Below are 243,793 nucleotides of genomic sequence, written 5' to 3'. Positions count from 1 at the left end.
CAGCTAATTTGGGTGCTTGGATGAGTACTAGTTTTGATATGTAAGAGAGATAGTGTGCATTTGTATTTTTTGAATAGAGCATTCAAGAAGTGGGGTGAGAACTACCACCTAGCTAGCAGATACCAAGCAATGTGTTTATATTTCTAATAAAATTGGTAATATGAAAGGGGTTTTACTGTAAAAGGTGGAGTTCAAAGAGGCTGGTGATACAATGAGAATTTACATTCAATGCACGTTGCTAGGTATAACTTCAGCAAATTTGTGTGTGTAGGGCAGTGGCAATGAGATCAAAAGGTAGCTGTAAGCCTCCAACAGTCTCTACAAGAACCAAAGTGAAAGGAACCTAATTTTAAATTTGTACAGTGAAAATGCCTTGCCTGATGTTTGGTTAAGTCTATGGGTTGCTGTCGCCTTAATAGAGATTAGTTTGGGAATTTGTTAAAAGTTATGTGCATATATATTTTAACCTGTGTAATTGTTTAATTAAATTTAGTTTATATAAAACCTCAAGAACGGGTGGTCTGATTCCTGAATTTAGAGTCACATCTCAGCCATAACACTTAAAATTATAGGTTATGACAGTTGTTTAAAGTTTCCCTCTGGGATTTTTAAATAACTCTGCTTTACCAACTGCATTGGTCACAACAACTGGGGACTCTAGTGGGATACAAGTATTTCTAATTCCTTGATTGATTTGGAATTGGTGAATCTTAAAGGTTATGAATACGAGAGGCACTTTGAATTCAGGAGTTGGTGAGGTATTTTAGAAGTGGTGAGACTGCAAGATGGCTTTGGCAATTGCTAAGACTTGTCTGGGAGTAGAAGAGATAACTCTGATTGGGTTGGAGAAAATAACCAAAAGTAAGTTGGCAGATAAAGTAAAATTGGGGTTACCTGTGGTGCCAGAATGTATAACACAGCATCTACAGTTGGAAGTGAAACCTGATACTAGTGAGTCACAGCTGGAGGTAGTGAGAATTCAGTTACAAATGAAGATGCTTGAATTTGAACAAGCAAAGGAACAGAAAAGGTTTGAATTTGAAGCAAAGGACAGAGAAATGGATTTAAAAAGGGAATTAGAAATTGTGAAGATAGAGGAGGAAAGAGAAAGAGAGACTGCCAACCGCAAATGTTGGCAGTTGGAAGAGATTCCAATAGGTGAGGAAGGATTTATCTCCAGAATAAAACCCAGCGGGGATATGTTTAAATTTGTACAAGTTCTTCCAAAGTTTGAGGAAACAGATGTTGAAGCATTCTTTATTTCATTTGAGAAGATAACTAAACAGATGAAATGGCCACAGGAAAACTAAATATTATTATTATAGTCTAAGTTGTTAGGTAGGGCACTGGAGGTATATGCTTCACTTTCAGAAGAAATGTCAGTGAATTATGATATGGTGAAAAGAAACTAGTTTGAGTGCATGAGTCAATTCCTGAAGCATTCAGGCAGAAATTTAGGAACATAAGAAAACAGCCTGGGCGAACGTGTATTGAGTTTTAAAGAGTAAAACAAAATAATTTTGACCGGCGGACATGGGAGTTAAAAATAGAGACAACCTATGCAGCTCTTAGGGAAGTCATTCTTTTGGAAGAATTTAAAGATTCAATCCCTTCAATAGTGAGAACTCGTGTGGAGGAACAGAGAGTTGATTCTGTAAGACAAGCAGCAGAGATAGCTGAGTTAGTTCATAGAGCTAAATCTTTTTTCCATCACCCTTTCAAATTGGAAAAGGATAAAAAGTGTGATGGTGAAAGGAAGGCAGGTAGTCAGGGAAGAGTGGGGATGTAGTCAAATTCTGTAGAATCTGTTTAAAAGTCAAATAACAGGAAAACCACAAGCATTGATTAAGCCAGCGCCTTTAATCCCAATGCCAGCACTTGAAGAACCTTTTACCAGGGTCATGATTGATTGGATAGGACCTCTCCCTAAGAGTAAAAGTGTAAATCAGTATTTATTGACAATAATGAAGGTCTACCAAGTTTCCTGAAGTGATACCTTTAAGAAATATTACAACTAAGATGATTGTGGAGGAGTTAATTAAAATTTTTTTACAAGATATGATTTACCTAAAGAAATACAATCAGATCAAGGGTCAAATTTCATATCATAGCTGTTAAAGGAAGTAATGAAGAGTTTGGGGATAAAACAGTTTAAGTCAACAGCTTATCATCCGGAGTCACAAGAAGCTTTGGAAAGATGGCATCAAACTTTAAAAACTGTGATCAGAGCATGCTGTCAGGATTATGCACAGGATTGGGATACAGGAATTCCATTTTTGTTATTTGCTATTAGATACGCTCCGAATGCATTGACTGGTTTTAACCATTTTGAACTAGTTTATGATCATGAGGTAAGGGGACCATTGAAATTGATTCATGAGAAATTGGTGGGTCAAAATTCAGAAGCTATTCTCCTGGATTATGTATCAAATTTCAGGGAAAGATTGAACAGAGCATGTGAGCTGGCTAGGGAACATTTAAATATATAGCAAGTGATGAAAGTGAAAGCAGATAAAGGTGGCTAAAATTCAGTTTTGCTTCTGGAGAGAAAGTACTAGTTTTGTTACCAGTCTAAGTGATTCATTAAATGCAAGATTTGGTGGGCCTTACAGGATTGAAAAGAAATTGAAGGAAGTAAATTATTTATAAATACTCCAGATAGAAGAAAGTAGCAGAGGGTGTGTGTCATGCAAATATACTTAAAAGGTACTTTGACAGGGAAGAGGAACAAAAAGAGGTATTAGTGATGGTGGATGATGAGAAAAAGAGGAAGTGCAGGACTCAAATTGACTTTCCTTTAATCAAATTGGTTAATGAGGGGGTGCTTGAAAATTTAAATGAAATATCGAGTTACCTTCCAAGCAAGTGTTAAAGTGATTTGGAAAAGCTATTGCAGCCACACAAACCTATTTATGGAAGTAAGTTGGGAAAGACATATTTAGCTTTACATGATGTATGTATAGGAATATCATCTTCAATACAGCAACCTTATAGATTAAACCTGGCAAAGTTATCACAAGTACAAAAAGAAATTGATTTCATGTTTCAAAATGATATCATTGAGTCTAGTTGCAACAACTGGAGCTCGCCTATTGTACGGATGAAACACAAAGATTGTGTGTGGACTATCAAAAGATGAATGCTGTGACAAAAGTGGATTCACATCCCATACCACAGTTGGAGGATTGCATTGAGAAAGTGGGACAATCGAAATTTATCACAAAGATTGACTTGCTAAAAGAATATTGGCAAGTACCGGTGTCGGAGAGAGCAAAGGAGATATCAGCTTTTGTAACACCAAGTGCACTATATCAGTTTAAAGTCATGCCATTCAGTATGAAGAATGCACCTGCGACATTTCAAAGACTGACAAAGTAGTTGGTGTAGGCAATTGCGCGGTTTATATTGATGATCTAATTGGTTTCACTCAGATGTGGCAGGAGCATTTACAGCATCTGGAAGAATTATTTACTTGACTACAAGCAGCTGATGTGGTGATGAATTTGGCTAAAAGTGAATTTGCAAAACCGCAAGTTACATATCTAGGCTATACCACTGGACATGGTAAGGTGGCTCCAAGGGATGCGAAAGTCAAGGCTATCGTGGATTTCCCAGTGCCTATAACGAGAAGTTTTGAGGTTTCTGGGCACAAATGGGTTTTATTGGAAATTTGTACCAAATTTTAGCCAAGTATTGGAGTTAGTATATTAGCATGGATAGACGATTGGCTAACTAATAGAAGACAGAGTGTTGGGATAAGGTGGGCATTTTCAGGATGGCAACCTGTAACTAGTGGAGTGCTACAGGGATCAGTGCAGGGGCCACAATTATTTACAATATATATTAATGACTTGGATGAGGGAAGTGAATGTACTAATGCCAAGTTTGCAGATGACACAAAAATAGGTGGGAAGGCAAGTGGTGAGGATGACAGAGTCTACAGAGGGATATAGACAAATGAGTGGGAAAAAAACTTGGCAGATGGAATATAATATGGGAAAATACCAAGCACTTTGGTAGAAATAGAGGAACTGAATATTATTTAAATGGAGAAAGATGACAGAAAACTGCAGCAGAGGGGTGTGGGGGTCCTCAGGCATGAATCACAAAAAGCTAGCATACAAGTTCAGCAGGTAATAGGGAAGGCAAGTGGAATGTTGGCCTTTATTTTAAAGGGAATGGAGTTAAAAATAGGGAAGTCTTGCTAAAACTATGCAAGGCACTATTTAGACCACGCCTAGAATACTGTGAACAGTTTTGGTCCCCTTATCTAAGGAAAGATAAACTGGCATTGGAGGCAGTCCAGAGAAGGTTCACTAGATTGATTCAGGGTATGGAGGGATTTTCTTATGAGGAGAGGTTGAGTAGGTTGGGCCTGGAATCATTGGAATTTAGAAGAATGAGAGGTGACCTTATTGAAGTATAAGATTCTTAGGGGGCTTGACAGGGTAGATGCTGAAAGATTATTTCCCCTTGTGGGAGAGTCTAGGTCCAGAGGGCATAATCTCAGAGTAAGGAGTCACCCATTTAAGGTAGAGATGAGGAGGAATTTCTTCTGAGGGTAGTTAATCTGTGGAATTCTTTACCACAGAGGGCTGTAGAGGCTGGGTTGTTAAGTATATTGAAGGCTGAAATAGACAGATTTTTAATCAGTAAGGGAATCAAGGGTTGTGGGGAAAAGGCAGGAAAGGGAATGAGGATCAGATCAGGCATGATCTCATTGAATGGTGGAGCAGACTCGATGGGCTGAATGGCCTGCTTCTGCTCCTACATCTTATGGGACAAACAGTCCTGCTAATCAAATCTCTACCACCTGTGTTCTAATCTCATATAAGTCACATCCGCCCTTTATCTTTGTCCTTGATAATCACCAAATCTGCCTTTCATTCGTCTTCATTCCAAGGTTTGGCCACACTATGAACAATCTTTCTCTACTGTTGAAGTAACCGATACCACTGCACAAACAAACAGTCTCCACGCTAGAGGGGAAAGGAAAGAGGTCTACATGATTCAGATTTCCAGGTCCTCTACTTTATATATCAATACAACCTAAAGAGTTTGATGGATTATCTAGGAGTATGGTAGCATTGCAGCTATGTTACTGGGCTAGTAACCCAGGAGCCTGGATTAATGATCCAGAGACGTGAGTTTAAATTCCATCATGGCAGTTAGGGAATTTAAATTCATTTCATTAAGTAAATCTGGAATAAAAAGCCTAGTAACAGTAATGGTGACCATAAAGCTGGATTGTTGTAAAAACCCATCTGGTTCACCAGCATCCTTAAGGGAAGGAAATCTGCCAACCTTACCTGGTCTGGTCTAGGTGATTCCAGATCCACAAAAAAATGTCGTTGTCTCTTAACTGCCCTCTAAAATGGCCTAGCAAGACACCCAGCTGTATTCAAGAAGGGAGGTCACCACCACCTTCTCTGGGAAACTAGGTATATTATTTGCCAGCGGTGCCTAAATCCCATGAATGAATAAAAAGTGTAGGCCAGAAATGTTCCATTGTTAAATGTTCACAACTCAACCCAACTTATGTACACATATTCAGGAGTAAATTTGTCTTGGAACGATGTGCAAAAGCAGCGATAACCATTTGGCAGCCTATTTTAAACCACTGTTCCAATAGAAAAGATAATCAGGCATGGTGTAAAAGATGGACTGTTTCATTATCACTGATTGAGCTACCAAAGACTGATTACACTCCCCAATGAGTCTCCTTTTTAGATTGTATAAGTGATAAAAGTTGATCTCATTTTTCAATCTACAAATGATGAACACTTATTTGGCCCATCCTGCTCATAAATTGAGCACATTTTACAACTCCCACATTATATTCAGTCTTTCAGATGAGAGAATCGCACGGCTTTATACGAAGAAGAGCAAGCACATCTCTCCTGGCAAATTGTCTGGTCATTATTACATTGTTGTTTGTGAGGCCTTGCTGTGTGCAAACTGGCTGCTGCATTTTCCTCATTACAACAGTGACTAAACTGCAAAAAGTACTTCATTGGCTGTAAAGCTCTTCCAGATATTGAGCTCTTTAAAGACGCTACATAATTTACAACAACAATTTCCATTCCTGAGCTTTTCTTTGGACTTACAAATGAGAATGGTCACAATGCAGTCATGGGACACAGAGTTATGACATCCTACAGTCAAATCCTTCACAACAATCACTATTGCTATGAAGGACTGGTAATGTTAACTGCTCAGTATTCTGTTTTACTTCGAGATTAAGAATGAAGCACCTTTGTGGTCAGGTTTGAGTTAATAATGCCATGGGTCTAGTGAGCACAGTCACAGCAAAGCTTAAAAAAAAGTCAGATCAAGGTTGGTTCGCTTTATTATTTAATCACAAAGTACAATTTTTGTCGTCAAAGCCATTACGACAAATATCAGCCAAACATCCTATAAACATTACAAAGTCTGGCACTGGCCCCTTATCGGTTCTGTAGAACATTAATGAACATTCCCAAGTCAGCACAACTAAAAGAATTGAGAAATTGTTGACAAACAATATCATTGACAAACAAAGCGCAATGTATAAAATGTGCACCTTTTAAGTTTTACAATCATACAAAGATATTAAAATATATCCCAGGTAAACCATTCATGAGAGATGAAACCTATCAAGCTATTGGCACTCGAGGAATTTTTTTTTTATATATATTTTCAGCATGATAAATAAAGACAATGTGTTTAGAAAAGCATAGTTACATGCACAAAAGCCCCAGGGGAATAGACCAATTTGTTTTCAGAATGACACAGTTGTGCCTATTTAACAAAATAATGACAAACACTCAGGGAATACTGGCACTTGAAGGAAATGAAGCATACACATAAACCAAGCTATAATCTAACAGCTGTCAGTTCTGTTAAGCAAATTTGAAACAAGTACAGATATAAAGAAAGCCTAATAATTTAGTGTAATGTACAAAAAATACAAAAAATAATCAGGTATTACTTTTCCAGCTAAGCATGTCTTCCACACTAAAACCTATTCACATAACTAAGCACTTTTTCTTGGTTTTGTTTTTCTTCTTTTTTTCACCTTTACTCATTTTATCTTTGTGCTTTCGAATTTCACGAACTAGTGTGTAGAAAGCATCATCAACACCCTGCAAATAATTAAAAAATGACATACATCAGTTTGTTCCTTCTCGGTATCCATCAGCTGCAGAGTCAGCCTTTAATCACAGACCTCTATTTCTCAAACAAATAGCTGTTCATCTCCAGTTCTCCCCTCCCCCCAACTCAGAGGCAGAGGAATTCCAATTGCAGTCGGCCAACTAGATAGCACATTGTTTTTTTGCCTCCCAGAGTTGGCTGGATACACGCAAACTATTCTGTCAATGCAGACAAAGCAGGGTATAGCATCGACTATTCTAAGTAGATATGACAAGATGTGCAAGATACTTTGAAATCTCAAGACCTTCCTAAAATGCTGAGGTGAGCAGGGGATTAGGTTCAGAGACATTTTCTGGCAGGTTAATTTCTAGCTTATTAATGGCAGCAGGAATCCAAGGGCAATTTTAACTCTTGGCCCAATTGCTGTCCTGGTGGGGTGAAGGTGCAGAGTTGCTGAAGACTGCGTGACCCTTTACCACTTGTCAGCTAGAATGTTAAGTGGCTGGGAGTTTGTAACTTCCTGTGGAGCCAGAACTCCTCCTCCCAACTTAAAGACCCTCTTGATACTGCAAAAGAAAGTTTCTGACCAATCTCGGAGCCTTTTGTCCTTACTAATTGCTGCGTTCTCCCATCAGGAAAGCTCCATTAGTTTCTCCCCTCAAATCCCTGGTTAAAAGCCACTTGAGGTCCCACCAATGCACCAGGATGCTCATTTGCCTAAATTCATGAGAATCCCCTCCCCTGCCTAGTCAATATTGTTAATGGTGGGAAAAGGATGAGGTGGTGAATAAGGACACATCTGTAAGTTTCCTCTGAGTAAGAGGGGTTAAAATTGACCACAACCCAGCTGTACAGGTGAAACTACTGGATGTCTAGATTTGTAGACTTTCATAACAGTGCAAAATATAAACTAATGTGCTGTAATGGTTAGAAAGACCTGTAAGAACCCTGTCGATAGTCATATAGGCCATTTCTCGAGGATGCGCACACTACTGCAGCACAAAAGTCACATTCAATTATCTTATTTTTTTTTAAAAACAAAGAGAGTACAGAATTCAAAAAATGAAATTAAAAACAAATGACTGGAAAAAAAACTCAGTAGGTCAGGCAACATCAGTCAGGCGAAAGAGTGTTAACAGTTTAGGTCAATGAGCTTTCATCACAATCTGTTCAAAGTTAACTGTCTTTCCAGAAAACTCTGCCTGAACTGCAGGGTACTTTTTTCAAACATTTCATTCTTTCACAGGATGTGGGCATCGCTGGCTAGGCCAGCATTTATTGCCCATCCCTAATTGCCCTTGAGGTGGTGGCAGTGAGTCACCTTCTTGAACTGCTGCAGTCTGTGTGGTGCAGGTATAGTGCTGTTAGGGAGTTCCAAGATTTTGACCTAGTGACAGGTGAAGGAATGGTGATATAGTTCCAAGTCAGGATGGTATGTGACTTGGAGGGGAAGTGTTCTCATTTGTCTGCTGCCTTTGTTCTCGAAGTGGGGATCATTCACTCGGAACTTCTGGATGGTTGCAAATGTTTTCAGCCTGGTCTTTTGCACTGATGTGCTGGGCTCCCCTTCCATAGGGAGAGATAAAGTGATTGTTTTAATTGTCCACCACTATTCATGACAGGATGAGCTTGGATTTGATCCACTGACTGTGGGATTGCTTAGCTCTGTCCATTGCATGCTGCTTCCCCCGTTTGGTTTGCAAGTAGACCTGTGTTGTATCTTTACCAGGTTGACCTCATTTTTAGGTATGCCTGGTGCTACTCCTGGCATGCTGTCCTGCACTCTTCATTGAACCAGGGTTGATCCCCAGCTTGATGGAAATAGTAAAGTGAGGGATATGCCATGCGGTTACAGATTGTAGCTGCATACAATTCTGCTGCTGAAGACAGCTCACAGAATTTCATGGATGCCCCCAGTTTTGAGTTGCTAAATTTGTCTGAAATCTATCCCAATTAGGACAGTGGTAGTGCCACACATGGTGGAATTTGAACCCATGTCCCTAGAGCATCAGCCTGGACCTCTGGATTAATGTCCAGTGATATTACCATTTTTATTTCAGGTTTCCAGCATCTGCAATATTTTGCCATTGTTGAGAAAACAGGAAGAGGCCTACTTGTAATGAAATACTCTTCTGCGCTTGTTGACAAAAGTTAAGATCCCCAGGGACTGGAAGAAACAGAGCCAAAGGGTACAAAAAAGTTTTGGAAATAGAATGGAAGAAAAACTTGCGAGAGATAAAAAGGTCAACACTAAAGACTTTTACAAATATGTTAAGCGGGAGAGGGCAGCTACGAGTAATGTGGGCCCCATTCATGACGGGTGCAGGTGATAAGGTAATTGGAAATCAGGCAATTGCAGGCTCACTAAATACTGTAGCTACTTTGAATCAGACATCACTGCAGTGGGTGGAGATAAAATACCCAAGATGCAAGGAAAAACTAAAAATAAATCATGGGGAGGAACCAGCTAGATTCAATACAAGTAAAGGTGTGGGGTAAATCCCTAGGATCCAATGGATCTAGGCTTTTAAAAAGGCTGAGGAAATTGTTGACACATTAGACATGATTTTCTAAAATATTTGATTCAGGGTCAGTCCCCTTGGAAAATTGCCAATGTCACTCCACTATTTAAGAAATGAGAGAGATAAGTGAGGAAATTACAGCCGATTAGTCTAATGCCAATTGTGGGGAAGTTACTGGAATCTATTAGGGACAAACATGAGCTAGCATGGATTTGTAAAAGGGCAACATACATACAATATTGAATTTTTTGAGATGGTCCTTAACATGGCAGATTTATGGATGTAATTTATTTGAACTTCCAAAGACATTCAATAATGGCCTCTTATAAGTGGAACCTTATTAAAAAGTGAAAGCACATCACATCAGAGGCAACCTATTGGCTTGGACAAGAGGAATTTGTTGGGAGGGAGGAGACAAGAGTAGGGATAATGGGTATGTACTCACGTTGGTAGGGTTTGACTAGTGAAACCCGCAGGGATCCTCACAAAGGGTAGTGGAAATCTGACAAATTTACCCACAAAAAAAAACTATTGAGGCTGGGAGCCAATTGAACATTTCAAATCAGAGATAAATAGTTTTGTTAGTTAGGGGTATTCAGGGTTACGGAGCCAAGATAAATGATCAGCCATAATTTGATGGTACAGCATGCTCAAGGGGCTGAATGGCCTATTGCTGTTCATGTGTTCCTAATATGGTTTTGGGCTACTGGTTTTAAATTGGCACAAGGGTCTTAAAATTTTATTAGAAAAGTACACAAGATAAAGTTCAGGTCTGGAATCTTAGACTAATGCTCCACTGCAAGAATTTCTCCCTTGACATGTTCGGCAACAGAATACTCTCTCCCAGCCCTGCAACATGGCATGCTACATCCAGCTGTCCCCAGTGCTGCTAGAATCTGGTCTGTGCCTTCAGAGGTTCAATTTCCATTAGGCTCTCCAAGCTGGTCTTCCAACTGCACAATTACAGTTCAGTGAGTACACTGGTTTGCATTCTCATCCGCCTGAAGCCACACACACCCATCATTTCCAAACATCAGTGAATTGACTGCAGGATTCTTGTTCACAATTTCATACATCTCCAGCACCACATCTCAATTTGCAACAGCAATCTTCAACAGCTGTGCACCACCACACATGATCCCATTACTCCCTTGATGTTGGTTATTCTGCTGCCTTCAGTGGCTGCCATTCAGCAACTACACTTCTGGCCATGGAAGTCCTTCCATAGATCTTTCCAACTTCCTCCTGATTTTCATCAAAAAGTTCCACAGATCTTTTTCCACATCCATGCTTTTACCAGCATCCTAACTTTTCAAATGTTCCCCCTTTGGGCACTGAACCGAAAACATTGACTTCAAAGTGCTTCAAGACATCTTTCTATATGCGTTGGAGAAATTCCTGTGGTTAATAATTTGTACTAAACTGTACCAGATCCCTTTAGAACACTGGGGGGATAAAACAGTATCATGCAAGATTTCATAATTCAATTATTAACTGGTTTAAAAATGCATTAGTTCTTTTGTTCCAAGCAATGCTGGAGACTTCAAGGATTTACAACCATAAAACACAAGAGTGAACAAAGTCCCATACACCTGTGGACAATCTTTTAAGCAGTATTAAAAACTTGTAATATTTCCATTTGTTATGAGGCTTGTTTCAACACGAGTGTCAGAAGTGCACCAGAATGCAGGAATATTTACTGAACTGGCTTCCAAACAAAGGTTGATCAACCAATTTTAGATGCAGCTCTAGTTTTTGTAGCAACATACCAATGTATAAATGAAAACGTTATTACACGTCAAGACTTCAGGTACGTGGAGAGACTACAGAAGCCGGAGAATTCCCTTGGAGCAGAGAAGGTCAAAGGGAGATTTAACAAGTGTTGAAATAGTTGGATAGCATAGACAGGGAGAAACTGTTACTATTGGGAAGACGGTCAATAACCAGGAAACACATATTTTAGTTATGTGGCAAAAAGAACCAGGGGGAAGATGGAGAAATTTTACTTATGCAGCAAGTTGTTATAATCAGAAATGTATTGCCCAAAAGAGTGTGGTGGAATCAGATTCAATAACAACTTTCAAAAGGGAAAATTTGAAGAACAATTTTCAGGGGAAAGAGCAGGGCATGGGATTAATGGGATAGTTTTTCCTCCCCAAAGAGTCATTGCAAGCATGATGGGCCAAATGGCCTCCTTCTGTGCTGTATGATTCTGCAATTCTAAATAATTGTGGCATAAGCTCATGTGCTGTATCAAAAGAGTAACATGATAGCTTAAAAATTTGCCTTAAGTATCCCACAATAACCCACCCCCTATTAAACCGCAGGGATCTTGTGTTTCTGAAACTCATAACTTACCATGTTACATCACAACACATTTTAAGGGCACACAGCGTGTGGTCTTCTCTTCAGTGTTGATTTTTCTCAACCTATACTGGCGAATCTCACGTACCAGTGTATAAAATGCATCCTCCACTCTCTGCATTGCAAAACACAACTCCTTCAATGGTCACTCACATAAAACAGATATATAACATGGAGGTCCTGGAGGAACCAACAGCAATGCTTTCAAATTTCAACAGAAGTCCATGTTAATTTTCTCTCCAAGGTTAAAATAAATACCTGAAGGATAGAATTACACCATTTGCCCCTTGCCCCCAATCAACAGCAGACAAGGAGTTGTGATTTTAGCCATGCAGAGATTCAAAAGTAAAAGAAAACACCATCACCAAAGGATTGTAGTACTGAATGTGCAGAACAGATGATTTCAGGTCCTCTCTCATGATTCATCACAAAAAACGCAACAAGATACTTGTCGCAGATATGAATTCAATTATGCAGAGGTTCAAGGAGCAGAGAAAATAGCAAAGGCTAACGAAAAATGATTTGTCCCCATATATAGCAGAACAATGCAGCAATTTCAAATTGTGCACAAAAATCAGTGTCTTTAAAAGAAATTTCAGTGCGAATGAAAAATTGCACAAGCCATTGTTTTACATTGTTTTGTAATGTGGCCTAGAGATGGCATTAAAAAGCCAGAGAACCACATTATACAGCTGATGCAAAGCAGTCAATATAATCACACCATTGTAAAAAGGAGCTACAGAAATCCATAATTTTTGGTCATATCCAAAGCACAATTTGTGCAGTATACAGGAGCAAAAATAGCAGATCTCTCCCAATGTATGCTATTAAATGCCATTATAGTGGAAGTGTTACTTCTTGTTAGAAAGGGAAAAGCACAAAAGACAAACTTTTATCAGGGAAATTCATGCCAAAAGACTGAGCTTTCAGATCAGCCTTTTAATTAACCCTCAAGACAATCAAGAAAGTGTTGTCATACACTTTCCTTCCATTAGTACATTTATCTGATTGGTTATTAAACTGGAAGACTGCTTAGGAGTTGGGAGGTTTGTATAAACAGGACGGTCACAAATCAGTTAATGTCAAATTGCTTAAAATGCCAATTTTAGTCCCAACTATGCATTGTCTCATCCAGTGCTTGAGAAATGTTGCATTTAAGTCAACTTAGATGCTTGTTGATCCTTGATATCTCAACACAACTGGATATTGCACAAAAGAAAAATTGCTGTTCAGAATTATTTTTAAACCAGTGACCAAAACCAGTCAACTGTGCATCTAAGACTAATGTTTGGTACAGTCAAAAAAGCTTGCATAAGTGCTCTGTTCTGCATTCAGACCAGGAAGAGTAGACTATTCAGCCCCTCAAGCCTGCTGTACCATTCAATCAAATCATGACTGCTCTACCTCAACTCCATTCACCTGCCTTTGTTCCAATGACTCACCTGTCTTGTTTTTGCTGATGTTTCAATGAAAGGAATTCCATAACTTCGCGCTAGATCCTGTGCAGGTTTTGTGTCTACTGTCCTAATGGGCAAATCACATTTATTTCCCACTAGGACCATTGGGACGTCATCTGAGTCTTTTACCCTTTTTATCTGTTCTCTGCAAAACAGAAAAGTAAAACAATCTTTACTGCTTTTAATTCGTTTCTTCGGAGTAACATTTTGACAAATTTGACATTGGGAAAGCAATGTTAGCGTTACATTGGGCACATGCTGTTTTTCAGTCAATGTCAGCATTAAGCACTCAGGTCAGGTATAGCATAGCCACAGGCAAAGTAAAGCTGTCAGAACAGCCTTGCCATAACCCCTGAACGCAGAAGTCCTGCTGCAAGACTGGTAAGTTTTGATGGCCCAGTCTGAGCTTCTGGTTTCAGAGTGGAAGAAAAGCCCATTTGGAGTTCATCTCTACCAAATTTTAGACAACCTTGTGCTGGCTACTTCTTCCATTAAGAAATGGGCAGAGACTGCCCTACTCATTTCAGTCAGGACCGACAAATCAAGCAGAGAGAAGTATGGGGACTTTCCTCTCATCAGTGAGCTCAATTTGAATTCAGCAGGGATAGACCAATGTCCCACTTTACTATGTCTACCCACCCTCTAATAATATTCATGCCGAACTTTATGAAATGGCATTCCATTAAAGAGATAAAAACCACAGAGGTATAAAACACCCAAATCCTCAAAGTGTGTGGAAACTTTTTATGTTAGACAGCAGAGGTGGCTGATGAACAAATGGTTTGAAACAGCTATCCAATTAATCCACATCCCTGCAAACATTTCCTTTTCAAGTTCATAAAAGAGTCAGAAATTTTTCCATTTGTCTGGAGTTGTGTCAAATTGAGTGGACTAGGTTTTAGAAAGTGGAAGAACAAGACCTTCTTTCTAAAACCCACCTATAATGATGAATATCCTCAAACGATTTAGTGTTATTTATGGCAAAGACACATAGGAAGCCCTCGCCCGTCCTCATGTACTGATCTCTCATTGCACTGTATTCCTCTTGACCTGCTGTGTCGAGAATATCTAAAAGACATGTTTCTCCGTCAATTACTACTTGTTTTCTGTAAGAATCCTGAGAACAAACCAGATGAAATAGAAATTAGAACACGGATTGTAACTTCCTCACAAAGCAGTAAATACATATGGTACTGAAGCACTCATTAACTTAAGAGGAATCGTAAGGACCTACAATCCAGTATCAAGCACATGTCGAGCGTGCTCCGGAACTTTGATATCAGTGAAATAGAGGGTCTAGAGAGGTTGGAGTGGCCAAAAGCCAATAAATACTCCATCTCACACCAGGGTAGCTGAATTGTATCTTAAGAGTATTGAGAGATAAAGAAGGAAACTTGTTAAACACAGTCAGTTGTTCTCACAACGTAAAAGCAAGTCAATGTGTAACCTCCATATTTGAGAAGAGGTACAAGCGAACAGGAGAAAACCTCAAAAATACAAGAATCCACAAAACAAAATGGTGAGTAGGGATACAAAAGCAATCTAATAAGCCAATGTAAATTTAGGAGTGTGTATTGCCTGGCTACACTTAAAGAGCTAATATCCTGGGTTAACTAGAGAGGGGGCAGTGGCTTCACATGTAAACCTAGCCTTCCAAAAATGTGTGGTAAATTAGTGCACAAGAGAATTGGTTATTAAGTTGAAAGTCCATGCACATCAAAAGGCAAGGCATGAAAGGGATAAGGGCTGTCAACAGAAGTCCATGTTTTAAATCACATAATCCACTGAGGTCACCAGATTTATTGTTAAAATGGCACTCATTTGCACATCATTGATGAAAGGGGAGTTTCATCTACTGCCCTGGTCAACATTCTCCCTTCAACTAACACCCCAAAACAAACAGATTAACTTCACGTTCACCTTTACCAAGGTGGGTTGAGACCCCCTGCTGTTAGCAGTTTGGCTTTAGGATGTAGTGCCTTCTCAGTGCATAAGTTCATGTCTTTATTTAGAAACTAGCAAAGAATATTTAGTCAAAATGAGAGTTGGTTTGCAAAAGAGGGAGAATGAAGCAGAAAAGAGATATAGAGTCATGTACCTCAAGGGGCCTGTTGTGCATCAAACTGTTCATGACCAGAAATTAACGTGCATTTATATAGTCCTTAAAATAGGACATCCCAAGACACTTCACAGGAGTATAATCAGAAAAACAACAACACTGACACCAAGCCAGAGGAGGAGATATTTGGACAGGTATCCAGATGATTGGGCAAAGAGGTAGGTTTTAGGAAGAAGTATCTTAAGAGTGGAGGGGTGAGAAGCAGAAAGCTTCAGGAGGGAATTCCCAAGCTTAGGGCCTATGCAGCTGAAGGCAAGGCCTCCAGTGGTGGGGCAAAGTCAACTGAGGATGAACCAGAGGCTAGAGTTGGAGGAACACAATTTCTCAAAAGATTGTAGGGCTGGAGGAGGTTACAGAGATAGAAAAGGGACAAGGTCATGAGGGGAAGAGAACACCGAAGCATTAGTGGACTGGGAAATAATTTGGTTAGTAAGCACAGGGGTGGGTGGGACTTAGTGCAAATTAGGACATGGGTAGCAGAGATTTGGATGAGCACAAGCTTATGGAAGATGAAAAATAGGAGGCCTGCCAGGTGGTGATATAAAGACGTAAGAGGACTTCAGTAGATGGGCTGAGGCGGGGTGGAGACGGGTAATATTAGTCTGTGCGGAATTGGGTGATTTTAGTAATGGAGCAAATACACAGCCTCAACTGAAGGTAGCCAAATTTACAGAAGCAAGGGCTCACCATAGACTCTAGGAATGTACCCAAAAACTCAGAAAAGTTTGACAAGGTCTTGTTTGATCTTGTGGTAAGAGAACTCCAATATGAACAAATATAGGACTAAACACATTGGAACTGAGAATAAGAGGCACATTTTGTCACTGATTGAGCAAAAGTGGTTAAGAAGTTGAAACTTGGGCAGGATGTTAGCTAACTTATTATTCACTGTGCCCAAAATGAGTGTAGGGTGGCAACAAACAAGCAAAAAAAAAATGTTAGGTTATAATCACCAAAATATAGCAATTAACCTCCCAGGAGTGATGTCAAAGCCATACAATACCCTGGTTAGACTTCATTCTAGTACTGCAGCTACTGTGGTTGTCACGACTCACTGGGGATAGCGTGCTGTAAAATCAAGCCCCACTGTCCTTCAAGCCATGACAAATGTGAAAAAGTTTGATCAAACCACCGGATTTCCCCAATTCTACCAAACTGTTTGTTTTGGTTAACAGAATATGAGCACCAGGTTTGTAAACTTAATAAGTAAATAACTGTTTATTGAACAAACTGTCATTAACCAGTGGCAAAAGAAAGAAATATGAACTGCTAATTTCTAACTCTATAACCTAAACTCTACCCCTTCTTAAATCCCTATACACACACATACAAGATACAAGAACATGGATTTTAAAAGGTAGGATAAAACAGTTCAATAGCACCAATTCCGGAGTACAGGATTCGATGGGTTGATTTTGGTCAATGTTTCCCAAATTTCTTTCGGTTCTTGTTGATGACACGAGGTGGTCTTCCAGCACTTTCAGTATTTAGTTCACTGGTTAAACACTTGCCTTTCAATGTCTCTAATGGTGATTTCCCCTTTGCCTTTTGACAGGGGCTTTCAGAGAGAGAGCAGGTTAACATAGAAACAAGGAATAGGCCATTCAGCCCTTCGAGCCTGCTCCACCATTCATTATCATGGTTGATCATTCAACTCAATAGCCTGCTCCGGCTTTCTCCCCATATCCTCTGATTCCTTTTGCCCCAAGAGCTATATCTAACTCCTTTTTGAAAACATACAATGTTTTGGCCTCAACTACTTTCTGTGGTAGTGAATTCCACAGGCTCACCACTCTCTGCGTGAAGAAATTTCTCCTCATTTCAGTCCTAAATGGTCTACCCCGTATCCTCAGGTTCTGGACTCCTCCACCATCGGGAACATCCTTCCTGCATCTACTAGAATTTTATAGATTTCTATGAGCTCCCCCCTCATTCTTCTGAACTCCAGCGAATATAATGCTAACCGACTCAATCTCTCCTCATATGTCAGTCCTGCCATCCCAGGAATCAGTCTGGTAAACCTTTGCTGCACTCCCTCTATAGCAAGAACATCCTTCCTCAGATAAGGAGACCAAAACTGCACACAATATTCCAGGTGTGGTCTCACCAAGGTCCTGTACAATTGTAGCAAGACATCCCTGCTCCTGTACTCTAATCCTCTCGCTATGAAGGCCAACATACCATTTGCCTTCTTTACCGCCTGCTGCACCTGCATGCTTACCTTCAGCGACTGATGTACGAGGACACCCAGGTCTTGTTGCACATTCCCCCCTCTCAATTTATAGTCATTCAGATAATAATCTGCCTTCCTGTTTTTGCACCAAAATGGATAACCTCATATTTATCCACATTATACTGCATCTGCCATGCATTTGCCATAGAGAGATGAGAAAAAAAAACTATTATTGTGGAATCGTCCACACACAGGAGAAAGAGCTTTAGGTCTTGTTCCTTTCAGGCTAGGAGCTATTCAGCTGCATTGCTTCTCATTCAAAACCTGGTCAGGAGCCAATTAAAACATTGTTGCCAGGCTGCTTCCTTGGTCCAGGACTCTTTTCTGGCACCTTCCTGTCTTTCATGGCACATACTGTTCCAGGACTGCAACAATGTATATATCTCTCATCCCGTTCCACTGGGCATGTCTTTCAACCCGCAGGCATTGTAATTCTAATCCATTTTTTTTACTTTCTGTTCTACTGTGTTCTTTACTAGGTCCTAGGAGATTGATAAAGTCTATTCCTGGTGACTGAGACACAAGTGGCACTGCCAGCAGAATCCAGTCAGAGCCCACGTTCAAAAAGGAAAATCAACATGTGACATTACAGGGAAGCAGGTAGATAACTGGTTGGGTATTTTCTCGTTATTTTACCTAAGGAATTTTAATCTGATTAAATGAGAGATAATTTGAAATAATATTATAAACACAAGCAAAACTAGAGGCTTTAATTTAAAAAAATTATTAATTAGTAACATTAGATGTGCTACAGCTGCGGTATGTGGGAGGCTGGTGAACGCTAATGAGATCCACAACAATGTGTGTGGCTCGAGGAACTTCAGCTCAGAGTTAACGAGCTGGAGGCCAAGTTACTGACACTGATGCATAAGGGAGGTGGAAGTTACCTGAACACTGTTCCAGGATGCAGTCACACCCCTTCGGCTAGGATCTTCTGATCTGGTCCATGGTCAGAGACAGAATGTGACTGCAAGTGAGGGAGGTATACGGAGGACCGAGAAGCTAGAAGTGGAGGAGCTTCAGCCTTTGCAATTGCCCAACAGGTTAGAGGTTCATGCAGCTTACATGGATGAAAGCAGAGGCTGCAGGGTGGATGAGCGAACTGATAATGGCACCATGGTACAGGAAGCCATTCAAGTTGGGGAAGTAAATAGGAATGTAGTGGTATTAGAGGACAGTATAGTCAGGGGATAAAAAGTCCTCTATAGCAGACAGCACAAGTCCAGAAGGCTGTATTGCCTATCCGGCACCAAGGTTCCAGACATCTGCTCAGGCTGGAGAGGAACTTGGAGTGTGAGGGGAGGATCCAGTTGTCATTGTCCACACTGGTACTAACAATACAAACAGGACCAGGAAAGAGGTGCTGCTTAGAGAATATGGGCAGCTAGGGGCTAAATTAAAAAGCAAAATCTTAAAAGATAATAATCTCTGGTTAATACCTGAGCCACAAGCAAATTGGCATAGGGTAAAATAAGATTAGAGAGTTGAATGTGTGGTTCAAAGATTGATGAGAGAGCAATGGGTTTGGATTCATGAGGCAGTGGCAGCAGTACTGGGGTGGGAGCTGTACAGTTGGGACAGTCTTCACCTGAACTGTGCTGGGACCAGCGATCTGGCGTGTCGTATAACTAGGACGGTAGTGTGGGCTTTAAACTAAATAAATAGTGGAGGCAAGGGATCAAATGAAGAAAGATAAATTTAAGGAAAAGGACAAGGCAGGAGAGCAAGGTAGCAATCAAGGTCATGATAATCAGAGCATGCCCAGAAGGGACAATGGAGGAACTTAACAGTGCACCAGCAGATAAGGTCAGAGGTTGCAAAAATGGTTAGTATGCAGGTACAGCAAGTGATAGGGAAGGCAAATGGAATGTTGGCATCTATTGCAAGGGGAATGGAATATAAAAGTAGGGGTATTTTGCTACAATTGTACAAAGTGTTGGTGAGACCATATTTGGAGCACTGGCTATATTTATGGTCTCCTTATTTAAGAAAGGATATAAATGCATCAGAAGTATATCAGAGGAGGTTCACTCGACTGGTACCTGGGGATTGACGGGGTCGGGGGTTACATTATGAGTAAAGGTTGGACAGGTTGGGCCTATTTCCATTAGAGTTTAGAAGATTGAGGAGGTTTCATTGAAACATACAAGATCCTGAGGGTATTTCACAGGGTGGTTGCTGAAAGGATGCTTCCCCTTGTGGGAGAGACTAGAGCTAGGGCACACAGTTTAAAGATAAAGGGTGTCCCATTTAAGATGGAGATGAGGAGAATCAGAGGGTTGTTAGTCTGTGGAATTCTCTTCTCCCAAAAGCAGTGGAGGCTGGATCATTGAATAGTTTTTTTTAAGGCTGAGTAATAGATTCTTTATTGACAAAGGAGTCAAGAGGATAGACAAGAAAGTGGAGTCAAGAGGATAGACAAGAAAGTAGGGTCAAGGTATCAAATTAGCCATGATTTTAATCAAATGGTGGAGCAGGTTCAAGAGGCTGAATGGCCTACTCCAGCTCCCAATTCTTGTGTTCATTTGTATGTAACTCAATAAATTAAGGAATTTCAGTCTCAGAGAGAAATAACTTACAGAAGGTATATAAGATACTTAAATGGGATGAGAAAAAAACAAATAAAACATCACATTCAGCTATGCCAGAATAATAAGACAAGACAGCGTAAGAGGTTCAGGATTGAGGGGGAGGAATTTATGATTGACATCAGAAAATATTTTTGTACATAAAGAATGATCAGTGTCTGGATTATGTCACCAGTTTGGGTACTTGAGATCAGGACAATGGACTCATTCAAGAAACCACTGGATAGTGCAATGTGAAGACAGTAGGGTTAGTATACTGGAAGGAAGAGATTGAATTGGGTAAAAAGACCTTAGTCATTCAAACCAATCTTGCTTGCAGAACTTTAAAATGCATTCAAAATGCATTCTCCAGAATAAAGCAATACAAAATACCATAATTTTCCACAGCAATTGGCATTGTTATAATAGTGCAAGCAAAATGCACTTGCATTTATATAGCGTTTTTCACTACCAAGGATATCCCAAAGCACTTTCCAATCAATGAAGTACTTTTGTAGTGCAGTTACTGTTGCAGGAAACATGGCAGCCAATGTGCACACAGCAAACTGCCACAATATAATAATGACTGGGTAATTTTTTTTTGAGAGATGTCCATCAAGGGATAATACTGATCAAGACACCAGAGATAACCCCCCTCCCTGCTCTTCAAAAAAAAAAACAACTGTCATAGGGTGTTTTATGCCCAGCTGAGTCTGCAGACTGGGCCTCAGTTTAACATTTCATCTGAAAGGCAGTACCTCCAACAGTGCAGCATTCCCTCAGCACGTTTAACTTTGCATGTGCAGAGGACAAGGACTTCCGGTTTTATAGTTCTAGTGACAGTGAACGCTGACAGTCTCGCCATCATTACAACTGCAAAATCTGGGCCAAGATCTTAATGTTACAGTAACAGAGTTCTTTCACTAGGGGGCCTCAATGGTAAAGTGGAACAACCCTGTCTGTGAAGCGACTGCAAAGCTGTTCATTATTCCTATCTATCAAAATACTCAGACACAAATTTATCTTCTTTAGGGTAGTAGAATTTTCATAGCTGAAAGCCCAGATGTGCAGAAAGTAAATGCAAAAGGAGGCAGCATGAATTGGAGCTGTGTAAATGTCTAGGGGTTCACCCATGTTACCCAAGAAATAACTAAAGACCCATCAAAAGAAAATAGCTAAAATAATGAAAATAACCTAAAGAGAACAAGTTTACATAAGACTGCATTTTACAGGGTTACTACTTATTCTCTGAAGAATCATATGGACTCAAAACGTTAATTGTTTCTCTCTCCACAGATGCTGCTCGACCTGAGTTTTCCCACCGTTTTCTGTTTTTATTCTACTTATACCAAATTTCCTTTCATGTACAGAAAACTGTACTTACTGTAAAAATTCAGTCCCATACAAAATGTGTCAAAGTCTTTGAAATGTTAATCAATAGCAGGGGCAGCCAACCTTTCAAAGTTCAAGAACAAGGGCAAAACAAAAGCTGTACATCAATAAATCCACAAGGCCAGTAGAATGGAATGTTAACTGGGAATTTCACTCACAGCAAGTGTTATCAGGCCAGGAAATTTGAAACCCAGTCCACGCTTTGCTTCAGATCATTTCTTTCAATTAAAAAACTAGATTCTCTCTCTGAGGGAGTGCTGCATTGTTGAAGGTGCCCATCTTTAGGTCCGTCTTTACTGTAGTTTGGTGCTTTTGGGAGAGATCCTTGTTTAATCTCGAGTTTAACAAAAATTAAAAGTGAATTTAAAATCAAAGTGAGGCCCTGTCTGCACCTGAAGTGGTCATAAAACATTCATAATACTATCTGCAAGTGCAGCAGGGGAATTCTCCTCAGTGTTCTGGACCACATTTTCTTTTAGTGAGATGTTGAAGGACTAATGACCTGGTTATTCATTGCATTGCTCTTTGTGGAATCTTGCCATGCACAAACTGGCATTTCTCTCTCACAACAAGAGTCCGTTTCATTGGTTGTACATTGGAATGCCATGAACGTCACTAAAAAATGCAACATCTTTGTTTGTTCGTACTGATACTCATTTCTTTTCAATTACTGTTAACAACTGTGTTGTGAACATGAGCCATCCATCCACTGGAGCAGTGTTGGAAATTTGTGCCGAAGATTTGTCGGTGGTCGCATTTTTTTTTTGCCATGCTCTCAACTGACCTGGTTTAAGAAGCCAAGTGGGCTGGACAGCCTCCTCCCCCCTCACTTACTGAATAGGCAAGGCTAAACTGAATGAACATCACAATTCATTCCAAGGTGTACATTTTACTCCAGACCAGAATGGACAGTAGGTTCCCCATTTTCTTGGGGTTGATCAAGTCCTATGCTATTTTCTCATTGGTGTCCAGTGTGCAGAATAGGTGCTGAACGAACTGCATGAACCTCTCACCTCTCTTCTGATTAAAGAAAGTAACCAGATTCTTCTGTGCAAGTTTCCATTTTAAATCAGTGAAAAATCTGCCCCGCAAATACGTTATACATTACAACTAAATCCTCACCCACTAATGAACGTTTGCATGTGCAAGGATTGTAACTCTTTCAAGTACAAACCCGTTTCCATCTGTTTCAGATGAAGTTACATTGTTTCATAGTTTGCCATGGTGAGATTTGAACTCTTGATCTTGGGGTTACAAACCCAGTACCATAACCACTTGGCTATTTAGGAGCTGAATGATTTCACTTCACTGTTGTTTTTTCTGAACTAGCCTCGACATCTTAAATCATCTGTATCCCTTTCTGCAACAAATCAATCTTGACACGGTCTATTCAATGTTTCTCATTCCATATACCTCCCTGCAGGGCTATGACGTAATCTAGATGCTTCCATTCTGGAAACCAACACCAGTTTCTTTTTTCTGGACAAACAATATTGCTTATCCATGCCATTTTGTTATTCTTGAGTGTTTGTGCCCTGAATATTCCCCCTCAACCAACTCATCTCTGCTGTTGGACTCTTTTGCTAGTCAATTTTTCTTATGGACATGCCTGTGCTGCTTTTTGGAAGATGAAGTAGTATAGATAGCTTAGTAGAAATGTAGGTGAGTGTTTAATAACATGGGAATAACCATCACTTCATACACTCAATGCTCCATTTCAACACAGAGTCAATGAGCAGAGTTCAAACAAATATCTCCCAACAGGGAACAAGAAAACTTACTTCTATCGTGGGATCATACTCATCTACGAAATGGTTCTGAATAAGCTGGATTGTCAAAGCGCTTTTGCCTACACCACCAGCTCCGACCACCACTAGTTTGTACTCTGTCATCTTTCTTGCTCAGGGACAGACCTGTTTAAGGAAAAGGGCACATTATTAGCAACATAGGAATAGCAGCAGATATAGCCATACTGTGATACTGTTACTGGACTTGCAATCCAGCAAATATGAGCTCAAATCCCAAAAATGAATTCAGTTAAGAAAAAAAAATCTGGAAATAAAAAGCTGGCATCAGTAAAAGTTAGTGAGGCTGTTGGATTGTGGTAAAAACAACTGGTTCATTGCTGTCCTTCAGGGAAAGAAACCTGCAGTCCTTACCCATCTTGTCTTGTGAGGCTCAAGTTCCACAATAACATGATTGGAATACAACTAAGAGCCTAGATACCAGTCATATCAATTTCAGGGCAACTAGGGAGGACAATAAATGCCACCCTTGCCAGCAACACCTAAACCAAGAATAATTAAAAAAAGGTTACTCAGCCCCTTTCAGACTTCTTCACCATTTAATTAGATCGTGATGGCAACCATCACCAAGCTATGGCACTCCACACACAGATTTTGAAAACCCAGGTCAAACTAGCAAGATACATTAGAACTTGTCACCTAAATGATATAAACCGTGCAAGATTACTCAGCAAGTGCTGTATCAGATTTAGGTGTCAGCCATGGCTCAGTGGAGCGCTCTCACCTCAGGAGTCAGAGTGTTTAGATTCAAGTCCCACTCCAGAGACTTGAGCTCAACATTGAACTCACTTCAATGCAATACTGAGGGGCCTCTGCACTTTCAGGGGTGCAGTCTTTTAGATGAGATAACAAACCAAGACCAAACCTGCCCATTCGGTTAGATGCAAAATATTTTCACAGCACTATTTTAAAGAAGAGCAGCAATTTCTCCTGGTATCCTAGCCAATTAATATCATAATCAACATAGAGTCATAGAGGTCTACAGGACAGAAAAAGACCCCTTGGCCCTTCGAGTCTGCGCCAGTCAAACAAGTACCTAACTATTCTAATCTCATTTTCCAGCACTAGGCCCCATATCCTTGTATGCCATGGCACTGTAAGTGCACATCCAAATACTAAAATGTTATGAGGGTTTCTGCCTCTAACACCCTTTCAGGCCGTGAGTTCCAGATTCGCACCACCCTGTGGGTGAAATAAATCATCTTCACATCCCCTCTAAACCTCCTGCCCCTTACCTTAAATCTATGCCCCCTAGTTATTGATCCCTCCACCAAGGGGAAAAGTTCCTCCTTGTCTGTCCTATCTATGCCCCTCAATTTTATACACCTCAATCATATCTCCCCTCAATCTCCTCTGCTCCAGGGAAAATAACCCCAGTTTTTCCAATCTCTCCTCATAACTAAAACTCTCCAGCCCAGGCAACATCCTGGTAAATCTCTTCTGCACTCTCTCTAGTGCAATCATATCCTTCCTATAATGCAGATTCCAGAACTGCACGCAATACTCTAGCTGTGGCCTAACCAGCGTTTTACACAGTTCCAGCATAACCTCCCTGCTCCTAAATTCTATGCCTCAGCTAAGGCAAGTATCCCATATGCCTTCTTAACCACCTTATCAACCTGTCCCGCTACTTTCCGGGACCAGTGGACATGCACACCAAGGTCCCTCTGATCCTCAGTACTTCCCAGGGTCCTACCATTCATCATGTATTCCCGTGCCTTGTTTGTCCTGCCCCAGTGCATCACCTCACACTTATTCGGATTAAATTCCATTTGCCATTGACCAGCCTGTCTGACCAGCCCGTCTATCCTCCTGTAATCTAAGGCTATCCTTCTCACTATTTACCACCCCACCAATTTTCGTGTCATCCGTGAACTTACTGATCAACCCCCCTACATTCAAGTCTAAATCATTTATATATACCACAAACAGCAAGGGACCCAACACCGATCCTTGTGGAACCCCACTGGACACAGGCATCCAGTCACAAAAACACCCCTTGACCATCATCCTCTGCTTCCTGCCACTCAACCAATTCTGGATCCAATTTGCCAAATTGCCTTGGATCCCATGGGCTCTTATCTTCATTATCAGTCTCCCACGCGGGACGTTATCAAAAGCCTTGTTGAAGTCCAAGTAGACTACGTCAAATGCATTGCCCTCATCTACACACCTGGTCCCTCTTCAAAAAATTCAATCAAATTGGTCACTCATGACCTCCTCTTAACAAAACCATGCTGACTGCCCTTGATTAATCCCTGCTTCTCCAAGTGTAGATTAATTCTGTCCCTCAGAATTGCTTCCAATAGTTTCCCCACCACTGAGATTAGACTGACTGGCCTGGTTTATCCCTTCCTCAATAAACTGTACCACACTGGCTGTCTTCCAGTCCTCTGGCACCTCTCCTGTGGCCAGAGAGGTATTGAAAATTATTGCCAGCACCCCTATCTCCTCCCTTGCCTCACTCAACAGCCTGGGATAAATCTCCAGGCCTGGATGAAATGTATGTTCAAGCCTTACGTTTAAGCCTGCCAGACCACTTAGAACCTCCTCCCTTTCTATGCTAATTTCTTCAATTATATCACAATCCTTCTGCCTGATTTCCATACCCACGTCATCCCTCTCACTTGTGAACACCGACACAAAGTATTCATTTAGAACCCTACCTACGTCTTCCAGCTCCACACACAAAGTACCACTATGGTCCTTAATAAGGCCCTACTCTTTCCCTAGTTATCCTCTTACTCTTAATGCACTTGTAAAATAGTTTTGGATTTTCCTTTATTTTACCTGCCAATGTTTTTTCTCCCTTTTTGCTCTCCTAATTTCCTTTTTAGGTTCCCCCTACACATTCTATATACCTCGACGGCTTCCACTGTTTTGAGCCCTCGATATCTGCCATAAGCCTCCCTTTTTCTCTTTATCCAATCCTGTATATCCCTCGACATAAATGGTTCCCTGGATTTGTTGGTCCCATATTTTGTCTTTACTGGAATATGTTGGCCCTGTTCTCTCCCTATTTCCTTCTTGAATGAGTCCCACTGCTCTGACGCATATTTACCTAAAAGTAGCTGCTCCCAGTCCACTCTGGCCAAATCATATCTGATCTTATTAAAATCGGCCTTCCTTCGGATTTCTAGCCCATCCTTGTCCTTTTTGATAACAACCTTGAATTTAACGGAGTTTTGATCACTATCTGCAAAACATTCCCCTGTACCTCTCGCCCGGCTGCATTCCCTAAAATTAAATCTGGGACCGCCCCCTCTCTTGTAGGACCCTCTACGTACTAGCTTAAAAAGCTCTCCTGGATGCATTTTAAGAATTCCGCTCCCTCTAAACCTAACACACTATGACTAGTCCAGTTAATGTTGGGGAAGTTGAAATCCCCCACTATTACTATGGTATTATTTTTACACTTCTCTGAAATTTGCCTCCATATCTGCTCTTCTATTTCTCTGTTTGGGGGCCTATAGTACACTCCCAGCAATGTGACTGCTTCTTTTAAAAGTTCTACTATAAATCTCAGAGCGAGAATCATACCCCCTAGACCAATGAGCCAACATCAGTATGACCTGATCATTTATCTCATTGCGGAGTGCAAATTGGCTTTCGCATTTCTCAGCATTACAACAGTGCTTAAACTTCAATGGCTACATGGCACTTGGGGATGCTCCAAGGTCAGGAAAGGCACTAATTATATAATGAGAACTCTTTCATCAGTGCAATAGCTACATTGGTCAGCAATTGAAGAGTTGAGATGCGTCCTCAGCCTGAGCAGAGACAAAAGGCAATTCTATTTTTGTAACACACTATACCAACATTCATGCAGACCATATCGTTAAACTCCCACTATGTGACAATACAAAAGAAATGATTACGACAGCACTCATCAGTTAGCGCTTGATCCTGAATCACTGTTAAAATCATTTATATATCATAAAAAAAGGAAAGACTGAATTACTTCATATCTCCATTAACATTTAGATTTTCCAAAAGCGATGAGTTATCTCTGAATGTCAGGTGTATTCAATTATTTCAGTTATGAAAGTACATAGATTTAACATCCAGAACAAAGTTGCAATATCGGTGGGCATGTTTCAGAAATCTCAGCAATTCACATCATTAAAGGTTGGCATCAACAGCGCCAGACTGTTCTCAGGCCTGATGACAAACCAGGCTCCAGCTTTTCAAATATCCATCCCTGCCCTAAGACTGAAATGGCAACAGACACCAAATCAAATCTTAATCTAAGATTTGGACTTTTTAAAGAAAGGAGAATAAAAAACTTGGGAACTATTTGACCTGTGGTTATGCAGCTTGGTTAGGGATAGAACAACAGCATTTATTAACCCCTGCCCGGCCACCACAGACACACACAGCCACCGCGCCACACACACCCCACCCACCTTAGAACAGAGAAGGATAGAGATATACAAAATTATGACGGGCATAGATTGGAAGAACTTTACCCCTTAGTGGATGTGTCAATAGCCAGGGAGCATAGATTTAAGGTAAGGGGTAGGAAGTTTAGAGGGGGTTGGAAGAAAAATGTTTTCACCCAGAGGGTGGTTGGAAATCTTGAACACTGCCTGAGGAGGGGGTAGAGGCAGGAACCCTCAACATTTAAGTATTCAGATGAGCACTTGAAATACTATAGCATATAGGGATATGAGCCATGTGCTGGAAAATGGGATTAGAATAGATAGGTGCTTGATGGCCAGCATGGACATGATGGGCCAAAGGGCCTGTTTCTGTGCTGTATAACTCTATGACCATATTTAAAGTCCAGCCATACACACACAGACACACTCTCTCTCTCTCTCTCTCTCTCGGGGACACAATATATGGGAAATCTTCAAGGCTGTCTCTTGATGGTTTAATATCAGTAGGAGCTTTACAATCAGGTTTTTTGAGACTAATTTAAATTGCTCCATTGAATTGTGCTGAGCAGATTACAGACATGAAATGAAGCCCATTAAATTTTCAGATGCAGCGCCTCAGTCATAGCCAAAATGTTTTAAAATATCTTGTGTCAATAAGAGATTCTGAGTAGATGCAGTTCAATTGCAGGAAGGGATGGTTTGTGTATTCCTACCAGTAACCCCCTACTCTACAGCCCCGATTCCCAGAAAACAGAGTCAAAACCCAGAGGCAAATATTAAACCACGCCTAAATGGAACGGAATTCTACTGAAAATACTTGGGAGTGTCACTGTGACAGATAATGCTAAAAATAAACATCTGTACCAGCTCAGATTACTCGGCACATCAAACAACAGAACTCATTTCAATTCCAACAACCAGAGGAGGCCATTCAGCCTCAAACTTGTTTTGCCATAAGATCTTGGCTGACCTGTACCTTATGGTGAAACTATTTTAGTTCTTACCAAAAAGGAGAGTGAGGAAATTATAAGAAACTAGTTCCCGCAAAAGAATTCTTTAAAAAAATTCTTGCTCAAGTCATATTTAAGATTAAAGCAGCAACATGCCATTATTAATCTCCAGTCACAGTTGAGCTCTCAGAACAAGTCATTTACCCCCAGGTTTGTGCTAGTAGTCATAACAGCACAGAAGGCCATTCATTCCATCATATTTATGCCAGTTCCCCAAAGAGCAATCCAATCAATCCCATTCTCCTGCTCTACCTCCATAGCCCTGCAAGTTTATTTCCCTCAAATGCCTATTTCCTTTCAAAATCAAATCATTCTTCATATCACTTCCACCACTCTCGTAGTAAGCGAGTCATTACTACCCACTAAAAGTTTTTCCTCACACCCCCCTTACCCAAAATCTTCAATCTGTATCCCCCCCATCCATGTACCATCAGCATATGGGAGCAGCTTTTCTTTGTCTACCTTATCTAAGCCTGTCATAATCCTATGCACCTCAGATCACCCATCAATCTCCTTTGCTCCAAGGGCAGCAACTCCAAGTTCTCCAACCTATCAACTTTTAATTAATTTTTTCCATTCCTGGAACCACTCTTCTCTACACCCTCTCAAGGTCCATCACACCCTTAGCAAGGTAGAAAGTTTTAATTGAGCTTCATTCGGACTCTGATCAAAATGGTGCGAGTTTCTATGACAGTTCACCATCTGCAATATTTTCTGGTTGTGAGGAAAGAAAATGCACCAAGGAGCAGAGACTATCTCCCACCTCAACTTATATTTCCACTACTGACCTAAAATGCACACGCTACATCTAAATCCTTTCACCAACACCAACATCACCCCTCAACAGTGGCGGGGGTGTGGGAAAAGAACTCTGTGGTTTCAAAATGAACTTCGTTAAATCAGAACTCATAAACTGAAATTTCCTTAAACAATTTTTTTTCAACTCCAGATAAGGCTGAATAAACATATCAAGTGCTTCAAGGACTGATAAAAGCAAAATACTACTGATGCTGGAAATCTGAAACGAAAACAGAAAATGCTTTCCCTCCTCACCGTCCAAGGGCCCAAACACTCTTCTCAGGTGAAGCAATGCTTCACTTGCATCTCCTTCAATTTGGTCTACTGTATTCACTGCTCCCAGTGCAGCCTGTTCTACATTGGAGACACCAAACGCAGGCTGGGTGACCACTTTGCGGAACACCTTCAGTCTGCCCGCATACATGACCCAGACTTTCCCATCGCTTGCCATTTCAACACACCATCCTACTCTCATGTGCACATGTCCATCCTTGGCCTGCTGCAATGTTCCAGTGAAACCCAATGCAAACCGGAGGAACAGCACCTCATCTTCCAATTAGGTATTTTACAGCCTTCCGGACTTGACATTGAGTTCAACAACTTTAGACCATGAACTCTCTCCTCCATCCTCACCCTCTTTTTTTATACCCTTTCTTTCAATATTCATTTTAATTTTTATTTATCTGCTTATTTTTATTTATTTTCATTTTTATTCATAGTTTTATCCCCACCTTTTATCCTATTTTCAATCTTTTTCCCCCATCCCACCCCACCCCCACAAGGGCCATCTGTTACTTGTTCATGTTGCTCTTTCCAGAGTGCTTACCCTTATCCTATTATCACATTCTACTTTCTGACTTTAATGCCACCATCAGTACCTCCTTTAGCCCTTATCACTACCATTAACACCCCCTTTGTCCTTTTGTTCTGACATCTTTGTTAATCTCTCCTTTGCCTCCACCTATCACTAGCCTTCCATCCAGCTTCACTTGCTCCATCCCCCTTAAACAGTATAAATTTCAGCACAACTTTACTTCTCTTTAGCTCTGATGAAGTCATATGGACTCGAAACATTAACACCGTTTTCTCTCCACGGATGCTGAGTTTTTCCAGCATTTTCTGTTTTTGCTTCAAGGACTGAATTAGCTAACAATCACCAGAAGTATTAGGTAGATGCCTGACACCCTAAAGCATTGCAAGCCTCATTCTACTAGGCTCCCTTCCCCTCACGGCCACCAAGCAAGGCTTCTGCCAATGCTACAAGACTCTGAACTCCCTTCTCAGTGCTCCTGAACCCCACATCCACTCTACAGCTTCTTCAACCCCATTCCAGAATCTCCCTCCAACTTTTTCCCATGCCTGTTAATCTGCCAGATCACCATTCCAGTGCGCTCCGACTGTCCCCAACACTGTACATCTAGGACTTTTTAATAATCAAGACTTTTTTTGCAGGACCTACCCAACACTTCCAATAGCCCTAGACCCAACACTATTAAAAGTACTGCTAGGTAATGAGGTCTCATCCTAGTACAGCCAGGCTTCCTCGTATTCCTAGGGCCACATATTGAAGCAGCAATATCTCTGATGAAACTAGTTGGCATAAAATTTGGTCCCATGATATCCCCTATTAAACATGAGCAATGTGAAAGATGTCAGCTAGTATTGCGTCAAAAGTCCTTTACCCTTCCACTAAATGTCATATTTATTTTTTGCGATGCCTATCTCAGTCAAAGTTCAAACATACAGTAACAGAAATTGCTGAATAAAGACCAAGGTCTATCTGGTTCACCTACTACAGCCTGCAGTCACATGATACAATGATAATGAAGCTGTGGACTAACCATGATAATCAATCTCCATAAGTCTACAGCAGATCCAGAACACAAGGTGAGGAACATCTCAGTGGTGGAAAGCTTCGAGGACCATAGGTTCTAGGCTCACCTGTTCTTCCCAAACACATTACACATACCATGTCTTGTCTCAAATTACTAACATACTGTACCTGTAACCCAAAATAATATTTTCAGAACAGTATTCGCATTTGAATGAATCAGAACAACCCATCTCCACAGTGTATCCCTAGAGCGCCTATTCCATAGATTGACCACTCACTCACTGAAATAACATTTGCATGAATGAGTTTTGAATTTAGCCCCCCGACCCCCACCTCACTCCAACATCGCTGTTGTACTTCTGACTGAATCCTTTAAGCTTGGTCTCCAAGACAGGAGGCATTGCTGCTCACTTAATTCTGGACCTCCAGTGCAAGGCAGCTGGTGCTGTTTTAACTCCAGCATGACCCACCTCAGAGCTTTGCAAGTCAGGTCGATGGCCCAGAGCGCTCTGCCATAATGGAGCTTGATCTGATGCAGCCAGTTGTCTTCACTGGTACTCCAACGTTCCTTCCAACCCTTGCCCCCACCTGAACCTTAATCTTCAAGGCTTCATACATACCTACGGCTAACTAAGTAGCTTTGAAAAACTTTGAGAATGTGTCTGGCTAAGAATGCAGTCTTGGTGACTGCAGAGCAGGGAAGGGTACATTAGGTGTGAATGATCAGTTGGCGGGAGTCATTTCTTAAAAATATTCAGCCAGCAGTAACAGAAGAAACTCTGCTGTTGCACTTAAATTTGGTCACTGCTGCATAAAACTCTTCTAGGCAATGAATAGAATGGATTGTGAAACCTTGCTTCTTATAGCATCTCCTTCCATTCACAAAGCCAAGCAGCCACACCTCATTCCCAACCCTCTTAATTGTGTTTAATTACATGCAGGTGGTGGGGATTAATTGGAGGGTTTGACTTGAGCACAGGAAGAGAACTTCCAAACAGAACTGGACCATAGTTTCAGGAGGTGTATACTTGTAACGTTCAACTCTAAGTGCTGGACTGAGTAAGTCCAGTACTATTTTCACCAACCGACTTTCTCGACTAGAACACCCTCTGCTCTCAAGAAACACTCTGCCCCCTGGCTACCACCACTATCAAATCACCACACTTTTCTCAATAGCCCTCTGCAACCTACTTTCTATAATTACCTCTCCCACCAGGATTCTCCTTCCAGTAATCCCCCACTCCCCAATACACCCACATCTTGCCACTGGCATTGCAACCTACATCAGCCCATCCAGCCTCTCACCATTACCAACCACATCTAGTGCTCCACCCATCAAACATTGTAATTAATCAAACATTTGGTAGAAAGGTCACAGATTCAGTTTCCACTGAAATTGCTGCAGTGATATTTTCAGAAGGGGCACTTTGTTCATTATTTTTTCAGGGGGTGGGGGCTCCTAGATTATGTTTCATGTCCCTTGCCAAAGAAAAAATTGAATCTTAAGACATTTTATCCTACATTAAATTTCTTCCAGTTTGTGTATGGCTTCATGAGAATAAACTCCATTTAGTTGGACTGTAAACAGTGCATAAGTGGTGTAACTTATTTACAAAATACCCAGAATGTACAAAACTACATAGGAAACACTAAGCCATGAAGTTACTGCAGCATTGGTCATATCAGTGTTGGAAGTGTAATCTTACTCCTCTCTCCATTATTTTAAATCGATATTAGTTTCATTTACTTTAAATGACAAGCACCTCTGTTCTAACATTACTCTTTTGTCATTTTAATTATGTTCATCTACTAATATCACCAAGTCATTGCAAAATGCGTCCCTAATAATGTTACACATCAATGGTAGCTTTTCATTAGCTGAATGCTGCAGATTGGTATACCCAACGTACCAGAGTATATTCTGTATATCTTGTACATACCAATAATTGTGAACCCAAATATACTAACTCTTCCCACAGTAGTCTAGTAAAGGTACATGATATTCAATGACCACAAAACAGCAGCCATTGCAATGCATAGTTCAGTGGTACCTTCTACATTCCTTCTGACTTTAAGGCAAGGAGTCAAGAACCACCTGAAACTTGAGCACATAATTCAGGCAGACATTGAGAAACATTAAATAGTGCCCTTTCTGTCCTCTTGGCAAAAGATAAAAAGGATCACGTGGCATTATTTCAAAGAGCAGGAGAACGTCCCTGATATCTTGGCCAATATTTACCTCCTCATTGCTGCTTATGGGATCTTGCTCTGCATACATTTCCTACATTACAAAAGTAGCTACTCTTCAAAAGTACTAAACTGGTTGTGAAGCACTTTGGGACATCCCAAGGTTGTGGGGAACTATAAATGCAAGACCTTTCCTGAAAGGGTGATTAAACAGCCCATCCACTATCCCACTATACGGACACCACAGGATTTTCCCCAGTTTATTTTTAAAGGGGGGGTACAACTACAAAGACCATTCGCTAAACATCAGTGAAAGGCAAAATAATGAAACTATTCTCCATAGCAACCTGGAGTCCAAAGTTGAAATAGGAACGTTTTTGCATTTTACTATATCAAGTTAGGATACAATACAATGGATTTAAATGTTGGCTACAACCAGTGACAGCCATGAGGTCCTTATTCTTCACTCTGCAGCCAACTAGGTGAATGGGTCAGCATTCCCAAACAATGTATTTTTCTACTTTTTCACAGGATGTGGGCATTGCTGGCTAGACCAGCATTTATTGCCTATCCCTAATTGGCCCTTGAGGTGGTGGTGGTGAACTGGCATCTTGAACCGTTGCAGTCCATGTGGTGTAGGTACACCCACAGTGTTGTTAGGAATGGACTTCCCAGATTTTGACCCAGCGCCAGTGAAGGAATAGCAATATATTTCCAAGTCAGAATGGAGAGAGATTTGGAAGGGAACTTGAAGGTGCAGGTGTTCCCATGCATCGCTGCCCCTGTCCTTCTAGGTGGTAGAGGCTGCAGGTTTAGAAACATTGCATCAGATTGCTAGAGAAATATAACTGGAATGTAAATTCTAACATTGAGTTGTTACTATTTACACCCTATTATAAAAATGCTTTATTTGGCTGTTTATTTCCTTTGTTCTTTGAAGACGTTTTGGTGAGTTTTGGCAATGCATATTGTATACGGTAGACAATGATGCCACTGTGTGTCAGTGATGGAGGGAACGAATGTTTAAGCTACTGGATAGGGTGTCAATCAAGCAGGCTGCTTTGTCCTAGATGGAGTCCAGCTTCGAGTATTGTTGGAGCAGCACTCATCCAGGCAAGTGGAGAGTATTCCATCACAATCCTGATTTGTGCCTTGTAGATGGTGGACAGGCTTTGGAGTGTCAGGAGGCGAGTCACTCACCAAGAATTCCCAGCCTCTGACCTGCTTTTGTAGCCATAATATTTAGATGGATGGTCCAGTTCAGTTCCCTTTCAAATGGTAACACCCAAGATGTTGATAGGAATTCAGCGATGGTAATGCCATTGACTGTAAAGGGAAGATGGTGAGATTCTCTCTTGTTAGAGATGGTCATTGCCTGGCACTTGTGGTGCAAATTTTTTTTATTCATGGGATGTGAGTGTCGCTGGCTAGGCTAGCATTTATTGCCCATCCCTAATTGCCCTCAAGTTGGTGGTGAGCTGCCTTCTTGAACCGCTGCAGCCGATGAGGTGTAGGCACACCCACAGTGCTGTTAGGGAGAGTGTTCCGGGATTACTAGCCACTTATCAGCCCAAACCTACATGTTGCCTGAGTCTTGCTTCAGTATCTGGGCAGTGGCAAATGGCACTGAACTTTCATCAGCAAACATTCCCCCACTTCTGATGTAAATCATTGAGGAACCTAGATCTTTCTTGTTTGTTTCATTGCTTGACTTAATGGCTCAAGTCAAGCAATTGCTGCCTGCAGTATTTGAAATGTTAACTGCTGCAGATTGACTGCAAATGAACAATTTTAGCCTCTCAAAGGAAGGGGAGAAAGCAACAAGTATTCATACATTAACACCTCATCTCTTGCAATCTGTTAAAAAAACTTCAAGGTTGTTTACAGACTCGTAAATTCCAGTTGTACTTGCTCAGTTTTAGTTCTGGCAGGAAGTCACCATTCCACGCATAAAGTGTAATTCACAGTCCACATCTGGGAAATCTACAAAAATCCTGATTACCAGTATCTACTGACAACCATTGTGGACCAATTCCAGTTTAATGTGGTGATTCAGTATCCTGTTGTATTTTGAATAATTCAGCACAGAAAGCAGCCATTCAGCCCATTGTTCTGTGCTTGATTGGAAAAAGGCATTATTTGGCACCATTACATCTGTAAGTAAACCTGGCCATGTAGTTTTAGCTTGCGAGTACAGGTGCAACTACCCTCTGTAGGAAGTACAATTCCCAAGAAGCAACATTGCACAACTAAGGGTTAATTGTTAATCCTAACCATACTAACCCATACATTGTACTGGTCTTGGCACTGTGGTAGCACACTTGCCCCGCCCAAGGCAAATGTCATGGGTTCAGGTCCCATTGCAAAGACTTGAAAATATAATCCAGGCTGACATGCCAGCACAGCACTGAGGGAGTGTCGCATTGTCTTTTGGATGAGACCTTAAAAACGAGGTCCTGTCTGCCCTCTAAGTTGAAAGTAAAAGGACACATGGGACTATTAGAAGGGCAGTAGAGTCCTCTCTGGCCAACATTCATCACTCAACCAACATCACAAACAGATGATCCATTAATTCATCATGTTGCTGTTTGTGGGAGTTTGCTGTCTTCAAATTGGTTGCCGTGTTCCCTATATTACAACAAAAAACCACTCTAATCGGTGCTCATTGGTTGGAAAGTGCTCTGGGATATTAAAGATCATGAAAGAAGCTATATAGGTGCAAGCCTTTTCCTTACTTGGGTCGGAAAAGAATGCAGGCTTTGATTCATGTAACTTGTGTCTCAAGCCATAGATGTTGGGTGTGAACTGTGCAAATCACTGCTTGGGATTTTGAAATAGGAGGTGTAATGTCAGATAGGGAGAATAGGTTGAACAAGTACTTTAGGGGTCAGTGCTCATTTCCAAATCAAAATTGCCAGTATAAGTGTGACGAACGTCATGAACACAGTAAAAGAAGAAAGAGATGGAGTTAAAAATTCACAGAATGTCTTAAAAGTCAGTAATGCAATTAGGCAAATGAATAGGAAACCAAAGTTAAAAGTGACATGTATTGTGAAATAAGTTAGCCACCAGCCACAGGTGACTAATTGGGAGTCTAGATGTGGCTAATTGAATTTGATTGGCGACAAATAGAAAAATGAAGAGATACTGGTGTTAGTCATGTGATCTTGGTCATTCAGTATATACATGAGAAATTTAACCTTTTTGTGCAGTTGCTGGTAAAAAGCAGTATGCCCGAGTGTTTTTTGGTCGTTCAGCACTTCACTTTTCAGTTCAGGATTGGTGGGTGATTGTTATTACATAAACATATGCATGAACAACACGTACCTGAACTGAGAGTCTGTGAAGATGCTCGATTAAAATTTGTGTCACCCTAAAGCAGTGTTGGTGTAACCTTTCCTGTGGCTAGTCAACGATTTCTATTGCACATCAAAATAAGAGAGTCTCAGTAAATAATGAGTGAAGTAGAATTAAACTGGACACCTGGAGAAGAACAGCTGAGAAAGAAAATGGGATGCTGGGATATAATCAAAGTAATAGTTAAATACAAATCTAGAGAGGTCACATTGGGAGCCTAAGATGCATGAGTGAGTGTTCTAGAATGCAGCTCCATTCAATTCTGGCCACCTTGGCACAAAAAGGACAGACATCCATAGGAAGGGGTGTAAAGAGCAGTTACAGGAACAATTCCAAATAAAGAGGGTGAGTTGTGAAGATCAGGCAAGCTCAGCTTCTAAGGGCCAAGAAAAAGGGGAGAGAAAGCCAACAAGTTACCTTGTTATATGTTTCAAACGTCAGGCAGTAGGACCAAAGTTCATAAACTGAAGCTACTAAAATGTACATCTAGAAATTAAATGTTACTATTGACTTATTTATTCAAGAGGGTGTTAATTGTTTGGAATAACCAGCAGTTAGTAGAGTTAAGCCATTTGAGGCATTCAGGATAGAGTTAAATGCAAGGCTGTCAGATATTAGAAGGATAAACTCCAGTCATATGGTGTCTCATCTCATCCTCAGCTGGATAACTGCACTAATGCTAAACGCAGAATTCAAAATCCTTTGCACTGAGCTACTCGATTAGGTAACAAATGGTGCAGATGTGAACTTTTCAACAGACCAAATTATCCTGCCAAGCCCAGCAGGCAACAATAGTGCCAGAGGAAATCAATAGCAAGGAATGTCAAGTTATGGAAAGAGAATTATCCACAGAATTTAATTCCTTTTTATTTAAATTGTAATATTGGCTGTCTCGCAGCAGAGCACATTGGTGTACTGACTGAGTGCTCCCCCTCCAAGAACATCTCAGGAAACTTGACAAAAAGGTGTATTCTGTGCAGGAAGTAAAGATATATTGGGGAAAAAAACAAGTTTTTTTTTTTAAAAAGGGAGGTTTTTGACGACGTGGAATAGGTAACTAGGTGGTAGTTTTGGAAGAGAATGGCAAGATGAGGGTATGGAGGGGAAAGGCCACCCTCCATTAATGAAGCTGAGGGGCCATGTAGTAAGAAGTCACCTAGAATTGAGGAGTGTAGGTACAGAAGATCACCCAAATAGACTTTGGTGAGGCCGCTGGGCTATCGACAGACCGATCATATGTCGATATGCTTGGAGTTAATAGCGACGTCAGGCAAGTCAGAGAGGTAAATCTTATTTATAAAAAATGACTAAATTAACACAAGTCCTCCTTCACTTTCAAGAATATAAACCTGTTTCTCACAAGGTTTTCAATTTGCCTTTTACATGCAAGATCCTCCAACTTATCTCATAGGTTCCACTTGGGAGAAAAGTGGCCTCTCATATCACATTGAATTACTGCAATATGCTTAATAGCAAGCAATTAAAAAAGTGGAGCATCAAATACAAACTAAACTAACGATGATGTTTTATATTTTTTAAACAGCATTTTAGACCTCCGCTCCGGTATGTTACTATGGAGACTATAACAACAACCTTTACGACATTGCTTCAAGACAGGTTTTAACTAGCTCCTAAATTCACTTCACCCAACTTTGAGTTTTGAAGAACAAAAAAAAAACCACCTAATTTTTTTCTACAGGTTGGGCCCTTGATGAGATCACATTGTGGTTTGAGAACTTTACGTGGAAGGGAAAGTTGATGATGGAAAGAGAGGAGAGGAAAAAGAGGTCACAATTAGACATAGTTAATAAGCCATTTTTAGTATGGGCAAAACGGGGAGGGGATTTTGACAAGGCTGGAGGAATGAGGGGATTGCTTGAGGAAAGGCAAGTTGAGACAGCTGCAAGTGCTGCATCTTTGGTTTTTTTGAGCAGGCGATATGGTTGAATGTATAGTTGGGCCAGGTGGCCATCAGATAAAATAATATAAAATAAACTAGTAAGCCACTCGCAAATCTTTTCTATTTTGTGCATTAATCACCATTTGCTGGTGATCTTTGAGATCAAGAACCACTGCCAGTGTCAGGATACCCTGATCCGACAATCATCATCTCAATAACTAAGCCCTCAAGCAGAACATTTTTAGATTTGGATGCCACAGTTAACCCATAGCCCAACTGAAAGAGAGAAGACCCTTTTTGAGACAATGGGGTCCCACATCCGCTTATTGGTTCTAGTACTTTATGGCAGTGAACAGAATAGTTCAGGATATTTGTTGTACCTTTATTGGTATATTTTAAGCTCCTGGAAAGCCTGAAAAAATTCTAGACATGACAGATTAAAAGGACGTTTGATTGTCTGTCAGATGATATACCCTGGTATAATTGAACATGCTTGAAAGCCATGGCATATTTTAGTGTCAATCATATCCATTTTAAAAAATGGTACATACTGTTGACGTTAAAAATTCCAACCCTTCACTTCCTCACAAATCTCCTTCGTTCCTTTAAAGGAAGGTTTGATTTGGACCTCAAAGATCCAAAATGAATCTCGTCTGCATGGCACTGTTTTCAAATAGGTGAAAACATGACAGCAGGCTATCCAATTGAGGTACTTAGTATGCCCAATAATGGTTCCCCGGCTCTTTTTTTTGTTAGTCAAAGTGTCAGAGCCCCTGGGAAGTCCCAGGTATGATGGCTTTTCAGCCAAGGCAGGAAGTGTGGTGGGAGCAGGCAGAAACTGTATAACATGGAACAACAACATTGCAGGGCTGAACCTGAATGATTGCCTAGGATAACAGATTGCGGTCAACTTGATCGCACAAGTTGACTGTACCACATTCTCCAATTTTATTTGTATATTGCTGAGCATGTGCTGTGGTTTTGGCCACGTACAGTACTGACACATGAACATACCGGCACAACTCTCCTCCAGACTCAGTCAGCCTTTCCAGGGATGAACAGAAGCCATAATATGTAAGGAAGTCCTAGGTTCAATACCCATTATTGTGTGAGTACAAACCCTACAATCGGCCTCGCTGTCCCTCTTGGCTAGGAAGAAACTAAGAAAAACAGAAGCAAAATATGTGGATGCTGGAAATCAGAAATAAAAACAGAAAACGCTGGAAACACTAAGTCTGGCAGCATCTGCCTTGACAGAAACAGAGCTAATGGGTTGAATTTTCCCAGTCCATTGGTGATAGGAGGGAAGAGGGCTGTAATAAAGTGGGCTGTAATAAGGTGGGCAGAGGTGTGGGGAGGGGACCCATTTAATGGGTTAATTAAGAGGGAGACAGAGTAGCTATAATGTCACTGGACTAGTAATCCAGAGGCCCAGGCTAATGCTCTGGGGACATGGGTTCAAATCCCATCTCGGCAGCTGGTAGAATTTAAATTCAATTAATAAATCTGGAATATAAAGCTAAGTCTCAGTAATAGTGACCATGAAACTATCAATTGTTGTAAAAACCCATCTGGTTCACTAACTCGATATTGGAAAGATTCCTTTTTAAATGTTAAAACCAACTAGGAAAGGGGTTTAGGGAAAGCCAAGAACAAAAGAGTCAGGAAGGGCCTGGTGAGAAAAAAAATGCCCTTTAGGGAAGGAAATCTTACCTGGTCTGGCCTACATGGGACTCCAGAACCACAGCAATGTGGCTGATTAACTGCCCTCAGGAATGACCTAGGAAGCCACTCAATTTAAAGGGAAATTAGAGATGGGAAACAAATCCTAGCCCTGCCAGGTGATACCCACATGCCATGAAATAAGGGCTACTTTCCATCCGTGTGGGCATTTTGCAGTGGGTTTTGGGGAGGGTAAGAGGCGCATGGGACTCTCCTTGATAGGCAACATGTGGCCCATAGAGGTGCCCTTGCAGCCTGGCCCCCTCCTTCCCACAATCAAGCTCACCATTCTTTAAGGGCATCCTATCATTTGAGGCACCCTCGTCATTGTGATGCAGCCTCAGCAGTTCCCCCACTAGCACTGCCTACTTGGGCCAGCTTCACCGGCTGTCCCTTGATTCGAGGGTGATGACTACTCAAGGTCGCAAGTTTCTGCCATGGGTCTTCATGTGACTGTACAGCCGATGCTTGACCCAGAGATCTTTGGGCACATGGGACAGAATATCTGGACTGGAGGATTTGCTTCCTATTTTTTCCTCACTGATGCCTCCATGCCTCAACATTTCTTCCTTTGACCATGAAGATGGTGATCCTGCACTGCATGGCTCCCCACCCAGGAGAAAGTGAGATAGCCTATTTTTAGGGCATCTTTTCTAGCTTTTTCTCGCCATTTGGGGTGAGCAGAGGGTACCCTGAAGAGGACAGCTTAGTCACAGATGCTGCTGCCCAAAGACACCTCTGTTCTAACACAGGTGGCCAACAATCTTCATGCAACTGTCACCTGGGTGCATATTCTTGACCAGGGGCTCCCAAGTTCACAGCCCTTTCCCCATTGCCAGCTCTCCACCACCACATGACTTGGCAAGTGGGCTGTAGAAGAAGCCTGGAGACCTTCAAGCAGGACCCTTGACAGGTTGGTGGTCAGATTTCAGTGACATGTCAAACCACAATGACCTAAACCACGTTGCCACTACAACCATCTGCCACCTTCACAGCCAGTGAGAGAAACAGACAGTCTCCCTTCACCTGTTCTGCCATGAAGGACCTTTTGGACTGCATTTTGTCTCGCCCCATCCACCCTCCTACAACTTGCCACCATGGGTGGCCCTACCAGGAGCAAGGAGCTCCCGATGACACTACTCAAGGGATCATCAGAGTGCACAAGCCTCTCATACTAACCTATGAATTTGGAGTAGGCCACTCAGCTCCTCGAGCCTGCTTCGCCATTTCAGTAAGATCATGGGCTGATCCAATTGTAACCTCACATTCCCACCTACCCCCAATAAACAAGGGGATAAGAGGTTATCAAGAATCTATTTACCTCTGCCTTAAAAATATTCAAGGACTTTGATTCCATTGCCTTCTGAGAGCTCCAAAGACTCGCAACCCACAAAAAATTTCTCATCTTGGTATTAAATGGGCAAGGCCTTATTTTTAAACAGTGACCTTTAGTTCTAGATTCTCCCACAAGAGGAAACATCCTTTCCACATCCACCCTGTTAGGTCCCCTCAGGACCTTATGTTTCAATCAAGAGGCCTCTTCCTCTATAAACTCCAGTAGATACAAGCCTCACCATGTCAAAGTGGCGATCCACAGAGGCAGCTCCTGGGGATGAAATGAACAGCACCTCCAGTGGCAGGCTCCAGCCACCACCAGCAAAATGCTGCCTCAGGGTCCTGCCACTCAGCCTCAGCGGCAGGACTTCAAGACCCCTGAAAAATTCAGCACAATGTTGCATTCTGTGTCCTTAAAGAAAGGCTCTGCTTGTAGAATTCCCACTGTTGTTTTTTTATGGAGTTTCCTGTGCTCAAATTTCCCTATGGCTCCACCTTCATCGCCACAGTACTCCAAGATCTTTGCATACTTACAATTCTATCCTCCATCCTCCCAACCCCGACAATTTCTTTCACTGCAACACTAGAGGCAGCATTCAGTCATCTAGGCCCTAAAAGTTCCCTTGCAAACCTGCCCACCCTTCTCTCTCCCCTTTTGACACTCCTTTAAATCTACTTCGCCACCAGGGCATTTGGTCTCCCTACCACCACCAACCCCCTACGCCATCCCAATATCCCCTCCTTCTTTGACTTGGTGTCAATTTTAGCCTGATTTAATAGAAGGTGCAACATAAATGCAAATCATAGTTCCATCATCACCACCAATTAAAATGTCTGTTATCCTCAGGCAAGGACATGATTCGACTTGATTGTGACATCACCTCCACAGTTGAACAGCTGTCAACACCCACCAACAAAACATTATTAGTGTCTGGTGAAGCACGCCCAGCAAGAAGTCAACTCTCAAATCTGTCTCCTTTGGAATGATCATGATTTTTACCAAACCTCAAATCAATCCTCTCATCTCCCCGACATATACTGGCAGGCACGTTGTTTCTGTACCTCCTGCTTCTCTCAGCTGCTCTTTACTTTCCACCTCCAGCTGCCACCTCATCCCTGCCTCTGCTTCTCTTTCTGCGTCTGCAAAGCAAACCATTTCAGTACAGGGATAGGAAAACAAGTCAAAGAGAGAGGTTAAGATGTCACATATCCAACGTAAAGTCTACTAAAAGTGAAGAAGAAATAAACAAGGCGCTAAAGCGCAAAATCAGAGTCTGTAAATATTGCTTTACCTGTTGACCGGTTAAAATATTTATTCAGAATCAGAAGCAAAATAAATTCTCGCTCTTGCCCCCAAAAAAATGCTGCACAACATGGATTAATAGTCACACACACACTGTGAGCACATGAACAAGAGCACAGCATAGAACGAAATAAGAACTCACATTCACACATGGACTTTAATGGCCTCAGGATGTCCCAAAGTACTTTACAGCCCATGCAGTACTTTTGAACCCATGAAGTATTTTTGAAATGTCGTCACTGTTGAAATGTGGCAGCCAGTTTTCATAAAGTGCTGTGTATGGGCTGTAAGGGGAACCTTCTTATAAGATTTCTTTGTACCTGTATCTGTTTCACTGCTTCTATTTAGTATTCAGCTCAAAATAAATCTAATAATTTAAACCTGTGAGCACTATTTGATGGCGCTGTATATTCCAGCTTTGTTAGGAGAATATGATGGGCATCCCATGTGTATTCCAGAGGTTGATACCCTATTGGAAAATAACTTAACCCTGCGCATGCCATTTCAGATAAGATGTATAAGAGAATCCACTAACACAAGGCACGAGTGCTGCCAGACAGTTTGAACTCTATAACACATATTTGGATGGTGCAAAATGTTGCACTTTCACAGTGCAGGAAGCAGTGGTTTCTTTTGCTTACTGGTTTCCCTCTACCCAGGAAGTCCCGTGCCCTAACAGTAGCTACCACTCCAATTAGTGTAACCATTACAACGTCTCTACAAAGTGATAGATGACCAGCTGAGGAGAGACATCCAGGGAAACAGGAGAGTCATGTGGCACAGCAGTGCTCTCTATAGAACACAACAAGGCTGGATGCCCACCTTCAAGAGGCAGGTGGCTGAGCAATTAATGTACCGCCCAATGTCAGAGAACAATCTGAACCCATTTGATGGTCGGCCCTCATCACATTTGCCTGGTCCACCTGTGGTGTTGTACTTTGAAACCTTAAAACATACTCTGCTGTGAGCACACTAGTACTATTGGCATCCTGTTTCCACCTCTATTGTGGCCCATCTACACATCTTTTCAGCTCATCTGCCAAAGCACTCATTCATGCCTCTGTTACCACTAGAGTTAACTATTCCAACATTTTCTTAGCCAGCCTCATACCCTGGTACCTTCCATGAACTTAAGCTTGTCCAAAACTCTGCAGTCCATTATCCAATTCTCATTCACACTAAGTTCCATTCACCCATCATCTGTGCACCCTGACCTACGCTGTCTTAGTCCACCAATGCTTCAATTTCAAAATTCTCATGATCAAACCCATCCACAATCTCACCTCCTTCCCATCTCAGAGGAGCCTGCGTTCCGGCTCTGTGCACCTTTCATTTCCATTACTCTAGCAATGGCAGCCAAACTCTAAAATCCCCCCTAAACCTCTCCCCCTCTCCTTAAGGACGCTCAAAACCTACTTTTCGACCAAGCTTTTGGTCACTTGTCCCAATGTCTCAGCTCTGTCACATTTTGACAATCCTATGTCACCCCTTGGGACAATTCACTGGGTTAGCAGTTAGACAATTTATTGAAATGCATGTTGCCATTGATATGCAGCCCATCACTTTCTGGGGTGCAGGGGTGGACAGGGGAGTCCAGTGAATCATCTGTTGCACATGGGTCTACAACAAGGGGAAAGTGAATGGCGAATGGAGGTTGGAGGGAAGAGTTTGGGTGGCATTTAAAGTGCAGGGATGGTTATCCTACTGCCCAAGTAAAAAGATGTCAAGTTCTTTATCATTTATTATTAATCAAACTTATGGTTTGACCATTTCCATCCCTGGGCAGTCTTACCGTTGAGTAGACATATTCTCAATGTCAAAAGAGCATTTAGATCATGTTGACTATATAGGACCTAGATCTATAATCGAGGCTCCTGCCTATTTCTGGCAGGTATGTGGCCACCTAAAATCGAAGCCCACCTGACAATGGCAAAGGCCAGGGAGTCAGTCGAGGCTTCTTTATCATTATTTTGGTTTAATCTGACCCCTTTTCTGTTGAGATAACAGGGCATTAGAGAGCACATCAGGGTCAATGTACCTATGGTTAAAATTGCATCAGTCCCGAAGAACAGTCATATTGGACTCAAAACATTAACTGTTTGTCTCTCCACAGATGCTGCCAGATGTTGAGTTTTTCCACTAAGTTCTGTTTTTACTTAAAATTACACCAATCTTTTCAAATACGAAATACTGCTGGACTGGATCAATAAATAACCTTCTGAACAAAGTATATTAGCCTGAACAGATGAAAAATGTTACTGCTCATGGCAAACAATGCACGTTGGAAATGTACACTAACTTATCAGAATTTATCAGTGAGGCTCCTTTTTAATATTTACATTTTAAAATGCACTTACATGCCTAAAATTTTAAATTGAACAAGACTACCTCACTACTGTGTGAGTTCTGATTATTTTATCCAAGAATGAAACAACTTTCAACATTTTTTTTTTTTTAAATGGTCACCAGGTTTACCCATTAAAAGAGGGAGTTGATTAGATCCTGATTGAGCCCAAGATTGCAATATACATGAGATATGGCGTCCAGTAACACACCCTGGTCAATCTAGTCTCCTGGACTAGCTTCCGTCACAGAGAGGATGGAGAGGAATTTTCCAGATCACCACCCCACAGCCTCACCCCCAAATTGGCCTTGGGATTTTGACCTGGTTTTCCAACTGTCCTGCATTCTAGGGAGCAAGAGATCGCTTGGCCTGATGCAGGAGATACCATAACTTTGTGGAAAAGGCTAAATGGACCAGCTCTTCTCTCCCTGTCCAATATTTTTGTATGCCCTTATGTTAAGCATACAGATTGAGAACTGCTGTTTGAAAAATCCCCAAAGGAAATTGCATTTGAATGACTGTGCCGAGTTTTGAATGTTCTCATCCCAAAACACTACACAGGAAAATGAAGCAGCCTATTTGCGCAAGGAAGATGCGCACATTTTCAATTTGTGCATGAGCATGAAAGTACATACTTACAAAACAGATTGTTGTGCTTCAAAAACACTAGCATTTACATTGTTTCCTTCTTGACCTCAATGTCCCAAGCACTTTACACGCAAGGAGTACTTCAGAAGTGTAGTAACTGTTGCAATGTAAGAAACAGCAGCCAATTTGCGCACAGCAAGCTCCCATAAACAGCAATGTGATAATGACCTGAGAAGTGATGCTGGTTGAGCAATAAATATTGACCAGGCAACTATGAATAACCCTGGCACCTGTGAATAGAGCAATGAGATCTTTTACATCCACCCAAGCATGTAAACGGGTCTTGTTAAATTGAGGGCACTCCCTAGATTATGCTCGCATCTCTGCAGTGGGACTCAAGCCCCCAACCATCTGGCTCACTGGTGAATCTTGTCCACTGAGCCACAGCTGACAACTGCCAAAAGAATAGCCAGTTAATCACTTAAGGTGCTGTTGGTTCGAATAATTAAAGACAACAGAACTGCCAAGTCATTCAGTCCCAGATACATGCATGGGACCTTGAGGTCACAGTTTAGTGAGCTTATTTTTTTTTTAAACTATATTTTTTATTGTAAATTAATGCAAGATTATCTTCCTACCCACGTCGTATATATTATTTAATTCCAGAAAAAAAATGAGGAGCAAGTAGCTTGTGAGTAATATCTCTAAATATAGATTGTGAAAGAGGGAAACAAAATTGTTTGACATTCACCAGGTTAAGCATGGAACATTCATCAGGAAGAATACAGCGAATAATTTAATTCATTAATCCTTTGATATTGGCTGCCCTTTTCAGTTTTCAACATTATGTGCATATCATTTACAAAAGCTAACATTTTCCGTTCTTTTCTAATGGCGAATAGCAAGCAAAGAGAGAGGGAGAAAGGGAGTTGAAACCATTAATTTCTCCATTACCATCAGTGCTGTGCACAGCAAGATAAGATGTGCAACAGGGCCAGGCTCAATCTATCACATCCTCACAGACTGGGATATTTCTCTACTTTGTACTTCACAAAGATTAGATAACTCACTGAAATTCAGGCTGGCTGTTAAGACCCAAGTGCAAGAGCTTAGGATTGTAAACTCAATGTTCAAACCATCGCACTTCAGCACAATCTAATGCCTTCCACATTAATGAACAGATGAAAAAACTTTCCAACGTGGTTCGGGATATTTACTTGGCATCAGTAGTTCAGTGGGTTGCACGTCACCTTGAACTAAGGTGGCCGTGGACTCAAGTCTCAGTGTCCAGTCCCCACCCTGCTTCCCTGCTGACCTCTCTGTTCACTGCCTGCTCCTGTTTTCCGGTGAGGATCAACACAGGCTTTCTTATCTTTCGATTCAGCAGCCTTCTGGACTCAACATTGAGTTCAACAATTTTAGATCATAACCTCTGCCACCACCTTGTTCCTTTCTTATTGTTTTGCTGGGATGGTCTCATCTTGTTTCTTTTTCTCCCTTCATGCTGCAATCAGATGTCTTTTTATGCAGCCATTCACACCTCATTTGGACACAACCCTTTGTTGCTTTACTACATCATTAGCACTCTTTGGCTGCTGCATCATGAAGTCTTTGTATTTAATGTCCCCTGCCTTCCACCCTATCACAGAACTTCTTCCTTTGTTTTTCCTGCCCCCCCTCTCCCCTCCCCCGAGCTTAGCTCCTCTTACATTGATAGCTTCCTTCAGTTCAGAGGAAAGGTCATAGGCCTGAAATGTTAACTCTTTCTCTCCACCAATGCTGCTTGGCCTGCTGAGTTTGTCCAGCATTTTTGTTTTTATTCCCGTCTCCAGAGGATTAAGCACATAATGTAGGCTGACACCCCAATGCAGTACTGAGGGAGGGCCGTAGTGTGGGGTGCCAGCTCTTGGATGAAATTTGAACAAAGCCTCATCTGACCCTTCAGGTGAACACAACAGATCCCCCTGTATTATTTCAAAGAGCATGAAATTCTCCCTAATGTCCCTGCCACTATTAATCCATTTCTACTCTTTCCACTAAAGTTAGGTTTAAAAAAGACAACTGGATCCCAATTTCCTACTAATACTACACAACTTTGCCCTGAATGAGATAGCAAACAGTTGGAATGACAACCTGTTCTCCTTTGTATCAGGTACACAGTACATTGAATCTGATAACATTTGTACTCTTTATATCATTGCAAACTTGCTTCTGTTAGAGCAAAAAAAAACCTGCATTTACTAGAGAATTAATTTGTATTGTAAACAGATGCCAGGCAGGAGGCCATCGCTGGGCTTAGCTCCCGGTGCCGGGCGAGGGACCATTGCCGAGCTGCTCACACTTAGTGGGTTTTTCTTTCATTTAGGAATTACACAAGTGAACATTATATTGGTTACGCCCTGGTGCCAGCCCCATTCCACACCCACTCGCTTCTCTCCAAAATACATTGCCATAACCTGCCACAGGTGTTGGAAGCACTTTGGACCAGGTACCATTCTTCACATGTAAACCCAAAACAGCAAATGCTTCAAGAGTTAGTCAATCTTCAGCCATTGTCCACAAGCAAACACACTCTTGACAATGGAGATCACTGGACATGACCAAGAACTGTTTTATCCTCATTTGTCATCCAAGGGCAGTGAGACTAATTGTATCACCCTTACTTGCACTGCTAACATCAGTTGCCACGACAGGGAATCAAATAACTTGTATTTATAGAGAGCCTTGAAACATAGTTAAGCATCCCAACGCACTTCACAGAGGCATTGTCAAAAAAATTTGATACCATGCCACATAAAGGAGATATTAAAAAACAGGTGACCAAAAGTTTGGTCAAAGATGTAGGCTTTAAGGGGTTTCTTACAGGAGGAAAAAATAGAGGCAGAGAGGTTTAGGGAAGGAATTCAAGAGCTTAGGGACTAGGAAGCTGAAGACACAGCCACCAATGGTGGAGTGATAACATCTCAGATGAACATGAGTGAGGCCAAAACTGGAGGAACAGATTTTGGAGAGTTGTTGAGCTGCAAGGGGTTAGAGATATGACGAGGCCATGGAGAGATTTGCAAACAAGGGCAAAAATTTAAAAATGGTCTCCCAGTCCAGCAGCAGCACAATGTAGGCCAGCAAGCTCGATTGTTCAGTCTCCATCCATAGAGATAAACTTTCATGTCATCACAGAATCCCAAAGAACATAAACAGCCAATAATGTGGATGGCATTAGTGGAGGAATGAATTTAGTCATGACATTGGGAAAATCAACACCTCTTCTTTGGATAGTGGCACAGGATCTTTTAATCCACCTGGAGGGGCAGGTAGGACTTTAGTTCAACATTTCATCTGAGAAACTGCAGTAGTCCCTCAGTCAGCCTGGCTTATTTGTTCAAGTCTCTGGTGTTGGACTTGAGCATGTGACCTTAATGTCAGGAGGTGACTGTGCAACTAAGGAGCAGTTAAGAGTCATGTGAACTATATTTTAATACAGGAATATTGATAGCAACTTGGTATAGTTAAGTAATTTCATCTACCACACCTTTCTAGAGGCCTGCTACAACTGTTGTGAAAAAATTATAACAGCAACACTTGGTTCAATTATTTAAATTGGCACATGAGTGCTAATAGGGAAAGAGATGTGTAAGGGAGGAGGTACCAACTATTTTATGGTATTACTCCAAGATTGAGGGGGAAAAATAGATGCAAGGTTTTAAAGGAACAGATGGAAGTATAATTCAATTTTGTGCAAGAGCACCAAGAGCTCAGTCATGAACACATTAAGAGAGAAAGCAAGCTCAGAATCCAACCAAGAGAATGCACATGAAATGAATACACAGTTGAACCAGTAAGATCACCGAAACAACCAACCTCAGTTCACTCCCTTACATTACTAGCTCAGGAATGACCCAACCCTGATACCTCAACACAATCACCAGTTGAAAACAATGCTGGGGGAAAAGTAACTTAAAGCTCCAAACCACAGGCAAGTCAGTGCACGGTGGCAGTGGTAATGTCGGTAATCCAGAGGCTCAAACTAATGCTCGGGAGACATGACCCACCTGCTTCACTGGTGTCCTTCAGGGAAGAAATCTGCCATTCTTATCTGGCAAGGCTGGCATGTGATTCCAGACCACAGCAATGTGGTTCACAATTAAATGTCCTCTGAAATGGCCTACAAACCACCCAGTTGTATCAAACCACTACAGGGGGGAAAAAAAGTACCTACACCACATGAATGGCAGCAATGGGGCTCAACCTCCACTGAAAGTGAAGTTAGGGATCAGAAATAAACATTGGTCTTGGCAGCAACGCTCACATCCCAAGAAAAAAATGCTTTTTTAAAAAATTATCCATTTGTGGAATGTGGACGTCACTGGCTAGACCAGCTTTATTGCCCATCCCTAATTGCCCTTCAGAAGATGGTGATGAGCTGCCTTCTTGAACCGCTGCAGTCCATGTGGTGTAGGTACACCCACAGTGCTGTTAGTGGGGTGGGTGGAATCCAGGATTTTGACCCAGTGACAGTGAAGGAACAGTGATATATTTCCAGGTCAGGATGGTGAGTGGCTTGGAGAGGAACTTCCAGATGGTGGTGTTCCTGCTGCCCTTGTTCTTGAAGTGGTCGTGGGAAGTTGCTGCCTAATGAGCCTTGGTGAATTTAAGTAGTGCACCTTGTAAATGGGTCCGAAGTGTTGCATTATCAGCAGCCCTCCTTTCCCATAAGGATCCTAATGAATTCCGTATCTCTGTGGGTGAAACCACCCTTGTCCTGGATATTTAAGGGTTATCCCAAGTCATGAAGTGTCACTAAATATACAGAATCCATCCATTACAGAATCTATCCAGCATCCGCTGTTAACCTCCACCCTCCCCAACTTCATAAAATCTAATTCAAGCCCCAGCTTTGCCAAATTATTGTGTCTCTCTCTTGCCCCTTATACCAGTTCCTTTCCCCCTCCTTCCTCTCGATCCAGGAGGACAGATCGCAAAACTCGACTTCATCCATCCACAGAGACATCAAATCCTATCCTTAAATAGTGCCGAGCTCACAGGAAAATCAATCAAAACCCAAAAGCAGTCTTTCATTAATTGACCAAGTTGCCTCTGCACCTACTCTTCCTCTGCTTCCAAACATCCTCCATCCTTCTGAACTCACCCAAGTCATTCAATTCATTAATGGTCCATTTAATTTATTTCAATCCTGGCTGTGTTCCAGTTCTGCTTCCCTTCCTCAGCCATCGGAGGAGGCCAGGCTACATCTCACCACAGCACATCCTCAAGCATTGAGGCCTGGGCTCATTCAAAAGGTGTGTTTTCCCCACTAAAATTAATGGCACAGCAGATAAAAGATAAGGGACTTTAGTTATGTGGAACTACTAGAAATTTCTCATTAGAGTAGGAAGGAGAATTTAACAACAAGTTATAAGGGGCATTGATAGAATAAAAAAATGAAAGTTTCCACGGGCAGGAGGGTCAATAACCAGAGATAACAGATTTAAGAAATTGAGCAAAACTTACAGGGGGAGGAGGAGAATTTAAAGCTAAAGGCTAACTCACCAAAGTTTTAACTGCACCTTCTGAGCCCACACTCTCTACCTCCTACAAACACAAGGGCAGCAGATGTATGGGAACACTACAACCTATAAGTTCCTTTCCAAGTCACTCACCATCCTGACTTGGAAATATGTCACTACTCCTTCACTGCCACTGGTTCAAAATCCTGGAACTCCCTCCCTAACAGCATAGTGGGAGTACGTTCACTACATGGATTACAACGGTTCAAGGCCGTGGCTCACCACCACCTTCTCAAAACCTTGCCAGCAATACCCACATCCCATGAATAAATAAAATAAACTTCTTTACCTAGAGAGTGGTTAGAATGTGGAACGTGCAACCACATGGTGTAGTCGAAGTGGACAGCATTGATGCTGTAAGGGGAAAGCTGGTAAACACAAGGGAGAAAGGAACAGAAGAAAATATTTATAAAGGGGTGGAAGCATAGTCATATGGAACATAAATGGACTGTACTGTAAACTCAATGTAAACCTGCCTTTCAATGCATTCCAGTTGAGCTTGCCTTACTCCTGAAACCATGTAGGATGGCTGGCACCTTTCACATCTAGCTGAAGGCACACACACCACAGGGCAAGGTCTGCAGCAGTGACAATCCATCATGTTACTCATGCATTGAAAGTAAAAGCTTCGGTATTCGAGGCTGAAACACCTGCTCCTGTGCACTATGTGAACTTGCTACTCAAGTAACTCCCATGACACTTGGATGACACCACCAACACCACCATCACCCCCCCACCCCCATCTGTGTTTCAGCCCACAACTCAACACGTGCTGCGGTTCAGGCTTCCTTTCTCTCCCTTCCTTTACTCAAAATTTAATGATATATAAATCCTGGATGAGTGCATCACCATCAATACTCAAGCTTGACCCCATCCAGGACAAAGCAGCCCGCTTCATCAGCACTCCATCCACCACCGACGGTAAGTGGCAACAGTGTGTACCATCCACAAGATGCACTGCAGCAACTCACCAAGGCTCCTTCGACAGCACCTTCCAAACCCATGACCACTACCATCTAGAAGGACAAGGGCAGCAGATAGATGGGAACACCACCACCTGCAAGTTCCCCGCCAAGCCACTCACCATCCTGACTTGGAAATATCGCCATTCCTTCACTGTCGTAGAGTCAAAATCCTGGAACTCCCTCCCTAACAGCAATGAGGGCATACCCACACCACATGGACTGCAGCAGCTCACCATCATCTTCTCAAGGGCAATTAGGGATGGGCAATAAAAATAATGGGCTAGTCAGTGATGCCCACATCCACTGAAAGAATTTTTAAAAAAATAACCAAACTCAATTGCTTTTCCCACCCCTCTCCCTGACCTTTTTAAATTAAAGACATAAATGCCCCAGAGCCAAAAGGGAAACAGCTTATTAATTCACAGAAATTCCCCAGGCATAATGAGCATGCTGGACCACAGATGCCAGTAACCATCAAAATACGCCCCATCACGAACAAAATTAAGGGATTGCTTTTGGAAGGACTCAATTAACAGACCAAACACTTGAAGAGATTTTTTGTTTGAAGCTGTGAATATAAATAAAGCCAAAAGCACAGCAAGACCCGAGGCTTCATAGCCTTTTATCCAAATGTGTCCCAGCTTCATAGTTAAGGATTGCAGGATTCAATAGGAACGTCAGTTGTGGTCCCTTTGAAGATGCTGCAATTTTATCAGTTATAGGTTAGTTAACCAACAGCACAGCTGAGTTTGTGGCACTTGAACAGACATCGGCAAGTGTCCGCTGGTGGGAAGGCATCGCTAATGATAAGCAGGTGCCCGGCCGAAATTAGTATCAATAAAGCATTCAAAATCCTGAACTGCCCATCAGACAAGAGTACACATTCTACGAAATCTATGTTGCTGTTGAAGTAAAACATTCCAAAGCACTTCACAGCAACATAATGAGGCAAAAACTGACATGGAGCCAAGGTCAGATGACAAAGTTTAGTCAGAAGTTTTAAGCACTCGCTTGAGGGAGGGGGAGGGAGAGCGAGCGAGCGATTTAGGGAGAGCGAGCGAGCGAGCGATTTAGGGAGAGCGAGCGAGCGAGCGATTTAGGGAGAGCGAGCGAGCGAGCGATTTAGGGAGAGCGAGCGAGCGATTTAGGGAGAGCGAGCGAGCGATTTAGGGAGAGCGAGCGAGCGATTTAGGGAGAGCGAGCGAGCGATTTAGGGAGAGCGAGCGAGCGATTTAGGGAGAGCGAGCGAGCGATTTAGGGAGAGCGAGCGAGCGATTTAGGGAGAGCGAGCGAGCGATTTAGGGAGAGCGAGCGAGCGATTTAGGGAGAGCGAGCGAGCGATTTAGGGAGAGCGAGCGAGCGATTTAGGGAGAGCGAGCGAGCGATTTAGGGAGAGCGAGCGAGCGATTTAGGGAGAGCGAGCGAGCGATTTAGGGAGAGCGAGCGAGCGATTTAGGGAGAGCGAGCGAGCGATTTAGGGAGAGCGAGCGAGCGATTTAGGGAGAGCGAGCGAGCGATTTAGGGAGAGCGAGCGAGCGATTTAGGGAGAGCGAGCGAGCGATTTAGGGAGAGCGAGCGAGCGATTTAGGGAGAGCGAGCGAGCGATTTAGGGAGAGAGCGAGCGATTTAGGGGAGCGAGCGAGCGATTTAGGGAGAGCGAGCGATTTAGGGAGAGCGAGCGAGCGATTTAGGGAGAGCGAGCGAGCGATTTAGGGAGAGCGAGCGATTTAGGGAGAGCGAGCGATTTAGGGAGAGCGAGCGATTTAGGGAGAGCGAGCGATTTAGGGAGAGCGAGCGATTTAGGGAGAGCGAGCGATTTAGGGAGAGCGAGCGATTTAGGGAGAGCGAGCGATTTAGGGAGAGCGAGCGATTTAGGGAGAGCGAGCGATTTAGGGAGAGCGAGCGATTTAGGGAGAGCGAGCGATTTAGGGAGAGCGAGCGAGCGATTTAGGGAGAGCGAGCGAGCGATTTAGGGAGAGCGAGCGAGCGATTTAGGGAGAGCGAGCGAGCGATTTAGGGAGAGCGAGCGAGCGATTTAGGGAGAGCGAGCGATTTAGGGAGAGCGAGCGATTTAGGGAGAGCGAGCGATTTAGGGAGAGCGAGCGATTTAGGGAGAGCGAGCGATTTAGGGAGAGAGAGCGAGCGATTTAGGGAGAGCGAGCGAGCGATTTAGGGAGAGCGAGCGAGCGATTTAGGGAGAGCGAGCGAGCGATTTAGGGAGAGCGAGCGAGCGATTTAGGGAGAGCGAGCGAGCGATTTAGGGAGAGCGAGCGAGCGATTTAGGGAGAGCGAGCGAGCGATTTAGGGAGAGCGAGCGAGCGATTTAGGGAGAGCGAGCGAGCGATTTAGGGAGAGCGAGCGAGCGATTTAGGGAGAGCGAGCGAGCGATTTAGGGAGAGCGAGCGAGCGATTTAGGGAGAGCGAGCGAGCGATTTAGGGAGAGCGAGCGAGCGATTTAGGGAGAGCGAGCGAGCGATTTAGGGAGAGCGAGCGAGCGATTTAGGGAGAGCGAGCGAGCGATTTAGGGAGAGCGAGCGAGCGAGAGATTTAGGGAGAGCGAGCGAGCGAGAGATTTAGGGAGAGCGAGCGAGCGAGAGATTTAGGGAGAGCGAGCGAGCGAGAGATTTAGGGAGAGCGAGCGAGCGAGAGATTTAGGGAGAGCGAGCGAGCGAGAGATTTAGGGAGAGCGAGCGAGCGAGAGATTTAGGGAGAGCGAGCGAGCGAGAGATTTAGGGAGAGCGAGCGAGCGAGAGATTTAGGGAGAGCGAGCGAGCGAGAGATTTAGGGAGAGCGAGCGAGCGAGAGATTTAGGGAGAGCGAGCGAGCGAGAGATTTAGGGAGAGCGAGCGAGCGAGAGATTTAGGGAGAGCGAGCGAGCGAGAGATTTAGGGAGAGCGAGCGAGCGAGAGATTTAGGGAGAGCGAGCGAGCGAGAGATTTAGGGAGAGCGAGCGAGCGAGAGATTTAGGGAGAGCGAGCGAGCGAGAGATTTAGGGAGAGCGAGCGAGCGAGAGATTTAGGGAGAGCGAGCGAGCGAGAGATTTAGGGAGAGCGAGCGAGCGAGAGATTTAGGGAGAGCGAGCGAGCGAGAGATTTAGGGAGAGCGAGCGAGCGAGAGATTTAGGGAGAGCGAGCGAGCGAGAGATTTAGGGAGAGCGAGCGAGCGAGAGATTTAGGGAGAGCGAGCGAGCGAGAGATTTAGGGAGAGCGAGCGAGCGAGAGATTTAGGGAGAGCGAGCGAGCGAGAGATTTAGGGAGAGCGAGCGAGCGAGAGATTTAGGGAGAGCGAGCGAGCGAGAGATTTAGGGAGAGCGAGCGAGAGATTTAGGGAGAGCGAGCGAGAGATTTAGGGAGAGCGAGCGAGAGATTTAGGGAGAGCGAGCGAGCGATTTAGGGAGAGCGAGCGAGCGATTTAGGGAGAGCGAGCGAGCGATTTAGGGAGAGCGAGCGAGCGATTTAGGGAGAGCGAGCGAGCGATTTAGGGAGAGCGAGCGAGCGATTTAGGGAGAGCGAGCGAGCGATTTAGGGAGAGCGAGCGAGCGATTTAGGGAGAGCGAGCGAGCGATTTAGGGAGAGCGAGCGAGCGAGTTTAGGGAGAGCGAGCGAGCGATTTAGGGAGAGCGAGCGAGCGGTTTAGGGAGAGCGAGCGAGCGGATTTAGGGAGAGCGAGCGAGCGGTTTAGGGAGAGCGAGCGAGCGGTTTAGGGAGAGCGAGCGAGCGGTTTAGGGAGAGCGAGCGAGCGGTTTAGGGAGAGCGAGCGAGCGGTTTAGGGAGAGCGAGCGAGCGGTTTAGGGAGAGCGAGCGAGCGGTTTAGGGAGAGCGAGCGAGCGGTTTAGGGAGAGCGAGCGAGCGAGAGGTTTAGGGAGAGCGAGCGAGCGAGAGGTTTAGGGAGAGCGAGCGAGCGAGAGGTTTAGGGAGAGCGAGCGAGCGAGAGGTTTAGGGAGAGCGAGCGAGCGAGAGGTTTAGGGAGAGCGAGCGAGCGAGAGGTTTAGGGAGAGCGAGCGAGCGAGAGGTTTAGGGAGAGCGAGCGAGCGAGAGGTTTAGGGAGAGCGAGCGAGCGAGAGGTTTAGGGAGAGCGAGCGAGCGAGAGGTTTAGGGAGAGCGAGCGAGCGAGAGGTTTAGGGAGAGCGAGCGAGCGAGAGGTTTAGGGAGAGCGAGCGAGCGAGAGGTTTAGGGAGAGCGAGCGAGCGAGAGGTTTAGGGAGAGCGAGCGAGCGAGAGGTTTAGGGAGAGCGAGCGAGCGAGAGGTTTAGGGAGAGCGAGCGAGCGAGAGGTTTAGGGAGAGCGAGCGAGCGAGAGGTTTAGGGAGAGCGAGCGAGCGAGAGGTTTAGGGAGAGCGAGCGAGCGAGAGGTTTAGGGAGAGCGAGCGAGCGAGAGGTTTAGGGAGAGCGAGCGAGCGAGAGGTTTAGGGAGAGCGAGCGAGCGAGAGGTTTAGGGAGAGCGAGCGAGCGAGAGGTTTAGGGAGAGCGAGCGAGCGAGAGGTTTAGGGAGAGCGAGCGAGCGAGAGGTTTAGGGAGAGCGAGCGAGCGAGAGGTTTAGGGAGAGCGAGCGAGCGAGAGGTTTAGGGAGAGCGAGCGAGCGAGAGGGTTTAGGGAGAGCGAGCGAGCGAGAGGTTTAGGGAGAGCGAGCGAGCGAGAGGTTTAGGGAGAGCGAGCGAGCGAGAGGTTTAGGGAGAGCGAGCGGAGCGAGAGGTTTAGGGAGAGCGAGCGAGCGAGAGGTTTAGGGAGAGCGAGCGAGCGAGAGGTTTAGGGGAGAGCGAGCGAGCGAGAGGTTTAGGGAGAGCGAGCGAGCGAGAGGTTTAGGGAGAGCGAGCGAGCGAGAGGTTTAGGGAGAGCGAGCGAGCGAGAGGTTTAGGGAGAGCGAGCGAGCGAGAGGTTTAGGGAGAGCGAGCGAGCGAGGAGGTTTAGGGAGAGCGAGCGAGCGAGAGGTTTAGGGAGAGCGAGCGAGCGAGAGGTTTAGGGAGAGCGAGCGAGCGAGAGGTTAGGGAGAGCGAGCGAGCGAGAGGTTTAGGGAGAGCGAGCGAGCGAGAGGTTTAGGGAGAGCGAGCGAGCGAGAGGTTTAGGGAGAGCGAGCGAGCGAGAGGTTTAGGGAGAGCGAGCGAGCGAGAGGTTTAGGGAGAGCGAGCGAGCGAGAGGTTTAGGGAGAGCGAGCGAGCGAGAGGTTTAGGGAGAGCGAGCGAGCGAGAGGTTTAGGGAGAGCGAGCGAGCGAGAGGTTTAGGGAGAGCGAGCGAGCGAGAGGTTTAGGGAGAGCGAGCGAGCGAGAGGTTTAGGGAGAGCGAGCGAGCGAGAGGTTTAGGGAGAGCGAGCGAGCGAGAGGTTTAGGGAGAGCGAGCGAGCGAGAGGTTTAGGGAGAGCGAGCGAGCGAGAGGTTTAGGGAGAGCGAGCGAGCGAGAGGTTTAGGGAGAGCGAGCGAGCGAGAGGTTTAGGGAGAGCGAGCGAGCGAGAGGTTTAGGGAGAGCGAGCGAGCGAGAGGTTTAGGGAGAGCGAGCGAGCGAGAGGTTTAGGGAGAGCGAGCGAGCGAGAGGTTTAGGGAGAGCGAGCGAGCGAGAGGTTTAGGGAGAGCGAGCGAGCGAGAGGTTTAGGGAGAGCGATGCGAGCGAGAGGTTTAGGGAGAGCGAGCGAGCGAGAGGTTTAGGGAGAGCGAGCGAGCGAGAGGTTTAGGGAGAGCGAGCGAGCGAGAGGTTTAGGGAGAGCGAGCGAGCGAGAGGTTTAGGGAGAGCGAGCGAGCGAGAGGTTTAGGGAGAGCGAGCGAGCGAGAGGTTTAGGGAGAGCGAGCGAGCGAGAGGTTTAGGGAGAGCGAGCGAGCGAGAGGTTTAGGGAGAGCGAGCGAGCGAGAGGTTTAGGGAGAGCGAGCGAGCGAGAGGTTTAGGGAGAGCGAGCGAGCGAGAGGTTTAGGGAGAGCGAGCGAGCGAGAGGTTAGGGAGAGCGAGCGAGCGAGAGGTTTAGGGAGAGCGAGCGAGCGAGAGGTTTAGGGAGAGCGAGCGAGCGAGAGGTTTAGGGAGAGCGAGCGAGCGAGAGGTTAGGGAGAGCGAGCGAGCGAGAGGTTTAGGGAGAGCGAGCGAGCGAGAGGTTTAGGGAGAGCGAGCGAGCGAGAGGTTTAGGGAGAGCGAGCGAGCGAGAGGTTTAGGGAGAGCGAGCGAGCGAGAGGTTTAGGGAGAGCGAGCGAGCGAGAGGTTTAGGGAGAGCGAGCGAGCGAGAGGTTTAGGGAGAGCGAGCGAGCGAGAGGTTTAGGGAGAGCGAGCGAGCGAGAGGTTTAGGGAGAGCGAGCGAGCGAGAGGTTTAGGGAGAGCGAGCGAGCGAGAGGTTTAGGGAGAGCGAGCGAGCGAGAGGTTTAGGGAGAGCGAGCGAGCGAGAGGTTTAGGGAAGCGAGCGAGCGAGAGTTTTAGGGAGAGCGAGCGAGCGAGAGGTTTAGGGAGAGCGAGCGAGCGAGAGGTTTAGGGAGAGCGAGCGAGCGAGAGGTTTAGGGAGAGCGAGCGAGCGAGGAGGTTTAGGGGAGAGCGAGCGAGCGAGAGGTTTAGGGAGAGCGAGCGAGCGAGAGGTTTAGGGAGAGCGAGCGAGCGAGAGGTTTAGGGAGAGCGAGCGAGCGAGAGGTTTAGGGAGAGCGAGCGAGCGAGAGTTTAGGGAGAGCGAGCGAGCGAGAGGTTTAGGGAGAGCGAGCGAGCGAGAGGTTTAGGGAGAGCGAGCGAGCGAGAGGTTTAGGGAGAGCGAGCGAGCGAGAGGTTTAGGGAGAGCGAGCGAGCGAGAGGTTTAGGGAGAGCGAGCGAGCGAGAGGTTTAGGGAGAGCGAGCGAGCGAGAGGTTTAGGGAGAGCGAGCGAGCGAGAGGTTTAGGGAGAGCGAGCGAGCGAGAGGTTTAGGGAGAGCGAGCGAGCGAGAGGTTTAGGGAGAGCGAGCGAGAGGTTTAGGGAGAGCGAGCGAGAGGTTTAGGGAGAGCGAGCGAGAGGTTTAGGGAGAGAGAGAGAGAGATTTAGGGAGAGAGAGAGAGAGATTTAGGGAGAGAGAGAGAGAGATTTAGGGAGAGAGAGAGAGAGAGATTTAGGGAGAGAGAGAGAGAGAGATTTAGGGAGAGAGAGAGAGAGAGATTTAGGGAGAGAGAGAGAGAGAGAGATTTAGGGAGAGAGAGAGAGAGAGGTTTAGGGAGAGAGAGAGAGAGAGAGGTTTAGGGAGAGAGAGAGAGAGAGAGGTTTAGGGAGAGAGAGAGAGAGAGAGGTTTAGGGAGAGAGAGAGAGAGAGATTTAGGGAGAGAGAGAGAGAGAGATTTAGGGAGAGAGAGAGAGAGAGATTTAGGGAGAGAGAGAGAGAGAGATTTAGGGAGAGAGAGAGAGAGAGAGATTTAGGGAGAGAGAGAGAGAGAGAGATTTAGGGAGAGAGAGAGAGAGAGGTTTAGGGAGAGAGAGAGAGAGAGAGGTTTAGGGAGAGAGAGAGAGAGAGAGATTTAGGGAGAGAGAGAGAGAGATTTAGGGAGAGAGAGAGAGTGATTTAGGGAGAGAGAGAGAGAGATTTAGGGAGTGAGAGAGAGAGATTTAGGGAGTGAGAGAGAGAGAGATTTAGGGAGAGAGAGAGAGAGAGATTTAGGGAGAGAGAGAGAGAGATTTAGGGAGAGAGAGAGAGAGATTTAGGGAGAGAGAGAGAGAGAGATTTAGGGAGAGAGAGAGAGAGAGATTTAGGGAGAGAGAGAGAGAGAGATTTAGGGAGAGAGAGAGAGAGAGATTTAGGGAGAGAGAGAGAGAGAGATTTAGGGAGAGAGAGAGAGAGATTTAGGGAGAGAGAGAGAGAGAGAGATTTAGGGAGAGAGAGAGAGAGAGAGATTTAGGGAGAGAGAGAGAGAGAGGTTTAGGGAGAGAGAGAGAGAGAGAGGTTTAGGGAGAGAGAGAGAGAGAGATTTAGGGAGAGAGAGAGAGAGAGATTTAGGGAGAGAGAGAGAGAGAGAGGTTTAGGGAGAGAGAGAGAGAGAGGTTTAGGGAGAGAGAGAGAGAGGTTTAGGGAGAGAGAGAGAGAGGTTTAGGGAGAGAGAGAGAGAGAGGTTTAGGGAGAGAGAGAGAGAGGTTTAGGGAGAGAGAGAGAGAGGTTTAGGGAGAGAGAGAGAGAGGTTTAGGGAGAGAGAGGTTTAGGGAGAGAGAGAGAGGTTTAGGGAGAGAGAGAGAGAGGTTTAGGGAGAGAGAGAGAGAGGTTTAGGGAGAGAGAGAGAGAGGTTTAGGGAGAGAGAGAGAGGTTTAGGGAGAGAGAGAGAGAGGTTTAGGGAGAGAGAGAGAGAGGTTTAGGGAGAGAGAGAGAGAGGTTTAGGGAGAGAGAGAGAGAGGTTTAGGGAGAGAGAGAGAGAGGTTTAGGGAGAGAGAGAGAGAGGTTTAGGGAGAGAGAGAGAGAGGTTTAGGGAGAGAGAGAGAGAGAGAGGTTTAGGGAGAGAGAGAGAGAGAGGTTTAGGGAGAGAGAGAGAGAGAGAGGTTTAGGGAGAGAGAGAGAGAGAGATTTAGGGAGAGAGAGAGAGTGATTTAGGGAGAGAGAGAGAGTGATTTAGGGAGAGAGAGAGAGAGATTTAGGGAGTGAGAGAGAGAGAGATTTAGGGAGAGAGAGAGAGAGATTTAGGGAGAGAGAGAGAGAGAGATTTAGGGAGAGAGAGAGAGAGATTTAGGGAGAGAGAGAGAGAGATTTAGGGAGAGAGAGAGAGAGATTTAGGGAGAGAGAGAGAGAGAGATTTAGGGAGAGAGAGAGAGAGAGAGATTTAGGGAGAGAGAGAGAGAGAGATTTAGGGAGAGAGAGAGAGAGAGAGATTTAGGGAGAGAGAGAGAGAGAGGTTTAGGGAGAGAGAGAGAGAGAGAGGTTTAGGGAGAGAGAGAGAGAGAGATTTAGGGAGAGAGAGAGAGAGAGATTTAGGGAGAGAGAGAGAGAGAGATTTAGGGAGAGAGAGAGAGAGAGATTTAGGGAGAGAGAGAGAGAGAGAGATTTAGGGAGAGAGAGAGAGAGAGAGATTTAGGGAGAGAGAGAGAGAGAGGTTTAGGGAGAGAGAGAGAGAGAGAGGTTTAGGGAGAGAGAGAGAGAGAGATTTAGGGAGAGAGAGAGAGAGATTTAGGGAGAGAGAGAGAGTGATTTAGGGAGAGAGAGAGAGAGATTTAGGGAGTGAGAGAGAGAGAGATTTAGGGAGAGAGAGAGAGAGATTTAGGGAGAGAGAGAGAGAGATTTAGGGAGAGAGAGAGAGAGATTTAGGGAGAGAGAGAGAGAGATTTAGGGAGAGAGAGAGAGAGATTTAGGGAGAGAGAGAGAGAGAGATTTAGGGAGAGAGAGAGAGAGAGATTTAGGGAGAGAGAGAGAGAGAGAGATTTAGGGAGAGAGAGAGAGAGAGATTTAGGGAGAGAGAGAGAGAGAGAGATTTAGGGAGAGAGAGAGAGAGAGATTTAGGGAGAGAGAGAGAGAGAGGTTTAGGGAGAGAGAGAGAGAGAGAGGTTTAGGGAGAGAGAGAGAGAGAGATTTAGGGAGAGAGAGAGAGAGAGATTTAGGGAGAGAGAGAGAGAGAGATTTAGGGAGAGAGAGAGAGAGAGAGGTTTAGGGAGAGAGAGAGAGAGAGGTTTAGGGAGAGAGAGAGAGAGGTTTAGGGAGAGAGAGAGAGAGGTTTAGGGAGAGAGAGGTTTAGGGAGAGAGAGAGAGGTTTAGGGAGAGAGAGAGAGAGAGGTTTAGGGAGAGAGAGAGAGAGGTTTAGGGAGAGAGAGAGAGAGGTTTAGGGAGAGAGAGGTTTAGGGAGAGAGAGAGAGGTTTAGGGAGAGAGAGAGAGAGAGGTTTAGGGAGAGAGAGAGAGAGGTTTAGGGAGAGAGAGAGAGAGGTTTAGGGAGAGAGAGAGAGAGGTTTAGGGAGAGAGAGAGAGGTTTAGGGAGAGAGAGAGAGAGGTTTAGGGAGAGAGAGAGAGAGGTTTAGGGAGAGAGAGAGAGAGGTTTAGGGAGAGAGAGAGAGAGGTTTAGGGAGAGAGAGAGAGAGGTTTAGGGAGAGAGAGAGAGAGGTTTAGGGAGAGAGAGAGAGAGGTTTAGGGAGAGAGAGAGAGAGGTTTAGGGAGAGAGAGAGAGAGGTTTAGGGAGAGAGAGAGAGAGGTTTAGGGAGAGAGAGAGAGAGGTTTAGGGAGAGAGAGAGAGAGGTTTAGGGAGAGAGAGAGAGAGGTTTAGGGAGAGAGAGAGAGAGGTTTAGGGAGAGAGAGAGAGAGGTTTAGGGAGAGAGAGAGAGAGAGGTTTAGGGAGAGAGAGAGAGAGGTTTAGGGAGAGAGAGAGAGAGAGAGGTTTAGGGAGAGAGAGAGAGAGAGATTTAGGGAGAGAGAGAGAGAGAGATTTAGGGAGAGAGAGAGAGAGAGAGGTTTAGGGAGAGAGAGAGAGAGAGGTTTAGGGAGAGAGAGAGAGAGGTTTAGGGAGAGAGAGAGAGAGGTTTAGGGAGAGAGAGGTTTAGGGAGAGAGAGAGAGGTTTAGGGAGAGAGAGAGAGAGAGGTTTAGGGAGAGAGAGAGAGAGGTTTAGGGAGAGAGAGAGAGAGGTTTAGGGAGAGAGAGAGAGAGGTTTAGGGAGAGAGAGAGAGGTTTAGGGAGAGAGAGAGAGAGGTTTAGGGAGAGAGAGAGAGAGGTTTAGGGAGAGAGAGAGAGAGGTTTAGGGAGAGAGAGAGAGAGGTTTAGGGAGAGAGAGAGAGAGGTTTAGGGAGAGAGAGAGAGAGGTTTAGGGAGAGAGAGAGAGAGGTTTAGGGAGAGAGAGAGAGAGGTTTAGGGAGAGAGAGAGAGAGGTTTAGGGAGAGAGAGAGAGAGGTTTAGGGAGAGAGAGAGAGAGAGGTTTAGGGAGAGAGAGAGAGAGGTTTAGGGAGAGAGAGAGAGAGGTTTAGGGAGAGAGAGAGAGAGGTTTAGGGAGAGAGAGAGAGAGGTTTAGGGAGAGAGAGAGAGAGGTTTAGGGAGAGAGAGAGAGAGGTTTAGGGAGAGAGAGAGAGAGGTTTAGGGAGAGAGAGAGAGAGGTTTAGGGAGAGAGAGAGAGAGGTTTAGGGAGAGAGAGAGAGAGGTTTAGGGAGAGAGAGAGAGAGGTTTAGGGAGAGAGAGAGAGAGGTTTAGGGAGAGAGAGAGATTTAGGGAGAGAGAGAGAGAGATTTAGGGAGAGAGAGAGAGAGATTTAGGGAGAGAGAGAGAGAGAGAGATTTAGGGAGAGAGAGAGAGAGATTTAGGGAGAGAGAGAGAGAGATTTAGGGAGAGAGAGAGAGAGATTTAGGGAGAGAGAGAGAGAGATTTAGGGAGAGAGAGAGAGAGATTTAGGGAGAGAGAGAGAGAGATTTAGGGAGAGAGAGAGAGATTTAGGGAGAGAGAGAGAGAGATTTAGGGAGAGAGAGAGAGAGATTTAGGGAGAGAGAGAGAGAGATTTAGGGAGAGAGAGAGAGAGAGATTTAGGGAGAGAGAGAGAGAGAGATTTAGGGAGAGAGAGAGAGAGAGATTTAGGGAGAGAGAGAGAGAGATTTAGGGAGAGAGAGAGAGAGAGATTTAGGGAGAGAGAGAGAGAGAGATTTAGGGAGAGAGAGAGAGAGATTTAGGGAGGGAGAGAGAGAGAGATTTAGGGAGAGAGAGAGAGATTTAGGGAGAGAGAGAGAGAGATTTAGGGAGAGAGAGAGAGAGATTTAGGGAGAGAGAGAGAGAGAGAGATTTAGGGAGAGAGAGAGAGAGAGAGAGATTTAGGGAGAGAGAGAGAGAGAGAGAGGTTTAGGGAGAGAGAGAGAGAGAGAGAGGTTTAGGGAGAGAGAGAGAGAGAGAGGTTTAGGGAGAGAGAGAGAGAGAGGTTTAGGGAGAGAGAGAGAGAGAGTTTAGGGAGAGAGAGAGAGATTTAGGGAGAGAGAGAGAGATTTAGGGAGAGAGAGAGAGATTTAGGGAGAGAGAGAGAGATTTAGGGAGAGAGAGAGAGATTTAGGGAGAGAGAGAGAGATTTAGGGAGAGAGAGAGAGATTTAGGGAGAGAGAGAGAGATTTAGGGAGAGAGAGAGAGATTTAGGGAGAGAGAGAGAGATTTAGGGAGAGCATTCTAAAGCTTAGGGCTTAGACAGCTGAAAGCAAAACCTCCAAGATGAAAGGGGAACAATTTTTTAAACATCAGAAAATGCTGGAAATACTCGATAGATCTGGCCGCATCCGAAGGTAGAAACAGTTATCCTTTCATGTCTGTACCTTTTATCAGAAGGGTAGGATGGAGGATGCACAAGAAGCCCAAGGTGAGAAATGCAGAGTTCAGAGGGGCTTGTGGCCTGACCCACCATGATCTTACAGAGATAGGGAGGGGGACTGCGACAGGGGGGGGATTTGAACACAAATTTTTAAATTTGCTGCATCAGTAGACCAGGATCCAATGTATGTTGGTGAGCATAGGGGTAACGGGTGAACAGGACTTGGTGCGAGTTAGGATACAGGCAGAGTTCTGGATGAGCTGAAGTTGGACGAAGGCAAGATGGGAGGCCAGCTAGGAGCCCGTTGGAATAGTCAAGTCAGCGTGACAAAAGCACGGATGAGGACTTCAGCAACAAGTGGGCTGAAACAAGGGTGGAGACACAGCAGTATAATAGAGGTTGTAGTAGTGATGGAGAAGATATTCCAGTCAACCATGACATGAACCATAACCCTAACTACACAGATGGCCCGCTACTGATGATCATACACGGCACATGCAGTCCTGCACATGGTGGATCATACATACCCAGCAGGAGGTCCTATGACCTATTCACGATGATAAAATGATAGAGCTTGGGGCAACATGGGGGGCATATAACCAGAAGTTAAGGTTGGCCTTCCCACAGAGGCCATAACACAGCTGATTGTCAAAGTTATCAAGAAGTGCTTAAGGAAGGAAGAATATGAAAAACACATTTTGCAAACTGTTGATTTGATATAAACATGAATTTGTTTTTGGTGAGATGTTGTTGAATGACCATGGAGACTATACCAGTAGCTGACTAGCACCCTCAGCCAAGTTTCTAGTAAAACTTCAAGCAGCTTTACTCAGCAAGATTATAGCTGGAGGACCGATGACTTTTCATGTCCTCCAGAATCATAAGAGCATGACTTCAGGGTTCCAATTTTTGTCCATTCAGCCATCTCCACTCATGATAAACCAAGATGGTGGTTGTGGCAGACACAATAAAACAGCTTGCATTTTTATAGCACCTTTAGCATAGTAAAATGGTCTCCAAGAAGCATTGAGAAAAAAAACTTTTGACAAAAAGGGTTTTGCAAAAAAATGGAGTGAAGAGTGATAAGGTGCCACATCAAAGGTTAGTGTGGAAAATAAAAACTCGGCGTAGGGGTAACATATTAGCATGGATAGAAGGTTGGCTAGCTGACAAAACAAGAGTATGCATAAATAGGTTGTTTTCTGGTTGGCAGGATGTAACAAGTAGAGTCCTGTAGGGGCCTGGACTTTTTACAATTTATACCAATGGCTTAGATGAGGGGAATGAAGGAATGGTAGCTAAATTTGTAGATGACCCAAAGATAGGTAGGAAAACATGTTGTGAAGAGGACATAAGGAGGTTGCAGATGGATATAGATAGGTTGAATGAGTGGGCAAAGGTCTGGCAGATGGAGTATAAAGTGAAAAATGTGAAGTTGTTCACTTTGGCAGGAAAAAAAATGTATAACTTAAAATGGAGAACGGATGCAGAATTACAAAGTGCAGGGGAATCTAGGTGTTCTAGAGCATGAGTCACACGTTAGTATGTAGGTACAGCGAGTAATTAAGGCTAACGGAATGCTGTCCTTTATTATGGAGAGGATTTGAACATAGAGTAAGGATGCTATGCTTCAGTTATCCAGGGCATTGATGAGACCACATCTCAAATACTATGTGCAGTTTGGTCTCCTTATTTAACAAAAGCATTGGAGGCGGTTCAGGGGAAGTTTACTAGATTGATACCTGGAATGAGTGGATTGTCTTATGAGGAAAGGTTAGACAGACTGGGCTTGTTTCCACTGGAGTTTAGAAGAGTGAGGGGTGACTTGATTGAATTGTAAGATCCTGAATGGCCTTGACAAAGTGGGGGCGGAAATGATGTTTCCTCTTGTGGGCGAGTCCAGAACTAGGGGCACTTTTTTTAAAATTAGGGGGCACCCTTTTAGGACAGAGATGAGGAGAATTTTTTTCTCGAGGGTTGTGCAGCTTTGGAACACTGCCTCAAAAAGGTGATAGATGCAGGGTTATTGGATATCTTTAAGACAGAGGCAAATAGATTATTGTTAGGCAAGGGAATCAAAAGGTTATCAGGGGTAGATGGGAACTTGGAATTAGAAATACAAACAGATCAGCCATGATCTTATTGAATGGCGGAGATGGCTCAAGGGGCCGAATTGCCTACTTTCCCTATTTCCTAGGATCATATGTAAGAGGGCTAGAGGATAGACAGTGGTGTGGTATATAAAAGAGCAGCCAGGCAGAAGATGTGAAGGTCGGCACAGGAAGTGTGTTGTATAAGAGTAGTAAAGGGTATATGTGGGCAAACAAGGCTAGAGGCAGGATGCAATGAGGTTGGCAAGTGATTTGAAAGCAAAGGCGAGAACTGTGAAATTAAAAATCTTAAACAATGAAGCTTCTGACAAAAGTAGAAATGAAGTCAGGTTATGCGACTCATCGCCTAAAACTGCAGCTCAATCTCCATACAAAACATATCAGCCACAATTGCAACCCGAGGATCATCATTAAAATTCATAGTTATCAGCAATAACTTCTGGTCTATTAATTCTCATTTAATTCTGTGAAAAAGGTTGGTCTTTTGTAACATTATGGTGTGGCAATAATGGAAACTAGGCTAAAAAAAAAAGGGTAGCACTAGGTACTGAATATTCCTGTATACAAGATGTTCAGGAAATGCCAGTCTTGTTTAAGGACAATATGACAGTGCTGGGGGCGGGGGGGAGAGAGAATGATGTCATGGAAGAGTCAAGGACAGAATCCATTTGCTTTAGAATTAAGAAACAAGGTCCTTGAGAGAGCCTGGAATGATTTTAGCAATGAGAATTGCACTGCAAGGTTAGGTTGGAGACATTGGAGAAGCTGGGGTTGTTCTCCTTGGAGCAAAGGAGGTCAAGGGAGCTTTGATAGAGGTGTACAAGATCGGGACAAGTTTAGATAATATAAAGAAAAGCTGCTCCTATTGGCTCATGGTATAAGGATTAGATGTCACAAGTTTGAATTTTTGGGCAAGAGGGTCAGGGCGATGTGAAGAAGGACTTTTTTTAATGTGGTAATGAACAGGAAGTCACTGCCCATGAGGGTGGTGGAAGCAGGGATGATCAATGATTTCAAAAGGAAATTGGATGGGCACTTGAGGGAAACAAACTTGCGAGGATAGAGTGGGGGAATGGGACTGACTGGATTGCTGGCATAGACTCAATGGGCTGAATGACCTCCTTCTGTGCAATAATGATTATGGCCTGGAATAATTATGCATTTTACAAGATGCACAAAAGCCTAATTTGCAGGGACAGGCTTGAGTGAGAGATATAAATGAAATGGTATGTGTATAGCATTAGATGAAGTTGCGTGGGAGGAATGCATGTTGAGCATAAACATGTGCATAGGCCAGCCAGGCTGAATGGCCTGACACAGCGTTGTACATTAGGTGAAGTTTGTCTTTGGCTCCAGTCTGGGTTTGTAGTATTATACTCTTATTGATCACAATACAACTCATATTCCCCTGTAGATGCTGCTTTAGTCCAGACAAGGTTATCTCTCTTAGTCATTGCCAGTAGGAAAGGGACAACAACAACTTATATTTTTATATGCACCTTTACTGGTCCCAAGGCACTTGACAGGAGCAATATAAAACAAATGAGGTTGGGCCATATTAGGCCAAATGACAAAAAGCTTGGTCAAAGAGATAGGTTTTATGGAATGTCTTTTAAAAAAGGAAGCAAGGTAGAGGTGCAGAGCGGTGCAGGGAGGGAGGGGTGAGGCCATGAAGAGGTCTGAAAGCAAGCAGCCAGCCAGTGTAGGTCAGCAAGCACGGGGGTTAAGAGATCAGGACCTGGTACAAGTTAGGACATGAGCAGCAGTGTTTTGGATGACCAAATAACTGTTGGATAGAATGCAGGAGTACATTGGAATAGTCCAGTCTAAAGATAACAAAAAAAGATATTAATGAGGGTATCAGATGAGCCGAGGCAGCAAAAGTCAGGTGATCTTACAGAGATAGAAATAGGCAGTCTTTTTAGTGATGGCATGGATGTGTGGTCAAAAGCTCGTCACAGAGTCAAATACGACACCAAGCTTATGAGCAGTCTTGTCCTCCACTGAAGCAAATTAAACATATGGTAGTAAAATGCTAAGTATGGGAATTCTCATGCAATTATTCGCTCAGCTATTTCTAAACCCTGGAAATTCTCCAAGTACAGTAGCCAGTTGATTATACAAACTGATTTCACTCATACCAGAGAACATCCTCTATCTCAAAAGAGTTAAAAACAAACTCAACCAGACTAGCTACATAAATGCCATAGTTGCTATATCAGATCAAAGGCTTGAAATTCTGCCATGGCAGCTCATCTCCTGACTCCCCATAGCCTTTCCATAATTTCAAGGCACAAGTCAGGAGCGTGACAGCACTCTCCACTTGTCCAAATGAGTGTAACTGCAACAACATTCAAAATGAGACACCATCGAGAACTAAGCAATCCACTGGCTATGCATTTCATTTACTAGCCTAATCCACTCCATCACTCCATAGTAGTATGTACTACCTACTGGACTTTTATAAAAATATTCATTCATGGGATGTGTGCATCATTGACTTGGCCAGCATTTGTTGCCCATTCCTAATTTCCCTTGATGATGGTGGTGGTGAGACTCCTTCTCGAACTATATTCAAAGTTCTCAAAGGGCATGTGCTGTTGGTGTATTCCAGTATGAAGCACTCTAAATATTCTGCACCTGTCAATGAACTCAGCCTGTGCATCTGAACGATTAAGAATTTAGGGAGGCTGCAATTGTTTTTTCTTAAATAGTTCTGATGAACATCCACTTAAGAAATAATATATTGCACACATTAAACATTGGATACTCAATACTTTTCATATGCAACTTAAAATAAAAACCTATTGCACCTTCCACAAAGGCTGCTTCTGAATAATTTAAACTCCCCTGCAATAAGAACAAGGGCACTTTATATTCCCAGCAGTATCTCCTACGACTCATTAGAAGCATGACTCACAGATCACAATGGCATTCTTCAACTACAAACCATAAACTGAAGATTGACTCTTTACATTCCTCAAAAACAAATCCTTGCTGGGAAAAACATGAACCTGGTCCCAGGTCTCTCCATTTACTGTTCTTGAACTACATCATGATACTGCACAGGAAACAGTCACTCCCATCCTCAACAAGCATATCACATCCACTCAACTCTCCACACCCGAGCCCCACAATCCAGCCTCTTTTGTTCTTAGTTATCTTGTTGGCATGCCCTGCTTGAATTTGGTGGGTCTGAAGGTTTGAGTAGGCTTGTTAGCAGCCTCATGGGTGAATAAATCTTAAATCAAAACAGTATTCTGTTAGTATCGGTGAACTTGCATTTACGCGGTATCTTTCATGGCCAGATGCTTGTGAAGCACCTCAGGCATGAAAGTTGCTATATAAACACAAGTTGTTGTTGCCAGCAGCCTATCCAGTATTTTGGAAGGGTAGTAATTGTCCTAATGTAGGAAATGCAGCACCAAATTTGCATCCAGCAAGCTCCCACAAACAGCAATGCAATGACCAGATAATCTGTTTTTAATTGTATGTTAGTTGAAGGATAAATATTGTCCAGGACTCCTAAACTAAATTCCCCTGCTCTTCTTTGAAATAGTGCCATTGGATCTTTTACATCAACCTTAGGAGACAGGTCCTCCTCTTGTTTGGAAGGCAACATCTCCAATTGAGCAGCACCACCTTAGTACTACATGTACTGCAGTACTAGATTTGGTGATCAGGCTGCTGTGGTGGGAATTCTTAAACAGAGGTTAATTTAAGTGGTGCACATGATTCATGGCACAAAGGCAGCCTGCAAAGATAAAAACTCTTTCTTTATTCTTTCATGGAATGTGGGCATTACTGGCAAGGCCAGCATTTGCTATCCATCTCCAATTGTCCTTGAACAGTGACTTGCCACAACGTTTCAGAGGTCAACTAAGAGTCAACCACATGTAGTCTGGAGCCACATGTAGGCCAAACCAGGTAAGGTTGGCAGATTTCCTTCCCTAAAAGGACATTAGAGAACCAGGTGGGTTTTTACAACAATGATAGTTCTCATGGCTGCCATTACTGAGGCTAGCTTTATATTCCAGACTTTTTCTTAATTGCATTTAAATTCTATCAGCTGCCATAGTGGGAATTGAGCCCATGTCCCCAGAGCATTAGCCTAGACCTCTGGATTACTACAGCGACATTACTATTACGCCCCTTCCTCCTGGCCAAGAAGACGGCCCTCAAACAAGTCACACAGCAATCAAGGGTGATGAATTAGTTCACCGGTGTGCTGCAGCAGAATACCACCCTATATTGGGGCAATTACCAAGCTTAAAACAAATAAGCAATAGCAATGCTGTAGTGGAGAATATGAATGAAGCAAACCAGCTGGTATCCGGAAAAGTGACCATGAAGCAGTCAAATTCTCAGAAATATCCAACTGGTTCACTATCTTTAGGGTAGGAAACCTGCCGCCCTTACCCGATTGACACGTACACCAGCATGCTTGACTCTTAATTGTCTTCAGAATTGGCCCCCAAAAGCCACTCAATCATATCAAAACTGCTACAGCACTGACTGCAGCAATTCAAAAAGGCAGCCCACTACCACTTGAGGGCAACTAAGGATGGGTTAAAAAAAATGCCAACATTTACTTCACAAGGGGAGAAAAATCTGGTATTCCAAAAATATTTGGCCAATGAACATTTATTTCAGATTGGAATCTGAAGCCATTTAAAGTCCATAGTACACAATGTACCAGTATTGAGCACAGTAGAACAGTTAGCACCTGCCCCAGAGTAAGTCAATTCACCCAATCAGACAACCTTCACACCCATCACTCTGACTTTTGCCTTGGTTTAAAATTAAACAAACTAGTTTTCAGTTCCAGTGGATACTTGGAGCCAGTGAACTATCCCATCCAACACCCTGTATTTAACACTCACTGCAGCAGGCAGAGAGTCAAAGAGTCATTTTTCAACAGCACAAAGCAAGGTGATTCAGCCCATGCTGGTTCCTTGCAGAGCAATCCAGTCAGTCCCACTCCCCTGCTCTATAACCGTACCCTTGCAAGTTTATTTCAAATGTCCATCCAATTTCCTATTGAAATCGATTATTTCTGCTTCTACCACCCTTGTGGGCAGCGAGTTCCAGGTCATTACCACTCCCCATATCTCCGTGCATCACTTACCCAAAATCTTAAATATGTGCAACCCTTGTACCATCAGCTAATGAGAAGAGTTTTTCCTTATCTACCTTAATGAAGGTAGCTGAGGTCTAACCAGAGCTTTATAAAGGTTCAGCACAATTTTCCTGCTTTTGTACTCAATGCCTCTATTTATGAAATACAAGATCCCACCTGCTTTGCCAACAACGCTCTATGTCATGCCATCTTCAAAGATTGATGCACATACACCTTCAGGTCCCTCTGTTCCTGAACACTCTTCAAAACTGTGCCATTAAGTCTGTATTGCCTCGCCATATCCCTTCTGTCAAAGTGCATCACTTCACACTTCTCTGTATTAAATTCTGCCACTCATCTGCCCATTCTGCTAACCTTACTATGTCATGTTCCAGACAATTTGTACCATCCTCCCTGTCACTCCTCCAAGTTTGGTATCATTGGCAAATTTTACTCTATTCCAATATCCAGCTCATCTATATATATATATATAAAAAAAAGTGGTCCTAGTATTGACCCTTGGAGAACGCCACTCTCTTGTCTAAAAAAACTATTTGTGACTTGCTGCTTTGTCCTTAAGCCAATTTTTAAAAATCTAATTGGATTCTGACCCTCCTATTTTATAAGCCTCAATTTTGTTAATCAGCCTTCTATGTGGTACCTTGTCAAATGCTTTCTTAAAATCCATATAGACAACATTCTGTTCATTAGTCTTCTCTGTTACTTCATCAAAAAATTCAATTAATCAAAAACAATCCGCCTTTTACAAAGATAAAAGCAAAAAACTGCAGATGCTGGAAATCCAAAACAAAAACAAAAATACCTGGAAAAACTCAACAGGTCTGACAGCATCTGCGGTGAGGAACACAGTTAATATGACTCTTCACCAGAACTAAGGAAAAATAGAAAAGATGTGAAATATAAGCTGGTTTGAGGTGGGGTGGGGCAGGTAGATCTGGATAGAGGGCCAGTGATAGGTGGAGATTGAAAGCAATGAAGGTGAACAGGGCAAAAGAGAGGAGGAAACCCTGTCAGAGAGAAGAGCAATACTTCAAGGTAGGCATTCCTTGAAGAGAAGTGGCAGTCAATTAAACATGAAGATAAAAGCAAAAAACTGCAGATGCTGGAAATCCGAAACTACCTTGAAGTATTGCTCTTCTCTCCGACAGGATTTTCACCTCTCTTTTGCCCTGTTCACCTTCATTGCTTTCAATCTCCACCTATCACTGGCCCTCTAGCCAGCTCTACCTGTCCCACTCCCCCTTAAACCAGCATATATTTCATCTCTTTTCTATTTTTTCTTAGTTCTGGTGAAGAGTCATACGGACTCGAAACGTTAACTGTATTCCTCTCCGCAGATGCTGTCAAACCTGCTGAGTTTTTCCAGGTATTTTTGATTTTGTTTCTGCCTTTTACAAATCTGTGCTGGCTCTCCTTAATTAACTCAAACCTCTACAAGTGCCTGTTGATTATTCCACCCAACCCCCACCCCCTCCACCCCTCCCCCCGATTATAGATTCCAAACCCTTACCCACCACTGATGTTAGATTAGCCAGCCTTGTAGTTGCTGCAACTATTATACACACTTTCTTGAATAAGGATGTCCCATTTGTCACTCTCCAATCCTCTGGCACCTCCCCCGTAACTAGGGAAGACAAAGATTAAACCCTTCTGCTGTCTCCACCCCTATTTTCCTTAGCAACCTAGGATACAAGCCACCTGGACCAGATGACTTATCTACCTTAAGTATAGCCAGCCTGTTCAGTACCCCTCCCTTTCAATATTCACACTATCCATTGCCTCTGCCACCTCCAGTTCTACAGATGTCAGATTTCCCTTCCTTAGTAAAGACCAAAGAACTATTCTAGCCCTGCCCTGCACCTCTAACCATATATCACCCTCTTTGCTCTTAATAGGGCCCACTCCACCCTCTTACTCCCCACTTACTATTTACATACTGACAGAAGATTTTTGGGTTTCCTTTTATGTTGATTGCCGTTCTATTCTCATTTTCCTCTCCACCTATTCTGTTTCTCACTTGAAGAATTTGCATGACATCTCATCACAATCTCCATCATCCAGGGAGCCCTGTATTGACTCCCTTATCCTTCATCCTTGTTGGAATGTACCTACCTGAAGCATCTCTTCCTTAAAGATCACCCATTGTTCCATTACAGTTTTTTTTCCTGTCACTCTCCAGTTCCATTTTACTCTAGCTGGATCCCTTCTCATTGCTTTGAAATTAGTCCTCTGCCAATTTAGAAGTTCTATATTAGATTATTTCTTGCTCTTCTCCGTTACTAATTTAAGCCGTATGATACAATGATCACCTTACCCAAATGTTCCCCCTCCCACCACAGCCACAGACAATTGGCTGCCTCATTTCCCAGCACCAGATCCAGCACTGCCTCCTTTCTAGTTGGCTCAAGAACATAAAAGGAAATTCTCCTGAACACATTCCAGAAATCCCCCTCAACTCTCCTTACCCTTTACTCGAACATCATCCCAAATAATTTTGGGGTAATTAAAGTACCTCAGTATCACTGCTGTATAGTTTTGCTCATCTGTGATTTCCTTGCAGATTTGTTCTTCAATCTCTCTCATTATTTGGAGGCCAATAGAATTCCCCAGATGTCTTGTAGCACAGTGCTAGCGGCCCAACTATGGACCAGAAGATCTGGGACTTGATTGTGCATTCATAGTGCACTCAAACAGGTTATCAGCCTGTAAATCCTTCCAATACACCTGGCAGCAGAAAAATAAAAGTGTGGGAAAATTTCCTGGTCAGCCATACTGCAGAAGGCAACAACAAACCATGGCAGTACTTTGCCAGGATAATCATGGACCAATCTAATGGAAGTCCATGGTCGCCAACATCCCCTAATGGCATGGTACCTAAAGGATGAGGATAGAATAGCCTAAGTAGTGTGACCTTAAATAAAAACAGAAAATTCTGGAAAAACTCAGCAGGTCTGACAGTATCTGTGGAGAGAGAAAAAGAAAAAGTTAACATTTCAAGTCCTTGTGATCCTTCTGAGCTAAAGAGAACTGGAAATGTGGCAAAATTTATACTGTTTAAGTGGGGTGGGGCAGGTGGAGCTGGATAGAAGGCCAGTAATAGGTGGAGGCAAAGCAGGAATTGACAAAGATGTCATGAACAAGAGGACAGATGGTAGCGGTTAGTGCTAAAAAGGTGCTAATTGTGGCGTAAAGGTAAGAAAGCAAAATGTGATTAAAACAGAACAAGGATGGCATTGTGTGAAAGAACAACATGGAACAAGAGATAGATGGCCCTGTATGGGATGGAGTGGGGAGAGGGGGCAGCGGTGGGGGGAAAAAAGGATAGAAAATGGGAGAAAAACTACAGATAAATGAACAAAAATACAAGTGGGCAAAAAATGAATGTAGAAGGGGGTGGGGATGGAAAAGTGAGTTCACGGTCTGAAGTTGTTGAACTCAATGTTAAGTCCAGAAGGCTGTAAAGTACCTAATTGGAAGATGAGGTGCTGTTCCTCCAGTTTGCGTGGGGCTTCACTGGAACATTGCAGCAGGCCAAGGGCAGACATGTGGGCATGAGGGCAGGATGGTGTGTTAAAATGGCAAGCGGCCGGAAAGTCTGGGTCATGCTCACACCTTCTTCCCCCTCCCAGAACCATGATAGGATCCCCCTTGTCCTCACTTTTCACCCCACCAGCCTCCACATTCAAAGGATCATCCTCCGCCATTTCCGTCAACTCCAGCATGATGCCACCACCAAACACATCTTCCCCTCACACCTCGTCAGCATTCCATAGGGAACATTTCCTCCAGGACACCCTGGTCCACTCCATCATCCCCAACACCTCAACCCCTTCCCCAAGACACATTCCCATGCAATTGCAGAGGGTGCAACACCTGCCCTTTTACCTCCTCTCTCTTCACTGTCCAAGGGCCCAAACAATCCTTTCAGGCGAAGCAGCATTTCACTTGTATCTCCTTCAATTTAGTCGACTGCATTCACTGCTCTCAATGCAGTCTCCTCTACATTGGGGAGACCAAACACAGACTGGGTGACCGCTTTGCGGATCACCTTCGGTCTGTCCACAAGCATGACCCAGACCTCCCTGTCGCTTGCCATTTCAACACACCACCCTGATCTCATGCCCACATGTCCATCCTTGGCCTGCTGCAATGTTCCAGTGAAGCCCAACGCAAACTGGAGGAACAGCACCTCATCTTCCAACTAGGCACTTTACAGCCTTCCTGGCTTAACATCAAGTTCAACAACTTTAGACCATGAAGCCTGTCCTCCATTCTCACCCCCATCTACATTCATTTTTTACTCACTTGTTTTATTTTTATTCATTTATCCATAGTTTGATTTCCTCCTCCCCCCCCCCCACCCCCAACTTCTATCCTTCTTTTCCGCTCCCCACCACCACCCCACCCCCTACAGGGCCATCTGTTACTTGTTCCATGTTGTTCTTTCACACAATGCTACCCTTGTTCTGCTATAATCACATTTTGCTTTCTTACCTTTACGCCACCATTAGCACCTTTTTAGCACTAACCACTACCATTAACATCCCTTTGTCCTCTTGTTCATGACATCTTTGTCAATCCCTCCTTTGCCTCGACCTATCAATGGCCTTCTATCCAGCTCCACCTGCCCCACCACACTTTATTATCAGTATACATTTCATCACATTTCCACTTCTCTTCAACTCTGAAGGGTCATAAGGACTTGAAATGTTAACTTTGTTTTTTTATCTCTGCACAGATGCTGTCAACCTGCTGAGTTTTTCCAGCATTTTGTTTTTATTTCAGATTTCCAGCATCCGCAGCATTTTGCTTTTATTTTAAGTGTGATCTTATCGTTATTGCTTCTCAACTCTTAACCAAACAGACTCTCCTTGCACCAAGGAAATCCTCTCTTTTCAACAATGCAATGTCTTTCCCAATCAGTAATTTAGTTTATTATTCTTTCATGGGGTGTGGGTGTCACTGGCAAGGCCAGCATTCTTTGCCCATCCCTCAATGCCCTTGAACTGAAGGGCTTACTAGGCCATTTCAGAGGGCAGTCAACCAGATTGCAAATGGTCTGGAGTCACATGTAGGCCAGACCAAGTAAGTGCAAGATTATGAGTGGCATGGACAGGGTGGATAGGGAGCAGCTGTTCCCCTTGGTTGAAGGATCAGTCACAAGGGGACATAAATTCAAGGTGAGGGGCAGGAGGTTTAGGGGGGGATGTGAGGGAAAACATTTTTACCCAGAGGGTGGTGACGGTCTGGAACGTGCTGCCTGGGAGGGTGGTGAAAGCGGGTTGCCTCACATCCTTTAAAAAGTAGCTGGATGAGCATTTGGCACATCATAACATTCTAGGCTATGGGCCAAGTGTCAGTAAATGGGATTAGGTAGGTAGGTCAGGTGTTTCTCATGTGTCGGTGCAGACTCGATGGGCCGAAGGGCCTCTTCTGCACTGTGATTGTGATGGCAGTTTTCCTTCCCTAAAAGGGCATTAGTGAACCAGATGGGTTTTTGCAACAATCGATAGTTTCATTGTCACTATCACCGAGACTAGATTTCAATTTGAGATTTATTTATTGAATTTAAATTTCACCAGCTGCCATGGTGAGATTTGAACCCATTTCCCCAGAGCATTAACTGGAGTCTCTGAATTACTAGTCCAGGCACATCCTATCTTTTCTGAATACTTTATATCCTTACATATTAAGAACCCAGTGCTCAGCAGTTTTAAGTCACATTTCCATTAAAGCATTGCCACCACATCATATTCCTACTGCTACTTGTGTTTATAACTCACCAACCTTATTCACCACACCTTGTGCATTTATGTACAAGCATTGTAAACCTGTCCTGCATCCCTTGTAATCTGAAAGAACATTGCAAAACATTTCTAAATGGCCATCACAAAAAGCACAATCAGATTCAACTTTTCCACATGGATCACGAGGTGCTTCAATACAATCAATGAATATTACAGTCATTGCAATATGGTCATTACAGACAGTGAAATAGTATTGGAGTTATCAACATACATCATGTTGCACGCTGAGATGCTTCAATACAATTATGATATATTTAGTATTCACTACATACAATCTTTGTGAGTTGTGCAGCCCGAGGGGTCTATACAATTCCCAGCTCTTCTGCACCAAGGCTGAAAGGTCATAGAAAGCGACCTTTACCCTCTGGGCCTTCGCAGTGGCTGCCCCAAGCTTTAGTGCGTCCCTCAGCATGTAGTCCTGGCCCTTGGAATGTGCCAGTCTGCAACACTGGGTCGGGGACAACTTTTTGCACTGGAAGACCAACAAGTTTCAGGCAGACCAAAGAGCGCCTTTCACCCAGTTGATGACCCTCCAACTGCAGTCGATGTTTGCCTTGGTGTGTCCCCCTCGTGGTCTTATTCTGCTATCTAATACGGTATTACTTCCTTGTCTAGCAGTATCCAACACTCACCTTCTGCACCTTATTCTTCTTTCCTACTTGTATATGAAGGTGCCCATCCCCCCATCACGATTTCTGAAAAAAATGATTTGGCTATGGCGATAATCAAATGAAAGCAGAGCCCAATTTAGATATATTAGAGGAAAACTGCTACATTCCATTATTTTTTTATATCGCTGCTTAAAACAAACTCAGTTCGGAATATCTGGTGATATCAAGCTGGTTGGAAATCACCGCGCCTGTCAAACATTGGACTCGAAGCACTTTAAATGTAAATTAGAAACAATCACAGCGACCATCATCTTTTCTAGGGGCTCGCAGTGTAATCCGTTTCCGTACAAACCATCCAAATCCAGTTCAAATTCTACCATATTGCAAGCTAATGAAACTCAATGAAACTAGGGGGGGGGGGGGGGGGGGGGGGTGCGAGAAATACCTTGGCCCACTTTTGCGCTTTAGAGGCAGCCACCCCTAGCCGATTACAGCCCCGTAATACGAGGCTGATTCTAATCAGCCTCAGATGGGATGTTAATTAAGTGCCACCCCCATTATCTTTTAAAATAAAATTGTGACCTGCGAACAAGTGAATCGTCCAACAACGCTGAAACTGTGAAATTAAAAGTTCAGATCATCATATTTAAAAAGTCTTTAAACAAGCGTGGGCTTATATAAATCTGTAAGACTTAAAAAACCCCACCACCTCCCCAAAAGTAGTACTATTCTCGAATATAATTCAACCACGACTAAATTTAGGTTTCATTTCCGTTTAAAGAACTCGAGATATCTTGTGCAAAGTGTTCAAAAGGTTCACTCCAGTTGATAACCCGTCTTCAAAGTCGCCTGAATTAAACATACAACTGAGTATAGTCCACCAAAATGTCTTTCCCCCCACCCCACAAAAAAAAACAGACGCACACGAGGCCAACAACCTGGGCTAATTCCCCGCCGGGTTTAAACTTGCACAAGAACGCAGGGAGTTGCACTAATTCAGCTTTCACCACCCCACCCCCCAGACCTAGTCAGCCACTCCTGGCTGTCTCTATCTGCATTGCAGGGCCCGAGAAGCGATGGTAAATCAATGGGCGTTTTTCCCCCCACAACCAAAGTTCGTGGCTCCTCTTCGACCCCCAACCCCCCCTTACCCCTTCACTTGTGGGGAGGGCGACTGGTCGAACCACCAGCAGATCCGAGCTCAAATCTCCCGGTTTCCACACGAACGTTTTGGGTATCGATTACTCATCCGGGGTGGCGGCTTTTCCCCTTCGGCTGTGGGGGGTGGGGTGTGGAATCAGAGTTCAGGCGCCTCTGGCCGGGAGGCGCTATCTCCTCTGGAGAGCGAGCGGGGTCCGTGCCTCCGAAATCCCCAACGTTCCAATGGAACGCACGCTCGATACCCAACGTTCCAATGGAACACAATGTATCAAAACTGACAATGCCCCATGTGAATTTCACATCCACACACACAACTTACTCTCTCTTTCTCAGGACCCCCACCCAGCCACCAAGCTCCCCCCTCCTAATGTACTTCTTCCCTGTCATGTTCAAATTCTTTCATAAATGAATCGAAAGCCCTTACCCGCAAACTCTTGCCGTGGCTGGGTGGCCTCTTAAAATGAAAGAATTGCTCGGAGTCCTCCTCGTCTGCAGCAACCTCCCTCTCTCCTTTCGCTGTTTCGTTGGGTCCGTCCCTCTTTGTCGCGGCCGGCTGGAGCGGATAAGCAAACATTGAGTACGTGGGAAGCGAAGCGAGCCGCGGATGGCTGCTGGTTGGGGGAAGAGTGAGTGGAGTAGAGTGGGGTGGGGAGATGTTTGCTGAGAAGTATTTTTTTTTGAAGAATAAGCAGGGTGCGAGTGAAGGGCGGATCAACATGAAATAAATTCCCACTGGCTGGGCCACATAGTGAAACTGACCAGGGCGTTTTGTCAATTTCACACCGCCGTCTCCTTTCTATTGGACACAGTGCTCACAAAAAAATACACAAGACTGGCAATTGTTGTGACAAATGTACGTGGTCTTTTATTTTCTCATTTTAATCGTCCCTTTAAAACTTTGAATTTTGCTCCAATAATTAATCATATCTTTAAAAAAACAAATTAAGTCCACATGACTGCTCTTTTGACGTCAGCAGGTAACTGGCGTTTCCTGGATGAGTTTTTTTAAAAACGTTGCATCGATTGCTCAGGGAATTTACCACCTTGTAACGTCACAGTCTGGATTTAAATACTAGGTAAAGCCCAACAGGGAAGTGGTGAGTGTTTTTTTCCCCCTTACTGCCTCTCATCCCTTTTACCAATGAGGATTTGACACAACTGCAGCCGCACAAGTAAATACACTCAGCTACATAATTCATAGTACAGGCTTGTGGGGGACACATTCTTCCTGAAATTTCGCTTACCACGTGTGAGCGTCTGGGTCAATAAATAAGTTTCTTCATGAATTAGCTAAACAAATATGTGGACAGGAATGTAAGAAATGTAGCTAGCTCTCACCGTGGCCTCCGCTGTATCTCTGGCCTCTTTGCTGTCCGTGGGCAATTGACAGTACGTGGGTTGGCTTAAATCGTCACTTCTTCACTAAAATGTAGTGTGGTCTCTGACGGATTCCAGCGGCAAATCGTATTTTTCACGACTAAGCTCAGCAAACCGGAAAAAAGAAACTGAACTATTCCCCACCCCTTACACACAAATTAAACAATTCAAAACTGGACGTACCTCAAGAATGCAGTTTCTCATTTATTTTTAAAACTTTGAGAAGCGTGCAACTGGTCTGAGAGCAAGAGGATGTTAAGTGAAAATTTTGACAGCACCTTCCAAACCCACTACCACTACCATTTAGAAGGACAAGGGCAGCAGATAGATGGGAATATCATCACTTGGAAGTTCCCCTCCAAGTCACTCACTATCCTGACTTGGAAATATATCGCTGTTCCTTCACTGTCACTGGGTCAAAATCCTGGAACTCCCTCCCTAACAGCACTGTGGGTGTACCTACACCACATGGACTGCAGTGGTTTAAAAAAGCAACTCACCACCACCTCAAAGGCAATTAGGGATGGGCAATAAATGCCAGTGACACCCACATCCCATAAAAGAACAAATAAAATGTGTTTCAGACTAGTGATGTGAGTAAATAAGGAGAAACTATTCCTAGTGGCTGGCAAATCAGTAATCACAGGACACAGATTTAAGTTAACTGGCAAAAGAACCAGAGGTGAGATGAGAATTTTTTAAAAATTATGCAGCAAGTTAAAATGATTTGGAATGCACTGCCTGACAATATTGGCCCTTAATTTGCTGTCAAAATATTGGGCAGGCAAATAGCATACGAACAAGGAACAGGAGTAGGCTATTCAGCCCCTCGAGCCTGCTTCACCATTTAATAAGATCATGTAACCTCAAATATACATCCTGCTTACCCCTGATAACCTATCACCCCCTTGCTTACCAAGAATCTGTCCAATTCTGCCCTAAAAACATTCAAAGAATCTGCTTCCACCACCTTTTCAGGAAGAGAGTTCCAAAGACTCACAACCCTCTGAGTGAAAATAATTTCTCCTCATCTCTGTTTTAAATGGATAACCCCTTATTTTTAAACAGTGACCCCTAGTTCTAGATTCTCCCACAAGAGGAAACATCCTCTCCACGTCCACCCAGTCAAGACCCCTAAGGATCTTATATGTTTCAATCAAGTCAACTCTTACTCTTCTAAACTCCAGCGGATACAAGCTAAATCTGCCCGATCTTTCCTCATAAGACAACCTGCCCATTCCAGGTATTAGTCTGGTAAACCTTCTCTGAACTGCTTCCAATGCATTTACATCTTTGCTTAAGTAAGGTAACTAATACTGTACACAGTATTCCAGATGTGATCTCACTAGCACCCTGTACAACTGAGGTATCACCTCTCTACTTTTGTACTCAATTCCCCTCACATTATTTATTCACAAATAGTACAGAATGGTAATGAAGGCAGGGGAAGTGTTAGGAAATCTTTTAAACACAGTTAAATAATTCCTCATGATTCAAGCTTGAATGTGTTGTCCAAATGCAAGTTTATTACTCAGACACCAATAGTATAATAACTATTCTGGTCATACAGTAAGTTCATGCAAACCGGTTTCTTGCAGACCCAAGCTGATCAAACTTAGCCTCTGTGTATGCAGTCCCTCTGACTGTCCCATGCACTCTGACCTTAGAGGGGCTGTTCCCTGATATTTTTTCAGGCTGTGTTTGTTTCCATTGCTGTGCATGTGCAGTTCTGGTACTTCACTCCGTTATGTCATTGCGAGTGACAGAGGAGGTATAATTAGCAACTATCGCAATGTAACATGACCAACTTGGAGACCCTTTGATGATTACTCATCAGGACGTGATATGTCCACATTGTATCAATGATAATCACTGTCTGATCTGCATTGGCCATAAAGTAAGCTGCTTAACCCCTTACTTTCTAACCCACTCCCCTTTCTTCCTTTGCGAATGTTTTCTGGCATGCTGGGTGCAGCAGACTGACGTCATTGGATTTCTGCACATGTGTGGACCAGTGTGCGTGTGCAGATGGGTATTGGTGGCCATCTTCCATGGACATTTTGTGTTAGCAGGTAACACAATGATTTATCCTTTCTTTATGAGTTATATGACATGATACCCAGAATATATATTGAAGTGGGTTCCCGCTTCTCCAACCCCCAGACTTGACATAATGGTGATCTCGATGGTTCAACTGTTAAGCAGTTAATATTACAAAGGGAACAGGGTGTCCTAAACAATCCCATATAGTTAATTGATACAACTTGGGCATTTCCATTGTTCTGGCCAATACCCCATGCTTATGCCTGATGTGGGATGTAGCCAACATGTCTGTTATAGTTTCTACTCCCATTGATCTGGCCAAGGACTGATTTTAACACAATTCCGATAATCACGTTGAGCAGTGATTAACTATAGGACTCAGGCAAATTCTAACAGGAAGCTAGGGGATTAAACATGGAAATCTGGAAGTCCCTTGTCTCACCAGTCAAATGCATTGAATAGTATGAAGCTACAAAGTACTTGTAAGCACAGAAACAGACCATTTAGCCTAATAGTCCATGTGGTTATTTATGCTCCACACAAGCCTACTCCCACCTGTCTTTATCTCAACATAACAATGTATCCTTAAACCTTTCTCCCTCCTGTCTAGCTTCCCCTTTAAATGCATCTATACTGTTTGCCACAACTACTCCCTGTGGTAGCAATCTCCACATTGTCACCATGTTCTGAGGAAAGACATTTGCCGTGAACCCCCTATTTGACTTATTACTCACCATCTTACATTTGTGGCCCCAGTTCTGGTCTTGCCCAAAAGTAGAAACATCTTCCCAATGTTTAACAAAAACAAAAACAGAATTACCTGGAAAAACTCAGCAGGTCTGGCAGCATCGGCGGAGAAGAAAAGAGTTGACGTTTCGAGTCCTCATGACCCTTCGACAGAACTTGAGTTCGAGTCCAAGAAAGAGTTGAAATATAAGCTGGTTTAAGGTGTGTGTGTGGGGGGGGGCGGAGAGAGAGAGAAGTGGAGTGGGGGTGTGGTTGTAGGGACAAACAAGCAGTGATAGAAGCAGATCATCAAAAGATGTCAACAACAATAGAACAAAAGAACACATAGGTGTTAAAGTTGGTGATATTATCTAAACGAATGTGCTAATTAAGAATGGATGGTAGGGCACTCAAGGTATAGCTCTAGTGGGGGTGGGGAGAGCATAAAAGATTTAAAAAAATTTTTTTTTAATTTTTTTTTTTTAAATAATGGAAATAGGTGGGAAAAGGAAAATCTTTATAATTTATTGGAAAAAAAAGGAAGGGGGAAACAGAAAGGGGGTGGGGATGGGGGAGGGAGCTCACGACCTAAAGTTATTGAATTCAATATTCAGTCCGGAAGGCTGTAAACTGCCTAGTGGGAAGATGAGGTGTTGTTCCTCCAGTTTGCGTTGGGCTTCACTGGAACAATGCAACAAGCCAAGGACAGACATGTAGGCAAGAGAGCAGGGTGGAGTGTTAAAATGACAAGCGACAGGGAGGTTTGGGTCATTCTTGCGGACAGACCGCAGGTGTTCTGCAAAGCGGTCGCCCAGTTTACGTTTGGTCTCTCCAATGTAGAGGAGACCACATTGGGAGCAACGAATGCAGTAGACTAAGTTGGGGGAAATGCAAGTGAAATGCTGCTTCACTTGAAAGGAGTGTTTGGGTCCTTGGACGGTGAGGAGAGAGGAAGTGAAGGGGCAGGTGTTGCATCTTTTGCATGGGCATGGGGTGGTGCCATAGGAGGGGGTTGAGGAGTAGGGGGTGATGGAGGAGTGGACCAGGGTGTCCCGGAGGGAGCGATCCCTACGGAATGCTGATAGGGGGAGGTGAAGGGAAGGTGTGTTTGGTGGCGGCATCATGCTGGAGTTGGCGGAAATGGCGGAGGATGATCCTTTGAATGCGGAGGCTGGTGGGGTGATAAGTGAGGACAAGGGGGACCCTATCATGTTTCTGGGAGGGAGGAGAAGGCGTGAGGGCAGATGCGCGGGAGATGGGCCGGACACGGTTGAGGGCCCTGTCAACGACCGTGGGTGGGAAACCTCGGTTAAGGAAGAAGGAGGACATGTCAGAGGAACTGTTTTTGAAGGTAGCATCATAGGAACAGATGCGACGGAGGCGAAGGAACTGGGAGAATGGGATGGAGTCCTTACAGGAAGCGGGGTGTGAGGAGCTTCCCAATGTTTATCCTATCAAACCTTTTCATAATCTTGAAGACTTCCATCATGTCACCCCTCAGTCTTCTTTGCAAGGCTCCTGTTTTCAACTATAAAAACAAAAAAACTGCGGATGCTGAAAATCCAAAACAAAAACAGAATTACCTGGAAAAACTCAGCAGGTCTGGCAGCATCGGCGGAGAAGAAAAGAGTTGACGTTTCGAGTCCTCAGGACCCTTCGACAGAACTTGCGTTCGAGTCCAAGAAAGAGTTGAAATATAAGCTGGTTTAAGGTGTGTGTGTGTGGGGGCGGAGAGATAGAGAGACAAAGAGGTGGAGCGGGGGGGCGGGGGTGTGGTTGTAGGGACAAACAAGCAGTGATAGAAGCAGCTCATCAAAAGATGTCAACGACAATAGTACAATAGAACACATAGGTGTTAAAATTAAAGTTGGTGATATTATCTAAACGAATGTGCTAATTAAGAATGGATGGTAGGGCACTCAAGGTATAGCTCTAGTGGGGTTTTTTTTTATTTATATAATGGAAATAGGTGGGAAAAGGAAAATCTTTATAATTTATTGGGAAAAAAAAAAGGGAAGGGGGAAACAGAAAGGGGGTGGGGATGGGGGAGGGAGCTTACGACCTAAAGTTGTTGAATTCAATATTCAGTCCGGAAGGCTGTAAAGTCCCTAGTGGGAAGATGAGGTGTTGTTCCTCCAGTTTGCGTTGGGCTTCACTGGAACAATGCAGCAAGCCAAGGACAGACATGTGGGCAAGAGAGCAGGGTGGAGTGTTGAAAAAAAAAACCCCACTAGAGCTATACCTTGAGTGCCCTACCATCCATTCTTAATTAGCACATTCGTTTAGATAATATCACCAACTTTAATTTTAACACCTATGTGTTCTATTGTACTATTGTCGTTGACATCTTTTGATGAGCTGCTTCTATCACTGCTTGTTTGTCCCTACAACCACACCCCCGCCCCCCCGCTCCACCTCTTTGTCTCTCTATCTCTCCGCCCCCCCACACACACACCTTAAACCAGCTTATATTTCAACTCTTTCTTGGACTCGAACGCAAGTTCTGTCGAAGGGTCATGAGGACTCGAAACGTCAACTCTTTTCTTCTCCGCCGATGCTGCCAGACCTGCTGAGTTTTTCCAAGTAATTCTGTTTTTGTTTTGGATTTTCAGCATCCGCAGTTTTTTTGTTTTTATCTCTGTGTTTAATTGACTGCCACTGCTCTTCAAGAAATGCCTACCTCCTTGAAGAAGTTCTGTTCCTCTCTGCGACAAGATTTCCGTATCTCTCTGTTGTCTTGCTCACCTTCCTTGCTTTCCATTTCCCTCCTAGTGTTTGACAAGGTGTTTACTAAAACCCGCTTTCACAGCCATATCTCCTTTCTCAGTGACTGTCTCCGTCTCCGACTTACCCCACGTGGATTTCAACTGAAATTCCACCCCTCATGTTTCGAACCCACCCAGGATTACAGGTATCTCCGGGACATAAAACGTTTCTCGGACTGCTGTTCCCGTCACATTCTGAAATCCACACTCAGTGCCATGCGCCGCCATATGAACACACTCGACCTCTCCCTCCAGCAGCACCGCCGTACCCTTTTTCAAAGCTGCGCGTGCCCCCAGTTTCATTTTATCCTTCGGCTCATCCGACGCCTCAACAAGAAACTTTTTCTCTTTCTCTCAAGTGCTAAGGAACGCAAGCTGCAACAACTCATTGACACCAACACCCATCTAGGACCCTCCACCCCTGCCTGTTCCTCCGTCCCCACCCTTTCTTCCAATCCCAACCCCAGCCGTGTATTCACTATACCCCCTGACCTTCCCCTCTCCGATGCTGAACGTTCAGTGCTCAGCAAAGGACTTAGTTTCATACCCTTACGCCCTCACCTCAATGAATTTCGGACTCGGCATGATGCTGAACTCTTCTTCCGCCGTCTTCGTCTCCGGGCTCACTTCTTTGGGCAGGAGTCCTCTCCCAGTTCAACGGATCCTTTTACCCAATATTCTCCCTCCACCTGGACCCCTCCCTCTGGATTCTTACCTTCTCTTGATCTTTTCATTGAGAACTGTCGGCGCGACATTAGTCGTCTCAATTTCTCTGCTCCTCTCACACATTCTAACCTGTCTCTCTCTGAACTTACTGCACTCCATTCTCTCAGGTCCAACCCTGACATTGTCATCAAACCTGCTGACAAGGGTAGTGCTGTTGTTGTCTGGCGCACTGACCTCTACCTCGCGGAGGCTGAGCGTCAACTCGCAGACACTTCCTCCTACCTCTCCCTGGACCATGACCCCACCACTGAACATCAAGCCATTGTTTCCAGGACTGTCACTGACCTCATCTCCTCTGGGGATCTCCCTCCCACAGCTTCCAACCTGATAGTCTCCCAACCTCGGATGGCCCGCTTCTATCTCCTACCCAAAATCCACAAACAGAACTGCCCCGGTAGACCGATCGTCTCAGCTTGTTCCTGCCCCACAGAACTCATTTCTCGTTATCTTGACTCCCTTCTCTCTCCCCTTGTCCAGTCCCTTCCCACCTACATCCGTGATTCCTCTGACACCTTACGTTACATCAACGATTTCCAGTTCCCTGGCCCCAACCGCTTCCTCTTCACCATGGACGTCCAATCCCTCTACACCTCCATCCCCCACCAGGATGGTCTGAGGGCCCTTAGCTTCTTCCTCGAACAGAGGCCCGAACAATCCCCATCCACCACTACTCTCCTCCGTCTGGCTGAACTTGTTCTCACACTGAACAACTTCTCCTTCAACTCCTCTCACTTCCTCCAAATAAAAGGTGTGGCTATGGGTACCTGCATGGGCCCCAGCTATGCCTGTCTCTTTATGGGGTATGTGGAACATTCCTTGTTGCAGTCCTACTCCGGCCCCCTTCCACAACTCTTTCTCCGGTACATCGATGATTACTTCGGTGCCGCTTCATGCTCTCGTCAGGACTTGGAAAAATTTATTAATTTTGCTTCCAATCTCCACCCCTCCATCATTTTCACGTGGTCCATCTCTGACACTTCCCTTCCCTTCCTTGACCTCTCTGTCTCAATCTCTGGTGATAGACTGTCCACCAATATCCATTACAAACCCACCGACTCCCACAGCTATCTCGACTACAGCTCCTCACACCCCGCTTCCTGTAAGGACTCCATCCCATTCTCTCAGTTCCTTCGCCTCCGTCGCATCTGTTCCGATGATGCTACATTCAAAAACAGTTCCTCTGACATGTCCTCCTTCTTCCTTAACCGAGGTTTTCCACCCACGGTCGTTGACAGGGCCCTCAACCGTGTCCGGCCCATCTCCCGCGCATCCGCCCTCACGCCTTCTCCACCCTCCCAGAAACATGATAGGGTCCCCCTTGTCCTCACTTATCACCCCACCAGCCTCCGCATTCAAAGGATCATCCTCCGCCATTTCCGCCAACTCCAGCATGATGCCACCACCAAACACATCTTCCCTTCACCCCCCTTATCAGCATTCCGTAGGGATTGCTCCCTCCGGGACACCCTGGTCCACTCCTCCATCACCCCCTACTCCTCAACCCCCTCCTATGGCACCACCCCATGCCCACGCAAAAGATGCAACACCTGTCCCTTCACTTCCTCTCTCCTCACCGTCCAAGGACCCAAACACTCCTTTCAAGTGAAGCAGCATTTCACTTGCATTTCCCCCAACTTAGTCTACTGCATTCGTTGCTCCCAATGTGGTCTCCTCTACATTGGAGAGACCAAACGTAAACTGGGCGACCGCTTTGCAGAACACCTGCGGTCTGTCCGCAAGAATGACCCAAACCTCCCTGTCGCTTGCCATTTCAACACTCCACCCTGCTCTCTTGCCCACATGTCTGTCCTTGGCTTGCTGCATTGTTCCAGTGAAGCCCAACGCAAACTGGAGGAACAACACCTCATCTTCCGACTAGGGACTTTACAGCCTTCCGGACTGAATATTGAATTCAACAACTTTAGGTCGTAAGCTCCCTCCCCCATCCCCACCCCCTTTCTGTTTCCCCCTTCCCTTTTTTTTTCCCAATAAATTATAAAGATTTTCCTTTTCCCACCTATTTCCATTATATAAATAAAAAAAAACCCACTAGAGCTATACCTTGAGTGCCCTACCATCCATTCTTAATTAGCACATTCGTTTAGATAATATCACCAACTTTAATTTTAACACCTATGTGTTCTATTGTACTATTGTCGTTGACATCTTTTGATGAGCTGCTTCTATCACTGCTTGTTTGTCCCTACAACCACACCCCCGCCCCCCCCGCTCCACCTCTTTGTCTCTCTATCTCTCCGCCCCCCCACACACACACCTTAAACCAGCTTATATTTCAACTCTTTCTTGGACTCGAACGCAAGTTCTGTCGAAGGGTCATGAGGACTCGATGCTGCCAGACCTGCTGAGTTTTTCCAGGTAATTCTGTTTTTGTTTTCCTGTTTTCAACTGCCCACCTGCCTTCAGTAGCAATCTTTGGATAATCCTAAATTGTTTGTTGACTGTTCAAGCTCTTTTATGGTGCAAACCTTACCCTTGGCCACTGTTTGTTGTCCCATCATTGACCGCTATTCTAATCCATGCTCCATTAGCCCTTTATTCACTCACGTGTGTCCCTGATCAGAATCATTCACTGCTATCTTAACGGTGCTAATTTGGCTAACATCCTGTTTCTTCAATGTTACCAAGCTCATAACTGGACCTCTCGCAACCAGCTATTAGTTCACCTTAGTTATTCTCACTTCTCTATGCCTGGGCCTCTTTTCAGGGATGTCTCCTAACTTACAGTTTACTCTATTCCAGATTGATTTCCCTCCACATTACCTGTTTTCCCCCTAAGACTTCAACCCAATTTTCTGTCATTTATCTGATATTCCCTCATGTGTATTTGAACTCTTCATGTCCTACACCTATCTCCATGTTTGGCTGAAGACCATCCTCAGGCTTTCTGCTCCCCTCTCTCTCCTTTTTCTCTTGCAAGTGTATGCTGTTTTTAGCCTCCCCTTTTTCCATTACCATTCTTCTCCAATCACACCTCTTACAGGTCACTACTCCTCAGCCTCCTTCCTGCCCTGCTGTCGTTGGAATTCCTCCTCTAGAAATCTTCTGATTCTCTCTGGTGCCTATCTCCCCAAAGGCAGTGGAAGCTGGGCCTATTGAAATATTCAAGGTTGCAATCAATAGATTTTTGTTAGGTAGAGCTATCCAGGAATATGGGGGTTCTGTGATGCAATGGGTATTGTCCCTGCCTCTGAGCCAGAGGGTTCAAGTCCCACTCCAGGACTTGATGATCAAGAAAGGTGTGTTCATAATGCAGGTTGAATATCAACCTGCACATCCTTTCAACATGCAGCAATGGCAGGTGGTAAGAGTGGGAGAGATTCTAGGTCAGCCATATGATGGAAAGAATGTTGGAGCCTCTACCATCAATATCCATAGCTCTGGACTACAACGTGCACGTAAAAGTGTACGTTGCCACAGCAACTCAGATTCTCTGAATGATTTGTAACACGTCACCACAAATCAGCCATGATTTGATTGGATGGTAAAATAAGCCAAATGTTCTGTTTCTATGAATGTTTATGGTACATTTATTTCCAGATTTGGCTTGATCAAGTAGTACTTGTCTCCAACCTATTCCAACTTGCCTCCTGCTGATTCATCATCTTTTTTTGGTTCCCATGTTACTGAAGTTGTCAATTTTTCTCTTTCTTCCAGTATGCTCACCTTCTCCTTCCAAATTGCTATCCATTCCCTCTTTAAAAGACCACTCTTGAATAAGCTGTCCTCTCAATTATCTCCAACCTTCCTTCCTTCTCAAAGGCCTTTGCAAATGCTTTAATCAAATCTATTTCCATCGTTTCCAAAAACCCATTGTTTGAACCACTCCAATCTGACTTCCAGCCTTCCCGCAGCCCCAAGATGGCCCTTGTGGAGTTCTGAATGATGTCCTGTGACCGACTTTATCCCTCCTGATCCTTCGAGACCTATCTATGGCATTTTGACATGGTAGGTCATGTTATTATATGTCATTATATTATTGTTGGGAGCTGGTTAGCTCAGTTGGCTAGATGGCTACTGTATGTTTCAGGTTAGCACCAACAGTGTGAGTTTGATTCCCGTTCTTGCTGAGGTAGACTTGGAACCTGCTGCCTCACCCTGCCCCTGAGAGTGGAAGGCAATCAACACAACAGTGATAAAAACTGCCAAGAAAATGGCTCAGGATGCAGCATTAGCAGAGAATGAGCCAAAGACCTGCCTTCAGGCAGAGCATACATAAATGAATGAATGTTATTAGTGTGTCAACCGTGGATCAGTTGGTAGCACTCCTGCCTCTGAGTCCAGATTCAAAACTCACTCCAGAGCTTAAGCACAAAAATCAAGGCTGACATTCAAATGCAGTACTGAGGACGTGCTGCATTGTTGAAAGTGTCGTCTTTCAGATGAGACATTACACTGAGACTCCATCTGCCTGCTCGGGTGGATGTAAAAAGTCCCATGACACTATTTCAAAACAAGATCAGGGGAGTTATCCCTGGTGTCCTGGCCAATATTTATCCCTCAATTGACATCACAAAGAACAGATTATTTGATCTTCATCACACTGCTGTTTGTCAGAGTTTGCTGAGAGCAAATTGTCTGCTACGTTAACTATATTACAACTTTGTCTATATTTCAAGAAGTACTTCATTGGCTGAAAAGTACTTTGAGACATCCTGTTGTCGTGAAAAGCCACTGTAAATGTCTTTTTTCTTTTTCTTTTTATTCTACCCCATCTTCCAATTCTATGGGGCTGGCACTGCATGGACTTCCATTCTAACTTGTTCAAATACAGCCACTCACTTCTCCAATAATGTCTTCTTTTCCCTTTCTGGTGCTTACACCTCTGAGGCTCCCCAAATTCTTGGTTCCCTCCTCTTTCTGATCTACCTGCTGTTCCTCAGTGTCATCACTTGCAGGCTTGATGTTGCATGTGTTTGCTGATGTTATCCAACTCTATTTCTCCACCACTCAGCTTTAACCCCTCATGCTGTCAGACTGTTTAATATCAAACCCTGGATGTGCTGTAACTTCCAGCTGTTCCACACTGGGAAGGTCAAAGCTTTTCTCTTTGACCCTGTGTCACCGATTCAAACCCTCTCACTGGGCATCCCCTCAAACTGGCCAGACTATTTGCGTAATAACTTTTGGCGTAATATTTGATCCTGAGGGAACCTTTAAATTCCAGATCATAGCCATCAGGAAGAGTGCTTGCAACTAATTCTGCAATACTTGCCTTTGCCACTACTTCAACCTTGCCACCACTGAAACACATATATATGATTTTGTCATTTCCAGACCTTATCCAACACCCTCCTTGATGGTCTCCAATTGTACAACCATCATAAACCCCTTCAACCGACTTCGTCACTCAATTTGAAATCATCAAATTTACCTATAAACTTACTCTACCTTTGCAAGCTTTTCCAGCCTTGAAAGCTCTCACGAATGGTCCATTTGATTGATTCTGGCCTCATATTCAATCCCTCCTGTTTGCCTCATCATTAGTGATAAAGTCTTGAGTTGCTTTCTGGAATTCTCTTCCTAGATCACTCAACATATTTTTCCCAAAATCCTTCCACTTTTTCATTCTCAGTAAGTTACATATAGTTTGCTTCAAATAACATTTATAATATAATTACATACAAGTTATATTTTCATGACAGTTTAATTAAATTTTCCAGTCAAAGTCACAATCATATTGTTGAGCACCTTCAGTAATGTTTTTGATTGCAGAACTGTATGTCTCAAGTAGCTTGAAGCTTTAACTCAACTCCCATTCTGTACAATTGCTTTGCCCACACCCTCCCCCGACCTACAATATTTACCCTCCTTCCCCCAGCTCAGTGCCACTGCCATCTGCTGCTAAAATTCCACCTCCCACCTCCAGGTTTAGCCACTCAGTGCTCTTCATTGCTCTGCTGCATTCTTCCACTGCATCAAAACCACTCCAGTCCCTCTCATATATAAACAGAAATTGCTGCGAATACTTAGCGGGTCTGGCAGCATCCATAGAGAGAGAAACAGAGTTAGTATTTCAGCTTGATGACCTCTTGTCATCACTATCTCACAGAATCACGGTCTAAGGCTGAAATGGGTTTTTTTACAATCTTGGTGTTGTATTTGACCCTGAGATGAGCTTCCAACTTTACATCCCCTTCATCACCATGACCATCTATCTCCACTTCCTTAACATCACCTGACTCTATCCATGTCTCAGCATACCTGCTGGTGAAATCCTAATCCATGCCTTTGTTAACTCCAGATTTAACGGTTCCAATTCTCTCCTGGCTGGCCTTCCAACTTCCACCCTCCATAAACTCATCCAAAATTCTGCTGCCTGTATCCTAACCCACACCAAATCCCATTCACCCAAGATCCCTGTGCTCGTTTACCTATATCATCTCTCAGTTTGGCAATGCCTTCATTTTAAAGTTCTCATCCTTGTTTTCAAATCCCTCCATGGTCTTGTCCTTCACTATCTCTGTAACCTCCTCCAAACAGGAAACCCTCCAAGGTCCCTGCACTGCTCTAATTCTGACCCCTTGTGTATCCACAATTTTGAAAGTTTCACCTTTGGCAGCCATGGCTGCCAGTGCCCTTAGCTTTGGGATTTCCTTCCAAAACTGCTTTGTTTATTTGCTTCCCTCTTCTCTTTTATGATGCACCTTAAAACCTATCCCCTTGACTAAGCTTTGCATCACCATTGCCCCATGAGGCTCGGTGTCAAATTTGCTCCTGTGAAGTGCTTTGGGACATTTTACAACATTAAAGATTTAGACGGAAGTTGTTGTTGATGTTGATTCTGCTGCTGTGCGATTGTGCTTTCTGTGGTGTTATTTCCTAATAATTCTGCTGCCTGCATAGATTTATCTTTCTAATGTTTCTTACACCCTGCTGATCTTGGCCTTTGTCTTTTCTACTCCCAGCTCCCAACTCCCAGTCTGTGACTGTGCCTTATCTCTCTGCCTAATCTCTTTGCAGAATCCCCAATCTTCATAAAAGCAAAATACTGCGGATGCCGGAAATCCAAAACAAAAATAAAAATACCTGGAAAAACTCAGCAGGTCTGGCAGCATCTGCAGAGAGGAACACAGTTAACGTTTCGAGTCCGTATGACTTTTCAACAGAACTAAGGAAAAATAGAAAGAGGTGAAATATAAGCTGGTTTGAGGGGGGGAGGGGGGGCGGGTGGTAGAGCTGGATAGAGGGCCAGTGATAGGTGGAGATTGCCAAAAGATGTCATAGACAAAAGGACAAAGAGGTATTGAAGGTGGTGATATTATCTAAGGAATGTGCTGATAGGTGACATTAAGGGTTAAAGCAGGACGAGCGAGGTACAGATAGCCCTAGTGGGGTGGGGTGGGGAGAAGGGATCGAAATAGGCTAAAAGGTAGAGATAAAACAATGGATGGAAATACATTTAAAAATAATGGAAATAGGTGGAAAAAGAAAAAATCTATATAAATTATTGGAAAAAAAGGGGACCGGAAAGGGGGTGGGGATGGAGGAGAGAGATGATCTAAAATTGTTGAACTCAGTATTCAGTCCGGAAGGCTGTAAAGAGCCTAGTTGGAAGATGAGGTGCTGTTCCTCCAGTTTACATTGAGCTTCACTGGAACAATGCAGCAGGCCAAGGATGGACATGTGGGCACGAGAGCAGGGTGGAGTGTTGAAATGGCAAGCGACAAGGAGGTCTGGGTCATGCTTGCAAACAGACCGAAGGTGTTCTGCAAAGCGGTCACCCAGTCTGCACTTGGTCCCACCAAGGTAGAGGAAACTGCATTGGGAGCAACGAATGCAGTAGACTAAGTTGAGGGAAGTGCAAGTAAAATGCTGCTTCACTTGAAAGGAGTGTTTGGGCCCTTGGACGGTGAGGAGAGGGGAAGTAAAAGGGCAGGTGTTGCACCTTCTGCGGTTGCATGGGAAGGTGCAGTGTGAGGGGGTTGAGGTGTAGGGGGTGATGGAGGAGTGGACCAGGCTGCCCCGGAGGGAACGATCCCTGCAGAATGCCGCTTGGGGAGGGTGCGGGGTAAAGGGAAGATGAGTTTGGTGGTGGCATCATGCTGGAGTTGGCGAAAATGGTGGAGGATGATCCTTTGAATGTGGAGGCAGGTGGGGTGATAAGTGAGGACAAGAGGGACCCTATCATGGTTCTGGGAGGGAGAGGAAGGTGTGAGGGCAGATGCATGGGAGATGGGCCGGACACGTTTGAGGGGCCTGTCAACAACGGTGGGTGGAAGGTCTCAGTTAGGAAGAAGGGAGACATGTCAGTCTTCATCCTTGGTATGACCCTCCTCTTTCACACTCTCCCTGATTTCCACAGACAATGCCTATCTTTGCTATGCAGCAAGTACACTTTGGCTGGGATTTTGCCCTGTCGTGGCAGGACCCTCCATGGGTGATATGGCTGCCCAGTCAAAAATCCGTTGTCTCTTGGTGGGACCGGGCGATCCCTGTGACGGGTGGGGTCAGAAAATGTCTGCCCTTTGACTTAAGGTATCCTGGTGAATTTAAAAATTGCAGATGACGCCACAGAACTTGCTTTTTCCAGATTCTGCTCTATCTCCTTGTCATGCCGCCGTCCCAGAGGCAGTGTCACTGCTGTCCCTAGACCTGTTGCAGCCTGTGTGTGGACAGGTCATGCACTCCTCTGCCCATCCTGTGAGGATGCTGCAACACTCACTGCATCACCTCCGAGAACATTCCGGAGTACTTTCCTGTAAGCTCTTAAATATTACCTTACCTGCAATTTGGGTGCAGATCCTTTAAGGAATGCTAGTTCAAAGCCCATCTTGCAGCTCAGTGCTTGCTTGCATAGTGGCATGTGAATTTGTGGCCTGGATTGCATGGTCTAAATTAGGTATCTGGACGATGCATCAGGAAGTTGGTCTGTGTGATGCCGGTATAATGCTCCTTCACAGCCTTCCAATGCCTGAGCTGGTGAAAGCAAAGCATGAAAGAGCAGTAGGTAATTGGAGGCCTGCTGGTCTACTTGGAGGCTGGCCTCAGCTGGATGGCGATATGGTGTTCCTTCAGGAAGGGACAGACGAACACTGTAAAGGATGATGATGTTCTCCCAACCCCTTCTCTCACTTCCTTTGGTTTGAGAGGCAGTAGTGCTGAGCCTGGCACTGGTATTGGACAGTGGCAACTGAAGATTGAGGAGATCCATATCGTTTTTGCCTGAGTGCATACAAATAATTTGTGTATAAACAACTTGCATACAAGTTAACATAGTGCAGTTAATTTAAGGACAGTCATTTTAATGTCACTTCTGAAAAAGAGACGAAGGGTTGCTGCAACAGAAAGGCTGTTTACCTGTCATCTTCACCAACTGATTAAAGAGCAGCCACGGAGGTTCGATAATTGTTTAAGGAATTAAATAGGAACATAGGAGTTACTATTGAAAAAAGGCCAAGATCTAACTGGTCGACCTTCTACCATCCTGGTAGTTACATGATGCAATGATAATGGAGTTGTTGACCAATCATGACAATCAGCTCTCTCAATTAATCTATTACATTTATGTTGTCAAAAATAAAGGATGTATTTTACACATCAGGGGCAGGATTTTTAGGCTGGTGTGCGGGGTTGATTGGCAGCCCAGGAGTGGCTAGGGAACAGACCACCACTGCGATCAGCCCCTAACTGTGACTTCACGCTGGCTGGCCAATTAATGGCCAACCAGCATGAAGCATGCACTGAAAGTCTCAGCGCTGCCAGGGTGGGGGCGGGAGGAGGGCGGCAGCTGACCTAAGCACGGGCAAGCGTGGAATGAAAGCTCCCTGAAGGCAGAGAGCTGCCTCAGGGAGCTGAAGACTTCAAAAGTATTAAATAAAGATTTTTAAATCAGAACAGAAATGTCCAAGCATCACAGTCACCTGAACATATACATTGTAAAAACCTTCTCCATAGATCTTGGATGAGGTTTCATGAAAAATGTAAAGGCCACTGGCCAATTCGCTCGTCTGCCAACTGTAAGGTTGGACGGGTCAGAAAAAATCAGGGGAAATTACAAGTTTAATGGGTTTAATTTCCCTCTTAATTGTTGGTGGGCGCACTTCCGACTTTTGCATGTGGCAGCCAATCGAAATATCGCACGAGTGCGGGTTGACGTTGGGATGCTCGCCCGACATCATCATGTGCTATCTTATGCTCGAGTGGGTCAGGCGTGTGCCCGCACGCCAACCTGAAAATTATGCCCCAGGTTAAATTTTGCATAAACTAATAAATCCCATTCACTGACAATTGCAGCTGTCAAGATAGCAGCTGTCAAGTCTGAAGGCAATTGCAGAGGTAAATGCACAGATATTCCACAGATCTCGCACAATGCGAACAATACCCATATCTCTGAAACCAAAACCCAGGACACATCAACCCTCACCTCAATCATCCCCGCAGCCCTAATCCAAGCTATGGTATCAACAGCATGATGCATGGATGTTACAAAGTTTATAATAGCTCTGAAATTAAGCAAGCCCCAATTGTAAATTATCTGAACAGACTACAAACGTCATTATCCTTTTAAATATAAGGAGAAATAAGTATAATTTCTGGCAGCAACAGTTTCAAAATCAATAAATGAGTTGTATAGTGCTTTTGGACATTCTGAAGAAGTGATACTGATCTACATAAATGCAAGTTCTTTCTCATTTTCCTCCTTATTGAAATATTTTTTGTCTCATCTGTACTAGGATGTCCTGAGAATCGATCATCCAGCAACCGTTTCACCTCAATCTTTGGACCTTTCTAGCCCCAGCATTCATCAATCTGTCATTTCTAACATTAACCTTTAATCCAAATGCAATTAGCGAATTCATTTGGTGACTAACCAAGTCATATAACCAGGAAAATCCCAGGAACAGTCTCCAGTCTCTCCTGAGTCTCCTGGACTTGTTGGGCAATAAGGAAGTTATAATTGATCCCAATATTCAGGATTAGAGAGTGGAAAAATCCCTAACTGTTCCTGTTCTTGATCAATATTCAGTGACTATGGGGGTCAGTGATTAATGGTAGGGTGAGCACTGATTGACTGCTGACTGACTGCTGTGTCCAGTGAACGGGGACTTAGAGGTGGGGTCATACCAGCAGCGGCAGAATGAGGCCCTTCAGTAGTTATTAATTGGCCTCTTAAGGGCCTCAATTGGCAGCGGGATGGAAAGATCAACCATGGGCCTCCCTGCTCATAACTTATTTCTGGCGGACATGAAAAGGCAGCAGGTTTCTGGTACACCACCAACCTGCCTAATTAAATGCTGTTTCCACTTCAAGGCTCCCGCGGGATCAAAATATTCTGCACTTTACATGCAGGAGAGTGGCTGTCAGTGGTCCAATGACTAATATGTTAACTGAGACGTGAGGGCAGTGGTGGCTGACCAAATCAATCGGTCACTGATGGGAGGGAACTGCTGATCTGTGGTATAGGTGGATGATCAGAGGTGCCTGGTGCAATGTGACCACTGACCCATGTTATGAGTGACTGGTGTGATGAGTGATGGTCAACCTAGGAGTCTGTGCTGACCACTCTTCTTTAGATTTTCAGTTTTTAGATGTTTTTCTATTGCTTCTTTGTTTAAGGCTTCCATTAAGCTTCTTGCCATTGATGTTAAACTAATTAGCCCAAAGTTCCTTGGACTTTATCAACATCCCTTTTAAAATATAGGAATCACATTAGCTGTAGTTATTCCTCTGGCTTTATTTCATTATGTAATGATTTTTTAATATATGCAGTGGTGCCCCTGCTATGTCTCCTGATGGGTCAATTGGCCACCTGTGCTATATTATTCCATGATTCTACAAAATGTTTTAACGACATTAGTAGTTCATACGTGGTGCTATTAAAGGAATAGACATAGGCCAGTCGGTCTCTCAATCCTGTTCCGTTATTCTATTATATCACGGCTCATTTTATTGAGTATCATCTGTGGCTCGGCTCTGATTCAGGCAGTCAAGTATGTCGGCAGAGATTTGAGAGCACATGGCCTTAGCTGACACTTTCATACAGTATTAAGGGAGTGCTGCCCTGCTGCCCTATGGTGGTGCCACCTGTCCGATGAGATGTTAAATTCAAACCTTGTCTGCCCTCTCAGGTTGATGTAAAAAATTGCTTTGGTGCTATTTTGAAGAAGAACAGGGCATTCCTCTTTGATGTCCAGGCTAATATTTATCCCTTAATCAACCCTGCTAAAAAACATTTTCTGGTCATTTATCACCTTGCTGATTGTGGGATCTTGCTGTGTATAAATTGGTTGCCACAGTTTCTGTATTGTTACATAGGATTACACAGGATATACGACACAGAAATGGGCCATTCAGCCCATCAAGTGCATGACAGTGTTTATACTCTACTGGTACCTCTTCCCAGCTTTTCTCATCTAAATTCACCATCATAACCCTCTATTCATCCGCCCTCATGTGCTTGTCTGGCTTCTACTTAAATGCATCTATACTATTCACTTTGACCACTCCCTATGGTAGTGAGTTCCATATTCTCACCGCTCTCTGGGTAAATAGGTTTCTTCTGAATTCCATTATGGATTTATTGGTAACAAAAACAGAATTACCTGGAAAAACTCAGCAGGTCTGGCAGCATCGGCGGAGAAGAAAAGAGTTGACGTTTCGTGTCCTCATGACCCTTCGACAGAACTTAGGGTCATGAGGACTCGAAACGTCAACTCTTTTCTTCTCCGCCGATGCTGCCACACCTGCTGAGTTTTTCCAGGTAATTCTGTTTTTGTTTTGGATTTCCAGCATCCGCAGTTTTTTTGTTTTTATCTCTGGATTTATTGGTGCCTATCTTACATTGACCACAATTCAAATGCACTGCATTGACTAAGTGCTTTTGACCACACAGAGGTTGTGAAATACTCTAGATAAAACTGTCTATCTGATACAAAAACAGAATTACCTGGAAAAACTCAGCAGATCTGGCAGCATCGGCGGAGAAGAAAAGAGTTGACGTTTTGAGTCCTCATGACCCTTCGACAGAACTTGAGTTCGAGTCCAAGAAAGAGTTGAAATATAAGCTGGTTTAAGGTGTGTGTGTGGGGGGCGGAGAGATAGAGAGAGAGAGAGGTGGAGGGGGGGTGGTGTGGTTGTAGGGACAAACAAGCAGTGATAGAAGCAGATCATCAAAAGATGTCAACGACAATAGTACAATAGAACACATAGGTGTTAAAGTTAAAGTTGGTGATATTATCTAAACGAATGTGCTAATTAAGAATGGATGGTAGGACACTCAAGGTATAGCTCTAGTGGGTTTTTTTTTAAATAGGAAATAGGTGGGAAAAGGAAAATCTTTATAATTTATTGGAAAAAAAAGGAAGGGGGAAACAGAAAGGGGGTGGGGATGGGGGAGGGAGCTTACGACCTAAAGTTGTTGAATTCAATATTCAGTCCGGAAGGCTGTAAAGTCCCTAGTGGGAAGATGAGGTGTTGTTCCTCCAGTTTGCGTTGGGCTTCACTGGAACAATGCAGCAAGCCAAGGACAGACATGTGGGCAAGAGAGCAGGGTGGAGTGTTAAAATGGCAAGCGGCAGGGAGGTTTGGGTCATTCTTGCGGACAGACCACAGGTGTTCTGCAAAGCTACTCATTTCTCGTTATCTTGACTCCCTTCTCTCTCCCCTTGTCCAGTCCCTTCCCACCTACATCCATGATTCCTCTGACACCTTAAGTCACATCAACAATTTCCAGTTCCCTGGCCCCAACCGCTTCCTCTTCACCATGGACGTCCAATCCCTCTACACCTCCATCCCCCACCAGGATGGTCTGAGGGCCCTTAGCTTCTTCCTCGAACAGAGGCCCGAACAATCCCCATCCACCACTACTCTCCTCTGTCTGGCTGAACTTGTTCTCACGCTGAACAATTTCTCCTTCAACGCCTCTCACTTCCTCCAAATAAAAGGTGTGACTATGGGTACCCGCATGGGCCCCAGCTATGCCTGTCTCTTTATGGGGTACGTGGAACATTCCTTGTTGCAGTCCTACTCTTCCACAACTCTTTCTCCGGTACATCGATGATTACTTCGGTGCCGCTTCATGCTCTTGTCGGGACTTGGAAAAATTTATTAATTTTGCTTCCAATCTCCACCCCTCCATCATTTTCACGTGGTCCATCTCTGACACTTCCCTTCCCTTCCTTGACCTCTCTGTCTCAATCTCTGGCGATAGACTGTCCATCAATATCCATTACAAACCCGACTCCCACAGCTATCTCGACTACAGCTCCTCACACCCCGCTTCCTGTAAGGACTCCATCCCATTCTCTCAGTTCCTTTGCCTCCGTTGCATCTGTTCCGATGATGCTACATTCAAAAACAGTTCCTCTGACATGTCCTCCTTCTTCCTTAACCGAGGTTTTCCACCCACGGTGGTTGACAGGGCCCTCAACCGTGTCCGGCCCATCTCCCGCGCATCCGCCCTCACGCCTTCTCCACCCTCCCAGAAACATGATAGGGTCCCCCTTGTCCTCACTTATCACCCCACCAGCCTCCGCATTCAAAGGATCATCCTCCGCCATTTCCGCCAACTCCAGCATGATGCCACCACCAAACACATCTTCCCTTCACCCCCCTTATCGGCCTTCCGTAGGGATCGCTCCCTCTGGGACACCCTGGTCCACTCCTCCATCACGCCCTACTCCTCAACCCCCTCCTATGGCACCACCCCATGCCCACGCAAAAGATGCAACACCTGCCCCTTCACTTCCTCTCTCCTCACCGTCCAAGGACCCAAACACTCCTTTCAAGTGAAGCAGCATTTCACTTGCATTTCCCCCAACTTAGTCTACTGCATTCGTTGCTCCCAATGTGGTCTCCTCTACATTGGAGAGAACAAACGTAAACTGGGCGACCGCTTTGCAGAACACCTGCGGTCTGTCCGCAAGAATGACCCAAACCTCCCTGTCGCTTGCCATTTTAACACTCCACCCTGCTCTCTTGCCCACATGTCTGTCCTTGGCTTGCTGCATTGTTCCAGTGAAGCCCAACGCAAAATGGAGGAACAACACCTCATCTTCCCACTAGGGACTTTACAGCCTTCCGGACTGAATATTGAATTCAACAATTTTAGGTCGTGAGCTCCCTCCCCCATCCCCACCCCCTTTCTGTTTCCCCCTTCCTTTTTTTTCCAATAAATTATAAAGATTTTCCTTTTCCCACCTATTTCCATTATTTTAAAAAAAACTCCCACTAGAGCTATACCTTGAGTGCCCTACCATCCATTCTTAATTAGCACATTCATTTAGATAATATCACCAACTTTAACTTTAACACCTATGTGTTCTATTGTACTATTGTCGTTGACATCTTTTGATGATCTGCTTCTATCACTGCTTGTTTGTCCCTACAACCACACCACCCCCCCCACCTCTCTCTCTCTCTCTATCTCTCCGCCCCCCACACACACACCTTAAACCAGCTTATATTTCAACTCTTTTTTGGACTCGAACTCAAGTTCTGTCGAAGGGTCATGAGGACTCGAAATGTCAACTCTTTTCTTCTCTGCCGATGCTGCCAGACCTGCTGAGTTTTTCCAGGTAATTCTGTTTTTGTTTTGGATTTCCAGCATCCGCAGTTTTTTTGTTTTTATGTCTATCTGATATATGATCTGACAATCTGTTTAAGTGATGTTGGCTGAGGATAAATATTGACCAGAATACCAGGCAAAACTCACTTGTTCTTCTTCAAAATAGTGCCATGGGATCTTTTGCATCCACCTGAGAGGGGATTTTATTTAGTCCCCTTGTTCAGAGCTGATAGGTTTTGTTCATAGGCCTTTAATCAAGGCTGTTCTTTCAGTTGCTTTTCAGGGAGTTGTCAGCTTTGTTGGAGCTGTGTTAGCTTTCTGTAGCTGCTTGCCAATTTTCCAGAGATCAGTGGGTTGCTGTATTTGCTACTTAGAGCATCAGCACCAGTTCAGTTAGGAGTTAAGCCAGTCCTCTATATTGCATGCTAACACTAGGCCTGCAGTAGATGTTCATCAATGGTCCAATTGAAAAAGTCTCCAGAGTATCAATATCAAAAGTTCTACACACTTTTTTTATTTACTCTTTCACAGGATATGGAGATCTCTGGCTAGGCCAGCATTTATTGCCCATCCTCAAATGCCTTTGAGAAGGTGGTGGTGAGCCACCTTCTTGAACTGCTGCAGTCTATGTGGTGTAGGTAAACCCACAGTGCTGTTAGGGAAAGAGTTCCAGGATTTTGACCCAGTGACAGTGAAGGAACAGTGATATATTTCCAAGTCAGGATGGTGAGTGGTAGGAGGGGAACTAGTGGAGTTATCCCCTTTGCAGTTGCTGCCCTTGTCCTTTTATGTAGTAGAAGATATGGATTTGGAAGGTTCTGTTGAAGGAGCCTTGGTGAATTGCTGCAGTGAATCTTGTTAATGGTTCACACTGCTGCCACTATGTGTCAGCAATGGAGGGAGTGAATGTTTAGTGGATGGATCCAATCAAGTGGGCTGCTTTGTCCTGGATGGTGTCAAGCTTCTTGAGTGTTGTTGGAGCTGCACTCATCCAGGCAAGTGGGGAGTATTCCATCACACTCCTGACTTGTGCCTTGTAGATGGTAGACAGGCTTTGGGGAGTCAGGAGGTGGGTTACTCATTGCAGGATTCCTAGTCTCTGACTTGCTCTTGTATCTACAGTATTTATATGGCTGGTCCAGTTAAGTTTCTGGTCAATGGTAACCCCCAGGATGTTGATAGTGTGGGATTCAGCAATGGTAATGCCATTGAATGTCTTGGCGAGATGGTTAGATTCTCTCTAATTGAAGATGGGTCATTGCCTGACATGTATGTGATACAAATGTTTCTTGTCACTTATCAGCCCAAGCCTGAATATTGTCCAGGTCTTGCTGCATTTGGGCATGGACTGCTTCAGTATCTGAGGAGTTGCAAATAACACTGAACATTGTGCAATCATCAGCAAACATTCCCACTTCTGACCTTATACAAGAACACAAGAAATAGAGCAGACCCGTCAAACCTGCCCTGCCATTCAATATGATCACAGCTGATCTTGGGCCTCAACTCCATTTTCCTGCTGGCTCCCCATATCCCTTAATTCCCCGAGAGACAAAAAATCTGTCTATCCCAGCCTTAAATTTATTTAACGATGGAGCATTTGCAACCCTCTGGGGTAGAGAATTCCAAAGATTCACAATCCTTTGAGTGAAGTAATTTCTCCTCATCTCAGCCCTAAATGATTGGCCCCTTATCCTGAGACCCTGCCCCCGTGTTTTAGATTGCGCGACCAGCAGAAACAATCTCATAGCGTCCACCCTATCAAGCCCCTTTGGAATTTGTAGGTTTCAATGACTTCGCATCTCATTCTTCTAAACCCCAGAGAATACGAGCCCGATTTGCTTAGTCTCTGGTCACAAGACATCTCCCTCATCCCAATATAGTGAAGCTTCACTGTACCGCCTCTAGTGCAAGTGTATTCTTTCTTAAATGTGGAGACCAAAACTGCACACAGTACCCCAGATGTGGTCTCCCTAAAACCCTGTACAACTGTAGCAAGACCTCTTTATTCTTGTGTTCCAATCCCTTTGCAATAAAGGCCAACATGCCATTTGCCTTCCTAACTGCTTGCTGCCCCTTCATGCTAACTTTCTGTGTTCCTTGTACAACAAAGTTTCTTTGAAAATCAATACTTACATGTTTCTCAGCCTTTAAAAATATTCTGCTTTTTAATGCTTATGACCAAAGTGTCCATCTGCCATCTTGTTGCCCACTCAACTAACCTGCCTATATATCTTTGCAGCCTCTCTGTGTCCTCCCCACAGCTTACCTTTCCACCTACCTTGGTATCATCAGCAAACTTAGATACATTATTCTTCGTCTCTTTCATCTTAGTCATTAATGTAGATTGTAAATAGCTGAGGGAAGGAAGGTCATTAATGAAGCAGCTGAAGTTGGTTGAACCTAGGACACTGCCCTGAGGAACTCCTGCAGTGATGGTAGAGTGATGGGAAAGAAATGATTTGCCTCCAACAAATAACCATCTTCCTTTGTGTTAGGTATGACTCCAACCAGTGGAGAGCTTCCCCCCTGATTTCCATTGACTCCAGTTTTCCTAGGGCTCCTTGATGTCACACTCAGTCAAATGCTGCATTGATGTCAAGGGCTGTCATGCTCACTTCACCTCGGGAGTTCAACTCTTTTGTCCATGTTTGGTTCAAGGCTGTAATGAAGTCAGGAGCCAAGTGGTCTAGCTTCTAGAAGTATTTCCCACATAGTGATGTCACCGAGAAGTCAACTGCAGTGACTATACAGGGCTTGGGTTTTACCAACCCTTTGGGGCAGGCTGGGAGGCAGGAAGGCTGGCAAGGTGCCGGGGGATATCCCCCTCAACGAAACACATGCTATCACCACTAAATCCAGCCCAAAGGCACAAAAGCAGAAATTAATGTACAGGGATTCTCTAAGTTGACCTGTTGGAACCCCAATACTACTCCCAGGTCTCCTCGTGTTCCTCACAATTAGCTGCACTGAATTCTTGAAACAATGGACTTCGTCACAGTTATCTATTTGTGTGTTCAGTTGCATTAACTAACACATTCATAGACCAATGAACCTTCTATGCCGTTCCACACTGAAAGTCAACACCCTAAGTTTAGTCTTTAGCTAAAGCAGGAACTATTTGGACTGGGGTGTGTATACATGATACAACCCCCATTTTCAGTCATACATTCCGTTCTTAATTTTATATTTCTATTTTGATTTCCTATGTCCTCATTTATAATTGAAACTATCCATGAAAACTGATCATGATGCAATTGCATCCTCTCACCAGTGGTGGCACTTCAGTGTGGACAAGTGTGATCACAGTGTGATGTGTTTACATAGGCATTTTCCATTGTAATTGAGGATATGTAAAGAAATTGAAAGAAGGTTCATGCAGACGTAAATATTTAAATGAAGTCTAGATGTGAATATTTAAAAGAGAAAAGCCCAAAATTTACCTATCAAGTATTTGACCTAAGCAAAAATTCTAGACTGATCTTCCAGTGTAGTACTGAGAGTGTTTTGCACCATTCATATGAGAGGTCTTCCCACTCAGGTATATGTAAAAGATCCCATGGCATTATTTCAAAAATAAGAGGAGTTCTCGCTCCCCAGGCAGACTCATGGCAGATAAAATTTGATACTGAGAACTGTGAAGTGATACATTTTGGAAGGAGAAATGAGGAGGTATAAATGGGACAAACTTAAATACAAAGAGACCTGGGCTCTTTATAAAGAAAACCTTGCAGATTTCAGGGCAAATTGAGAAGGTTGCTAAAATATATAAAATAATTAATAGAGGAATAGCATGCAAAGTTAGTCTTGGAAAGTCATAGCTGAGGAATAGGAGAGGTTGTGATCCTGTGGCTGATTCTGTTGTAAATAGTGACAGGCAAGGAGAAGACTTTGTCCAACAAAGTAACCAACTTATTTGTGACAAAGTTGACTTAAACTCACAAGAGAGGTCAGCTTCTGAGGCCGTTGTACTCAATGGAAAAGGCAGCTTCTTAAGGATTAGCCATTTACAGACCATAAGATCACGGCCAACAATCTGCAGAGACCACACCTAGAAGGCAAAGTGAGGGCAGCAGGAAGAGGGAACCAACTTGGATGTAGCTGGATGATGAGAGAGTGGCTGCAGAAGAGCTATAGTGGATGTATGGGGATGGCACAGGACAAACGAGCCAGACATGCCATGACAGCAGATCTCCTGGCAAAGTTTGCATTCATCCCGCTCGCACTCATTCCCCCCCCCCCCACCCCCCGCAACATAGGCAGCGCTGAGCACTACCACCCGCATTTCACGTGGTCCGGCCCTGATCGTGGGTGGCAGTTGGCTTCCCGCCTGCAATCACCAACCCCCCGCCACCGCGCGCGCCCCCCCCCCGCCCCCCCAAACCGAGCCTACCCGACATGGGCTAAATTTTGCCTTATGTGGTGATTCCATGTTGCGGCCATTTTGTTCAGTTGTAGTTGAATCGAACTTATTTCCATGTTTTATTCCCAAAAGATCTTGATTTGCAGTAGATTTCTCTTTTCAGGCTGGTTACTTTGCAAATCCAGGCACAGGACTTCTGAGAGAGAGAGAGAGAGAGGAACTAGATTTTGCAGCCTGTTTCTGTACAGCATTCTGATCCCCTCCACATGGTAACACAGCCTCTTAAAGTACTCTGCTGGCTGCATATTCCAGAGGAAATTCTATTTGTCCATGTCTACTGCAGTCCTTGTTTTAGACCAGGTAATTGCATTTTAATATTGCATCTCAGAAACATTTGAAAAGTTTCAGGATCGTGTGAAGCCAACAGGAGATGGGTTCTTTCACGCTCCCCAGGGGGTTGAGTGTCCTTTCTTTCCATCCCACTTTGAGGAATTCAAGCTGTATATTGTGGCTATCTGGGTAGTCTCTATTGTCTTTAGAGGGTTTCAGTCTTTTTTTTTAAATCCAGCCAGTAAAAAAAATTATAAATGGTATCTTTAAAAAAAAAACATCCTTGTAACAGAACATGGATGTGGGAGATCAGTTATGTGGAGAGACTGGAGAAGTTGGGTTTGTTCCCCTTCAAGCAGAGAAGTTTAAGGGGAGATTTGATCAAGGTGTGCAAAATTATGAATGGCTTTTCATAGAATAAATAAGTTCTGGCACCAAAAGGATCAAGAAGACATTGATTTAAAGTGACTGGCAAAAGAATACAGAGGTGACACGAGGAAACAGTTTTTTAATGTATTGAGTTGTGGTGATCTTGGGGGAGAGTTTTCTCTGGTAAGGAGAGGCAGGGTGCAGGCAGGGAGTTAAATACCCTAAAAGTGAATTTGTACTGGGATCCCAACATCATCCCACTCACTTCTGAGTTTTACAGGTACAGGATTGAAGGCAAGCAAGGAACCCCTTGGGTCTGTCAGATAAATACTTAAGGTACTTAAAAAGCCAATTAACCCTCAATGCTGGATTTCCCAGTCAGAGAACCTGTTCCCCAACCTGCTAGTAACTTGCCAGCACCATCAAGGTGGTGAGTGCACTGTGGGGTGAACTTCTTCAGTGAAACTAACAGGCTGGGAAGGCTTTGATCAGTGAAGCTGAAGAGCTCCAGCAATGGCCAGGTGGAAGGTTCAAAGCATTTCTTCTCTCAGAGAGTGCTACTGCTGCTTCACAGGTAATGTCCAACTTGTTGGAAGGCACTTCACCTCTCTAGCATGTCATTCGCCTTTAGTTGCATTTCCCTGCTGTCAGCCTTCACCATGGCATAGGAGCTGCTTATGCAGCTCCACCTTGCACCTCTTATGAGGGTCAAGAACACAGGTCCCAGCAGCAGCAGCAACACCAGCAGCAGCACCAGTTGTCTTCTCCTCAGCCACATGTCCATCCTCAGGGCAAAGGAGGTGTGACCCCCAACACAGGGTCTACAAGCTGAGGATCAGCTCTCTTGACACGTCTGAGCATCAGTGCCTCAGGAGGCTCAGGCTCTCACTGGCAGGTCACTGCTGATACCGAGAGCAAAAGCTCCTTCTCAGTGCAGCAGGTGGATGTACATTGTTTGTAGCCAATAAGGCACCTGTCACTGAAAGGCCACCCCAACTTTCGGCACCCCCCACCTCTGGGGTAGTTGCCTCTCATCAAATTAGGAGCTCTACTCTCTTGAAGAAAAGTAAGCTGAGAAATGTGAGTTTTCATAACAGCTTGCGTGCAGAGGAGGGAAGGGCTCCATTTCTGGAGGCTGACTGTGAGGCATGAGTGCGAGTGAACATTAGGATGAGGGTGAGTGTGAGTGTTGGCTGCTCAGATGAGGTTGTGAGGAGGTGCTTGGAGGGAGAGAAATGAGTGGAGTTGTAAGGTGAGAGAATGCTGGGAAAATCAGAGTGTGGGACTGGCATTTTAAAATGTTTTTCCATTCCCCTTTCCTTCACTACTGAGGTCCTGGATCCTCTCGGTGTACTGTCTCCAGGCTGGGGGCAGCACACTCCTGCTGCTAACTTCCTCAGACACTTCTGTCCACTCCTGTTTGGTTGGAGGGGTTGTCCTCTTCCTCCCATCCTTGGGAAACATCACCTCACCTCAGTCCCTCTGATCCTGCAACAGGACCTCCAGGTAAAGGGGACAGGCACGGGTGGTGGTAGGTGGGCTGGTGGGTGGGGAACAGCCTCCCCAGGGTTTGTCCCCATTCCTTTAGTTGTTGCAACCTCAAAAATCCAAGAGCAGGTGAGCCCTTGTAATCCATGCCATGGTCCCTTTAATCAGAAATCCCTCCTTTAACAGGATAGATGCCTCATCCTGCGCAGCCTCTTTGATAGTCGGGGAACCTGAGGGTAGGATGATAACGCTGTAGCTCAGTGTCTGGCACAGCCAATGGTAAATGCAGAGCTGTTCAAATCCCACTGGGAAGCTTGAAACAACTGTCACAACTTGTTTTGCAATTTGTATAAACTTCGCGATACATGCCATGAATTCAGTAGTAATAAGATCCCCAATGTATTATAGGTTTTTACAAAACCAAATTAAACATTTATTAATAAGAGAAATGATTTTAAAGTACATACATATGTCTACAAATTACTATCATAATAACTTCCAAATCCCCTACTTAATCTGACTCCCAGTTACATATTCTCAGTTCTTTGAAAACAGCAGCTTGAGGCATAGATGCTGAAGGCTTTTCACACTTGTTAGATCATAAAAATAGCCTTTGCTTCTTTATAAATATTTTCCCCTTTGAATGCAAATACCCATTGTTTCACTATGTCTTTCTGATAAAAATCTCTCATAGCGCAAAGTTTTACCAGTAATCTTTGGGGAAAAATAAACACACTGTTTCTAAACTTCACCTGGCTCCTCCTTTGAAAACAATCTCGTCTGGTTTATTTAAAAATGCAAATGTCCTTTTACACCTTACATCCTAAATTTCCCCCATGTTTACATCAAAGCCTTCAGACCAGCTCCCTTTAGTCCAATTAAGTCACACACACACGCACACAAATATGCGCGCACACACACACATATAGATGCAGATGCCACTATTTTACGTTAAATTCCAATAACATTATGAGAATTATTTTATCTTCCTGAAACTCAGTGAAGTGGTAAAATGGATTCCCGACTCTCAAATTGTCTCAACGACCCAGCATGAACTCAGCTCCAAAAATTCCACCCTGGAATGCACAGCAGGAAAGGGTGGTGGAAGCAGATTCAATGGTAACTTTCATAAGGAAATTGAATAAATGGTTGAAGGGATAAATATTTGCAGGGCTGTAAGGAAAGCACAGAAAAATTTTTAAAAATTTGTTCATGGGATGTGAATGAGGCTGACAAGTTCAGCATTTATTGCCCACCCTAGTTGCCCTTGAGAAGGTTGTGGTGAGCTGCCTTCTTGAACCGCTGCAGTCCATGTGGTGTAGGTACACCCACAGTGCTGTTAGGGAGGGAGTTCCAGGATTTTGACCCAGCGACAGTGAAGGAACGGTGATATATTTCCAAGTCAGGATGGCATGTGCCTTGGAGGGGTATTTCCAGGTGGTGGTGTTCCCATGTGTCTGCTGCCTTTGTTCTTCTAGATGGTAGTAGTCGTGTGTTTAGAAGGTGCTGTCAAAGGATCATTGGTGAGTTTCTGCAGTGCATCTTATAGATGGCACACACTGCTGCCATTCTGAGTCAGTGGTGGATGGGGTGCCAATCAAGTGAGCGAATGGGACTCTGAAGGAGCTTTCAGAGGCACAATGGGTTAAGGAGATTCCTCCTGTGCTGTATCATCCTATGATTCCATATTATTTATCCCGCAACAGCATCGATCACTAATACGAGATTATCTGACCATAACTAATATCTGTAGGAAATGGTGGTGTAGTGATAATATCGCTAGTAATCTAGCAGCCTAAGCTAATGCTCTGGGACACAGGTTCAAATCCCACCACAGTAGTTAACAGAATTTACATTCAATTAATAAATCTGGAATTTAAAAAAAAGTTAGCCTCAGTATTGTTGATTGTTGTAAAAACCCATCTGCTTCACTGATGTCCTTTAGGGAAAGAAATCTGCCATCCCTGTCCTGGTCTGGCCTACATGTGACTCCAGACCCTCAGCAAGATGGTTGACCCTCAATTGCCCTCTGAAATGGACTTGCAAGCCACTCAGTTCAAGGGCAATTAGGGATGGGCAACAAATGCTGACCTTGCCAGTGATGCCCACATCTGAAAGAAAGAAAACCCTAGTTTCTGCTGTTTTTTGTGGGAGCTTGCTGTGCAAATGGCTGCTGGACTTCCTAACATTATAACAGTAACAACACATAAATAACTCACTGGCCAGGATTTTCTGTGCCCGCTGATGTCGGGCGTGATCGATGGCGTGAGTGGATAATATGGCGCGAGCGGTTTCATGGCGGTGGGAAAGCCGTTTGCGATCGTCTGCTCAGCCTGCTGATGGTGGGCCGCGTTTCCCACCATCAGACGTTGGGAGCCTCGTGGTGATATATCAGCATATCATTATCAGGCCAGCCCGCCAGGATTGTTCACCTGCCCCACCAGATCGTCCATCCACAACGTGTTTCACAACAGCACGGAAAAGGCATGTACTTGATGGGCTGCACTTCGAGGGGAACTCAGAGGTGAGTGCACAGTAACATTGTGCAGAGGTTGCCAGGGTCACCTGTTGGACTTCAAGCTTCAGGGGCATTTGGGGGGGTGGGGGTGCAAGGGCAGCTCTGCCGTTGAGGCAGCTTGTGAGGTGGGCAAGGGCAGCCCTACCATTGCATGTAGCGCACAGATATTCAGGGTCGGGGTAGGGTGGGCGAAGGAAGTGGCCACACTGTGTTCTGGTCTGTGCAGAGGGAGGAGCAGCAACCTCAGGAAGAAGGGACGGCTGGGGCTCCCGCACACACCGTCTAAGAGCCTCAGTGAACCATCGCTGGCCAGCGCCTAGCGACACCCAGGGTCTATATACCATTCCTGCAGATGACTGAGAACCAGTGTCACCGAAGACTGCGAATGTCCAGGGAACAGGTCACTCACATCTACCACTTACTGCAGGACTTGGTGCCAAGGAGACATGGAGGGCATCCACTGCCAGTGGCCGTGAAAGTGACTGCGGTCCTCAATTTCTATTCCAGTGACTCCTTTCAGGGCTGCACAGGTGACCTCTATGGGATTTCACAAGCCTCCACCCACAAATTCATCCATGAGGTCACGGATGCCATCTTTGCAAGGGCACACAACATTGAGCTTTTCACCCAAGACCAGGAGTTCCAGGATGCAGGAGCAATTGGATTCACCCAGATCTCAGGTTTCCCACAGGTGCAGGGCGAAATCGACTGCACTCATGTGACGGTCAGATCTCCATCACAACACACGGTGAACTATACCAGCTGCAAGGGGTTCCTTTCACTGAATGTGCAGCTGCTGTGCGAGCACCAGAAACACATCCTGCAGGTGTGAGCACAGCTTCCAGGGAGTGTGCAAGACTCTTACTTTCTCAGCCGGTCACAGATCCCTGGAGTCTTCCAGGGTCCACAGAGGCTGCAGGGATGGCTCCTCGGGGACAAGGGCTACCCGCAGAGGACGTGGCTGATCACACCCGTTCGGCGGCCTCAGACTGCAGCAGAGTGACACTATAATGAGGCTTATGCAGCAGTTCACACCTTGGTGGAGCAGACCATCGGGATGCTGAAGATGAGGTTCCAGTGCCTGGACCGGTCTGGCGGAGCCCTGGAAAACAGTCCGCAGAGGATGTCATGCATCATCGTCGTCTGCTGCACCCTTTATAACCTGGCACTGCAATGGGGTGAGAGCTGGCTGAGGAGGAGATGCAGGAGCTGGAGGTCTCCTCCGATGAGGAGGACACTGACAGTGTTGAGGGTGAGGAGGTCCTTGGAGGCGATAATGATGGCGGTGAGGCCGTTGCACTGGCCAGATGAAGCAGGCATGCTTGGGAGGCCCTCTTGGCTGCTAGATTTCTGAAGGATGATGATGACATGTAGTGAGGAGAGCCCATAGTTTCTCACATTGCATTTGTGAATGTTTGACTCCAGTCTGGCTTATGGCAGCTTCAACACATCTGTGAGAACGTTCCTATCATGGAAATGCAGAGGAAGCCCTAATTGTCACTCGATTACAGGAGGATGATGACGATATGCAGTGAGGACACTCCATAAATCTTCACATAGCCTCTGAGAATGTCTGACTCCTGTCTGGCCGAGGGCAGCTCGCTTGCGCTCTGTTATCATAGTCATATCATAGAGACGTAGCTATGAAACTTTAGAAGCATCTGATCCTTTGTCTGTCTTCAGCACCTGAGTCCTTCAGGGGCACAGTGTCACTGGTCACAGATGCTGAAGAGATGGGGGCCTTAAGGGTGATGAGAGCACACAGAGAGAATGACGGAACTCTGTGACACCTGCCCACGACATTCTGGCAGCAATGACCAGCACCGTTGAGGTACAGGCATCAGTGATGCTTCCAGGGAGTGTGAGGCTGGACCATCACTTTGGTCTGAAGGCTGCACAGAGCACAGGGAAGAGGCCCTGGACTGAGACACCTGTCTTTATCTTGTACAGAAAGGTTTCACATCTGAGTGACATGAACACTGCTCATCAGAACAAGGAGCCATAGGCAGGGAGACATTCTTGGGAGTTTATTGACAATAGTGAACAGTATGTACAGGTGATTAACACCCTTTCCCAGGCTGTGCAACTTATTCTTCTTAACTTTCCTAACCCTGCCGCTATACCTTGGTGCTCTCTGGACATCCACAGCGGAGGTGGGGGCAGCCTGCTGACTGTGACACCCTGTCTGTGATGACCTTGGCAGGTGCCCTCTGGAGGGCTGAGACTTGGAGGGCCCCGGCCTGCTTTCAGGGTCCTGCTGTGTGGCAGTGGCATCTCCTTGGCCTGTGGAGCTAGAGCTGCTGAGGTCACAGGAAAAGGGGATTCAGATGGGGTGGTCACTCCTGTAGTCTTCATGGCGGCCACTATCCTGCCAGTGTTGACCTTGGTGAGTTAGCATGCCAGTGCTATCACCTCAGGCTGAAGGCAGACGGACTCCTCCATCATGACTTGCAATCTGAGCAGTGCAGCAGACATCCCTTCCTGATGTTCCCGAGCTTGCCATTTTTTTTAATTAAAATTTTTTTTATTCATTCAGGGGATGTGGGCTTCGCTGGCTGGGCCAGAATTTATTGCCCATCCCTAATTGCCCTTGAGAAGGTGGTGATGCCTTCTTGAACCACTGCAGTTCATGTAGTGTATGTACACCCACAGTGCTGTCAGGAAGTTCCAGGATTTTGACCCAGCGACAGTGAAGAAATGGCTGATATATTTCCAAATCAGGAAGGTGAGTTACTTGGAGGGGAATTTCCAGGTGGTGGTGTTCCCATCTATCTGCTGCTCTTGTCCTTCTAGATGGTAGTGGTCATGGGTTTGGAAGGTGCTGTCGAAGCAGCCTTGGTGAGTTCCTGCAGTGCATCTTGTAGATGGTACACACTGCTGCTACTGTGCACCGGGGGTGGAGGGAGTGAATGTTTTTGGATATGGTGCCATCAAGTGGGCTGCTTTGTCCTGAATGGTTTCGAGCTTCTTGAGTGTTGTGGGAGCTGGACTCATCCAGGCAAGTGGGGAGTATTCCATCACACTCCTGATTTGTGCCTTGTAGATGGTGGACAGGCTTTGGGGAGTCAGGAGGTGACTTACTCTTCACAGGATTCCTAGCCACTGACCTGCTCTTGTAGCCACAGTATTTATATGGCTGGTCCAATTCATTTTCTGATCAATGGTAACCCCTAGGATGTTGATAGTGCGGGATTCAGTGATGGTAATGCCATTGAACATCAAGGGGCAATGGTTGGGTTCTATCTTGTTGGAGATGGTCATTGCCTGACACTTGTTTGGTGCGACAGTTACTTGCCATTTGTCAGCCCAAGCCTGGATATTGTCCAGGTCTTGCTGCATTTGGACATGGACTGCTTCAGTATCTGAGGATTCGTGAATGGTGCTGAATATTGTACAATCATCAGCGAACATCCCCACTTCTCACCTTATGACAGAAGGAAGGTCGTTGATGAAGCAGCTGAGGATGATTGGGCCTAGGACTCTACCCTGAGGAACTCCTGCAGTGATGTCCTGGAGCTGAGATGACTGACCTCCAACAACCAGAACCACAGTTGCAGCTCCAGCAACTGTGACATGACTGAATCCAGAGGCTCGTCCTCTGACTCGGACTCAGCAATGTTCTGGCCTCCAGCAGTCCTCCGAGTGACGGGGACTTGGGAAGTCCCTGCCGCCACCTGCTGTGGATCAGACAGTGTGATGTGTTCACCAGATTGTGGTCCTGAGGCTACTGTAAAGCTAGGTCCCACCGAGGTGAGTCTCTGTGCTGGTGGAGGGTGTGGATGAGCGCTGTGACGGGACTTCAGGGAGGGTGCCTTCAGATTCCTCTTCAGAGGTTTCTTCAGAGCTTGATTGGAGGCTCTGGGTCATGGTTTCTGTCAACAGTTTCCCAAATGTGTCTATGGAAACAAGGAGAGATAATTAGTGCATGGCAGTGGCCTGTGAAACAGGACACATCACTCATAGCATGGTTGTCTGATGTATGCTGCACTGCTGGACCCTCACTTAGTAGAGCACCACCGACCTCACCGTCAGCACAGGACTGGTCCAGATCCACGCCGGCCATCTGGATGGCTCTTTTTTCAAAGTCCATGAGGACCTTGATGTTAGGCATTCCTCCGCCAGTCTGTGATCTCTCCCTCTTGTTGTGCGCCAGCTTGTCCTGTATGAATAGAGATGGAGACAGTGTAGCCAGGACACCTGCCAAGCCAGATGATAAGTATGCCTGGTCTGTGTGGGTGGTGAGTGACCTCATGGACGGGCTGAGGACAATGACAGTGAGTGTGAGAGAGTGAATGGTGATGTCCCTTGCACTGACAGTGAGTGAGGGCCCTGTGGATGTGTGATGGGTTTGTGAGTGTGTGAGTTGAGAGTGATGAGAAGAGTGACTTACCCTGGCAGAACGGAGGAGATCATTCATCCTCTTGTGGCACTGGGTGGCTATCCTCTTTTGAAGGGTATTGGCGCTGACCACGCCTGGTTGGTGATCCTGCTGCCCATCCTGTGGCCAAAGCAGGGGTAGATGACATGCTGGCAAGCCTCCACGGTGTCCATAAGGCGTTCCAGTGACGTGTCACTGAACCTGGGGGCTGCAGTCTTTTTGATTTTCGTGAACATCTTCCCTGCAGCAGACGTGGGGTGGAAGCACTGAGAAGCGTGCTCGTGGCTGGACTTTAAATATGGCGCCCAGCGTGATGAAGCGGTGAGGTGATAGCAGGCGGGTGAATGACAGCCTGACCGCTATGGAAATGCCGTGTTTCCCAGGAATGCAAAAATAATGTGGTGGGATCAGGACGATACGGTGTGAAAACCCACCATCGCGGCTGGTAGGTAAAACATTGTTTTACTTGCCCACTACCCACAGCGCAAATCTGGGACGATTCTGCCCATTGTCTCTGGGATTATCTGAATGCACTATAAAAAGGCAAATTCCTTCTGTGATCTTGTTTCATTCTGGGAAGTATAACTCCTGGCAGCAATTTCTCCCAATCTCATAACTTCGATGGGAGATTACCAGAAAATTCACCCATGGAAATTCCACTGCAATGCGGTGCATGAAATCCAGAAGCTAAGTTAGAAGGAGGGCCACACTGTAGACTGGAGGTAAACGCGGTCATATTCTTAGTGAGCGCATAACTAGTCTCCAAGGATACGGAGAGCAAGCTGAGTCACATACCAATGCAAACATTGATTGTTGGTTCTAGGCTGTTGCAATTGAAAGAAAGAGCAATGATATATGCCAACACCTTTGCAACTCTGAAAGACCTATTCACATTGTATAGTAACATGATGCCAGAATGATTAAACTGTAAAGATATTGTGATAAAGGAAATGCTGAGTGTACTATTCTATCCCTGCTACCCAGGGTACAGATCTGTGCTTCCTCTAACTGCAGAATGAAAACACCTCCTACAAAATGTGTTTCCTCCAGTGTATGCGCAATGTTCTTATTTTGACCACAAGGTGGCGATGCTTCACTAAATTCAGCATTTCACCTACTTAGGAAAGGGATGGGACCAGGACCACGCTACCCAAAAACTCAGGTGCACATTCAGTCATCTTGTGGCAGAGGGTTTACAGTATGCATCTTTGACCTAATTTCCAAAAGGCATGAGATAAAAGTTGGATTCAATAAAACGTATTTCAGTTGAGTGGCAGGATTTGTTCATTTTAAATTTACAGACCAGTGCAAAGTGGTTTGCATTCTTTTTAAGATAACCAGCAGAGGGCACTTTAGGACATATCAATGGACATATTAGCTACCTCAGTGGCTCAGTGGGATCACCCTTGCCTCAGAGCCAGAATACTCTGGGTTCATCATCCCACTCCAGAGGCTTGAGTACAAAATCCAGGCCCACACCTGAATGGGGGAAGTCACAAGTGCCTTCATTCCAACAAAGGCCCTGTCACGTCTCTTCAGGATCCCATAACACAATTGGAAAAAAAGCAGGAGAGTTCTTCTGGTGACCTGGCCAATATTCATCCCTTCTATCACTAACGCTGATTACTTATTTTATTGTCCACTGTAGGACCCTGGCCAATGCAAACTGGCTACCATGTTTCCCTACATTGCAAATTCACAGCTTTTACTTAACTGGCAGTAAATACTTTGGGGTGTCTCAAGGTTTTGAAATATGAAAGACTTGCATTTATATAGTGCCTTTGACAATGTCCCAAAGCACTTACAGTGCTACATAAATGAGAGTTATTTGTTTCTATCCATCTATCCGTCAATTCATCTTCCTTTCTTTCTGCCTATTTTATTCTCTGTTTCTGTCTGCCAGTATCTTTCTATTTCCATTAATGGAGTGGGTCTGATCTGAATAAAAAAGACTGTCAAAGTTGCTATTTTTTGGAACACAACAAATGTGTTTTGAAACATGTTTTTCCCTCCCAGAGCCCTATTCTAATAATTTGTCAGACTGTTTGGCATTTTTATACCTCACACAGTATAGCCTGAATTTTAGAATTGTTACTTACATGGTTGTAGTAATTATATCTTTGATAAATGTAGTACTGTAGCTTTAAGAATAACCCTGTGTTGTAAGATCACATGATCTGTGTAAACCAATGAGCTAGCAGCACAGGAAACCTCTAGGAGAGAGTTGTTTTTTAGTTATAGAGTTTGATGCACACATGTAACTGCTGCTGCTGTCTTGTAAATAAAATTAAATGTGTTCACCAAGAAAAGTTGCCTGGAAAATCAACTCTATAACAAACTGGCAACAAGGGTAAATCAGATCCGGTACTGTCCCTTGCCTAGCGATTGTGAGTATCTAAGATAGTTAAAAAGAAAGGAAGATATATTGATCTGAGATGCTATAGTCTGACAGAATCAATCCCTTTGAACCAGCCACAGGCGACTGTTCTTGCCATATAGAACATCTTGCATTCTACTTTCCAGACACCAAAATCACAGGAAAGGAAAAGAGGAGAGCAATTCTCTTGAGTATTTGTGAGAGCAAGACCTACAGTTTAATCCAAAGCTTGATGGCCCCCTGTGCCCCAGATTTGAAGACTTTCAGTGAATTAGTAAACCTCATTAAGGGATATTTCCAACCCAAGCCCTCAGTCACAATGCAGAGGTTTAGGTTCAATTCACGGCACAGAACCCTGGGAGAAACCATTGCTAGCTGCATGGTAAAATTAAAACAGCTAACGGAATATTGTGATTTCAGTGAAACCCTGAATGACATGCCTAGGGATCATTTGGTATGTGGTGTGCAGGAGGATGCTATTCAGCGAAGATTGCTGGCTGAAGTGAATCTTGATTTTAAGAAAGCGTTAGAAGTAGCGCCCGTGATGAAAAGCACTGTAAGGGATTCAGAAGCGATTCAAGGGCCGCAAAATGTCATCATTCTCCTTGTTGGGCAGGAGCAGTTAGCTGAAAGTGGCACGAAAAGCCGGGACTCAGCTGCGTAGTGGGAAACCGAAAATTTATTGGAAACAGTTTAGCAGCAAAGTTGAAAACTAATTTTTATTGACGTGGAAACAATAATTCTCCTAACAATTGGCAATTTAAAAAGGCGGAGTGTTATTTTTGTCACAGAAGTGGACACATATTGAAACGTTGCAAAGCGAGATTTAAACAGGCTTCCAGGCAACAATCAAAATCCAATCGAGTATATGGGCCAGGGTTTTGCAGCTGGTGAGCAGGAGGGGGCCCGACATGTCGGAACGTAAAATGACATCGGTCGTGCATCCTGACATCATCATACTGTCTTGCAATGTTTCATTCAGAGTCAGCTGCGTGCCCGCCGACAATTGTAAGGCCTATTAGGGCTATTAACGACCTAATTAATTTCAAATTTGATGCTGCCCGTCCAACCTAATGATTGGCGGGCAGGCGAAAAGGCCAAGCGGCCTTTACAAGAGGGATGAGGTTTCCTGAAGCTTTCACAAATTGAGTAAGAACTTGTGAAAAATAAAAACATGTCCCATCTCAGACACATGTTTCATTAAATTTTTATTGCATCTATTTATTTTTTTCAAAAGTGCTTCAATCTCCCTGAGGCATGCATGCAAACGACTGCTGGACCTGACTCTCTGTTCTCCCCCCACCCGCTCAGGTAGTGCTCAGCGCTACCGCTCGCATATTACACTGGGCGGGGCTTATTTAGCCCACCCATGTAAAATGGCTGCACGGAGCGGCGGCGGTCGGATCCACGACTGCTCCCACTGAGCCCACCCGACACGGGAAAAATTCAGGCCATGGTGTAGGAGAGCCAGAAATAACCAATTCTGACATTTATTCATTATTCAACATGAAAGTTGGGAAGACAGAGCCAAATATTGTCATATTACAAATGAATGATAAACCCTTCAAAATGGAAGTAAACATGGGTGATTCTACCACTGTAATAGGAGAGCACTCTTTTGCTTATTTAAATAAAGGTGCTCAACAATTAAATTTGGAACTAACAGCTGCCCAAGTTGAAAACGTACACAGGTGAAGAAACCCAGGTAAAAGGTATCACCAGAGTAACTGTTCATTATAGACACCAATCGGCATATCTACCAGTGATAGTGGTAGGAGGTGAAGGCCCAAGCCTTCGTGATTGTCAAGAGCAGTCACTCACATCTCACCTTGGGAGTTCGGCTCTTTTGTCCATGTTTGAACCAAGGCTGTAATGAGGTCAGGAGCTGAGTGGCCCTGGTGGAACCCAAACTGGGTGTCAGTGAGCAGGTTATTGCTAAGCAGGTGTCACTTGATAGCATTGTTGATGACCCCTTCCATTACTTTGATGATTGAGAGTAGACTGGTGGGATGGTAATTGGCCAGGTTGGATTTGTCCTGCTTTTTGTGTACAAGACATACCTGGGCAATTTTCCACTTTGGGTTGGGTAGATGCCAGTTTTGTAACTATAGTGGAACAGCTTGGCTAGGGGCGCAGCAAGTTCTGGAGCACAAGTCTTCAGTACTATTGCTGGAATATTGTCAGGGCCCATAGCCTTTGCAGTATCCAGTGCCTTCAGCCGTTTCTTGGTATCACGTGGAGTGATTTGAATTGGCTGAAGACTGGCAGCTGTGATGCTGGGGACCTCTGGAGGAGGCCGAGATGGATCATCCACTCGGCACTTCTGGCTAAAGATTGTTTTAAATGTTTCAGCCTTATCTTTTGCATTGATGTGCTGGGCTCCCCCATCACTGAGGATGGGAGTATTTGTGAGGCCTCCTCCTCTAGTGAGTTGGTTAATTGTCCACCATCATTCATGACTGGATGTGGTAGGACTGCAGAGCTTGGATCTAATCTGTTGGTTATGGGATTACAAGTAGTTCTGTGTTATAGCTTCACCAGGTTGACACATCATTTTTAGGTATGCCTGGAGCTGCTCCTGGCATGCCCTCCTGCACTCTTCATTGAGCCAGTGTTGATCCTCTGGCTTGGTGGTAATGGTAGAGTGGGGGATATGCTGGGTCAAGAGGTTACAGATTGTGCTCGAGTACAATTCTCCTGCTGCTGATGGCCCACAGCATCTCAATGATGCCCAGTCTTGAGTTGCTAGATCTGTTCGAAACCTATCCCATTTAGCATGATGGTAATGCCACACAACGCGATGGAGGGTACCCTCAATGTGAAGGTGGGACTTCATCTCCACAACGACTGTGCATTGGTCCCTTCTACCGATGCTGTCATGGACAGATACATCTGCAGCAGGCAGATTGGTGAGGACGATTTTCCCTTTTTTTGGTTCCCTCACCACCTGCCACAGATGCAGTCTAGCAGCTATGCCTTTTAGAACTTGGCCAGCTTGGTCAGTAGTGGTGCTACTGAGCCGCTCTTGGTGATGGACATTGAAGTCCCCCACCCAGAGTACATTCTGCACCCTTGCTACCCTCAGGGCTACTTTCAAGTGATGTCCAACATGGAGGAGCACTGATTCATCAGCTGAGGGAGGAACATGGTAATCAGCAGGAGGTTTCCTTGCCCATGTTTGACCTGATGCCATGAGACTTCATGGAGTCTGGAATCAGTGTTGAGGACTCCCAGGGCAACTCCCTCCAGCCTGCATACCACTGTGCTGCCACCTCTACTGGGCCTGTCCTGTCGGTGGGACATACCCATTGATGGTGGTGGTGATGTCTGGGACATTATCTGTAAGGTATGATTCTGTGAGGGTGACTATCTCAGGTTGTTGCTTGACTAGCCTGTGAGGCAGCTCTCCCAACTTTGGCACTAGCCCCCAGATGTTAGTGAGGAGGACTTTGCAGGGTTGAACGGGCTGAGTTTGCCTTTGTCGTTTCACGCTCCTGGCATGGCAACTGGCCTGCCCGCTGCTGAGTTAATATTAGAGGCAGATAGGAGGAGGCCTTAAGTGGTCATTAAATGCCCACTTAAGGGCCTCAATTGGCAGTGGGGCAGGAATTCCGATCCGGACTAATTTTGCTGGAGGTGGAAAGGCAGCGGGATGCTCGCACACCACCATCCTGCTTAATTAAATTTCCTCCCTCCCTCCAAGCACACCACAAGAGAGGCCATAAAATCCCCCCCTACGGGTAAGAGACCTAAAGCATATGGGCACACCATTATATTTACAGATTGCTTTCTTATGTTTGCTTAATGTAAACCTCTTTCTAGAATTCATAAAACCTAGATGACACTTCAGTGACACTGAGGGGGTGTTACCCTGCCAGAGGTGCCATCCTTTGGATAAGACATCAAACAGAGGTCCCCTCTGCCCTCTTGGGTTGTTGTAAAAGATCCCACAGCAATAACTTGAAGAATGTTCTCCCTGGTGTCCTGGACAATTTTTATAATGCAACCAACATCATGAAAATAGATTATCTGGTTATTATCTCATTGCTGTTGGGAGGAGCCCGCTGTATGGAAATTCTTACATTACAATAGTGATGACTTCAATTAGCTGTAAAACACTTTGAAACAGGCTGAGGTTTTTGAAAGATGCAGGACTGAGGTTTGCATTACCCATGTACTTCATTGTTTGTGGGATCAGCACACAATGAGTTAAACAGCTTTTCAGTTCTACCGACAGGGATGCTTTGTGAAGCAGGCCTAAGGCAAAATTAAGATGCTGGAGCAATGTGTGAAGGTCACTTGTCCATGTCTTGAGGGTCTGAGAAATGCTGTTTTGAATATGGTTTATAGTAATAAAGTGATTGAAGAGCTTAAGTGGACCATATAACCATGGTAACAAAATCATTGAGAGAGATTGAGGACATAAGTATACCTTCTTGGCGGCTTGTATATTTGAAGTTTGCGTTGTGTGTCCTTTATGGTTTAGCATTACTATGCATGAAATGTAGAAATCAAAAGTAGAAAGAGTTTTGAATAAACCACTGTTTGTTTTAGTCATGTTGGTATTGTGAAACACGATACTCGAGTTCTTATAAGTGAATCATGAGCTCAGCAATAAAGGACCACATAATCATACTGGAATTGTGTGGTGTGATTTAACTGAGTATTCACGTTGGATTGTGTAAGATGAGCTTGTTAAAGATTGACTCAGCTGGTAGTCACAGCTGATGTCTATGTACTCTGGTGTTTAAAGTAACAAAACAAAATAGAACAGGAAAGCAGTTGCTATCAAAAGGTGCTACAGAAATGCAAGTTTGATTTCATCACATGGTCATGAGGCCTTGAATGAAATATATGCAAACCCAACATCAGCACACACTACAGCACACACAGATAGCCTGTACCTTCATGTTAACCATTGACTCATCTTATTGCACAAGCATTCATTAAGCCAGTGAGAGACAGAGAATACTTGTATGTATCATGTGCAGGAACAATAAAGGATATGAAAGTACAACAAACATTTTTGAAAAGGATATTTTACTTGGATCAGACGTAAAGCAAACATTTGCAGAAATAATCAGTATTTGGCAAACAGCATCGACTAATCTGAGAAAATAGTTGATACTTTTTATTTCTACCGTCAATACTTCCACCCAGATTGTCTCAATCCAATGACTGAAAATGGTATATAGCAGAACACTTGCCCTTTCCTGAAATTGGAGGAGGCCACCCTAAACACTGTCACAAGGGGGAGTCCAGAGCTGCTGAGATCTGTTCATGCAGGATGAGGTCAGCTAATCTGACAGGGACCAAAACCCTGAAGAATCTGAATTTCTAAACAGGGCCTTCCTACTGGAGTCACTGTGTCATGTTTCTTAGTTTAAACTCCGTTTTTTTTAAATGAAGCTATATATTTCTGCCGACTGGGAATGAAGGAAAAGAAGGCCGACTTTCTAAGCAGTAAGGAGCACAGATAGGTCCATTTAAAAAAAAGTTCTTTACCTTCCATCAACCTGAGGTCTCATGAGCATAAACCCAGCAATTAAACATCAGTGGCCATTTGGTGAAGGCATTAATTCTCATTATTCGAATACAGTTCACCTAATCCCTGAAAATAATACGGGAGTTGTTTTGTAATAATACCCTTTGACTGTTAAAGTGGGCTTCCGCTCTATAGGCCGGAGAGCTTTTAAACCAAATTGTGATTCCAACACAATTTGGAAAGAAATGATCAATGTATAAAGGAGAGGGGGGAATGGATCACACTATGGTTTACAAATTCAGGTGTAACTAAACTACCAAACAGGAGGACAGCGAGTGCACTGTCCGCCGTTGGATAGATGCAGGAATACATGTTGGGAATTTTAAAGGCCAAAATAATTTATTAAATTGAGACTCGTGATTTATCTGGGACCCAGCGCTTCAATTGCAAAGTGCTGATCTAGCACAGCATAATATGGCACTAAGCAAAGGAAGGGTCCCCTACCCCAGCCCCATACTTACCCAAATATAGAACTGGGAGGAGCAGGCAGCTCTTGATCTGACATTAAAAAAAGCCACCCCTCGCTTTCCCCACCACTGACATCCCCCACAGGCTACCAATCTACCATCCAACTGCTCCAGCTAATGACTCCACCCCTCTACCCCTGGGGGTTAGCAATTCACTCCCTACCCAAGCTACCAATCTCCAGCCCCCCCCCCACCCCCACCACAACACCACTAGCCACCAGACCACCCCCACAGGCTACTATTTACCCCCACCCTGAGTTACTGATTCAACATTAGTCATTTTGCATCACTGCCCGAGGTTAAAGTTACCCCAGTGTTCCACACCCACCTGGCAATGGGAACTCCTGAGTGTTTAGGCCTTGAGCTGTGCTGCTGCCGGGTACCTCACCTGCTGGCAGAACTGACCGCTGTGTCAAGTCATGTTTTTCAACTTCTGACTGGGGTTCCTGTTAGGTCATCACAGCCCCCACCCTTTCCACCTTTTGTTTGTTTCTGAGTCACATGTTAAAAACTACATGTTTTTTTATCAAGCCAGACACTGGGTCATTTTCCATTTGAACACCACACATGATGACATTGCAGCATGAACTGCTAGGTCCTTTGTATAAACAACTCAAACATCAATTCATCATATAAAAAATAAACTCTGCACTGCTCTGTTGGTTTCAAGGTATTCTTCAAGTTTCAACTGCACAGACTCACAGAGGGTGTTAATTTCAAGAGAGCAACATCGCTGAAATTCACTTTAAAGATTAGGGAGGACTGTGGGACAGGGTGAGGCCTGATTGGGCACGTTGATATTGCAAGAAGCCTTGGCGTAAAACTGTTGTAGAGGTGAGACAGACGGAGATGGATTCACGTACAGCACCCCTCGATGATGAGGCTGAAAAACAACAACAGATACAATTGCATAGAATTTTCAGCACACAAACAGGCCATTCAGCCCAACTGGGCCATGCTGGCATTTATGCTGCACACAAACCTATTCCCACCCTACATCATCTCATCCTATCAGCATATTGTTTCCATTCCTTTCTCCTTCATGTACTTATCTATCCTCCTCTTAAAAATAAGAACTTAAGAACATAAGAAATAAGAGCAGGAGCAGGTCATTCAGCCCATCGAGCATACTCTGCCATACAATAAGATCATGGCTGATAGGATCGTGGTCTGAACTCCACTTTCCTGTCTGCCCCCCCTCCCCCATTACCCTTCACTCCCTTGTAGATCAAAAATCTGTCTAACTATGCTTTTAATATATTGAATGACCCAGCCTCCACTGCTTTCAGGGGTAGGGAATTCCAAAGATTAACCAACCTCTGAGAGAAGAAATTTCTCCTTATCTCCGTCTTAAATGGGAGACCCCTTCTTTTGAAACTGTGCCCCCTCATATGGGAAACATCTTCTCAGCATCTACCCTGTCAAAGCCCCCTCAGAATCTTATAAGTTTCAATAAGGTCACCTCCTATCTTCTAAGCTCCTTTGGGTATAGATCCAACCTGCTCAAATTTTTCTGATAAGATATCCCCATTCATTCCCAGGAATCAGCCTAGTGAACCTTCTCTGAACTGCTTCCAATGCAACTATATCCCCCTTTAAATATGGAGACCAAAACTGTACACCATATTCAAGATGTGGTCTCACCAACACCCTTCACAGTTGTAGCAAGACTTCTCTACTTTTATATTCCACCCCCTTTGCAGTAAAGACCAACATTCAATTTGCCTTCCTAATTACTTGCTGTACCTACATGCTAATTTTTTGCGATTCCTGTATGAGGATGCCCAGATCCCTCTGTACTGCAGCATTCTGTAGATTCTCGCCATCTAAATAATATTCTGCTTCTCTATTTTTCCCATGAAAGTGGACAACCTCATAATTCTTCCCACATTATGCTCCACCTGTCAAATTTTTGCCCTCTCACCCAACCTATTTAAACCTTGTACAGACTCTTTGTGTCCTCCTCACAACTTGCTTTCCCATCGATTTTTGTATCACAGGCAAATTGACCACAATACTCTCTCTCTTCATCCAAGTTATTATTATAGGTTATGAAAAGTTGAGACCCCAGCGCCAATCCCTGTAGCACTCCACTAATTACAGTTTGCCAACCTGAAAATGATCCATTTACCCAGTCTCTTTGTTTCCTGTTAGTTAGTCTATCTGTGTTAATATATCACTCCCAAGACATTCTTGTCTTGAATAATAACCTTTTATGTGGCACCTTATTGAATGCCTTTTGGAAATCCAATTTTTTTTATTTGCCCATGGGATGTAGGCATCTCTGGGTAGGCCAGCACTTATTGGCCATCCCTAACTGCCCTTGAGACCCCGTTGCAGTCCATGTGGTGTAGGTACGCCTACAGTGCTGTTAGGGAGTTCCAGGATTCTGACCCAACAAAAGTGAAGGAACGGCAATATAGTTCCAAGTCAGGATGGTGTGCTGCTTGGAGTTGAACTTCCAGGTGGTGGTGTTCCCATGTGTCTGCTGCCCTTGTCCTTTTAGATGGTAGTGATCATGGTTTTGGAAGGTGCTGTCTAAGGAGCCTTCATGAGTTCCTGCAGTGTATCTTGTAGATGGTACACACTGCTGCAACTGTGCGTCTGTGGTGGAGGGGGTGAATGGTTGTAGAAGGGGTGCCAATCAACTGGGCTGCTTTGTCCTGGATGGTGTCGAGCTTCTTGAGTGTTTTTGGAGCTGCACTCATCCAGGCAAGCGTAAAGTATTCCATCACACTCCTGACTTGTGCTTTGTAGATGGTGGACAGGCTTTGGGGAGTCAGGAGGTGAGTTACTTGCCACAGGATTTCTAGCCTCTGATCTGCTCTTGTAGCCACAGTATTTATATGGCTAGTCCAGTTCAGTTTCTGGTCAATTGTAACCCCCAGGATGTTGATAGTGGTGGATTCAGTGAATGCCATTGAACATTAAGGGGCAATGATTGGATTCTCTCTTGTTGGAGATGGTCAATGCCTGACACTTGTGTGGTGTGAGTGTTACTTGCCACTTGTCAGTCCAAGCCTGGATATTGTCCAGGTCTTGCTGCATTTGGACATAGACTGCTTCAGTATCTGAGGAGTTGCAAATGTTGCTGAACATTGTGCAGTCATCAGCGAACATCCTCACTTCTGACCTTATGATGGAAGGAAGGTCATTGATGAAACAGCTGAAGATGATTGAGCGGAGGACACTACCCTGAGGAACTCCTACAGTGAAGTCCTGGGGCTGAGATGATTGACCCCCAACAACCACAATCATCTTCCTTTGTGTTAGGTATGACTCCAACTAGCAAAGAGTTTTCTCCCTGATTCCCATTGACTCCAGTTTTGTTAGGGCTCCTTGATGCCACACTCGGTCAAATGCTGCCTTGTTGTCATATGCAGTCACTCTCACCTCACAATACACCACATCTAGTGATTCCCCTTTATCCACCCTGCTTGTTACATCCTCAAAGAACTCTAATCAATTTGTCAAACATGATATCTCTTTCATAAAACCATGTTGACTCTGCCTGATTGTATTATGATTTTCTAAATGTCCTGCTACTACCTCCTTAATAATGGATTCTAGCATTTTCCCAATGGTAGGTGTTAGGTTAACTGGCCTTTGGATCATGCTTTCTGTATCCCTCCTTTCTTCAACATCTATACTATTCATATCAACCACTCCCCTTGGTTGTGAGTTCCACATTCTCACCACTCTTTGGGTAAAGAGATTTCTACTTAGTTCCTTATTAGATTTATCAGTGACTGTATTATATTTATAGCCACTTGTTTTGGACTCTCCATAGGTCGAAACATCTTTCTGTCTACCCCATCAAACCCTTTCATAATTTTAAAGATCTCACTCAGATTAGCCCTCAGCCTTCTCTTGTCTAGAGAAAAGAACACCAGACTGTCCAACCTTTGGTAATGGTTTTTGCTTCTCAGTTTTCATGTCTTCTTTTCTGGCACTTTCCGTGACACTCTATCCTTTTTCAGATTGGGTAAATGTTGATCAGTTGGAGCAAACGTAACTTCCAGTCAGAAGATTCTTTCTGGAGTTAACTATCTCACAGTTGTTTGTCTAAGGGGCTGTTTAAATATTGTTCTAATGTCAAATAAACACTGGGTATAGCTTTCCTGCACAATCCCCATTAGTCTAGTATGCATGATGCTAAGTTGAAAAGTCAAATGGAATGTGAAGCCTAACCTTTGAAATAGAATATTACTCTGTTTTGCCAAGACAGAGTAGTGAAATCCTTCTGCGTCAGGAAATTCAAACCACAGCCAAGTTTGACTGCCAGCTGATCTACATTGTAAAATGGACCCAAAACTGGATTCTGTCAACTGACAGGACCCTTCTGTTTAGTGCAGATGTCAGTTATAGCTGAGTAGAGCACCTTCACCATGAGTCAGAAAGTTGTTGGTTCCACTCCAGAGATATTATCCCAGCTGGCACTCCAGTGCAGTACTGAGGGAGTGCTGCAGTGCCAGAGATGCCAATATAGGACGGGACATTAAACCAGGGTTCCATCTTCCCTCTCGGGTGGAAGTAAAAGAACTTGTGGCACCTTTCAATGAAGGGCAGGATAGCTCTTCCCAGTGTCTAGGTCAATGTTTATCTCTCAAACTATATCACTAAAACACGATTACCTGCGCACAAACTAACCATGCCTGTTATATTACAACACTTCAAAGAAACACTGCATTGGCTGTAAAATACCCATTTTCAGTTGCGAGTGCTAAGTGGATGATCCATCTCCTCCTTCTGACATCCCTACCATCAAAGGAGCCATCTTCAGTCAATTCAATTCACTCCATGTGGTACCAAGGAATGCCTGAGCGCACTGGATACAGCAAAAGCCCCAACAACATTCAAGCAATAGTACTAAAGGCTTGATCTCCAGAAATAGCTAAGCCCCTAGCCAAGCTGTTCCTGTACAGCTACATCAATGGCATTTACCTGACAATGTGGAAAATTGCCCAGGTATGTCCTCTCCACAAAAAAACAGGGAAAATCCAATTCAGCCAATTACCGCCCCAAGCAGTCTACTCTCAATCATCAGCAAATTGATGGAAAGTATCAACAGAAAGAAAGAAGGAAAGGCTTGCATTTGTATAGCACCTTTCATGACCACCGCACATCTCAGTGAATGTCACAGCCAACAGAGTACTTTTGAAGTGTAGTCACAGCTGGAATGTAAGAAACAGGGCAGCAAAGGCTATGGGTCCTGACAATATTCTGGCAACTTTACTGAAGACTTGTGCTCCAGTACTTGCCGCACCCCTAGCCAAGCTGTTTCAGTACAGCTAGAACACTAGCATCTACCCAGCAATGTGGAAAATTGCCCCAGTATGCCCTTTACACAAAAACCAGGACAAATCCAATCCAGCCAATTACCACCCCATCTGTCTAAGCGATCATCAGTAAAAAAAAGAAAAAACATTACATGCAGCAAGCTCCCACAAACAGCAACATGATAATGAGCAGATAATTCACTTTTGTAGGCAGGATTTTCTGCTCCCTTCTGCCATGGGAATTGTATCGGGCGGGACAGAAAATTTGATGGGCCAGCAAAAGGACCGTTAACTTCGGGTGAGAATTTCCAGTCCCATGGTGGGTGGGGCTGGAAAATCCTGCCCTCCAATATTGATTGAAGGAAAAAATAGTGGTCAGGACACCAGTGATAACTCCGCTGCCCTTCTTCAAAATACGGACATGAGATCTTTTATGTCCACCCGAGAGGGCAGACAATACCTCAGTTTAACATCTTATCCAAATAACAGCACCTTTGACAGTGCAACATTCCCTCAATACTGGAGCATCAGTCTTGATTTTGGTACTCAAATCCTGAATATCTAAGTGTAACTTGAATCCAGAACCTTCTGACTCAGACACGATAATGCTACCAGCAAAGCCACAGCTGACATGCATTTACTCACCAATAACCTGCTCACCAATACTCTGTTTGGATTTCGCCAGGGCCACTGAGCTCCTGACCTCATTTCAGCTTTGGTCCAAATATGAACAAAAGAGCTAAACGCTCGAGGTGAGGTGAGAGGGACTGCCTTTGACATCAAGGTCGCATTTGACCGAGTGTGGCATCAAGGAGCCCGAGCAAACCTGAAGTCAATGGGAATCAGAGAAAACTCTCCGCTGGCTGGAGTCATATCTGGCACACAGGAAGATGGTTGTGGTTGTTGGAGGTCAATCATCCAGGAGTTCCTCAGGGTAGTGTCCTAGGCCCAACCATCTTCAGCTGCTTCATCAATGACCTTCCTTTCATCATAAGGCCAGAAATGGGGACCTTCATGGTTTCAGTTCCATTCATGACTTCTCAGATACTGAAACAACATGTGTCCCTGTGCAGCAAGACCTGGACAACATTCAGGTTTAAGCTGATAAGTAGCAAGTGATATTCATATATCACACAAGTGCCAAGCAATGACCATCGCCAACAAGAAAGAATCTAACTATTTCTCCTTGACATTCAATGGCATTACTATTGCTGAATCCTCCACTATCAACATCCTGGGAGTTACCATTGAGCAAAAACTGAACTGGACCAGCTACATAAATACCGTGGCTACAAGGGCAGGTCAGAGACTGGGTGTTCTGCAGTGAGTAACTACCTCCTGACTCCCCAAAGCCTTTCATGAGGCAAAAGTCAGGCATGCGATGGAATACTCCCCACATGCCTGAATGTGTGTAGTTCCAATAACACTAAAGAAGTTCAGGACAAAGCAGCCCATTTGACTAGCATCCTATCCACCACCTTAAACATTCACTCATTCCACCACTGATGCACAGTGGCAGCCATGTGTACCATATACTAGATGCACTGCAGCTAGTTGCCAAGGCCCCTTCAACAGCACTATCAAACCCATGAACAGTGCAAAAGAATAAGAGCAGCAGACACATAGTAACACCACCACATTCACATTCCCCTCCAAGTCACACTCCACCTGACTTAGAAATATATATCACCATTCCTTCACTGTCACTGGGCCAAAATCCTGGAACTCCCTCCCTAGCAGCACTGCGAGAACATGTACACCACATGGACTGCATTGGGCTCAAGAGGGAGGCATTGGCATAGTGGTTTTGTTGCTGGACTGATAATCCAGTGTAATACTCTGGGGTCGCAGGTACAAATCCTGCCATGGCAGATGGTGGAATTTGAATTCAATAAAAAATCTGGAATTAAAAGTCTAATGATGACCATGAGACGATTTTCATAAAAACCCATCTGGTTCACTAATGTCCTTTAGGGAAGGAAATCTGCCATCCTTTCCTGGTCTGGCCTACATGTGGTCCAGACCACAGCAATGTGTCTGACTCTTAAATGCCCCCTGAAATAGCCTAGCATGCCACTCAGTTCAAAGGCAATTAGGGATGGGCAATAAATGCTAACAATGCCCACATCCCATGAATGAATAAAAAACAAGGAGGCAGCTCAGCATCATCTTCTCAAGGGCAAATAGGCAAGGGCAATAAATACTGACATAGCCAACAAGATCCACATCCTGTGAATTAATTAAATTGCTTTGAGACATGCCGAGGTGCTATTGAAATGCAAGTTCTTTTTTCTCAAATAATAGAATTCCTGTTAATTGAACAAGATGCTTAGCACAAAAGGATATTTTCTTGCTTTTAAAAAACCCAAAATATTCACTTAAGAAATCATGACATTTCCTGAACATTGTCCAGTGATATTAAATTAAACATATCACCTTCACTGCGGTAAGAAATATATCACCGATTGGGATAACCGGAACTACTTGTTTCCACCTGATTGGGTGCTTTGCAGTGCCAGGAACATTTCACTGTTGCAGGCAGCATGAGTTCGGATTGACAGATGTGATGGTTGATTTTCAATTCACTGCCTGGGTGTAAAACTGATGCTGCACATCAACAACCCATTACAGAAACCCCTGGATTTCCTGTACCAATGATTTGAACAGAATCAAAAAAACAAGACAGGTTTTACGATGAGCAGGCGATCGCAATGCCAGTTTTATGTCTGGGTGCTGATGATTGGGAATGAATGACAGCTTCTGTCACTCCATGCCATTGTGAAGCTAAGAGATTCAAGCTGACTCCATGGCTCACTCTCAAATGTGTGCCAAAAAACCTTGCCGAATTTAATGCTTAATCCTTGCTGGGCTGCTTCCAAGATGGTGGTGCAAGTAGGAGAGCAAAAGGGGACTGCTGGGACTAAAGTGCCCTATTTGTTTATCATGGTCTCTGACAAAAACAAATACAAGTATAGAAAGTTTGCAAACACTATAGAAAAGGTTATAATTCGTTTTGTAACTGATTCACGATTTGTGAAGTTCTTAACATTCACAGAATAAACTGGTTGCTATTTTTGTACTTTCACCCTCAGAGAACAGTGTGAAGTGTTAATGTCTTGTCAATTATATGGTTAAGGTTTGTTAATGTCAATTACATTGTTAAGGTTAAGAGAAACAGGTGATGGGCATTAAGTATCTTTGAGCACATATAAATAGGGGATAGTTAGGACACTGGGTTATGTGGGGGGAGCGCTGTGGGAGTGAACAAAGTCAATAAACTTTCTTGATAAAGAAAAGCTGTGTGTCTTGGTTTTGGCTTCACTAATCAACTTCAATCTTATTAACCTGAACTAGTGGAAGGATGTGCAGGCTGATTGACAGTATCATGGGCTGCGACATGAGCACTCCTTCCTTGGTCGGACCAAAAGAATAAAATGGTAATTACACCATTTCCTAGTGGATCTCCTAATCATACTAGAATTTCACTTGATAGAATGTTGAATATTAATGCACACAGCAGTGTACTGATATTTTTTGGGCTGGCAGGAGAGCAAAAGCTAATAGAGAGAGTTTTGTCTGTGTGTAGGGATTTTAACAGAGTGCATGAAACAGGTGGAATATCAATTTTCTTTGCTGTGATAAAACCAATCTTCAGCGAGTGATTTTCAATGTCTGGTCTTGTTGCGTAATCAGCACAAGCATATTATGATGGAGTGTCAGTCTCAACCCAAAATAAATATTGGAATTATTATCCAGCTAACAAATTTTCTTGATACCTGCAGCTATACAGGAGAAAATATAGGAAGAGAAAAGAAGGGAAAGCTCAGGAAAACAATGAAAGCTCAGGAAAATCTTGATCAATGAGCCAAAACTGCCTGGAAAAATAATGGAATCTCAACATCACACAACATCATTAAAGTGTAAATGGGCCAACAATTTCAGGGAATGAAGAGATAAGCCATGAGTCGTGAATTTCTGGAAATTGACGGCTGATTTCTGTCATTTAACTGCTTGCTTTGTTTAAACAGTGTATCACCCTCAGCATCTCTGTTATTCTAAGGAACTTTCTGAGTTTTCACATTAAATGCTAATTAAACTCACTGCAAAGGGTTAAGTCTGGTCATTAAGAATCTGAGTACCAACACAATTGGCATTGCGAATGCCAATCAATCTGTCTAGCCCAGAAAGGGAATCATTTAAGCTGTAGACTCTCATTCCTGCAATATAATAAATTCTTCCTGAAGATTTTTAAAAATTACTATTTTTGTTACTTTTCCTTTCTGTCTCTTTTTCTCTCTTTCTGAATCCAATCTCTTTTCCTCTCTTTATTTCTCTTTCTATTTCTGATTTGACTCTAATTCATTCTCCTTTTCCATTTTCCCCTGTTTCTTTCTCAATCCTTTAATCTTACTGATTAAAGTGACAGGCTATTGGTTGCATCATTTGCTAAGGTGCCTCAATGTCCTTGCCTATTAACAGCTTGCACTTCAAACAAGTTATGCCTCAGATTTTATTTGAGCTGAAGAGTGCAGGAGAAAGTCTAACTAATTGGCATGCTCATGTAATGCCCCACTCCAGCAGGACTTGGCCCATTATCTGAGAGCACTGCAACACTGAGATAGCTCTGATCAACCTGTGCTGGCTTCCACCAGCCAAGGGCTAAATGTCTGAGCTGAGGATGAGAATTTTACTTTTGCTTCCAAATTAAATCCCAAAGTGGAGTTCAGTTGTAAGCTATTCCACGGTTTAGATGGAGTCTGAATGGAACAAATGCTGCATAAGTGTGCGTAAAATATTTCTTTCTCTCCCATATAATTTACACGAATGTTAAATATTTTAAAGCCTGACCTGGATTTATGATCAAAGTTCACCAAGATGCAATTGGGGGAGGACGAGGCATCGGGGGCTGGAATGACAAGTTTTGCATGGATTGTAAATGTTGTAATGTGGTGGACTTTTGATGAACTGAGGACGGCAATTTCTCTGGGACAAAGACTTTCTGTTGCCCTGAGCTATTCTGTAAATAATAAGAAAACACTCATAAAAACTCTGGCACAAACTCAATTGAACACGTTAAAAGTGCTTGAGAAGTTCACAAACAGCAATGAAGGCATTTCCAGACAATTATGGAATGATAGAGGTCAGGAGGAGGCCATTCAGCCTGTCCCATGTTTGCTGTAAACAAAGCAGGAAAGAATGTTTGGATTTGGTTAAAAAAAATTGGTGGTGGAAACTCTGGAATGAAGATGAAAACAGAAGAGTTCCTTATCAGTCTTTACTCAGGAATTAAATGAAGCAACATTTATTTAGAAAGGTCACCTCATTCTCCCTGGCTTATAGGAATCACATTCCACGGAGTTTGGTCCACATTGTCTCCCTAACTCCAGTATTGCATCTCTTGTGTGTGGCACCCTTGCTCGGAAGGCAGGGTAGCAGGTGAGCCCTCAGGTTTACAGGAATGGCAGAGGAGAAGCTAGACAGTTACAGCGGATTTTGCAGTTGGGCACTTAAAATAGATTAGGTCTGAACACCCTGGACCTGTGGGCTGGACTTTGCGCTGATGGTGGGCTCCCCACACCCCAGCGTAAATTTTAGGGGCAAGCTCACTTCTGCTTAGCCAGCTCAACCCCCTTTAATTTTTCAGGCGACGGCCCTTTAATTAATGAGGTGAAGCTTATGTCCATCTCCAGGAGGATGTTCCGCCTCATAGGCCTACCATCCAAACTGAGGCTGGCAGCTCTGCACACCAGCAGTGCCAAGCAGGAGTGGCGGCCGCTGCTGGTACTGCAGGTAGGGCAGGATGTGGTGTTCAGCAATGGGCCCGGGCTTTCAGCCGAGTCTGAGATCTCACTGGGGCTAGGCTGACAGGTCTTGGTGAGGGAGGACCGTGCTGGACCGTGTGGATGGAGGGAAGGTGGGAGATGTGGAGGGGCAAAACTGTGGGAGAGGGAACCTCTGATTGACACAAGTGACCTGCAAGGCACCCCTCCCCCTTTCACTTACCGCAGTCAGCATGGCTAAACCTGGCGAGCTACATTTTGGGTCCAGGCCTCTTCTGCCGTCCATTATATCAGAGCAGAGATGGGATGAGGCCCTGAATTAGGCATGAATTGCCCACTTAAGGATCTCAATTGGGCCACAGCCAGTTGACCCACATGACGCCTCCCCCACCACACATAAAATCGTGATGGGGGCGGGGGTGGATAGATCGATGCAGGTACTCCACTGATGGCACAACACCCTAATTTGCAGGTCCACCTGCTCTGTGGGTGGCCTGTAAAATTCAGCCCCATGAGTCTTAAAAGACTGAAATTAATGAATGTTTAACTTGCAAGTTGGTTAAAATAGGAAAAGAATTCTAAAGACCGGGAAACAGTGAATATAACTACACTATTTAAAAAGAAAGTCGCTTCAGTCACTTTCAATGGTCTAGTGTATAACACTTACCGCTCACTATATTCTTTTATCTCCTTGTGTCTCTTCAACAACTTTTGAGCTGAATACCAAGTTATGATGTCATGTGTTGTGGGTAAAATATAATAGAAAAATAACAGGTTTGTTTTGAAAAAAATATAAAAGGTGGGGGAACAGGGTGTTTTAAATCCCTATGATGATGTGTTTTTAATTCTTCCATGGGAGTGTACATCACTGACAAGGCCAGCATTTGTTGCCCATCTCTAATTGCCCTTGAACTGAGTGGCTTGCTGGGCCATTTCAGAGTCAACCACATTGCTATGGGTCTGGAGTCACATGTAGGCCAGACCAGGTAAGGACAGCAGATTTTCTTCACATTGGTGAACCAGATGGATTTTTACAATCACAGATAGTTTCACAGTCACCACTACTGAGACTAGTTTTATAATGCCAGATTTTATTCCTTGAATTTAAATGCCATCAGCTGCCATGGTGGGATTGGATCCTGTGTCCCCAGGACATTAACCAGTATCGCTGGATTATTAGTCCAGTGACATTACCACTACACTAGCATCTCTCCAAAGATCACACAACTTTATTAACTATGTACTTCAAGGAGACATAGCAGCAAAGCCCCAAGCTCTTAATGGTTTTCCTCCAATGACACAACTGAAATTAGGAATTTACCACTTCAGGAATAGAATGTGTGATGGAGTGCACCATTTCACAAAGAGGAAGAGGAAATTAGTTCCAGGCTGTTTGTGTGTAGCCGAAGGAGCTGATTACAGATTCTAATTGGCAGGGGAGGTACAGGGTAGTTTCAACTGAAGAAACTGGTGCAGGAGAAGGTACTTGGATAGACTTCCAGAGCTGTGACTATATATACTTCAGAGAAGGACATAGACTCGAGGGTGATTTGATTGTGTCCTATAAAATAACAAAAGGGGCTAGAGTGTGTGAATACTGACAAGTTATTTCAAATAGGTAGGTTGGGGAGGATGGGGGTATAGGTTAGGTTTGGTTCATTCTTTCTTTCCCATTAAAGAGTAGAACTATGAAACAAGTCAGCTTGTGAGATGAGTACTGATTCAGAGTATGTCTTTGAGACATTAAGTCAAGCAAGAGGTAGGCGCCGGGTAGAATAAATTCAGGCAAATGTGGCCTCCTGGTCTTGTTTCAAGTGCCTAATGGAATTGAAAAAGAAGTATATTATATTTAAGAATCCTATATTAGCCTTTGGTTTTTGACCTGGCTTTTCACCAAGGGGTCTCTTGCCTTGAAGCATAAGAAATTTTTTCTTTTTTAAAAGGTTCAGGCTGATGGTAGAAAAGGACAATGGACAACCTAGAGTAAGATAATTAACTGGGGGAGGGCCGACTTCAATGGGACAAGAACGGAGCTGGGCCAGCTAGCCTGTAGCTGAACAATAGGCTATCTTCAAGGAAGAAATGGTTCGGGTACAGTCAAGGTATATTCCACCGAAAGGGAAAGGTAGGGCAAACAAATCCAGAGCGCCCTGGATGATAAAGAAGATGGAAATTAAGATACAGAAGAAAAAGTGCGCTAATGACAGGTGCCAGGTTGAAAATATAATTGAGAATCCAGCTGAATACAGAAGGTTCAGAGGGGAAGTGAAGAAGCAAATGAGAGAAGTGAAGAGGGGTTATGAGAAAAGACTGGCAGCCAACACAAAGGGTAATCCCAAAGTCTTCTATAGGCTTATAAATAGTAAGAGGGTGGTAAAAGGAGGAGTAGGGCCGACTAGGGACCAAAAAGGGGATTTACACCTGGAGGCAGGGGGCATGGCTGAGGTGTTAAATAAATACTTTGCATCTGTCTTTACCAAGGAAACAGATGCTACAGAGATAACGGTGACTGAGGAGGAAACTCTGTCACTAGAAGAGTTCAAAATTGATAAGGAGGTGGTATTGGATAAATTATTTGTAATTAAAGTAGACAAGAGACTGAGACCAGTTGAGATGCATCCAAAAATACTGAAGGAAGTGAGAGTAGAAATTGTAGGGTCACTGACCATAATCTTTCAGTCTTCTCTAGACTCGGGAGGTGTCGACTGGAGAATTGCAAACATTACGCCCTTGTTCAAAAAAGGTTATAAGGATAAGCCCAGCAATCACAAACCAGTCAGTTTAACTTCGGTGGTGGGGAAGCTTCTAGCAACAATTATTCGGGATAGAATTAGTAGTCACATGGAAAAATGTGGGTTAATTAGGAAGAGCCAGCATGGATTTCTAAAGGAAAAATTGTGTTTAACTTACTTGCTGGAGTTTTTGAAGAGGTAACAGAGAGGGCTGATGAGGGTAATGCTGTTGATTTGGTGTATATGGACTTCCAAAAGGCATTCGATACAGTGCCACACAACAGACTTGTGAGAAAAGTTATAGCTCATAGAATAAAAGGGACAATAGCAACATGGATACAAAATTGGCTGAGTAATAGGAAACAGCGAGTAATGGTGAGTGGATATCTTTTGGGCTGTTGAAAGGTTTGTAGCGAAGTTCCCCAGGGGTTGGTAATGGGACCCTTGCTTTTCCTTTTAGTTATTAATGGTCTAGATCTTGGTGTGCAGGGGACAATTTAAAAGTTTGTGGATGATTCAAAACTTGGAAGCATGGTAAATTGCAAGAAAGACAATGTAGAACTTCAAAAGGACATAGACAAGTTGGTGGAGTGAACAGATAGGTGGCAGATGAAGTTCAATGTGGAGAAGTGTGAGATGATTCATTTTGGTAGGAAGAACATGGAGAGACAATATAAAATAAGGGGTACAACTCTAAAGGGTTGAAAGAGTAGAAGGACCTGGGTGTACATGTGCATAAGTCATTAAAGGTGGCAGGACAGGTAGAGGGAGCAGTTAATAAAGCGTACAGTATCCTAGGCTTTATTAATAGGGGCACAGAGTATAAAAGCAGGGAGGTTATGCTGAACTTGTATAGGACACTGGTTAGACCTCAGCTGGAGTATTGTGTACAGTTCTGGGTGCCACACTTCAGGAAGGATGTGAGCGCATTGGAGAAAGTGCAGAAGAGGTTTACAAAAATGGTTCCAGGGATGAGAAACTTCAGTTACAAAGATAGATTGGAGAGATTGGAACTGTTCTCCTTGAAGAGGAGAAGGCTAGGAGGAGATTTGAAAGAGGTGTTCAAAATCATGAGGGGGCTGGACAGATAGGGAGAAACTGTTCCCGCTAATAATAGGATCGAGAGCGAAAGGGCACAGAATTAAAGTGATTTGCAAGAGAAGCAAATGCAATGTGAGAAAAAACATTTTCACACAGCGAGTGGTTCGGGTCTAGAATTCACTGCCTGGAAGTGTGGTGGAGGCAGGTTCAATCAAGAGGGCATTATATGAATATTTAAATAGAAACAATGTGCAGGGTTATGGGGAAAAAGCAGGAGAATGGCACTGAGTCATAATGCTCATTCAGAGAGCTGGTGCAGACATAAGGGGCTGAATGGCCTCCTTCTGCGCTATAACAATTAGAAACATAGAAAATAGGAATAGGTGTAGGTCATTCGACCCTTCGATCCTGCTCCACCATTCAATATGATCATGGCTGATCCTCTATTTCAACACAATACTCCCGCTCTCTCCCCCATACCCCTTGATGCCTTTAGAGTCCAGAAATCTATTTGCTTCTTAAATATATTCAGTGACTCGGCCTCCACAGCCTTCTGTCATAGAGAATTCCACAGCTTCACCACCCTCTGAGTGAAGAAATTTCTTCTCACCTCAGTCCTAAATGGTCTAGCCCACATCCTGAGACTGTGATTTTGTGAAAAGGTCAGTCTTGAACAGCTAGGATAATGTTAGTTGTGCTTAAACAACAATCCCGTGTACAGATCAGGAATAGCAAGCAGGTGCTGAATATTGCTGCTGTGTTTTTGAATTATCTGAATGTTTATGTTCACGTGTTTGAAAAAATGTTAGGCTTGGGGGCATAACCCTTCAAAACTGGAGCTTTAATCAGTCTCCCAGCCCTGAAGATGGTTCCCCACTTGGATTACCCACCTATTATAGAACACAACTGACTGTTATTCCCATGAATACCCCAATATTGTCATTTACAATCCCTAAAAGACACCCACCTTAAATACCAGTGGGTAAATCAGGTTGATGCCATGCCACTCTATGACAGCAGAAACAAGGCCCCAGGTAGCTGCTAGGATGGCAAATTGTGTAAAATGCAACTGAGGGACAAAAATATCACATTTCACCAAGTAATTGATCCAGGTCTGTCAGTAGGACAATCAGGCCCTCAATGGACAAGAGCTCCAGTGGGCCCAATATTGGCACGATTGGCACTCTGGAATGCCCCGCCAAGATGTTGGGTAAGAGTAGGCAGAAGACTCATCGGCTTCCACCAGTACCACACATTAACCTAACCCCTCCAACTCACTGACCACAATTTGGGGCAAAATTTAAAGAAAATGGAAAACCAGCTGACAAATTCTGACCAACGTATCCGCTTACTCTCTGCCCTTCCATTGCCCCAGAATTGTTATCCCAAAATAGTTTATTATTGTCAACTATTGGTTAACGTGCAAAGAGCAATACCTGGTGATTATAATAAAGCATTGATCAACAGTGGAAAGGTCAGTTGTTCATGTGAAATACTAGGACCTAGGGCCAGCAGGGTAAATTCATTGATCTTACAGTCCCAGTGGGTGGGACAGGGTTGAAGAGAGTTGGGGTGGGCCATGAAGGGTGTGGTGGGCAGGTAGGGGAGTATTGAAGGGAGTGAGACATGGGACAATATTGATGAGAGTTTTTTTATATTCATTCATAGGATGTGGGCATCACTGATTAGGCCAGCATTTATTGCCCATCCCTAATTGCCCTTGTTCAGAGGGCATTTAAGAGTCAATCACATTGTTGTGGGTCTGGAGTCATATGTAGGCCAGACCAGTAAGGACATCAGATTTCCTTTCTCAAGGGCATTTGTGAACCAGATGGGGTTTTACAACAATCAGCAATGGTTTCATAGTCATTATCAGACTTATTATCAAATTCAAATTTCACCATTTGCTGTGGTGGGGTTCAAGCCCAGGTCCCCAGAGCATTACGCTGGAACTCTAGGGTACCAGTAAGTGACAATACCACTACGCCACCACCTTCCCAGTGGGGTTGGGGCAGTATTGAAGGAAATTGGGGTGGGCCAATATTGAAGGGTGTAGGGGTGGGGGAGTATTGAAGGTTGTGGGAATGGGGCAATATTGTGGTGAGTGGGGGTGGGACAGTATTGAAGAAAGTGAGGGTGGGGCAATACTGACAAGAGTGGGGGTGGGACAGTATGGAATTGGGGATGGGGCAATATCAAAGGGAGTGAAGGGTAGAGCAATATCGAAGGGAGTGGGGGTGGAGCAATATCAAAGGGAGTGGGGGTGGGGCAATATTGAAGGGAGTGGGGGTGGAGCAATATCAAAGGGAGTGGGGATGGGGCAATATTGAAGGGAGTGGGGGTGGAGCAATATCAAAGGGAGTGGGGGTGGGGCAATATCAAAGGGAGTGGGGGTGGGGCAATATTGCAGGAAGTGGGGGTGGGGCACACAACAAATCAGAGCTAGAGTTGCAATTCTTTCTTCCCAAAAAACTTTGGTCCGTGTTCAAATAATGAAACCATAACGCAAAATGAATAAGAACATAGGAATAGGAGAAGGCCATTCAGTCTCCCGAGTCAGCTCTGACATTTAGGTGATGGTTGATCTGTACCTTCCATTTGCCTGCTTTGAATTCATAAACCTTAACACCCTCATCCAATAAAATCTATAAATCTCAGTGTTTAAATTTTTATTGATCTCATCCTCAACAGCTTCTTGAAGGCGAGAGTTCCAGATTTCCACTATCCCTTGTGAGAAGAAGTGTTTCCTGACAACACTCCTGAATGGTCTGGCTCTAATTTTAAAGTTATGCTGCCTTGTTCAGGACTCCCCCACCAAGAGGGCTGGCAGCTCAGCAGCGCTACTGCTAGCGATGGTCACTTCTGGAGTTACACCTGAAGGATGAGGGAGCATTGTTGGTCCTTGAAGCCCTTGAAGGCAGCTAAGTGAAGTCTGCTCCAGGCAAGCAGCCATCTGCCATCTTTTCCTCCAGTGGCAAAAAGGCATGATGGCAGAGAGGTGTTGGCACACCCTCAACGCCTCCCCATGCCATTTTGCCAGCCATCTGCCTTGCTGATAAAAATGCAGCCAGTTTTCCTCTATCAACCCTATAAAATTCTTTAATCATCTTAAACCCTTCTGTACTCATGAGAATATAAGATGCAACTGTTATTCATAAATTAACCTTTTTAGCTCCTGTATCATTCTGGTAAAGGCAAAGGAAAGGAGGATCACAAACAGTGTTAATCTTGAGAATGATACTATCAGCATATCAGTATGGGATAATAGTCCCGCCATCAAATTGTGCGTGAAGAATATAGGTTTGGACCACATCTTGTTGGAGCTTGGTGGTAGTGTCAACCTGGCTTGTCACTTGTTCCATGGTGAAGATAATTGGCTTTGGCAGTGCCTGAGGATGGAATGGGTGAGTTCCAGTTCCTAACCTGGATGTTCTGGTCACTTGATCTGGACTGACATTGGCCAATACCAGGCTAAAGGTTGAACACAAAGTTTGGCCCAAAGTGAGACCAATGCTGGGGAAGGAAACAAAGGACCTTGAGATGCTCTATGCCATCTCCTTATCAATGTCAGCCAGTCCTGAGTACATGTTGGCTGGCCCACCTTTGAGATTGTGGCCTTTTGAATGCTACCTGCTAATGCTTGATTCTTTGTCATGGAAGGAGAAGATGCTTCTGAAGCCATCTCTTTGCCAAGAAGAATCAACAATCTTTCAGCCACAACTTCATCCAACAAAGGAACTGGTGGCTTTGGACCCTTGAACTGAATCTGGAGCAAGTATCAGATTGAAATGCAGGAAGCTTCAGTGTCATGGCAACTTGACATGAATTCAAAAGCAGAAGCCTGATTCCAGTGACCTAAAGGAAAGGTCTGGCTGGTTTTCTAACAGTGACAAAGAAAAATTAGTTCAAATATCTTTTCCATATTTAGTTGCCTTCTCTTGTAGTGTGGGAGAAGATCACCTCAGACACCAGGAGGCAGATTTCTTAAACAGTGGAGTCTTAGACAATTATCTCTGAGTGGGAGCAAGTTCCATGGCTATGCATTGAGGCTGATAAATGAGGAAGGATATAACTTTTGGTAAGGTGATAGTCAAATGATTTAATGTCAAACTGTCTCATGGCTTCATGTCAAAAATACCTTCCCTCTTGTCAAAAGTTAGTAATTTAGAGAATTGCTTACTGCAATAGAGCATGTTGATGATTTTTTGTCATTTTTGCTGGAAGAGTTTTTTCTGCACTGGCTTAAAGTGTTCAATCCAGAGTTTAGGTTACCTGTAAGAACGAATGGGAAGAACACGAAAGATTATAATGAGATGTTGCTGAAACGTCCAGAAGTAGGAAGGAATTCAGAAACAGGAGGAGGCCATTCAACCACTTGAGTTTGTTTCGCCATCAATATGATCATGACTGGTCTATACCTTAAATCTATTCACCCACCTTAGTCCATATGCCTTGATATTTTTCCCTAAAAAAAATCTATCAATTTCAGTTTTGAAATTTCAATTGATCCCCAGCTTCAACAGAGAGTTCCAGGTTTCCACTACTGTTTGTGTGAAGTACGTCCCAATATTACCCCTGAATAGCTCTAATGTTATGGTTTTTCCGCCTTGTTCTGGACCGCCACCCCACCAGAGGAAATAATTTATTTTTATCTACTCTATCAAACCTTTAATTATCTTAAACATCTCGAACAGAACACGCTATGATCTTCTATACTCAAGGGACTACCAGCCTAGTTTATGTAACTACCATAATAATTTAGTCATTTTAGCTCAGGTGAATCAGTGCTGCACCCTCTCCAAAGCCAATACGTCATCCAAAAGATGTAATGATTACAAAAACAAATGGTGAAACCTTTTTTCAACATTTGGTGCTCAATACAAAGAAAACACAGGAAGTGCTTGCAGCATTTTTGGGGATGAATTCGCAGGCCAATGCTGGAAGAGCAAACCCTACTGGGGACTCCCATGACCCTGCCACTACATGTGGAGGTCACTGTCTCAATGACCTACCTGCAGCAAGCCGGGGACTCTTCAGAACCAGAGGCTCGAATGCTCCAATGACGGGGCACGGGCATGAAAGGTAGCACCCACGGCCCGAACAATTCCTCCTGAGGGGTTTCTCCTCCGCACCAAGAATCCTTACCGGATTCAATCCTCCTTAGTTTCTTATTTCATGAACACCGCCAAGGGTGCCTCCACATTGAGACTCCCTCGCAGTCCCACACTTGCCTCAGCAGTGCTCACCCCTCTCCTCTGATTGGTCCTGCAGCCCATTGACCTTCACAGGACGGTGAACAAGAAGGCGGCCAGTTAGGAGGCTGCCTCCAGGAAGATTGCAAGGTGGAATACACTTCCAGAAAGTGCCGGCTTGGGACCTCCAGTTGGTCCCAACGTCAGGGTCCCAGAGCCTGTGGAAAAATCCAGCCTCGAATCTTCTTTATAACAGGGACCTTTTCAGCTGAGAGGGAGGGGAGGCATTAATTCCATCAATGTGGGCTGCATTTAAATACAGATAAGTTGCGCTGAAAAGGCAGTGCGCTAAACAGTGTCACAAATTATTTTTAACTTGTCTTTTCTCGAAAGAATCTTTTGATGGTGTCCAAATACCACTTTGGGGGAAGAAATACATTGGAACATGAGGAATGTGTAGGACTGGGAATATTCACTGCATTCGGGAACTCTCTAGGCAGTTTTCTGCATTGTTGTTCTTTGCGTAGACGTACTTGATTTTTACCTCACCTGGGAGAGGGTCGGGCCGAGCTGACTGTGAGCGGGAGTCTCTGCACTGGCTGCCACCAGCGTTGCCCATGGACAGTGTCCGGGACAAGCTGAAATCCGGGTGGGTAGGAGAAGCTGTACTCTGACCCCAAGGACATCGGGCAGGGAGATTTAAGGAGGGACACTTCTCTCTGCAAAAGCAAAAATGTTTTAGCAACAGTGGACAGTCTAAAGCAAGACAAGGCAAGCTGGCTACATACTTTCTAAATGCACAAGTTATTCTAATCATGATCAATCGTCAGTGGTGAGAGACATATGCTTATTTTTCAGTTCACTTTACAATTCTTATCTCTATTTGATGGGAAGGCAATTTCTAGAACTCTAACAATGTTCCAATGCAATCTGATGCTAGGAAATAATTGAAGGCACATCAGCCATGCCTCAGTGCTAGCACTCTTTTAGTCAGAAGGTTGTGGATTCAAGTCTCACTCCTGCAACTTGAGCACATAATCTAGGCTGACACTCCAGTCCAGAACTGAGGGAGTACTGCACTGCCAAAGGTGCCGTCTTTTTGATGAGCTATTAAACTGAGGCCTCATCTGCCCTCTTGGGTGGATATAAAAGATTCCATGGCACTGTGTTGGACAATATTTGTCCATCAACCAACATCATTAAAACAGATTCTAACTGTTGTTTGTGGGAGTTTGCACTGTGTGCAAATTGGCTGCCACATTTCCTACTTTACAACAGTGGCTACATTTCAAAAGTACTTTGTTGACTGTGAGGCACATCAGAATGATATTGTGAAATTTATTATATAAATGCAAGTCTTTTATTTGGCTTTAACACAAAAATGTGTTCACACTGGAGTAGTGAAACATTTGTGCCAACTGGTGAAGGTACCAAAATTAGTGGATTGTAAAAAGAAAGTAAAAATGATACATTTGGGAGAATCTGCTCTTCCTCTATAATGAAATTATTTGGTGCGGGGAGGAGGGGTGCTGGTGTGGGGTCTTGGGGGTGTCACGGGAGAATTCATGACATGTCAACACCAGAAAGCAAACTGCCCCATTCCTCATCCTTTAACTCCAGTATCAGGCCTCTACAATCCAGCTCTGGTCAACAACCACTCTGGTACCGCTGAGTAACAGAAACAGTGCACACTGCTTTTTAAGACTTCTGTTCATGCCGTGAAGCTGATTCTGCTTTGTGCCCAGTAGGGTACATAAAGTTTTTAAACTCTGCTATAAGGTGTTCCCTCTCCTTTCACAGCAGTGTTGGTGTGGTGCGTATATGCTCCTTTAGTGTGTGATAATTTTTGTAAAGGCTATGAGATAGGAAACATAAGAACAAAAGAAACAGGAGCAGGAGTAGCTATTCGGCCCCTCAAACCTGCTCCGCTATTTAATAAGATCATGGCTGATCTGCTCCAGGCCTCATCTCCGCTTTCGTGCCAGTCATCATGGCCCTCAACTCCCCGATATTTCAAAAATTTATCTACCTCCTCTTTAAATCTAGCCTCCACAACTCTCTTGGGTAGAGAATTCCAGACATTCACTACCCTCTGAGAGAAGAAATTCCTTCACATCTCAGTTTTAAATGAGTGTCCCCTTATTCTGTAACTATGTCCCCTAGTTCGAGATTCCCCCAACAGTAGAAACATCTTCTCAACATCCACCCTGTCAAGCCCACTCAGAATCTTGTACGTTTCAATAAGATCACCCCTCATTCTTCTAAACTCTAATGAATAAAGGCCAAACCTGTTTAGCCGTTCTTGATAAGTCAACCCCTTCATCCCAGGAATCAGCCTAGTGAATCTCTTTTGAACTGCCTCCACTGCCAATATATCCTTTCTTAAATACTGGGACCAAAACTGTACACAGCACTCCAGGTGCGGCCTTACCAACACCCTGTAAAGTTGTAACAAGAATTCCCTATTTTTAAACTCCAATCCCTGGCAATACAGGCCAAAATTCCATTTGCCTTCTTAATTATTTGCTGCACCTGCGTGCTAACTTTTTGTGTTTCTTGCACAAGAACACCCAGGTCCCTCCGTGCTGCACTTTTTTGGAGTCTCTCTCCATTTAAATAATAGGCTGCCTTTTGATTCTTCCTACCAAAGTGCATGACCTCACACTTGCCTACATTAAACTCCATCTGCCAAGTTTTCACCCACTCACTCAACCTGTCTATATCCCCTTGCAGATTCCTTATGTCCTCATCACAACATGTCCTCCCACCTATTTTTGTATCATCAGCAAATTTGGATACATTACACTCTGCCCCCTCCTCCAAGTCATTAATATAGATAGTAAATAATTGAGACCCTAGGACTGATCCTTGTAGCGCTCCACTAGTTACGTCTTTCCAACCTGAAAAAGACCCATTAATCCCGACTTTCTGTCTTCTGTGTGTTAACCAATCCTCAATCCATGCTAATATGTTACCCCCAATACCATAAGCTTCTATCTTGCGCAATAACCTTTTATGTGGCACCTTATTGAATGCCTTCTGGAAATCCAAATACACTACATCCACCGGTTTTCCTTTATCACCTCTGCTTGTTATATTTTCAAAGACCTCCAGAAAATTTGTCAAACATGATTTCCCTTTCACAAAACCATGTTGACTCTGTTTGATTGCGTTAAGTTTTTCTAAATGTCCTGCTATTTTTTCCTTTATAGTGGACTCTAGCATTTTTCCAATGACAGATGTTAGGTTGACTGGCCTATAGTTTCCTGCTTTATGTCTCCCTCCCATCTTGAACAGGGGTGTCGCATTAGCGGTTTTCCAATATGCTGGGACCCTCCCGGACTCCAGTGAGCTCTGGAATTTTTCGACCAATGCATCCACTATCTCTGCAGCCACTTCCTTTAAAACCCTTGGATGCAGGTCATCAGGCCCTGGTGACTTGTCTGCCTTCAATCCCATTAATTTGTCAAATACTTTGTCCCTCATGATAGAGACTAGTACAAGATCTTTCCTCCCATTAGCTCCTTGCTTTGGGATGTTTATAGTATCCTCCACTGTGAAGGCTGATGCAAAATGTTGGTTTAAATTATCTGCCATTTCCCTGTTCCCCATTATCAATTCTCCAGTCGTGCCACTGCAGTCAATGAAAATTCAACTCCCAAGCATCCTCTCCTTTTGGAGGAGTATTTTGGATTTCCGCACTGTTTCATGTGGACAAACGCTTTTTGAGTCGCTTTTGAAAGGCCTGACTCTATTTTAAAATCTTGGCCCCCTCATTCTCAATTCCCAGGTAAGAGACAATAGCTTTGCTGTATCTACGCTACAAATCCCTTTAACATTTTAAACACCATCAGCCCTCAATCTTCCATACTCAGGAGAATATAGGCCAAGCTTATACAACCTGTCCCCATGATTTAAGTCCCAATAACATTCTAGTGAACCTCTGCTGCATTCCCTCCAAGGTGTGAGGTGTATTTAACAATTATTTAAATAGAAACAATGTGCAGGGTTATGGGGAAAAGGCAGGAAATTGGCACTAAGTTAAAATGTTCAGAGAGCTGGTGCAGACACGATGAGCCGAATGGCCTCCTTCTACACCATAACAATTCTGTGATTCTGTGTCTAAAACTGTACACAGTATTCCAGGTGAGGCCTGACCAAGGCTCTGTACAAATGAAGCACAACGACCTTCTGATAAAGGTTACCATTCTATTTGCATTTTGATTGCTCCGTGTACCTGCCCTCTAGTTTTTATTGAGTTGTGTCTGAGTAACTGTCCAGAAATTGCAGTATCATGAATTTCAGCTGCTAATCTCAGAGACACCTTTCTAAACATTACGGTGTTGCCCCAGGTAAATAAAGCACCATGTTCATTATCCCATATACCTACGTCATAGGTAAGGCTGCGGGCGAAAAGTGGCATATGTTTGCAAAAGTCTTTCCCTTTCCCTTGTCTAGTTGAAAATTAAGTTGAGAATCATTGGTTGCTGAGAGCGAATGTTCATAGTCTGTGAACTGTTCTCCATCTTTACATGGGTTCTTTAACTTTGAGTTCCCAGGAGCGGGAGTGAACCAAGCAACAGCCTAAAAGAAGACCACAAGCAAGCAAAAGGTGACTAGCATGTTCTCGATTAGAAAGCATTCAATATGTGATCCAAAATAGCCTAGCTTGGCAAGTGCCAAATCAGTGGATTGACATTTACTGAGGCCCAGTGACACGCTCTACCACAACATATCAATCCAACATCAATAGAATTCATTGCCGTCAAAGCTCTCCAGAGAAATTGCAACACATGTGTTTCTTCATTGAAAGAATGTATGGGCAGAACATGCTTTTCTTTCAATTCTCCACCCTGTTCTTCTTGTTGAGTGGGGTATAATTCCATGGCCCACAGTTTGCCACATGAGTTTTTCTTAAGCAAGTTATTCTTTTTGTTAATCAGTCTGCACAAAGGTGTTTTACGGGCTATTTGATTCTCAGGACCAATCGCTGGTGGGGGTGGGAGTTGACCAGGGTGGGGGCCGGAGCAATGATTCTCGCTTGCTGCTGCGTGCAGTGACAGTGTAAAGAAATGTGAGAAGATTTCCTCTAACTGGTACTTCTAGTAAAATCACACTGCAGATCTTTGAAAATACAACTACAATTTCACTGGAATCAACCTGAGGAAGATCTTCCTCTTTTTGGCGATGATGTTGCTACGGGAACCATAGGGAAATATTCCTCCTTTCCTGAAATGCACCAACTGCAGTTCCACCATTAACCATTGGATGGCAATCAGGAGTGTGCACACACACCCACACACATATCTATATAACATGTATATTATATTTAAGTTCTCCAATAGAGAGGATAGGGCTGGTGGACAGCTAATATTGTTCCTAAATACAAAAAGAGAGAGAACAAAATCTGAGAATCATAGGGATTAGCATCAGTGATTTGAAGGAGACTGGAATCTAAATTAAATTAACTGATAGAAGAGTGTCTGGGCACAGAAAATTCAATTAAAAATGGTGCCAAATTTGAAAAAACACTTCATGCTTAATTAACCTGATAGAATTTTTCAAAGAGGTAACGGAATGAATAGAAAAAGGTCACGTAGTTGATATCATATACTTGGATTTTCAAAAAAGCCTTCGCTAAGTTACCATGGGGCAGGCTCATGCCAAAGGTTACGGCACATGGAGCCAGAGAACAAATAGCTGAATGGGTAGCAAACTGACTCAAAAATACAATGTGGGGAGTAGAGATCAAGAATAGTTAACCAGATTGGAAGTAGAAAGGGATGTTGTTGCACAATGCCTGGTGCTGGGACCACTATTATTCATAATGTACGTCAATGATTTGGACGTAGGAACAAATGACTCAACGCAACTTTGCAGATGATACAAAACTAGTGGATAGGGTGGGGAATATAGTTTGAAGAATGAGTGGTGACCTCATTAAAACTTACAAGATTCGTACAGGGTGTGATAGGGTAGGTGTGGATAGGATGTTTCCCCTGGCTGGTGAGTCTAGAACCAGGGGACGCAGTCTCAGAATGAGGGGCAGACCAATTAAGACTGAAATGAGGAGGAATTTCTTCACTCAGAAGTTGGTGAATCTCTGGAATTCTCTATCCCAGAGGGCTGTGGAAGCTCAGTCATTGAGCATGTTCAGTACAGTAATCGACAGATTTCTGGATACTAATGACATCGAAGGATATGGGGATAATGCAGGGATGTAGCATTGCAGCAGATGATCAGCCATGGTCTAATTGACTGGTGCAGCAGGCTCGAAGGCCGAATGGCCTACTCCTGCTGCTATGTTCGACACTGAGGAAGAATGCTACATAATACAAGGAGACTTTAGAGAACTTGCAGACTGAGCTGTTAAGTGGCAAATGGTTAAATGTGAGGTGATGCAACTGGGTATGAGGAACAGAAACATCACTGACACTTTAGAAATTAAAAATGTGACTGGTGTCAAAAAACAAAGGGATTTAGGAAGAGAGGTGAATAAATCATTAAAACAACATCTCACCCAGCAACCCAATTAAAACAGCGAACAAAACACCGGGATTTATTTTGAGGAGTATGTATAGAATTCAAAATGAGTGGAATTATATTGAGCTTGTTTGGGAGCTGGTAGTTCATGACTCTATACAATTAAAAGGGCATCAAAGCACTGGAGAAAATGTAAAAAAAATTTCCTAGGATTTTATCAGAGCTGAGAGATTACAGCTATTGGAAAAGGTTGAACTGGCTGGGGTTTTTTACTTTAAAAACGAGAAAACCTAGAGGCTGTCAAAATTATGAACGTGTTGACAAGGTAAACGTGAAGATAATGTTTCCACTTGTGGGCGAATCCAAAACTAGGGACCATAAATTCAAGACAGTTACTAATAAATCCAATAAAGAAATAAGGAGATGTTTTTATAACTCAGAAAAGTGGTTAGAATGTAAGAACTTATTACTATAGAAACTGGTTGCGGCAAATAGATTATATGCTTTTGAAAGTAAGCTAGCTGAGTACAGGAGGGAAAAGGGGATAGAAAGATATGCTGACAATGTAGGTGGAATGGAGGGAAACACCAACACAGAGCAGTTGGGCTGAATGGCCTGTTTCTGTGCTGTACATACTGGCCGGGATTTTATGGCCCCTCCCGCCTGGTGGGATATTACGGTCCTACCAAACTGAATGGAAATTTTAATGGCTCGCTGCATCCGCCGGGGGGAGACACACTGCAGCAGGGCAGTAAAATCCTGGCCTATATTTTAGTGGATATATACACTACCCAATGTGATTCTCAGGTATATGGACACTGGGAGACACTAGATTTGTCCCTCAGTCTGTAATAATTGAGTGACCATTGCCAGGGTAACAATAAGGACACTACTAATTGACCTCATTGTTCCTGAACCCAACGTGTGCAGAAATCACACAGTGGGCTAAATTTTGCAATCATGCACCAGCAAGTTTGAAGGTGGGACATGTAAAATCTAGTAGGTGGCCTTCCCGCTGCCAAACTGCAGCAGCCCCCCGCCCCTTTCTGAAATTTTATGGGGTGCGGGAGAGGCATCGTGCAGCCTGCTCACCCCTGGGCCTAATGAGGCCTGCAAGTTGCCAATTAATAGTCAGTTAAGGACCTCATCCCGCCTCCATCACTATTTTAGCCAAGGTGAGTGTATGCCCACACCCTATGGCTGGTGACGGGTGGTGGGGGGGGGAGAAGGTGGAACAGACCTCCCTCGCCAGTCCCCTGGTCGCTTCAGAGGCACCCCCACTCCTAGGACTTCCCCCCAACCTTAAACCCTCCCCCCTTACATCTTGAATCCAGTCCCTTACATTCCCCAACCTCCTTATCTGAGCTCCTGGCTTGCGCTGCTGGGACTGTGGAGCTGTTGGCCGACCTGATTGGCCGCAGCTCTCTATGGTGAGTATTCCTCCCGAGGAAGAGGCGGACATCTAGCTTTACAGCCACTAACGCTGCTCCCACTGTTAAGTTGCTGTGGGGCAGCCGGCAGGGGTTGGGGTGTGGTCTCCCCCCGATGTTTTAGTTGGGGGAGGTGGGGACTGCGGCGCCCAATAAAATCCAGCCCAAGATTATTGACGAAATAACCCAAGGCAAGATGCAGGAAATGTTTTTACATCGTGAGTTGTTATAACCTGGAATGCACTGCTTCGATGCACAGTGGAATCAACTTCACCAGAAACTTTCCAAAAGAGTTGGATAAACATCTGAATGAAAAGATTTGCAGGGCTCTGTGGGAAAGGACAAGTGAGGATTTTGTGTTTGTCGGGTAGATGCGGTGGGTGGGCCCAGGAGTGGCTGGGAAACGACCCGCCCACTGTGATCGGCTGCGATTTCACACTGGCTGGCCAATTAACGGCGTGAAAGGCGTGCTGAAAGCACAGCACTGCCGAGGCGTGGGCGGGAGGAGGGCAGGCGATGATGTCAGCACGGGCGCATGGCTGTGAGCAATAAAAGCTCCCTGAAGGCAGAGAGCTGCCTCAGGGAGCTGAAGAATTGAAAACCCATCAAATAAAGATTTTACAGAAAAAAAATGTCCATACATCGGACTCACTCACCTAAACATTTAGATTATAAAAATTCTGCCCAAACGTTTTCATTTTTATAATATCAGACACTTCATCCCGCCCTTGGATGAGGTTTCCTCAAAAATCCAAAGGCCGCCTGGCCGATTGGCCCACCCGCCAACTGTAACATTGGATGGGCAGCGAAAAATCCAGGTTAATTAATACATTAATGGCCTTAACAGGCCTCTTAATTGTTGACGGGTCCATTGCCGACTCTAGATCGTGCCCGCCAACCGAAATATCGCACGAGTGCAGGATGGTGTCGAAATGCTCACCCGATGTCATCGCGCGTGATTTTACACCCAATCGGGTCAGGTACACGCCCAACCACGGAACATAAAACTCTGCCCTATGAAACAGCCAGCTGTAATAATAAGCAAGTCAATAAGCTGGTGACCTAGATTTAACGAAATGGGCAGAAAGATTAGGAAGATGAGAAACCTTTTCACCCGGAGGGTGTTGGGAGGTCTGGAACTCTCTGCCTGGAAAGACGGTCGAGGCAGAAACCCAGAGGCATTTCAAAATACTTGGACATGCCTTGAGGTACCATAACCTACAGGGCTACGGACCCTGAAAAGCTGGGTGAAGCTGGATAGCTCTTTTTTGGCTAATAGGGACATAATGGGCTGAATGGCCTCCTTCAGTAGAAACTTTCTGTGCTTCTATGTAAGGCCAGCCATTGACACTTGAATTATTCAATATAAAATCAAAAGTTCCTACCTGTCCATTGGGCTTACACAAGATTGTTGTACATTCAGGACCAGTTCCAAATTTATTACTTTCCTTCAGCAGTAAGTCTTTTGGAGGATTATGAGGGACTTTTGCTCCAGCTGCCCAAACCTAAATGTAACGATTTAAACTGTGTTAGTGTCTGAATTGTGGAAACTTAAAATTAAATATGCCCAGGATGTGGGCATTGCCATGAAGGCTGGCACTTTTTGCCCACCTCTGGTTGCAGTGTGCTGGTGCTGAGCCCTTCTCCTTGAACCACTGCCATTCCTGTGGTGAAGGTATTCTCACAGTACTTTAAGTAAGGCAGTTCCAAGGGCTTCTTTGTGCCGCTTCGGCCCAAGAAGAATTGGATCAGTTGGTAGTGACCCAGCTGTATTCCTGGCAAAAGTATTAATTTAAACCAGACTGAATGAAAGGGTTGCGTGGTGGGGATTGCGGAGGTGGGAGTGGTGGGGGGTTGGGCGGGGGGGGTGGACGAGGGTGGTAAATTGAACAAGGTGATGCAATAACGGCAATTTATGTCCAAGTCAGGGTGGTGTGTAACTTGGAGTGGAATTTAGTACATGGGCTGGGGTTAAACATTATGCACGGAGACCGTGGTGCATCTTTTCTTACCATTACACCAGATCCTGCGTTCACCCGTGTCCTGGGTGGGAAACGATATATTGTTACAGGGTGGCCACCAATATTCTGCTGCAGAACATAGTTTCCAATGTCTTCTTCCGTGTCAAGTGAAATATTTAAGAGTCGAACATAGTGGCCATTTGAAGCAACTTCGATTATTTTCATGTTCCCCATGGTGCTGGAACAAAGAAAGAGGTTGTGTTCTTACTTTTCCATTAAAATGAAAACTGTGGGCTTCTGAGCCCTGCCGTCAGGCTGAGATGGGGGTTAGATCCGGCCCTGTGTGGGGAAATAGTCACTCATTGTGATTTTCCCCAGGGCGGTCAATTAATGGCCAGAGGGCAGACTTGCCATCCAGTTAAGGACGGTAGGTGGGCTCTTGAAACTGGAGGGCCAATCAGAAGACTTTTCAGCTTGAAAGGAGCAGCAGGATGCCATGGCAGGTAAATGGGAGAGAGGGTGCTTCAAAATGGAGGTGTCCTCTCTCCAATTTTTTTTTAAGTTTAAATTAAAAATGGCTTTTGCATCCAGGCCCTCGCTGTTGGTGGGGGAGGCTGGGGGCTCTACAAGGGTGACCTGCAGCTGTTGCTGCACCCAGGCAGGCAGGGAGGCCTCTACTCCTGACTGGAGGGCTAGACTCTCCACTACCGGTTTGGTTGGCAGGAGACTGCCTTCAGGCAACTAAACTGGTCTCCGTGCTGGACTGTTAATTGACCCTAATGGATTATTAGCATCTTTAATCACCTACCTCCCAGCCACCTAATGCTGCTTCTGCAAAAATGGCCCAGGCAATGGGGGGCAGATGGAGTGTGGAAACTGACATTCCAGCACATGGGGCTACTTTCAACTCCTGGCCCCAGCAACAAATAAAGATTGAGCCCACTGATGGTGGTGTAGTCGTAGTGTCACTAATCCCAAGGCCCAGGCTAAAACTCTGGAGATACAGGTTCAAATCCCACCATGGTAGCTGATGGAATTTAAATTCAATTACTTAATAAAAGTCTTAGTAATGGTTCTATGAAACTATAATTTTTTGTTGTAAAAATCCATCTGATTCACTATTGTCCTTTAAGGAAATCTGCCATCCTTACCTGGTCTGGCCTACATGTGACTCCAGACCCACAGCAATGTGGTTGACTCTTATCTGCCTCTGAAATGGATTAACTCAGTTGTACAAAAATGTTACAGATACCAGATGGACTGCAGCAGTTCAAGAAGGCAGATGCCCACCTCTTTCTCAAGGTCAATGAAGGATGGGCAACAAATGCTGGCCTTGCCAGCGACACCCACACCCCATGAAAAAATTTTTAAAAATCTATAGTGAAGACAGTGATCACAAGCTCTACTGGGGTAGGTGAATTTTGGAATTTAGAGGTATTAAACACACGATATAGAATGAAAATATAGGAGGCTGTTTAGGTTGGCATCACCCACCCATTTTACAGCTGCCTAATTTTTATCTCCGTTGATTTTGAATGGCAAGTGGTGTAAGATGGGTGGCTGATCTGGCCTCATCAGTTTCCCATTGTGTGGGTTAGTTTAAAAGACCCTCATGATAAGTGTCTTTGGGACTGAGCTCTTTCAGCAGCTGGGAGTTGCCAGTTTTAATAATTAAATATCTCTGATCTCTAGTTCACAAGTGTAATGGGCTTAGTTGCCCACACTAGCCTTGTACAGATAGATTATGACAAACTTTCAGATACCTTTAAGTGTCACATTTTTTACAGGGCGGCTTGTTGCCATGAGAAGATATCTCCTGGCCATTCAACACTGGCTGCTCATCAGGGTTGCCAACTCTGTTTGGACTTATTCCTGGAAATTTTAATCACATCCAACTTCTCCACCCAGTTAAACAAACATTATTTATTCTTCTCCAATATTATTATAATAAAGGCAAATATTTTTAAAAATCACAACCGATTACTTTAATACCCCTATGATTTTTTGCCTCAGGTTGATAATATCAGTGTCCTGGAAATTAATCTTTAACTCCTCAAGACTCCAGGCTAACCCGGGAAGTTGGCAACCCTGTTGCTAGCGGCAGAGACTCCAGTCGCCACAGTGACCAGAGGGGGAAGCAAAGGCAGGTTGTACTTGAACATTGGAAAAACAGGCACATCACTCAGGCATCAGCCTATACAATATACCGGCAGACTGACCAAATCAGCTGTGACAAACCTGCACCACATCTACCTACTGAATCAACTCTATACAACCAAGAATACTCTATACCTATCAATGCTTTACAATTGTAATTTATAATCAGCTCTCCCTTTGTAGTGTAATCTCTTCATACTCTACCACATTTTTCAATAAATCTTATAGCACAGAACAGAAGGAGGTCACTTGGCCCATCATGCCCATGCTGGCCCTTTGAAAGGCTGATTCAATTAATCTCACTCCCTTGCTCTTTCCCCATAAACCTACAAATGTTTCCCCTTTTAAAGTGTTTCTCCAATTCCCTTTTGAAAGTTCCGATTGCCTTTCAAGCAGCACATTCAATTAACAACAATTTGCAGCATAAAAAAAAAATTCCCCTTGGTTGGCCAGCACCATCAAGCCCCCCTAAAGCCACACCACCCACTCCCCCTCCCCCCCGCAACACTGGGCCACACCCTGGTATTTTTGTGAATTATTTTAAATCTGTGCCCTTTCATACTCAGTCCTCTTGTCAATGGAAACCATGGCCTGAATTTTTCCCGTATCGGGCAGGCTGGGTGGGAGCGGGCGGGGGTGGTCTCAGATCAGCTCCGCGCCACCATTTCACACGGGCAGGCCAGTTAAGGCCCGCCCAGCGTAAGAAGCAAGCGGTAGAGCACTACCTGTGAGGGCGGCGGGGGGGAGGAGGGAGACTCAGGGCCAGGGCTCTTTCATGCATGTGCGCAAAAGAGCACTTCAAACTCCCTGAGGCACGGAGCTGGCTCAGGGAGATTGAAGCCCTTTTGAAATAAATAAATAAATGGTATAAATGAGAGGGGACGTGTTTTTATATTTCAGAAATTTTTAAAATTTAACTCATAAAAACTTTAGGAAGTCTCATCCCGCTCGTGGATGGGGTTACCTAAAAAACGTAAGGCCGCTTGGCCTTTTTGCCTGTCTGCCAAACCGTAAGGTTGAATGGGCAGCGCAAAGTTGACCTTCATTAGTTCCTTAATGGCCTTAATTGGCCTTTTAAATATCAGCGGGCACGCAGCCGACTCCAGTGCCTGCCTGCCGGTCGAAACATCACGAGACAGCTCGATGATGTCAGGATGCATGCCTGACTTTATCGTGCATCATTTTAGTTGCCAGCGTGTCGGGCCCACCCCTGCATGCCGACTGCGTGAAAAATCCGGGCCCATTTCTCTCTATTAATGCTATCAATGCCCTTCATCATTTTCAACATTTTTATTAAATCCTTTTTGCTACTAGGAGAACAATCCCAGCTTCTCTGGTCTCTCTAAGTAGTAATTAGTAACTAGTAAGAGTACAGTAGTGTAGTAGTAATCCAGAGAGAAAGAGTTCATAATCCCACCATGGTCGCCATGAGAATCTAAGTACAACTTTTTGAAAAATAAAATTAAAAATCTGGTCTCAGTAAAAGTGACCATGAAGTTGTTGATTGTCATAAAAATCCAACTGGTTCAGTAATGTCCTTCAGGGAGGGAAGCCTGCCATATTATCTCAGTCTGGCCTAGATGTGACTGCAGTCCCACAGCAACATGACTGACCCTTAGCTGCTCTCTGAAGTAGTGCAGCTGGGATAAACCACACACGCCATCTCTCAAGGGCATAGGGAATGGACAATACATGTCCACAATGCTCACATCCTCAGAATTAATATTTAAATGTTAAATAGCCCTGCAAATACATACCTTGGGAGAGTACAACGAACATTGTTCTACCTTCCTCATCACCTTACAATGTAAAAAAGGTTAACGTTTAATATAAAGGAGTGAGCTAACTCGACTTCTGATTATAGAACATATCTTAGTTACCTGGCGATAGGTGTGTTGAGGTCACACGCGCCCATGAGTGGCTTGCATACGGGGAGACTGTTGGTGGCACTGTTCCTGTTCAGGTCTTGGATCAGGGTGTTGAAATAGTCTCTGCCTTGGCCAGATTTGCAGCTGTTTAGAGAATGGGTTGGAGGCTTTGGGCAAAACCTCTTTGGCTCACCATTGCAACTTTCCATCGCTGTAGAAGAAGAGATGTCATTGTAGGTGCCCCCAACAGCCTCACGTCCTATACAGCTGCCTGTGTTTTCCTTTTGTACATGACTGTGGTCACGGTTGATCATAACGTTATAAACAAATTTCTCTTTAGAGAAATAGCAGCCATATAAAGAGGCTATGAACGGGTTCAGTAGACAGATGAAAGGGGGTCAATTGTAGAGCTTTCCCCGCCCTCCACACACATCAGAAATTCCTAAAACTTAGGCAGGTGTGATGGGACAAAGCAGTACGTACATGTATAAAAATGAGTGGTGCGGCACAGATCTGCAGTCACCATCCCCACTGCTTTCCTGCCCTTGGGTGTGTGGGTGCTGTGCGAATCTGCAAGGTGGAGGTCAGCTGTGTTTGTGTAGAAAGGGATTGGCGAAAAGGACCTCCCAGTCCCTCCTTGCGGACTGTTCTAATACCCCACCTTAGTACTGGACAGCACCAATGAGCGGATCATATTTTTGGATGGGAGGGGTGGTGCAGCAGAGGGAGATCAAGAAATGAAACAGGAAATACCATTAAAAAGTGAAAGAGTCTACTCTGTTGTGTCCTGATAAACACTCAAGCTGATGCGGCGATACAACAACTGTTTTTTTATTATGGTGCTGAAACATATAACATTTGATAACAAGAGAAGTCCTTGGAGTACAATTGCTCCAGTATGTTTACTCCCATCAGAGCCTGCCCACTAGTGTTCAATTAACAATATACAGGTAAAATATCTATCACCATATTCAAAAAAAATTCAAATTTTTTTTTAACAGAAACTCTTGCGTTAACTTGAAGCACTCCCACAAAGGAATAAATGTTTTAGTCATGCTTTTGGAGCAGGAGTAGGTCATTCAACCCCTCGAGCCTGCTCCACCATTCAATAAGATTATGGCTGATCTGATTGTGGCCTTAACTCCACTTTCCAGCCTGTTCCCCATAACACAACTCCTGTGTAGATTAAAAATCCATCTAAGTCAGTCTTGAATATATTCAATGACCCAGCCTCCACTGCTTTCTGGGGAAGAGAATTCCAAAGACTAATGACCCTCTTGAAAGAAGAAATTCCCCTTCATCTCTATCTTAAACGGGAGACCCCTTATTTTGAAACTGTGCCCCCTAGTTCTAGATTTCCCATGAGGAGAAACATCCTCTCAGCATCCACCCTCTCAAGACCCCTCAGAATCTTACATGTTTCAATAAGATCTCCGCTTATCAGGTTACAACCTTAAATTAATTTGAAGCTAGGTTGAATTTAGACAACAAATGTGAAGTGTTATTTGTATGTAAAGTTGCCAAAACTCCAGGATTGTCTGGGACTCTCCAGGAATCTATCATAATAATACAGATTTTGTTTGTGCAGATTGTTTTGATAGGTCAGTTTAAGAGGTGCATTTGTTGGTGGGTTTATTTGACTGGCTGTTGTGAGAAATTGATGTTTTTTTAAAATATATTTTTTGGTAATATTGTGTTATTCTGTGATGAAGGCTTTGTGTGTGTGTTTGTGTGTGTATAATTTAATTAAGATGGGCAGAGATTACTAGGAGACAGGTCGCCTGGGGGGTTTAAAACATGAAAACAATAGAGGTATTAGGTTTGAAGTACAATTGAATAGGTTAGATCTAACATTTGCATTCTTAGAAATATGGAGAGTTTGTTTGAATATCAAAAGGGAGTCAGAGGTGACACGAAACATGTCTGCGTCTTGCAGGAGTTCCTTAGGTAAATAGAAGTGGAGATATTGTACTTTATTGACTTGAAAGCAAAGACAAGATGGAAACTTGAAAGATCTTATACTTGGAAGGATTTGAGTTTCAAAGAGGTATGAAACCAATGGAACCTGAGATGAAAGATAAAAAGGGTATTTGAGAGTTACTGTGGAGAGTTGAGGGTAGCTGTTCTGAGCTGCAGTGGCTGGAGCTGGAGCTAAGCTGTTGAGCTGGAGCTGTGAGATGTAGCCAATGGAGCTATAGCTGGAGCTGTGGCTGGGAGAGGATGCAGTTTGAATCAACGATCCAGTCAAGCCATAAAAGCCTCAGACTGCAAAAAGCAGTTTTATTCTGAAGTTTGGCTTTTCACAGCAGATTGGGAGACAGTTACAGGCCATGTGGTATGCCTTTATTGAAGATACAGCAGTTTGCCTTGGGTAATATTACTGGATTTTTATAGTTAAACATCTATAAGGGAGTGTTGCCTGGAAGGTGTTTACTTGTGGGTCTGACTAAGTAGAGAGTCTTTTTGGGTGAATGTTTTGAAAGACTAAGTTTAATTGTGTAACTGTCATCTTGTGTGCTTAAGTTTTCTTTTATCCTTGTTAATAAAACCTTTACTTTTAATTTTTAAAATCCCAAAAGTATTCCTGGATTTCTTGCTGCTGAGATCAGTATGACTTCTTCTCATTTTCAGAATACAAAATAAAAAGGTGAGACAAGTTTCTCTCTGGGATTTGGTTTGCGTAGCAATTAACATCGGCTGTGGTCATAAGACTGTGCTTGGGTACACTCAGTGCCTGAATGTTTGAATAAAGTTTAAAATATCTAATTAACCAACAGAATTTTGCAGAACAACCTCACCAAACATTAAGCATTCTGCAAGAGAAGAAGGGGAGGGGAACTTGGATGGAAGGAGGAGTGGCACGGGGAAGGCGAGGAAGCATGGGCGGGGGATTGTATGGAATGGGGAGTGGGATGGCATAGGAAGAAGGGGGTAGGATGGTGGGTGGGGAATGGGATGGGGATAATATGAGATGGATGAAAGGAATGGGATGAGTATGGGATGAGAGCAATGGCATGGGAAGGTTGGAATAGCATGGAATGGAATTTAAAGAAGTTCTGTGACATAAAGATACTAACTTCACTGCAAACATTTTGCGGGTCTCTGCTGGTTAAAGATTAATCTCCTACATGCTGCAGTTAGTAATACCTGGAAGAATACAGGGATTAAAAAATCCTGTTTTCTTAATTTTCTTTGAACAACTCTGTTCTTTATGATAAAATATTGGAAATGAGGGCAAAACAGCAATTTGCCTAGATGATGTGGTTAGAAGTAGGAGGTTGTGAGGAAGTCACAAGCAATATACCCAGTCAGAGATGACAATCCTAACATGGAGTGGGTTAGTTTTCCCCAGTTCTGTGAGATTGGTTCTTGTCTCACCCGCTCTCAGATTGTGTGCGGAACATTCTTTGTCATCAAAGATTAGGTTCAGAAATGGCTACTGTCAGTAATCTATTCCTGTGACATACCTCGGTAAGATGTAACACAGGCGTGAGTTTGTTTACCTTTAGCTATAGATGGGGGAAGGGTAGTATTTGAGCATATTGACCATAGAGGGGTGGCGGGATCAGTTTGTGCTGGAGCCTGGGGCCTAGAGCCTGGGGTGAATGACAAGCCTTTGACCCTCCACAGTGTGAGCAGATTTTATCAGCAACCTTCCTTTAAAAAAAGCTTGCAGAACTCCCGGCTGAATCGAGCCACCCCCGGGGGAAGGGGAATTTTGGGTGTCAGGGGGCCACACATGGAGGATAAACACCAGCACAGACTGGTTGGGCCAGCAGGCCTGATTGAGTGTTGCAAAGTCTGTGCAATTTTCCCTCTTTTCTGAACATCTATTTATTTCTCCTTTATTTCTGTCTTTTGAAACCCATCACTTGATTAGTCCCTTTAAAACAGAGGACTTTCACTGCCTCAGGAAGATTGTGGTCACCCTGTCCTGTTCTTTCCCTTTGCTTCATCATTCAACAAAAGAAACATAGGAACAGGGGTAGGCCATTCAGCCCCTCAAGCCTGTTCTTCCATTTGATTACATATTGGCTGATCTGTATCTTAACTTCATCTGCTTGGTTCTGTAACCCTTCCCTTGACCAACAAAATACCTGGAAATGACTTGCACAGGCCACTGGGTGAATGCAGGAGAGCTGGTGCGCCTGCATCCTACAGTATTTTAATGTTGAAATGATACAGCATAATAATGTGCCCAGAACAATCCTAACAACTCTGTCGTATTGCAAATGGTGCATTGCTGCAAAGCAGCTGGGACTTCCTACAGCACAGTGTAGCTGTGTCTGTAATGAGGAGTGTAACTGCTGCTGTAACATGAGTGTGCGGGTTCCTCTCCCACTGAACAGGAACATTTTCTCAGTGTGATTTGTGTACCAGACAGATATCACCGTTTGACGTCACTGCCCAAACTGCACCGAAGAGACAGTCACCTGTGGCACACTGAGATACTTCACTTCATACTTTGTACCCAGTTCTTTCTCAACATTGGAAATTTCACTAATGGTCAAAGGCAAATGGGTAAACCCAACACTGCCCACCGGCAACACAATCAAGTTTGCATTAGTGCCAAGCCTAAATTAATGCATCCTGGCCCCTGTTAATGAAATGAGTCTCATCAATCACTGAGGATCAGTTACAGGTCAAGTGAGTGCTATTAACAACAAAGTGAGGAAAATAGACGGTTCAAGAAAAAAAAAACTTTGATTTCTTATTTGTCAGATATTAGTCTATTCCACAATCATAGTAACAGAAAACTAAGTCTTCATCATCTTACCCATATATTGGTCATTTCTAAACTTCGACGTGTCAGGTGGGTGACATGATTTTGGATATGCTACTGGAGCCAAAGAGCATGGCTGACTTGATGCAGGTCTGCAACTTGCTGAGGGGTTTGCAGGAGGGCATAAGCTGAGATGAGGTGAAGGACACCGAGGCCGGTTCATTGAGGCGCACAAGGCCAGAACGGAAGGTGGTGGGCAGCTCAGCCGATTCACAGGAAGGCAGGGGGTGGTAAGAGAAGACGATAAACAGTTTGGCCGGATGGCAGAGAGGCATGAGGCCAGGGAGGAAGGTGGGCAGGGTAGCTGATATATAGGAAGGCGTGTAGTCAAAGCAGAAGATGGTGGACAACATAGTGGGACAGTGGGCTTCAGGGAGGTGTTTGGGCAAGGAGATGGTGCTCCATAGCTTTGGTGCAAAGACTTGCAGGGATTTGAAACAGGAGGTGGAGGGCAAGATCGCAGGTTCACAGGAGGGCATGAGGTTACAGCAGGTACCCGTGGACAGGAGGACTGGTTCATGGGAAAACATGATGTCCGAGGAGAAGATAAATAGGGTTTGCATGGAGAGCACTTCTTGTTGCACTGTGGCCGACTGTCTTTTAACCTTTACAAAACAAAGAAAACATTTTAATTGCTTATATTTATGTACATGTACTCGATTATTGTAACATTTGCTATATTAAGTATATACTCTTTTGTCTCAGCTCAATCTTAAAATTGACCCTCACTGAAGAACTTGGAGGCGTAGGGGGCACACTCCATGGTGCCAGGCACTGACACATCAATGGACTGCTCTTTCAACAACAACTACTTGCATTTCTGCTGCACCTTTACTGTTGTAAAATGGCCAAAGGTGCCTCACAGGAGTGTAATTGGACAAGATTTGACACCAAGCCCACATAAACAGGTACTAGGGCAGGTACTGAGCAAAAACATAGAAAAGGGGGTAGGTTTTAAGGAGCAAAGAAAGAGGGAGAGAGGTTTAGGGAGGGTATTCTAGAACTTAGGGTTTTGGCAGGTGATAGTGGGGTGAAGGAAACTGGGAATGGACGGGGGCCAGTGCTGGAGAAACATAGGGTTATGTGGTCAACTGCCCTAATTTCTCCTTCTTTGTCTTGATGTTGGTTCTGTTGCCTGTTTAATGCTTCTGTGAAGCACCTTGGGATGTTTAAAGATGCTATAGAAATGCAAGTTGCTGTGTTTGCTTGATCAGATACTGCACCATGGTTAATTTTCATGTTGGAATGAACTGAGGCTGTACAACAAAAAAATTGTGAGCCTATCGCCAGCTTCCTGCTGACCACAGATTCTCTACCCACTGTGGGATAGATAAAAACATGGTGGTGCCTGCCCTGTCTCAAATACTGATGGGTTTGGATGGCAGCAAAGGACCATTCCAATCAGCACATATTCAACTACTCACCAATAAGTTTAACTCCAACATGCAAGTTACTTCAAAATGCAGCACCTAAACATTTTTAGCCAACAGGCTAACTGTCATAAGGTTTCTTGGCTGCCAGTTTAGCATCACCATCAGGGAGTGGCAGAAATAAGAGATAGAGCAAAGAACAGCAAGCAAAGGCACTGATAGAGGGAGGAAATACAACAACAGATATAGATAGAAAGAGGAAAAACCAGTAAGTCAAAGATGAAGTGAGGGAGGGTGGCACTTGTGGGTCCACTTTGTTCTCTTGCCTAGAAGACCCCAAAAAGAATAGAGAGGGGGAAAGAAAGCAAGCAAGCAACTCAAAAAACTAAGGGTAGTAGCACAGTACACTGTGGCAAGCGGAACTGAAGAATGCAACACAGAATACCATTAGAGATGTCCATCAACATCTCCTAGTCTTATTACATTATAGAAAGGTTGGAAAGGCACTGGAGAGGGTGCAGAGAAGATTTACAAGGATGATAGCAGAAATGTGTGGGTATACATATCAGCAAAGGATTGACAGGTTGTCACTTTTCTCTTGAAAAAAGGGCAACCGAAGAGAGGTCTTTAAAATGATGAAAGGTTTTGAGAGAGTGGATTCAGAGAGAATGTTTCCATTTGTGGGGAAGAGCAGAACTAGAGGCTATAATATAAGATAGTCACCAGGAAGCCCAATAGGGGATTCAGAAGAAACTTATTCACCCAAAGAGAGGTAAGAATGTGGAGTGGTTGAAGTGAATCGTATAAAAACATTTAAGGGGTAGCTTGACAAGCAAATGAGGGAGAAGGAAGTGGAGAATTCTAATGATAGGTTTAGATGAAGAAAGATGGGAGGTGGCTCAAGTGGAGCATAAACACCGGCATGGACTGGTAGGGCTGAGTGCCCTGTTTCTGTGCTGTATATCCTATGTAATCAACAGAGCGTGTAGACATTTGGGAGCATAAAATATGTTTAGAATACTCTGAAGAAAGATGTCCATTGTAACTTGTGTTTTTTTCTCATTAGCGGATTGACCCTTGAGAAAGTGGCAGTGAGCTTCTTTCTTGAAATGTTTCAGTCCAGGTGGTGTAGGTACACCCTGGATCTGTTTGGGAGGGAGTTCCGTTGTTTTGCCCCAGTGAACATGAAGGACAGGTGATATATTTCCAAGTCAGGATGATGTGTCACTTGGAGGAAACTTGCAGATGGTGGTGCACCCATATGTGTTTCCCTTGTCCTTTTAGCTGATAGAGCTCACAGGTTTGGGAGGTTCTGTCAAAGAAGCCTTGGTGAGATGCTGCAGTGCATTTTTGTGGTTAGTACACACTGTGTAGTCCTGCTAGCAGGTGGGAAAAAACAGAACCAAACTTTAAATAAAATGAGACCAACAGAAATATCATCGGCACATTTGTGCATTATCAGTGAATGCTCACCTTCTTTCTTCTGACTCAAGCATACATTTAAATGCCGAAATGTCCCCTTGTAAGGATGTTGAGCTGGTGCCCTTTTTAGAACTAAGTTCCTTCATCTTGGCCAAGAGGAGATCCTCCATTTCCTGACCAATAAATAAGAAATAACAGAAATGCACAACAACAAAAAGGAACAACAAAGGAATGTACTAACTTCATACAATGAACCTTATGAATAGCAGCACTTTCCAGAATGTGATGTTAACTAAAGCAATGGGATAGACTTGTTGTGTTAGGACATTTGGGCGACAGCAGTGCTGAATTATATTGAAACATAAAATAGGATTGTGTCTAAACAAAGAACATAGTTTGGGGGGAAGGAAGTGATGGGTGGGAAGATTGCCAACATCCAGCCTGGGCATAAAACAGGCAATTGCAAATAATCAGTCACTGTAGAACCAAATATAGAAATCACCTGTTATAAAAATCACCCAGAGATAGAAGATACCCAGATGCAGGAAATACTCAGATATAGAAAACACCGAGATATAGAAAACTGAATCACAGAATCTTTACAGTGCAGAAGGAGGCCGCTTGGCCCATCAAGTTTGCACTAGCTCTCAGAAAGAGCATTCTATCTAATCCACATCCCTGCCTTACCCCCCTAACCTTGCACATTCTCTCTTTTCAGGTAGCCGTCCAACTCCCTTCTGAATTCTCAATCGAACTTCCCTTCACCACCCTCTCAGGAAGTTTGTTCCAGCCACCCTCTGGGTGAAAAAATGTTTCCTCACATCACATTTACTCCTTTTGCCAATTATTTTGAATCTGTGCCCTCTAGTTCTTGCTGCTCCCTTGAGTAGGAATAGTTTCTCACTATTTACCCTGTCCATATCTCTCAGGATCTTGAATACCTCTATCAAGTCTCCTCTCAGCCTTCTTTTCTCCAAGGAAAACAGTCCCAACCTCTCCAACCTATCCTCATAGCTACAGTTCTTTATCCCTGGAATCATTCTTGTGAATCTTCTCTGTACTCTCTCCAATGCCTTCACATCCTTCCTCAAGTATGGCGCCCAAGACTGGATGCAGTACTCCAGATAAGGCCTAACTAGTGTCTTATACAAGTTCAACATGACCTCCTTACTCTTGTACTCAGTGCCCCTATTAATACAGCCTAAGATATTATTAACTGCACTCTTAATATGCCCTGCCATCTTCAATGACTTACAGATACACAGAGGTTCCTCTGTTCCGGCACCTCCTTCAGAGTTTCTCCCTTTATTTTATACTATCTCTACATATTCTTCCTGCCAAAATGAATCACCTCACACTTCTCTGCATTGAACATCCTGTGCCACTTGTCTGCCCAATCCACCAACATGTCTATGTCCTTTTGAATCTTAAGACTACGTACATAAGTCATTGAAGATGACAGGGCATATTAAGAGCTATTAATAAAGCATATAGTATGTTAGGTTGATGACATTTCCAATCTTCATATCATCTACAAACTTTGAAATCATGCCCTGCACACCACAGTCCAGGTCATTATTATATATCAGGAAGAGCAAGGGTCCCAACACTGACCCCTGGGGAACTCCACTACAAACCTTCCTCCAATCTGAAAAACATCCATTAACCATTACTCTTTCTTTCCTGTCACTCAGCCAATTTCTTATCTAAGTGCGTATTTTCCCTTTTATTCCATGAGTTAGAACTTTGCTCACAAGTCTGTTGTGTGGCACTGTATCAAATGCCTTTTGAAAATCCATGTATGCCACATCAACAGTATTGCCCTTATCAACCTTCTCTTTTACCTCCTCAAAAAACTCCAGCAAGTTAATTAAACATGATTTTCCCTTAATGAACCCATGCTGGCTTTCCTTAATTATCTTGCGCTTGTCTAAGTGACTATTGATTTTAGCCGGGACTTTCCATGGTGCCAGCTGATGTCAGGCATGCTCAGTAGCGTGAGGAGACAATTTGGTGAGGAGGCCAAAAACCATTTCCACAACGTCGTGAAACCAGTTTGCAATCGTCCGCTCAGCCCGTCGATGGTGGGCCATGTTCCCTGCCATCGGACATTGGGAACCTTATTATAATACTTCAGCATATCATTATAAGGCCAGTTTACCGGACTCATCCCCCCACCCCTCCCAAGCTGGATCATCCACCCATGTTGGCAGGAAAACATGCTGGCATAGAACACGCCTAGACAACCGACGTGCAGAAGTTGGGATTTACCACCTGGGCCTTGCTCACATCGCGGGTATCCAAGGAGCAGAAGATGCTGGAGCCTGACAGCAACAGGATCCTGGAAGAGCATCCATGGCATGCTGGGTGGATTTTCATGGACATGGCTCTGCTGCGAAGCAGCTCATGGAAGTTGGAAAGTCATCATTGATGTACACGATGGATGATGGTCGAGGGGGTGGGAGAGGAAGGTCTAGGATCAACTGGGAAAGGAAGAAGTGTCTTGCAGAGGGCGGGAATAACAAAATACCTGGAAATGACTTGCACAGGGTGAAGCAGGAGAGCTGGTGATCCTAAGTATCAGCATAATAATAGACAATCCTAACAACTCTGTCGTATTGCAAATGGTGCATTGCTGCAAAGCAGCTGGGACTTCCTACAGCACAGTGTAGCTGTGTCTGTAATGAGGAGTGTAACTGCTGCTGTAACATGAGTGTGCGGGTTCCTCTCCCACTGAACAGGAACATTTTCTCAGTGTGATTTGTGTACCAGACAGATATCACCGTTTGACGTCACTGCCCAAACTGCACCGAAGAGACAGTCACCTGTGGCACACTGAGATACTTCACTTCATACTTTGTACCCAGTTCTTTCTCAACATTGGAAATTTCACTAATGGTCAAAGGCAAATGGGTAAACCCAACACTGCCCACCGGCAACACAATCAAGTTTGCATTAGTGCCAAGCCTAAATTAATGCATCCTGGCCCCTGTTAATGAAATGAGTCTCATCAATCACTGAGGATCAGTTACAGGTCAAGTGAGTGCTATTAACAACAAAGTGAGGAAAATAGACGGTTCAAGAAAAAAAAAACTTTGATTTCTTATTTGTCAGATATTAGTCTATTCCACAATCATAGTAACAGAAAACTAAGTCTTCATCATCTTACCCATATATTGGTCATTTCTAAACTTCGACGTGTCAGGTGGGTGACATGATTTTGGATATGCTACTGGAGCCAAAGAGCATGGCTGACTTGATGCAGGTCTGCAACTTGCTGAGGGGTTTGCAGGAGGGCATAAGCTGAGATGAGGTGAAGGACACCGAGGCCGGTTCATTGAGGCGCACAAGGCCAGAACGGAAGGTGGTGGGCAGCTCAGCCGATTCACAGGAAGGCAGGGGGTGGTAAGAGAAGACGATAAACAGTTTGGCCGGATGGCAGAGAGGCATGAGGCCAGGGAGGAAGGTGGGCAGGGTAGCTGATATATAGGAAGGCGTGTAGTCAAAGCAGAAGATGGTGGACAACATAGTGGGACAGTGGGCTTCAGGGAGGTGTTTGGGCAAGGAGATGGTGCTCCATAGCTTTGGTGCAAAGACTTGCAGGGATTTGAAACAGGAGGTGGAGGGCAAGATCGCAGGTTCACAGGAGGGCATGAGGTTACAGCAGGTACCCGTGGACAGGAGGACTGGTTCATGGGAAAACATGATGTCCGAGGAGAAGATAAATAGGGTTTGCATGGAGAGCACTTCTTGTTGCACTGTGGCCGACTGTCTTTTAACCTTTACAAAACAAAGAAAACATTTTAATTGCTTATATTTATGTACATGTACTCGATTATTGTAACATTTGCTATATTAAGTATATACTCTTTTGTCTCAGCTCAATCTTAAAATTGACCCTCACTGAAGAACTTGGAGGCGTAGGGGGCACACTCCATGGTGCCAGGCACTGACACATCAATGGACTGCTCTTTCAACAACAACTACTTGCATTTCTGCTGCACCTTTACTGTTGTAAAATGGCCAAAGGTGCCTCACAGGAGTGTAATTGGACAAGATTTGACACCAAGCCCACATAAACAGGTACTAGGGCAGGTACTGAGCAAAAACATAGAAAAGGGGGTAGGTTTTAAGGAGCAAAGAAAGAGGGAGAGAGGTTTAGGGAGGGTATTCTAGAACTTAGGGTTTTGGCAGGTGATAGTGGGGTGAAGGAAACTGGGAATGGACGGGGGCCAGTGCTGGAGAAACATAGGGTTATGTGGTCAACTGCCCTAATTTCTCCTTCTTTGTCTTGATGTTGGTTCTGTTGCCTGTTTAATGCTTCTGTGAAGCACCTTGGGATGTTTAAAGATGCTATAGAAATGCAAGTTGCTGTGTTTGCTTGATCAGATACTGCACCATGGTTAATTTTCATGTTGGAATGAACTGAGGCTGTACAACAAAAAAATTGTGAGCCTATCGCCAGCTTCCTGCTGACCACAGATTCTCTACCCACTGTGGGATAGATAAAAACATGGTGGTGCCTGCCCTGTCTCAAATACTGATGGGTTTGGATGGCAGCAAAGGACCATTCCAATCAGCACATATTCAACTACTCACCAATAAGTTTAACTCCAACATGCAAGTTACTTCAAAATGCAGCACCTAAACATTTTTAGCCAACAGGCTAACTGTCATAAGGTTTCTTGGCTGCCAGTTTAGCATCACCATCAGGGAGTGGCAGAAATAAGAGATAGAGCAAAGAACAGCAAGCAAAGGCACTGATAGAGGGAGGAAATACAACAACAGATATAGATAGAAAGAGGAAAAACCAGTAAGTCAAAGATGAAGTGAGGGAGGGTGGCACTTGTGGGTCCACTTTGTTCTCTTGCCTAGAAGACCCCAAAAAGAATAGAGAGGGGGAAAGAAAGCAAGCAAGCAACTCAAAAAACTAAGGGTAGTAGCACAGTACACTGTGGCAAGCGGAACTGAAGAATGCAACACAGAATACCATTAGAGATGTCCATCAACATCTCCTAGTCTTATTACATTATAGAAAGGTTGGAAAGGCACTGGAGAGGGTGCAGAGAAGATTTACAAGGATGATAGCAGAAATGTGTGGGTATACATATCAGCAAAGGATTGACAGGTTGTCACTTTTCTCTTGAAAAAAGGGCAACCGAAGAGAGGTCTTTAAAATGATGAAAGGTTTTGAGAGAGTGGATTCAGAGAGAATGTTTCCATTTGTGGGGAAGAGCAGAACTAGAGGCTATAATATAAGATAGTCACCAGGAAGCCCAATAGGGGATTCAGAAGAAACTTATTCACCCAAAGAGAGGTAAGAATGTGGAGTGGTTGAAGTGAATCGTATAAAAACATTTAAGGGGTAGCTTGACAAGCAAATGAGGGAGAAGGAAGTGGAGAATTCTAATGATAGGTTTAGATGAAGAAAGATGGGAGGTGGCTCAAGTGGAGCATAAACACCGGCATGGACTGGTAGGGCTGAGTGCCCTGTTTCTGTGCTGTATATCCTATGTAATCAACAGAGCGTGTAGACATTTGGGAGCATAAAATATGTTTAGAATACTCTGAAGAAAGATGTCCATTGTAACTTGTGTTTTTTTCTCATTAGCGGATTGACCCTTGAGAAAGTGGCAGTGAGCTTCTTTCTTGAAATGTTTCAGTCCAGGTGGTGTAGGTACACCCTGGATCTGTTTGGGAGGGAGTTCCGTTGTTTTGCCCCAGTGAACATGAAGGACAGGTGATATATTTCCAAGTCAGGATGATGTGTCACTTGGAGGAAACTTGCAGATGGTGGTGCACCCATATGTGTTTCCCTTGTCCTTTTAGCTGATAGAGCTCACAGGTTTGGGAGGTTCTGTCAAAGAAGCCTTGGTGAGATGCTGCAGTGCATTTTTGTGGTTAGTACACACTGTGTAGTCCTGCTAGCAGGTGGGAAAAAACAGAACCAAACTTTAAATAAAATGAGACCAACAGAAATATCATCGGCACATTTGTGCATTATCAGTGAATGCTCACCTTCTTTCTTCTGACTCAAGCATACATTTAAATGCCGAAATGTCCCCTTGTAAGGATGTTGAGCTGGTGCCCTTTTTAGAACTAAGTTCCTTCATCTTGGCCAAGAGGAGATCCTCCATTTCCTGACCAATAAATAAGAAATAACAGAAATGCACAACAACAAAAAGGAACAACAAAGGAATGTACTAACTTCATACAATGAACCTTATGAATAGCAGCACTTTCCAGAATGTGATGTTAACTAAAGCAATGGGATAGACTTGTTGTGTTAGGACATTTGGGCGACAGCAGTGCTGAATTATATTGAAACATAAAATAGGATTGTGTCTAAACAAAGAACATAGTTTGGGGGGAAGGAAGTGATGGGTGGGAAGATTGCCAACATCCAGCCTGGGCATAAAACAGGCAATTGCAAATAATCAGTCACTGTAGAACCAAATATAGAAATCACCTGTTATAAAAATCACCCAGAGATAGAAGATACCCAGATGCAGGAAATACTCAGATATAGAAAACACCGAGATATAGAAAACTGAATCACAGAATCTTTACAGTGCAGAAGGAGGCCGCTTGGCCCATCAAGTTTGCACTAGCTCTCAGAAAGAGCATTCTATCTAATCCACATCCCTGCCTTACCCCCCTAACCTTGCACATTCTCTCTTTTCAGGTAGCCGTCCAACTCCCTTCTGAATTCTCAATCGAACTTCCCTTCACCACCCTCTCAGGAAGTTTGTTCCAGCCACCCTCTGGGTGAAAAAATGTTTCCTCACATCACATTTACTCCTTTTGCCAATTATTTTGAATCTGTGCCCTCTAGTTCTTGCTGCTCCCTTGAGTAGGAATAGTTTCTCACTATTTACCCTGTCCATATCTCTCAGGATCTTGAATACCTCTATCAAGTCTCCTCTCAGCCTTCTTTTCTCCAAGGAAAACAGTCCCAACCTCTCCAACCTATCCTCATAGCTACAGTTCTTTATCCCTGGAATCATTCTTGTGAATCTTCTCTGTACTCTCTCCAATGCCTTCACATCCTTCCTCAAGTATGGCGCCCAAGACTGGATGCAGTACTCCAGATAAGGCCTAACTAGTGTCTTATACAAGTTCAACATGACCTCCTTACTCTTGTACTCAGTGCCCCTATTAATACAGCCTAAGATATTATTAACTGCACTCTTAATATGCCCTGCCATCTTCAATGACTTACAGATACACAGAGGTTCCTCTGTTCCGGCACCTCCTTCAGAGTTTCTCCCTTTATTTTATACTATCTCTACATATTCTTCCTGCCAAAATGAATCACCTCACACTTCTCTGCATTGAACATCCTGTGCCACTTGTCTGCCCAATCCACCAACATGTCTATGTCCTTTTGAATCTTAAGACTACGTACATAAGTCATTGAAGATGACAGGGCATATTAAGAGCTATTAATAAAGCATATAGTATGTTAGGTTGATGACATTTCCAATCTTCATATCATCTACAAACTTTGAAATCATGCCCTGCACACCACAGTCCAGGTCATTATTATATATCAGGAAGAGCAAGGGTCCCAACACTGACCCCTGGGGAACTCCACTACAAACCTTCCTCCAATCTGAAAAACATCCATTAACCATTACTCTTTCTTTCCTGTCACTCAGCCAATTTCTTATCTAAGTGCGTATTTTCCCTTTTATTCCATGAGTTAGAACTTTGCTCACAAGTCTGTTGTGTGGCACTGTATCAAATGCCTTTTGAAAATCCATGTATGCCACATCAACAGTATTGCCCTTATCAACCTTCTCTTTTACCTCCTCAAAAAACTCCAGCAAGTTAATTAAACATGATTTTCCCTTAATGAACCCATGCTGGCTTTCCTTAATTATCTTGCGCTTGTCTAAGTGACTATTGATTTTAGCCGGGACTTTCCATGGTGCCAGCTGATGTCAGGCATGCTCAGTAGCGTGAGGAGACAATTTGGTGAGGAGGCCAAAAACCATTTCCACAACGTCGTGAAACCAGTTTGCAATCGTCCGCTCAGCCCGTCGATGGTGGGCCATGTTCCCTGCCATCGGACATTGGGAACCTTATTATAATACTTCAGCATATCATTATAAGGCCAGTTTACCGGACTCATCCCCCCACCCCTCCCAAGCTGGATCATCCACCCATGTTGGCAGGAAAACATGCTGGCATAGAACACGCCTAGACAACCGACGTGCAGAAGTTGGGATTTACCACCTGGGCCTTGCTCACATCGCGGGTATCCAAGGAGCAGAAGATGCTGGAGCCTGACAGCAACAGGATCCTGGAAGAGCATCCATGGCATGCTGGGTGGATTTTCATGGACATGGCTCTGCTGCGAAGCAGCTCATGGAAGTTGGAAAGTCATCATTGATGTACACGATGGATGATGGTCGAGGGGGTGGGAGAGGAAGGTCTAGGATCAACTGGGAAAGGAAGAAGTGTCGGAGGGGGAGATTGGGAGAGGGCGGGAATGAAGGTGTGGGGGGATGAGGTTGGGAGGGGGGAATGAAAGTGTGGGGGTGGTGGGGTTGGGAGGGGGGAACGAAGGTGTCGGGGGAATGAGATTGAGAGGGCGGAAGGTGTCGGGGGGGGTGAGATTGGGAGGAGGAATTAATGATGTCAGGAGCTGAGGTTGGGAGGGGGGGAGGGAGTATAGGGGAGGAGGGGGTAACAGGGGAGAAGATGGCAATTGGGGAGGTAGGTGTAGGGGGGGTGGAAGGTGTAAGTGAAGGAGTTCAGAGGAGGGAAGGAGTCTGGAGAGGGGAAGGAGTCTGGGGGGAGGAAGGAGTATGGAGAGAAGGGAGTCCAGGAAGAGGAAGAAGTGCAGAGAGGGGAGGGAGTCCAGGGGCTGGAAGGAATGTGGAGATGGGGAGGAATTTTGAGTGGAGAAAGGAATCGGGAAGTGGGAAGGAGTAAAGCTGGAGGAAAAAGTGAAGCAGGAGGAAGGAGTTGGTGGGGGGGGAGGACTAAGGGTGGCAGAAGAAGTAAGGCTATCTGAGGGAGTCAGGAAGGGGGACAGACTAAGCAGGGGGAGTCTAGTGCAGTGGGAGGACTAAGTGGGGGGGAAGGGGTTTCACCAGAAGGAAGAGGTTCTGGGGGGAAGGGGTCTAGCGGGGGGGATGTCCAGGTGAATATGCAAGGGAGTCTGATGGGTCCATGAGTGCCTTGTGAGGAGCAAACTGAGGCTGGGCGTGGTATGAGGGAATGGTGAGAATGACCAAGGGCAGAGTGAGGCGGTTGGGTGGGAGGGTGAGGGTTCGACGGTAGCAGTAGAAGGGACGGTGAGGGTGGTTGGTAGGGACTCAGGGGCAGACACGGACGCTGGGGGTGAGAAGGAGGTGGTCGGCAAGGTGAATGTGGATGGGGGGGGGGATTTTCAGGAAGGAAGGGAACATGCACATTCACCTGGACATCCCTGAAGGAAAATGGTTGTAGCTGATAGGTCATGGAGGGGAGGTGGAAGGTGATGCTGGGGTGAGGGGTCAACAGTGATGGGGGGAAAGGAAATGGGTGACTGGGGGAGGGGAAAAGATGGGGGAGCTGACAGGAAAGTGAATCCAGGCCATGCTGTCTAAATCAAAAGTGAAATGAGAGTCGTGGTGGGCGAGATCAGGTGCTGCATGGGAGTGTGATCAGTGGGTGGGCGGAGATACAGGTCAGCTCAGATGGACAACTGAAAGAGAACCCCAGCAGGCAGCATTGAAAATGCTCAGGACATTGAGGTGATTGTGAAACGTGAAGGATCCGTGTGTGTGGGAGAGTGCTTGCTCGAGGCTCTGAAAGGCCCTGCAGAATCACTTGTGGGCCAGCTGCTCCCTCTGTGGTGACAGAGGATGAGGTTGAGGGGTTCACAGGCAAAAGGGACTCGGAGGGAGAGGACAGCCTCTGAGATTCCTGAGTGGATGGCCCAGGGGTGTCCAACTGCTGCTCCTCCTCCCTTTGGGTATCTGTGGGCCCCAGAATGACTCCTCGAGGGGAAGGAGCACATGGAGGGATGTTGAAGTGCCGTTTCCTCTCACATTGCCAGTGCAGGAACTCACCCATGGCTCCTGCAATGGAATGCAGGTTTGTGCACATCTCCGGGTTCTGCTGGACTAGTTTCCATGGCGCCAGCCATCCTCCCGATGGAGACCTCCATACATGCACAGGTGGGCATCACTTGATCAGAGAGCAGGCGGACGCACTCCTCCAACTCGCGTGCCACTCTGTTGAGGGCTTCCAACATCTCTCTGTGAAGTTCCCCCACCTTCTGATGACTCTCCAGGGTGAGTTGGAAGGCCGAAACCAGAGGCTTGTCATCTGACTCGGACCTCACAGATGCCTCTTCCCCATCATTCCTCCGAGTGTCGGGGAGTTTGGCTGAACCTGCCTCCTCATGCTGCGGATACGTGTCAGTGCATGACCACCAGGTTGTGAATGCAAGCCTGCTCTAGATCTAGGTCCCACCAAGGTATGTGTCTCTGTGCTGGTGGAGGGTGTGGGGAAGTGCTGTGACAGGTCTTCCGGGCTGAATATTTCCAGTTCTTCGATGGAGGAGCTGTCCTATTGGCTGGAGGTGAGGACCTGAATGGAGCTGAGGGACTGTCTGGCTGAGGGTGTTGGTTGCTTGGCAGAGCTCCCTGTGAACCAATGTAGAGGTAATTAGTGCATGGCAGCAGACTCAAAAGCAGGAGAGAGAGCACTCACATTTGCGTTGAGAGAGGGATGATATAGTGCAGGATCCTCACAAGGGTCTTCAACACCGATCTTACCGTCACTGCAGGCATGGTCCACATCCTTGCCTGTCAGCTCGATGGCACACTGCTCAAATTGAGTGAGGGGCCTAATGTCGGCCACTCCACCCCCTCCCAGTCTGGGACCTCTCCCTGCGGATGTGAATCATCTTCTTCTGCATGAAAATAGATGGAGAGAGTGTGAGCAGGACACATGGCACTGGGTGCAATGTTTGTGTAGTGACCGGAGCCATGGTTGGGATGAGGACAAAATCTCCAGAGGATGTGAGCCTGATGGAGATGTGAGAGTGTGCATGAGAGTTAGTGATGTTGTCCCTTGAGGTGAGAGATCCCTGTGGATGTGTGATGGATTTGTGAGTGTGTGAGTTGAGGGTGATGAGAAGAGTCACATACCCTGGCAGAACAGATGAGACCGTTCATCTTCTTTCGGCACTGGGTGGTTGTCCTCTTTTGCAGGGCATTGGTGCTGACCACCGCTGCCACCGCCTCCCATGCTGGACTGGTGATGCAGCTGCCCATCCTGCAGCCAGAGGGGGGTAGAGGACATCACGGTCCTCGACGGCGTGCAAGAAGCGTTCGAGGGACACATCACTAAACCTGGGGGCTGCAGACCTTTTGCCTTTAGGGACAATCCTGTCTTCCACGAAGCAGTTGTGGGCTGGAAGCACTGAGAGGTATGTGCGTGGCTGGACTTCAAATGTGGCGTGATAAAGCAGCGAGGTGATAGCATAGTGGGCAAATGAGACCCCGTCTGCCATGGAAATGATGTGTTTCCCAGGAATGCATAATTAATGTGGTGGGTTTGGGAAGGATACTGTGTGAGAAGCTGCCATTGTGGCCAATGGATAAAACGTTGTTTCACCCACTCGCTACCACACTTAGTGCAAATCTGGGATGCTTCCGCCCTTTGTCTCAAACTCTCATTTCCAGAAGTTTCCCTACCACTGAGGTCAAAGTGACTGATCTGTAGTTGCCGGCTTTATCCTTGCACCCCTTTTTGAACAAGGGTGTAACATTCACAATTCTCCAGTCCTCTGGCACCTCCCCTGTGTCTAAAGAAGACTGCAAGATTATCACTGATGCCTCTGCAATTTCCACTCTCACTTCCCTCAGTAACCTTGGATGCATCTTAATCCGGTCCTGGTACCTTATCTATTTTAAGTAAAGCTAACATTTCTAGAACCTCCTCCTCAATTATAAACTCTTGTAGTGTACCAGTTACCTCCTCTTTCACCTCGGCCTGGGTAACATCTTCTTCCTTTGTACAAACGGATGCAAAGTACTTGTTTAAAATCTCCGCTATTTCTCCTGCTTCCACAGGCAAGTTCCTTTTTTGTCCCTAATCAACCCTACACTTTCTTTTAACACCTTTTTATTATTTATAGAAGACCTTGGGATTCCCTTTTATGTTAGCTGCCGGTCTCTTTTCATGCTCTCTCCTTGCTTTTTTTATTAGTTTTTTCACGTCCCCTCTGGTTCTTCTATATTCAACCTGATTCTCCATTGTATTTTCCAACTGACATCTGTCCTACGTGCACTTCTTCCCTCTCATCTTCACTTCTTTCTCTTTCATCATCCAGGAACCTCTGGATTTATTTTTCCTACCTTTTCCCTTTCAGGGAATATACCTTGACATTGCCTGCAATACTACTTCTTTGAAGATGGCCCATTGTTCAGCTACTGTCTTTTCTGTCTACATTTAATTCCAACTCACACGACTCATGCATTCTCATCCCATCGAAGTTGGCTTTTCCCCAATTAATTGTCCCTGCTCTGGATTATTCCCTATCCTTTTTCATGGCCAACCAAAACCTTATGATACAATGATCACTGTCCCCTAAATGCTCTCCCACTGATATCTGATCCACTTGGGCTAACTCATTCCCCAGAACCAGGTCCAAAAGTGTCTGCCCTCTCATTGGACAGGAAACATACTGCTGCAGAAAATTATATGGAACTCATTCCAGAAACTCTCGCCCCTTTTGTCCCTTTGTACTATTCCTATCCCAGTCTATATTTGGATAATTGAAGTCCCCCATTAAAATTACACAATAATTCATGCATCTCTCTATATTTTCTTCACAAATCTGTTTCTCTACATCCCTTCCATTAGTCGGTGGTCTATATACTACACTGATTAATGCTATTGCACCTTTTTCATTCCTAATCTCTAGCCAGACAGATTTCGTCCTTGACCCCTCTGGAACATCCTCTCTCTCCAGTACTGTATTGATATCTTTAATTAATACTGCCACCCCACCCACCACGCCCCTTTCTTCCTTTCCTGTCTCTCAAACATGTTGTCCCCAGGAAATTTAACACCCAGTCTTGCCCTTCTTTGAGCCAGGTCTCTGTTATAGCAATAATATCATAATTCCATTTGTCAACCTGTGCCTTCATTCACCAATCTTATTAACCACACTCTGTGCATTCACACACATGCATATTAACCTTGATTTAGGCTTTTTTACTTTCCTCCCCTCACTCTGATCCTTCTAATGACTTATTATTGCCTACTCTAATTTTATCAAACTCTCTAGGTATTCTACCTGCCTTGATACTACTCTCTAGTATATCCTCCTTATCAGTTAATACTTCCCTACTTCTCACTGCCAGTGCCCCTCCTCTCCGCTCTGAATTTCCCCTCGGGTTCCCAACCCACTGCCAATCTAGTTTAAACCCTACCCGACAGCACTAGCAAACCACCCTGTGAGGACATTAGTCACAGTCCTGTTAAAATCTCACCTGTCCCAGAGCCGGTTCCAATTCCTCAGAAATCTAAAGCCCTCCCTCTACTGCATTTCTCCAGCCACATGCTGAACTTCTCAATATTCCTATTGTTATATTCACTAGCACATGATTTCTACCCATTATAGATAACACTTGATACAGAAATCACCCAGATATAAAAAACATCCATTATAGCAAACACCTGGAGATAGAAAACACTCGGAGATAGAAAACACCCGGATAGAAATCATCGGGATATAAAAAACACCTGGGTATATAAGCCTCCAAGATATAGCAATCACCCAAAAATAGGAAACACCCGGATATAGAAATCACCTGGATATAAAAAACACTCGAATATACAAAACACCTGGATATAAAAAACACTCGGATATAGTAAACATCCGGATATCAAAACACCCGGATTTGGAAAACATGCAGATAGAGAAACCACTTGGATATAGAAATCATCTGGATATAAAAAACATTCGGATATAAAAAACACTTGGATATAAAAATCATGGGGCAGTTTCTGTCAGAGGCAGCTGATTGTCATCACCCCCTGTTTTACATCTGATAGGAAGATAAGTATCAACACACAGCAAGTTATATGCTATGAGATTTAGAAAAACAACACAGCAATATGTGGCAATGTGAAGGATGGTTACTATTTGAGCACCTACTTGAACATTATTAATGCTCCTGTGGTATAATTACAGAAATAACTCTTATGAATACACAGGAGCTGATTTTAACATTAAAAGTCAGAAAGTGTAGATGTGTAAAGTGGAAGGGCTCCTTGTCCAGCCTGAATGGTGTCCAGCACAGGTTCAGAAGTAGGGCATTGGAGCTCAGTGTCATTAATAAATCTCACGGTGAAAATTACTCTCTTCTTTTCTGAAGGCAAGTAGATTACAGTCTTTCGACAATTACATGGGGCAGAATTTTACGTCTCTCGGGTGGGTGCACACCTGACCCGAACGGACATGAATAGCGCGAGATGACATTGGGCAAGTGTCCCGACGTTGTCCCTCACACGAGCAATCTGCAGGTCGTTGGGAGTGCACGGGTGTCGGAGCCGAGCCCACCGACAATGGAAAGGCCACTTAAGGCCATTAAAAAGGCAATTGTTTGTGAGTTTACGTTGCCCATGCAATTTTGCGCTTATCGCACGGGCAAAATGGGTGGGTGGGCAGTCCAATTTTAACAAAACCTCATCCGAGGGTGGGATAAATGTGTCAGCAGCATTGCCATTGTGAGCAGTGAGGAGTTTAGGAGATAGTTTGCTGCTGGTTGCTTATTTGAACTTGACAGTTTCATCTCAGTTCTGAGCTTCATGCTTACCATTTCTAGGCTTCATTTCAGGGCTCATTGGTGTCTCCAAGGCCCCCGGAGGGTTCAGATTGTGTGGACCCTTCCAGGTATCAGACAGCCTTCCCTTACCCTGGCAATGGGGATTGTGCTCTCTGCTGGAGGCACCTCCTCTGAGGAGGAAGAGTGGGGCAGAAGGGAGAGGAGGCCAGATGTCCCAATGCATCTTCCAGGGGAGCGACCTGTGGTAGGAGAGGCGCAGGCACAAGGGGCATGGGGCCAGCAGGTAGTCCAAGGTGGAAGGGGCCACACAAGACACACTATCCTGCAGAATCTGTGTCCTATGATCACACACTATCTGCAGGTTCATCGGGTGGAATCCCTTCCTGTTAACGAAGACACCCGGCTGACCCGCTGGCACCTTGATGGCCACATGTGTGCAGTCAGTGGCACCCTGGATGTGGGGGAACCCAGCAATCGCTGCAAAACCTCTGGCTCGCTCTGTCTGGCTGGCCTCATCAGTACGGTAAGGAATAAAGGTCAATACCCGCCTGCCTGAACAAAGCTTCTGTCACCAGCAACTGTGGACAGCTGATTGGGACACTCCACACAGATTCCCCACTGACACCTGGAAAGAGACAGAGGCATAGAAGTTGAGGGCCACTGTGACCTTCAGAGCCACTGGTATGGGGTGTCCACCTAAATAGTTGGAGCTGATCTCAGGCCCAATCCTATGACAAACGGAGGTCACAGTCTCCTTGGAGAGGCACAGCCTCCTTCGGCATAGCACCTTGGACATATTGAAGTAGCTGCATTGCTGCCTGTAAACTGCAGGGCCAGCAGGAGGTCCAAGTTGGAAGAGGCCGCAGAAGACACCACGATCCTGCTGCCAGGGTTTACAGGCGGCGATGCAGCTATCTCAATATGTGTAAGGTGCAATGTCAAAGAAGTGTCTCAATCAGTTGTCCACAGTTGCATCAAGCTGATGACAGAAGCTCTGTTCAGGCGGGTAATAACAATCATCCATTTCAGAACCGACAAGGCCAGCCAGGTTGAAGGACCCAGAGGCTTTGCAGCAATTTCTGGGATCCCCTGCGTCCAGGGTGCCATCGACTGCATACACATGGCCATCAAGGTGCCAGTAGGTCAGCCAGGTGCCTTCATCTGGGCTTCCACTCGATGAACGTCCAGATAGTGTGCAAGACACAGATTCTGCAAGTCTGTGCAAGATACCCTGGCAGCTCCCATGACACTCACATCCTGAGACACTCCCAGGTGCCAAGGCTGTTCACTGCGACTGGATGGATGGCTGCTGGGCAACAAGGGCTATCTGTTGAAGAGGTGGCTCATGACCCCTCTCCACCACCCAAGAACAGAGGCAGGTCAGTGTTATAATAGGAGCCATGCTTCCACAAGGCCGGTGGTAGAGAGGACTTCTCAAGATGCGCTTCTGATGCCCGGACCATTCAGGGGGTGCACTGCAATACCCCCTAGAGCGGGTGTCACTGATAGTGGTTGCATGCTGCGCTCTCCACAATCTGGCACTGGCAAGGGGGGAGCCACTGGAGGAAGAGGATCTTGATGCAGCTGCATGGGCCACAGAGAATGTAGTAAGTCAAAAGAGGGGCATGGTGAGGAGAACACTGAGGGCATAGAGGCAGAATTCTGGATCCTCCAGGGAGGCAGGGACACCAGGGACACCTTGATCCAACACTCCTTCAGCTAGGCTGCCAAAGATCGGCTTCCACCTCATGCCAGGGCTGCCTCTTCCATCCTGGATGTTTGAAATGACCCTTTCGTTTGATCCCAAAGTCCACTCAGTGCCTGTACAATAAGGTTTAGAGCCACTCACATCCAGTATTAATACTGGCGTACCCTGCACCTACAAAACAAGTGAAGCATACTCAGGCCATTCAGACAAAAGCAAAATTGATCTCATGTTGACACTCACATCAAATGAGCATAGCCAAATATATGGTGTTAATGGCCTCACCAGTAAACATATTAACAGAACATGGCAGAAGAGCAGATCAGGCATAAACAGTCCCTCTTGTGCTCATCATGCCTTAAACTTGTGTTGCCGAGTGCTGTGTCTTGTTGCCAACCCACCCCTTGCTGGCAATGGCATTGGAGACAGCCTGCTGATTCTGCTGTCCTGTTGGCCTTGATGGCCTTGGCAGTCGTCCTCTGGCCATTGGAGGCTGTGCTGGCCCTGCCTGTTGGGGGGAGTGGCCAGTGCCACACCTAGCATCTCACCAGTCTTCGCAGCTTCATTTGATGCCATGGTCACTGGCAGCAGGGCAGAGGAGCTGCTCCCATCATCCAGAGCACCCTGAGAGGAGCCCGCAGAGATGACAAGCAACTCAGCCCCAATGTGAGGTTGCTGTGGACCTCCCTGCTCACCATTGATGGATGGGCACCTAGCTGGGATACTGGGTGCCTCATCCATCTCCCACACTGACACTGACCGCCTGAGTTCAGTGCCTGTGTGAGGGCTTGCAGGTCCAAGCACAACCCCAGGAACACCTGATTCTGTCCTTGGAGTTGCCTCTCCATGAGAGTTGCCACTGTCTTAATGGAGGAGGCAGTGTGCTCAGCCATGAGGGTCGACGCAGTGCTCACGCTCCGCACGGACTTCTTTACAACACAGACCATGGCACGCATACCTTCATGGATATCTGCCAGATCCTGCCACACATCTCGCTGGACATCCAGCATCTGCCACCTAATGGACAACTCCAGAGGCTCACCATCTGCCTTCGACTCAGCATCATCCTGGTCTCCAGCAGTACCCTAACTGCCGACGCCCTGGGTACTCTCTGCCTCCACCTGCTCCGCAAGTGAACGTAAAGTGCCCTCACCGTTGTGCACCGCCATTCTAGCTGATGATCTGATGCTAACTGAGATGGTAGGCTGCGCTGGTGCCTGGTTTGGAGGGGATGGGGTGCAGGCGCATTTAAAGCTCCTTGGTCCTCTGGTGTCAAGGGTGGCTCTTTGGGGTCCTGTGTTTGAGTGTGTGCTAGCGAATCTAAGGGAGAACAATGACATGTCATTAGTTTAAGTCTTCACACTGACACTATGCATGCAAGACAACCTGATGAGACAATGGAGATCTGCATCATGGTGCCATCGTCTTACAATGATCAATGGGGACTCCAGGTTTGAGGCTCCCATTAATGAAGAGACTGCACAAGGATGTTTGCACAATCCGAAACTCTCACCTCTGTGCACTGCACTCTTACCTTCATCAGACACCCCTGCCTCTCCATGACTGACTGACCGAGGTGGGAGGTGGTTTTCCAGCTCCAAGAGTCCTTTTCAAACCTCATCATGATTGGGGGTTTGGGGGACCTCTGCCTATCCGTGACCTCTCGATTGTGTCATGGCTTGTCTTCTCCTGAAAGGACAGAGGAGCATTGATTAGTCCACTCTCTACCTGCAGCACCATTGCAGCCAGGCTAACCCCACCTGAGGAACAGATCGCAGGGCACATCCGAGTCGTGGCCCTCGAGCCACAAGGCACTCAGTCCAAGTAGCCAGGGCTCACCCCCTTGGCTAGCTCCGGTGCCAGTGACAGTTGGCACTCAGACTCTAACACCCCTGAGGTCCATGGGGGACGGCCAGCCTTTAACACTTCTCCACACTGATCAATGCCAAGTTGGTACTCACCCTTCCCAAGCACAGCAGGCCGTTGAACATTTTGTGGCACTGCTCCCATGTGCACCACACAACATCGTGGCTGCTGACCTCGGCTGCCACCTCCTCCCAGGCTTTTTTGGTCAGGTGCAGTGGACTCCTCCGGCCATCCCTGGGTACAAGAGTGTCCCGCCTGACACCGGCCTCTTCCATGAAGACTGCGAGGCACTCATTCGAGAAATGAGGGGCCGAGTGCCCACCTGACCTGCCCTCCCACCTGACGTCTCCGGCTGCTGGTGAGGCCACTGTTCCAGTTTCCGGACGGACTCCAAAGATTCTCCCCTGGCAGCCTTCAGGGAGCTGCTTTTGCTGGTTTTAAAGCTCCCACTGGGTCATCATTGGACCTGGTGCCCAACAGGTGCCCATTCCCACCTAGCCCTTCCTGGCCATTCAGAAGACACATTTCACGCTGAGTGGACCTTCATTGGACATCCAGTGGAAATTTCATTTGCAATGTGACTGTGGCTGGGAGCGGGTTCCACATCCGCTTCTGCTCCCGCCTACTTGGTGTGCATGTCAAGTGTGAAATTCAGACCATGGAATATACAACACAGAAATGGGCCATTCAGCCCAAGTGGTCTGTACTGGTGTTGAGATGTCACTCGACTCTTCTCTCATTCCAGCTACCTCATCTCAACCTTTCACCATATCTTACTACTTTCTTTTCTCTCATACACTTCTCATTTCCTTTTGAAAGTATCTAAGGTATTAACTAATTCCTGTAATAGTGATTTCTACTTTCCCATTTTTCCCATGCTACAAATGCTGAACATCATGCCAGTGAGCTAAATTCACAGAGATTATCAGGTTGTAATCTTTGGAGTTTGTATCTTCACACTTGAACCGGTGGAGACTGCACTCTGCCTTCTCAGGGTGGTTTCCCAGAATATCACAGTTTCTCTCACATGTGGTAAAAGTTATTTTTATACTGGGGAGCTTGATCCAGGAACTGGGGAAGGAATTACTTTGGTGAACACAAGGTTAATTCCTGATGTCCACCCAACCATTCTCAATGTGGGTCTTTGAATGTGCTCAAGAAAGAAAGAATTTACATTTCTCTAGTGCCTTTTATGACCTGATGATGTCCAAAAGTACTTTATATTCAATGACATCCTTCTTCTAGAGATGTCACTCTTGTAATGTAGGAAACACGGCAGCCATTTGCACATAGCAAACTCTCATAAACAGCAATGCGTTAATAATAAGATAATTCATTATTAATAGTCGTTTGGTAGTACAGAACTTGATTATTGCAGAAAAAAGAGACACGACAAAGCTTTTTGTCTTGCACTCAGCAAGAATACCAATATTAGGGGAAAACAACAATTTATACTGTATGTGAAGAGAGTGCTGATTGATTAGCATATGGACTCAGATTGGTAGAGGCATTGCCATGGAGAATGTACCAGTGATGGTGACTGACAGTTAACTGCAAAGCATTGTTTGAAATTTAAACCTGGCAGCTTGACCCTGATTGGTCAAGGCATTGCCCTGAGGAATGAAACAGTGAGTGGCTGTCATTTATTTTGTTTAGCTGAAATGGGCCTAAGGCTGTCACTTTCAGCCCTGAAAAGTACCCAATCTACCTCAGATTACCCTTGAAGGGGAAGGTATCTCAAAAATTTGAGCAACAGGTGAAGCTAGCTGTTTCACACTGCTACTATGCAGTAGCAACATGAATGGTATTCATCAATTACAGGATGCTGCCATCAAGCCAAAAAGACGTTCTGTCTATCACACAAATAAGTAGTGTGGTATATGAATTTCAGTGCCAGTGTGATGCTAGGTATGTAGGCTGTATGTTCCAAAGACTAGTGGATCATATCAAACAGCATGTCCCAGCCGCTGTTCACAATGGGCAGGGTAACAGACTGTACTCAACCAGCCCGTGCTTGCAAAACTCAAAACAACATTAGATGTGATTCCTTGATTGGACAACATTTGTTAAATAATCCTCAGTGTGCTAAGAATTACACTGACAACCAATTTAAGATTGTCAGTTGGGCTCACAATGTGGCACATTTGTGTGGACTGGAAGCTACATATACACAGGGCCCTGTTCTTTGCAGATAGAAAGGATGTGTACATACATTGCACTTGTTTCAGCTATACAAAATAAGTGACAGCCATTCTCTGACTCATTCTTCAGGGCAATGCCTTGACCAATCAGGATCAAGCTGCATGGTTTCAATTTCAAACAATGCTTGGCAGTTAACTGTTAGCCACCATAACTGGTGCATTGTCCATGGCAATGCCTCTGCCAATCAGTCCACATGCCAACCAATCAGCACTCTCTTCACATACAATATAAATTGTTGTTTTCCCCTTATATTGGTATACTTGCACTCCTGATAAGTGCAAGACAAAAAGCTTTGTCGTGTCTCTTTTTTCAGCAATACTCAAATTTGTTATGAGGTGATGATTGAGGGATAAATATTGGCTAGAGTACTGGGGAGAGTTCCCATGCTCCTCTTTGAAATAGTGCCATGGGATCATTGACACCCACCTGAGGGGGCAAACGGGGCATCAATTTAACATCTTCTCTGAAACAGCAGCTCTGATATTGTCCTGAGTACTGCACTAGATTGTTAGTCTAGGACTAGGACTTGAACCCACAACCTTCTAACTGCACAAAGTCTCTGGCTCTGCCTGGCTCCAGGCCGTGGCAAATCTTGGTCAATCACATACCAAGTGCCCGTGATATGACAAATGAAAGAAATATTTTTGCCTAAGATTTAACTCAATATTGGCTTCATTAATTCTACCACAGTACAGTTCTACTCCCAGAAATTGAGTCCCACCTCAGTTTGATCCAGCAGATTCCAACAATTAGTCAGTTTGACAGAGACAGGAGATCAAAGCATTCAGCTCAAACACAATCAGCATTTGGCATTTGTTCAGATGTTTGTTTGATTGGCAGTTACCTTTTCCCTGAATTTAACCAGTACGTTACTTAAATCTGCTTGGTGAGGAACGTTTTGGTGGAAGTATTTAACTATTTTCTTCACAGCAGTAAATCTGCCTAAACCTTCAGGACCAGAAGGCTTGCCTAGATAGTGAAAAAAAGGAAAGCACCACTACATAAGAATATTACTCCTCATAATTGACTTCAGCAAAATATGATGAGTAATACTATTATATATCTGGGGAGATAATGGAAATGTTGCTGGACTAGTAATCCAGAAGTCTAGGCTCATGCTCTGGGGGCAAGGGTTCAAATCAAACCACAGCAGCTGGTGGAATGGAATTCAATTAATGAAACCTGGAATTAAAGAGATAATTAAAAAGTCTAATGGTGACCATGAAACCATTGTCGATTGGCATAAAAACATATCTGGTTCACTAATGTCCTTTAGGGAAGGAAATCTACCATCCATACCTGGTCTGGTCTACATGTGACTCCAGAGCCATGACAATATGTTTGACTCTTAACTACCTTGTGAAAAGACCTAGCAAGATGTAAGAAATTGGGGTCTTTAATAAGTCCGTATTTTCTGCATTTTACAGGATTAGCCAAACAGCCTTGATTCTCTCTTTGGAAAGAGGATTTCTAAATAACTTGATCTCCAAACAGTCTTAGTTCAGGCTGCCATGTTGACATTCCTAAGCTGGTAGAATGACGTCTTGTGCACCCCTTTATCTATGCAAGTGTTTAGAAAGGGCCATGATAAGACCCTAAGCAAGATGTAAACTAAAAAGCTGAACTTGAGCAGGGTGACGCACAAAATTGGGTGGTAACCACCCTGAAGTTTTGAGTACCTGTCCTGTATTCATTGGTCAGGATAATTAGATAGATGATTGACACTGGGTAAACTGCCAGCCCCCCAAAAAACAATATATATATTGTATCATATTGATGGTGGGGGGCTCAGGTGCTGGTGAGAAGGCAGTTCTCATTGGGCAATTGCCTTCTTCAGATGGAAGATGAATCAGAGTAAGAAGAGGAAGATCGAGAAAAGAGTTTCCAAACAGTTCAACTAGAGAGCAGAATGCTGTTATCACAAGCTGTACGGGTCGTATACTTTTTCTGTCTAATTAGTTAATGTATCATATCTAAACTGTTGTTTCATAATAAACTTAATAAACCATTATGACTGGTTGACAACCTATTTAGGTATCTGTGGCCCCCGAACCAAGGAAATTTTACAAAGCCACTTGGTTATATTGAATCACTACAAAATCTAAAAGGAATGGAACCAGACAGACCACCCACCATCGACCTAGGCACCAGAAACAACAACAAACCCAGCCCTATCAACCTGCAAGGCCCTCCTTATTAACATCGGGGAGTTTGTGCCAAATTTGGTAGAGCTGTCTCACAGACAAGTCAAGCAACAGCCTGACATAATCATACTCATGGAATCATATCTTACAATGTCCCATACACCACCATCACTATCCTTGGGTATGTACTGCCCCACCGGCAGGACAGGCCCAACAGAGGTGGCAGCACAGTGATGTACAGTCAGGAAAGCCATGGCCTGGGAGTCCTCAACATCAACTCCGGGCCCCATGAAGTCTTATGGCATCAGATCAAACATGGACAAGGAAACCTCTTGCTGATTACTACCTACCGCCCTCCCTCAGCTCATGAATCAGTGCTCCTCCATGTTGAACACGAATTGAAAAAGCACTGAGGGTGGAAAATGTGCAGAATGTACTCTGGGTGGGGGACTTCAATATCCATCACCAAGAGTGGGCTTGGTAGCACCACGACTGACTGAGCTGGCCGAGGACATAGCTGCTAGACTGCGTCTGTGGCAGGTGGTGAGGGAACCATGAAGAGGGAAAAAAACTACTTGACCTCATCCTCACCAATCTACCTGTCTCAGATGCATCTGTCCATGATAGTTGGTAGGAATGGTCACTGCATGAAGTCCCGTCTTCACATTGTGTTGTGTGGCACTACCACCAAGCTAAATGGGATAGATATTGAACAGATCTAGCAACTCAAGACTGGGCATCCATGAGTGGCTGTGGGCCATCAACAGCAGCAGAATTGTACTTGAACACAATCTGTAAACTCATGCCCCGGCATATCCCCCACTCTACCATTACCATCAAGCCACAGGGTCAACCCTGGTTCAATGAAGAGTGCAGGAGGGCATGCCAGGAGCAGCACCAGGCATACCTAAAAATGAGGTGTCAACCGGTTGAAGCTATAGCACAGGACTACTTGTGTGTCAAACAGCATAAGCAGCAAGAGGTAGTCAGAGCCAAGCGATTCCACAACCAATGGATCAGATCTAAGCTCTGCAGTCCTGCCACATCTAATCGTGAATGGTGGTGGATAATTAAACATCCTCAATGATGGGGGAGGTGATGGCGTAGTGGTATTGTTGCTGGGCTAGTAATCCAATGACCTAGGGTAACACTCTGGAGACCTGGGTTCAAATCCCACCATAGCAGATGGTGGAATTTAAATTGAACAAAAAAATCTGGAATTAAAAGTCTAATGATGATTATGAAACCATTGCTGATTGTTGTAAAAACCCATCTGGTTCACTAATCCCTTTAGAGAAGGAAATCTGCTGTCCTTACTTGGTCTGGCCTAGCCTACATGTGATTCCAGACCCACAGCAATGTGCTTGCCCAGGGATGGCCAATAAATGCTGGCCTAGCCAGCAATGCCCACATCCCATGAATGAATATTTTTAAATAATAATTCACTCCACGTGATATCAAGAAATGGCTGAACCTGGATACTGCAAAGGCTATGGACCATGACAATATTTCAGCAATAGTACTGACTTGTGCTCCAGAACTAGCTGTGCCCCTAGCCAAACTGTTCCAGTACGGCTGCAACACTGGTATCTACCAGGCTATATGGAAAATTGTCCAAGTATGTCATTGCCACAAGAAACAGGACAAGTCCAACCCAGACAATTAATGCCCCATCAGTCTACTCTCAACCATCGGCAGAGTGATGGAAGGGGTCGTCAACAGTGCTATCAAGCGGCATTTACTCAGAAACAACCTTGCTCAATGATGCTCAGTTTGGGTTCTGCCAGGGAAACTAAGCTCCTAATCTCAGCCTTGGTTCAAACATGAACAAAAGAGCTGAATTCAAAATATTAGGTGAAAGTGACTGCCCTTAATATCAAGGCAGCATTTAACTGAATGTGGCATCAAGGAACCCTAGCAAAACTGAAGTCAATGGGGATCAGGGGCAAACTCTCTGCTGGTTGGAGTCATATTTAGCACAAAGGAAGATGGTTGTGGTTGTTGGAAGTCAATCATCTCAATCCCAGCCCATCACTGGCTCAACCATCTTCAGCTGCTTCATTAATGACTTTATTTCCATCATAAAGTCAGAAGCGCAGATGTTCGCTGATGATTGCACAGTGTTTAACACCTTTTGTGGCTCCTCAGATACTTAAGCAGTCCATGTCCATATGCAGCAAGACCTGGACAACATTCAGGCTTGGGCTGATAAGTGGCAAGTAACATTCGCACCACAGAAGTGACAGAGAATGACCATCTCCAACAAGAGAGAATCCAACCATTTCCCCTTGATGTTCAATGGCAGTACCATCACTGAATCCCCCACTAACAACATCCTGGGTGTTACCATTGACCAGAAACTGAACTGGGCTAGCCATATAAATACTGTGGCTACAAGAGCAAGTCAGAGGCTAGGAATTCTGTGACGAGTAACTCACTTCCCTACTCCCCAAAGCCTGTCCACCATCTACAAGTCACAAGTCAGGAGTGTGATGGAAATCTCTCCACTTGCCTGGATGAGTGCAGCTTCAACAACACTTAAGAAGCTCGACACCATCCAAGACAAAGCAGCCCACTTGATTGGCACTCTATTCGCAAATATTCACTTCCTCCACCACCGACGTACAGTAGCAGCAGTGTGTACCATCTACAAGATGCACTGCAGCAACTCACCAAGGCTCCTTAGGCAGCCCCTTCCAAACCCTAGACCTCTACCACCTAGAAGGACAAGGGCAGCAAATGCATGGGAACGCTGCCACCTGCAAGTTTCCCTCCAAGCCACTCACCATCCTGACTTGGAACTAAATCACCATTCCCTCACTGTCGCTGGGTCAAAATCCTGGAACTCCCTTCCTAACCGCAGTGTGGGTGTACCTACACCACATGGACTGCAGCAGTTCAAGAAGGCAGCTCACCACCACCTTCTCAAGTGCAACTAGGGATGGGCAATAAATGTGCTGGCCTAGCCAGCAATGCTCATAGACCGTGAACAAATATTTTTTAAAAATGTCTATTATTTTCACCACTTGAGCTAGTTAACCTTAACTACAAATGTGAAAATAAATATGCTCTATTATCACTATTTACTTGGGCCCTGTTTCCCGTGGATGTTCTCCTGATCTCTTGGCATAACTTAAGCAGACCCTGATCCCAGAGTAAAAGCTTTCTCCATAGTTTCTGTAGATTTCTCTCTGAAGCCACAGTGAGTAATCAGAGAGAGTTTGGTTCTTTGGTTGCTCTTTAAACTGGTTTGGTGGTTGAAGCCTCAGTCAAAGTTGAAGGGTGTTAGTCAGTTGCATTCTGAAGGTGGGGCATTATGGCATAAAGCCAGGAGTTGAAATTAGCTGAAATGGGTTTCTCTGTTTTTATTTGCTTGGACACACGATGGGAGTAATTTTAATTATTGGTGATGTTGTTAATGGGGGATATATAATTAGCCACCCATTGTACAACCCACCCCTCTTCCATTGTCTCAGGAATTTTACCCAGAAAAAAAGACTTGCATTCAAATAATGCTTTTCACACCCACCAGATGTCTCAAAGCAGTTTACAGTAGATGAGGTGCATTTTTTGAAGTGTAATCACTGTTGTAATGTAGGAAATGCAGCAGCCAATTTGTGGACCGCCAGCTCCCATAAACAGCAATGTGATAATGAGCAGAGAATCCATTTTTGTGATGATGACTGAGGGATAAATGCCAGGACACCAGGGTTTTTTTTTCTTTATTCTTTCACAGGACACTGACAAGGCCAGCATTTGTTGCCCATCCCAATATTGACTCGTGTCTCCAAAGCATTAGCATGAGCCTCTGGATTACTAGTCCAGTGATATTACCAGTATGCCAGCATCTCCCCTGTTCTTCTTCAAAATAGTGCTATGGGATCGTTTACATCCACCTGAGAGAGCAGACAGGACCTTGGTTTAATAACTCATCCGAAAGACAGCACCTCTGACGGTGGAGCACTTCCTCAGTACTGCACTGCGCTGTCAGCTTTGAGTTTATGCTCAAGTCCTAGACTGGTATTTGAAAACAGAACCTTGTCAAGCTCAAAACTTCCCACCCTAACTCTCCCATCGTGAATTTACCCAGAGGGTGATGATACCTGCCTAAAGATTCAGGGCAAGGCCAGAATACTTAATACTTTGTATTGGTGTTTACAAAGGAGAAGGAATCTGACAAAATAAAAGGAGATAGTGATAGTGGAGGCAATGGGTAGTGTGAAAATTGAAAGGGAGGGGATACTGGACAGGCTGGCTATGCTTAGAGTGGATAAATCACTTAGTCCGGATGGTTTGTATCCCAGGTTGCTACAGGAAGTGGGGATGAATATTGCAGAGGGGCTTGCTATAATCTTTCAATCTTCCCTAGAAGTGGGGGAGGTGGCAATTGTGACATCCTTTTTCAAGAAAGGGTGTAAAGACAGCCCCAGCAACTACAAGGCTGACTAGTCAAACATCAGTGGGTGGGTAACAGTTTTGGCTTAACGACAGAAAGCAATGAGTCCTGGTAGATTTTTCAGATCGGCGGGTGGTAGAGAGTGGTGTTCCCCAAGGGTCAGTCCTAGGACCACGGCTTTTTTTGCTATATGTAAATGAGATGGAAACTTAAAATACGGAGTAGAATTTCAAAATTTGCCAATTATATCAAATTTGGAAGAGTGGCAAACAGTGAGAATGATACAAATTGTCTGTAATAGGGCACAGATACATTAGTGGAATGGGCAGAGAAGTGACAGATGGTCTTTAATACAGAGAAGTGTGAGGTGATGCATTTTGGCAGAAGAGATAGGGAGAGGCAATATAGACTTAATGGTACAAATCCAAAGAGTGGGCAGGAACAGGTGTATGTGCATCGATCTTTGAAGAAGGCAGGACATACTGAGAGAGTGATTAGCAAAGCAGATGGGATCTTGTGCTTCATAAATAGAGGCATTGAACACAAAAGGAGGGAAGTTATGCTGAATCTTTATAAAACTCTGGTAAAGCCCCAACTAGAATATTGCGTCCAGTTCAGGTCACCACACTTTAGGAAGGATATGAGGATCCTTGAGAGAGTGCAGAGGAGATTTACCAGAATGGTTCCAGGAGTGGAGTTAGTTTAGAAAGGCTGGTGTTGTTCTCCTTGGAGCAAAGGTAATTGAGGGAAGATTTGATAGAGGTGTACAAGATTATGACAGGCTTCGATAAGGTGGAAAAGAAAAATTCTTCCCATTTGTTGATTTACAAGGACTAGGAATCAAAGATTTAAGGTTTTAGGCAAGGGACGCAGTAAGGATGTGAGGAGGAGCTGTTTTACACATTGAGTGGTAGTGACCTGGAACACGCAGCCCACGACAGGGCAGAAGCGAAGCCAATCAATGATTTCAAAAGAAAATTGGATAGGTACTTGAAGGAAATAAACTTGTAGGGCTACGGGGATTGAGCGAGGGAGTGGGACAGACTGGATTGTTCCGCAGAGAGTCAACATGGACTCGATGGGCCGAATAGCCTCTTTCTGTGCTGTGCCAAGACTCTATGGGCAGAATTTTACACCTAGTGGGCGGGCGTGCGCCAGATTGGATTGGGCGTAAAGTCGCCCAACTAAGAAAATGTTGGTTGATCGTCCCGGCGTCATCCCGCACGCGCACAATCTTCAGGTCGGTGGGTGTGCGCGGGTGTTGGAGCTGCGCCTGCCATCAATTAAAAGGCCACTTAAGGCCATTGCATACCCAATTGATCCAGATTTTACATTGCCCGCACAATTTCACGCTTATCCCTCGAGCAAAATGGGCAGGCGGGGAGCCCATATTATGCAAATCCCAGGGCGGGATAAAAAGGGTCAGCAGCATTGCCAGTGTGACTGGTGAGGAATTTTGGAGATAGTTTGCTGCTGGTTGCTTATTTGAACTTGACAGTTTCATCTCAGTTCTGAGCTTCATTCTTATCATTTCTAGGCTTCATTTCAGGACTCATTGGTTTCTCCAAGGCCCCTGAGGATTTTGACCATATGGACCCTTCCAGGTATCAGACAGCCTTTCCTTGCCTTCCCTCTCCGCTAGTGACACCTCCTCTGAGGAGGAAGAGTGGGGCAGAAGGGAGAGGAGGCCAGGTGTTCCTATGCAGCTTCCAGGGGAGAGACTTGTGGGAGGGGAGGTGCAAGGCACAAGGGGCACGGGGCCAGCAGGTAGTCCAAGGCATAAGGGGTCTCAGGAGGTGCCACTATCCTGCTACCAGGGTTTATAGGCAGCAATGCAGCTACCTCAGTATGTCCAAGGTGCAATGCCGAAGGAGGCTCCGCCTCTCCAGGGAGACTGCAACCTCCATTTACCAGCTGATTGGGCCTGAGATCACCTCCAAATGTGTGGGTGGACACCCCATGCCAGTGGCTCTGAAGGCCAGAGTGTCCTTCTGGTAATCTGAGGTGCAATACACCTTTCAGAGATTGTCAGCAGATTGACCATATGATTGCATTACCCAATTGCTGTGCAGCACAGATTACAATGTTAATTGGTAGTTTAGAATACGGTCTGGTTCAAGAAGCACACATTGTGTTGGTGCTCTGTTACTTGTGTTAATAAACAGCATGTGCTTCATCTTTCATTGGTCTCTGTGTCAGCAGTACCAACTCACTCATCACTAATAGTTGTGTAACCATGTTCACTGAGCAAAGCGACCTGACAAAAGGAACATAACAACTGGCAACGAGGCAAAACACGACTAGTTGACAATATCAAAGAAAGCGGTGGAAATTAAACAGAAGTAAATCAGCCATACCTTGCAAGGCAATTATAAGTACAGCCTTCATAATATTCACCGAAGATATCTACCTCCAGTACGCCACAGTTTGGCCGTATCGAACCATTTGATCAGATCACCGATGACTGTCATATTATAATAAACGCCTTGCGTTCTTCTGTTTGGCCAATAACATAGCAGGGGAGGAGAAGAGGCAAGCAATCCTCTTATCAATGTGTGGCAGGACAACATACGGCCTAATTCATAGTCTAATGGCATCCAACCCCAGATTCCAAGAGCTTTGATGAGTTGGTAAATCTTGTGACAAGCCACTTTCAGACGAAACCTTTGGTAACAATGCAGTGTTTTAAATTTAATTCGAGGTGTCGCATCCCCGGAGAGACAGTTGCTTGCTATGTAGCAGCCTTGAAACAACTGAGAGAGCTCTGTGAGTTCTGGATGTCGATTAACAACATGTTAAGAGACCGATTAGCATGTGAGATTAATGAAGATGCCATTCAAAAAAGGTTGTTGTCAGAAGTGAATTTAGGCTTCAGCAAGGCACAGGAGTTGGTGCTCACAATGGAGAGCGCAGTCAGGGATTCAGAAGCAACCAGGGAGCACATTGGGAGGGAAGCACTGGTTAGAAATGGCGCGGAAGCGCTGGACTCCGCAGAAAGGTGGGAAACAGCCGCCATTAACAGACAAGCAAAAAGCAACGGTTTAACAGAGAAAACCAACAATAATAATGACAGAAATGGAACCATACAGCTTGCAAGCGAATGACAATTTGAAAGAATCAAGCGTTTCTTCTGCCATCGTAATGGACACATTATGCAATATTGTAAAGATAGATTAAGACAAAACTTTAAGCAAAAAGGTAGAAATCGTCAAATCCACATGTCAGAGGAACCAGAAGAAACAGAGTCAGATATTTACTCATTATACAATTTAAAAATGGTTAAAACAAAGCCAATCTATGTGACAGTGAAAGTCAACGAGAAACCCATCCAAATGAAGGTGGATACAGGGGCGTCAATGACAGTTACAGGGGAACATACATTCAAATATCTAAATGGGGAAGACCACCCATTAAATCTGGAAAATTCAGACGCTAAATTAAAGATTTACACTGGTGAAGACATATGAGTAAGAGGTATATGCAAGGTTCCAGTACAGTATGGAAATCAGTCTGTTAATCTACCCCTAATAGTGGTAGCAGGGGAGGGTCCAAGTCTACTTGGTCGGAACTGGTTTAAGGAAATAAAGTTGGAGTGGACCGAGATTTTTCAACTCAGAATGAAAGATCTGCAAGAATTATTACAAAAATATGCCTCTGTGTTCATGGAGGAGCTCAGGAAGGTTCAGGGGCTGCAAACTAAAATCCACGAGGATCCTGAGACAACCTCCAGATTCATGAAGGCAAGGCCAGTCCACTTTGCAGTACAAGAGAAAGTTGATGTCAAATTGGACAGGCTGGAAAGGTTGGGAGTCTTACAACCTGTACAATTTTCCGAATGGGCAGCACCCATAGTCCCAGCACTAAAGCCTGACCGGAGTGCGTGAATATGAGGGGACTACTGTTAACAAAGTGGCCAGACTAGACAGGCATCCTATACCAAATGATGAATTGTACTCCAAGCTGGCAGGGAGAACCGCACATAGGAAACTTGACATGACCCGCGCTCACCAGCAAGTCGAACCAGAAAACGCCCCTCGAGATTTTGTGACTATCAACACACATAGGGGGTTATACCAATATACCCAGTTACCCTTCGGAGTCTCATTGGCATGTGCCATTTTCCAACGGACTATGGAAAATTTACTTCAAGGACTACCCCATGTTGTGATTTATCTCGATGATGTTCTATTAACAGGACTAACTGAAGAACAACACCTGGCTAACATGGAAGAGGTGTTGAAACATTTCTCACAAGCAGGAGTACGTTTTAAAAGAGAAATATATCTTCCAAGCAAAAGAAGTGGTTTACCTGGGTCATAGGGTCGACTCGCAGGGCCTTCACCCAGTAGAAGAAAAGGTGAGAGCTATTCATGAGGCACCAGCACCGAAAAATGCCATAGAACTCAGGTCTTTCTTGGGATCGATCAACAATTATGGCCATTTTCTCCCAAATTTATCAACAATACTGGCTCCATTATATGGTTTGCTCAAGAAAAACCACCAGTGATCTTGGCAAGCTCCATAAGAGACTTTTACAACAGTAAAGCAGTTGCTACATTCTTCGGCCCTGTTGGTACATTTCGACCCCAAGAAAGAATTAATTTTGACCTGCGATGGGCATCCCCTTACGGAGTAGGGACAGTACTCTCCCATCGGATGGCGGATGGCTCCAAACAGCTCATTGGCCACATCTCAAGAACACTCAGTGTTGCAGAACGAAGATACTCACAAATAGAGAAAGAAGACTTATCCATTGGATTTGCCGTTAAGAAGTTCCACCAATACATCCATGGTCGCCACTTCACCATTGTATCCGACCACAAGCCACTACTAGGCTTGTTTAGTAAAGACAAGGCAATATCCTCAATTGCCTCAGCACGCATCCAAAGGTGGGCACTGATTCTAGCTGCTCTCAAATATACTTTTATCCGCTGGCCGGGAAGCCAGGTTGCAAATGCCGACACACTGAGCTGATCATCCCTAAAAGACAGCGATGTGAACGTCCCAATTCCTCAAGAATTTGTCTTGTTATTAAACTTTCTGGATTCGTCACCAGTACATGCCAATCAATAAGAGATTGGACAAACCGTGATCCAGTTTTGTCTCATGTAAGGGAACAAGTCTTACAGGAATGGTCTAACGAGCCAAAGTCTGATGAAGCCCTATTTTAACAGGAGATACGAGCTCACCTGCCAGGATGGCATCTTGCTGTGGGGAGCGAGAGTCATTGTGCCTCCCAGAGGAAGAAAGCCATTATTGACCGAAGTGCATAGTGCTCACCTCGGCATCTCTACGATGAAAATGTTGGCACGCAACTACTTGTGGTGGCCAGGGATGGGTACAGAGATCGAAAACTTAGTCAAGAACTGCATACAGTCCCAACAGGTACAGAAATTGCCCCCTTTGACTCCATTGTATCCCTGGGAATGGCCAGTAAGGCCATGGGTCCACCTCCACGTTGACTACATAGGGCCTTTTTCGGGCACAATGTTCCTCTTGATTATAGGTGCTCACTCGAAGTAGATGGATGTATATGAGGTAAGATCACCCACATCTGCCACCACTATAGACAGATTGCATCGGGTTTTACAATACACTGGTTACCGGAAATGATAGTGTCTGATAATGGAATGGCAGTCATCAGTGGGGAATTCCAAAGGTTTGCAAGTCTCAATGGTATAACACGTGTTAAAACCTTGCCATACCACTCTGCATCCAATGGGTTGGCTGAGAGGGCAGTCCAGACCTTCAAGTCCAGACTGAAAAAACTAGATGGAGTCTCTATTGCAACTAGATTATCATGTTTCCTACTCAGCTATAGGACTCCGCCAAACATGACCACCGGTATTGCCCCCACAGAGTTATTGATGAAGAGATGTCTCTGGACACGTTTGAGTCTCATAAGGCTAAATTTAAGGGGGAGGGTAGAAAGAAGTCAGGACAGTCAGAAAAATGGACACAATTACCACAGTCATGAAAGAAACTTCACTGTTGGAGACACAGTTTTTACAAAGGACTTTGGAGATGGGCCCAAAAAGCTATCAGGTAAAGTTAGTGCAGTGACAGGACCCCTTTCCTATCACATATCAGTCGAAGGTTGGATAATTAGGAGACACATAGATCACTTCAGGAAAAGGGAAACAGATCTACAAGAATGGATTACACTACATGTGGAAGGAACTCCATTTGGTTTGGAAATGCCTGTTGAGCCTGAGAGAGTCAAAGAAACAAATTTACAGACGACTCCTGAGAGGGAGGCCCCAGATAAACCATCCGAAGTCATAGAACTACAACATTTGACATGTTTGAAGAAGCCTCCGAAGAGACTGAATTTGTAAATAGTTTATTTACGTAAATAGTTGATAAAGTGTAAAGATTGCAAATTGTATTTTTGAGTAAAGGGGGAGGGATGTGGTAATCTGAGGTGCAATACACCTTTAAGAGAATGTGAGCAGATTGACCACATGACTGTATTACCCAATTGTTGTGTAGCATGGGCTGCAATGTTAATCAGTAGTTTAGAATAGGGTCTGGTTGGAGAAGCACACGTGTTAGTGCTCTGTTACTTGTGTTAATAAACAGCATGTGCTTCATCTTACATTGATCTCTGCATCTACAGTATCTTATTTACCAATTCACTCACTAGTAAATAGGCGTGCAACCGTATTCACTGAGCAAAGTAACCCAACAGAAGAAACATAACAGCTTTCAACTTCTATGCCTCCGGCTCTTTCCAGGGGTCAGTGGGGGATCTGTGTGGAGTGTCCCAATCAGCTGCCCACAGTTGTGTCTACCTGGTGACAGAAGCTCTGTTCAGGTGGGTAATGACATTTATTCATTTCCATACAGACGAGGCCAGCCAGGCTGAGCGAGCCAGAGGGTTTGCAGCTATTTCTGGGTTACCTGCATCCAGGGTGTAATTGACTGTACACATGTGGCCATCAAGGCACCAGCGGGTCAGGTAGGTGCCTTCAGCAACAGGAAGGGATTCCATTCAATGACCATCCAGATGGTGTGCAAGACGCAGATTCTGCAAGTCTGTGCAAGGTACCCTTGCAGCTCCCATGACACTTATTCCTGTGACGGTCCCAGGTGCCGAGGCTCTTCAGTGCTCCATCTGGATGGATGGCAGCTGAGTGACAAGGGCTACCGTTAAAAAGGTGGCTTATGACGCCTCTCTGCCACCCAAGAACAGAGGCAGAGCAGCATTAAAATAGGGGTTACGCCTCCTAAAGGGCGGTGATAGAGAGGAACATAGGTCTGCTGAAGATGCACTTCTGATGCCTGGACCATTCAGGGGGCACACTCCAATACCCCCCAAAGTGGGTTTCACTGATAGTGGTTTTATGCTGCACTCTCCATAATGTGGCACTGGCAAGGGGGGACCCACTGGTGGAAGAGGATCTTGAAGCATCTCCACAGGCCATAGAGAATTAATTCAGTGGTGAGACAGAAGAGGAGCACAGTGAGGAGAATGCTGAGGGCATGGGGCAGATCTCTGTATCCTTCAGAGAGGCAGAGACACCAGGGACACCTTGATCCAACGCTCCATCAGCTAGGCTGTCAAAGATCTGCTTCCACCTCATGCCAGCACTGCTGGTCCCATCCTGGATGTCTGAAATGACCCTTTCTTTTTGCACCCAAAGTTCACCTAGAGCCTGTGCAATAAAGTTTAGAGCCATTCACGTCCAGCATTACATACTGGCATATCCTGCACCAAAAACAAGGTGAAGCACACTATTCCAACAAAAACAAAATTTATGTAATTTTCACACTCAAAACAAATTATCATTGCCATCTCTGGTGGTCATTTCCACACCAGTAAACATGTTATCAAACATTACAGAACAGAAGGTCACCTGTGAACATTGTGCTCATGGTGCCTTAAAGTTACGTTTATGAGTGCTATGCCTTGGTGCCCATTCTCCCTCACCCTCGTTTGCAGCGGCATTGGAGGCAGCTGCTGATTCTGCTGTCATGTTGGCCTTGATGACCTTGGTGGCCGTCCTCTGACCAGTGGAGCCTGTGCTGACCCTGCCTTTGAGGGAGCAGCCAGTGCTATGCCTGGCATCTCCCCAGTCATTGCAGCTTCAGCAGATGCCACGGTCACTGGCAGAGGGGCAGAGGAGCTGCTGCCATCATCCAGAGCGCTCTGAGAGGAGCCCGCAGAGACGACAAGCAGCTCGTGCGCCAACGTGAGGTCGCTCTGGACATCTATGCACATCATTGATGGATCTATCTGGGATACTGGGTGCCTCATCCATCTCCCACATTGACTTTGACCACCCAAGGTCAGTGCCTGTGTGAGGGCTTGCAGGTCTGAGACCTGTTTCATCCTTCTGATACTCCTAATCTCACCCCTATGGATTCGCACAAGAACTTCCACCTGCTGCTCTGTCATTACTCATGTTTTACACGTTTGAAACTGCTCACAGAATCCTCACCACGAAGAGAAAAAAAGGATTTGCTAGTACAGAACACTTCTAAAGATATTCCAAGGTGGTTCACAGCGAATGAAGTGCTTTTGAAGTGGAGTCACTGTGGGAATAACAGCAGCCAATTTGAACACTGCAAGGACCCCAAACAGCTATGAGATAATGACCAGATAATATTTCTTTCAAGATGTTGGTTGAGGGATAAGCATTGGTCAGGATAGTGTTGTGGGATCCTTAACCTGAGCGAGCAGATGGGGCATCAGTTTGGCACCACCAAAAGACAGCACCTCCAACTGTGCAGCACTCCTTCAGTAATGCTAATTACAAAATGTTATTTGGTTTTGAGTTAGCATTTTAATTGCTGCTCCTTTACACAGGCAACCCAACAACATGCCCTTCCTGTGCTTGATATACAAAATGGGAGCTCAATAGCTTTCTTCTGCAGCAATGATTCTTTATGAATAGTACTTTTTACGCTAACACTTGCATTTATAGAGCAGTATTATTGTAGAAATAATTTCAAAGGGCCATAATCAAAAATACTGGATGCCAAGTCAAAAAAGAGATATAAGGAGGGGTGAACGAAAGCTTGGTCAATAAGTGAGCTTTAAGGGAGGAGGTGAAGAGGCAGAGGGGCTTAGCTATGATCCGAAGGTGGGAGGATGCTGGCTAGGTCCCTGCTTCCTTCCTGCCTCCACCCTGATTAAGCCCATAGTGGGAAGTCTTCCACCCTGTCACCAATTGGGGCCCATAAGTGGGCAATTAATGCCCATTTAAGGGCCTCATCCTGCTGCTGCTAGTGTTAACTCAGCAGTGGGCAGGCCAGTCACCATGCAGGGAGCATGATGACCTTACCTGTGCAGAATGCTTGTGGTCTCCCGGGGTGGGGGAGGAGGGGGTGGGGTGGTCCCTCATTCAAAGGCACTCAAGTGCTTGAGCAACGGGTCTGGCATTGGGAAGGAAGAGCCACCTCCCCCTGCCCTTGCTGCCGAACCCCACCCCGCAGAACCCATCCTGTCACCACTGACATGACCCCCACCCCCCTCACCATGCAAAAACCTCTCGCGATGCTGGGGCTCCGGTGGGTGTCGTTCTGGCAGCAGTCACCACCTCCCCAGTGAGACTGCTGAGCAAAAGAGCTACTGGCCTCTTATTGGCCGGCAGCCCTTGGCGGGCAGAGCTTCCTGACCTGGGTGTCCTGATCCTGTGACCTCTCAACTGCCTGATTGGATTGTGATTCTGTGGGCCTTCCCCAAAGATGGCAATGCAGGTCTCAGACTGGCTCTCCAGCCAGCAGGTGAGACCCTATCACCTCCACAATATTCCGTCCAGTGTGTCAGCTGTGGCACAGATGGTAACATTCTTGGTTATGAGTCAAAATGTCCTGGGCTCGAGTCCCACTCCAGACAAGCACATCATCTAGGTTGACAATCCAGTGCAGTACTGAGGGAGTGCTGCGCTGCTGGAGATGCCATTGTTTTGGATGAGACATTAAACCTAGGACCTATCTTTCCTTTCAGGTAGACATGAGAGATCACGAGATATTACAGAAGAGCAGGGGAGTTCTCCTCCGTGTCCTGGCCAATATTTATGCAAGTCTTTTTTTTCCTTTAATAGTCATTCTGATAGTTCAGTGTTACACTGGAATAAGCGGCCTTGAACAAACCAAAGTGCTCAAATGCAATTTATGTTTCTCCGATGCTTTGCTGGCTCATCCAGTAGATGATTAGTTCATGTGTTGGAACTGAGTATAAAACATTTGTGAAATTCCAAGGGAGTGAATATCATTGTTTCTTTACATTGCTGATGCCAGTAGTTGAAGCACTGGAGCGTGTCTAAGTTTTCAACACACCAGATACACGAGCTTGACTCAGACTGTGAGGAACCATCAGATGAAAGACAAAAGATAAGCGAGATTTTTGTTTTGAAGTCTTCACCAACTCATTTTTACTTTATTTTCTGTATAACCAGCATTTCAAATCAACAAATGCTAGCAGTAAGAATTTATATTCAAACTTAGCTTCAGACTAAATAGTATTAAATCTGAAGTGAGGGAAGTAACAATCTATGCCAATTAGCTTTAAGATGATGGACAATTGAACATTTATTTAGATAAAAGTAGTTGAATCCAGAGGGTTTTTATTTCAAAGTGTTTTAACCTTTTATGATTGAGTTACTGATCATCAATTATCATTAAGGGAGATGGTGGCATTGAATCATCATAGAAAATTTACGGCACAGAAGGAGGCCACTTGGCCCATCATGTCTGTGCCAGCCAAAGTACGAGCCACCCAGCCTAATCTCACTTTCCAGCATTTAGTCCGTAGCCCTGCCAATTATGGCACTTGAGGTACATATCCAGGCTCCTTTTAAAGGAGTTGAGGGTTTCTGCCTCAAATGCCCTTTCAGGCAGTGAGTTCCAGACCCCCACAACCCTCTGGATGAAAACATTTTTCATTTCCCCTCTAATCTTTCTATCAGTCACTTTAAATCCATGCCCCCCAGTCACTGAACTCTCTGCTAAGGTAAATAGGCCCTTCCCATCCATTCTATCTAGGCCCCTCACAATTTTGTACATCTCAATCAAATCTCCCCTCAGCATCCTCTGTTCCAAGGAGAACAACCCCAGACTATCCAATCTTTCCTCACAGTTGCAGTTTTCCAGTCCTGACAACATCCTCGTAAATCTCCTCTGTACTCTCTCTAATGCAATTACTTCCTTTCTGTAATGAGGTGACCTTAACTGCACACAGTACTCAAGTTGTGGCCTAACTAATGTTTTATACAGTTCCAGCATAATCTCTCTAGTGTTATATTCTACGCCTTGGCAAATAAATGAAAGGAGTCCATATGCCTTTTTAACCACCTTATCCACCTGTTGTGCTACCTTCAGGGATCAGTGGACATTCACCCCAAAGGTCTCTCACTTCCTCTACAACTTCCAGTATCCTCCCAATTAATGTGTATTTCTTTGCCTTGTTTGACCTCCCTAAATGCATCACCTCAATCTTCTCTGGGTTGAATTCCATTTGTCACTTTCTGCCCACCTGGCCAGTCAAATGATACCTTCCTGCAGTCTATAACTATCCTCCTCACGATCAACCACACAGACAATTTTTGTGTCATCTGCAAACTTCTTGATCCTTACATTTCCCTTACATATACGTCCAAATCATTAATATATACCTCAAAAATCGGGGGACCGAGTACCAAGGCCTGCAGAATCTCACTGGAAACAGCCTCCCATCAACCCTTTATTTCCTGCCACTGAGCCGGTTTTGTATCCAGCTTGCTACATTCCCCTGGTTGCTATGGGCTTTTTTTTTTCATCAGTCTGCTGGGTGGGACTTTGTCAAAAGCCTTGCTAAAATCCATGTAGACCATGCACCACCCTCATAGATCCTCCTTGTTACCTCCTCAAAAAATTATGGTAATGATGTCGGACTTGTAATCCAGAGGCCAAGCCTAATTCTCTGGGGAATAAAAATAAAAAGCGCTGGTAAAATTCAGCAGGTCTGGCAGCGTCTGTGGAGAGAGAAAGAGTTAACATTTCGAGAACAAAGAAGAGTCAAATTGGACTTGAAATGTTGGCCGGAATCTTCTAGCTCTCCCCCACGAGCCAGTGAAACCTCTGTTCACTGGAGGATCCTGCCAACATGAGGGGGCTGGAAAATTCCAGTCATTCAATCTGTTTCTCTCCAATCAGATGCTGCCAGACCTCCTGAGTTTTTCCAGCACTTCTATTTTTATCTTAGATCTCTAGCATCTGCAGTATTTTGCTTTTATTTACCATAAGACTCTGGGACTTGGGTTCAAGTCTCACAATGGCAGCTGGTGGAATTGAAATTCAATTAATAAATTGGAATTGGAAGCTAGTCTCAGTAATAGTGACTATGAAACAATCGTCAATTGTTTAAAAAGCCCAACGGGTTCACTAATGTCCTTCCTCGTACAGAATTTGAGTATTGCTGAAAAAAGAGACAATGTCGTATAAGTTTCTCATCGTGCCCTCGTTGGGATAAATGAGAGGATCCCAACGACTGGCGGATCATATCAAACAGCTCGTCCTTTCAACTGTTCACAATAGGCAGAGTACTGACGGTACTCAACCAACCCATGCTTTCAAAACGCAGGACATAATGGCTGGAATTTTCCATCCCTGTCAGTGTCGAGTGTCATGGTGGACAATATGGTAGGAACGCCAAAAATCAGTTTCGCGCTGTCGTGAAACCAGTTTGCTCCGCCCGTCAATGGCGCGCCACATTTCACGCTGCCGGATGGCAGGAACATCATTTTAATACATCTGCTTATCCTTATTAGCCCAGCCCGCCGGAATCATCGCCCCGCCTCCTGCTGGATCATCTGGGCACGTCAGCGCAATTGCATGCCCACATGTTTCACAGCAGCATTTAAAAGGCATGCACCTGGCAGGCTGCACTTCAAGGGGAACTTGGAGGTGAGTGTGCACGAACATTGTGCAGCACTCGCGAGGATCACCCATTGGGCTTCAAGGTTGAGGAGCCGTGCATTCAGGCAAGGGCACAGGAAAGTTGCTTTTTCCTAGGGGGTAACAGTGCAGTACCAGGGCAAGGGCTGCACTGCGGTCCGGGTGAGTTGAGGGGGGGAAGGCAGCACGGTCTGAGGCGTGTTGGGGGCTGCAAGGGCTGCATTGCATCTGAGATGAGTTGGGTGGGTGGAAGGAAGCCCGGCCTGATGATAGTGCAGGCGCACATGCTGGCAGCAGGGGGTGGGGGAGAAGGGAAGCGGCCACACATTAGGGAAACCTTGTATAAAGCTTGTATAAAATGACCATTCCTCCACAGCTGAGACAGTTCAGGCACAGCCGCATTGACATGCTTGGAGTCGGGCCTCCAGATTATCTGCCCACTCAAGCAACACAGAGGCATCATATTGCCACCTAGTGCTCCAGAGCTTTTCACCCCTCGGGCACAGGTTCCAAAGTCTGAGTGTTTTAGTGGACAGCAGACCAGTTGGATCACTGAGCACATTGTACAATCTCCTCGCTAAAGCTGGCCATGGAGCAGACACTGCTGGAGGTGCTCACAGCCCCTTGCATTGTCATCATCCGGTTTCGGACCTGTCTCCCCCATGGTTCAAACTAACAGTGCAGTATTGCAGTGCGGGTTAGGAGAATGGCTGTGTCTGAGCTGAGAGCACAGCATGCAGTCCAATGGGCAAATCTGCCACCAATCGGTCAGGTGGAGTGGGGCAGAGGTGGGTGGGGTTTCGGGCAGCCATGCAGCGCACTAAACCCTGGCCATCCAAGTGGTGGCCAACACTCTCTGAGATGCATTAAGGGGCCTTCACACTTAACCAAGGCAGGTTCTTAGTACACTCATGCTAACCCACACATCTCTCTATTTCATCCTGCAGCAGGAGTACATCAGGAACAGGGAGCCTGATAACCTAGCTGTATGCCTCGTGGGCTACAGAGAGCAGAGATGAAGGAGAAGAGAGTGGCAGAGATGTCTGGCTGGACAGAGGGGGAACAGCACCCTCAGGAAGAAGGGGCTGCTGGGGCTCCTGTGCATGCCACTGAACAGCCACGGTGAGCCATCACTGGTTGGTGCCTAGTGAGACCCAAGGTCTATAGATGCGCTTGTTATTCCTGCAGATGATTGAGAACCAGTGTCACCGAAGACTGTGCACGCCTAGGGAACTGGTCGGTCACATTCCCCAAATGCTGCAGGATTTAGCACCACGGGAACATGGAGGGCATCCACTGCCAGTGGCCATGAAAGTGACCGTCGCACTCACTTGTTACGCCAGTGGCTCCTTTCAGGGTTCCACAAGTGACCTCTGCGGGATATTGCAAGCTTTCACCCACAAGTGCATCCATGAGGTCATGGACGCCATCTTCGCAAAGGCACACAACTTTGTGCATTTCACCCAGGATCAGGAAAACCAGGGAGCGAGAGCACTGGGATTTGTGCAGATCTCTGGTTGCCCACAGGTTCAGGGTACCATCGACTGCACTCATGTGGCTCTCAGATCTCCATGACAACAAGCAGTCAACTAAGTCAATCACAAGGGCTTCCACTCACTTAATGTTCAGCTGGTGTGCGACCACCACAAACACATCCTACAGGTCTGCTCAAAGTTCCCAGGGAGTCTCCACAACTCCTACATTCTCAATAGGTCTCACATCCCTGACATCTTCCAGCGTCCATAGAGGCTGCAGGGTTGGCTCCTTGGGGACGAGGGCTACCCATAGAGAATGTGGCTGATGATGCGGTGGCCTCAGACTGCAGCAGAGAGAAGGTACAACCAGACTCTTGCTACAACTTGCATTTTGGTGGAGCAGACCATTGGGATGCTGAAGATGAGGTTCTGGTTCCTGGACCGGTCTGGTGGAGCTCTGTGATACAGTCCGCAGAGGGTGTCACACATCATCGTCGCCTACTACTCCCGTCACAACCTGGCGCTGCAACGGGGAGAGGAGCTGGCTGAGGAGGAGATGGAGGAGCTGCATGTCCCCTCTGATGAGGAGGATGCCGCCGGGAATGAGGATGCTGAGGTTTTCAAAGGCAAGGATGATGTCAATGAGGCAATCACACTGGCCAGACAAGGCAGGCGTGCTCAGGAGGCCCTCATAGCTGCTAGATTTGTGGAGGATGATGATGACATGCAGTGAGCAGACACCATAGATGCTCCCATCACGTCTCTGAAAGTTTGACTCCTGTCTGGCAGATGGCAGCGCACATACCCTCTGTGATAAGGTTCCTGTCATGGAGACGCAGCGGATGCCCCTAGTCCCTACATTCCAGGAGGGTGATGACGAGATGCAGTGGGGGCACCCCATAGATTCTCACATAGCTTATGTGAATGTCTGACTCCTGTCTGGCTGATGGCAGCTCACTTGCACTTTGTGAACAGGGTCAAATCATGGAGATGCAGTGGGGAAACTAACTTATCCTGATCCTATAACATTCTTCATGAGCTGAACACTTCAGGACCACATTGTCACCTCCTGACTCCCCAAAGCCTGTCCACCATCTGCAAATCACAAGTCAGGAGTGTGATGGAATACTCCCCACTTGCCTGGATGAGTGTGGCTCCAACACTCAAGAAGTTTGACACCATCCAGAACAAAACAGTCCACTTGTTTGGTGCCACAGCCACAAACATTCACTCCCTCCACCACTAGCGTACAGTAGCAGCAGTGTGTACCATCTACAAGATGCACTACAGCAACTCACCAAGACTCCTTAGACAGCATGTTCCAAACCCATGACCACTGCCATCTAGAAGGACAAGGGCAGCAGACACATGGGAACACTATCACCTGGAAGTTCCCCTCCAAGCCACTCACCATCCTGACTTGGAAATATATCGCCGTTCCTTCACTGTCGCTGGGTCAAAATCCTGGAACATCCTCCCTAACAGCACTGTGGGTGTACCTACCACATATGGACTACAGCGGTTCCAGAAGGCAGCTCACCACCACCTTCTCAAGGACAAATAGGGATGGGCAATAAATGCTGGCCCAGCCAGCGACACCCACATCCCGTGACTGAGTAAAAAAAAGACTAAGAGGGCCAGCCACACCTCACACAGAGAGAGTGATGGACCCCTGTGCTGCTGGCCCAGGACATTCTGGCAGCAATGATAAGCCCCATCGAGGTGCAGGCATGACTGATGTGTCAAATGACTATGAAGGTACACCATCATTGTGCTGGGAAGATTACACAAAGCACAGGGAAGAGGCCATGGGGTGAGACACCTGTCTTTATCTTGTGCAGGGACCAAGGTTTCAAATCTGAGTGACACGAGCACTGCTCATCAGAACAAGGAGCCATAGGCAAGGAACCATTCTTGGGAGTTTATTTACAGTAGTGAACGTTATATACCCATGCCCAGGCTGTGAAAATACATCTTCCTCACCTTCCTAACCCTGCCGCTACGTCTTGGCGCTCCCCCAGTATCCACAGTGGAAGTGGAGGCAGCCTGCCGACTGCTATACCCTGTCTGTAATGACCTTGGCGGACGTCCTCTCAAGGACTGAGACTTGGAGGACCCGGCCTGCTTTCGGGGTCCTGCTGTGTGGACCTCCTTGGCCTGTGGAGCTGGAGCGGCTGGGGTCACAGGAAGAGAGGATTTGGAGGGGCCAAACATTCCCTGAATCACCTGGGTATATGGCCCTGGGGTGTGCACCTGCTGATTCTCCTCCCTGTGGGCGCCCAAGGGCCTGTGACTGACTCTTTGAGGAAAAGGGGAAGCTGGAGTGAAATTGAGGCTGCCATGTACCCCTCTTGCATTGATACTGTTGGAGGCAAACCATGGCATCAGCGATGGCGTTAAGCCCATGTAGCAGTGCAGGACCGATGTCCTGGACCAAGGTCTCCTGGCGGCCGCCATCCTACCAGTGTTGTCCTCGGTGCTTGGCATGCTGGCACTATCACCTCAGACTCCCCCATCATGTCTTTCAATCTGAGGAGTGCAGTGGACATCCCTTCTTGATGTTCCCGAGCTTGCCTTTGCAGCTCCAGCAACTGAGGTATGACCAGACTCAGCAGATTTCTGGAACACCGGAAACCTGGGAAGCCCCTGCCTTCCCCTGCTGTGGATCAGACGGTGCGATGTTCTCACCAGATTGTGACCCTGAGGCTACCCTAGAACTCGGTCCCACTGAGGTGTGTGTCTCTGCGCTGGTGGAGCATGTGGGTGAGCACTGTGATGATTCCACAATTAAGGTGGCATCAGTTTCTTCTTCTGAGATGTCTTTGAGACTTGAGTTGAGGACCTGAGTCGTGAACCCCCTCGGCTGCTTCCCAGGTGTGCCTGCAAAAGCAAAGAGAGATAATTAGTGCATGGCAGGGGACCGCGGAACAGTGGAACTGACTCACAGCATGGTTGTTTGATAGATGTTGCACTGCTGGATCCTCACTTGGTTGGGCACCACCAACCTCACTGTCAGCACAGGAATGGTCCATATCATCACCAGCCAGCTGGATGGCTCTGTTTCCAAAGTCCGTGAAGACCCTGATTTCAGGAAATACTCCACCAGTCTGCGACCTCTCCCATTTGTTGTGTTCTAGCTTGCCCTGCATGAATACAGATGGAAAGCGTGTAAGCAGGACGCCTGCCAGGCCAGATGAAAAGTATGCCTGGCCTGTGTGGATGGTGATTGGTGCCATGGACAGAATGAGGACATGATCCACAGGGCAGATGAAGGTGTGTGTAAGACAGTGAATGGTGATTTCCCTTGAACTGACAGTGAATGAGATCCCTGTGGACGTGTGATGGGTTTGTGAGTGTGTGAGTTGAGAGTGATGAGAAGAGTGAGTTACCCTGATGGAGAGGGTGAAACCATCCATTCTCTTTCGGCACTGAGCGGCTGTCCTCTTTTGCAGGGTATTAGCGCTGACTGCTGGTGCTACCACCTCCCATGCAGGATTGCTGACCTTGCTTGGTGGCCTTTGCCCAGAGTGGGGGTACAGGGCATCACTGCAGGCCTCCACTGCATCCAGTAGGCACTTGAGAGAGGTGTCACTAAATCCGAGGGCAGCATGTTTCCTCCCTTTGGCAGCCATCAGTTCCCAGCAACTTCCTATCCCTTGAAGAGTGCTCGCTCTGTGCAGGGGCAGCCTTTAAATATGGCGCCTCGTTTACTGAAGGCCTGAGGTGAAGGAGGGGCAGGTGAATCAGGGGTTACCCCAGCAGACACGTGGCGTATTTCCCGGGAATGTACAGTTAATGATGTGCTGGGAATGGGACAACATGATGCGAAGACCCACCATTGCAGCCGGCGGGTAAAACATCCTTTTTCTGCCCATTACCACAGTGAATATAAATCTGGGATGATTCCGTCCAATGTTTAATGTTAGATATGATTCTGTGATTGGACAGCACTTGCGGAACAGTCCTGAGTGTGCTAAGAATTACACTAACAACCGATTTAAGATATTAGTCCGGCTTACAAAGTGGCTCACTTACACACATTTGAAGCAATATGCAGGAATTGTAAAGAATCAGAGGAAGAATGAGTTGAATTTTCTTGAAGCAATAAACTGTCATGATCTGGAATGCATGGGCCGAAGAGATTAAGGAAGCCAATTCAATAACTTTCAAAAGGGAATTGGACATATACACTTGAAAGAGATAAATTGCAAGGCCCATGGGAAAAAGGAAGGGGAGTGGGACTAATTATTTAACTCCTTTAAAGAGCTGTCACAGACACATTGGGCCAAATGGCCTCCTTTTGTACTGTAAGATCCTATGATCCTATGATCAAATGAGAGATGAACAATGTCTGTCACTACACAGCTTCTCCCTAGACATGTTTTTGATGACAGCTGGTTGCCTTCTCAAAGGAGAATGACAACCACTTGGGCCTCCTTGCTGCCCTTCTGAGAATAATAGCTGCCTCAAGGATTACATTCAACAGAAATGGAAAGAATGACTCACCCTCAGGGAAATGAACAATATTTGTACTGTTGATGACTTTGGAATAAACATGCACTGAAAAATGTGGAAGAAAAACAGCTGCTGAAGCCAAAGGATCACAACATTGTATTCAGCTCGAGTGCAGCAGTGGAAAGTGGGTCCAAGGCTTGATTTTATCTCAATTTTGCACACTGATATTAGCATATGGATTAAATAATATATTTAAAGCATTGCATTGACTTAAAAAATTGCTGTTATATCTGATTAATCTAATTGGCACAGAGTAGATCATGCTTGCAGCATCTGTTACTTCTGCAGGTGGTGCTGTAATATTTACAAAGTTATCTCAAATTCAGCGCCAACATTGGATTGGTAGCCAACACTGTGTGAGCACTGCAGGTGCCATTTAGAGCCCAAAATGTCATTTGCAGCATGTGCACACACTTTTGAAGCAAGTTGCACCAGATATCATATTGGTGAGGGCATTATTGCAGGCGCAGTTAGCAGCCCTTGGAATAATGTAGAGCAGGCAAATAATGATGTCAATCAATTTGGAATGCCAATTTGACAGCAGCATTGCTATTCTGGAGATGAACATTACAGCAAATGCACTCTCTTAATCTCTCATAGAAGGAGACCTCTCAATCCCTGCCCAACAGGAGTTATTTAAAGTGATCATCAATGACCTACAAGTTAGTTTCTGGTTGATTTCTTCTGGCTGCTGCTTCAACTCTTAAAACTTTTGGTGCTTTCCATAGTTGTTTAAAGTTGCAAGTGTCTACAGGGAGTGGTACAGCTGTTGCTCAAGGCGTTTCTGCTGAATTCAAGCATTCTGTACACAGCTGTTGCTCCCAGGCATGGGTGCAGTAGAAGCCATTCCCTTTGGAATATAGCATGACTGACAGAATGAACAGAGGTCACACAGAGGAAGACAAGTTGCTGGAAGAAGGAGGAGGAGGAAGGGGAGAAGGGCTCTCAGCAAGATACCATATTTTCTCTGGGATCAAACTTTAGCTAGGAACATCAGTGCTTCAGCAAAGATGCCCTTGTTGAAATTTACCACCTGCTGCAGCCACAACTACAGCCTCAGAGCAGGATCAAGACAGCATTGCCAGTGGCTGTAAAGGTGGCTATGATGGTGAACTTATTTGTGTCTGGCTCCTTCTAGGTGGGAGCTGGAGATATTTGTGATACCTTACAGTTTGCTATGTCCGGTCATGTGAGGTCAGCTACTATCCTCCCTACACCTGAACAGGACCGGGACGAAGGTCCTTGCAGGGAGATTTGCTAGTGCTGTTGGGGAGGATTTCAACTAGACTGGCAGGGGGGTGGGAATCTAAGGGCAGATTCAGGTAGGACAAATTCAGAGCAGGGAGTGGTAGACAGAAAATTAGTGAGTGACTCAGAAGGACAAAAGCAGCAAAGGTTAAAAGGTTGACAGCATAGAAATTTGGCAGTATTAAAAGGTATTTATTTAAATGCAAGGAGTATAGCAAACAAAGCCAATGAGCTGAGAGCACAGATGTACACATGGCAATGTGATTTCATTGCTGTAACAGAACTTGGCTCAAAGAGGGGCAAAAATGGCAGCTCAACATCCCTGGGCATAGAGTTTTCAGGCAGGTTAGAAAGTGGGCTTTAAAAAGGTGGGGGTGTAGCATTATTAGTTAAGGGATCAATTACAGCTGTGAGGAGGGATGATATACTAAATGAATCATCAAATAGGGCCTTTTTGTTGAGCTCAGAAATAAAAATGGGGTAGCCACACTACTGGATTGTACTATAGATTCGCAAAAAGTGAGAGGGAGATAGAAGAGCAAATATGTAGGCAAATTTCTGAGTACAAAAACAATAGGGCAGTAATAGTTGGGGACTCCAACTCCCCTAATATCAACTGGGAATCAAGCAGTGTAATGGGCACAGAGGGCACAAGATTCTTGAACAGCATTCAAGAGAACATTTTTAGCCGCATGTCACAAACCCAACGAGAGAGAGTGCAATTCTAGATTTGGTCTTAGGAAATGAAGCAGGGCAAGTGGATGAAGTAGCAGTGGGGGACCATTTTAAAGATGGTGACCATAATACAGTTAGATTTAATATAATTATGGAAAAAGGTGAAGAAAGAGCTGGAGCTGTTCGGAAATGAAATTAAAACAGAAAATGCTGGAAAAACTCAGCAGGTCTGGCAGCATCTGTGGAGAGAGAAACAGAGTTATTGTTTCAACTCTCTATGACTCTTATTCAGAGATAAAGAGCAGTAGAAATGCCATGGATTTTATACCGTTGAATTGAGATAGAAGGTGAGGGATAGCTGACAGCTAAGGAGAGATTGACAAAGATGTTATGGACACTAGACAAAGGTAATGTTAATGGTAGTGGTTAAAAGTAAAGAAGGTGCTGATAGTGGCATAAAGGTAAGAAAGCAGAAGGTGTTAAAAACAGAACAACGGTCAGCGCGCTGTGAAAGCAAAACATAGGCCTGAATTTTTCAGGCGACGGGTGGGCTGCGCGCCGCCAGTTTACATGGGCTGGCCAATTAAGGCCCGCCCAGCATAAGACACGAGTAGCGCTCAGCACTACCATGGGCAACGGGAGGAGAGAGAGTCGGGGCCAGCACGGAGATGCCTCAGGGAGATTGAATTGCTACTGAAAATATTTAATACATGGCTTAAAAATGTATTTAAGCATGTCCCCTCATGTGACTGTGTCATGTGACTGTGTCACATGAGATGGGGCATGTTTTTATATTTACAAAAAATTTTTCATAAAATTAATGAAAGCTTTAAGAAACATCATCTCGCTCGTGGATGAGATTTCCTAAAAAATGTGAAGGCCACTTGGCCTTTTCGCCTGTCTGCCAACCTTAAGGTTGGACAGGCAGCATTTACAATTACATGAATCACTTCCTTAATGGCCTTAATATGTCGTTTAAAAATCGACAGGCGCGCAGCCGACTCCGGCGCATGCCCACCAAACGAAACATCGCAAGATGGCACAATGTCGTCGGGACACATGCCTAATGTCATCGTGCGCCATTTTACGTGTCAGCATGTCGGGTCCGCCTCTGTAAGCCAATTGAAAAATTCTGCCCATAGAAACAAGTGACAGGTGGCCCAGCCTCTTAAACAGTATAAAATCCATCCCATTTCTACTTCCTTTAGCTCTGATGAAAAGTCATACTGACCCCACAGGGCAATCTGTTACATGTTTTTATGTTTTGTTTTCACAAGTGCTAACCCATGTCCTGCTGTTAACACATTCTGCTATCTTACCTTTAGGCCACTATCAGCACCTTCTTCACTCTTCACCACTACCATTAACACTCCCTTTGCCTTGGGTCCAAGGCACCTTTGTCAATCTTTCCTTAGCTGTCACCTATTCCTCACCTTCTATCTCATTCCACCTGCTCCACCCCCTCTTAAAAAGTATAAAATCTATCACATTTCTATTTCTCTTTAGCTCTGAGGAAGAGTCATACAGGCTTGAAACATTAGCCCTGTTTCTCTCTCCACAGATGCTGCCAGACCTGCTGAGTTTTCCCAGCATTTTCTGTTTTTATTTCAGATTTCCAGCATCCGCAGCATTTTGATTTTATGTTAGGAAATAGAGGTAGTTTAAGTAAGTTGTATTTGTATTTGTGGGTGTTAGGAATAAGCTATAGCTTTGAGTTTAAGTTTTAGCTTTAAGTTTAATGTGTATTTTTCTATTTGTGGGTTAAAAAGATGAAACCTGGGATCTAGTTTCATTTTAGAGTGGAGATAGCAAATCCAAGGCTTTGTTTGTGTGCCTGCATTCCAATGAGATTTTACATCTCTTGAAGGGAATGTACACCAAACACAAGGTAGAAAAAAGCTGTGCTGTTGCCCAGCAACAGGAGGCCCCACTAAGGCAGAAAAGTAGTTTCAGTTCAGTTTGAGTGCAGTTGGTCAGTGTGCTCCAAGGTTGAAAGTAGTTTCCAGCAGAAGCAGCATAAGAGAGGGACAGATAGCAAGTCCCAAAGTAAAGTTGGAAACAGGACAGGAGAGGGAACTGCCAGGTGCAGGTTCCAAAAACCAAGAAGAAAGTCTCCAAAACCAGGGAATAGGAAAGGTCCCAAGAGACAGTTAAGTCAAAGGACAAGGACAGGAACCAAAAAATGTCCTATTAAGTAAAGTTAACAGAAGAGGAGCAGAGAAAGGCTCCAAACTTAAAGGGGGAAAGCTGCAGGATGCAGATTTAAAGCAATACAGGCTTGGGAGAAGCCAGAAGATCCAAGGGGGCAGCTGAAGGTCTGTAATTCTTTACGATGGACATGTAAGGCTATGGTGTTCTGTTGGCATGGCTGAATCAGTGAGAGAGAGGGCGTGGAGAAAGCTTGAATGCAGGTGGTGATCAGGGAGAGGAACATTGGAAGGAGAGTTTGAAACTCCAGAGGTGAACCCTTGCAGAAGGCATCTGAGAGAAAGCATTGGTTTGGGAGAAGATTCAAAAGTGAGTTCTTGGAGCGTGGAGATTGGAAACCCACATGTGAAAGACAGAGTTCAATGAGACCGGTTGGCTCAGTGTGACAAGCATTTGGGGTGGGTGGGTGGGGGGGAGGAGGGGAGTTGATGAGAGGTACATTGCATTTGTTTGGGTGGCATCGATCACTTAGTTTCAGAGTGTGGTGTGTCTGCCCACAGGTTGCCAATTGGTTTACATGGACCGTGTACTCACTGTGAAGATTAAAGTATAAAATAGCTTTTGTAACTTGTGTTATCCTTACAAATCTGTATATATCTGTAAAGGTATAGTTGTGGATGAAGAAGTATTGCAATATAGTTAAGCTTTTCTTGCTTAACAAATGTTTTATTCTTTTGTGACTTTGCTCAGTAGCCACTCTCCATGTATCTAAAAAAAAGTAAAAGTTAGGATCTATCAAGCTAGGTTCCACCTGAGATCTGGCTTGTTCAGTAGTAACATCAGCTTGGATCAAAGCAGAGTAAAAGTTCTAAATTGGGAAAAGACAAATTTTACAAAGCTGAGAGGTGACCTGGTGAAAATGAACTGGACACAGCTATTTGAAGGGAAACCAGTAACAGACTAGTGGGAGGTATTCAAAAGTGAGATTCCAGGGGCACTGTTTAGACATTTCCCCACAAACAAAAAGGGTGATGCTGCCAAATGTAGAGCCCCTCATTATCCAGATGTATACAGGGTAAGTTAAAGCAGAAAAAGAAAGCTTATGACAGTCACAAAAAATTTAATAATGTAAAAAGCCTAGAGGAGTATAGCAAGTACTGGGGTGAAGTAAAAAAGGTAATTAGGAAAGCAAAGCGAGGATATGAAAAAATATTGGCAGGTACAATTAACGAAAATCCAAAGATATTTTACCAGTACATTAAGAACAAGAGACTAACTAAAAAAAGGGTAGGGTTGATCAGAGATGTACATGGTAACTTGTGTGCTGAGGCTGACAATGTGGGCAGGGTTCTCAATGAGCACTTTGTCTCCATCTTCACTAAGGAGAAGGATGATGCAGATTTTCTAGTTAAAGAGGAGTGTGAAATATTAGAATCAATAAGCATAGTGAGAGAGGAAGTACTGGAGGGAATGACATCCTTGAAGGTGATAAATCACCAGGGCCAGATTGTTAAAGGAAGCCAGGGAGGAAATAGCGGATGTTCTGAGGATCATTTTCCAATCCTCACTAGATACAGGTGAGGTCCCAGAGGATTGTAGGTCTGTGAACGTTGTACCAATATTTAAAAAGGGTGTGAGGGATAGGCCAGAAAATTATAGGCCCGTCAGTCTGACTTCAGTGGTGGGCAAATTATTGGAATTAATTCTGAGAGACAGGATAAACTGTCACTTAGAAAAGAATGGATTAATCAGGCATGGGTTTTATTAGTGAAAGGTTGTGCCTTACTAATTTAATCAAATTTTTTGAGTAAGTTACAAGGAGGATTGATGAGGGTAGTGCAGTGAATTTTGTGTATATTTATTTTAGTAAGGCATTTGACAAGGCCCCACATGGCAGACTGGTCAGAAAAGTAAGATCCCATGGGATACAGGGGAAGATGGTGAGTTGAATCCAAAATTGGCTCAGTGACAGGAAACAAAGGTTAATAGTCAATGGATGTTTTCATGAACGGAAAATGGGTTCCAGTGATCTTCCACTGGGCTCAATGTTGGGGCCCTAGCTGTTTGTTGTTTACATTAATGATTTGGACTTAAATATGTGGGAGGCATAATTGGGAAATTTACAGGTGACACAAAAATTGACCATGTAGTTTATACTGAAGAGGACAGCTGTTGTCTCCAGAATGATATCAATGGTTTGGTTGAGTGGGCAGGAAAATGGCAGATGGAATTCAATCCTGAGAACTGTGAAGTAATGCATTTGGGGAGGGCAAACAAAGCAAGGGAATACTTAATAAACGGGAGGATATTGGGAGGGGTAGAGGAAGTGAGAGAGCTTGTTGTTCATGTCCACAGGTCCCTGAAGGTGGTAGGACATGTGGATAAGGTGGTGTAGAAAGCAAATGGAATGCTTTCCTTTATTGGGAGAGGTATTGAATACAAAAGCAGGGATGTAATGAGAGAACTGTATAAAACACTGATTAGGCCACAGCGGGAATTTTGTGTACAGTTCTGGTCACCACATTACTGGAAGGACATAATTGCTCTGGAGAGAGTATGGAGAAGATTTACAAGAATGTTGCCAAGGCTTGAAAATTGCAGCTATGGGGAAGGATTGGATGGGCAGGGATTGTTTTCCTTAGAACAGAGGAGGCTGAGGGGTGACCTGATGGAGGTGTACAAAATTATGAGGGCCCTAGATAAAGTAGACAGAGATTCCTTGTTTCCCCAAGCAAAGAGGTCAATTACCAGGGGGCATAGATTTAAGGTGATTGGTAGAAAGATTAGAGGGGACATGAGAAAAAACCTCTTCATCCAGAGGGTGGTGTGTGTCTGGAATTCGCTGCCTGGTTTGTTGGTGGAGGCAGAAACCCTCAACTGATTTAAAAGACACCTTGGTCTACACCTAAAGTGCTGTAACTTGCAAGGCTACAGACCGGGTGCTGGAAAGCAGGGTTGGAATGGGCAGCTGGTTTTTTCCTTTTTTTTACAGCCAACGCAGATACAATGGGTTGAATGGCCTCTTTTTGTGCCATGACCTTTCTATGGTTCTACATTTCTATTCACTGAGAACTAACTACGTTTCATCCCCTCTTGCCAAAGATGGAACCAGGCAGTGAGCACTCAGCTTCACTAGGATTGCTAGATTCCCAGTGTTGCAGGGTGCCATTGGTTGTGCACACACCACTTTATGGACAGCACATATCAACTCTGCCCTATAACAGTACCTCTACATCCAGCTGGTGTGTGACCATTGGCAGAGATTCAATACAGGTCAATTCCAGTATCCTGACAGCAATCATGATGCCTTTATTCAATAAAAGATTACTGGGTGACAAGGACTATCTAAAATGACATGGCTCATTGGTCTGGTGTGTGATGCCTGCACTCGTGTGCAGCATGCATAAAATGCAAGCTAAGCTGCCACACAAAATGTACCAGAGCAGACCATTGGCATGCTGGAACAATGTTTCTGGTGCCTGGGCTGCTCTGGAGGAGACCTGCAGTACCCAGCAAAGTGAGTGTCTAGATTCCCCATGGGCTGCTGCACAATCTCGTCAATATGAGGGGACAGCCTTTCCCACCATCTACAACAGTGAGCATTTCAGGAATAGGAGTTGGGGAGGGATAAGACGAGCATGGGGAAATGGGGGAGCAAGAGGAGGAAGAGGCAACCTAGACAGCCCCTTTCTTGCCAGGCTCTCCATGAACAGCTGATCTGTGTGCAATATCAGTAACTGTGCAGTAATTACACCGCAATTCCCCATTCACCAACAGTCCCATGTCATACCTGCCTCTCCGACATACCACCACCATCACAGTGTTTGTGTGGCCACAATGCAAAAATAAAAACAATCACAAAATAAGCCTGCCAAACCAAATTTATAAATTAAATCACTCCATATTGCATGCAATAGTCAACTAATCACCTTTGTGCATTCCCTTAACTCCTTTGCTTCTCTGAGTGCTCCTACACAGTGCTACCTCGTTGCTGCAGCATGGCTGGTGGAAGACTGCTGGCTTTCTGTGGGGAAGGATGCAGATTGGCCCAAAAAGGCCAACTGTGGACTGCGCCACCCCAGCATTGGTGGCCGTAGTTTGGGCTAGAGGACTGCCGGTCAACAACAAGGGCACTGGCAGAGCGGCAGTGGTGAGAGCGGTAAGACTGACAGCAGCTTTGTGCTCCACAATGCCTTGGGAGGCACCTCAGCGAATCTGGTAATCAGTTGGAGTACAGGTAGATGGATTGTTGTGAGAGCCTGCATGTCCCTTTGCACTTGTTGAATTTCTGAAAGGGAAAAGGCACAAGGGTAAGGTTGTGGTATCAGAAGGGCAGGAGAAAGTAAGGGGTGAATGGTTACACCATCTACAGCTTGTGAATGATATGATAGTGTGGGATGAAGAGGAAATGGGATGGGTGAAGTTGGACTAGGTGTGAACAATCCATCACCTTTGATGCTTTCAGTCTTGCCACTGGCCACAGCCTCAGGAGTGGGCACCCCAATAACCCTCAGCACCATCTCCTCCATCAGGATAAGGAGGTGCACCTAACCCTTCTCTTTAGCTCCTGTTGTTGCCAGCTGTGTGTCACTTTGTCCTACAAGAGAGAGGGAAGTGCGTCAATGAGTGTGGTGCAATCTGGCTGCCATGTGTGTGCAAGCTGTGTGATATGGCAGTGCTAAGTGTGTGAGAGTGCAGCGTAGCATATAAACATATGAGTTCTGATGGAGAGAGATTGTTGGCGGGTGAATGGTGAGATTATGGTGCATTGAGCAGTGTCTGAGGCTAGTGGCATAGTTGGTAGAATATGGCATTGAAGGTGCATTCACTGGCCTTAACCAGGCATGTGGGAAAATTGAACTTGTTGCAGCACTGCAGCCAAGTCCTTGGGCATGACCCGTGACATTGACCTCCATGGCTCCCATTGCCTTGGGAGGGGCGCCTCAGAATATCTCTCTTAATTTTCACTTGCTTTACCAAGGCCTCCAGTGCAGCATCTGGAAACCTGGGAGTCCACTCTCCAGGGCTGACAGAACCACTAGGCAAACTAGGCAGTCGCCTAGGGTGGCAGGATTGGGGGGAAAGGGGTGGCGTGTGGCAGCAAAAAATCTGCTGGCTTTTTAAAAAGAATGGGTGCTGAAAGCCAGCTGGAGACCCACAAAGCTGCCTGATGGCCAGCAGCAGCTGTTGCTGCTCTGTCAGTTTCTGACAGTTGCTGAGAGCAGGAAATGACTGCAGAGTTGCGATTGGTGGAGCTCCTGCTGCTGATCCTCCAATCACAGGATGTGTCTCTCTTGGTTTGGCATGTTGTGGTGATGTTTGAAGGAGTTACCTGCTCTGTCACAGGTTCTCATGAATGAATACAGGGACGCAGCAGGTTTACCATTACAAATTAGCAACTTGGAGGAGGCTGGAACTGAACCAGAGGGAGAAAAGAACTTTCCAAGGGAAAAGACTCCCCTCTGGGGTCAATGAATAACCAATGCCGATTTTCTTAGGCAGCTCTCAATTAAGCTGCAATGCCTGTTTCCTAGCTATTTATCCTGGTTGTAAGTATTACAGTATTATATCCTCCAGTTGGTATATACTAAAACTTGTTGTCCTGTGTTTTAACTTTTGTAATTAATTCAGCTTTATCTTGTACTGAAACTCATGGACCAGAAAGCTTCTGTTCTGGAGTCTAAGTTTGGTGGTGAGTGCAGAAGTGGGAGTACTTTCGGCTGAGGGGGGCAAGATGGCTGATCTTGCGCTGTTCAGCACATTAAGTATGCATTCGCAAAGAGTTCGCCGAATCTCATGGTGGGGCAGGCAGGGTGTCACAGTCCCCACCATTACCTCATGGGGTCAAAGATCCAGGTGCCATGTTTAAAGGGCTCCCGAACAGCCTGCACTATCTCTTCCACCTTTGCCCTGCCACTGTCCTACCCTTCCCCACTAACCCTTCCTCCCTCCCTCGGTCATCCTCCACACAACTTGCACTGCCACCACTCGGTCTCAAGCATAGGCTGTGTTTACAGACGCTCTCCAAAGAGGACAATGCAGCGGCAACTCTCCGTTAATCATGGAAGAAGTCACCCTCAACAAATAAACGCCAAGTATGTGCAGTCATCCTGCACAAGTCACACCTTCAGCCCTTACATAGTTCCACTCAGCACACACAGAAGGCAGGCAAGCTTATCATCTGCTCTTGCCTCCATCCTGCTCACTCTCTGTCCATTTGATTTAAGCAGGAAAAGTTCACCCACAACAACAGGGAGAGAACCCAGAATGAAATGGGGTGCCAGAGCTCAGGTGGTAATGCTGGCTGGTGAGGGCAGGGACTGCTCCTTCACTGAAGGTGAGATATGCATCTCCCAACAAGCCAGTGAGGCCCATCTACTAGTCTTCGCTCACCTGTTGGAACTGTGAGTGCTCTTTAATGTAGGTGACTATCCAGCTAATCACAAATTATCTCTTCTCTCGATTACAGCCACCAGCAAGAAAAGGAGGAGACACACCACCAGTCAGCCCATCAGCCCCAGCCCCAGAGCACCTCGGATGAGGATCCTGAGGACCCGCTAGATGTCGATCTGTCACTGTGTTCACCTGCGCCCTCCACCAGCGCAGAGACACATTCCTCAGTGGGACCCAGTTTTAGAGCAGGCTCTGAGTCACCATCTGGTGAACACAACACAGATTCAGGTCCACAGCAGGCGGAGGCAGCGACAGTCAAGGTCTCCGACACTCGGGGGACTGCTGGAGGCCAGGCTCCTGCTGAGTCTGAGTCCAGTGACGAGCCTCTGGAATCAGCCCTCAGGGAGATGTTGGAGCTCCAAAGACAGGCAGAGGAACAGCAGGCAGGGGAACAGCAGGCAGGGGAACAGCAGGCAGGGGAACAGCAGGCAGGGGAACAGCAGGCAGGGGAACAGCAGGCAGGGGAACAGCAGGCAGGGGAACAGCAGGCAGGGAACAGCAGGCAGGGGAACAGCAGGCAGGGGAACAGCAGGCAGAGGAACAGCAGGCAGGGGATCAGCAGGCAGGGGAACAGCAGGCAGAGGAACAGCAGGCAGGGGAACAGCAGGCAGGGGAACAGCAGGCAGGGGAACAGCAGGCAGGGGAACAGCAGGCAGGGGAACAGCAGGCAGGGGATCAGCAGGCAGGGGAACAGCAGGCAGGGGAACAGCAGGCAGGGGATCAGCAGGCAGGGGAACAGCAGGCAGAGGAACAGCAGGCAGGGGAACAGCAGGCAGGGGAACAGCAGGCAGGGGAACAGCAGGCAGGGGATCAGCAGGCAGGGGAACAGCAGGCAGGGGAACAGCAGGCAGGGGATCAGCAGGCAGGGGATCAGCAGGCAGGGGAACAGCAGGCAGGGGAACAGCAGGCAGGGGATCAGCAGGCAGGGGAACAGCAGGCAGGGGAACAGCAGGCAGGGGATCAGCAGGCAGGGGATCAGCAGGCAGGGGAACAGCAGGCAGGGGTTGAGCAGGCAGGGGATCAGCAGGCAGGGGATCAGCAGGCAGAGGAACAGCAGGCAGGGGAACAGCAGGCAGGGGAACAGCAGGCAGGGGATCAGCAGGCAGGGGTTGAGCAGGCAGGGGAACAGCAGGCAGGGGTTGAGCAGGCAGGGGAACAGCAGGCAGGGGAACAGCAGGCAGGGGTTGAGCAGGCAGGGGAACAGCAGGCAGGGGAACAGCAGGCAGAGGAACAGCAGGCAGGGGAACAGCAGGCAGGGGTTGAGCAGGCAGGGGTTGAGCAGGCAGGGGAACAGCAGGCAGGGGAACAGCAGGCAGGGGATCAGCAGGCAGGGGTTGAGCAGGCAGGGGAACAGCAGGCAGGGGAACAGCAGGCAGGGGTTGAGCAGGCAGGGGATCAGCAGGCAGGGGATCAGCAGGCAGGGGAACAGCAGGCAGGGGAACAGCAGGCAGGGGATCAGCAGGCAGGGGAACAGCAGGCAGGGGAACAGCAGGCAGGGGAACAGCAGGCAGGGGAACAGCAGGCAGAGGAACAGCAGGCAGGGGAACAGCAGGCAGGGGAACAGCAGGCAGAGGAACAGCAGGCAGGGGTTGAGCAGGCAGGGGAACAGCAGGCAGGGGAACAGCAGGCAGCTGTTGAGCAGGCAGGGGTTGAGCAGGCAGGGTTTGAGCAGGCAGGGGTTGAGCAGGCAGAGGAACAGCAGGCAGGGGAACAGCAGGCAGGTGTTGAGCAGGCAGGGGTTGAGCAGGCAGGGTTTGAGCAGGCAGGGGTTGAGCAGGCAGGGTTTGAGCAGGCAGAGGAACAGCAGGCAGGGGAACAGCAGGCAGGAGTTGAGCAGGCAGGGGAACAGCAGGCAGAGGAACAGCAGGCAGGGGAACAGCAGGCAGGTGTTGAGCAGGCAGGGGTTGAGCAGGCAGGGGAACAGCAGGCAGGGGAACAGCAGGCAGGGGTTGAGCAGGCAGGGGAACAGCAGGCAGGGGAACAGCAGGCAGAGGAACAGCAGGCAGAGGAACAGCAGGCAGGGGAACAGCAGGCAGGGGTTGAGCAGGCAGGGGAACAGCAGGCAGAGGAACAGCAGGCAGGGGAACAGCAGGCAGGGGTTGAGCAGGCAGGGGAACAGCAGGCAGGGGTTGAGCAGGCAGGGATTGAGCAGGCAGGGGAACAGCAGGCAGGGGAACAGCAGGCAGGGGTTGAGCAGGCAGGGAAACAGCAGGCAGGGGATCAGCAGGCAGGGGATCAGCAGGCAGGGGTTGAGCAGGCAGGGATTGAGCAGGCAGGGGAACAGCAGGCAGGGGAACAGCAGGCAGGGGTTGAGCAGGCAGGGATTGAGCAGGCAGGGGAACAGCAGGCAGGGGATCAGCAGGCAGGGATTGAGCAGGCAGGGGAACAGCAGGCAGGGGAACAGCAGGCAGGGATTGAGCAGGCAGGGGATCAGCAGGCAGGGGAACAGCAGGCAGGGGAACAGCAGGCAGGGAAACAGCAGGCAGGGGATCAGCAGGCAGGGGAACAGCAGGCAGGGGTTGAGCAGGCAGGGATTGAGCAGGCAGGGGAACAGCAGGCAGGGGAACAGCAGGCAGGGGTTGAGCAGGCAGGGAAACAGCAGGCAGGGGAACAGCAGGCAGGGGTTGAGCAGGCAGGGGTTGAGCAGGCAGGGGAACAGCAGGCAGGGGTTGAGCAGGCAGGGGATCAGCAGGCAGGGGAACAGCAGGCAGGGGATCAGCAGGCAGGGGAACAGCAGGCAGGGGAACAGCAGGCAGGGGATCAGCAGGCAGGGGATCAGCAGGCAGGGGTTGAGTAGGCAGGGGTTGAGTAGGCAGGGGAACAGCAGGCAGGGGTTGAGTAGGCAGGTGTTGAGCAGGCAGGGGAACAGCAGGCAGGGGAACAGCAGGCAGGGGATCAGCAGGCAGGGGTTGAGTAGGCAGGGGTTGAGTAGGCAGGGGAACAGCAGGCAGGGGAACAGCAGGCAGGGGAACAGCAGGCAGGGTTTGAGCAGGCAGAGGAACAGCAGGCAGGGGATCAGCAGGCAGGGGAACAGCAGGCAGGGGTTGAGCAGGCAGGGGAACAGCAGGCAGAGGAACAGCAGGCAGGGGATCAGCAGGCAGGGGAACAGCAGGCAGGGGTTGAGCAGGCAGGGGATCAGCAGGCAGGGGAACAGCAGGCAGGGGTTGAACAAGCAGGGGAACAGGCAGGGGTTGAGCAGGCAGGGGTTGAGCAGGCAGGGGTTGAGCAGGCAGAGGAACAGCAGGCAGGGGAACAGCAGGCAGGGGTTGAACAAGCAGAGGAACAGCAGGCAGGGGAACAGCAGGCAGAGGAACAGCAGGCAGAGGAACAGCAGGCAGGGGAACAGCAGGCAGGGGAACAGCAGGCAGGGGAACAGCAGGCAGGGGTTGAACAAGCAGAGGAACAGCAGGCAGGGGAACAACAGGCAGGGGTTGAGCAGGCAAGGTTTGAGCTGGCAGGGGAACAGCAGGCAGGGTTGTCAGAGGCCGTCACCAGATTAGAACGGAGGATGGAGGATGGCCTCCGACTTGCAAGCGCATTGAGGGCACCATTGGAAGGGTGGCGACTGCCATGGAAACCCTGTCCAGCAACTTGTGCCAGATGTGAGCTCGGACGTGCCCACCATCACTCTAGCCATGAGTGGGATCAGTGGCTTGGGAGAGGTGGACGGAGCATTTTGACCTCCCTCCATGAGCCCCTTCTCCTCAAGGAGTCAGGGAGGGGCCCTCGGGCACCCACACACAATGCAGACTTGGGAGCAGGTCTCCAGGGTGGTCAGCACCAGCGCCCCTCCGAAGAGGACCACCTCTACTGCAGGAAGAGGATGAATGATCTCATCCTCTCCACCAGGGTAAGTCAACCTTCTCCTCACCCTCAACTCTCACTCTCATTAGGCCATCAGACATTCGCAGGGTTAGAGTGCACAGGGAGGAGGAGCATCAGCCGGACACCCCGGAGACCTCCACCCAGGACTCTCCTGGACTGTCCAGCTGCTCCAAATCCCGTCTGCCTGTGGCCCCAGCAACACCGGCTGCTCAGGCCGAGGAGGGTGCACCAGCCCCTGAGCAGAAGGCCCTAATCAGGCCGAGGAGGGTGCACCAGCCCCTGAGCAGAAGGCCCTAATCAGGCCGAGGAGAGTGCACCAGCCCCTGAGCAGAAGGCCCTAATCAGGCCGAGGAGAGTGCACCAGCCCCTGAGCAGAAGGCCCTAATCAGGCTGAGGAGAGTGCACCAGCCCCTGAGCAGGAGGCCCTAACAGGCCTGAATTTCCAGGCCTCGGGCCTCCAGAGGACGCTCGCCAAGGTCACCTCAGACAACAGGGTGTAGCAGTCAGCAGGCCACCTCCACCTCTGCTGCGGATGTCGGGAACGTACCTAGATGTAGCAGTCGGGGTAGGAAAATTAAGAAGTACTGAGAGCACAATGGTGGTATGGCTGCTCACTCACTGTATATACTTTGCACATTTGTAAATATATTTTGCTTTTCTGAAAGTCTCATCTAGTTAATGGCTTTTCTATCTGATGCAATGCTCCGAGGTCATCCAAATGTAACAAATGCGCCCCCCAACCTCACTGATCTCCCATCGTGTCCCTCAGGTTTATGGTGTCTCGCTCAACCACAGTTCAGTCAGTCACCCTTATGTCCACAGAAGTGACATGGACAAAGCCAGTTGTTCCATCAACATGGTGGCTGGGCAATCCATATGTAAAACTTGAGTCAGAGGATATCATGTGGCCTCATGAGTATAGATGTTACAGTTTGGTTTATTCTCCTGACGTATCTGGACTGTAATCTGTTCTCTGTGGATGTTATCGGTTTTAATGACAAGCCGTCTTGGAGTCATTCCAGCCAAGCGCATTTTCCAATGGCCGCAGGTAATGTCTGTCAGGTTTGGTGTGAATTACAGTTAAATAATAGTCGGGGACCTTAGCCTTTCATGGCAGCCTACAGCGTGACACCGTGACTGCGTGTACAGCTAAACATTACTCCTGTAATAGTTCCCACTCTCCATCTGCATGATGCAGAGCTATGGGCCTAGTTAGCACTTGGTGACTCCTGAAATGTCTGCTAGACGGCCATGACTATGTGATGTTATAGGTGTGGGTCTAGCCTCATGATACTGGCCTATTACATGTGAGGATGCTGGTCTCCTCTTGAAGGTCTGGCTCGTATGGCTTGACATAAACCCGTACTCATTTTCATAGGGGCAATCGACATGGTTCTCTGATCGTGTCAGTGCCAACAGTGTCCTCAGCTTCCTCTTGCATGTCTCAATCTGCTAGAATGAAAATGTGGAGGCTTCTAATGGGATGAGAGGGGAGCTCCAGTATATCTGCTGCTGGTCTTTATTATCAATGAAGTTACTAAGTAATGCTTAAATGCTGTGTCCAGACTGACTGAGCCACCCCACTCCCAGATGCCAAGCCAATGCTGGACAGGGACTTGGGAAGCTCCATGCCAAGGCTGGGTGATGAGTGCTTGTCGGTGATTAGACAATGGTGCTGCTGAAGCTCTCTCACTGCACACAAAGGTGACCTGACTCGCAGCCTCACATCCATGACTCAGATCGACAGATCACTGCGTCCTAAAGAACGATCTCATGCTGGGGACTTAGTATGAGGATGAGACCAGAACTTTATTCTTGTATGAGAGATGGCCTGTGGGAGGTGTTACAGTCCAGATTCAGATCAGTCCTCAGACGGTCAAGAGAGAACCAGTAATTAATGATTGTCCTTCTTGTGGTGCTTTGCAATGTTCCAGGCATTCTGCCATGGGTGCACGAGGTTAGCAGTGCTGCTCCTGCCTCTTGAAGTCTGCCCTAGGCAGTGAAATGTTAGCGTGATGATTGAAGGGACTGCACCATGTCTACTTGCTTCATGGTGAGTGCTGGTGGAGTTCCTATCCCATTATAGAATGGCCACATGCTCCAGAGGCTGCCTAGCCTCCCAAGGAAGAGGTTTTTGTTATACAAGATTGTGACTACTGATTAATGTCCTTCATTGAGGTGTTGAGGATAACAAAGAAGATGTTAATGTCTATCCTGCATCGAGGGGACAGGTGAAATGGGTTGGTTTGAGCTGATCATCTTCATCACCCTGGAATCTTGTCACTATAAGGATCTGATGGGCATGTCTGCTGTACCTGGCCTGTGCTATGGCCTCTTCCTGTGGGGCATCAACATCCTCGCCCTCTTCGAACTCATCCATTTCAGCATCCTCTTCATTGGAGGAGACGTGTAGCTCCTCCATCTCTCCTTCTGGCAATTCATCCCCGCTGCTGGCCCACAAGGCTCTTCCCTTTGCCCTGCCTGATGGTGCTGCTCTGCTTCGACTACAAGATCAGCTTCCAACATCTCACACCCACCCCCCAGCCCCCCGAGGCTGTCACTGCCCAAGTCCCTCCCATCGTCCCGGAAGAGTATCATGTGCAGGTTTCCCCTCCCTCCAATCACTCTCCTGCCTCCCTCTTTAACCCTGGAGCCCTTCATGATTCTTGTGGATATCCCTGTCCTCTCCGCCGAGCCATTTTCTATGCTTGTCCCCATACCCCTTGTCCACCTCAACCCCTCCCCATGTTGAGGCCCTATGCACTGTGACCTACCGAGACCCCCACCATGAGACCATCGAATGCCCCCCCTCTGACTTACCAGTTCCCCATCTACAGGCTGCAGGTGCTTCCCCTGACTGTGACTGTGCCATCTGCTGCCTAGTACCAAGCCCCCAACTCCTGCAAATATGTGAAGGACTGGTCACACTACGCACCATGCTGTACATGACCGACACAGCACAAACAGGCCTTCCCCCTCCCTGGACTGGGACAAAGACAAGTGTGCCAGACCCAGCCTTGTAGCATGGTGTGCAGTGCCCCAGACGTATCCCCCTCCCCCAGTCAAGTGTGTGCCTCCCCAGCCCTTCCCGCCTGAGCTTTCTCCTTGCCTGAACGGCCTTGGCACGGAGTTGGAGCAGCCGCGAGAGCAGTGCAGCGAAATGTAGGTGAACAAGCCTCATGGTTGCGCAGTTTGCCAAGTGCACGCCAGTTACATCCAGTTGTGAATCAGACCAGTTTAATTATCCACCAGTGGGATGATTGGGTTGGGAATGCGAACATGATTCCGGCAAACTGGGTTTTTAACAAGATGCAAAGATATGCAAACGCGGTTCCCGACATGGTGCAGCTGGAAACCAGACCCACCGTGAAAGCCTGGAGGGGGAAACTGAAACTGGTTATACCACTGGCAGAAAGCTGACAGGCCGCACCCTGAATTTTCAAGTCCCACCCACCCTGATGCCCACCTTTTGTCTGGATTTGCATCTTCCTCTCTTCCCTCACCTGAGTGTCAGCAAACCACCTGCCCAGTCACACAGGTAAAATGAACTTAAATTAATATTTCATTCAAATTTAAATAATGACATTATCTTCAATAAGTGCTGTGTTTTAAAGTTTACCGTGCGTGAATGAAACTTTTTAATACATTGGAGCGCAATCAAACTGAAAAGTTTTTTTATTGTTTAGAAGTTGCTTATCTATCCATGACACTACGTAAGTAACAAACATGTTCCAGCATGTTTAGGGAATCATAGAAACATAGAAACTAGAAGCAGGAGCAGGCCATGTGGCCCTTCGAGCCTGCTCCGCCATTCATTATGATCATGGCTGATCATCCAACTCAATAGCCTATTCCCGCTTCTCCCCATATCCTTCGATCCTTTTCGCCCCAAGAGCTATATCTAACTCCTTCTTGAAAACATACATGTTTTGGTCTCAACTACTTTCTGTGGTAACAAATTCCATAGGCTCACCACTCTCTGGGTGAAGAAATTTCTCCTCATCTCAGTCCTAAATGGTCTACCCCATATCCTCAGACTGTGACCCCTGGTTCTGGACGCCCCATCATCGGAAACATCCTGCCTGCATCTACTCTGTCTAGTCCTGTTAGAATTTTATAGGTTTCGCTGAGATTCCCCCTCATTCTTCTGAACTCCAGCAAATATAATCCTAATCGACTCAAACTCTCCTCATATGTCAGTCCCGCCATCCCAGGAATCAGTCGGGTAAACCTTCACCGCACTCCCTCTATAGCGAGTACATCCTTCCTCGGATAAGGAGACCAAAACTGCACACAGTATCCCAGGTGTGGTCTCATCAAGGCCCTGTACAATTGCAGCAAGACATCCCTGTTCTTGTACTCGAATCCTCTGGCTATGAAGGCCAACATACCATTTGCCTTCTTTACCGCCTGCTGCACCTGCATGCTTACCTTCAGCGACTGGTGTACAAGGACACCCAGGTCTCGTTGGACATTCCCTCTCAATTTATAGCCATTCAGATAATAATCTGCCTTCCTGTTTTTGCTACCAAAATGGATAACCTCACATTTATCCACATTATACTGCTTCTGCCATGCATTTGCCCAATCACTCAGCTTGTCTAAATCACACTGAAGCATCTCTGCATCCTCCTCACAGCTCACCCTCCCACCCAGCTTTGTGTCATCTGCAAATTTGGAGATATTACATTTAGTTCCCTCATCTAGTGCGGTACCCCACTAGTCACTGCCTGCCATTTGAAAAAGACCCATTTATTCCTACTCTTTGTTTCCTGTCTGTCAACCAATTTTCTATCCATCTCAATATACTACCCCCAATCCCATGCGCTTTAATTTTACACGCCAATCTCTTATGTGGGACTTTGTCAAAAGCCTTCTGAAAGTCCAAATAAACCACACCCACTGGCTCCCCCTCATCAACTCTACTAGTTACATCCTAGTATCAGTGATCTCAGTTCATCAAAAATGCCTGTTCTGCATTTTCACCCAGTCAGAAAGCTCCTGGGTGATCTCGTGGTACTGCGGGTGTTGAGATCTCATGAGATCTGTTCAGTTAATGCAGTTGGGGAGTGTGTGAACCTAGAGAGCAGTGCTCAGGAAATGGTGCTGCAGGACAGTGGGATGCTGGGACCAGAGCGAGGGCAGACTGCCTGTGATTAATTCATTATGTGGCATGTGGCAGGCAGAGGGTGTGCCACCCGGATGTTTGTCTAGGGCAGCAAATATCCTTGTGCCAGACCTGCAACTCTCTCTCATATTGTACCATTTTTCTGTCTTTCCAAGGTCAGGTTCATGTCCCATAAGGGTCCCAGCTGCTGCTCCAGCCATAATGGACTACCCCTTTAAGAAGGGCAGGCTAGCTTTTTTTTTTAATTCATTCATGGGATGTGAGCTAGGCCAGCATTTATTGCTCATCCCTAATTGCCTTTGAGAAGGCAGTGGTGAAGTGCAGTCCATATGGTGTAGGTACACCCATAGTGCTGTTAGGGAGTTCCAGGATTTTGACCCTGCGACAGTGAAGGAATGGCGATATATTTCCAAGTCAGGATGATGATTGACTTGAGGGGAACTTCCAGGTGGTGGTGTTCCCATCTATCTGTTGCCCTTGTCCTTCTAGATGGTAGTGGTCGTGGGTTTGGAAGGTGCTGTCTAAGGAGGATTGGTGAGTTGCTGCAATGCATCTTGTAGATGGTACACACTGCTGCTACTGTATGTTGGTGGTGGAGGAAGTGAATGTTTGTGGATGTGGTACCAATCAAGTGGGCTGCTTTGTCCTGGATTCAAGCTTCTTGAGTGTTGTGGGAGCTGCACTCATCCAGGCAAGTGGAGAGTATTCCATTACACTCCTGACTTGTGCCTTGTAGATGGTGCACATGCTTTGGGGAGTCAGGAAGAGAGTTACTTTCTGCAGGATTCCAAGCCTCCAACCTGCTACTTATTTATTTCTGGTCAATGGTAACCTCACAATGTTGATTGTAGGGATTTCAGTGATGGTAATGCCATTGAATGTCAAGAGGCGATGGTTAGCTTCTGCCTTGTTGGAGATGGTCATTGCCTGACACTTGTGTGGCGTGAATATTACTTGCCACTTGTCAGCCCAAGCCTGGACATTGTCCAGCTCTTGCTGCATTTTGACATGGACTGCTTCAGTATCTGAAGAGTCGCGAATGGTGCTGAACATTGTGCAATCATCAGCAAAAATCCCCACTTCTGACCTTATGATGGAAGGAAGGTCATTGATGAAGCAGCTGAAGATGATTGGGCCTAAGACACAACCCGGAGAATACCGTCAGGACCCATATCCTTTGCAGTACCCAATATCTTCAGCCGTTTCTTCATATCACGTGAACTGAATCGAATTGGCTAAAAACTTGCATCTGTGATGCTGGGGACCTCCAGAGGAGGCTGAGATGGATCATCCACTCAGCACTTCTGGTTGAAGATTGTTGCAAACTCTGGGCTCCTCCATCATTGAGGGTGGTGATATTTTTGGAGCCTTCTCCTCCTGTTTGTTGTTTAATTGTCCACCACCATTCACGACTGGAAGTGGTAGGAATGCAGAGCTTAGATCTGATCCGTTGGCTGTGAAATTGCTTAGCCCTGTCTATCACTTGCTTCTTATGCTGTGTTGTAGCTTCACCTCATTTTTAGGTACACTTGATCCTGCTTCTGGCATGCCCTCCTGCACTCCTCATTTACCTGGTGCTAGTCATTCACAATAATATTGGCTCCCGCTCAGGCATCCAGCCAATCAACAAGCTAAAAGCAAAACACTGTGGATGCTGGAAATCTGAGCAAAAACAGACAATGCTGGACAAACTCAGAAGGTCAGGCAGCATCTCAGAGCTCTGAAGAAGAGTCATACAGACTCAAAACTTTAACTCTGTTTCTCTCTCTACAGATGCTGCCAGCCAATCACCTACATGGTTAGCACTGGCTTGGTTGATGTGATGCCTGCATAGTAGTCAACAGGGGCGGATTAAATGTAGATTGCAATTCCCACCCCCCATTTCAGGGAAGATCAAAATTAGACTCCGCTACCTGTTACTTTTTAATAGCAAAAGTATATCACCCCTGTCCTTGTACAATTTGGCTGTTAAGTTCCAACTGATGGTTCAAAGTTCTTTTCACCCACGACATCTTTTCTCAGTAACTAAAATTTCCAATTTACAAATTAAGATTTTAAACATAGAATTACATAGAATCCACCACACAGAAACCGGCCATTCAATTCAACAGGTCTATGCTATTGTTCATACTCCACATAAGCCTCCTCCCACTCCGATTCCCTCTTCGCACCCTTACTACACATCCCTCTATTCCCTTCACCCTCGCGTACGCTTCTCTCTCCCACCCTCATGCATGCAAAATTCAAAATATATTTCCCAATATCATGATTACATCTATGAATTGAATAACCTTGCTTTTTGTTAACGCTTTGCTTCATGATTTTACTCGAGAATGATGCCTCTTGAGAATTGCTGAAAAAAAGACATGTCTAAGCTTTTGCAGAGACATGTATCTTTTTTCAGCAATATTCAAGTTCTGTGCTACCAAACGGCTAATCATGCCTCTCTCAAAACGCTGGCATCAGACACCTTTTATTTTGTTACAGGCTGATGTATCCCTTTCTCAGTTTTCAATTTCTGTTTATTTCTACATAACTGGATTCTGCCCTGATCTTAAACCTCAGGGTCACATTGGCCCTTCTTGTTTTGCATCCTGAGGTACTAGTTCAGTAGTACATTTACTGCCTGTGTTCATCATATCACCCTCCCCACCAGTTACCAGTGCCAGGGGCCATCTTTTCATTGTTTCATTTTGAAAGAGTTAAAATAATCATCACTGAAATGGTAGACTACTGACCTCCAACCTGGTCTTCAAGTCATTTATATGTTGCTGATTTTTTTGCTGCTCACAGTTCAACTTGTCAATAAAAGCAATCTTGCTTTCTTCCTCGGCGAGCAGCTGTAAAGGATTAAAAATAAGAAAAACTTCTTACAAAACCAGAGCAAGTTGGTCTTAAGTCCTGACCTAAATATGAGATAATAAAAATCTGCTTGATCCAATTTTAGTACAAGTTTGATTCAGTCATGTTCCTATATATGTGTCTGATATGTTCCAGTATGGCCCTGATGTTACATTACCATGGCTCCTGTTGAAACATATAGAACTCGAGGGGATTTGATAGGATAGATACCAGGAGGATGTTTCCACTTGTGGGAGAGACTAGAACCAGGGGACACAGATTAAGAACAAGAAGTCTACAGTTTAAGATGGAGATAAGGGGAAATTTTTTTTCTCTCATAGGGTCTTCAGTATGTGGAATTCTCTTCCCCGGAGAGTGGTCGAGGCAGGGTCATTGAATTTACTGAAGGCAGAATTAGACAGATTTTTGATAGACAAAGGAGTCAAGGGTCAAGCAAAATGGAGTTGAGACCACAACCAGATCAGCCACGATCTTATTGAACAGCAGAGCAGGCTCGAAGGACTGAATCGTGTACTCCTTCTCCAAAGTCCTGTATTCCTATGGCTTAGATTTTGAAGTAATGGCGAAGGTGAAATTGTCAGCTACACCATCATTATAACTGTGAAACAGACAGCAACTTTTGAATTCCACACATATGCAGTGAAACATAGAGATCCAGTGGTTGCTGTCAGCGATTCCCTGTTTCTCCACATGGTATGTTGTTGAAGTACCAGCAGATGGAAATCAATTAGAAATCACTGAACTGACAAGAACTTTCTCTTTGATGCTCTAATACTGCTGTTATATAACGCCAAAAAATTTACGCCTTATTAATGAGATGTAACTGGGTTTTTAACAATATACGACGTCATAGCTACTTCCAAAAACCTCTCTAGCCCTAGAAATCTAATTTTAAACTTGTGCAAGTCAAATTTCTCCATAGATTTTTACTATAATTAAAATAATTTTTCTTAAAGGTTGTTTATGTTATTTCAACTTTTAATGTGTATGTCCCAATCTTTATTTTGCTCTCTGTAAAATTATAAAGGACATAATATTGCATTTTACTCTCTGGTTTGCTGCCTGTGAGAATACTTCAATGTGATTGGCTGGTTACCCTGCTTGATGACATCACTTTTGCTGGAGGTCCGCTTAACTTGATGTCAGATTCAAATTAACAAGAGGAAAAGGGAAATCTACACTACAGAGAGATCTTTGTGGGCAGCTTTCTTCAAAATCAATGGCGAGTAATGTCAGTCGAAATTGATTGAATAATCTGGGCCAAGGCCTTTGATCTTTTATTTTAGTGTTCTAATTTGCAACCTGTTCTGTCATGTTCCATGTTGGGCTCCCTCCAGTAAAATCAGTATGATCATAATACACAGTGCAAACCACACCAACAGCTCTTTTAATGTATAAATGTGATTCATTTGCCAAACAGGGTTTCAAAGGTACAGCAATAATTATTCTTTTGATCACGTCTTAATTCAACATTCTGAGGTTCCTCTAGTCGTCTACGATATTCATTCTTGTGCAGGTTTTCATTTTAACTTCCTGATGTATGGAGAAAACCTGACTGCTCTGATTTCCCTACTTTTTAATTGTGCAAATTCTTACTGATCAAAATAATCCTGATAGTAAAGTTACCTCAATGGCCTCACCAACTTAAACTGTCTTGGTGCTAACATGCATTAATGAAGCCAAAATACATCACACACAGATCAACTGAGCTCTGCACTGCTGTGATCAGTCTATAATCCTTCAGGTGGCATGACACAAGATTGAGATCTTCACTTTATACATTGTTATCTGGCTGGTAACTCCGTGAATAACATTCCGACCTGCTTTAATGGGTGTGTATGAATTAGTTTGTACATTTCTACATGAATGATGCATCAATTAGTTAGATTCTTGAAATTGACACCACAAATTATCAGAATAAATGTCAGTCACAACCTCCTGTTCATTTTAAGAAACAGATAAATCTCAACAGCGAATGCATTTAGATTTACCAGAGCCACAAAATAAGATTGATTTTTGAGGGTTGATTTTAACCTTCCTAACTCATGTTGACACGGAAATTCCTCAATAACCCAGCACCAAACACAAGCTATCACTGACACCAGACACTGAAACATCTAGACACTGACCCCCACTTCCAGACAGTAACACCAACCCTGTCCACACCCCCCTCACCATTGTCTGAGACACTGAAACCTCCCAGAACTAATTCCAGACATTGAACCCTATAGACGCTGACTCCCTCCCCCACACACTGACCACCTCCCAGCAATACCTCCAGACACCGAACAACTCCCAGCATTAAGTCCAGACACTGACCACCTCCCAGCATTAACTCCAGAAACTGACCATCTCCCAGCATTAACTCCAGACACTGAACACCTCCCAGCATTAATTCCAGACACTGACCACGTCCCAGCATTAACTCCAGAGATTGATCACCTCCCAGCATTAACTCCAGGCATTGACCACCTCCCAGCATTAACTCCAGACACTGACAATCTCCCAGCATTAACTCCAGAAACTGACCACCTCCCAGCATTAACCCCAGGCATTGACCACCTCCCAGCATTAACTCCAGACACTGACCACCTCCCAGCATTAACACCAGACACTAAAAACCTCCCAGCATTAACTCCTGACACTGACCACCTCTCAGCATTAACTCCAGGCATTGACCACCTCCCAGCATTAACTCCAGACACTGACCACCTCCCTGCATTAACGACAGAAACTGAACATATCCCAGCATTAACTCCAGACACTGAGCAACTCCCAGCATTAATTGCAGATACTGACCAGCTCCCAGCATTAACTCCAGACACTGACCACCTCCCAGCATTAACTCCAGACACTGACCACCTCCCAGCATTAATTTCAGACACTGACCACCTCCCAGCAATAACTCCAGAGAATGATCACCTCCCAGCATTAACTCCAGGCATTGACCACCTCCCAGCATTAACTCCAGACACTGACCATCTCCCAGCATTAACTCCAGAAACTGACCACCTCCCAGCATTAACCCCAGGCATTAACCACCTCCCAGCATTAACTCCAGACACTGACCACCTCCCAGCATTAACACCAGACACTAACCACCTCCCAGCATTAACACCCGACACTGAACACCTCTCAGCATTAACTCCAGGCATTGACCACCTCCCAGCATTAACTCCAGACACTGACCACCTCCCTGCATTAACGCCAGAAACTGAACATATCCCAGCATTAAGTCCAGACACTGAGCAACTCCCAGCATTAATTCCAGATACTGACCACCTCCCAGCATTAACTCCAGACACTGACCACCTCCCAGCATTAACACCAGACACTAACAACCTCCCAGCATTAACTCCTGACACTGACCACCTCCCAGCATTAACTCCAGGCATTGACCACCACCCAGCATTAAGTCCAGAAACTGACCACCTCCCAGCATTAACACCAGACACTGACCACCTCCCTGCATTAACGCCAGAAACTGAACATCTCTCAGCATTAACTCCAGACAGTGACCAACTCCCAGCATAAATTCCAGATAATGACCACCTCCCAGCATTAACTCCAGACACTGACCACCTCCCAGCATTAACACCAGACACTAACAACCTCCCAGCATTAACTCCTGACACTGACCACCTCCCAGCATTAACTCTAGGCATTGACCACCTCCCAGCATTAATTCCAGATACTGATCACATCCCAGCATTAACTCCAGAAACTGACCACCTCCCAGCATTAACTCCAGACACTGACCACCTCCCAGAATTAACTCCAGGCATTGACCACCTCCCAGCATTAAATCCAGACACTGACCATCTCCCAGCATTAACTCCAGAAACTGACCACCTCCCAACATTAACTCCAGGCATTGACCACCTCCCAGCATTAACTCCAGACACTGACCATCTCCCAGCATTAACTCCAAAAACTGACCACCGACCAGCATTAACTCCAGACACGAACAACCTCCCAGCATTAACTCCAGACACTGACCACCTCCCAGCATTAACTCCAGGAATTGACCACCTCCCGGCATTAACTCCAGACACTGACCATCTCCCAGAGTTAACTCCAGGCATTGACCACCTCCCAGCATTAACTCGAGACACTGACCACCTCCCAGCAATAACTCCGGACACTGATCATCTCCCAGCATTAACTCCAGACAGTGAACACTTCCCAGCATTAATGCCAGAAACTGACCACCTCCCAGCATTAACTCCAGACACTGACCATCTCCCAGCATTAACTCCAGAAACTGACCAACTCCCAGCATTAAGTCCAGACACTGACCACCTCACAGCATTAACTGAAGACAATGACCACCTCCCAGCATTAAATCCAGACACTGACCACCTCCCAGCATTAACTCCAGAAACTGAACACCTCCCAGCATTAACTCCAGACACTGACCACCTCCCAGCATTAACACCAGAAACTGCACAGCACCCAGCATTAACTCCAGACACTGACCAACTCCCAGCAGTAACACCAGACACTGACTACCTCCCAGCATTAACTCCAAACACTGACCACCTCCCAGCATTAACTCGAGGGATTGACCACCTCCCAGCATTAAGTCAAGACACTGACCACCTCCCTGCATTAACTACAGACACTGACCACCTCCCTGCATTAACTCCAGAAACTGAAAACCTCCCAGCATTAACTACAGACACTGAACACCTCCCAGCATTAACTCCAGACACTGACCACCTCCCAGCATTAAATCCAGACACTGACCACCTCCCAGCATTAACTCCAGACACTGACCACCTCGCAGCATTAACTCCAGACACTGACCACCTCCCACCATTAACTCCAGACACTAACCACCTCCCAGCATTAACTCCAGACACTGAGCATCTCCCAGCATTAACTACAGGCACTGGCCATCTCCCAGCATTAACTCCAGACAATGACCACCGCCCAGCATTAACTCCAGACACTGACAATCTCCCAGCATTAACTCCAGACACGGACCATCTCCCAGCATTAACTCCAGACACTGAACAACTCCCAGCATTAACTCCAGACAGTGACCAACTCCCAGCATAAATTCCAGATAATGACCACCTCCCAGCATTAACTCCAGACACTGACCACCTCCCAGCATTAACACCAGACACTAACAACCTCCCAGCATTAACTCCTGACACTGACCACCTCCCAGCATTAACTCTAGGCATTGACCACCTCCCAGCATTAATTCCAGATACTGATCACATCCCAGCATTAACTCCAGAAACTGACCACCTCCCAGCATTAACTCCAGACACTGACCACCTCCCAGAATTAACTCCAGGCATTGACCACCTCCCAGCATTAAATCCAGACACTGACCATCTCCCAGCATTAACTCCAGAAACTGACCACCTCCCAACATTAACTCCAGGCATTGACCACCTCCCAGCATTAACTCCAGACACTGACCATCTCCCAGCATTAACTCCAAAAACTGACCACCGACCAGCATTAACACCAGACACGAACAACCTCCCAGCATTAACTCCAGACACTGACCACCTCCCAGCATTAACTCCAGGAATTGACCACCTCCCGGCATTAACTCCAGACACTGACCATCTCCCAGAGTTAACTCCAGGCATTGACCACCTCCCAGCATTAACTCGAGACACTGACCACCTCCCAGCAATAACTCCGGACACTGATCATCTCCCAGCATTAACTCCAGACAGTGAACACTTCCCAGCATTAATGCCAGAAACTGACCACCTCCCAGCATTAACTCCAGACACTGACCATCTCCCAGCATTAACTCCAGAAACTGACCAACTCCCAGCATTAAGTCCAGACACTGACCACCTCACAGCATTAACTGAAGACAATGACCACCTCCCAGCATTAAATCCAGACACTGACCACCTCCCAGCATTAACTCCAGAAACTGAACACCTCCCAGCATTAACTCCAGACACTGACCACCTCCCAGCATTAACACCAGAAACTGCACAGCACCCAGCATTAACTCCAGACACTGACCAACTCCCAGCAGTAACACCAGACACTGACTACCTCCCAGCATTAACTCCAAACACTGACCACCTCCCAGCATTAACTCGAGGGATTGACCACCTCCCAGCATTAAGTCAAGACACTGACCACCTCCCTGCATTAACTACAGACACTGACCACCTCCCTGCATTAACTCCAGAAACTGAAAACCTCCCAGCATTAACTACAGACACTGAACACCTCCCAGCATTAACTCCAGACACTGACCACCTCCCAGCATTAAATCCAGACACTGACCACCTCCCAGCATTAACTCCAGACACTGACCACCTCGCAGCATTAACTCCAGACACTGACCACCTCCCACCATTAACTCCAGACACTAACCACCTCCCAGCATTAACTCCAGACACTGAGCATCTCCCAGCATTAACTACAGGCACTGGCCATCTCCCAGCATTAACTCCAGACAATGACCACCGCCCAGCATTAACTCCAGACACTGACAATCTCCCAGCATTAACTCCAGACACGGACCATCTCCCAGCATTAACTCCAGACACTGAACAACTCCCAGCATTAACTCCAGACACTGAGCATCTCCCAGCATTAACTCCAGACACGGACCATCTCCCAGCATTAACTTCAGGCATTGACCACCTCCCAGCATCAACTTCGGACACTGACCACATCCCAGCATTAACTCCAGACACTGACAATCTCCCAGCATTAACTCCAGACACTGACCATCTCCCAGAATTAACTACAGACACTGAACAACTCCCAACATTAACTACAGACAATGACCACCTCCCAGCATTAACTCCAGGCATTGACCACCTCTCAGCATTAACTCCAGACACTGACCACCTCCCAGCATTAACTCCAGACACTGAGCATCTCCCAGCATGAACTCCAGACACTGGCCATCTCCAAGCATTAACTCCAGACATTGAACACCGCCCAAAATTAACTTCAGGCATTGACCACCTCCCAGCATCAACTTCAGACACTGACCACCTCCCAGCATTAACTCCAGAAACTGACCACCTCCCAGCAGTAACTCCAGACACTGATCACCTCCCAGCATTACCTCCAGACACTGACCACATCCCAGCATTAACACCAGACACTAACTACCTCACAGCATTAACTCCAGACACTGACCACCTCCCAGCATTAACACCAGACACTGACCACCTCCCTGCATTAACTCCAGAAACTGAACACCTCCCAGCATTAACTCCAGACAGTAACCACCTCCCAGCATTAACTCCAGACAATAAACATCTCCCAGCATTAACTCCAGACACCGACCACCTCCCAGCATTAACTTCAGGCATTGACCACCTCCCAGCATCAACTTCGGACACTGACCACTTCCCAGCATTAACTCCAGACACTGACCATCTCCCAGCATTAACTCCATACACTGACCATCTCCCAGCATTAACTACAGACACTGAACACCTCCAAGCATTAACTACAGACAATGACCACCTCCCAACATTAACTCCAGGCATTGATCACCTCCCAGCATTAACTCCAGACACTGAGCACCGCCCAGCATTCACTCCAGACACTGAGCATCTCCCAGCATTAACACCAGACACTAAAAACCTCCCAGCATTAACTCCAGACACTGACCACCTCCCAGCATTAACACCAGACACTAAACACCTCTCGGCATTAACTCCAGACACAGACCACCTCCCAGCATTAACTCCAGACACTGACCACCTCCCAGCATTAACTCCAGACATTAACCACCTCCCAGCATTAACTCCAGAAACTGACTATCTGCCAGCATTAACTCCAGAAACTGACCACCTCGCAGCATTAACTCCAGACACAGACCACCTCCCAGAATTAACTCCAGACACTGACCATCTCCCAGCATTAATTACAGACACTGAACATCTCCCAGCATTAAATCCAGACACTGACCACCTCCCAGCATTAACTCCAGACACTGAACACCTCGCAGCATTAACTCCAGACACTGACCACGTCCCAGCATTAACTCCAGAGATTGATCACCTCCCAGCATTAACTCCAGGCATTGACCACCTCCCAGCATTAACTCCAGACACTGACAATCTCCCAGCATTAACTCCAGAAACTGACCACCTCCCAGCATTAACCCCAGGCATTGACCACCTCCCAGCATTAACTCCAGACACTGACCACCTCCCAGCATTAACACCAGACACTAAAAACCTCCCTGCATTAACTCCTGACACTGACCACCTCTCAGCATTAACTCCAGGCATTGACCACCTCCCAGCATTAACTCCAGACACTGACCACCTCCCTGCATTAACGACAGAAACTGAACATATCCCAGCATTAACTCCAGACACTGAGCAACTCCCAGCATTAATTCCAGATACTGACCAGCTCCCAGCATTAACTCCAGACACTGACCACCTCCCAGCATTAACTCCAGACACTGACCACCTCCCAGCATTAATTTCAGACACTGACCACCTCCCAGCAATAACTCCAGAGAATGATCACCTCCCAGCATTAACTCCAGGCATTGACCACCTCCCAGCATTGACTCCAGACACTGACCATCTCCCAGCATTAACTCCAGAAACTGACCACCTCCCAGCATTAACCCCAGGCATTAACCACCTCCCAGCATTAACTCCAGACACTGACCACCTCCCAGCATTAACACCAGACACTAACCACCTCCCAGCATTAACTCCTGACACTGAACACCTCTCAGCATTAACTCCAGGCATTGACCACCTCCCAGCATTAACTCCAGACACTGACCACCTCCCTGCATTAACGCCAGAAACTGAACATATCCCAGCATTAAGTCCAGACACTGAGCAACTCCCAGCATTAATTCCAGATACTGACCAGCTCCCAGCATTAACTCCAGACACTGACCACCTCCCAGCATTAACTCCAGACACTGACCACCTCCCAGCATTAATTTCAGACACTGACCACCTCCCAGCAATAACTCCAGAGAATGATCACCTCCCAGCATTAACTCCAGGCATTGACCACCTCCCAGCATTAACTCCAGACACTGACCATCTCCCAGCATTAACTCCAGAAACTGACCACCTCCCAGCATTAACCCCAGGCATTAACCACCTCCCAGCATTA

At 45.2% G+C, this 243,793-nt stretch overlaps 3 protein-coding genes and 1 long non-coding RNA gene across 16 annotated transcripts; 1 reads left to right on the top strand and 3 right to left on the bottom strand.

The window, feature by feature from the left end:
* Positions 1-6,341: 6,341 nt before the first annotated feature.
* On the bottom strand, positions 6,342-81,337 carry LOC121285559 (GTPase KRas). 9 transcript variants are annotated; one of them, XM_041202104.1, is made up of 7 exons: positions 80,280-80,724; positions 23,570-23,701; positions 14,416-14,594; positions 13,463-13,622; positions 12,023-12,135; position 8,082; positions 6,342-7,124 (listed from the first exon to the last, which is right to left on the bottom strand). In XM_041202104.1, exons 2-7 carry the CDS (start codon positions 23,678-23,680, stop codon positions 7,008-7,010), a joined length of 681 nt encoding a protein of 226 aa, XP_041058038.1. In that variant the 5' UTR covers positions 23,681-23,701; positions 80,280-80,724; the 3' UTR covers positions 6,342-7,007. The 9 variants fall into 9 exon arrangements, with proteins under 9 accessions (XP_041058038.1, XP_041058035.1, XP_041058032.1 ...); XM_041202101.1 differs by lacking the exons at position 8,082; positions 12,023-12,135 and adding exons at positions 78,064-78,128; positions 78,716-78,778 and having other exon boundaries at positions 80,280-80,687; XM_041202098.1 differs by lacking the exons at position 8,082; positions 12,023-12,135 and adding an exon at positions 81,194-81,337 and having other exon boundaries at positions 80,280-80,408.
* LOC121285561 lies at positions 80,596-134,186 on the top strand. Of its 2 annotated transcripts, none has more exons than XR_005944714.1 (4): positions 80,596-80,708; positions 83,208-83,304; positions 91,354-91,458; positions 133,915-134,186. It is a non-coding gene; the product is annotated as an uncharacterized LOC121285561 (long non-coding RNA). The 2 variants fall into 2 exon arrangements; XR_005944715.1 differs by lacking the exon at positions 80,596-80,708 and adding an exon at positions 80,855-80,952.
* On the bottom strand, positions 125,111-159,366 carry LOC121285558 (lamin tail domain-containing protein 1-like). Of its 4 annotated transcripts, XM_041202092.1 has the most exons (8): positions 158,789-159,366; positions 154,803-154,989; positions 154,176-154,295; positions 149,268-149,461; positions 145,427-145,596; positions 143,866-143,957; positions 134,981-135,149; positions 125,609-125,736 (listed from the first exon to the last, which is right to left on the bottom strand). In XM_041202092.1, exons 1-7 carry the CDS (start codon positions 159,088-159,090, stop codon positions 135,000-135,002), a joined length of 1,215 nt encoding a protein of 404 aa, XP_041058026.1. In that variant the 5' UTR covers positions 159,091-159,366; the 3' UTR covers positions 125,609-125,736; positions 134,981-134,999. The 4 variants fall into 4 exon arrangements, with proteins under 4 accessions (XP_041058027.1, XP_041058028.1, XP_041058026.1 ...); XM_041202093.1 differs by lacking the exon at positions 134,981-135,149 and having other exon boundaries at positions 125,111-125,736; XM_041202095.1 differs by lacking the exon at positions 154,176-154,295.
* A 63,678-nt stretch (positions 159,367-223,044) lies between these two features.
* On the bottom strand, positions 223,045-229,111 carry LOC121286103 (keratin-associated protein 5-5-like). Its single transcript, XM_041203095.1, has 5 exons — positions 229,005-229,111; positions 226,141-226,207; positions 224,332-224,400; positions 223,597-223,659; positions 223,045-223,068 (listed from the first exon to the last, which is right to left on the bottom strand). Exons 1-5 carry the CDS (start codon positions 229,109-229,111, stop codon positions 223,045-223,047), a joined length of 330 nt encoding a protein of 109 aa, XP_041059029.1.
* Positions 229,112-243,793: the final 14,682 nt, after the last annotated feature.

This window comes from Carcharodon carcharias, chromosome 13 (assembly GCF_017639515.1).
Source record: "Carcharodon carcharias isolate sCarCar2 chromosome 13, sCarCar2.pri, whole genome shotgun sequence".
Classification (NCBI taxonomy): Eukaryota; Metazoa; Chordata; class Chondrichthyes; order Lamniformes; family Lamnidae; genus Carcharodon; species Carcharodon carcharias.
This window is presented reverse-complemented; position numbering and strand designations above follow the sequence as displayed.

Excerpts from the sequence above, each read along its gene's own strand:
- LOC121285558 (XM_041202092.1), bottom strand. The coding sequence starts at position 159,090 with ATGATCAACCGTGACCACAGTCATGTACAAAAGGAAAACACAGGCAGC. Across the intron at positions 149,462-154,175 it reads TGTGTAAGCCCAATGGACAG|GCTGTTGCTTGGTTCACTCC; the intron begins GTAGGAACTTTT and ends GTCTTCTTTTAG. Across the intron at positions 135,150-143,865 it reads CATCAACATGCTCTATTGCA|AATAGCTCAGGGCAACAGAA; the intron begins GTAAGCAATTCT and ends TATTATTTACAG.
- LOC121285559 (XM_041202104.1), bottom strand. The coding sequence starts at position 23,680 with ATGACAGAGTACAAACTAGTGGTGGTCGGAGCTGGTGGTGTAGGCAAA. Across the intron at positions 14,595-23,569 it reads AGTATGATCCCACGATAGAA|GATTCTTACAGAAAACAAGT; the intron begins GTAAGTTTTCTT and ends GTTTGTTCTCAG. Across the intron at positions 13,623-14,415 it reads GAGGATATTCATCATTATAG|AGAACAGATAAAAAGGGTAA; the intron begins GTGGGTTTTAGA and ends TCTGTTTTGCAG.
- LOC121286103 (XM_041203095.1), bottom strand. The coding sequence starts at position 229,111 with ATGGAGGAGCTACACGTCTCCTCCAATGAAGAGGATGCTGAAATGGAT. Across the intron at positions 226,208-229,004 it reads GAGGCCATAGCACAGGCCAG|TTCCCCTGCCTGCTGTTCCT; the intron begins GTACAGCAGACA and ends CCCTGCCTGCTG. Across the intron at positions 223,069-223,596 it reads GTTCCTCTGCCTGCTGTTCC|ATGGTGACTCAGAGCCTGCT; the intron begins CCTGCCTGCTGA and ends TGTGTTCACCAG.